General features: G+C 50.5%; 2 protein-coding genes and 2 long non-coding RNA genes across 17 annotated transcripts; 2 read left to right on the plus strand and 2 right to left on the minus strand.

The window, feature by feature from the left end:
- The first annotated feature begins 29,585 nt into the window (after positions 1 to 29,585).
- On the plus strand, positions 29,586 to 213,880 carry TSPAN9 (tetraspanin 9). Of its 12 annotated transcripts, XM_084766303.1 has the most exons (12): positions 29,586 to 29,675; positions 36,048 to 36,093; positions 50,252 to 50,308; positions 70,180 to 70,365; positions 89,421 to 89,522; positions 139,251 to 139,330; positions 207,648 to 207,839; positions 208,127 to 208,201; positions 208,437 to 208,538; positions 209,182 to 209,313; positions 209,815 to 209,898; positions 210,733 to 213,880. In XM_084766303.1, exons 6-12 carry the CDS (start codon positions 139,268 to 139,270, stop codon positions 210,802 to 210,804), a joined length of 720 nt encoding a protein of 239 aa, XP_084622429.1. In that variant the 5' UTR covers positions 29,586 to 29,675; positions 36,048 to 36,093; positions 50,252 to 50,308; positions 70,180 to 70,365; positions 89,421 to 89,522; positions 139,251 to 139,267; the 3' UTR covers positions 210,805 to 213,880. The 12 variants fall into 12 exon arrangements, with proteins under 12 accessions (XP_084622429.1, XP_084622425.1, XP_084622428.1 ...); XM_084766299.1 differs by lacking the exon at positions 89,421 to 89,522; XM_084766302.1 differs by lacking the exon at positions 70,180 to 70,365.
- LOC311588566 lies at positions 134,446 to 138,321 on the minus strand. Its single transcript, XR_014776261.1, has 2 exons — positions 138,159 to 138,321; positions 134,446 to 135,137 (listed from the first exon to the last, which is right to left on the minus strand). It is a non-coding gene; the product is annotated as an uncharacterized lncRNA (long non-coding RNA).
- An 11,993-nt stretch (positions 213,881 to 225,873) lies between the features above and the next one.
- TSPAN11 (tetraspanin 11) lies at positions 225,874 to 281,963 on the minus strand. 3 transcript variants are annotated; one of them, XM_084765961.1, is made up of 8 exons: positions 281,576 to 281,956; positions 263,070 to 263,164; positions 253,138 to 253,329; positions 236,100 to 236,174; positions 235,223 to 235,327; positions 232,897 to 233,073; positions 232,451 to 232,537; positions 225,874 to 226,265 (listed from the first exon to the last, which is right to left on the minus strand). In XM_084765961.1, exons 2-8 carry the CDS (start codon positions 263,151 to 263,153, stop codon positions 226,206 to 226,208), a joined length of 780 nt encoding a protein of 259 aa, XP_084622087.1. In that variant the 5' UTR covers positions 263,154 to 263,164; positions 281,576 to 281,956; the 3' UTR covers positions 225,874 to 226,205. The 3 variants fall into 3 exon arrangements, with proteins under 3 accessions (XP_084622087.1, XP_084622088.1, XP_084622089.1); XM_084765962.1 differs by having other exon boundaries at positions 232,897 to 233,055; positions 281,576 to 281,946; XM_084765963.1 differs by lacking the exon at positions 232,451 to 232,537 and having other exon boundaries at positions 281,576 to 281,963.
- Positions 248,301 to 261,720, plus strand: LOC311588388. Its single transcript, XR_014776187.1, has 3 exons — positions 248,301 to 248,440; positions 260,014 to 260,124; positions 261,301 to 261,720. It is a non-coding gene; the product is annotated as an uncharacterized lncRNA (long non-coding RNA).
- Positions 281,964 to 284,127: the final 2,164 nt, after the last annotated feature.

The raw sequence follows: 284,127 nt of genomic DNA on the forward strand, positions 1-284,127 counted from the left end.
CTCCAAACAGCTGCCATAGGAGAAAGAGGTGTTAGCTGCTTCCGCACTGGAGCAGTGTACTACCTGGGCCAGTGGGAGGGGGAGCTGTTTCTGCTGCTCCTCCCTGCGCCCCACACACCTGACTCTAGCCTTCCTGGCTCACTGGCTGTCTATATCCTCCTGCACGTGGCCTCGGCACTCATGGTCCCATGACTAGTAATGTCCTTCCTGTCTTCTAGGCCACCTGTGGCTACTTTTTCAAGAGAAGGCTAGTGGTTGCCTCCTCTTGTGCCAATTTGGCCACGCCTGCTTTTGTATTCACTCCATGAGAGCTCACGATACATAGCCCTGATGAGGGCATCTCCATGGTCTTGACAGAGTCACTGATGGGGGTCTTACTTTCTTGCCTGTGCTGGTCTCAAGCTTCTGGGCTTCTGTGACCCTGCCTCAGCTTTTTCAGAAGCTGGGGCTCCAGGCCAACCCTGGCAATCCATGTTAAAAGTGAAAGTGAGGCCCAAAGAGCTCAGCTAAGTTGCTTTGACAGTTACTGCAGTTGTAACACTTGCTTTGTACGTAGTTTTAGATGGACAAGAGTCTGTTGTAGCATTGAGCTTTTGCTATGTAATTCCACGTCATCTTACCAATTTCCAGTAAAGTCTGGTAAAAAAAAAAAAAAAAAGGCCTCCGTGCATACTTCTTTGTGCAGGAACAGTCGAATTCTGTACTTGTTAACAGATCACAGACACTAGCACCTGGCATGTACTGGGGCAGGCACACAAAGGACAGGTGCACACCAGGAAGGCACACACTGCACAGGTGCACGTGAGTAAAGCTCACTGAAGTGTGGGAACACCAACCGACCTTCACCAGAAGTCCTCTGCTGACGCAGTGTATATGTGTATGTGATCAACCTTCCTCAAACACTCCAGAGTACCTGACAGTTATAGCCGCCACTCTGACTGGAAAGCACTCAGAGGTGAAGTTCCAGCTGGCATCGCCCTGCTTTCCAAGAGCAAGTGCAGTACAAAGTACCCAGGCTCTGCAAATCTTTGATCACCTCTCCGTTGAGCCTCCAGCAGGGGGCTCTTTGTGCAGACTCTGAGTGCCCTGCTTTTGGAAGCACAGCCCCTGTGCACTTAATGGACAGAAATGGACTCAGGAATCATTGTATTTAAAGAGAGGTCTGAGGAAAAGGTAACGGGTTCAGGCAGGGCCTGCAGGCAGGGTATGAGCCCTTGCTGAGCTTCTCAAGAGCTTGGATTTAACACTTGGCCTACTGATCAGCAAGCTGCACAGACTAGCTTACAAACAGAAATCAGACCCGAATGACTGATAAGCTCATGTGACACCCCACTAGGTCACACCCAGCAGCAACACTCCCTGGACACTAGGCACTCTGTCTGCTCTCCAGCACATTCCATCCTGTGTAAGGGGCACTTCCTCCATGGGAAAGCACCAGTGCCTGTGGCTGGCAGGGGAGGGGGTTATTTTTTGAGACAGGGTTTCTCTGTGTAGCCTTGGCTATCTTGGACTCGCTTTGTAGACCAGGCTGGCCTCAAACTCACAGAGATCCCCCTGCCTCTGTCTCTGCCTCTGGAGTGCTGGGATTAAAGGCGTGCGCCACCACGCTCAGCTTGACATATATGCCAATAGGAGGAGTTGGATGACATTAGGAGTGTACTTCACGTCCTGTGCCCAGTATGGGGCTCCAGTTCTCCCACCCAAGGATCAAGAAATCCAGTTTCTGGATATTTATTAGCAGTAATCTCCCTTTAAAAATGTTTTATTCTCAGCTTGGCATGGTGGTGCATGCCTTTAATTCCAGTGCCCGGGAGGCAGAGGCAGGTGGATTGCTTTGAGTTCAAGGCCAGCCTGGTCTACAAAGGAAGTCCAGGACAGCCAAGGCTACACAGAGAAACACTGTCTTGAAAAAAAACAACAAAAAATGTTTTATTCTTTGACAATTTTATGCATGCATATATCTTGATCATAGCTACCCCAAGTTCCCATACCCAGGTTTCCCCAATAGTTATTTCTTTATTCCTTCCTTCCTCCCTTTCTTTTTTGCTGTGTGCTCCAGAAGTTCCATTGCATCCTGAAGAGTCAGAGCACTCAGTCATCGCACAATACTCCTGAGCACCTAATTCATACTGACTGCTGTCCTGTGCTAAACTGAACTAGTTTGGGGTACAGAGAGGGCTGATGCAGTGTACCTGCTGCACTCTCTCCCTTTGCTCCCCATCATGAGCAGGGAGGCAGGAGGCCTCGCTCAGATGACTGGGCCTGCCTTTCAGTGGGCACCTTCCACCCTGGACCAGACTGGGGAAGACACTGGATTCTTACTTGAGTTGGGAGTTGGGGACATGTCTGCGAGGAGAGAAGCTGTGGTCAGCTCTGTGCTGAGTGTGCTTAGGGACAAAGGAAAGAGGATCACAGGAGTGTGATTTGCTCTCAGTAGTAAAGGTTTTGTGGTCAGGGGAGGTCAGCTGCCACTCACAGGGACATGAGGATGAGGTTGGAGAATTGACCACCTACGACAGAGATTCCTGTGCCCTTTTCAAATAACAGGATGAGACCCCTCTGTTTTTATCCAGACATGTGGTCACTCAGAATAAAACCACATTTCCAGGGGCTGGAGAGATGGCTCCAAGGTTAAGAGCACTGGCTGCTCTTCCAGAGGTCCTGAGTTCAATTCCCAGCAACCACATGGTGGCTCACAACCGTCTATAATGTGATCTGATGCCCTCTTTTGGCCCGTGGGTGTACATGTAGGCAGAGCACTGTATACATAATAATAAATAAATAAATATTAAAAAATAAAACCAAAAGACCACATTTCCTAGCCTCCCTTGTAGTTGAAGGTGACAAAGTTTGGCCAGTGAAGGTAAGCAGAAGCTGAATTTCCAGGGTGACCTAAAAGGGGGGGCGTGGTCTTTATTCTAGGGCATTGACTGGAATGCTATATAATGACTGGTTTTAGCTTTTTGATATTTGTGCTTGCATACACACACACACACACACACACACACACACACACACACACACACACACACACACACACCACCCCTGTATGTGTGGAAGCCAGAGGACAGCTGTGGGAGTAGGTTTTCTGCATCTATGTGGGTTCTAGGGATCAAACTCAAGTCATCAGGCTTGGTGTCAATCATCCTCGCTCTCTGATCTCCCCAGTCCAGGGCTGGATTTTGTGTCGCTATTTTAGACCAAGATAATGTCAGGAATGGAAGCTCCCCGTGGCTCAGGCAAACAGATAAAAAAGATCTTGGATCTTTGATACCGTGCAGTCTTATCACCGCCCTGCATGGGTTTCATATGAAAGAGAAATGTGTTATTTCAATCATTAATAGTTGAGGTTATTTTTTACAAGTAGAAACCAAACAGGTCTAACCTGGTAACTCACGTGAAGGCATACAGTTGAGGCACGAGATGCTGTAATCATAATTACAGTAATGCTTTGCTCGCTGAAGCTGGGTCTTGGGTAGCGCAGGAGAGCCTAGCCCTCACCTCACCGTCCTCCTGAGCACTGTTATCAGGCACCTGATACCGCATCTGGTTCTTCCTAGCTTGGAGGCACATTCTAGTGACAAAGCACATCCTGATACACTTTCTAACTTGACGTCCCACAGCCCCATTAAAATACTGCAGACATTCCTTTCCTGGGAGCCTCAGAGGCACCTGAGTCTGGTTAGCCAGTTGGTGTGTTAGCCAGCTGAAACGTCTCTCCTCCCACTGACCTGCTTCCACAGCCAGAACTCATGAGTGCAGCCGGAGCAGGTCATAAAGGTTCAGGGTTTGCCCGATGCTGGGTGTGAAGGTGGAGAGCGAGCCCAGATTCCTGGAACTAGAAGGGACGCAGTTTTGGGGTGAGGGGTAGATCAACAGCAGACTGTCTAACATGTAAGACCCTCAACCCCAAGACTTGGAAAATTAAAGAGGAAAGCTTTTTTTTTTTTAAAGCAGCAATCACCTTGTGGGTAAAGCAATTCTGCTGCTGTAGGGGGCACAGGAGGCTGTGGAGAATAAAGAGAAGTGAACAGCAGACGACGATTGGAGGGAAATGTGTTTGCCAGCTGGCGGGCTTGCAAGCCCATTTTAGAAGTAATCAGGAGTCATCAGATGCTCAGCCCAAGTCGGCTGAGTGTCTTGTGACCCTGTAAATGCTTTCTTGGTATCAAAGGGATCTGCTACTCTTTGCAGTCCTCCCTGCTCAGAGGACAACCTGGGACCTTGGAAGTCTGGTGCAATCTTCTCTTCCCCCTTCAGTATTACTTTGTCGATTTCTTCCCAGCCCTGAATCCCGATCCGCGACACTGGGGCTTGGTGTGTGCCAGCACTCAGGGGAAGGTGTGCAGCAGAGACTGAGTCCTAGTTTCGAGCTGCTCACCCAGGTTCTAACAGCAAGCAATGGCAAGATTTCACTTGAGTCAGGACATGGAAGCCAGCCCTTGCAGCCAGCTGTGTGCCTCTTATGCCCACAAGTTGTCTCTCTGGGTTCTGCTCTGAGAAGCAAGGAGCCCTAGAAAATCCCAGTCTGTCCAGTGCCCCCCTCCCCCATGGCCCCTCTGACCCTGACTTGCCCACCCCAGCTTGGTACTGGAGACACATTAAAGCGAGCCTCAAATGCCTGCTCTCCGTTGGCCTGGGCCCCTCCCGGCTGTGATCTGCCCACTTGCTCTTGCTTTCCATCTCTCTGGTCTGGGATTCTTGGCTGTGCTCCCTGGCTTTGATACTTGCTTCTGCGCTCTCTGGTTTGGCAACTCACCACCTTCCCCTGTGGCTTTGGGGGCCTCTGGGGCTTGTTGGTCAGCCCTCTGCTGTGTCTCCTCCTCTGATTTTTGTGGCCTTCCTTGGCCTTGCATGAAGAACGGACTCTTTGGTTTGGGCTCTGCAGAATCCCACAGCTAGATCAGAGTTGGAAGTGGCATTGAGGTAATTTGTGGTAGGGAGCAAGAAGACCCCAAGCCTCCCAATCCTGTGTGTGGTCACAGTTGCTCCTCCTATGAGGGAGACACAGGCATAAGGCACCCATCACTGTTTGTAGCCGAGCTCCAGCATCAGCTTAATGCTCAAAGCACCAGGCCGTGCACATCCCACAAACCATTTCTGAGCAGCACACAGGAAATGTCTGGTTCTGTTCTAGTTCCCAGGGACAGGGCTGTGAAGAAAACCAAAGCCTCGCATGCAAGGAGCCCGAATTCTAGTGGTGGAGTCATACAGAAGAGAAACAAAATCAAGGCAGACATTTTGCCTATTTATTTCTCTTGCTGCGAGTTGCTGGCATAGAGTCTTGAGGCAACCACCCCTCCTGGGTTATAAATCTCTTGTGTGGCTCCTGACTGACATCGGCTACCTTTCCTTCCTGCCCGAGCTGTAACACACGTACCACTGTGTCTCAGTACTTAGAGCACCGGTAACTGTTTCAAAAAGTGTTTTTGTTCTTTTAGTTGGTGTTGGGAAGAAAGCCAGGGTCTTGCCCAAGGCAAAAGCTCTACCACTGAAATGCTCCCTCATCTCCAAGCCTGCATTTTTACTAGTTTACAAACTGCTAAATGTTTGTCAATTACTTGATTGTTTGAGGGGAGCTTTTATGTAATAGGGAATACTAGAAGATGGTTTTTGTATTGACTTATTTTTTCAATTTATTAAAGTTATAATTTTTTTCTTTTTCTTTCTTTCTTTCTTTTTTTCTTTTTTTTTTTTCAAGTCAGAGTTTCTCTTGTAGTCCTGGCTGTCTGGGACTCGTTTTGTAGACCAGGCTGGCCTTGAACTCACAGAGATCAGCCTGCCTCTGTCTCTGGTTGTGCTGGGACTACATTTTGATTTTCAAGACAGGGTGTGTAGACTTGGCTGTCCTTGAGCTCACAACTCACTCTGTAGACTAGGCTGGCCTCGAACTCAGAGATCCAAGCCTAGATCTGCTTGCCCTTGCCTCCCAAGTACTGTGCATATCTACATAGCCTTACAGTGTAAGCCCAGTCTGGCCTGGAAGTTGCTACGTACCCTGACCTGTGAGTTTGTGATTCTCCTGCCTCAGCTGCAGACCTGGCCTCAGCTAAGAGATGCACATTTTAAGCTCCAGTTCTGTGACTTGTCGGTATCCACATCATGCATCATCTTTCTGTGCTCACTAGTGTTTTAATGGCGCTCCTCCCTCATCTGTTCTTTGATTAATGCTCGGTTAGCTCATGAGTTCTCCAAGCCTTTAATATCACTTACAAACGTGAGTAATTAAATTGGCTTAGACAGCTTAAAATATAATTAAGCGTTTCAAACGTTTGACATCTAACATCTGCCTAAGGCAGACTTAAGAACGTTACGTAATCTTGGAAGTAAGTCTTTAACGATAAAAATGTCGAACGGTCTTCACAAAACACAGAGCTTCCGTTTCCAGCTCTCAGTGTACTCAGCCATGCACTCTGACCGCCACACCGGCTCTGTCTCAGCACTAAACACCATGGAACATGCTTCTGGACTTTTCCAATACCCTAAAAGGCAGATTTTAAAATCCTACCCTTCAAATTGGTTAATGCTGGGTGCAGGGGCTTGGGGAGTTTGGAAGGGAGACTATTGGAGGTGGAAGGTTGATAGGGTGGGAAGGTGGGAGGGAAAGGGGGAGGAAAACGACAAAAACACACTTTGTTTGCTTCTTTTGAGACAGGGGTTCTCTATGTATCCGTGGCTGTCCTGGAACTTGCTGTGTAGACCAGACCGGCCTTGAACTCCCAGAGGTCCGCTGCTTCTTCCTCTTGAGCCCTGGGGTTAAGAGCATGAGCCACTACACCTGGCCAAACTTTGTTTGAAAAATTCCTAAAATAAGTTAATTTTTAAAATCTTAGATTAAGACGAAAATTAGCTGCTTTAGAATTTACATGTTGTTTTGATTTTTCAGGTTAAGCAAAAGCCAAGAATTCTTTTAAACAATGGTGGTTGGGCTAGGGAGGTAGGTCAGTTGGTAAAGTGCTTGCATTGCAGACACAGGAACCTGAGCTCAGGGTCAGTAGCTGGGCACAGTAGCATCCAGCTAGAATCCTAACTCTGAGGGGGCAGAGACAAGCTGGTGCCTGGATCTCACTGGCCACTCAGTCAGACTAACTGAACCCACAAGGCCTAGGTTCAGTAAGAGACCTCATCTTAGAAAATAAAGTGAAAAGTGATTGAGGAAAACAGTTGGCATGAACTCTGGCTCTGTAAGCACATATACACACAAACACATCTCTCTTGTTCTCTGCCTCTGTCTCTTTCTCTGACACACACACACACACACACACACACACACACACACACACGTTAGGATTGAATCTTAAATGAATTTTACCACCTTTTTTTAAAGCCAAAAAACAACAAAACAAAACAAAAAAACCCTGTCTTTTTGGTTATAGGTTTTTACAACTACACTGTCCTAAAACCCCATGACAAGAGTGGTGATAAAATGTAATGTCTAATGATTTTTATATTTTATATAAAGAACCAGCCTCACAGGTGGGCTAATGTGACTAAATTGAAGATATTCGGACCAGGCGCTAGAGCACAAACAAAACCTGTGTGTGAACCTGGGTTGGACGTTCAGCTAGCCCCTCACAAAACAGTTACTTACACATTAGAGCTAGTTCACCCTGTCCCCTCCCTGCCCCCCGAAACAGTTACAAATTAGAGCTAGCTCACCCCTCACACACACAAAACAGTTTCAGATTAGAGCTATGAGCTCCAGGGCACTGCTGTGCTATGGGTAAGCACAGGACAGGACACTGAGTCTGCGGATTTGGGTGTCTGGCATGGATGTTGCTTTGACAGTCACTTTTTCCCCAGGCAGGCAGTTACCCACGAAGCTGGCTTTGCCCACTACCCGTTTTTGTTTTTGTTTAAATGTAACCAGGTGCATCTTTCATCATCCCTGGTCATCCCCTAAACCTCACTACGTGATGCCAGGACAGCAAATGCTCAGAGTAATTATTAACCAAAACTTGGCTATGGTGTTGCTATGATTTGGCCCTGGAATGTCCTCCAAAGCCAGAATGTTAAAGGCTTGGAGGCCTGAGTGAAGCTCCTGGGGGTGGGGGGAGGGGAACAAGGGGGGGCAGAGACTGAAGGAGGGGATGCTTAGAAGGAGGTTTTTTAGGAATTATTATTTTGTTGCTTTCTTTTGTTTCTTTGAGATTGTTCAGTCACTATGACTGATGTGGTAATGGCCCAGGCTAGCCTTGAACTCAAGACAATCCTCTTGCCCCAGCCTCCCAAATACTGGAATTACAGGAGCTCACTGCCATGACCAGCGTGTCAATGAGCACACAGGTTTTCCACTTCAGCCTTTTCTTCCTTCTGCCTTCATGGGGGATAGAACCCAGCCCACTCCAGGATTATTTGCACATGCCCAGATGCTGGCCTCTAATAGCTTGAGTACTTAAAGACATGCGGCTTCCTCAGAGAGCAGCTGATTGAATATAGGAGTAGAAGAAAAATCAAAGTAAACGTGGTAGCTGAGGCCAGAAGCAAGTTAGTCTCTAACGATGTTGACGGTAGCATTAAAAAGAAACCCACACCAAACCAAGCCAAACGAATAGCAAAAACGACAAAACCAAAAAACAAGCTAAGCTTTGATCATCACAGTTTCAAAAAGAAATCATGTATGAAAATAGAAAAAACGGAGTCCGTAGTAACAATGGATATGTGTTCTAGTAAAAAGGTGTGTGTGTGCGCGTGCACGCGCACATGCTTGCGTGTGCACATGTTCCTCAAATGCCCATTATCCAAACAACAACCCCATCAGTTGATTGGTGAGCTTTCCATTACTATAAAAATACTTGTTTGTTTGCATGCTAGGCAAACTGTCCTGTGGCCGAGCCTAAGGTCTGAAGTTGTTGGTGTGCCTTTGAAGGGGACTGTGGGCTCCTGGTTTCTTTCTGGTCTCATGTCTCAGCCATGAGGTGACCAGGCTCTGTTCTGTGGTGAAAGCCAGAATGTGCGGCGTCCACACAGGTCCAGAAGCAACAGGCAGGCACTCGTGAACTGAAACCTTAAACTATGAGTTCACATAAACCTTTTGTCTCCGTAAGCTGATTTATGTCTGGCTTTTTTTTTTTTTCCAGTAACAGCAAGCTTGCCAACATGGATTCATACATCAATTGAACAGTTGGCATTTGGGGGAACTCACACACCTGTGTCTCTTTTTTCCTACAGCACAAATCCATTGTCATGACAGACTCTGGTTTTTTGTAAGCAATTTCTTTTTGATATTCTGATGGTCAAAAGTTGCTTTTTCTTTCTTTCTTTCTTTCTTTCTTTCTTTCTGTGTCTGTTTTTCTTTTAATACTACTGACAACATCATTAGAGACGTGCTTTCGGCCTCGACTACCATATTTACTTTGATTTTTCTTGCAGTCTTGGATGGAATCAGCTGCTCTGTGAGGAGGCCCTGTGTCTTTAAGTGCAGCAGGCTGGTAGAGACCAGTAACTGTGGACTTGAGGAGAGCAGCACAGTATCTGCTGAGGACTGAAGGCAGAGCGGCTGCTGCTGGTCTCCTCTTGTGGGAACTGGAAAAAATGAGTTCACCTTGATGTGTCTGATTTAACTTCAGCTCCACTAAGTCCTTAAAAAAAAATACAGTAAGAGGTTTCCATTTAGTTCACCCCTTCCTTTTGGGGGGAGCTCTGGGAGTCATCCTTGGGGGCCTTATGCATGCAAGGCAAGCATCCTCCTGTTGAGGGGTAGGTACTTCCAGCCCCTCTCCACGTTCAACTCTCAATTTCTTCTGCTTTTATTCTCTTCTTTATTAAAACCACCTGACCTTCCTCTTCCTCTCCTTCCTCTTATGTTTCATCATGTGTCACTTCAGCTAGAAAGGGAACATGCATAACTGAGACTCTCTGGAAATTCACCTCCACAGCAATAAACTAGCAGGAACTGTTTTGGTCGCATTTCCTTTGAGACAGGGTCTCCTGTCATCCAGGTTGTCTTCAGACTTGATACGTAGCCAGGGATGACCTTAAACTCCTGCTCCTCCTGCCTCTACCTCCCAAGGCTGGCCCTGGGGTATTTGTGTGAGAACCTGTCTAGACAGACAGACAGACAGACAGGTGAGAGTAGGAAGGAAGGAAGGAATGAAGGAAGGAAGGAAGGAAGGAAGCAAGCAAGCAAGCAAGCAAGCAAGCAAGCAAGCAAGCAAGCAGGCTGAAGATACACATGCGTTCATCCTAGGGCACCAAGCTCTTATGGTTCCGCGTGGCTTATAGTATAGGGAGATGGTTGCTGTCACTCTTTTAACAGATGACCTGCTGCTGTTATGTGCTGATGAAGAGGAAGCAGAATCTCATATGAGGAAGTGATAGATCAAGAATCAAGGGATCTAGACATGAAATATTAAAACAGAATAAGGAGTAACGTACCGAATTTTAAAGATGCAAAGAATCTAGGGCTGGGGGGAGGGGTGGCCCGGTGGGTGAAGTGCCTGCTTAGATGCATAAGGACTTGAGTTCAGATCACCAGCACCCACGTTAAGGAAAAGAGAGCTGGCGAGGCACTGTGTGTCTGCAGTCCCATAGAGGGAAGGCTGAGACACAAGCATCCCTGCAGCATGTTGGGCAGGTAGGTAGTCTCACCAAGCTGGCAAGCTCCATGTTCGGTGTCTTAGAACATAAGCTGGAGGGACGAGTGAGGTGGCTCAGCAGGTAGTACTTGGTCCCAAGCCTGAGTTTGATCCCTGGGATCTACAAGATGGAAGGAGAGAACTGACTCCCACAGGGTCTCTGTGGGACCTCTGACCTGCACAGAAACACTGTAGTACTCGTGGGTTTCTGTCTCTGTCTCTGTCTCTGTCTCTGTCTCTGTCTCTGTCTCTGTCTCTGTCTCTCTCTCCTTCTCCCTCTCCCCCTCCCCCTCCCCCTCCCCCTCCCCCTCCCCCTCCCTCTCTCTCTCTCTCTCTCTCTCTGTCTCTCTGTCTCTGTCTCTCTCTCTCTCTCTCTCTCTCTCTCTCTCTCTCTCTCTCTCTCTCTCTCTCTCTCTCACACACACACACACAAATAAGCGGACTTTAAAAAAAAAAAAAGAAAATAAGATGGAGCTGGGCGTAGTGGCACACATCTTTAATCCCAGCACTCAGAAGGCAGAGGCAGGTGGATCTCTGTGAGTTCAAGGCCAGCCTGGTCTACAAAGTGAGGTTAGGCCAGCCATGGCTACACAGAGAAACCCTGTCTCCGGGGAAAACAAAAAGATGAAGAGTGATTGAGAAAGACACTTTCCACACACATCTGTACATGCATTCATGCACACTACACTCATGTGTGGGTACACAGGTAGACATGCAAAAGATGCAAAGAAGAAATTCATCCAGATTTAAGGGGAAATGTACTGAGTGGGAAGATTCCTCCTGACCCACTTGTTAGGAAGACAGGAGAGGAGCTAATGAGCTGAAAGAGGTATGGGGGAAGGCCTGAGGAAGCCATCTGTGGTGGTTAATCTGCATTGTCAATTTGACTGGATTCAAGACCACCTAGGAAAGGGTGAAGGATGTCTTTCAGTGTGTCTAGAGATTTCCAGAGAGGGTCAATTGAAAGGAAAAGACAGCTCAGATGGTGGGTGGCCCCATTCAATGTATCGAGGGCGCCAAGGAGACACGATAGAGGCAAGGAAGCCATCACTGTTCTGCAAGCTTCTCCTTGAGAGTATGTGTCGAGCGCCACTCCCATCACTGACAGGCATCAGACTCCAACCTGGACTTAACACCAGGAATCCTCCAGGAGCTTCTAGGCCTTCAGTGTCAGACTGGGCCACTGAGGTTTACAGGTTCTTCCCCCCCCCCCCAGACAGGGTTTCTTGGTGTAGCCTTGGTTGTCCTGAATTCGATTTGTAGCTCAGGCTGGCCTCCAATTCACAGAGATCCGCCTGCCTCTGCCTCCTGAGTGCTGGGATTAAAGGTGTGTGCCACCATGCCCAGTGGCTTCCAGATTCTTAAATGGAGTAGCTATCAGATTCAGGCTCTCCAGCATGCTCTATAGTGTAAGCCTGAGTCCCCTTTTATACTATATATTCGTGTGTGTGCGTGGAGAGAGAGAGAGAGAGAGAGAGAGAGAGAGAGAGAGAGAGAGAGAGAGAGAGAGAAAAAGAGAGAGAGACTGACTCTAGAGAGCCCATCTGATGGCCAAAATGGTTGGTCTTGTTCAAAGTAGGCCAGTGTAAAAAGGTACAAACTCGCAGTTTGTACGAGCCAATGACATTTATCGTCTGTAATGAATGTGGAAATAGATGGAAGTTTTATTGAGTTTGGAGAATTAGCAAAGGAGGAATTAGAATCCACTAAGGAGAGGGGTTTTGTAATTAGTTTTAAAATTAGACTAAGCGTTGAGTTTTCTTAGCAGTCAGATTTTGAAAGCAATTATATCCAATGGCGGCACTCTCTGGCTTTGCCCTAACGTGCTTTCTTTAAGTGCCAGCTGCAGTTTTAGATCAACAGAGGGACGGTATAATAATTCTATGATATCTGTTTCAAAACCTTTTCCTCCTTTTTTTTATGAGATAAACTTTATTGTTAAGCAAGGAGAAAGAGCAAGTAGAGACATGGAAATAGTGGAAATAGTAAAAGAAAAAGAAGCAGGTGGCCTGCCCTAGTTAAGGCCCCAAGTTCTGCTAAGTTAAGGCGGTGCAGCCGCTGGTTCTCGGCGCAGCAGTTGAAGGAGCTTCGTTTCCCATTGGCAGGGTCTCAGTCTGTAGCCCAGGCTGGCCTTTGCCTTCTGATCCTCCCGAGGCAGCCTGCCAAGTGCTGGGGTGGCAGGAACGTGCTACCGTACCGTGCTGTCGTCAGCCACTGCTTTTTTTGTTTGACTCTTTTTCTTCATTTAAAAGCATTTTTAATATTTGTCCATCTCATACCTGTCTATACTTACATTACTCTCTCTAGTCCGTCCTCCCTCTTCTTCCCAGCAAGTCCTCCTCTTACTTTCATACCCAAGTTTTTGTTTTTGTTTTTCTAGACAGGTTTTCTCTGTGTAGCCCTGGCTATCCTGGCACTCAAATCTTTAGACTAGGCTGGCCTTGAAGTCAGAGATCTTCGTGCCTCTGCCTCCTTGAGTGCTAAGATTAAAGGCATGGGCCACCATTTCCCAGTCCATTTTTTCTCTCTTTATTATGTACTAAATTTAATAATGTCCACTTGTGTGAGCATGGGTGAGAAGTTAGTCACTGGAGTGTGGCCAATTTACCAGGAGCTGCGTCATTGAAGGAAATGGCTTCCCAGCTCTCCAGCAGCCACTAAACGACCAAACGGTGCTTGGTCAGTGTGAGACCTCACAGATCTCTTCCCCTATCCTGATGGAATTCTGAGAGTCTCAGTGTTGTACAGCTGAGTTCATAAATGAAACAGTCATGCGCATGCAGGAAACAGCACCTCACAGTGTCCCTCCTCGACTCTCCAGCTCTTATATTCTTTCTGCTCTCTGTCTTCAGTTTTAGAATCTGATATTAAATTTTTGTCAAGTAGCCAGGCGTGGTGGCACTCACCTGTAATCCCAGCACCCATGAGGCAGAGGCAGGCAGATCTCTGTGAGTTTGAGGCCAGCCTGGCCTGCAAAGTGAGTCCAGGACAGCCAAGGGTACACAGAGAAACCCTATCTCAAAAAATAAATAAAAACTATTTTTTTGTCAGCTAAGATTTTGGCTATTTATTTATTTATTGAGGCAGGTATCAGAGAACCCAGACTGGCTTTGAACTAATAGCCAAGGCTACACAGAGAAACTCTGTCTCAAAGAACCAAAAAAAAAAAAAAAGTTAAGAAAAAAGGTAATATAATTCTAGGTTGTTTTCCAAATATGGAATATATAATACTTGCCCAATTTATTGCAACTGTATGTAATATCTGAATCAGTATATAAATTTTATTTTATTCAGAAGCTTGTAGAAATTATATATTGTTTTGCATTTGTGACTAACTGTGATGTCATTTTAAAATGTCCTACATACGCATATTACTTGTTCTTGGTAGAATTTCCTTTTGGAAACAGGACTGATGGAAAAAAACACTCACTGACATTTAGTTTGATCCGTGAATGGGGAGCACATTGTGCCATCAACGGTGGGGCAATGATCATTGAGCAGAGGTTCAGGTCTGACGACGTGCTAATTACCACAACTGCGCATGCAAATCAAAACCATGGCGAACTTTTCTGTTACAGGATCTTAATCATCTGAGCTGTAGCCATTGCTCACTACCAATTTACGCGCGGCATCTGCTAGGACTGACATTTGATGTTTTTTCCTCCAGAAAGAATGAGTGGCTAGATGCCATTTCAGAACAGACATTAATTTTCTTGTGGACAAAAAAAGAACACTGTTTCTAAGATTGGTATTGGTGGCCAGGAGTGGTGACACGGGCTTGTAATTCTAGCACACAAGAGGTAGTAGAGTCTGGAGGATCCCCAAGTCGAAGACTAACCTGGGCTACAAAATGTTTAAACCCCCCCCCAAAAAAAAACTGAAAGGAAAGTGTGTATGTGTGAGCCCAGGCATTCTATAGAAACAGCCTCAGTACCCCAGGCTAGCCTCCAATTGGCTGTGTAGATGCAGATGCTTTTGAATTCCTGATTTTCTCTGCCTTATCTCTCAGGTATGCATGCCTGGGCTACCATCCCGGCTCTTTCCTTCCTTCCTTCCTTTGTCTGTCTTCCTTCCTTCCATCCTTTCTCTCTCCCTTTCTTCCTCCCTCCCTCCATCCCTCCCTTCCACCTGTGAGTGTGTATGTGTGTGCATGTGTGTGGATGCTGTGTGTGTGTGTGTGTGTGTGTGTGTGTGTGTGTGTGCCTGATGTTGATACTGGATGCCTTTCTCAGTTGCTCTTCACCTTGTATGTGGAGTCAGAGCTGAGATTCCATTAGTCTACTTAGCTAGCTTGCTTGGGGGACCCCCTGTCTCTGACTCCTTAGTGCTGGGATTCCAGGCATCTGACATTCCTGCCTAGTTTTTATGTGGGTTCGGGGGAACCATAGTTCAGTCCCTATACTTGCATGACAATCTCCCCAGCGTCCTCCATTTGGTTTTCTTGAGGCAGGCCCCCCCCCTCATTCTATGGAACTATGTTGCTCATATTGGCCTTGAACTCTTAGCAATCCTTCAGCCTCAGCATCTGAAATACTGAATTTTCAAATGTAGGCTACTACATCTGGCTTATTTTATGTATTAATTTCTTTTGTGGCAAAGGGGATTGAAAGTTGGGCCTGGAGCATGGTAAGCACACATTCTACCACAAGATTGCACTCTCAGTCTCTCTATGTTTTAATTATTATATTAATGAACTTTTCTCTGTCATAAATAGATTTGTGTTTACTTAGAGCCCAGACTCCCTGGCAGGGGCTACACAGATATTGGCTGTCTATTTTTCATTCCGTGTGTCTTATGAACAGTCATTATCTGGTCATCTTACTGGCAGTCACACAATTTAATTTCACCCAGCTCTACTGAAAGCACTTGGCTTTGATTCCAATTTTGAAGCATTGGCTTTGACTCTCTAGGAGCCGAGAGCTGCCTCTGCCTTCTGACACTTCCCTGTATTTCATGCTAGAGATCATGGTGTGTCATTTTTCTTCTCTCTGTCATCTTCAGGACTCTTTTCAAGCTGTCCCTGTGTGTGCATGCTAACCATCTCCTCTTGAAAAAGGCCGGGCCAGCTGGACAGTGGTGGCACACTCCTTTAATCCCAGCACTTGGGAGGCAGAGGCAGGTGGATCACTGTGAGTTTGAGACCAGCCTGGTCTACAAAAGCAAGTCCAGGACAGTCAAGACTACACAGAGAAACCCTGCTTGAAAAACCAAAATAAATAAATAAATAAATAAATATTTAAAAAGAAAAAAGAAAAAAGAAAAAGGCTGAGCCATGCCAAGCATGGTGGTGCATGCCTTTAATCCCAGCACTAGAAGGCAGAGGCAGGCGGATTGCTGTGAGTTCAAGGCCAGCCTGGTCTACAAAGAGAGTCCCGAACAGCCAGGACTACACAGAGAAACCCTGTCTGGGGGCGGGGCCTTTGGAGGGGATATAATCAGCAGCACTCACCCATGTGGCACACATATCTTTAGTATACAAGTCAACAGATTTCTTCTTCTTCACCCAATATACATGGTGGGAAAGGCAAATAACCCAGTTCCTGCCAGTCTCTACCCCAGATAAAACACGTCTCTCTGTCCATCATCATCTGCCAAGCTCCATTCTGAATGCTGTGCCTGCCTCAGCTCCCACCATGCCTAGCTCCACCTGCCTCCCAGCTATGTACCAGCCTGCTTCACAACAGCCAGCAAATGGCTTTCTATCCCCTTTTCTTCGTAAGAGGACAAACCCCAAGAGACTCTCAAGATCTCCAGCTCCCAGAGCTCACAACCCATGTCCACTGCCTCTCCCGACAGGTGAGCCCAAGCCAGAGACTTGATTCTGTGTCTTTTTTTTTTCTTTCTCTCTTTTCTTTGTGAGATGGAGTCTGACTGCATTGCTGTAGCTGGCCTTAGCCTCATGGACTCATGTCTGTTGTCCCAGCCTCTCAGATGTTAGGACTATAGGGAGATGTCACCATGCACGGTGGTTTGTGTGTTTCGTCAGTTTGACACATCTCAAGTTATCTGAGCATAGAGAACTTCAATTGAGAAGATGCCCTTGTCAGATTGACATGTAGGCAAGTCTGTTGAGGGTGCAGCCCACTGTGGGTGGTACCACCTTGGGCTGTATATGAAAGCATGGTGAGCAAGCCACGGGAAGCAAGCCAGTAAATAGCACTCATCCTTGGTCTCTGCTTCCCTTCCTGCCTTGGGTTCCTGCTATGAATTCCCTTCATTAAGAACTGTGAACTGTTAGTTGAAATAAACTGTTTCCTCCCTGAGTTGCCTTCGGGCATGGTCTTTATCAGGGCAATGGAACCCCAGGGTCTTGCTGTTAATAAATGGCAAAGGTGGCTGGATGGATCTATGGTTTTGTTCTGGCTCTATCTAAAGACTCCTGGCTGGCTGGGCGTGGTGGCACACTCCTTTAATCCCAGCACTCAGGAGGCAGAGGCAGGTGGATCTCTGTGAGTTTGAGGCCAGCCTGGTCTACAAAGTGAGTCTAGGCCAGCCATGACTACACAGAGAAACTCTTGTCTCTGAAAACCAAAAATAAATAAATAAAATAAAATTAAAATAAAGACTCCTGGCTGGTGTGGTGGAATAAGAGGCACATTATGGGTACCCTTGTGGCTGGTAACTGAGAATAGCTAGAAGCCAGGACCCCCAAGTATCCAGCTATCAAGGAAAATCCAGACAACACCGTTTGGCCAGGATGTTGACAACACTTTCTAAGATCCCAAGCAACTTGGAAGTAACTTGAGAAACTATGAAATACTAAATTTGTGTAGATTTTGGTTTATTCCTTTCCCTTTTAATTTTTTAAAATTTATTTTTATTTTTTTTTATTTTTGGTTTTTCAAGACAGGGTTTCTCTGTGTATCCTTGGCTGTCCTGGACTCACTTTGTAGACCAGGCTGGCCTCGAATTCATAGTGATCCACCTGCTTCTGCCTCCCAAGTGCTGGGATTACAGGCATGTGCCACCACACCCGGGCCCCTTTTTATTTATTGTTTTTCTTTGCCTTTTGAGATAGTGTTTCACATAATCTAGGCTGGCTTCACATTCACTGTATAGCTGTGGCTGGCCATGAAACCTGGATCCCTTTCTCTACCTTGCCAGTGGGTCACAGGCAAGTGTCACCACACCTAGCTAAATGTGTGTAGTATTTATTTATTTATTTAATGTATGTACACCTATCTATCTGCATGTACACCTGCATGCCAGAAAAGAGCATCAGATCCCAGTATAGATGATTGTGAGCCACCATGTGGTTGCTGGGAATTGAACTCAGGACCTCTGGAAGAGCAGACAGTGTTCTTAACCTCTGAGCCATCTCTCCAGCCCCAACGTGCATAGTTTTAAGACCTCAAGTCAGTTCCTATCATTTTTACAGCACTAAATAAGCAATAACCTACAGTGTGCGGCATCTCAGCCCCATCATATGATAGCTGATTATTTTATAACAAGCCACAACTTAAGAACTGGAAAGCAGGGCCACTGTCGCCTTCTTGTCCCATCCACTTTGACATTTGTGCCTGAACCAAGCAGCCGTGTCTTCTTTTCAGGAGTCTCTTCTACTCTCTGACCTCCTGATCCTCATCTTCAAAGTATCTACCCCATTTTGTGTCCCTTGCACCCTTTTCTGCCCTTGTCTTAAGCAGATTCAGTGTTGGGATGAATGGAGTTTCCAACGGGCAGACTTGGTTTCTTGGTTTTCCCTTTGAAGATTGACTCTCCTCTGAAGGAGAGATAAACCTGTTTTTGTTATGATCCCAAGTGTGGGATTGGAATGGTCTTGTGAGAACAGATGAGGTTAATCTACCAGAAGACAAGCTCGGGCAGGAGCTTGATTGTTGACAGCTGAAAAGATCAGTGAACAGACTCTGGGAAGAGCTATATAAATGAGCCCCTAATTGGAGGCGGGGCCTTTGGAGACTTGGGATAGTTTTGGCTGTTCATCGCTCCACTTCGAGATGCTCCTAGAGAGACCTGCTTGAGGAAAGGCTTGGGGGCTCCTGGCTCCTGCTGGGGTTCCGGGTTCCGATTGCTCCAGGTTCCAGCAGAAGAAATCCTGCTGACTACACCAGGAGAATTGTTTCTCGGTACTGATATCCTTACGGTTTTGTTATTGTGTTCTTTAATCCTCTTTTCCTATTGTTTCAGTTAGACGTACTCTGGGTCAGTAAGTTCGTAATAAAATACATTGGTTAAGAAAACTGAACCTACACTCCTCCTAACCCACTCATTGGACATAGGTGGGCTCCTGTGTCCTTGAGGCAGAGCTCATTTTCCCTGGCGGCCTTCTCCATCCCCCTCCCCACACTTGCTGGCTTATGCAGCTCCTCACTAACTGGGTCCTTCCCACCGTGTGCTTCCAGGGACTGGGGCCCTACTGGGTACCCCACTGTTAAATCTTTCACTGCCTTCCTTCTCTTCCTAGAGGCTCAGGATCCATGTCAACGGCAATCTCAAGCCGCTAACAGCTTACCATGCCAGTTTGACAAAACCCAAACTTCAGATGAGCTCAGCCATGCAGCATCTCCACGCCTGTGGCAGTCAGCCCCAAGCCACACTGGCGTCCACGAATGCTTGCTGACTGTGTTCAGGTGGGGCCTCAGTTTACCTAAGGAACCCCATTAAGTGTGCACTCAGTTGTCATTCTCGGTGCTGACTTCCAACCTCTATCATATCACAATTTTGGCCTTTCCATGCCTTTACTTCCTCTGTCTGTCTGTCGTCTGTCTCTGTAAGATAGGGTCTCAAACTTGATATGTAGCTAAAGATGGCATGGCTTCTCTGGAATCTCTTACCTCACCTTTCTGGATGCTGACATTATAGGTGTGGAGTCACCATACCTGGGTCTTTTTCTTTTTGCCAAAAGGCAGATGGAAGCCATCACATGACAATTGTCATGTAGGACATAAAAATCCAGCTGCACTTGTTTCCGTCTCATCTTTCTTTTGCAATCTGTGTGCCATCAGATTTTTCTGCTTTAGCCTAATCTCTATGCCGATGCGGAGCTCCACCCCTTCCTGCCCTCTTCAGAAGCAGCTCCTCTATCTTGGCTGGTTCCTCCCCCTAAGTGGGATGTGGGGTGTGTGTGTGTGTTGTGTTGTGTTGTGTTGTGTTGTGTCTGTCTGTCTGTCTGTCTCTGTTGGGCATGGTGCTATATGCCTGTATTTCCTGGCATTCCAGAGGCTGAGGTGGTAAATTCCAATATAGCCTGGGTTACATAGCAAGAACCTTGCCAGTAAATAAGTAAGTAAGTAACCATCCTATTTCCTTTTGGAGCTCCAAATACTTACACTACACATTTTAATACTGTCCCATAGGCCTCTGAGATTCAGTTTTCTTTTTCTTTTCAATCTCTCTCTCCTTCTAAGATGGATAATGTATTGATTGCCTTCAAGCTTGTTTACTCTTTCCAGTCTTCAGTGGAGACTCAGTAGGCTCACCTAGTTAAATTTTTTTTAAGCCAAGGTCTCACTAGGTAGCCCTAGCTGGCCTTGAACTTGCATCAATCCTCCTGTCTCTACCCCTAGGTGTTAGGATTACAGGTATGTGTCACCACTCCCAGCTTGATTTTTTAAAAAATTTTATATAATTTATTTCTAAGTCCTCTGGGTTTTCCAGTTTCTAGTTTTAGGCTGTGGTTTCCTCTGTGTGTCCATTCCTTGGACGTTTATTTCTTAATACCTTGGACCCATCACAGATATTTTAAATTCCTTTTTTTCTGATAATTCCAACCTCTGGGCTAGCTTGAGTTTGCTTTCTGTACTTTGTCTTTCCCTTGTAGGTGGCCACAGCTTCCTGTACGCTAAGAACTTTTGGGTAATGTCCTGAGGATTTTGAAAACTATGTGTAGGCGACTTAGATTTTACTTTATTCCTCAGAAAACTGGGTAGTTTTTGGTTCAGTAGATTATCAATGATGTCTTGCTTGAGTCTCTGGTGGGCTAGCTCCATCTCACCTGCATTCTTCCTCTGTAGCTGGGCTGCCTGGGCTGCCCCCGGTCCTGTTTGAGTCAGTCATGGGGCCCCTCTTTTCTGCCCTCCTCCTTCTTGGAACTTGCCTCTTGCTCATCAGCAAAATTCTTGCTTGGAGCCGGGCGTAGTGGTGCACTCCTTTAATCCCAGCACTCGGGAGGCAGAGGCAGGTGGATCTCTGTGAGTTCGAGGCCAGCCTGGTCTACAAAGTGAGTTCAGGACAGCCAGGGCTACACAGAGAAACCCCATCTTGAAAAACAAACAAACAAAGCAAAGAATTCTTGCTTGGGGCTCTGTTGTCTGGCTGCTCAAGCCAGAAAGACAGTGATTTTTTTTCTCTTTTCCTCTTTCTCTCCCTCTATCCTTTTCTCCTTACTTCCTTCCCTCCCTCCCTCCCTCCCTGGCTTCTCCTTTTCCTCTGTTTTTCTCTTCCTTTTTATTTTTGAGACTGGATCTCTCCATGTCACCTTGGCTATACTGGCACTTGGAACTCACTATGTAGACCAGGCTGGCCATGAACTTGCAGGTGTCCACCAGCCTCTGCTACCTGAGTGTTAGGATTAAAGGTGTGGACCATCGTGCTGTTGTTTTTTTTTTTTTAATATATTTTGTGTGTGTGTGTGTGTCTTAGGATTACTATTGCGATAATGAAACACCATAATCAAAAGTAATTTGAGAAGGAAAGGGTTTATTTGGCTTACACTTCCACATTGTGGTCCATCATTGAAAGAAGTCAAGACAGGAACTCAAACAGGGCAGGAACCTGGAGGCAGGAGCTGATGTGGAGGCCATGGAGGGGTGTGGCTTATTGGCTTGTTCCTCATGGTTTGCTCAGCCTGCTTTGTTATAGAACCCAGGACCACTAGTCCAGGAATGGCAGCACCCACAACGGGCTGGGCTCTCTCACATCAATCACTTTCATACAGTCTGATGTTATTGAAGCATTTTCTTTTTTCATTTCTTTTCTTTTTTTGGTTTTGGTTTTCTAGACAGGATTTCTCTGCGTAGCCTTGTCTGTCCTGGACTCACTTTGTAGACCAGACTGGCCTTGAACTCACAGTGATCTGCCTGCCTCTGCCTCCCGAGTGCTGGGATTACAGGCATGTGCCACCATGCCAGCTCTGAGGCATTGTCTTAGTTGAGGCTCATTCCTCTCAGATGACTTTAGCTTGTGTCAAGTTGGCATAAGACTGTCCAGCACAGTGGGGGTGTGAGTACCTACTGCAGGTACATGAGGAGGCCAGAAGAGGGCGTTGGATCCCTTGGAGTCCCAGGCTCTGAGCTTCCTCACATGGGTACCAGGAACCCAACTGGGGTCCACTGCAAGAGCAGTGTGCACTCTTAACCACAGATATTTCTCCTGTCCATCTTTTTTCTCTTCCTCTTGAGACAGTACAAGGTCTTACTGTATTTCCCCACTGCCCTTGACAGTATAATTTTCTTGCCTTGGCCTTACTATTGTTTGGATTGAGGTCTGTGGTAACACACACAGCCAGGACAGTGGCTTTCTCCTGCACTTCCCATTGTTGTGTGCTGCCTCCACCAGAGAGAAGATACGTAGTGCAAATCCACTTCCTGCCAGTTGTTTTTTCCACAGTTTTGAATCCTCCTAAAAAAATCCTACCTACTCAGGTTAGCTCTCCAGAGCCCTCAGATGGGTTTCTTGTTTTGTGTTTTGTTCAGAATAGATGGATAATTGTGAGTATTGTCTGTGTGAGTACTGACTGGGCGGTTTGATAATTTTGTGTTTCTTTTGTTTTGTTTTGTTTTCGCTTTTGTTTTTTTCCGAGACAGGGTTTCTCTGTGTAGCCCTGGCTGTCCTGGACTTGCTTTGTAGACCAGGCTGGCCTTGAACTCACAGCGATGCAACTGCCTCTGGCTCCCAAATGCTGGTATTAAAGGAGTACTCCACCACGCCTGGAAAGTGGTTGGATAGGAAGATCCTGTAAAACACAAATAGGCCTCTTGTCATGAAGTTGGTGGGCTCTCCCGACCCCCACCCCCAGCCCCATGGTGCTGAGTATTGAATTCAGCAACTTTTTAAAAAAAGGCATTTACTTTTATTTTATGTATTGTGTATGTGTATATGTAAATGTGACATATGTGCCTAATCTTATCGTAACTTCTCATGCCACGTTGTCATGCCGTATTTCCGGGAGGCCTGAGCCTTTCTGAAGGGAAATGGAGGAGTGGATGGGGGAGAAGAGGGGTGTGGGGAAAGGACAGGTAGGAGAGGAGGGAGGGGAAACTGTGGTCAGGATGTAATATACGAGAAGAAAATATGAATAAGTTAATTAAAAGTATTTACTTTTATGTATGTGCCTATGTTTTCCCTATATGTATGTATGTATATTATATGTATGCCTGGTCACACATATAGTCATTCGTTAACCATCCAACTTGGGTGCTGGGATCTGAACGCAGCTCTTCTGCAAGAGTAGTCTCCTGCACGCCTCCCGCTCCCCTTTTTTTCAGACAGGATCTGACCTTGTTGTTCAGGTTGGTCTCAAATTCCGTCAAAAAATTGGGACTACAGGCATATGCCACCATGCCTGACTCAGACAATTTTCTTTTTCTTTCCTTCTGTCAGTTTTTGGTTTTGGCTTGGTTTGGTTTTGGTTTTTCGAGACAGGATTTCTCTGTGTTCTGTGTACCCCCTGGCTGTCCTGGAACTCACTCTGTAGACCAGGCTGGCTTTGAACTCAGGGATCCATCTGCCTCTGTCTCCACAGTGCTGGGTTGAAAGGGTGGACCACCCCCAGGCTCGGTCTTCACTGTTTAAAAAGATTTATTTATGTAGGTATATGTGTGCTTTATCTGCATATAAGCTGGGTGACAGAAGAGGGCATCAGGTCCCATTATAGATGGTCACGAGCCATCAGGTGGTGGCTGGGAATTGAACTCAGGACCTCTGAAAGAGCAACCAGTGTTCTTAACCACTGAGCCATCTCTCTAGCCTGAGCAATTCTTTTGAAGGAATTGTGTCACCATGCCTATTTTCTCAGCTCTTACTCCTCTCTCCAGCACTGGTTCTGCCTGATCATATGGAAGAAGCAATTTTTTTGTCAAAAGTACCGCTGATCTTCAGCTTGCGTCTTGTCTTCTTTCAACTCACTGTTGCCCTGTTAAAAATCTCACTTCTCACCTCAGAAAATGACTCGCCAACTACCTGCTTAGCTTACTCAGGAACCAAAAACCCCCTTCTTCTTGCCCCTCTTCCTGCCTTGCTGGCCTCCACCCACGTCTCCTGGAGCAGGGATCACAGACCCGCACCACCCCACCCAGCTCCTTGACCTTTCTTTTTCCTAATCTTCCACATCCTCGGTGGATCTGTAAAATTCACTTCTGAGCCCTCTCAGGTGAATCCTGATGGCTCCTTCTTCACCGCCATCCACTAAGGCAAAGCTCAGCGTTAGCTTTATTGCTGAAGCCTGCTGTAGCCACGTGTTCTACCCGCCCCACCCCCTAATCCCTTCTCTACTGTACCCACAGTCATGGTTTAAAATGCAAATCTGATCATCTCGCTCTCTTTTTAATGTCACCCATGATGGCCTGTGACTCGTGATCCGCTTACCTCAAAGCCTCGAGTGCTGCGATTCCAGGCCTGTGCCACACTCCACACGGCCCGTGTTGCTCTCTCTTGTTTGAAACACTTTAGTGATGACTTATTTAGTAAACAACATGCATTCACATCACAATCCTTAACCTGGGGGGGGGGCAGGGTCCTCTGCTTATGAGACTGTGTCCTTATCTTGTACAATATCAACCCCGCCCCCATCACTGGCTTCTTCAGTGCTATGGCAAGCCCATGCTTGGGTTTAGTGCTGTTTATTTACTCAGTTTAATTTTTTTTTGGGGGGGGGGCACAAGGGTCTACTATATAAGCCCTGGTGGCCTGGAACTCACTGTGTAGCCCAGGCTGGATTTGAACTCATAGAGATTCAAATGAGTTCTGTGTCTGACTCCCAAGTGCTGCAATTATAGCTGTGACCATCATTGCTGGCTGATGTTTCTACTTTATATATTTAAGGTATTATATTATCATTTTATGTGTATGAATGTTTTTCCTGCATGTACGTCTATGCACCTGTGCATGTTCGGCGCTCTCAGAGGCTGGAAGACGGATCTTGATCTCTGAGCTACCTCTTCAGCTCCTATTTACCTATTTAGACAGGATCTCACTATGTAGTCCTAGCAGGCAGGGGACTCACTGTGTCGACCAGATTTGCCTATAATTTAAAGATCCACCTGCTGCTGCCTCCCACGGACCATTATGTTTTATTTTTTATCTTATGTAGATGAGTGTTTTGCCTGCTTTTAGAACTGTGCACCATGTGGGTAGAGCACCCCCAGATGCCAGAAGAAGGCATCAAACGCCATGGAATTGGAGTTGCAGAGGACTGTGAGCTGCCACGTGGGTGCTGGCTATCAAACCCGGTCCTCTGGAAGAGCAGCCAGTGCTCTTAAGCACTGAGCCATCTCTCCAGCCCCACCACCATGACTTTCATTGGTCATTCTTTTTATATGTGGTCTACAGGGTAGAATCTGAAGTGTGATTTTTTTTTTTAAAGATTTGTTTATTTATTATATGCACAGTGTTCTGCCTGCATGTACACCTCCCTGCCAGCAGAGGGCACCAGATCTCATTGCAGGTGCTTGTGAGCCATCATGTGGTTACTGGGAATTGAGCTCAAGACCTCTGGAAGAGCAGACAATGCTCTTAAATTCTAAGCCATCTCTCCAGCATCCTGAAGTGTGATTTTTTAAACTATGTAATTGTCCCTATGATCACTCGTGAGCAAATTGATAGAAACATGGCTAATATGCTTGTATTTATAGATTTCAACCAACCATTTGGATTTCACAGTTTGCCCTCCCTGCCACATGCTCTGCAGGTGAGCGTCCATATGCATGCCCTCCCCCACACCCCTCCTACTCACAGACAGTTGCCACGTGCTTCTGTATGCTCTGCGTCATGTGGACGAGCGCCAACAGCACTTTTTTATTTGAAGGTCTTTCCTTGGCCTCTGTGATTCCTGTTGCCTTTCACAGCATGCTTTCCTGTCTTTACCCAGTCTAAGCCGACCCACAACAATCCCAGACACAGAATCTGCATTTCTTCAAGCAGGTCTGATCAAGACCTTATAAAACTCCCTCAAGCCTGCTTCTACTTTGAGAGGCATTCTTCCTGTTGCCTCAGGCCCATTTTGGGTCAGGCACATGTATATACATGCTGATAGGATTCCTGGTTTTCATCCTGCTCAACAAGCAACCTTTTCCTGTTTTTTTTTTTTTTTTTTTTTTTTTTACCTCTCCCCCGCCACAATGCATCTGAGGCTAGGCATTGCACACTCCAATATAAGAAAGATGCTAGTCGGAGGTGGAGTTGGTAGACTACAGTTCAGTGTCTGGTTTTGTAAATAAAGTTTTACTAGAACACAGTCATGTTTAGTCACAAAAGTACTACTAGGGCTGCTGTTGCTTGTGAATGCCGGAGTTGTGTAAGTGTTTACTCTATGGCTCTGTGCAAAGTTTGCCAAGCGTTGATTTAGTGAATGCCTTTATTGTTCATTTGCTTTTGTTTGTGAGATAGGGTGTTGCTATGCTGCCCTGCCTGCCTGCTAATGAATGTTTTGTAATTGTTTTATGTAAAAAAATCAATAAAAAAAGGGGCACAGTTGCCAGATTTAGCAATTAAAGATAAAGAGCAAAGGTGTTTGTTTGTTTGTTTGTTTGTATTGAGGATTGACCCAAAGGCCTTGGCACATGCTAACCATATGTTTTTCTACCTCTCCAGCTAAGACCAGTTCTCCTAAAACAAAGACGTGTTACTCCATCTTACCTCCTCACCATCCTCCCAATCCTGTCACACCCACTTCATTCTGAATCTTAGAAGTAAAATACATCAAAGGGAAGGATCCTTTGGTAGGATATGCATTCTGTAGAGGAGCTGCATGGAACAGAAGAGAATAGTCTCGGGTCCTCTTTGTCAGCCTCACCTTGACAACTAGTTTAAAGTCTTGCTGAGACCAGCAGGCAGCAGTGACCAGCAACTGCTCTCATACCAGCACAAGTCAGCAGCCTTAGGAAATGGCTGCTTCAGCCTTCACTCTAGGAGCTGCTTCTTTAAAATAACAGATCCAAGCCTGGGGGTGCGTGTGGCTCAGGGACAGAGCATTTGTTCAACGTGCTTATGGTTCTGGGTTCCATCCCAGAGTTACAAGGGAGGCAAGGAATGCCCCCACTAAACACAGATGAATTAGCTGTTAAGTGTGCAGGCCAAGCAGACAAGCTGGGATTATATCCCTCTGTGTGTGTGTGTGTGTGTGTGTGTGTGTGTACATGTGCACACTTGTATGTTGTGTGTGATTGTGTGCATGTGCCCATGAGCTGGACAGAGGTCAATGTTGGTGTCTATCCCTAGTCATCTTGATCTTATTTACTTAGGGTCTGGAGCTTGCCCCACTGTCTAGTGACTCCCCAGTGTCCTCCAGTCACAGCCTCCTCTGTACTGGGGGATTATCAGTGCACCTAGTTTTAAAGCAGGTACTGGGGATCCTAGCTTGGCTCCTCATGCTTGCAGTGTAAGCATTTTATCAATTACGTCATCACCCCAGCCTCCTGGTGTAGTCTTTGATGCAGCTTGAATGGCTTGGGAGGCATTCCCTGGCCTTGTGAGCCCCTAGATGCCTTTATATAGAATGATGGGATGGCAGGGGCTGCTGTGGAGCCTGTGATGGAAAGCGCTTGGTAGAGGTTAGCTGTCACAGTTCTACTGGAAACTCAGCATCCTTGCAGGTCCAATTCTTCCCATGAGGTGGCGCCAATCAGCAGCAACTGTCCCTTGACCTGGGGTGGCTGGCTGGAAATTTACTCTTCGCTTATTATCATTTTTGATTTGGTATGGTAATTTCAAGGGGATAAACTGACATACTAGATTGGGAAACCCTGGGAGACCTAGAAAGGCCAGAAATGTTGCTGGCGTTGGGGGCTGGAAGGAGCCGTTCTGGGTATTGCCTGTGGTCATAGTTAAAGTGGCATATAATTCATTGTGCCAATTAGGGTATCCTGAGATAAAAGCGGGATAATTAACAGCCATGCCAGGACAAGAGGAGTAGATGGGATGGTCCCCCCAAACTTTATCTATACCTAGTTCAATATATGGTTATCCTTCAGTGTTTCTGAGATACAGTGGAATTTTCTTCAGAAGCCTGGTACCCGTGCCTTTTGACATTCTTTTTCCAAAAGCTTCTGGCCTCATCACAAGGTTCATTTATGTTTTTCCCTCAGTGGACACGATCAGAGTGTGTTTATCACGCAGGTGCTCAGTGGCTCCCACCGACCCCCACCGTGTGTCGAAGTTGGGTGGGCAGCCTAGGCTAATGCTGAGGGGAGATATCTCAAGATTCTCCATAATTCTGGATTTTGGATCTGCCCGCCCACATTCTTTTCAAGTGAGAGGAGGTGGAAAAAACAAGCACCCACCCCAAAGCCATCTTAGACGGTCCTTTCATCTCCTAGGCCTGGAGGAGTGATATTGGTATGACCCTGTTCCTGGAGGAGCCTAGAGCTGTCTCCACTCAGAAGAGGCAGGATCACATACATCCTGGTTCCAGCAGGAGATCTCACTACCAGGCCTCCTCTTCTGGGTACCTCCCATTCTGCAAAGTAGACAGAATTGACCCCATGTGGTTGGAGTGCCGGTGTGGGTCAGCCTGGCAAGGTTGGGTGTGAGTGAAGTTTTGAAGGAAGAGAGGAAGCTGTTTCTCTCCATGGGACATGAGAGTCCCAGGGAGGGGCCCAGTTATGGGTTGAGTCTAACAGAAACAAGCAGGACAGTGGGAGATAGCCCAGGAGCTAAGCGGAAACTGACAGGTAGCTAGGGGAATGTCCAGGAGATCCTTGCAATTTAAACATTTTGTCTCAAGCTGGTCGTGGTGGCCTGCACCCACAGTCCTAGCTGCCCCTCCCCCCGCCCAGTAAGATTGAACAATCATTTGAGCGACATAGCTAGACACTATCAAAGCAAAGCAAAGTAAGAAAGAAACACTTGTCTTCTGCTGGGCATGCTGGGATGTCTTTAATCCTTGCACTCAGGAAGCAGAGGCAGGAGGACCGCTGTGAGTTGGAGGTCAGCATGGGTGGTCCACACAGTGAAGTCCTGGCCAGCCTGGTCTGCAGAGTGAGTCCCAGGTCAGCCAGAGTTACACACTAAGATCTGTCTCAAAAATAATTTTTTTTTTTTCCTTCTGAGATTTTAGTGCACTTGTCAGGGCAGAACATTTTCTATGACAGTAAGGACAAAAAGAGGGTGAAGGCTTTAGTGGTCACATGAAACAAGTTTAGACTAGCTGTTTACATGAATCCAAGCCTGCAGGAAGGTAGGCTAGAGATGTCAAACTGAGTATCTCCAGCTTCAGCTCGGCCCCTCCCGGCCCGAGTGCCCTTTACTAACACTTGGAGGCTCCACCTAGCTCAAAGGGAGGCAGTGGCTCCTCCAACAGGGTATCTCAGGGCAGTATCTAACTCACACCCCGCGTTGTCAACACCTCAAATAGTCCTCTCGAAATACCAGGCAAGAATTTCTTGGGTGCCCAAGTTGGAAAGCTGAGACCCTGGTCCCGTAGCTTTGGGGTAGTGTGAGTAGGCGCCCAGCCCTGGAGCACTACCTTTTAGGCCCTGCCCTCCCTCTGCCTAGTCCCGGGAAGGCAAGGCCGGGTCAGATAGTTGCCAGGGACAGGCTCAGTAGTGCCACCTTGGGGGGAACAGGCGAGCCGGGAATCGGGGTGCAGAGGGAGCTTCGGGAACCCCGAGAGGAAAGAAGCACCGTCCTTCTTCCAGTACTTATACTGGAGTGGAGGGGACTCCGGTGCGAGCCTGGGCCTGACACAGCCTCTGCCTGGCTTCTGGCAGCTGGGCCCTCCCCACACCTCCTATTGCTGGTCCCCCGTTCTCTCCGCCCCACCCGCCCCGCCCCTTAGTAGCCCCACCCCCGCGCATTCAGACCCCACCCAGCTACCCGGTGGAGGCCCCGCCCCCTCCGCCTGCCGGCCCCGCCCCCCGTTTCCGCTGGCCGTGGTGGTGCGGGAGGGAGCGGAGCCGGGGCGCCACACCGAGTCCAAGCGAGGTGAGTACGGCCGGGGCGGGCCCGCAGCTCAGGGCTTCTGACCGCACGAAGTTGCGGAGTTTCGGCCCGGTGTGCACCGCGCGGGACGGGCTGGGCTGGGCCTGGATCGGGTTCCCGGCTGGGTGGGCGTCTAGGGGCGCCCAGGGAGGCGGAACTCTGGGAGGGGGTGCGGGCTTGGGGAGGGGCGGGAGCGGAGGAGGGGCGGGAAGGAGCCTGGATCTGAGGGGCCTGTCTCCTTGCCCTCTCCCCAACCCCCGTGTTGCGGGCTCTGCTGCGGGTCAGCGAGATCTCTGGAATGTGGGGCTGCAGGACGGTGGACCGCAGCCACCTCACGCCCCAGCCCAGGGATGGAAGACCCATAGGACGCCGTTGGAAGAGAGACCCCTGGAGCGTCCTGGGATCCCGCATATAGGATGGGGACGGTTCATCCTTGGCCACAGAAAGGGTCGGGGCTTGCCGACAGACCCGCTGGAACCCGGGGCCACTCCTTGGGCTACTGCTGGCCCGAGCGACACTCAAGAGTGACAGGGCTTTGGCACAACCCTAGATTTGAGATGTAGCCCATATGTGCGCTCAAGTTGGGCCTTTAAAAAAAACTTTTTATGTGGTTGAAAAAAAAAAAAAAAAGTCCAAACAAGCAACAGCTTGTGACAGCGGCAATTGTAGTTGTGCTTGTGGGACTAGAGTTTTGGGTCGCTTCTGTCTGTGATGAAGGATGCTAGTCTCTTTAGCATTGTCCTCCAGATGACTGTCGAAGTTTGCCTTCCTCAGAGCAGAACTGACCATGCCTCTTTATGCAGCGGGCAGGAATGCAGCAATTTACCTTTCTTGGTTCAGAGAACTAAATTGCCGTTTTGACCTAGTCTGCCCCCTCTCCTGGGGTGACCCAGGCATTTCCTCCTCCAGGAAGCTTTCCTGGACTAGTGGAGGGCACAAAGAACACTTGCTTTGATCTCTACATACCTGTCTGCCCCCCATCTATTCAGAACAGCCTCCAGGAAGGGGGTGTGTGTGTGTGTGTGTGTGTGTGTGTGTGTGTGTGTGTGTGTGTGTGTGTGTGTGTCTGTCCTGTGAAGCTTGCTACCTGTAGAAATGGGAAGATAGGGGAGGGATTGTTGGAGCATCTCAAACAATGGACTGGGCGAAGCATTTATATTTAGCTGAGGAATGCAGCCGGGAGTCGGACAATCACACCACTTCCTATATACTATGTCAGCCTGATCCTGGCGCCTGATGTGGCCGAGTACAGGGAAGGCTTGGAGCGAGAGAGGGAAGGACACTGAAGACCTACTGTGCACAATGGTGGCAACAACTGGGCGCTTCGGAATGGAGTGGTTCCCCCATCCCCTTTTATGTGATCTGCTTGGGAGGATTCTTTAAATCTGGGGACAGAGATGTCATATTAATCCCTAGTAGCTAGTGTTCATATGAATTTGTGGTCAGCCACATGCATTTGCTGCCCGTAGGCTGGCTATACTTCTAATGATCTGTACGTGTCCCCTAGGGTGTTACTTTTACCTGCCTTTTTGGTTAGGGAGATGGCACTAGAATAAAATTATCTTTAATGTTTCAAAACTCATCGAGAAAGAAGCAGTGCTTGATCTGGAAGCTTTTTAGTGCACCCATCTGTCCTCATCTTTACTGAGCCCATCTGCGCCCTCCCTTCAACCATGGGTGACGCCTTGGGCAAATTACTGTCCTCTGCTCCCCATTTTGGAGGATGGGGTTGCAAGTCTCCAGGGCCTCTTTCAGCAGCACCTAAACTAACAATGTAACACCACCTCAGCACCCAGGTAATTTATACAGTAAGATTTTTTCATTTGTTTTAAATTAGCATACAAAGTAATAGGTTCCATTATGGCATTTTCGTATGTAAATAGAGAGAGAAAATAGTGAGAGACTTTCTCTCTCACTATATAGTCCTGGTTGGCCTGAATTTACTATGTAGACCAGGCTGGACTTGAACTCACAGAGACACGGCTGCTTCAACCTCCTGAGTGCTGGGTTAAGAGGGTGTGGCGCCATTCCTCTGCCATTCTGCTCTCCATGGTGGGGGTGGGGGGGTACTGTCTTAGTCTCTTGCTGTGTGCTTAGCTCAAGTTTACTCTGGGCTTCTCCATAGGCGTTGTGGAGGTGAGGTGAAGGCGGGATTGCAGTAAGGCCTGGAGCGAGCACCTTCACCTCTGTTGGCCTAGGCTTCCTGCTCACACGATGAGGATAACAATACTGCGCCTCCCAGGCTGTGGGAAGGAGCCCTGAAATAATGCGTGTAGCTCAGGGGCCTCATGCACAGCAGGTGTGCAGTGAGTGGAAGCTGTTATTTATAACCTAGCCGGGTGGCCGGACTAACATGCTGGGAACATGAGAGGGCAGGACTGCCCTTCTTCTTCCACTGAGGCCCAGGACTACAGGGGTGGTCATCTCTGCTGGCTAAGAGGGAGTGGGTATCATCCAGGCACTTTCATCTCATCATCTTCATCCTTTCTCTTCTGCCCCAGGCTGCCTGGTTAGCTTCGTCTCCTACTCTTGTCCTTCCAGGATCCCACAGGTGCAGCCACACTGCTCTCCCAAGCGTGCTTTGGTCATTTCTTCTTTGCCCATAGTTTGTACTGTTTCACCTTCCTGAGTGTGTCCTTTGCGGGTTTCCAGCCTTCTTGCCCTCCGAGGCCTATTCAGGTGTAGCCCTTCTCAGGGGTCCTTCTGAGTCACTAACCTCAGTGAACCTTTTGCTTTGGAACTCCTCTGGCATTTTGTGCCTTTACTTGTCTCTTGCTAGGTAGTTCCTTAATGAATTTTACTGCCATCACCGTCGCCGCTGCCACCCCCCACCCCCCCACCCCCCCACCCCCCCACCCCCCACCCTCCCACCCCCCACTATCCTCTTCCTCCTCCTTCTCCTCCTCCTTCTTCTTTTTTTATTTTCTTTGAGACAGGGTCTTGCTATATATAGTCCAGGCTGGCCTTGAACTTGTGATCTTTGTACTTCCAGATTTCTGGGAGGACAGCATTTACCACCATGTCCAGCTTCCTTATTGAATTTTTGTGCTAACCCGATGATAAGAGTTGCTAGGCATGACGGAGTATACCTATGATCCCAGCACTGTGAGGCCGAGGCGAGAGGGTCAGGCATTTCAGGTCATCCTTAGCTGCTTCCTGAGTTTGTGGCGGACTGAGTCAGAACAAAAACAAACCAGAAAAGAGCCTTCTCTTCTTTGGACATAGGATTCAGTCAAGAAGCTAGCAGTGAGGGTTCACAAAAATCACCGTTCAAAGTATGAAGTGAGATATGGTGGCGTACTTGAGAGGCTGAGGCAGGAGAATGGCTTGAGACCAACTCTGGACAGTGCAGTTAGTGAGTGCCTTCTAAGAGCAGGATGTTGTGAGAATTCAAAGTTAGAGGCTCACCCTGACTGGAGGTCAGGCAGCAGGAGGTGAGAGATACCCACTTTGAAGGGGCGTGGTTGCGGGAGCAGCCTGAGGACAGCCTTCTGACTAGCACAGCCGGATGGAGAGACTGGGCAGGTGGATGGGCCATACTGTAGGTGGCTTCACTTGTCCAGCTGGGAAATGAATTCCATCCATCCACCCATCTGTCCATGAGAGTTGGTGAGCCTTGGGAGGTCCCGGGATGTTTGTGGTTTTGGCACAAGGGGCACAGGAGCAGGTCTAGGCTCAAGGCAGTTAGTAATGGACGGAAGTCATGGTGAATGGCTGCGACTTGCCAGGAGTGGGAAGGAGGCTAAGACCCAGAGAGACGATAGAGATGGGATCAAGTGGAAGCTGGGGTGTGGCTTAGTGGGAGCGCACATGCCTTCCGTGTGTGAAGTCCAGGTTCCCTCCTTATCACTGCAAAAAACCCAACTTACATGGACTGTGAATTTGTCACCTGTGAGGAGACAGACAGTACCACGCTGTAGTCCTCAATAGCCGGATGACTTCCCCTGATCTTTAGGGACCTCGAATCAGGCCAGACCAGGGTTTGTGGCTTCAACACAAAAAAGAATGACAGAACTAAGTACAAACCCGAACTGGAGATTTTACTAAAGATATTATAATACAGACTATACAGGTGCGCTGGGGGTGGGGGTGGGGTCCAGGGATGGGATGGGATGGAAGGGGAGGTGCTTAGAAAGAAAGATATGCTGGGTATGGTGGCGCACGCCTTTAATCCCAGCATTCAGGAGGCAAAGGCAGGTGGATTGCTGTGAGTTCGAGGCCAGCCTGGTCTGCAAAGTGAGCCCAGGACAGCCAAGGGTACACTAAAAAAAAAAAAAAGAAAGAAAAGAAAAGAAAGAAAGGATGAGAAGAAAAGAAAGAAAGATACTATGTGAGTGTGTATTCTTCAGAGGAGATGGTGGGCAGCTTAGTGTTAGCCATATGCACAGTTGTGATATCTGTCAAATTATATCTAAAAGCTTGCCTAGGTATAACCCCCTTGTACCCACTTGGATTAGAAATAGTTAAGATAACACGTATTCTTATTTTGTTTATGTTTATGCGTGTGGGCACGCGTGTGTTGCTGCGAGTGTGAAGTCAGAGGACAGCTAGTGGAGTTGGTTCCCTCCTTGTGCCGTCTGGCTTCCTGGGTCTTGAACTCAGGTCATCATGATGTAGCCCTGAGCGATCTGCCCAGCCCTTCTCTCCGTTTTGACGAGAGGTTATAGGGTGGCTCCGGAGAGGCCTTGGGTGGAATTATGAGTAAATCAAGAGCCACCAAAGTCGCACAGGAGTTTATTTAGTACACGCCCTTCACTGCAAAGAAGCTTTCTGCTCAGGTTCCTAGGAAGTTCCAGGCTCCGTCTGGGAAGGGAGAAAGGCCTTGAGCACTTGTCACTGGCCTTGGAGCGCTAGTTTCTCAGCTGTGAGAGGTTTTAACCAGAATCTTGGGTGAGTGGCTACCCTCCCTTTTCCTTTCCTAGTGATTTTCTCTCGCTGTCTGTCTTGCCTAAATTGGATTGGATGGGAGCCCTAAGAGATGGCCCAGTGGTTGTTGCTGCTCTTCCGGAGGATCTCTCTCTGGTTTTTAGCATCAGTAGCCACATCAGGTGACTCACAGTTCCAGAGGATCCAGCAACATCTTCAGGCCTCTGCTCATACACCCACCTTCCCATAAATAAAAACAAACGGAATACACATGTATGGAAAAATATACCTAAACCCTAAAAAGAGTCGATTGGAACTGGGCAGTGGTGGTGCACGCCTTTAATCCCAGCACTTGGGAGGCAGAGGCAGGTGGGTCCCTGTGAGTTCGAAACTAGCCTGGTCTACAAAGAGTCCAGGACAACCAGGACTATTATACAGAGAAAACGTGTCTCAGCTCCCCCCCCCCCAAAAAAAAAACGAGTTGATTGGATGAGGTCATGAAGGAAGCATGCCTGGGGATTAGCACTGGAGCCAAGTGGGGTCTGAGTAGGTTTCATTTTTCCAATGAGTTTCTCAGTTATCTTTAGGATGTTGCTTCTAATATATAATATTACATAAATTATATATAAGTATAATTATATATGTATAAATTATATACACTGCATGTTATATATGAATGATACAATTATATGTAAATTATAAAAATATAACTCTATACATTAATTATATACATGTAATATTTAGCCTCTGATGTCTTCCTTGTACTTATTACCCAGGCATAGAGCTGTCTGGGTGTAGTTTCCTGACATTCACAAGTAACAAGCCTTGTATCTTCTGGAATCCCAACACTGCACCCACAGCAGTATCTGTACACAGGCCCAGTCTTCTCTGGAGTCATGTTTCCGTGGGGAGTCAGATGTTTCCTGTGTCTCTCCTCATGTCCCAAGTTGACTGTCCCTAGTGTTTGCTGCAGTTTCTCTTTCACTCATGGACGGTTTTCTACCAAGTTGTTACTGCTCCACTAGCATTACTGTGGGTGGGTGTGGAAGACACGGAAACAGCACACTCAGTTTCTTCCTATCTGCCTTATGGTATACAGACACCAAACTTACACCTCACGAAAGTTACAGATTCTTATATGTTGGTGAAAATTGTAAATACTAAATCTTTGGATTTAGTCTTTAGTCTAAGAGTCTGTTCCAGGGTTGGCAAATATATGGCACGGATATTGTTACCTACAAAATGCCTAGAGCAGACATTACTAATCAATTACATCTGCCTTTCCTGCTGAGCAAGGGCTTGGGTTGTGCTCACAACGCTTTAGGCACCCACCACCAGCTAAGTGGAGTTGGCACCACAGCTGGAACCTGTTTGCCATTTCTGGCTTTTGCCAGTTGTTGAATGAGTGCGTGAGAGACTGCTGCCCTGCAGAGTGGCCACCGCTGCACAGAAAATATCTGGTGCGGCTTCACAGCAAAGTGATGACTTAATGTTTCATTTTTTCTGCAGGAGCATCCTGGGGCCAAGGTGCTTGCAAGAAATACAAAGAAAGCAGGTCAGTGTCAGTCTGCTCTGAGTGCTAAGACCTCCCTCCCTTATCAGCCTGTCTGAGGTCAGCTTTGTATGTGTGACCTCAGAGGACACTTTTTTTTTGGAAGTCAGTTCTCTCCTTCCTCCTTGTTTTGAGGCAGGGTCTCTCTTGTTTTTGCTGCTGTATTGCATAGGTGACCTTCCAGCTGACCTTAGGAGCCCTGGGATAACAAATTCCTGCTTATACTTCTTACTTGCGTTCTGGGGACTGAACTCAGGTTGTCAAGGCTTGCTTGGCAAGCACTTTTTACCTATGAGTCATCTCCCTAGGCACTCCTCCTGTACCCCCTCCACCCTCTGACCCCCCCCCCCACCTCCCCTGTCAGAGCTTTACTGTGTAGCTGGGACTGGCCTAGAATTTTCTTTGCAAGTAAGGCCTCGAGTCTTCCTGCCTCAGCCTCCCACATCTGGGATTACAGGTGCAAAACTGGTCCTTTAACTGTAGACTGGGGGCTAGATTAGGATGCTGATATTTTCTAGCCAGCTCTTGTGCTCTGGCTCTTGACTTTGAATTAGATTTTGGGGTGAGGAGATGGTAGTTTGGAGGAGCCTGTAGCTCCCAGTTTCCTGTCTTCTGCAGTAGCTTGGGGAGCCTGATTGGAGGCACTTCCCACAGGCAGGCAGGCTAGAGAGAAGCTCTGGGAACCTCTGGCCAGCCCCTGCTGCTGCCATCCTAGCACCAGGAGTGCCTGCCTCTGCTTCTCCAGGCTCCTGGATCCTGCTTTTTTTTTTTTCCCCCAGCTGATACATCCAGGCGCCTGCTGAGCTAGTGGGATGGAAGCTGCTAGCGGGAGCAGAGTGGATGGTGCTGATTCAGGCTCCCTGTGGGAGCTGCTTACAGACCTGGGCCGAGTTATGTTTTAATTTATGTGCATTTTATCCCGTGGCTTCTCCCTGCTGGGTGACTTGTAAATCTCTTACCTTCTGTGAACCCTGAAGTGTGGTTGGTGGAGGAAGGAGAAAGGGCTTTGATGGTGCATGTCTGTGGCTTACGGTTGCCAAAAGATTCCCTGCCTATGAATCCTGGACAAGCCTGTTGAGTGGCCCAAGAGCCTCTTGTCCTGGCATGTTTTGCGTATTGAACTTAGATTGTCTGTGTTTCTAATTTGTCAGCATTTAGCCCCAGGTTTTGGCCCTTTACATGTGTCCACCGTGAATTTAACGTGGTTCTGTTTAACAGTGGTTAAAATCTCATTTAATGTTCATAACAGTCCCAAGAGGTAGCATTTTACAGGAGCCACTGAGGTTCCATTTCTTGTGGGAGATGGAGCAGGCATGGAGCACAGATACTCTTGCCTTCTGTGACCTAGGCTGTTTCTTATCAGCCCCTGGGAATCCCCTGCAGGACTCTCCCGAGGACTCATCCCCCAAACTTCCACGTTTTGGGGGTAGGGTTAGTTCTGGCTGACCCCAACATAGGTTGGTCTCACAGAGATCCACCAGCCTCTACTACCAGAGTGTTGTTATTAAAGGTGGGTGCTCCCAAGAAGGTGCTCCCAGTTCTACTTGATGTGCCAAGGCAGGTTGAGACCCATAAGAGGTCTCCCCTTCCCTGAGAAGAAGGGGAAGGGAGCATCTAGGGAGAGTAGGGGAAGGGAGAGGAAAGTTCTGACTGGGATGTAAAGTAAATAAATAAATTAATTAACAGGAAAAAAAAAGTGTTTGTGCTCCCATTTTTAAGTCTTTCCCCCTCTTCCATGGGCCTGGACCAGTGTGGGTGCCTGCTCTTAAGAATCTGGGGACAAAGGGATGGTGTTCTTGGCCACAGTGCCTTCTTCCCCATTCCAGACCCTATTGGGCCCCCACAGGCTGCATGAGGAGGAAGCAAGCTTCCCAAGAGGCCTGCGTCACCTTGGGCAGACAGACAGCTCCTGACATCACGCCTTTTTCAGCCAGGTGACTTTGTGTTTCCTCTTGCACATCTGTGCTGACGCCCTAAGTGAGAGAGACTCATTGAATGGCTTAGCAGACAGGAAGTTTGTCCTGACTGATGGGCTGTGGCCTCTGGGGCTTTGGTTTTGTCATTTCTTGACATGCTTGTGAGCGGCTGGAATGACGTCCAACTTTGGGGAGGGGTTAGATCCTGCCTCTCATTGCAAGTGACCTTTGCAAAGTAATTGCTTTCTTTGGGCTGGGGCGGGGTGGTGGTGGTGGTGTCGGGAACGAGCTGGGGGGGGCAGAGGGATGGTGGGGGAAGGCCAGGGTGTGTGGGGGGGACTGGTACAAAGGTCCTTTGTAGTTCCTGTCCAGGTGGTTTTCAAGGTGAGCTCTGTCTGGATTTAGCTTCCAGACCCAGGCCTTCCTAATTCCTCTCCTCTGAAGCTCTCTTTGCTGTGGGCCTAAAGGATGGTGACGGGGAGAAGAAAGAGAGTTAATGAGTAACCTGCTGCTCTCGTTCCTGATGAAGGACTGGGATTGTTTGGAGAGATGGCTGCTTGTCTGGGGCTGAGGGTGGCCTGTCTCGCTGCCTCTCTTCCCTTTTCCTTCCCTTCTCATGGACCTTATATTTGGGCTCCCCTTGCTCACACTGTACCGCTAATATCTTTGTTCTTCTTTTAAAATTCTGTTCCGGGGATGAAACCAAGGCCCTCACGAGTGCCAGGAAAGCCCCCTACCTCGTCACGCCTCAGCTTCCGGTCAGCAGCCTTCACTTGGAGTGTGGGACTGAGGCCCCGTGGCTGACGCCTGTGGCTTTCTAGCTTCGGCTTCCATTGTAGCCCCAGCCAGTGAGGCGAGAACACCAGCCTAAAATGTACTTCAGCTTCTAAACCAACACAAACCAAAAGCCAGGCAGAGCTGTGAGAACCCAAGGGCACGCAGGAGCTTCTTCTGGCCACCCGAGTCTCGTGTTCCAAGAGCTCAGTTTGTACTCTGGGGTCAAATGTAGCATGGTGGTGTTTTGATCTATTGTATATGCGTATGAGTTTACCACATCCCTTCCATCCTCTGTTCCTCTTGTAGTGGGTGTCTGGGAATGACTTTTACTCTGATGCTTTCTGAACCTTGTGTCTGTCTGTCTCTGTTCTCAGTGGCCAATATTTGCTAAACCATTTGGTCTTGTAGGTGAAGCAGGTGGAGAGTAGCCAGGAGACACTGGGGGGGGGGGTCAGGAAGCCCCTAGATGCTTCTGGGCTACCCTTACTTGTTCGGGAGACATGGCTGTCCCTGCAGGATTTTTTCAAGGACCGTGGTCTCTGGGCAGGATCCTAGTGAGGTGTTGGCTTTGGTTTGGTAACTCTTAGAGCAACTCTGTGCAGATAAAAAAAAAAAAAAAAGCAATTTCCAAGCTGAGTGTAGTAGCATATACCTTTAAATGCCTTAAATTAAGGCAGAGGTAGATGGATCTCTATGAGTTCAAGTCCAGTCTGGGCTATATAGCAAGTTCCGGGCCAGCCAAAGCTATGTGAGGAGACCTTGACTCAAAAAATAAAACAAAAAAACAAAAGCCAAAAAAAGAGAAATGGCAATTCCTTAGGTTAAAAAGGGAAATTGAAACACACACACACACACACACACACACACACACACACACACACACACACACACATGCACACACCCTTCTGGAGCTCTGGTGGGTAGTGGTCTGTGTTGTGAGTACAGCTTCCTAGCGTGGAGTACATATATACTTGCTGCTGGCAGCTCACAGAATGTGTTCCCTCAGGAATATTCCTGGTTCAAAGAAGGCCTCGAGAAGTGCGGTACAGGGGCTATGGTCTTGGTCAGGGGTAAGCTCAGAGTGAGCTTGTAACGGGGTCTGATCATGCACACGCATGCTGTTAGTATGTATATGCATGGCTCATTGTGCCCGTGTGGGTCTAAATAGATAAGAATATTGTATTGTTCTGGGACTCAGCAGAGGAGGCCCAGCTGTGGCCTCTCAGTAGGTCAGTATGTACCTGTACCCCTCTTTAGTAGGCAAAGTACTGGGAGCCATGCCGGCTCCCTCTGCTCTGGTGAGCTGCCACAGAGTGGTCTCTGGGTAAGGCCCAAGCTCTTCAATTAGCTTAAGGGTGGAGGTGCCAGGGACAGAGGAGCAGATCTTGTCTCAGCAAGCCCCCAGCCTCCACTGGGCCACAGTCTGTGGGAGGACTGCTCTGAGCAGCGGGGTGAATGGCTGGGTTTGAGTGGAGTGTGTGTTTCCGGGCGTGTGCGCGTGCAGAGTGACATGTTTTGTTTTAGAGAAAATGAGGTAGAGGTCTGGGCTTGCAATTTTCCACTTGTCTTAATCCTGGGAGAATCTAAACAGCTTTGTTTAAAAATTGGACATGGAGATTGCAGGGACCTGAGTGAAGAAGAGCGGTTGGGTCCCCTAGGAAGGCAATTAAGTTGACAGCCAGTGTGTGTGTGTGTGTGTGTGTGTGTGTGTGTGTGTGTGTGTGTGTGTGTGTGTATGCAGCGTGTGGACTTGGCGGGTGGTGAGGCACAGCGAGTACAACATAAACCATGAAATGAGTCACTAAATAGTATATGGCACTGGCTCTCACTGGTTTGCTGCTGGGGGAGGGGGAAGTGCCAGGCCATGAGGGGCAAAGGCAAGCAGGGTTGGCATTGCCCATCTCGGACCTGTTCTCCAGTGTTAAAGAAGCTGCGGGTGGTTTGGACCGGTCAGCCCGTGTCTGAGAAAACAGCTCGTAGTTCAGTGCAGGGAGAGCGTGGATGGGCGCTCTCTGAGAGGAAGGTCTGCTGTGGGACCTAAAGCCTGGCCTGGAGAGAAGGCTGGGCTTCGGGTGTATACAGGAAAGGGGCTCTGTGTGTTTGTGGTGGGGGTAACAGGCTTGGAGGTTGGCGGAGACAAGTGTGGCTAGCATAGAGGAGGAGGACCTGGCTGGCCAGGAGGGTGGGGTCCTTACTCTAAGGTGCCTCGGGGGCTCCCCAGAGCAGCTTGAGTTTGGGAAGACTGGTACTGGGGAGCAGAAAATGGAGGATGGGAAAAGGATGTTTCAAGAAGCACAGGCTTATAGTAGAAACTGCAGTGAAATTCTAAAGAAAGCAACAGCTGCTCCTTCCTTCTCCTCCTATTGTTGCAGAAATAAAAATGAATATTCAAATATTACATAAACTATAGAAATGGAAAAAAATCTCCTTCAGTTCTGCTTTTCAGGGATAATGGCCATTAATAACTTTGGTTTGCGCTCTTTCCAGATTAAAGTTTTTTTTTCCCCCTTCGTGTTTGTTTCATATGCGTGTGCCCCGGGGGTACTCCTACCGAGGTGCATGTGTGAGGGTCATCCACCATGTGAGTTCCACGATCAAACTTAGGTTTTCAGGCTTGGCAGTAAGTACCTTTGCCTACTGAGCCATCTCTACAACACTTTGCAGATATTTTTATGGGAAGCTGGCGCCTGGCCATTACCCTGCTCATCTTCTTTGTCCCCAGGTAGACTGGTTGGTTCTCTTATTCTTCAGCCATCTTTCCACGCTGGAATGACCTCATTCCTTTCAGTGGCTACACAGGCTTGCTGAATGGAGTTTGTGTCAGTTTCCCAAGCAGCAGAATAGACAGCTCCAAGAACCAGTGGGTTCACAGAACTCCCGTCTGTTCTCTGTGCTGTGGCCTAGCGCTTTGTTCTGAGCTCAGCTGCTCATGCTACGCTGCAACATGGTGGCAGTCCACTGCTGAGCCTTCAGATCCTGGCGGATCCAAGAGAGCCTGGCTAATGTGTGGAGAGGCTGACTCTGGCTTTCAGGCGGTCCCCTCTCCCCCCGACATGGTTTCTCGATATGATGCAAGCTAGTAGTCTTTCAGTTAAAATCTGTGAGGGCCAGTAAGATCTGGGCTCTGAATTCTCCCAGCACAAAATCCATCTACTGCCGGTGAAGGCAAGGCACCGTCATCTACTGTTGGTAAAGGCAGCACTCTGAGGTAGGAGAGAGGTTGTGCTTCTGGGTGATATAGGACTGGCCAGGCCACAGTCAGAGTGTGCGTGCCCAGGGATGGGACAGCATGGATGCACAATCCCTGTGTGCATGGGGAGGAGAATAGCCTAGGGACCAGACCCCACAGGCCTCTGGGCAACAGAGCAGCCCCCTTCTCTGCCCAGCTCACTGTTCATCCTAGGCAAGTCAACTCGGGTCGTTGGTAAGAGCAGGCGTCTGCTCCTGTGCTGCTTCCAAACCCCGCCTTGGGTAGTTTGGGTGTGCTGGGTGTGGGGTGGGGCGTGAGCAGCTTGTCTATGCGAGTCCTTGGCTTTGTAATAGATGGTGTCTGTTGCGCTTAGCATCCTAGGACTGCTCCCTTCCTCCTTTTGCCCTTTAAAAATTAGCAAGGGCTTGACTTCTGCTGCTGGTTTTTTTTTTAATTGTCTCTTTGAAAACTGTCAGTCTGGATGACAGGCCTTTAACGAAGCCAGATGGGCACTCCTGGTCCAGGTCTGCTGGGATTTCGTCATCCATCGTAGGCTGCAGGCTTTCTCCTCATCTCCTAGTAACCCAGCTGTGCAAGAAGAGGACCAGGTCCTTACGACTCAGAGATTTCACTTTCCCCAAATCCTCAGACAGCTTGAGGTGGACTTGACATTTTGACTTCCCACAAGGTGTTCGGTTTTTTATTTATTTTTTATTTTATTTTTTATAGTTTTCTCATTCCCTGCCTCTGTAGCTCTTCTCTCCCTGTGAAATGTCATCGATGGCTGGAAGGCTGGAGGAAGCAGGAGGAGTCAGCAGCAGGGCGCTAATGAATCCGGCTCCCAGTTCCCAGGCTGCTCTCTTGGAGCCATAGTGGAGCAGCTCCGCCTGGCTCTGGCCCTTTATCCATCTCACCTCTCCATGGGGCAGTGGCAGGGCACACTCCCAGAACACAGCAGTGCTCTCTTCTGGCTGATGTGCATTCTTCAAAGAAGAGCAAAGGCAGAGTGGGCCTTTGTATTGGGTTTTCTTTTCTCCCTGCTCCCTGGCAGCATCTTCTGGAAAAAAAAGTGGTTTGCAGCCAAGAGGTTCTCTGTGAAAGTGTTCTGCGCCCCCAGGCATAAACTCTCAGCAGCCTAATGTAGCTCAGCAAGGGGACTTGGTGAAGGCTGTCATTTGGGAGGGAATGTGGCCTAGTGCACCTGGGGTGAGTTAGGGACACGGTATCATGCTTCTGTGGTGGCATTGGTGGGTGACACCTGGCTGCCTTACTGGCTTAGTTCTTACCAGTGCTAAGTGCTGATGGACGTGCATAAAGCTGCCGTTGCAGTCCTTTGAGCTATCTGGAATTCTGGGAAGTGTAGTAAACCTCAGCCATACTTTGGCCAGGCGTTTGGAAAAGCTGGATAGAGGTCCCCAGCCTGCTGTGTTGGGGCGCTTGCTTAGTTTGAAGCAAATGGGAGGTCAGCTTCCCATATGAGAAGATCCATGGGTGGGGGGGCTCTCTCTGATACCAAACCCTTCTGGTCACATCCTCATCTCCCTATTACTGGTTCCTCATGGCTGTGAGGAAGGACTCAAACTTCAGTAAGCTTCAGGGTCATAGTATCAAGCAAGCAACAGATAATTACTGAATGCTCCAGTTCCTCAAAAAACCGAGAAACTCTTGGACTAGGTGCTCTGAGGAAAAAGAAAGCTGTCAGTAGGTGTAGCATTAGGGATAGGTGAGTGTCGACTTCTTCTGCTTGTGACTACCGACTTTCTGTTTTATCTAGACCTCTGGTTTCTTGTCAGGATGCTCCCATAGCGCTCTGTGGTACCCAGGAGTGGGCTGTGAGTAGGGTAGAAATGGCTGCAGATGCAGCCAGAGCCCTTTGTGTAGGACTCAAATGAAAAAGCCTTCCTCGTCAGAGCTGGAATTTTTATAGTTAGACCAAATTGGCCATAAAGAAGTGATACCCAATTTCACCCTCCACCCCATCTACAAAGTATCCACTTGAGTCACAGTTGTTTATAAAACCGCACATCCGTAGCAGGAAAGGCTTAGTATTCTTACCTGAGGATGCTTACGGGACTATGCCTTAAGCCTTGGGGACCATTCTTAAAGGAGATAATTGCAGGTGGCACCTCTGGAATATGGATGTGGTTGAGATGGAGTTAAGAAATGGGGAGGGGCCGGGCATGGTGGTGCACACCTTTAATCCCAGCACTGGGGAAGCAGAGGCAGGCGGATTGCTGTGAGTTCGAGGCCAGCCTGGTCTACAACATGAGTCTAGGACAGCCAAGGCTAACACAGAGAAACTCTGTCTTGAAAATCCAAAAGAAAAAGAAAAAAGAAAAAAAGAAATGGGGAGGCAGGCCTCCCTACCACCAGGCCTAAGGCTGGATGAACTTGGGGGCGCCCTGTACCTTCTCTTGCCTGGAACACTGCAATCTGGGGCAGGGGCAAGTGGAGTGGCCTCTCTGTCTGAGGAGCCCGCATGCTGACGTGCAGAAGAAGAACCCTGTGCATATGCTGGTGCTGGTGGAGTCTTCTACATCGTTTTCTCCCAGCGGATTCTTTTCGGTTTACTGGCTTTGGGAAGCTGATAATAATCGCAGGGCATACATGTCAATAGAGGCAGCCGCAGAATTGGCCTCAGCCCTGCGGGACTGGCCTGCGGTTGATTTCCTGGGCCTGCTCAGTCGCTGGCCCTGATGATGCTGTGCCCATCAGCAGAGGTGGGTGGACTCAACCTCTGTCTGCGTGTGGGGGAAGGGGCAGTGACTATTGTCAGGGAAGAAGGTGAATGGTGACTCTGGGCTGAAGAGCTTTTCTCGTTTTGGTCCAGATGCTCCCTGTACTAGTGTGCTGATTTTGACGCTGGCTTGTGGCTGGAAGAAGGCAGGAGACTGGGAAGGCAGGGTCTGCTTAGCTTAGCGTGAAAGCCTTGGTACACCTTCAGAGAAGTGGGGAAGGAGTCAGCTGCAGAAAATGAACATGCCTCCAGGCTGGCTGACACCACCCAGGTCCAGCTATCAGGGAGGGCGGAATGCTAGTCTAGCAGATCCCTGTTAGAAGAGCCACACCCATGAAAGATGTCATTAAATGTTTGTTGATGAAGATACGAAGATAATAGTGTCCACTACAGAAAGAAACACAACGGGGCCAGTCATGGTCTGAGGGGCTTGTAGAAGACCTGCTTGCCTCTAGCCTGAGACTCTGCTGCTCGCTATCTGTCCTTTGGAAGCTTCTGTCAGTGTTGGCAGTAGCTTGGCCAGGCATCTGGGGATGAGGTCTTCAGGGAGGGTCAAGCCAGCCACAGGTCTGGATCCTTCCCTGTCTTGCCTCCAAGGGAATAGTTCCCCAGTATGTTCCCTTTGTGAATGCCAAAGGCCAGCTAAGAAGCACTCTCTGGTCTTCCCCGGACCATGGTGCAGTTTTAAAGAACACTCAGAAGCTGCTGTTTTGTGGTAGTGCTGCTTTGAACCCAAGGGTCTTTACTATAGACTTAGTTCATGCCAGAAGCTTAAGCCTTGCTGCTGCCACATTCTAAACCCAGTGGCCTCTGGTCAATGTGTGTGTGTGAGCTCATGCATGCGCACACACACAGATAGACAGACACAGACACACAAACGCGTGTGCGTGCGCATACACACACACACAGGCATGGCAGTAATTGCTATTTTAGTATTGGGAATCAGAGATATGGCATTATGCATGCTAAGCATGTACTCTATCACTGAGCCACACTCCCAGCCCCCTATATTTTAATTTTAATAGATTATAGTCATTTATGTAGTGCTGTATGATATCCCAAATACACATACAGTGTGCAGTGATCAAATCAGGATAATATCTTTTTAAAAAAGATTTATTTATTTATTATTTATATCGTACTCTGCCTTCAAGAGGGCACAAGGTCTTATTAATAGATGGCTGTGAGCCACCATGTGGCTGCTGGGAAGTGAACTCAGGACCTTTGGAAGAATAGGCAGTGCTCTTAACCTCTGAGCCATCTTTCCAGCTCCCATGGATAATATCTTAGGCATTTATCGTTCCTTGTGTGGAGAACATTAACCATCTTCTCAGTTGAGAGGTGTGGTGGTACATGTTTTGAGTCTGAGCACTCATGAAGCAGAGGCAGGTGGATCTCTGAGTTCAAGGCCACCTTGGTCTTCAAAGTTCTAGGATGGCCAGGGCTGCATAGCGAGTGAGACTCTGCCTCAAACAGCAACAATAATAACAAGAGAACATCCTTTCAGTTATCTTGAGACGCTTGCTTATTTCTGTCAAGAACGCCCCCTCCCCGCCCCCTGACCCCCATGTGTGCTCTACAACATTCCAGCTGCACCCTGTGCCTCTAGCCCGTCAAACTCGCTCCCGCGCCATGCCTGGATTCTCCCGGGCTCTTGTGACTCTCCGGACTTTAACTTTTAGCCTCTACAGATAAATGAGCATGCAAGAGACATGCCTGCTGTGTCTCAGCTCTCTCTCATTGCACATGGCCTCTGTCCTTTCCGAGAAGCAGAGACTGGGATTCTCCTTGTCGGAGCTTTTCCTGTTTTTGTGTTGCTTGGCGCCTAATGGATACTCACATTTTTTTCCTTCTTCCGATAGTGGAGACAGAACCTGGCTCCATGCATATTTAGCACATACTCTACCACTGAGCTATATACCTCAGTCTCAGTTTAAAAAAATAAGTTATTATTATTATTGTTGTTGTTGTTGTTGTTGTTGTTGTTGTTATTATTATTATTATTATTATTATTTTAACTGAGTCACAATTTACTATAATGGAGGCTGGTTTGGAATCATGACTTTCCTGCCTTGGTTTCCTGAGTGCTGGGAATACAGGTGTATGCTACCTTAATCGCATCCCTCTTAAATTTTCTGAATGAATGAATGCTTCACATGTAATCTAAAAAGATATGTGCCCCGATGTCATCTGGTGGTCCAGGACTGAGTGCTTGCTGGCTGGGTTTAACCATCCATTCCCAGTCTTGTGGTTTAAGGTGTTTTTGGGAAGGATACAGGAGCCTGCCTCAGGTCAGGAGCCCCTCTGCAGGTATCCCCTGCTCGGGAAGTGGAGAGTCACACTGTCTTTCCCAAAGTCTCTGGAGAGGATGCTGAGGGAAAATGGAGGTGCTGCTTGGAGGTCTCACATTTGGGGAAACTGAGGCTGGCTCTCTTGGTGTGGGCAGTTGGGCAGAGGAGCCTAGAGAAAGACTTTCTTTTTCCTTTTTCTTTTCTTTCTTTCTTTTTTTTTTTTTTGTGCTCAGCATTTTAATTTATTTATTCATTCATTTACATCCTGGTGTTAGTGAGGCACACTTTCTTTTTGTTTTGTTTTTTGAGACAGCGTTTCTCTGTGTAGCCTTGACTACCCTGGACTTGCTTTGTAGACAAGGCTGGCCTTGAACTCACAGTGATCCACCTGCCTCTGCCTCCCAAGTGCTGAGATTAAAGGCGTGTGCCATCACCACCGGGCGAGACAGACTTTCTTGATCTTAACCTGTATTTGCTTTGCTCTCGTGTGTCCCTCCCATATCCCAGACTGTTCTCTTCCTTTTCTTCCTCAGCACTGCTCGCTCACCCCACCCCTACCACCCTGCTTCTGGTAAGGCTTGCAGTGAGGTGACCTCTTTGGCCTGTGGGCAACTTTGCAGGAGACCATGTTCCCAAAGGACCAAGTCCTTAAGGACTTGAAACCGGCCAGCATGTGTGGGGTTATTTTGGGGTTGGTGGGTCGGGCTGAGATCTCTCTGGCATGCCTGGCCTCTAGCCTCTCAGAATTGACCAGAATATAAAAATCAAGGCTCCAGGAATAGCCAAGAATTTGCTTAACTTCTGGGAAGAGGTGCCACTGCCCTACCCAGAGCTCACAATGGAAGTGGGGCCCCGAGGGAGGGTGGGATTGGGGAGAAGGGGCGGTCCAGAGGCTCCTGCTTCCTCTTCCTCCCTGAGCCTGCCTGGTCTAGGGGATGGTGAGTACACTGCAGGGCTCAAGGCCAATCTGATAAGGAGCAGGACTCAAGGACCAGAGGAATGTCGGTCCCCCCACTCCCATCCCTCCCCAGGGAGTTGCCTGGTAACAGCCGTTGGCTGTGTTGGTGGTTCAGGCTCTCTCACTGTTTCTCTGTCCTTTTCAAACTAAGGACTGACTGGCAATAATAGCTCTGGCTTCAGATCTTCAGGGAGCTCTTGCTTCTTCCCACTGCCTCCAGAACCTATGGGTGAGTATGGAGCACCCTTTCTGTGATGCAGAGTATCTTGGAGCCCCTCCTCCTCCTCTTCCTCATCCTCCTCCTCCTCTTCCTCCTCCTCCTCCGCCTTTTATATTTGAGACAAGATCTCACTGTGTAACCCAGGTTGGCCCCTGGTTCACAGTCCCTCTGCCTCAGCCCTTGAGGGCTGGGTGCTGGACATGAACCTTTACATGTGCTGACCTGTCTGTCTGCTGGGAGCTGAGTGGACAAGCATGTGTGGACACCTGAGGTCGACTAGAGCAGCCCAGGGTCTTCACTGACTTCTCTGAGCCTTAGGGTGTGTGTGTGTGTGTGTGTGTGTGTGTGTGTGTTAGTGGGGATCAAAGTCAGGGTTCTGTTCATGCTAAGCAAGCCTTCTACTATGAGGCCACATCCCACTCCTTGTTTATTTTTATTTTTATTTTTATTTTTATTTTTCGGTAGTTCTCACTATGTAGCCCATGCTGGCCTTTAACTTACAGTCTTCCAGCCTTAGTTTCTGAAATTCTAGGACTACATACCTGGCTAGCCTTAGATTTCTTTTATCTGTGAAGTAAAGAGCTGTGATGCTTGGGGAGCTTTCTGTCTTAAGAGTTACCCGGATCTGGGGGTTAGCAAAAGGAAGGACCTTATATGGGTAGGATGTTTACGTCCCTTCTGTGTTGCACCATGGGTTCATCTCAGCTAGCCTGACCCCATGGTGATTCCACAACCTGAGGGTTTAGAGGTCACACCAGTGTCTGAAAATTCTCTTCTGTTCTCTGGACTCTTCTGCTTATAAACGTTGTTCTAGCAAGTTCAACAGTTATTTTTAGCTACCGTCTGTCTCCATTTCTTTCTGTTTTCTTCTAGAACTGCCAGGCTGTCGCACTCTGCATGTGTGGGTTGCTGATGTTGTGTCTGCTTTCCTCCGTCTGTCTTTCTGTGCTGCTCTTTGGACAGTTTCTGTCCTTGGTCTTCAAGCACACACCTGTCTTCCATAGTGAGCGAATCCCCTCTGGTGTATTTCTCACCCCAGACACAGCGCACACCCCCTACGCGGTCACATGAGTCTTTCGTATCTTTTCCATCTCTTTTGTCATATTTCTCTCTTTGGCCGTAAACGTACCTGTAAAACCCGTTTTGTATCTCCTTGCCTCTGAGGCTCAGCATCTCACATTTGACTTGTACTCCTTAATCTTTCTACTTCTTTAGTGCTTGCTGGATTTTGATTGGAGGCCGGTTAGTGTGAGTTTAATATTGACAGATGCCGGGTTTTGTTGTCGTTCCTTAAGTGGTGTCACACTTTATTCTGGCGTGCATTTAAATGACTTGGGATCGGTTTCATACATTTAAGGTTTGCTTTTCAGCTTCTTAAAGGGTGCATCTTTAAAGCAGACGTATAGACCAGGCCTAAGTTAGCCTCACTGCTTAGGCAACACCCTTCTGAGGACTCTGCCGAGCGCTCTGTGGGTGAGGTCCCTTTCTGCATGTGTGCGCTCCACAGATGGCTCGGGTACTCCTTCCCAGTGGCTCTTTCGCAGCATTTAGAGTTTCCCCCTGTTAAGTGCAGAGTCAGCTGGACACTCCAGGGGGCTCCTCTGCTCCTCTGCCTGGTTCTGCCTGCTCTCCCTTCACTCCCCTTCTCTCTGGTATTTTGCCTTAAAAGTCCTAACTGCATGAGCGAGCGAGCTCTAGTTTCTGTCTCCTCAGCTTGGCGAGACCAGCAGACTCCACTTGGAATCCTCTTAGAGCATCCATCGTGGGGGTGCTGCCATGGCTGTCAGCTCCTGGGCACAGGACCCTGCCTCCTTTGTTTCAGGAATTTGAGTCCTGAGCTGCCCCTGGTCCAGTGTCTGAGGCAGTTTCATGCCTCTGTTTAGTTTCTTAGCTGTCCTTCATTGTGGTTGCACAGTTTTAAGACTCCTCATGGGCCTCAGCTGTCCCTAGAGCCACCCTTCCGTACTGGGGTGGGTATCTTCAGTAAGAAGTGTCCTAAGACCCCATTAACAGCATCCTCCCCCTGCCCCCGCCCCCACTATCTTATGTGGTTTCTCATTTATCTCTTCAAGGTGGCTGTCCCCTTTACTACAAAGACACCAAGGCAACTTCTGCTTATAGTGCATAAAGTGAGTACCTAATGTTTGTTGGATAAATAATTGAGAATAAATGGAAGAAAATTTAAGCTACCAATAGCATTTGGTAACTAAGGAGATTTTTGGTGTTGTTTGATTTTGTTTTGTTTTTGTTGGATTAGAGCCCAGGGCTCCTGTCTACTAGTGCTGTAGAAGTGGGCCGCACCCCTACCGTGGGCCTGGGTGCAGTGTGTGTGCCAGTGGGCCACACCCCCTACTGTGGGCCTGGGTGTAGTGCCTGGCTTATGAGAGTTCAGATAGATGTAAACTCGTATGGTATTGGGTTAAATTTTTTTCTTGCTACCTACAGCAAGAAGAATCACAAAACAACCAGGAATTATATATATGTTACATTCTTAGTGTTTTGGCTATTTGTATTTGACAGCCTTGAAGAAAACATCTTTCCTATTTTGGTGAGTCTAAAATTCTGAATGTAAATCAATATCTATCATATTTCGTCATTATCAACTTAAAACATCTATCTAGTCCTAAAAACAAAAATATAGAACGCTTCACGAATTTGCGTTGTCATCCTTGCACAGGGACCATGCTAATCTTCTCTGTATTGTTCCAATTTTAGTATATGTGCTGCCGAAGCAAGCACTTTTCTTGCCTATTTTGAAGCAATTTTATTCTGTAGCCCAGGTTGGCCTTGAACTCTTGACTGAGCCACCCAAGTGCTGGGATTATAGGTGTGTGCCACCATATTCAGCTCAGCATTGGGTTTCTTCATTCTGCGTGGGACATTGTTGAATATGAAGTCATGTAGAGAAGGGGACCAGGAGAGTGGAGATGACACGGCATGGGAAGTGGATGAGAGTCTCAGGAGTGTCCATTTTGTCTGGGAATGACTTTTCTGAAGTGTGGTAGAGGAGGGCGTATAAGTGATGACCATCTTAGCGGGAATGAGAGTCCAGCCTACAGATACAGGTCAGGAGTCCAGGGGACTGGAATTGAGGCCAGGACCCGGACAAGCTCTTCCACACTTCATGCCATCTAGCAGAGGGAGGGGCACCTTGGGAGGTGGTGGGCTGCTGGGGTTTAAGGAAGAGCTCGTGTCTGCCGCTGAGGGATGTTGTGTTTGTGATGTGGCATTGTATGAAGTGATCTCTTACATACTGTGTACTCAACTCTAAATCTTACAGCTTAATTAGGGCCCTGGGATTCCTGTCTGCCTTTCAGTCTTCCATCTCCAGTCTGTACACACACACACACACACACACACACACACACACAAATACAGACACACACACACAGAGAAACACACATAGACACATAGACACACACACAGAGAGACACAGACACACACACACAGAGACACAGACACATACACACACAGACACAGACACACAAATACAGACACACACACAGAGAAACACACATAGACACACAGACACATACACACAGACACACAGACACAGACACAGACACACACATACAGACACACACATAGACACAGACACATACATACATACATACAGACAGACAGACAGACAGACAGACAGACACACACACACACACACACACCTGGAGTTAGCTTGCCTAAGTAGGTTTCTTTTCAGGGGCCTGCAGACTGGCAGCTAACCCCTCTCCCAGCTGCCATCTGCTCTTGTCTTTAGCATTTTGACTGCCTTGCCCTCTTGTCAGCAGCGTGTCACGTTGTCTCCTTATTTGGACACACAGCATCTTTGAGATAGAGATGACTGGCTCATCACTTTCCTGCTGCCTTCCTTCCTTCCCCACCATGTGGCCTGGGAGCTCCATAAACCCTTCAGCCTGTCCACCAGGCTCTAGTGATTCTGGTTTAAGAAGTACCACTCAAGGTAGATGCTGCTGTCCTGGACCTGCTCCCTTTGGGTCTCCTGGATCTTCTCTGGGGCCCTCAAGGACTGGAAGCTGTCATGGAGTTGTCACTCGTAGGTCTAGGACATTGCACACTGTGGGCTCAGTGAGCGGTTGCCTCGAGTGTCTGAAAGGCCCTCAGTGCTCTTGCTCTTTCCCATTTGCAGAAAGGTCAAGCCATGTTCCACTCCATGGATGATGGTGGCCCTGTAGGTCCTGGTTGGCCAGGAATGGAAGAGAAGCCAGTTCTGCAGGAATCATAAGCCAAAGAACTTTCTGGGCAGGGCCAGTCTTAGCTATTTTCAGGCCCTTGTCCAGCCTTCCTGCTCGTGGGACCTTTGGGGTGACTTCTCAGCTTTACCTGTTGGCTAGGAAAAGAGACAGCACCCGCCTGGTCCTTGTCCTTCGCCGTCTCTCTAGTGGTTGATGGGGCCCTGGGTGAGTCAGCTTAGTGCGCTGGGGAGCAGGAGCCGGGGAAAGCAGGACTAAAGTGAGAAAGTTGGTCAGGTGGCTGAGTGCCTGGGAGTACCATGGGCCCTAGACTCTTGCCAGCCTTTCCTCCTGGCTTTCGGCTCCCCTTCTGTCAGCTTTTGCAGCCAGGCATGATGGATATGGAGGAACACTGTCTACTTGACTTAGCTGGGGCTACCAGACAAGTTTGCCATGAGTAAAGTCAGAGCTTCTTCCTCTGCTAAATGGGGAGAAGACGGTGAAGACTCCTTCGTAGGCCTTCCTGCAGTAACTCTGCTGGCTGCTGACTTCTCAGAGAAGGCCTTGCTATCCTGAGGACTATGGACTTGTGCCTTCCTCAGCCGACTGCCAGACCCTCTGCAGACCGCTCTCCTCTTCCTTATAAAGGAGAATGTGTGATATTTGAGGACAGGATGGTCTCAGAGGGCTGGGGCTAGAATGCCCGTGGGCGCTATACATCAGTACCCCGCCCCCTTAGGAGGGGGAGCATTGGGGAGGAGAGGTGTTCCCAGCTGTATGCCCAGTGTCTACAGGGGCCTCTGATGGAAGCGGTCGCTCAGCAGATGCTGTGTGAATGGAGTCCAGGGAAGATGGTCCCAACATCAGGTGGGAACCATGGTGCTCTACTCTGGCTGGCTGCTTTACACAAGATGAAGGCCAGTTCAGCAGTGAGGCTGTGTACCTGAGGCCACATGCTGCTAGTGGGCTGGGCCTGCCTTAGAAACTAAGCGGTCTGCTTCCTGTTTGCAACTTGTTCCATCAAAAGCTGTCAAGACAGTGATACAAATGGCAGCATCGTTGCAGTCAGTATGGAGAGTGCGTTCTGTCATAAATAATCCCCAGGACTTAGCATCAGTGGCTAATTCTTCCTCTTCTTCCTTCCCTTTCTTTCTTTCTTTCTTTCTTTCTTCCTTCCTTCCTTCCTTCCTTCCTTCCTTTCTCTTCTTCTCCTCCTCCTCCTCCTTCTTTTTTCTTTTTCTTTTTTTGTGGAACGGAACCCAGAGGCTCATGCCTGCAAAGCAAGCACTTTACCACCGAGCCACACGCCCAGCTTCTTATACCACCTTTTTTCCCCCCTTTTTCTTTTTTTGTTCTGATCCAGCATCTCCCTGTGTAACCCAGGCTGCCTTAGAACCTACAATGGGCTTTCTGCCTTAGCCCCGAGGCCGGGCTCTCACAGCCTTCTTCTTAAATTGCATTTTCTGAAAAGAAATTTCCTGAACTTGTTTTTCATTCCCCTTTGCCGACTTCACCAGTTCCGTGTGTCTGATCCAGAACATGCTCGTCCTTGATGGGACAGTAATGAAAATACAATTTCACTCTGGGCCTGTGGATGCTGGTTCCAAGGCTTCTTGGAGGACATTAAAGCCCAGTGATGCTCGGACTCCTGTGTAGCCTGGTGGTATCTACATACAATCAATCTACGCATATTTCCCCTCCCCCCCCCCATATTTTTGGATTCATCTCACGGTTACTTATGGCTTGACCTCTTCCCTAGAAAATGTGTGAACCGTTGGCAGACAAAAGTCCTTTTTCTGCAGGAGGGGAGTGCTGTGGTACTTGAGGCTGCAGTATGTGCTACGATGTTTCACACAATATAAGTACCCTTAGACTGTGCTGTGGAGGGAATAATGACAAGAAGGAGGCCCTAACATGTTGGATACAGAAACAGTTCCATCCCTTAAATACTTTTGGTCTGTAGTTGGTGAACCCTCCGCTATGCAACCTTAGGTAGAGAGGGAGACTGCTTGCTTATCATTTTTGTCATCTGTATCCATGATTGCTGTTGTCTGCACACTAATATTTCACTCAGGTTTTTATGTTGTTTAGCTGTCTGTCTTTTCTGTATGGGTTTCAGTGTGAGATATGGTCACCAAACTTTGCTTTTGACACTGAGAGCATGCAGGCAGGAAGTCTGAGGTCTTGGGATCTCAGGAGTGCATTGGCTGTAATAGCCTGGGTTTCTGGAGACGGGGACCATGTGGCTCTGGGTCTCTCAGTGTGTTCTCTTAGCACTCAGAGCTCCTGGCTGGGAGACTGAGAGCTGGGGTTGGTGACGATGAGGAGAAATCATTTCAGAGCTTTCTAGTTCTGTAGGGTTCATCACAGTGCCAAGCTCCAGATGCTGGTACCCTATCTTGTCATTGTTACCTCTTGATAGTGACCTTGAGGTGTGGTTAGATGTCTTAGGATGCTGTCTTAGGACACTGCGGGAGTCGTCCCCCCCCCCCCATGTGTGTGTGTGTGTGTGTGTGTGTGTGTGTGAACAGTGGTGGAGGATGTGTTTTCCGTCTTCACCTTTGCTTGGCTCACACTGGATGTCCCAGGTCTCATTCATCCCAGAGGACTGAGGATCTTTCTGTACCAGTCACTGTTCTTGGCTCTGGGGTATCCAGAGTGCGGCAGAGTCCTGCCCGAAAGAGCTTACATTTTGATGGTGGAGATGCATTGTAAGAGTAGAAATCCGCAGATTTGGGGATGGTGACAAATGGCGTGGAGAAAGGTAACGTGGGAAAGGGAGTAAGCGTGGGCACAGGCAGGGATGTGAAGGCCTCATTGAAGAGGGAACATTTAAGGAAAGATGGGAGAAGAGTTGGAATCCTGTGGGTAATGAAGGAGATGGGTACACTCTAGGGCAGAGGAGGCCGGGAGGGTTAATGGTGCTGAGGTACCAGCCTGTGAATGAGACTGACTGTTAAAGGCCCATCCATCTGGAGGAACATGAGCCCAGGGATGGTCACCAGGGGGATCTTAGAGCCTTGAATGCCATTCTAAAAGCTGTAGCTTTTTATTTGTTTGAGACAGGGTCTCACTGTGTAGCACTGGCCAGCTCTCTTGCTTGCTTTTGTCTCCCTGAGTGCTGGCATTAAAGGCATATCCCACCACACCCAGCCAAAAGGCTGTAGCTCTTGTGGTGGGAGAGGGGGAAGCCACTAGGGGAATCTGGACACTGAGTGACAGCTGCGTTAAGTTTGTGTTCTTTCTCAGGCGCTTAGGGTACCCAGCCAACTTAGCTCTCACAGCTTCAGCTCTATCTTTCTGAGGAGGACGCTGAGGTGTCCAAGGACCCAAAGGTGCAGGTCAGTCTTGAGGTAGTGTGTGCTCTGCGACAAGGGAGGGTCAGGCTGACTCTGCCCTTGCCCCTGGGCTACTCAGGCTCTCAGGAGGGCGATGGACTGCCCCTTCTCTCCCTCTGGTTTGGTGGAAGGAAAGGCAGATGGGATCCAGATGGGGCCTGCTGCTCTAGGGGAAGGGGGGACTTGTGCCCCAGCTGCAGACAGCAGCCCTCCCGCCGCAGGGCCTGAGTCTTTGTGTTTGGCGCAGCAGACTCACCCTGCTGTTTGGAGCTTTCTGCTACTGACTTGGGCTGGTCTTGAGTTTGTTGCCCCGGGCAGGGGAGCAGAGATCACTACCTTGTGTTCCTCAGGGAAGGAACCTCCTGTTGTTCCAGTGAAGTTGGCCCCTAAACACCCTGCATTTTATCCTCTTTTTTTTTTTTTTTTAACTTCAGATCACAGACTGTCACTCTGTAATCCTTGTATTTATCACTCCCTGAGGAAGAAAGGAAGGGTTTTCTCCATGTTTTAACGAAAGTGATCCAAGGTGGAAAAATGGAGGTCAGAGAGTGAGGCTAAAGGAGGAGCCAGAGAGAGAACTTATCCCAGTGCTGGGGGAGCTCTGCCTGAGTGGGGCATTAGGGAAGAGCAGGAAGGCTCACGGGCGTGACTTAAACACACTGGGTTTGTAGGTGTGGAGCTTATTGCTCTTATATTGCCTGTACACCTTGGTGTCTAAATTCAAGGAGGTTCTGTTTCTTTCTTGTGTGATTTCACACTAGCTGAGTGGGGACTAGACCTATTTTGTGTCTTATACTTGTATGCAGATTTTCCTGCACACTTACACATGCCCTGACTACTAGCCTCTACGTTGACTTCATATACACACTCATACATGGTACACACACTTGCTTGTACAATGTGGTTGGTGTGTACATGCATGTGTGTGTGTGTGTGTGTGTGTGTGTGTGTGTGTATGTGTGTGTGATACATGTACACACCATCCAGGCCCAAAGAAAGGTGTTTGGGTACAACATTTGCAGTCGGCACTAACAGCTGCCCATTGCCTGCCAAGACATGAAAGTTTCTGACAGTGGTACAGTCTCCACTATTCTGGATATCACTCTGTGACTCGGTTTACCCACTCTGTGTACAAAGAAGAGAGAACCTGCAGAGACTGAGTACACAGTAATCATGGCAGTGCTCTCAACTACTTAGACCATAGAGTCAAATGCCAGGTGTGTCCTGACCAGGAGCAAAGAAGGGAGCTGGTGGTGGGAGAGGGAGCATCCTGCTGTGTCTCCCTGCTGCGCCGTGCCAAGCCTGGCTTCTCCTGCTTGAGCAAGAGTGTCCTGACATGGAGTATGTACAATCAACAGAACCTAGCCCTTGGATTCTAAGCCTGGGAGCTTGCTGTTGCTTTGCAAGGTAGAAGTGACAGTTATCATTGAGGGAAAGTCTCCTCCCTGGCTGCCCTGATCTTTCATGTTCCCAGCCAGCCACAGAGCAAAGCAACCATGTCCTTGATTTTGCTGGGCTGATAAGATGGTTCTGCAGGTAAGCCCGAGGAACAGAGTTCAGTCCCTGGGACCTGCATGATGGAGGAAGGAAAACAACTCCCACAGCCTTTATCTTTTGTCTTATGCGCGCTCTCTCCCTCCCTCCCTCCCTCCCTCTCTCTTTCTCTCCCTCCCTCCCTCCCTCCCTCCCTCCCTCTCTCTCTCCCTCCCCCCCCCCCCCTCTCAACAACCTCGCTAGCACCACTGCCAAGAGCTTCAGAACACAGAATCATCACACAGCTGCAGAAATCCAATTAGACTTAGGACTCTGCGGAGGCTGTAGAGAGAGGAAGGCAGGTGCTGGCTACTATGCAGCCTCCATAAATTTAGGTGAGAGTGGTGGGGGACCAGGCTGTTACTCATCCTTGACTATGACTCCTGATTGAGAAATCCAGCAAGTAAAACCCAAGGGTAGCCAGGCAGGACTGCAAGGGGTAGAGGTGGCCTGACACTCATGTCATAGCTCAGCCTATTTGTCATCCTTCTTAGTTTCTACTCTGGAGTCTTTCCAAGTCTTTAAGCTGTAGCCTTTCCATGTAGGGTGGGAGAGAGGGACCACGTACAGACAGTCTGCTCTGGCCCATGCCAGGTGCCTGTCCCCCATGCCTCTGTGTCCTGTGGGGTCTGGCTTGCCCTTCTGTTTACAGCAGTGACTTCATGGTGGCCTATGTCCTGTGGTGCTGCTGTTGGGCTGCTCCCGGAAGTGCCCATCACAAAGATGCCCCAAGCATCTTACGTATAGGCTGTATCTTCTGCTTTTGGTTCTTTGAGATAGGGTTTCACACTGTAGCCAAGACTGGCTTTCAGGTCATTTTCCTGCCTTTAGCTTCCCAAGATCTGGGATGACAGGTGTGAGTCACAACGCCTAACCTGGTTGTATTTACTTTCTTTACCACATTGTTTCAGAAATGACAGTTAAAGTGTTCCCAAGTAGCGAGGTGAGGAGATGGCTCAGTTGCTAAAGTGCATATAAACTTGACGGTCTGAGTTTGATCTTTTACAGAACCCGTGTGAGAGACAGTTGTGACTATACGCATCTGTAAGCCCATTGGTGGGGAGGTGGCCAGCCTATCAGGCTGGTGAGCTTCAGGTTCAGAGAGAGACCCTATCTAAAAAAACCCCCCCCCAAAAAACCCAAAAAAACAAAAACAAGGTGGGAAGTGACTGAGGAAGACCCCAGGTGTATACACACACGCACGCACGCACGCACATGCACACACAGTAACACTCAAATAGCGTATTGGTGTAATAGTCCTACTTGAGCATGGCTTTGCTCATTCCTGCCTTCAGTTGCAGATGCCAACTAGAACTCTTGCCTATGGTCACCAGATTGATAGATGGTGCCCGGACCCTGAGCCTCTGTATCCATTGGTGCTGCCCATGGCACCACAGTGTCTGTCTCCCTAACTGATCCCTGAGCACTCAGCTTAGATGTTTCTTCTCTTCCCTGAATGCTCCTGCTTCCTCCTTCACGTGTAGCCCTCAGCTCCTGCGCTCACACACTTCTGCACTGTGGGCTGTGGACAGGGAGGAGGATAAGATCCTGTCTTTGCTGTGGAGTCTGCTGGGCCGAGAGTAAGTGATCTGTCATTTCCATTACTGGGACAAATGGCACAGGGTGATGTAATATGTCATGTGGTAGGTGCTCTTGTTAACAGTGTGGCATGTACAGATCTGAACTAGCTACCCACTGCATGCATAATATATTCATATTGGCTTAGTGTATGCTGGAAGCTGGAAGAGAGAGAGTGTGTGTGTGTACACACACATGCGCGTGCAAAGCATTGCTTGTTTTCCTTTGAATCCTAGGGTTTCTGTCAGAAAGTTCAGCAGCACTATGCCTTTCATCCTTTGCAGGTGACATGACTTTTCTCTCTGGACTCTGATGCTTTGGGAAGTACCACCAAGGCGTGCCTTACGAGTGCTCAGTGTGTTAGGCATTCTGGATTCTTTGAGTTGTGAAACAAACATTATTCAGTTCAGGGAAATTTTCTTGCATTACTTCATTGATGATTTCCTTTTCTCTCTCTTTTTTTTTTGAATTTGGACAGTGAATCTAATTGTTCAATTAAAAAAAAATTGTTTCTAGTTCCCTCGTCTTGTCTGTGTATGTGTGTGTGTGTGTGTGTGTGTGTGTGTGTGTGTGTGTGTGTGTGTGTGTCAGGGAGAGAGAGGGAGGGAGGGAAGGAGACACACAGACAAAGAGAGATACACATAGAAAGAGACACAGACATATAGAGACATAGACACACACACACACACATACACACACACACACACACACACACAGAGAGAGAGAGAGAGAGAGAGAGAGAGAGAGGGAGAGGGAGAGAGAGGGGGGGGGCAGGAGCATGCAGCTGCACATGCCAAGGCTGTGTGTGGAGTTCAGCTTTCTCTTGCTTCCGTGTTAGAGACAGGCTCTCTTGTTTGCTGCTGCTTGTTCCGGGTTAGCCCTTGTGGAGGTATTTTCCTCTCTGCTCCCCATCTTGCTGTAGGAGTGCTGGGACTACAATCCTCAGTTCTGTGGGTTTTGGGGATGAGCTCAGGCCCTCACACTTGCGTGGCAGGTGCCTTACCCACTGGGCCATCTCCCCAGGCTTCATGGAAATCTTTTCTCAGCTTTACTTTCCTACCCTTTTTGAGAGGGAGGGATGGGGATGGTCCTGGGAATTGAACCCGGGGCCTTTTGTAGGCTAGGAGGGTTCTCTATTGCTATGTCACATTCCCTGCTGCTACTCTCTTATTTTAAACAGCATATTTTTAAGTTCTAAGAGATTCTATGTTTTCTAGATCTTCTTTTTAATAGCACCCTGTTTTGGCATCATGGGTACACTATTGCCTCTTATTTATCTGAGGACATTAGTGATTGTTTAACTTTTGGGAGAGACTATCTATTTTTACTATTTCCTGTATGTGTGTGTGTGTGTGTGTGTGTGTATGTGTGTGTGTGTTTTCTATCTTTCCTCTCCTCAGAGGCCTAGTGATCCTTGAAGCATGCTGGCATTTCAGTGAAGCATTAACAAGGCAACTTGAATCTCAGTTCTCCCCTCCCCCAGCCACAGAGTCAGGAGACACCAAATGTGCGTCTCTGAGCCGGCTGGAGGAAAGAGAGCAGGGGAGGGCACTGGTCAGGCAGTGGTGTGGTGGTGGGCAGCACAGTGTGGTGGGGAGGATGGAACTCTCAGGGAAGGAGGAAGCAGGCCTGTGGCTATCTGGGACATTTGTCAGCTTTCCTTTGCTGTGTGAAGACACCCAAGGTGAATGAACTCATGAGGGGATTTTTTTTTTTTTTTTTTTTTGTGGCTAGTGGTTTCGGAGGTTTTGGTCTATAGTCAACCAGATCTGTTTCCTCTGGGTCTCTGGCAAGACAGCATGCCATGGCCGGGAGCATGTGACAGAGCAAAGCTGTTCATCTCATTATAGCCAGGGAGGAGAGAGAGAGAGAGAGAGAGAGAGAGAGAGAGAGAGAGAGCGCAAGCCTAGAACATGCCCTGCCAAGAAGCACCCCTCGGTAGCCTGCTGTCTTCCACTAGCTCTCCCCTGGCACATCTTATTTTGCCTCTAGTGCCATGGTCTAGAGTCCAGGCCTCCTCCTAACACATAGGCCTTTGGTGGGGACATTGCAGACCCAAACCAAAGCACTGGAGAGGCACAGTGCGGGCGTTTGTTGTAGGAGAAGGATGACGGGTGCTGGGAGCTTTTGAGCTTCTCCCTGAAGAGCAAAGAGCACCTTTTTCTTCTGTGGCCTGCATGTCACCAGAAAGCAAGCAACTGGTACTTCGTTGGGTGATCATTACTTAGTGTTCATTGCTCTGCCCTGCCCCTTACCCTGTGCTTGGGCCCTTCTAGCAGCCTTTCTGAGCCAGAGCTCTCCCTCCTCAAGACCTCTCTGCACAGGTGATTCCTGCCCGTTGCCCCATATTCACAGTCAAGCCCTTCCGTGGAGGAAGTCTTCCTCGGCCTGGTGCAGAATGGGTCCCCGTGTTCTGTGTGCTCATGGGCCACAGATAAGATGTCTTCTTGCATGGCAGTATGCTCCCCCACTGGTAGTTTTATACAGCACCAGTGTGGTTCTCAGACACTGCACCTCAAGAGTGTGGAAGAGAGGCCTGGGCTGTGCCCTCACCCGCCCTGACTCCCACTGGCCTGGCGCTCGCTGGTGGGCAGGTTTGCCTGTAGCGACCTGCTTGTAAAGACCTTAGGTTCTGCAGACCACGAGGTCCCTGTTACGGTTCTTCAGCTCTGCCCTTGTCACACACAAGTGTCCACACACAACACACCAGTGAATGAGCGTGCCTGTGTTCCCATTCTGTTTACTTATGGATACTGAAATGTAAATCTCATATAATTTCCACATGTCATGAAATACTATTTTGCTTTTGATTTAAAAAAAAAACCTTATAAAATATAAAAACCATTCCTAGCCTGCAGGCTGTACAGAAATTGGCAGTGGGCTAGATTGGGCCCACAGACCGCCGATCCCCAAGGTAGGGCAAGCAGGGCTTATGGTTTCAATACATATTTGTTGAATGACTGACTGACATCTTGGACTCTGGAAGGGGTAGTGCGTTGTTGCTTTCCCTTAATGAACTCCATAATCTCTGTCCTTTATCACGTTCCCCATAAAGCACTGAAATTAAGAAAGAGGGCCAGCTGGTTTGCTTTATTCATACGTAATTCACTTCCATAAAAACTCACCCATCATAAGTATATAATTCAGTGTTGGTTCCCCCCCCCCACCCCCCCAGCGTATCCTGTTTTGTGACCATCATCACTCTCACTTTTAGAACATTTTCACTGCCCGGAAAGAAATCCCATTAGCAGTCTCTCCCATCCTTCCCCATCCTGTCTCTGAGTCCCAGCCCCAGACAGCACGAGTGCACTTTCTGTCTCTCTCTCTGTCTGCCTGCTCTAGCTGGAGTCATAGTACGTGACATTTTGTAACTGGCTTCTTTAACTTTGTGTGTCGTGTTTTCAGATCTCCATGTCCTAGTAATGTGTCAGAATTTTATTTCCTTTCTTTTTGCGTTACTGGGGAGTGAACCGTGTCTCCACCCCAACCAGCTGAAGAAGATTCCAGCAATGGAAAGGGCACGTTTTGTGTCTGTTGTCTGCTCATCAGCTGACAGGCAGGGTTGAGTTGTCCTTTCACTCATAGATTGTGCTGTCATGATACTCACGTGCAGGATTTTGTTTTGTTGTTTTGAGACAGGGTCTTGAACTGTTACCCAGGCTGGTTTTAACTCCCAAGCTTAAGCAATCCTTCTGCCTCAGCTCCCTGAATAGCTACAACTACAGGTAACATGCTACCACTTCAAGTCAGTCTTTTTTGAGACCATCTTATATAGTCCAGGCTGGCCTTGAACTTCTTCTTTTTCTGTTTGTTTTTTTGTTTTTTGTTTTTTTTTTTTTGAGACAGGGTTTCTCTGTGTAGCCCTGGCTGTCCTGGACTCACTTTGTAGACCAGGCTGGCTTTGAACTCACAGCGATCCGCCTGCCTCTGCCTCCCGAGTGCTGGGATTAAAGGTGTGCGCCACTGCCCAGTGGCCTGGAACCTCTATTGTAGCTAAGAATGTCCTTGAAGTTAAAAAATTTTTTTAAAAAGATTTTTATTTTATGTGCATATTTTTTTTATGGCTGTGTGTATGTATGTGTACCACTGTGTCCTTGTTTCCTTTTAAATGTAGGAGAGGGCACTGGATCCACTGGAACTGGAGTTGGAGATGGTTGTGAGCTGTCATTTGTGTAGTGGGAACTGAATTTTAAAAAAAAGATATATTTATTACATACAAAGGGTTCTGCCTGCGTGTGTGCCTGCAGACCAGAAGAGGGCACCAGATCTCATTATAGATGGTTGTGAGCCACCATGTGGTTGCTGGAAATTAAACTCAGGACCTTTGGAAGAGCAGCCAGTGCTCTTAACCTCTGAGCCATCTCTCCAGCTCCTGGGAACTGAATTTTGTTCTCTGCAATAGTAATAGTGCTCTTAACTTTTGAGTCATCTCTCTAGCCCACTTTGAACTTCTTTTGAAGAAAATATTTTTTGTATCTGTGAATGTGTGTGTGTGTGTGTGTGTGTGTGTGTGTGTGTTGTATACACGTGTATAACACAGAGGCAGTAGGAAGACATTGAGTGTCTAAGAGAATCCAAGGGTCTTTCTAGCTCTTCTTGCTGTGTCCTCCAGACTGTCGTCCAGTCAGTGTCTGGCCTCTCTGGTTATTTCCTTTTTTAGCTGCTGGGCAGCTTCTCATTTTTGGAACATCACTACTTCAGCCGTGCTCTGCTGCCAGGACCCGGGAGAGCAAGCTGGCTCTGTGGTCCCTGTGTCAACTCTGGGAATACTTGACAACCACTCCCATGGCCTGCTGGCCAGTGCCTTCAGCTGCCTCTTGGCTAACTTCATCTCTTGTGCCTGTTCCCGTTGGACACACTCCAGTGTGTAATGGGGTTGTAGCCTTCTGGACTCCATGTCGAGGGGGACTGGAGGGGTGGGGCTGTATTAACACTACTGCTGTTTACACACCAGAAGGAGTTGTGAACTTTTGGGGTGAGGAATCTTCACCTTTATAAGAGGGTGGTTTTGTGGAAGATAGCACTGAAAGGCAAAGCTAACTTCCAACTTCACCCTGACTGATAGCAAGCATAAAGCAGCAGGTGAGGCCTACAGAGCCCCTCTCTCTGCCAGCTCAGGCCAGGAGCCCTGGGCCTCCTGATGGCTGTCACTTGGGCAGTGTGCCCTGCTGGAAGGGTTGTGAGTTTTCCTCTCTGCCACCCCGTCCTGAAAGGGCTGAGCCTTTGAGCTGGTGGAGGGAGGTTGTGACAAGCAGCAGCCTGTTGACAGAGACATCTCAGCGAAAGGACGAGGAGTTGGAGCTGATCCCTTACATCTGGCTCTCATTTCCGGGGGTGTCTCGCCATTTGGGGTGGCTGCAATCCATGTGGATCCCGCAGTCTCTCTGCTGTTGTCCATGGAGGAAAACATTTGGGGTCTGGGGAGATGGCTAAGTCGTTAAGAGCACAGGGTGCCCTTGCAGAGGACCCAGGTTAAGTTCTCAGTACCCACGTGATAGCTTGCAGCCACCTGTAAACTGAGTCCTGGGATTGCAGGCTTTGTGCCCTCTGTGGACACTAAGGCATGTAGGTGTACACAGACATAGATGTAGGCAAAACACTCATACATGTGAAGTCAATCTTTTTTTTTTCTTTTTTAAAGATTTATTTATTGTATATGAGTGTTCTATCTGCATATACACCTGCATGCCAGAAGAGGGCATCAGATCCCAGTATAGATGGTTGTGAGCCACCATGTGGTTGCTGGGAATTGAACTCAGGACCTCTGGAAGAGCAGACAGTGCTCTTAACCACTGAACCATCTCTTGGGCCCTGTGAAGTCAATCTTTAAAAAAGAAAAGAAAAGAAAAGAAAAGAAAAGAAAAGAAAAGAAACAAAAACCTTGTAGTTTTGTAACTGGGAGCTGAGAGGCCCACACTAGGCTGTGCTACCCAAAGCTGTCCATGGTGAGGAGCTGGGCTTGGGGCATCTGCCTCTCCCTCCGGCTGTTTTCTAAGTTCATTCTGATTTTCATTTCTCTAGCCTTCTGTGGTTGGTTAGTCATCCAGAGGTTCCACTGTCCATCTGTTCTAGGACTCTGAGGCAGTGGGAACATAATCTCCTCTGGGGTTTGGGCCTCTCTGCCTCCCTTTGTCTCATCCCTGCCTGGAGGCTGAAGGCAGATGAGTCCCAGAACATTCGTTGAGTGGGGCCTCCCTCAGCACATCTGAGTTGTGTTGTTAGGCCCCACAGGCTCAGAGTTTGCTTACGGTCTTGTGGTTTGGTAGATCAGGGTAGTCCGGAGGTGACAGGCTTGTGTGAGAGGCAGTGCAGGCCGGGTCAGCACTGTTGCTATGGCCTCCACTTGGTTCCCAGTCCTTAGGATCTCCTTGGGAAGAGTGCACATGAGACACATGGAGTAGAGTTTACTGCATTGCAGAGAAGAGGAGAGCGGAGGAGAGAAGAGGAGAAAAGATTCAAAGGCGGGAGAGGGCAGTGGCCAAAGGGACCATAGCAGAGCCAGCACATTCTCAGAGGTGACGTGGACTGTGGTTGTTATACTGTTCTACATTTGAAGCACGCCTTGTCCCTTTTTTTCTGTGCTTTGGAACAGCAGTTCTCAACCCGTGGGTCTCGACCCCTTTGCTGAGATAATTGACACTTCACAGGGGTGTCATGCACATCAGATATTAACATTACAGTTCATAATTGGCAGCAAAATTACAGTTATGAAGGAGCAGCAAAAACAGTTCTATGGTTTAGGTAGGGGGTCACCACGACATAAGGAACAGCCTTAGAGAGTCGCAGCATTAGGATGGCTGAGCCACTGCTCTAGAACAGGAAGCTTTTCCTGAAGGGCTTTGTGCTGGCTCAGGTGATTGACAGACCTGTGTGGACTGGCTGTTAGGGAAGGCCTGATGGTACATAATGCCTCCTGCTAGACAGTAATCCTGTAAGATTTAGTTAGGGCTTCTAGAGCCGGGGTTAGATAGTTACATGTTAATGACCTTCTGGGCAGTTCAGGATGTCACATCTCCACCCAGAGCACTAGACGTGACTCACATCCTATTCCTTAACCAAACCCCTGCAGTTCCAGGTTGATTGTGAGGAAGGGGTCCAGGCCTAGTGTCCTCTAAGCCTGCTAATATCTAATTAGCTAGAAGATTGAAGCTCCTGTTCATACCCTAGCTTTGCCGGTCCTCCTGTGACCTTGGGCAAATTAGATGAGGCCTTTTCCTTATCTGTAAAGTGGGGCTACCAAAGGACTTAGTTCACCCGGCCTTCAGGTACCGAGGTCATGGGCACAGCAGCTGGAGCCCTGCCTGGCATGTGGGAGGCAGCATACACCTGTCTGTGGTGACAGTGACAATGAGGGGAGCCAGGAAAGAGAGAAGGAGGAGGATGTGACCCTTACATTACTCATCCCCTCCACCAAACTGGAATTCCTATTCTATATTTGGTGTCAAATTTGGGAATGCTATGGTCCAGGCTTCCTTCTCCTCCTTCGCTGGCCCTCTTATCCATCCACTCTGCTCAGCAAATCACCACCTGGACACCATGACAACCAGCCTCAGTCAACCAGACAGTTTCTTCATCTGTGACTCATGGAAGTTACCCAGGTGACATCGACTGAGCTTGACAGGTGGATTGTGAAGCCAAACAGAACACTGATTATCAGCAGGGTAAAGCTGGGCAGTGACAGTCTTAGGATGAAGGGTCTGGCAGCCTAGACATTTCAGAGTGGCATAGACTCAGGGCTTAGCTTGGCCTGGGGTACCGTGAGCAGACACAGCCTCTTGGGTTAACTCACCCACATCTGAGGGGGATGCATTTGTGAAGTCCCACAAATGAAAATTCTCCAAGTGCATTCTCTGGCCCTGTGCTGGGTGAGCTGCTAGGCGTTTTGCCCTGGGGTGTTTAGAAAGTGACATGGTGTGGGTTAACTATCAGGACGGACTCAGTGACACTAATAACTCTGATGTACCTCACTCGCACCACACAAGTGTTTGGCGTGTGTTTTATAGGGGTAACGTGAGGCTTGGAGGGGTCTTTTAACTTCCCTGAGTCTACCTGGTCAGGGACATAAACTCAAACCCTGGGGATTCTCAAGTCTACTTTCCAGGTAAGAACTGGCTCTGAACCCCAGGAGGCCTGTGGGAGTTCAGCTGTTCTTCGAGTTTTTGAGGTTTGGTAATCACATGTGTGCTGTGTGTACCTGTGGAAGTCCAGCTCCCCCTCCTTCCCACCCACCATGCCTCGACCTGGAGGGTGGGGCTGTGTAATTAACCGGTGGTCCTCCCCGCAGAGCGAGCACCTGCCTCCTCCTCACCGTGGGAGCATCCATTCCCTCTCTCCTTCCTTCTTTCAGCCTGCCTCCTCTCTGCGGCCATTAAATCCGAATCAAAAGGCGTGGGTGACCTTGGGCTTTTGTTCAAAAGACTGATTTTTCTAAGAGCCCCCCCGAAGAGATGAGCTGTGTGAGACAGCGTGCTGTGCACGGGGAAGTATTCCTGTGTGAAAAGAAGCAGGCTGGAGTGCCCTGCCCAGAAAAGGCACAGGCCCGGTGGGCACTGGCCCCCATCTGGTGCCAGTCTACCTTGCCTGGCTGTGCGATCTCAGGCCCGTCACTTCTCTGTCTGGACCCAGGCTTTGCCTGGTCACTAAGGGCCTTTCAGCTTTAAAAGTTCTTCCACTCGAATGGCTTGCCTTCAGAGAGATGTGGCCCAGGCCCAGCTGCTCTGTCTCCAGCAGAGGTTTTCTTGTCACCCTGCTGTGAACTGGAATGCTTTTAAGCGGGAAGAATTCCTAATTTCTAGAGCAAGTTCAAACAGGGGTGGGCCTTCTCATTTATCCAGAAGGCCAGCTTTGGAACCCAGCTGGTTAAACCTGCAGAACCTGCCCCTTGCTAGCTCATCAGGCCCCTTGGGTGGCAGAAAGCAGTAGCCCAGCAGCCCTAGCTCTCTGTGACCACTGGCCTGCTCCAGCTCCATCTTTCCACCTGCCCAGCTCCTGTGTCCTCCGGTCACCTTCAGCTGTCTAGCCTGAACCGTGTCCCCATGTATACCTCATGTGCTTTAGGGCCCGCTTTTCTGTACTTTTCAGTTCCTTGTCCTGTCTCTGTCCCCATAGCTGTCACCGTATTTTCCTTCCCACCCACTTGAGGCTGGGTTACAACAGGAGACTGAGCTGGGCATAGGGTGCAGACCATAGGTCACACACAGCATAAGCTGTGACGCGGGAGCAAAGCAAGACTCCATACCTGCCTGGTGTGAGGTCATATGCTACTGGTGGGATAAAGATGTAATCACACTTCCCAGGAAAGGGACGTCATGACAGTTTGGAGGCCAGTACTCACGAGGCACAGCTGTCCAGCATTGGGTGATATTACAGGTCCCTGTCTAAGAGAGATTGGGTGGATTCAGGGGACATAGTGGGGCTGCAGAGCTGGGGCCAGCTCAGCACTTATCACTGGCTCTCTTCTAGGTTATGGCTCAGCTCCTAGGACCTTGTCAAGTGAGATTTCCTGTAGGAAGGGTGAAAGTTTGGGGTGGGTCTTCCTAAAGTCTCTTTTCTGCTCTGCTGAGTTAATTGTCGTCACTTACCAAGCACCAAGAGGCCTCATGAAACTCGGGGCAGCCCTGATCCCATTACTTCCTCCCAACACTGGGCTATCCCCCCACCTGGCTCCACCCCGCCCTGCAACCCTCATATAACCATGAAAACCAAGCTGGCTGTGAGTCCACTGTGTAGTCAAAGATGACCTTGAACTCCTGGTCTTCCTGCTTTCTGTCTCCCAGGTGCTGAGTTAGAGGTGTATGTGCCCCCATGCCCAGCCCTGGAGGCTAAGATTTTGAATTTCATGGATCTCACATAGCCATGCATATAGTCAGGGCCCAGTGGTGCTGTTCTGTATCAGAGCTCAAACCCCAACACAGGAGAGAGTTATACACACCTATGGTCACCCTGAGCCTGCTTTCTTGTGGGGAGCAACCTGTCAGACTTGAACCTTAGATCCTACTCAGACCCTCAGGCCCTGGTTTTCCTGATCATTTATTATTTGTTTGTTTTGGAAATAAGACCTCAATGTATAGCCCTGCCTGACATAGACCAGGCTGGCCTTGAACTCTTGGAGTTTCACTTGCCTCTGCCACTGGTGCTGGATCATTTGGTCTTTACAGTCTCAGGATGTGCCTACACTGGCCTCATTGGTTTCTGTTACCAAACTGTCTCCCGCAGACACTTGCTAAAGACCTTCTTCGAAGGATGTCAAATAAAGTGCGCTCTGGGGGGACACAGAAATTAGAGAGAGGATACAGTCGGGGCTCTCTGACTTGAGGCCATGGCCCACCTTCTTCTGTTCTTTGAGCTGGTTCTGAATCCCGGAGGGGAAGGGGCCTTTATCTATACAATCGATGTCAAGTCTGTAGATAAGGAAGTTGGGATGAACCCTCCTTTAGAGAACAGAACGGCTGAATGTGCTGTGGCATTGGGGTAGTGGCCACCTGCTCAGGTGCTAGTCCATGTAGGGATGCCTTTCCTGAATTAACGTAGTCTCACAGTTGTGTCTATTCCCTGTTTTCATGTTCCTTTGCCCTGACTTACCAGCTGGCATCATCTGGGAGACGCCACCTCTCTGCTCTTAGGAGAGTCCCCAAATGCCCGTTGTGTTTTGCCTCAGAAATATGGAGGCAGGAAATGGAGTTGTCTGTTCAGGATGGATGCCTGGGGCTGGTCCACGGTCTCTAGGAGACAGGCAGGCAGTGGGCTGGGCATCTAAACAGGGAAGGGCCCTGGTGGGGGGGGGGCGCGGGGAGGGGCGCCCTGAGGAGGTTGAGGTTTCCTGTGTTTGGTGTGTTGGTCAGTCCAGCTGTTTCCTGCTGATAGAGTGGGCGGACAAAGGCATAGTGACTCACCTCTGGTGTCCCTGTGAACAATGGCAGCTTTGCCCAGAGTCAAGCGGGAGAGTGCTGTCATTCTAGTCACCTGCTTGACCCTGCTGGGAGGAGCCAGTGGCATCTTGAACCACTTCCCTGCTGGCTCATGGTACTCCAGAGTGTGGCCTGGCGAGTGGCTTCTTTCTCGTTTGCTGTGGCCTGTCCTCAGCCTTCTGTGCACAGCTCCTGGACTCCACGCTGACCAGCTGCCCGCTTGCCAGACTGGCCATGTTTCTGTCCTCCCTTGCCCTGGGGCTGAAGTTCAGGGTTTGGCACAAGCGTCATGGTTTGAGTCCCTGCAGGCATTTGGGGCTGGATAAGCGTCAGGTGTGTGAGACAGCTGTATGAGCCCTTAATCCCCTCCAGTGGCAGAGGATTAGACAATTTTTTGGTGGTTTCATTGTCTATTACAATTTTTTGAAACAGCTATCATTTATTTTGTGACTTCTAGGTTCTTCTCACAGTGACTAAGCACCTCCACACACTAGCTCGCTCACTGATCTTTCCAGTAACTCCAGAGAGAGGCGTCATCACTGTCACCTCACAGACTAGGACTCTAAAGTATGAGAGGGTGTGGAACTGGGCCCAAGGTCCCAGATCTTTCTCACGTCAGAGTCCTGTGACAAGTGACTCTCCGGTAAGGACAGGGATATTAAAAGCTGCAAAGAAGGTGGTTGCACATCTGCCATGCAAGCTACTTGGGAGGCCGAGGCAGGAGGATTTCCACAAGGTCGAGGCTAGCCTAGTCTACGTAGTGAATTCTAGGACAGCTAAAGCTATATAATGAGGCTGTGTCTCAGCTCCTCCCCGGGGGTGGGGGGGCAGAGAGAGAGAGGGAGACATGGATGGAGGGAGGGAGGGAGAGAGAGAGAGAGAGAGAGAGACAGAGAGAGAGAGAGAGAGACAGAGAGAGAGAGAGACAGAGAGAGAGAGAGAAAGAGACAGAGAGAAAAAGAAAGAAAGTTTAAAAGCAGCTGCTGATGACATGCCTGCCGTCCCAGCTACTTGGGAGCCTGAGGTAGGATTGCTTGAGCCCAGGAATTTGCAGTCAGACTGGGCAGCAGAACACTGTGACCCTGTCTCTTAAAAAAGAAAACGGGGCTGGAGAGATGGCTCAGTGGTTAAGTACACTTGTTGCTTCTGCACAGGACCTGGGTTCAGTTCCCGGCACTCACAGGGTGGCCCAAAAATATCTGTAACCCCAGTTCTCAGGCATCTGAAACTGTGGTTTGACTCCCACGAGCATGCACATGACACACATAGCATATAGACAGGCAGGAAGCATTCATATACGTAAGTTTTTTTTAAAAAATTAATTAAACAGTGCTTTGGGAACTGTTGGTGGAAGATGAAAGGGTTGAATGGGAACTTACGGAGGTGAGCAGGGCTGGTCTCTGCCCAAGTTCGCAGCAAGGTGGACCAAGCAGCTAAGCGTTAACTGTTGGCAGAAGTGGTGGTGTGACCAGGGCTCACAAAGGAGCTCCCAGAGTGTGAGGTGCGTGTTTCCTGGCAGAAGTGGGAACTGCTTAGCAACAGGACTGATCCAGATGTGAGGCTGATCTTTGCTGGCCCATGCAGAGAACAATGCCATGTATGTGGAGGGCTGCACAGGTGTAGCACTGCTTGTTAATTTTATTGCAGTTATTTGGCAGCTTGTATCCGGAGTCTTAGAAATGTCCATTCACAATTCCATGGGTTGGAATTTATCCCAAAGAGTTTTATATATATTCAGTGAGGCATCATTTGCAACAGCAGAAAGCTCTAAGCCTACAAAGTATCCAACAATAGAAAACGTATGTTTTATAAGCTACACTTAGATAGAAGTAAGAAGTTAGGGGTGAGAAACACACACACACACATACACACACACACACACACACACACACACACACACACACACACACACACACACACAGAATAAGTGAATATAATTAAAAGAAAAAGACATGCTGGTAACTGTTCCACAGCCAGGTTCCTGTGGATAATAATAATGCACTCTGTATTTTAAAAAGCTACAAGGAAGAACCTTGAATGGCTTCATCATAAAGAGATGAAAAGTACTTGAGAAGCTGGAAACATTTAGTTGGTGTGAACATCACATGACACACACATCTATGCCATGTGATAGCTCATCAGTATGGACAGTCGTTGTTTTTAATCTGTCATTTAAGAAATACATTTAGATTTGGTTTAGTGTCTTAGGCCTATAAAGTCCCCACTCAGGAAAGTAGGCATGAGGATTTGGAATTTAAGGCCAGCCTAGGATAGATAGTTCCAGACTAGCATAGGCTAAACTACCGTAAGAACAAAGAGAAATTTTATATGTTTTAGGATACCTTCGTGTGAGGAGCTGCTGTATAGCCTTTCAGAGAGATCATGTCTTCCAAAACAACATAACTGAGTATGGTGATATTTATCTGTAATCCTAGCACTATGAAGACTGAGGCAGGAGGCTAGTGAATTCCAGGCTAGCCTGTGCTACGTAGCAAAACCCTGTTCCAAAGGAACATCCTCCCTTCCATGGTTCAAAACATGCTTCTAAAAAAACAAGTGAATACTGGAAGAGAAAGCTCTTTATGCTATAAAGGCTGTCTTTATTTTTAAGGTTTGTTTATATGAGTGTTTTGCCTGCATGTATGTTTGTGCATCATGTGCATGCAGTTCCTACAGAAGCCAGAAGAGGGCATCATACTGCCTTGGAACTGGAATTACAGACAGTTGTCAGCTACCATGTGGGGTACTAGGAATCAAACCTGTGTCCTCCACAGAGAAGTCAGTGAGTGCTCTTAACCTCTGAGCCTTTTTTCTAGCCCCACACTACTTTTTTTTAAAGCAAAGGACAGTGCTAGTGATGGCTAGTGGGTCTTAGTGGTTTCTCCTTTCTCTCCTCTGTCACATGCTTTCTGAAGCTTCTCTAGTGAGTCACAGCAGCAGAGAAAGGGGAGGTGGCTGGGCCCTGAGGGCGCTGCACCCCTGCTCTGTAGAGCTGCCCCCTGAAGCCAGGCCAAGCGCTCTGACAGGGTGGCGGGGTGAATTCAGGGAGACCACTCCTGCCTCTCAGCTCCATTCTTTCCCTCACACACACAGTCTTCCCTTTGCTTTTCTCCCTTAATTGGATATAAATGTATGACTGAGGGATGATTTTTTAAAAAATGTATTGTTGTCATTGGCTGCGTTTCCTGAGCACCGTGACAAGAGAGCCATTTTAGATTTCTCACTCTGAAGAAACCCTAATTTAAGCTCCATTCTACTCACGTGATTGTGATTGATTTTTCTCTCAGTAGTTCAGATGGTTTTCGTCAGGGAGAAGACTTTCCTACCGCTGCCTTAAATGGCCTCTGAAAGCCCAAGTTGAAGTGATGGCTTGCTTGTTGCCAGGTCCTATTGGGCAGGACCCCCAGCTGCCTGGCTCTCCCAGGAGATGGGAAGAGGGGGGAAGGGGAGTTTTGCAGTTTTGTGGCTATGAGTCAGGTTGAAGGTGATTCTCAAGTGAGTTTAGAGCATTTGGGATCCTTACCCCAAAAGAGCCTTGCTAGGGTTGAGGGTGTGTGTGTGGATCAGGACTGGCACTGTCAGAGGGACTTAATTAATGGCCCGGCACTTGGCCTCTGACAGCTCAGAGGTTAAGAGCACTTAGTGACAGCTCTTCCAGAGGATGCAGGCTCTCCTCTCAGCACCAACCTGGTAGCTGACTTTGGTGGCATTGTTCACTCCTAATGGTGCTGGGTGAAACTAACGCCTTGAGAATGCTAGGCAAGCCGGAGCTATACTCGGTGTGCAAAGAAAGTGGCCACTGCCCTGAGCGCCCCATCTCCATCTACAGGAAGGCGCAGTCAGTTCAGAGAATCGCTTGAGCCCAGGAGTCTGCAGCCAGGCCAGGCAGCCTAGGAAGACTCTGTCTCATAAAAACAATCAAGTCAGTTAACCACCTGCGGTAGTTCAGACAGTAGGTTTGGGATCAAAGGCCCAGAGTCGGGGCCTTGCCATTGTGCCGACAGGGACTTGTTCACGTAGCCTCTGGGAGCCTCGCTTCCCTCTCTGTAAAATGGGAATCCTGCTGAAACAAAACTGTATAGGGGTGATGGCGCGGGTTAAATGTACAAGTGTATACAAGTGCTCACAAAATGAGCGGTGCGCATCTTGCGGCTATTAAATGCAACTGCCGATTTTAGAGGAGAGGCCCTTTCCACTTGCTCTGAGCCAGGGATATGGCTGAATCCGAAGTCTCCGGGAATCTGCATCCCCAGCCACATTCTCTGCCCCAGATCAGCCTTTAGGCTCTCCGCCCTCATTTTGGATGCAGGCTGAGCTCACCTAGTTTCTGAGATATTTGAACTCAGTGGGGAATAGCCTTTCAGAACGCACACAGCCGGTTTCCCCATGGCTTTTAAGGAGGCCTCCAGCCCAACACCAACCCTACATTGTCTCACGAAGAATGTCCCAGCCTCCTAGTGACTCCCCCATCCCTGCTGGACGGACCACTTTGTTCCACAGAGCGTGAAGCAGATGTAGCATTTAAAGTCCATCAGGCCACCAGCACCATATGTATTTGCTTTTAACAGTTATTGTGGTACCTAAAATGTATCATTTAAATAAATTGCAAGTCTTCCGTTGAGTGGGCCCGACATATTCACACTGTTATATCACCACCATCCGGTCTCTGGGCTGTTTCCATCTTCCCAGGCGGAAACTCTGTGTCCATTGAACACAAACTTGCACCTGCCCTTCCTGGTTCCTTGTAATCATTTTTACTACGCCCTCTCTCTAAAGTTTCACTATTCTAGATATTTTATACAAGTGGAATCTTTTACTGACTGACCTTCTGTGGGTAGATTTTTTTCCCCGCCCACTCACCATAATGCCTTCAAAGCTTATCCAAGTTGTAGCTTGTATCAGAACATATCCTTTTGCTAATGAGTAATATTTCACGGTGTGCCTCTGCCACATCTTGTTTACCCGTCATCCATAAATGATCACTAGATTGTTTTTCACCTATTGTCCATTTTCCCCTTCCCCCACATATTTTAAAATTAAATAACCATCATCCTCAGTCCAAGTCACCCCAGGGGCCCTCCAGTGCATGTGTGTAATTGCTATGTAATTGAAACGATGGGCTCAGGTCCTAAGAACCATGGTTGTTCACAGGTGTGTTCCTGAGCGCTGCAGCCATGTATCCATTTCCCTTATGGGCTGGAAATGATCTTTATTAATTTGTCCCAAGTTCCCAGGGGTCTGTTTTAGGAAGCAGTAACGGGTCTTGGTTAAGGCTGTGGATTCTGAGGTCAGACCACATGGCCTTGTGCTGACCCTGCCACCTATTAGCTTGGCATCGCACTTGCTGCTTAACTCTGGGGCGCTGTCTGTTGGGATGGTGTTGGTGGGGATGGGGTAAGTACCTTGAAGTTTAAATGAGATAGATGCTCTGTGTATCAGAGGCAGCACAGCATCTGATGCATTATTAAACATTATTTTAAGATAAAATTAAAGTGTTTGTTTGCGACAGAATTTCACTGCGTAGGTCAGGCCCACATGAAATTTACTATGAGGCCTGGGTTGGCTTTGAGCTCACGATGTACCTGGTTCAGCCTTTCAAAGCTTAATATTTATTCATTAATATTCACACATATGTGTGTGTACACACATGCTTGTCATAGGGTACATGTGGAAGTGTCAGTGGACAACTTTGTGGAATTGATTTTGCCCTTTTACCACGTGGGTCTCATGGATGTAACTCAGGTTTCCAATTTTGGTGCCAGATACCTTTATTCCTGGAGCCATTTTGCCCAGCCCTGCATCAGCTTCCAGGTGTGTGTCTCCCTGCCAGGGCCAGACCTCCACATCTTACTTGAATTTGGCGAGTTTGCTTGGGAGGAGTGGCTGAAGAGTAAGGTGAAGCGGCCTCTTCCTCGACTGGCATTCCCCGGAGACAGGAAAGAGCAGCGGTGGGAGCGAGGTAGAAGAAGCCCTGCTCACTGTGGTCCCCCCAGTACTTTCTCCTTCCGTCTCTTCCCCTGCTGGGTCAGCCCTTCTCAGATGTCTTCTCTTGTCCCTTTTCTTGCACAGACCCCTGCCTAGTACGATGAACTTGGCATTGGGGGAGGCATCTGGAAGCTTCCTTCAGGGCAGCGCTGGTGAGATGGCAAGAGGGTTGCTTTTGTTTCCGGGGGTCACTCAGAGTTCCACGAACCATTCACCCAGTGATCAGTCCCGCTTCATTGTGGGACCCGGAGCCTCTGCCCAGCAAAGAAGCAGGCGGCGGTTTCTCCCTAAATCCCGTAGAGCTGGTGAGAACAGAAGCGTCTCTGTTTTAGTCTCTATTTGACTACAATTTTCCAAATATTTATCATCTCCTCTCATCCTCCTTGCTGACATCAGCTTCTAGCTCTAGCCTCCTGGTTGTGTTGGGACCAGGGGCTGTCTCTGTTGCTCAAGCCCAGGAGATTTTCTAGGTGTGGCTGAAGCTGAAGGAAGTTACGAGGAAGAGTAGGGTGAGAATACGCACGGTGAGACCTCTCAGCCTCCATGCTCAGGGCCAGCCCATGTACAGGGCAAAGCAGACACCCTTGCGTGTGACCTTGAGCAGGCTTCTTTTACCCTCTGTGTCCACACCCTGGTGGATGGGATGGGGTTAATAATGACTTGCCCAGTGGAGATGTGAGGAGGCACCGAGGGAATCTGTAAAGTGCTTAGCGTAGCGTCTGGCACACTGAGGATGCGCTAAAAATGCAAGCTCCTTCTATTTTTATTGGCGAGTTTTATTTCTGCTGTTTCCAGCCTTGCTTCTTACACCTTCTCCTGCCTGGTAACCCTGACGCTGTTAGCATCCCAGTGCCCTTGAACTCCGGCCCCTGTTCCCCCACTAAACCCACTCCTGGCACAGGTTCTCATAAGGTAGCCATGCCAGATTTCAAGGGTCAGACCTCCAAGGTCACTGGGATATTGACACTTGCTGTGTGGCATCCTCTCCTGCCTTTGCTTCCTTGCCTGCTCTCCCCACACGCCATACACCTGCTGAGGTTCTCAATTCGGGTCTTTGTAACTTCCTCTACCTTGAGGGAGGAGAGGAAGTGGAGGTTTATGGAGCCTCTTCTTGTGCCAGGAGCTTTTGGACATAATTCATTATTTCATGGGTTACCTCTGTGGACCCTCAAGGTCCACGGCATGAGTTACGTTTTTTTGCAGTGGAAGAAATGGAGGCGCTCCAATAGCAACTAAATAGCCTAGGGTCACATGCAGATTGCACTGCAGGACTTGGCTAAGCCTGTGCTGTTCCCAACTCCCAGTGCTGGCCATTGGCGATGACAAAGAGGGGAGAGGGGACTCCCTAGCATGCAGAACAGCTTCTCAGCTGTTCTGTGTCCTGGCTGTAGGGGACCGAGTAAGCGCTTTAGCTTTGTTACCGGCAGTTACACACACTAGCGGTACCTCCCTCCCGGGGCTGCTGTGCATTCCAGGAGGGAAACTCTGAGGCTGGTAAGCTTTGGCAAAGCACATGTGTGGGCATAGCAAATGTGCGTGAATGCCAGCCATGCTGGATGCTGTGCTCAACATCTTGGCTTCTCTGACTCTGGGGTGTCTCACCCTCTGATCAGCGCTGGCAAGGCCTGCCGCTGCCTGATAACAGGGCTCTCTGCCCAGAGTCTCCTAGGTTTTAGACGTTTATTAATTTTTTAACGTGGCAAAAGGCATAAAACGTAGACTGTACCAGTGTGACCATTTCAGTGTTGTTGTTGTTGTTAATTTAGTTTTTGAGATAGAGTTTCAGATAGCCCAGGCTGGCATCTAACTTGCTGTGTAGCCAAGGAGGATCTGCCTCCCAAACGCTGGGATTACATGCCTGTGCCACCACTTTGTGCTCCCACTATGACCCTTTAAAGGGGTGCAGTTCAGTCCTTAGCATACTCACTGGGTTGTGAAATGATCCTGCCGCCGTGCTCAACTTTTTCATCACCCCCCCAGCTCTTAACTATTGTCGGCCGGTCCTCCTTCCCCTCAACTACTGGCAGCTACCAATCTGCTCTGTCCCTTCTGGATACATGTCCGTAGCACAGTGCAGCATGCGGTCCCTTGCATCTAGCTTTCTTCAGTTAGGTAACTTCTGGGTCTGTCCAGATAGAAAGAGCGTAGGCATGCGCCTCTGTTCTTCTATGGCTGCGTAATATTCCCTCATATGTGCGCACAGCATTGTGTTGATAGATTCGTCTGGCTTGCTTCCCCCCTGTGACTTGTAAGGAGAGCTCCTGTGAACCTTCGTGTACAAGTGTTTGTGTGGGTGCCTGGTTTTGATTCTGTGGGGGGTATGTACAAGGAGGGGGAATGGCTGGATTATATGTAAAACTTCCTGGTCTGCTCAGCAAGAGGTAGCCAGACTGCTTCCACAGTGGCTGTGTCGTCCTGGCTCCCACCAGCAGTGTGAGAGGATTCCAGTTTCTCCACATCCTTGCCAGCACTGGTTACTGTGCTTCTTCCTTCCTTCCTTCCTTCCTTCCTTCCCTTCCTTCCTTCCTTCCTTCCTTCCTTCCTTCCTTCCTTCCTTCCTTCCTTCCTTCTTTCTTTCTTTCTTTCTTTCTTTCTTTCTTTCTTTCTTTCTTTCTTTCTTTCTCTTTTATTAAGGTGGCCCTAGGTGTGAGGCAGAGGTTCACTGCGGCGGCTTCTGCTTCCCCGATGACTAACGACTCAGAGCCATCTCCTGTGGTTTTAGTATTCTTGCCTTCTCCTGACCCAGTTCTGTGTCTGTTCCCCCAGTCCACTTACACCTCTCCAAACTGGCTCCCAGCTCCTGGGGGGGACTCCAGCGAGCCAAGCCGGGGCAGGCAGCCCGCCCGAGTTGGGCATCCCACTTCTGGCTGCTGGGAACGCTACTTTGTCTTGTTAGGGCTCTTCTGGCTGGGCAGGGCCCTCCACTGGCACCTCAGCTGCTCTTCAGATTCCTCTTCATTATCCCACTGGCTGCAGGGCATCCTTGTCCTGCCATCCGTTTGGTGGCTACTCCTTCTATGCAGGTTGTGGCGAGGACCGAGCACCTTCTCCTCCCCTTCAGGGCAGGGATAGCTCCACCAGGTTGTTGCTGGCTTCTGCCTGGAGGCCCCTGTCCCTCAGAAGGATTGTCCCGAGAGGCCCAGGAAGAGCCTCACTTCCCGGAGCCAGCAGCTTTGTTTCCTCTGAGTTTCCTAAAGTGCTTTCACTGTTCTCTCCCTCATCACTCGTCACTGTGTATGATGTTGGGTCCCCACACTTCATAGGTTTATGGTTTCAGGCCTATTTCTGACCACGGAGTCAAAGCTGCTGCTCCCCCACCCCCCCCACCCCACCAAAGGAATCCTAGGCAGGGTAAGCAGGTGGAAGAAGTATTTTGGGGGTCTGAAGGTTTATCCAGAAGCCCCTTCACCATCTGCTTATGATAGACTCTACCCACTATGGTCTCCTCCTCTGAGGCCTGTCCCCACTCTACCCTCTAGACTTAGCTGCCTCAACAGGCACCATCCACCAGGGTAGGTTTGAGACAGTGATACCAAGTACTCAGTTTACTTAATCAGTGACTTGGTTATTACATGAAAATTTCCCTGCTATAAAAGATACGAGGCTTGGTGTGGTGGCGCTTGCCTTTAATCCCAGCACTTGGGAGGCAGGGGCAGGTGGATTGCTGTGAATTCAAGGCTAGCCTGGTCTACAAAAGTGAGTGCAGGACAGCCAGGACGGTTACACAGAGAAACTCTGTCTCAAAACAACCTTAGAAAAAGGAAAGAAAGAAAATAAGAAGATATGATAGTGCTGAGGCAAAATGTGAGCGCCTCCATGGCCTGTGTAGCCCCCAACCACAGTGCCCTTCCGTGGGAAATCAGGCATAAAACTGGGTGGGGATTGAGGATCCATTTAGATCTTTGCCTCTCATCCCAACTCTAGAAAAACCCATTTGACAGTATTTGGTCGGGGGTGAGGTGGGGTTGGAGGGCAGTGTGAGAATAAGTTGTGGGAGACACGAGGAGGCTAAAGCGAGGGTCACCTGCTGAGCACCTACCGTGCTTGAGGCCAGCCACCACCCTGGTCAGTTCCTGGCAGGACATTCCCTGGCTCCACAGTATAGAACTGTCCTGGGTCTCAGTTCCTCAGCTACCAGTGGCATTAGGTCTGCCATTGTGAGCGGCGATCCCTGGAGCAGCTCCCAGAAGGTGTCACATGAGGGTGGCCGCCCTGACCTTGTTGGGGGTCAAGCTCCAGGCAAGTGCTTTCCTTCTTGCCCGAGCCAGCATTGACCTTGACTCTCCATCCCCCAGGCTGTGGCTAAAACAGAGCTAAACAAGTCACAGTGTTAAAAATAGCTTCACCCCTCACTTACATGTTCAGTGTGCTGCTTCAGCGGAGTGGATGGGTGATGGCTGGACACCACCTCCCGAGTTACCCAGTTATTGACATTGTACATAAGTTAAGCGTGTAGATACATTGGCCTCAAAGGGACCCATGTAATGACCCTTTGTTGTACAAATGGGGGCCTTCTAAGGTTTTACGGGAGGAAGGAACTTGCCAGGCATGTGACACAGACATTTAGGCGTCAACCAAAGCCTGAACTCAGGTCAGACTATGTCTGTCCTGCCACTTGGATGGGCAAGGCAGCCGAAGGTTCCTGAGGGCCTACCATCTCTCTCTCTCTCTCTCGGGATAGCTGCTTGAGAGTGCAAGGTTGCTCAGGTTTCAAGGCCCACAGGCAAGCTGGCAGACAGATAGAAGGAGGAGGCCTTGCAACACTGGCAGCTAGCTTTTTTGAGTCCTCGGGGCTTCCAAGGTGGGAAGTGGGAAGCGTAGGTGTCTCTGAGGTCCAGGCTGGACTGTGAGGCCAGCTGCCTAGCCGTAGGGTGACCACTAGTGCTGATGAAGAAGAGATGGGTGTGTGAGCCAGTGATTGGGGCCCAGGGTGGGGGAAGAATGGGGGGGGGCGTGATGTGCAGTGTGGAAGAGACAGCCATGCTGGCACAGGCGGGGGGAGGGGGCCGCAGCACGAAGATAAGTGTGACAGCCTGGGGGCCGCCAGGCTATGCTGAATGACAAGAAGGACAGCTGCAAGGCACCAGCGGAGGGGAGGAGGAAAGGCCACCCAGGACAGTAACCTTGATCGGGACAGACATCTTGCTCTACTGCTGTTTCAGGTCACATCTGTCCTTTCTCCTAGAAGCCCTCGGATGGAGAGCCAGAAGACACTGTGTTTTGTGCAGGTGTTGCACTTTCTTTGTCGCACACCTGTGACTCCTGCCTAGGTTCTACGTCACCTGGTGGTCGCCTAGTCCTAGTCCAGGCTCGTTGGGGAAGTGGATATGGTCACTGAACATCTTGGTGGCCTGTGTGGTAGCCTCTGTGTGGTGCCTGTTTTTCCATGTGCTGGCCACTAGATGGTAGCAGGAAACCTCTTGGTTTCCCCAGCAGGTTGTATTAGTCAATCTAGCTCTGCCAGCCTCTGCCTCTGTCTCACTGGCCTGTCACTCGAATGGCTTTGGGACTCAAATCCCACTTGCCACAGGTTCAGGGATGGTTCTGAGGCAGGGCTGGGTGGGATGAAGCCACAGCAGCCTCTTTTGAGAAGTGGCTGACTCAGTGCACTGCCCCAGGTTCAGGGGTGGCCTTTGAGCACCCTATACGTGGCCAAGCCCTTTGGAGGGAGCTGCTGCTGTCAAGCGCATATGCCAGCTGTGCTTTCAGGGCTGTATGGGAGCCAGAAGCAGGGAACAGGGTTTCTGAGGAAGTCTCCCCGCTCCCCGAAGACCTCAGCTTGGCACCCTGTGTGGATGGTGGAAGGTGCTCCTCGTGGAAGGAAGAGAAAGGTCGTGTATAAGGTGGGGCTAGCCTGGGAAGAGCAGCAGTCTAAGGCCAGGGACATGATCTCCAGCAACAGGGACACACAGCGATAGCAAACTCCCAGGAAGCTCAGCCTGAATCCAGAAGTGGACAGGCTCTGCTCCCAGCAGCTCCTGGGTGTGCAGCACTGTATCCCGCTGCCCACGGCTGGCCGTAGTCACACATAGCTTTAGATCCTAGCCTGGCCCTACAGGGTGGCAAGCCACGCGCCGCCATCTCAGCTTCATCCTTAAGTACTCTGAGCCTCGGTCCTGTGTCTGTAGGTTTTTTTGTTTCTTGTTTTCCTGGCTTCAGGGGCTCGTTGTGTCTTTTCCGTAGTTTGTGTTCAGGACTGGGATGTCCTCCTGAGACCCGTGAGGCTCAAAGAGGTCAAGGGCATGTTCAAAATTTCCAAGGTAAGCTGCTGAGCTGCGCATGACAGGGTTGGTGGGTGAAAGAGCAATCCTCACCCGGATGTCAGAGATGGGGACACATCTGTTGCTACCCCCCACCTACTACCTCCAAACATCCTACCAGTCTGTATCCCAACCTGGAGGCTGGCGTGGGACCCCAGGTGGAGCAACCAGGCGGTCCCAGCTACCAGAACTTTCCTCTGGTCAGTGGTGCTGTGAAGGCATTTGGCAGAGGAGGACAGTGTGTGCTGGAGTGCCCTTTTGCAGGTCTAACTGGCCTCTTAAGCTAGTGTTGCCACCCCAGGCCTATCTGTGGTAGTGTCTCTGCCTGGGACCCCTTTCCAGGTGGCCTCCCCAAGTGGCATTGTCCATGCCGGCTTCTCCATAGACACTCCCTGCTGTCGTCCACAGGCTTTGTACTGGTGCCTATGTCCACCCCAGGCTCGCCTGCAACATGGGGCTCAGGGGAGCACCCCCTCCCCCGTGCGTTGCCATTTCAAAGGCTGCTGCTTTCCTCCCAGCCAGCCAGCTTGGCTGCGTTAGGCCTACTTCCAAGGCTCCAACATCCTGCTTGGCTTGTGTCCCCCCAACTCCAGCTGCAGCTTCCCTGTTGTGCTTCTGGCAGAAGGCATGCTGGGGTGGGGGCGGGGCTCCTTCCCCTTGGCCTCTCTCCTCCCTATTACATCAGCTTACAGCCAAATACCCCTGGGGTCTGGTAAGGGAGGGTTTTTCATTAATTTTTTTTTTTCCAATGGAAATAATTTCCACCACTTGTCAGAGGGATTTCTGCATGCATCTCTTTAGGGGGGTTGACTTCCTCCCCCCTTTCCTTTCCAGCCTCGGGTAGCTTTGTTTCCTTAGCTGAGCTGTGTTGCTGAGGAGGGTGGTTTGGGTCACTGGCTGTGTGACTTCCAGGATGGCTCTTGCCTTCTCTTGGCCTCTTGGCCCTTTCATCTATCCTGTGGTGGTGGTGACGGGCAGTGCTTGGTGGGTCTTTGGCTTCTGGCTTTGGAACGGGATTAGCCCTTGTGCAGGGGTCCAGTGCAGCAAGAGGCCTTGGAGGTGGGCACACCTGTGATGCGACACAGCCTGATGCCCACTGTGCTCAGGAGGCTGTGAAGTCTAGGGCCTGGCGAGAACGAGCAGGGTCTGTCTGGCTGGTTCTCGCTGGCCATGTCAGGGATCCCTGCGTGGGAAGAACCCCTTTGCCTCAGCTGTAGCCAAGGTGCCTCCTCTTAACCTCTCCACTCAGTTTCTTTCTTTCTCTGCCTCTCTTTCCCCCACCCTGCTCCCCATGCCCCTGCCCTGGTTGATGGCTTTGAGCCACCAGCCCCAAAGACACGGAGGTCCTGGTCCCTGCCCTGCCTTTCTGCTCTGCTCTAAGCTCACTTTGCCTCAGATCCAGGCCTGGCTGTTGGTGACCCGAGACAGGGAGCCCTTCTCGGTACTTAGGCACAGAGTTTAGCCCACCCCCTCCCTCCTGCCCAGGGCCCACATCTGGCCAAGGGCTCAGTTTTCCCAGCTGTAAATTGCCTCCCGCTGCCCCCTGGCATCTTCTCAGGTTTCAGCTTCATGGTCCTTTTTCTTTTTGCAGGGCATGGGGGTGGGGGTGGAGGTAGGGGTGGGGGTGGGGGAGTGTCTAGGGGAAAGAAGGCTCAGAACATTGCTCTCCCCCCTACCCCCACCCCCGCCTCCATATGTCTGAGGTTGAGGAGAGTAGTCTTTGCCCAAGTGTTGGGTGAGCAGTGACCTGCTTAAGTTAGATTTCTCCTTTCTTAGCACTCCCCCAAGAGGTGTCCCTCTACTGTGTGTGTGTGTGTGGGGGGGGCTTGGGGTGACTTGGAGATGGTGGCTGTCTTCCCACCTCTGTTCTCCCTCCTGCTCATTCTTGGTGTAGGTCTTAACCGTTAACTGTAGGGATCATCCTGACTCCCTGAACCCCTCAGGTGGCTTCTCTCACCTCTCACAACTGATGAATCTCTGACTCCTGCAGGTGACCTGTGGACCATAGGTCATACCCTGTCTCTATAGGTGCCAGCTGGTTGGCTGGCCAGGTCCTTGCTGCAGAACTTGCCCCTGCATCACCATGGCTCTTGGTTGTTGTCTTTCTCCTCCTCCTCCTCTTCCTCCTTTTCTCCTCCTGTTTTTCAAGGCAGGGTTTCTCTTTAACAGCCCTGGCTATCCTGGACTCACTTTGTAAACCAGGCTGGCCTCGAACTCACAGAGATCCACCTGTCTCTGCCTCCCGAGTGCTAGGATCAAAGGCGTGCGCCACCAGGCTCTCTTAGTTCTTCTTACACGGGGAATACCTGTTTATTTGGGTCATAGAAGGGTAGGCATGTCAGGGCAGCCACCAGCACTGCCTGGAGGTGGATGTCATGAAGTGACCATGGCAGTGTCCTGGCATGGACGATGGCTGTGGCACTGCGGGTTGGTGTTTTCTGGGGCAGCTCTGGATTAGCCTTGGTTTTAGGTGTCTGGCACCTACTGAACTCTCTGGGGATGCTGTTGAAACCGAGGGTGTGTCTTGTGGAACAGGATACAGGACAGTGAAGCTGTTGAGAAAATCTTTAGGGTTATAAGTGGTAAAAAAATGTGTTGTCCTAGGCTTTGGGAGGGAAAAACCCAGGGGAAAAAAAGCCTACCTCTTGCCTAGATGGGCTGAGAAAGTGCCACCTCTGCCATTCATTCCAAGTCACAGGAACAGTCCCTGAAGGTAGGAAGGGCTTCTGAGGAGACAGTGTTGGCATTTTAGGATATTGAGGACTTTCACAATGAAGGGCCAGAGTCAGTTTTGGAACTACTTGTGTGTGTGTGTGGGGGGGCAGTGGAGCATCCTAAATGAAGAAGGCATGTAACTGGCCTGCAAATGAAAAGAATGTTCTGGAATTTATGGTGAGAGACCCCCCCCCTGCACCCATGGAGGTTTTGGGGTGGAGTGTAGCAGGACCTAGAGCAAGTCTTCATGTCAAGCTAGTAGATGTAGTTTTGGGGTTTCGTGTATAAGGGCTCAAGGACGTACTGGGTCCCAGGCAAAGGACAGGGAAGAATGGCCAAGTGTTGTGGACCAGTAGAGATGTGAAGTCTGTGATAGGAAGTTAAACAGAAGCTGGGTCATTTGGAAGGTTTGGCAAAGCGGCTTGTGTGGCATAAAGGCCTGGTGCTGTGAAGACTGGCATAGGCTGGTGGGAAGTGATGGGATGTGCTAGGTTAATAGAGGCCAGAGGAGTCTCTGCTAGAGGTCAGAGGGTACCGTGGGATTCAGTGGCATTTGGGGTTCTGACCAGAGGAATGGGCGGGATTTTGTGTTATCCAAGGTGCCCCCATGCTTCGGAATACTCTGCCAGCTCTCAAATATCCTGCCGTGAGGGAGTTTAAAAACAGACAACTTCCGGGCGTGGTGGCGCACGCCTTTAATCCCAGCACTCGGCAGGTGGATCACTGTGAGTTTGAGGCCAGCCTGGTCTACAATGTGAGTTCAGGACAACCAAGGCTACACAGAGAAACCCTGTCTTGAAAAATCAAAACAAATAAAACCAAAAGCAACCAACCAACCAAACAAACAAACAAAAAAACAGACAACCAAACCCAAAACCCCTCTCCTGTTCACTTTAAACTAGCTTCTTAGTGCTCAGACCTCTGTAGTCCTCTGAGCCTTGGGTGCCCACAGGGGCATCTGAATGATTGCCAGCCCCTCTGCTTAGCACATCTTCAATGGCTTTTCCAGGTGGTCCCCTCCACTTCCAGCGTGGTACTGATGGATGGGTGTTCTGCTCACTTCCGCGTTTTCAGGATGCCGTGTGTCTTGGTGCTGTTCCCCTCCCCCTGCCTTTTCTTCTGTGCTGTTTACTTCCACTCATCTCCCCAGGGCTACCAGGACCAGGACCCCCGTGTCCTTGTGGAAGCCTGGTGTGACCCCATCACCCATGGCCTCTCATTTACTTCTGGCTTTCATGATGGTGGTGGTGGCCAGCTGCTCTGTTTTGAGTAGAGGCAGGCCTGTGGGATTTGGTGTGGTGTCTGAGTGGTTGTGCAGCACAGGTTAGTGGTCTGGATGCACCTTCTGGATCGGGTCCCTCATCTGCAGCTCCAGCCTGGCCTCCACTATGCCCTGGGGTCTCGCTTCCTTTCTCTTTTGTGGGAGCAGTGCCTCACTGGAAGAAGCTACTGCCTTGAGAAGGCCCAACCTTGAGTGGGCAGCAGCTTAAGGCTGAGGCCGAGCTGTGCCACCCCGCTCAGAAGGAGACCTGTGACAGCGACTAGGAGACCTCATGGCTTCTCTCTTTGGAATTTGTAGGACTCTGGTTTCCCACTTTCCCTACCTGGCTGGTACATGAATAACAGGGTTTGGTGCTCATGGCTTTCCTGTGGGGAAGCTCCTAGGATAACCCCTGACATGCGTGTCTTTTGAATTGAGACAGCTGCACGTAGGTGAGACCCTTCCACTTTCAGTTAGCCAAGCTTGAGAGCCATCATCTGCCTGCTGTTGCTGGGTTGGTGCAGCCCTGGCTGCAGGGGTGAGGGGTGGGGGTGGGGATGGGCATGGGGAGGCTGGTTGGGCGTAGAGGGGGCCAGCCTTGGCTGTGTCTGTTCTCTCCCTTGCCCAGATCGTTCTTTCATACCGTACCACACACCACAGTCTCCCCTCTTGGTGGTGGTGGTGGTGGTGGTGGTGGTGTTCTCTCTCCTGGGCTCCAGTCCTGCTTTCAGGCAACCCGACAGGGTTCAGGCTGCTTCCCTCTGTGCAAGCCACTCCCGCCCTCTTCCCCCTCCCCTTCCTGAGAGGGCATGAAGCTGTTCCCAGGCTGGTCCTAGCCGTAGGACAAAAGGGCTGTGGGTTGAAAGGTGATATATAAATGTAAGGTGATGATTATTTATTTGACAGGGACAGCTGCCTGTGGTGAGGAGTGTAATCTAGTAATCCTTGTGTGAAAATCGGATCCGTGCCTCAGCAAGTTGCCTGAAAGAGCAAAAAAGACCATTTTCCCTCTCCCCACCCCATCCGCACCAACCATGCCCACTTCCAAAGTTCCCACGCTCTTGTTGTCTGGCAGAGCGTCTGCAGATGCATGTAGCATGCATATGTATGCTTATATTATGCATCCTGCTGCATGTGTATGGCATCCATGTGGCACATACTCTATGCACCTTTCTTCTTTTGGTTGTAGTTAACACTTTATCAAGAGAGGCAGGAGGATAGCTGTGAGTTTGAGGCCAGCCTGATCTACAAAGCAAGTACAGGATAATCAAGGCTACACAGAGAAATCCTGTCTCAAAAAACCAATCAATCAATCAATAAATCAATCAATAAAAAAAAAACACTTTATCAAGGCTTCTGAAGCTTTCCCACCATAACCTATTTCTGCCAGGGAAATTTTTACATGATCCTGGGCATATAGTATGTAAATCAAGCATTTACTGACAATGAATGTTAAATTTATTTAAAGATGATTTTTAATATACATATTTTATCATTTATTAAAGACAATAGCAAATTTGCATACTAATGAGTTGGATGAGCTTTTGTGTTTTTCCATAAAGAGTTACATCGTGGCGGAATATTTGATGCTGCGAGACACAGAGATCCTCATTGTTTTTCAGAGATGATCGATATTTGGATTTAATGATCGTCAGTGCTGAGAATGCTGCCTCACACAGATACGTAGCATGAAACCCGCAGAAGTCTGTTGAGACCTATTTGAGAAGTTGTTGGAAATGCTAAACCAAAAATCACAATTTTATACAACACTTAAAGCAGCAACTCCAAGAATAATTTTTAAAAGCCAAACATGCTTAGTGCAACACAATTCAGAGATATGCTAATTTGATACTTAGGCACTGAGGAGTGACAGTAGGAAAACATGCAAAGTCTTTGTTTTCTGTAATTAAACTATTATGTTTCTGTAGGAGCGCACGGTGTTGTACGTATGTGCGAACACTGCGGCTCACAGCATTCAGGGGTCTTGGCTCTTAGCAGAGATGCTGCAGGCTGTGTTCATTGGTGTCCTGTGGTGTGGCAGGTCACGTTGCGTGTCCAGTGTTCAGATCCAAGGCTGCAGGGAAGTCCCATGATGCACCTGGAGTGAGCTCCACCAGAATCACCTTTGTAATGGATCCATTACAAATTTCAGTTTGAATTAATTTTTGGACATTGTGAATTTATAATGTCTTTCCAGCCCCTGTAATGTTCATTTGTGTGTGGGGTTCAGTCACAGCCCGCTGTTTAAGAAGCCTGACTTTCTATGATTTTGAAAGCCAGCGTGTTAAGAGTGCAGTATTACTAACTAACCCTATGCCTGATTTGAACTTCTCTTCACACAGACATCCTTCTTTGCTCAAGATTGCACATTGTGTTCAGTTGTTGGGTCTTTCTCAGTCCCCGCCTGCCTCAGTTCCTCAGGTTTTCTTTGTCTCCGTGACTTTGGAAGACTGAAAGGCCTGGTCAGCACCCTAGATGCTGTCATTCTGTGTGTGTCTCGCTTTCTCATGAAGAGATTGAAATCATACATTTGGTGCACAACCCCTCGACAGTGACACTGCCCTCCTCAGAGTACAGTATCAGGGGGCCACGAGGCCCGTGTTTTTACTGATGATGTCACCCTTGATCACAAGGAGGAGGCGATGCCACCCGGTGCCTGCACTTGTAGAGCTATAATTTTTTTTTTCTCTGAAATTAATAAGTGTTTGCAGGAGCAGATACTTCTGACACTAGACAAACACCCAGCTGTGCCTTGGACTTTCACCCACTAATTTTAGCTAATCCGTCAACTGTGTTGCCTGCTACAGTGGTGTTTGTATAAATGTAATTTTCTGTTTACTTCATTGTTCTGCATTTATTAATTGTAATTCTGGAAGGAACTGTCCTCTACCACTTATTTATTTATTCACTTAGTTATTCTTATCATTACAGACTCATAAATATATAACACAATAAAAAGCATGGACAAGTGATACATAATAAATACAACATTTATTCTCCGGATTCTAGGTGAATAGTTGCCTATTTTGTTCCAGTTGCTCTTGCTATAGTCATTGAGACATCGTTCACTTGGCGCCTGTGACCTTTTGAACCAATGCTGCTCCTATTGTTTTATTTTTAAAGCATTGCTTACGTTCAGGCATTGCAGAGGAAAACTCTAGATTCATGCCCTATCCCTGGAACCTGTTATGCTGTAAGGATCCTGGTTTCTGTTGGAGACCAGTGTTTACAAACCTGGATTTGGTCATTGCTCTTAAAAAGCCCTGGCTCCTGTTGGAGAATGGCGTTTAGAAAGCAGGATGCAAACCCGACCTTGCTTAGTGACGCCAGGGTCTCACTGCTTCCAGAGCTCCCAGGAGAACAGAGCCTGGAGACACATGGCTGCCAGCAAGGCCATGCGTGCATCTCTGTTTATTTCTATTTATATTGTTAAAATTGTGAGTTTGTGCTGATTTTTAATTGCTTTTAATTTGGCAGCTTTGCAGCTGGCGAGAACTTGGGCTATCAGATCCAAGCTGTCCCCTCACTGAGGAGAGTGACTGAGGGGGAATCCAGTTCAGGTGATCCAGGCGGTCAGAGGTAGGTTTGGGGCTGGAGCTTGGGGTTCCGGATACCTCATGTACTAGTTACTTTTGTCTTGCTGTGACAAAACACCATGGCCAACGCAGCCCACAGAAGGAAGGGTTTATTTTGTGCTTATGGTTGCACAGGGATAAGAGTCCATCACGCTCAGAAGTGTGCTAACAGGCAGGCATGGTGGCTGGAGTGGCCGGGAGAGCTCACATCTCAAAACGCAAGCAGAGACAGAAAATGTGACATGGTGCAAGATTTTAAACTCTCAAAACCTGCTTCCAGTGACATAGTTCCTCTAGCAAGGCCACACCCACACCAGGGCCAGCAACTGGGGACCAAGTATTCCAATGCCTGAGAATCTGGGGCAACGTGTTACTCAAATCAACCACACCTGACGTCTTTTGATAGTGCCCTCTGTTTGCATCAATATCTACTTGGAGCCTGGGTGTGCGTTCTAATTTGGAATAACGGTCTTTAGAGACAAAATCAAGCTGAAAGGAGATCCTGTAGGGTTGGTTATATTGGATTAGCTGATGAGTAGTATTCATCTAAGAGAGAAAGTTAGACACTGACGTGCAGGGAGAATGCCATTTGATGACAGAGGCAAAGAGGATTTGTCTGCCAAGGACTGCCAGCTACATCCCCATCTGAAAGAACTAGGAAGGAGGCTCTCTGGGCAGTTTCACAGAGGCCTGGCTCTGCAGACATCTTGGCTGTTTAGCTTCTAAAACTGTGAGGCGTGAATTCTGTTGTTTAAGGTGTTAGGTGTTGAAGGGTCTGACGGAGCATCCGATGGTATATTGCTTGTCCATCCCTTGCAGATAGAAATTCACTCACTGTCAAAAGATGTCGGGTGCGGAGGTTTGAGTAACAAGTCCCCCATATTTTCTGGCGTTTGAATACTTGGATGGCAAGATCCCCAGGCCTCTCAGTCACTATGCTCTGTGAAGTTCCACACCCCTGCGTGACCTGGGCTATGCTCTGTGTGATTCTGCATTTGGGCCAAATGAGGATACTAAAGGCTTGGAATTTGAACAGTCCCTTCTGATGGTCCTCACCCTCTTCCCTTGTCCCCAAACCTCAGCACTGCACCCTGTGTCCTTTGCCTTGCACAGCTTGAGGGCACCTTCTAGCAGCGCTGGCTCCTTGTTTGACATAGCTAGTTCATTCCTAAGGTTCTCTTTGTGCCCTTCTCATGAGCACAGGCAGCCTGGGGTGTGCGTGGGTGTGTTGGTTCACTCTGCTCAGGATCTCTGGTCACACTGGCCGTGCTCCGGGCTCTCCTGCGGTGACTGCCCTGGCCTCTAGGCTGAGTGTGGCTCTGGGCTCTCCTGTGGTGACTGCCCTAGCTCCTCCTTCCTAGTTGCCTTTGCCCGCCATTGCCCCCCTGGCAGCTCTGTCATTTGGGAAGTGGCCGTTTTATGTCGTACAGATTTGATTGAGTACTTCTCTAAGAATAGGGGAGATGTTTCACTTGAATTGGTAAGTGTTGTCTTTATACTGGGGAGGAGGGGCCAGAGGAACACCCACATCAGCATATCTTGTGGCCTTTGGGTAGAAAATTCTAAGCTGTGTAAGAGGAAGTTGAGATCCTTTAAAAAAAAAGCTGCTGTCTTACTACCTTGTATCCCAATAGCACGTTCACAGCAAGGGCAGGCAGGGTAGGGACCAGGTGTCTGTGGCTTCCCAGCAGGCCTCTGCCAAGATCATCCTGCCTGGCTCTTTGCTCATTTCTCTGTCCAGATGGCTGGGGGAAGGCATGGCTGGCATCAGCTAAGGTGATGTATGACCAACTGGGGCCAGAGCAGAAAGGGCCCAGACCATTAGGGGGGTCAGGCTGCGAAATCGGAAATTAAAGGCTGGAGCCATGGCCAGCAGGCCCTCCCCCTGGTGTGGTATTCTGAGATCACCTGCAGTGGGCTGCGTTACCTAGGGTACATGGGAGGGAAGGCTTGTTGGCAGGCCTTGGAGACAGATGGCTGCCGGCTCCCCGCCCAGTCTAGCAGTGAACCTTTGGGCACTCAAGTCCTACAACCACCTCCACTCTGAAGCCACATTTCCTACCCTCCCACCCCCCCACTTGCTAGCCAGGTCCCCTCTTGGATCTCAATCTTGTCATCTTCAAAGTAAGAGCTTTGGATGAGAAGATGTCTCAGTGTCTCCTACCCTTGCCATTGCCTAGATTATGATCTGTAGTCATAATCAGATCAGAGCTGTGGCTAATAGTTAGGGGGCAGGCCAAGGGGCCAAGTGATAGGCTAGAGCCCGCTGGGGAAGGACAGGCTCTCTGCGGTGACTCCTCCCCTCAGGGAGCAAAGGTAAGGGAGGTCCCAAGGAAATGGGGGTCTTTGAAAAGGCAGAAGAAAGGACTTTTTCCTTGTCTCTTGTCCTTGGTTTTGTCTTTCCATCCATCACCTGTCTCTCTCCCCCTTCCCCCTTCCCCCCTCGCTGCCCCATTTACAGGTGCTAATTAAGTGCCTACTGTGTTGGGAGCACAGCTGTGAGGAAGACAGCCTTAGACAAACCGCTGCACACATAAATAATAACAACCAGAGTCAAGAGTTCAAGAGCCTCTGTACCGCCCCGTGCCTTGGTCTTTGCTTTCCTCTACTCTCTTCCGTCCTCCCTCCTTGTCCTCCATGGGGTGCGGTTCAGGGGCCTTTCCATACCTCCTCAAGGCTGGGATTCTGGACTGTTGTTGGCCAGAAAGGCAAACTGTGCCTGCCCCTGATGCTTCTCTGTTGTGGGACCACTGGAGGAGGAGTGGTGATGCCCGTGTGCTTTATCAGAGGCCACATGGCTTCTGAAGGTGTGACGCCCTGTTGGCTTGAAGCTAGACATTTCTTCATTTGCATCCTGGTACTATCTCCCACAAGTCACCCTCCCTCCTTTGAGCCTCAGTTTCTGGGTCTGGACAAAGGGCTTTACCGCACTTGTTCCATTTTGGGAGCATCATGTAATGGAAGGGATCTTGTGATGCCTTGAATATGGCAGGTGCTTTCTCTTCCTTCTCTTTCTTTCCCTTCTGCGTGGGTTGTGGATCTGGGCTGGAGGTAGGAGAAAGCCAGGAACTATGCAGTTCCCACTCCAGCCCAAAGCCACGCAGGGCGTGGATGGAGCATTGCCCGGCAGCAGAAGGTGGTACCCGGACAAGATGCAGACCTTGAGCTAGGAAAGGCCGGGAGTCTGCCAGGGGTTAGAGAGAATGTCAGGCATCCTGTGCATCCCAAAAATGAAGTGCGATGTGACAGCTGCCTGCTGTGTCCTGCTGGGTGTGGGAGCCAGAGAGACCCTTAGTGAAGAGGATGGTTGATGGGCCTGCAGGACTCTGAACGCTGGCGATCTCTCTCTCTCTCTCCTTCAGATCTGCCACTGGCTCCTTCTCACTGTGTCCTCTTCCAAGTTCAGTGCGGGCTGTGTTTGACTTTTCTGCCCCCATGGAGAGCATCTGTGCCACGCCTGTAGCAACCTTCCTCTGTTCTGCGTGCTCTCTGGCATGTTGTGAGCACTTACAGTGCATATAGTGTTCCTGAAGCGCCGGCTTTCTTCTTACATTTCATTTACTTTTGGTTAATAAAGTGTAAATGTAATTGGCCACCTGCTTCATCCTCCATGGCAGTGCTACCACGCACTGACCCACCTGTGGTGTGAGGCGCCTTCACACCACATTCAGGGACGTGGGACGTGTATTCATCACTAGAGTGTACACATGGTGTCCTATTCAGGATGATAAAGGGGGCCCTCGGTCTGATTAGACACACTTGGAGGCTGAGTGTAGGCTTGGCCCCGGAGCATTGTAACGAGTGTCTCTCTTGTGTGGGAGACACTGATGAGACAGGCAGGCCATTACAAGGGGGACTCCTTAGAAGAAAGGCCTTCCGGGCACTTGCCTCTGTGGTCATGACTGTATGAATTTATAGGATCAGAGGAAACAAACCCAAGTTCAGAGCAGTCATTCAACAAATGTGGAAACTGAGGCCCACCATATAGTGGGCACTAGCATACCATCCTTTTGATTTCTGGGGCTGCTCCACGGCCAGCCTTTCTTGATACCAGGGGACCTGGAAACTGAAGCCACAGAGGGGCACTGATACTTGGTTCTAAGTCTGTAAAGATTCCCAAGTTTGATTTGTGGCAGAACCATGTCTCCTGACCCTCAGGCCACCATCCACTCATACCGCAAGGCTGTTGCATTGCCATCTGCCTTCTTGTCTGCAGGCGAGGGTCCTGGTTTTTCTCCTCCATGGCCTAGGGTTCACTGGTGAGTAGAAGGGCTATGGGGGTGGAGGGTGGGGGTGTTGAGGGAGAAGGTGGGCGCTGCAGGATGTATGAGAGGGCAAGGTCTCTCATAGGGCTGCTGCTCCAGGCTCGTAGGCATATAGCTTACTCCCAAGTGGCCTTGTTCTTCTGTGGAATCCACAGACACCTGCCTGCCTGTGAAGGACCAGGAGGGATTGAGGAGCAGGGTCAAAATGAAGTCGAGTGCTCACATTCCACCCTTAAGAAGCTGTGTACAGAGGAGAAACCCTAGTTTCTCTTTCCTTCCCAGTGCTGGCTTGGCTGGGACTCTGCCCAGCCTGGCGAGGGGGGGGGCCCTCCCTCCCTCCCTCCCTCCCTCCATCCAGCTGTTGTGCACCCCAGCCCCTCCTCCTCTGCTGCAGCTGTCCTGGCTCCATCAATCTCAGCCAAGGCTTGGGCTGGGGTAGGGGGAGGGAGGAGGCCAGGAGAAGAGGGGCCTCTTGCATGTGTCTGGCTGAGGTAACTGGCTCCCGCTTCTAGGGGGATGTGTCTCCAGAAGGAGGAAGCATCAGGGGGTTTCTGCCCTAGGCTCTTGGGTAGATCATGGGGTGTGGGTTGCTCGGCTTTCAGCTTCATAGCATCTGTTTTTCTGGAAGGTCAGCTCTCTTCTTGAAAGAAAATGTGCTAGATAACTTCTTCCTTCATCTTCTGGCTCTTTAGGGCTTGGCACACATAGTGTTGCTGTATTATCATGAATGTATGAATGAACGGGTTGGTGAGGAAAGGCCTGAGGCCTTTCTTCTTCCTGGCCCACTGGCCTAAGTGTGTGTGCAGGTCAGACTTAGGCGAGTGGCCTGCAGGACAGGGACATTTTGTCCCAGCCTTGCATGGGGTCGGAAAGAGGCCTGATTGGGCATCACCATTGTCTGTGTGTCTGGTCCTGTTGTATTTCCTGAAACCTTGTCCTTAAAGACTCTAAGGATCTTGCATTCTCCCTGAACTCAAGGGTAAGACGAAAAGAGGAGAGAAAGAACTCTTTGCTGGCCAGACCTCACCGTGTCTACCCTCAGTGTTGGGGACAATGTGGCCATTGGTACCACTCCCACAGCTAGCAGCACCCTGTGGAAGAGGTTGACCTAAGGCCTCTGGAAGAAAGGCTCCGTGTAGGGGAGGCTTTGTTTGTTTGTTTGCTTGTTTGTTTGTTTCTCTTTCTTAGTTTTACCTAGTCCAAATGCAGGATTGAACGACTGTCAGCCAAGGAATAGACATCAGTAATTCCAGGTCTGGCTCTGAGTTGGAGACATCTGGGAAGCTTGTCAATAATTCAGATTCCTGGGCCCCTGTCCCAGATCCTCTGAGCCTGCACCCTGCATCTTGAAAACCTGCGCCGATGATTTCCATGCAGAGACATTTTTGGGCTGGGCCAGCCGTCCCACCTTCCAGGAGGAACCTCCAGGGAAGTAGATTTTCATGAGAGTGTGCACTGAAACGCGCCACCTTCTGAGGAGCCGTTGTTCGCTGAGCCATTGTGCACGCATTCTGTACTTCGACACTGTCATTGGTGTTCTAGATACAGCTCAGGCCAGAGGCTACAGGCAGCGTGAGTGACTACATGGTCTAGTTGTGAGACAAGTTAAAATATGGTGTGAGAGGTGGGCCGCTGGGGACCCACACTGGGCTAGTGTGTTTCGCTGGTTCTTACCGAGGGACAGGAGATTTCCAGGGCGACAGACTTGACCAATGGCACCAGGGAGTTTTGTTTGTTTGCTGTTTTGTTTTGTTCTTTAAGGGAAGCAAAGAAGTGTTTACTTTGGGATAAGTGGCCACAGAACTCCAGGTGGCAGGTGGAGGTGGCAGGCGGACCCGGCGTTGGTCTTGGTTTCTGCCGTGTGACTGCCAGTCATTTCTTGAGACCCCAGTTCTTGCCAGTTGTGTGAGGCATCCAGACTGCTGGCCCATGCTAGCTGCTCAGTGAACACTAGCTTCTCTTCCCCCCGTCTTACTGGGTCTTTTTGATGAGGATAGTATGTGTTTGGAGTTCTCAGGCTTGCTGAGCCCTTCTTAGCCGGGGGTGGTCAAGTTAGTTAATTCCCACATACAGGCAGACTCTGTGGGCCAAGTTCTAGGCACTGCAGGAGAGAGGGGGTGGGTACTACCCTTTCACTACCCCAGGCTCCTTCCGGCCTTTGGGGACCCTGCCCTCTGCTGTGTGTGCCCTTTAACTCAATATTCCCTGCACAGCCCCGGACACATTGCCGGAGTGCTCAGCATGCCCGCTTTCTCAGGAAGCTGCCTTCACCCAAGCCGTCGTCCTCCGCTTGACATTAAACTCTATCAACATTTTTTCCCCATGAAGTTCTTCCTCCTCCTGCACAGTCCCCAGTCTCCAGCCGGCTTCTCAAGCCAAGGGACATGATTGGATTGCAGTTGCTAGTACTTCCTGGAGATGGGTCCCCGGAGAGCCATAAAAATCCAGGAGTGTTTCTGGCCACCTTTCCATGTAGTTTGTAGTGCACTGTCACACACCCGCAGAACACGCGATTGTTTGCGCGTGTTGTTTTCATGTGTGCTCATGGGTACATCCCCACTGCGGGTGCCCCGCTCTGAGGGAGCTTTCATGCTGTGTTACCTACGCCATGCGTTTCTGGCTGCCACTGAATCCCTTGAGGAGATTTTTCTGACTCCAGGCTCTGGAGGCCAGCTCCCCCCCCTCCCCCCCCAGTACGTCATCGGAGTGGGCACCAAGCCCACGGCAGGGTGGATTTGGGTCTTGGCCACACTGCATTCCTGCCATTCTTTTCTCACAGGAAAAGTGCCTGGAAATAACCCCCGGTTGGGATTGCCTACATGCAGGAGGGGCTGTGGGCTGCCACCCCGCCTTCACATTTGGTCCCTCTTGGCCTGTTCAAGCCCTTCCCTCCTTCCTCCTCTTAGGGCGGATGCAGCCAGTTGGGTGGCCCACAGGGCTGTACATGTCCATCAATGGTTTAATGACCTGACCAGCTCCACTGCTGCCCCCTTCCTACCTTTGGTGGCTGCCACTCAGATGCCCATTCCTAGGAATTGGTTCTATACGCCCAGATACTGAACCAACTGGGATGGCAAAGAATGACATTGCCCTCTCTCCCTTCTGCCATAACCTCTCTCTTCTGTACTTCCAAAAACAAACAAACAAACAAACAAAACCCTTGAGCCAGCCTGTGGAATTGAAGAGGAACACTGGCAGTCTGGTGTAAGTGAATCTGCTTGCAAATAGAAAGCCTGCTGGATGGAGGTTTGACTGGGCCTCTTGGCTCCGACAGCGCTCAGCGCTCAGCTCTCAAGGAGCTTTCAGTCTCCTCCTACCCTTATCTCCAGGGACTTCCTAGTGGGAAATCTCTCCCTGGGGAGTCTGATCTCTTTGGAAACTGGAGGCAAGGAAGTTTCTTTCTGTTTTGCGAGGCACCAGCTTCCCCCCCCCCCCCCCGGAGTGCATACTAAGGTACTTGCCAGTGCACACCCCTCCGTGCTCAGCCACCCAGGAAGCCATTGCAGCATCAGTTTTTCTGGTTGTCCACGTGCCCCCAAAACCAACACCCAGCTCCTCTCTTGCCTACCCATCAAGCCTTTGCCAGAGGGCTGGCTTGATGCTTTGGTCATCCTCCTGACCCTTGGTCATCTCCCTGTCCTTCTGCCTCCATCTCTGTTTAGAGGCCCCAGCAGCAGAGACAAAATGTATCTTGAGAAGAGTGAATAAAGGGCATTTGTGGGGACCCATAGAGGTTGGGATGGACCATGGCATCACTGTGGGTCCATGGGTGTGAGATCGCTGCTACTCTGGGCTGTCTCTAGCCTGGAGGCTGTAGTCAGAGTCACTTTCTTTCCTTCCGTGGCATCAGAAGACACACTTGGAAACCACTGTGTAAATCACAGAGCCATAGAGGGTCCTGTGCGTGTGGTGGGTGGGGACCCCAGGGTGGCAAGAAGTCTGTGGTCACTGGAATGCTATGCCTCCTTTGATAGAACGTGGGTGGGGGTGGTGCAGAGCATGCCTTCTTTGAAGCTCCCAAGTCTGCAGACTGATTGATGACACGCTTACTTTGTTCCTGACCCTGTAGCACTCCCGCAGGCCCAAATGCAGCAAAGATTTCCCACCTAACTCTCACCACAGTCTGTTTTTGGATTGCGCTAGTTTATTTCAGGGTCAGGAGCAGCTGGGCATATTCTTAAGAAAAGTATTATTGCCTAAACCATGCTTTGTAATAAGAATGCAAACCAAAGAGACAGGAGAAAAGGCCTCGAAAACTACCGTCAGGACAAGCCGTTGGTCCATGGTGCCTTCAGGCCATGTTTGCTTGCAAGCGTGTTGCCAACGTTAGGATGTGGATAGGATTTTGTATTGTTTGCTTTTTTCCATATTCTACCACAGGCTCCATAATCCTTCCAATTAGACTTTTAAATGGCTGTCACCTAGTGTTTTTCCAGTAGGTTGCAGAAGATCCATTAGTGTGTATGTCGCTGTGATACTACATGTGCACATGTGCATGCGTGTGTGTGCATGCATGTGTGTGTGTGTGTTTGCGCACGCGTGCGTGCATGTGTGTACACATGCCTTTTTAGCTCTCTGTCTCCACTCTCCTTTGTGCTATTTCTCTAGGACGAATTGAGAGGCCCAGCGTTCTTTCATTCTTTCCTAGAGTAGCGGAAGAGCTTACTATGGGTTGTTAAATACCAGCCGGAAGTCAGGTGCCTGAGAGCAGCCCCAGATTTAGCTCAGATCACAGTCCGATCAGTGTCTGTCCTCGGAGCCTGCCCTTGGGAAGTCAGTCTGGTGGCAGAGACCTCATTTTAGAGGCCGGCAACTGCATTTTGGTTGTAGCTCTGGCTTTGAAGTCTCCTGGCCTGGGTGTCTATATTGAGGGTGTGCTGCGTGACTTATTCAGGAATTCTTTTTTTTTTTTTAAAGATTTATTTACTTATGATATATACACAGTGTTTTGCCTGCATGTACACCAGAAAAGGGCACAAGATCTTGTTATAGATGGTTGTGAGCCACCATGTGGTTGCTGGGAATTGAACTCATGACCTTTGGAAGAGCAGCCAGTGCTCTTAACCACCGAGCCAGCTCTCCAGCTCCTGGGAATTCTTTTTGATTTGTTTGCTTGACACAGGTCTCCTGTAGCCCAGTCTAGTCTCAAACTTACTATGTGGTTGAGGATGGACTTGAACTCCCCATCCTTCTGCCTTCATCTCCTGTGTACTAGGATCAGGTACACCATGGAGGCTATCCTCAGTCGTTCAGGGTTTTTTTCCCCACTCACTTTCCTGCCTGATGCCACTGACAACTACAGGAGAGAACTGAGCTACCTTCCACCCATAGGGAGCATGAAGTGACCACGTGCTCAGCCCATTCATCGATAGCCAGTGAACTTGAGGCAAAGCTGAGAGCTCAGAGCAGGGATACAGAGTGGCTCAGTGGGACCAAGCTGGGGGATGCTACATGTCTCACTCCTAACACAGTCCTACTCTTCAGGCCCCTCCGATTGTTTACATCAGAATGTGAGCCTGGCATTGCCAGAACTCGCATTTCTCTTTCTCCCTCTCTGTGTCTTGGTCTACAGCAGAATGCCCAAACCTGTAGTACACAATTGCAAATATTTGGCTATGCAAAAGAGGAGCTGGTGCTTCAAGTCCAAATGGGAAACATGATTCTTTTGTTTTAAATAAACACTTAAGCACAGCTCTGTGCCTGCAGGCATCTGGGCTCCAGGTCTGTGCAGCAGAAGTTGCCGCCACTGTGGACCTTCAGCGAAACTCTGATTTTCCATGTCCTTCCTGGAAATCAGTACCCTGGGTTGGGATGCCAGTGATCATACATGAGCACAGAGAAGTCTCCTTTCTAGAGCCTTCCCCAGCCTGGGCTTACATGACCTGGTGGACATAGTTGCAATTTCTCAACTATGTCAAGGGTCTGGAACTATTAAGGGACCTATATGTTTCTTTCTGATCCCAGGATCTTCTCTCTCTCTCTCTCTCTCTCTCTCTCTCTCTCTCCTTCCTTCCTTCCCTCTCTCCTCCTCCTCCTTCTTTTTTGTTTGTTTGTTTTTGAGGCAGGGTTTCTCTGTGTAGCCCTAAATATTCCGGACCTCGCTCTATAGTTCAGGCTGGCCTCAAACTCATAGAGACCCACCTGCTCCTGCCTCCTGCTGGGATTAAAGATGTCTACCACCAATGCATTGCTATCTTCTGTTTTTTCAAAGAGAGTTTCAATTTCCTAATTTTCAGGTAAAATCTCTTAGTCTGATTGTAAACAACTGGCATTTAAAAGACATGAAGCATACTGAACTAAAACTGTCTCCTAGATTTGGATTTGGGGTGCTGGTCTCTGACCCCGGCTTGGTCTTTTGGTAGGCTGAGCATAAAGCAATAAAATTAATATAAAGTCATAGAGATAGAGGGAGGCGATATCCTCATAGCATTGAGGTCCCTGTCAGTAGCACAAGTGAGAGGAAGCCAGGCTGTTGTGGATGAGCCACAGTAGGACAGTATGCATGCTCTGAGATGCTCTGTGGATCATCGCTCGCCCTGTGTAGCTGTTGGAGCTGATTGATAATGTTCTGCAGTAGTTTTCCCTCTGCTCCTGTTCAGTAGTGATAAGAAGATGAACGTGTTGGTGGTAGTCTGTCTGTCTGTCTGTCTGTCCGTCTGTCTGTCTATGTGATACCATGTCATTCTTTCTAGCCCCATTGAGTAAAGCTAGGCACTGTCTGAGCACCCATGTGAGGCCAGGAGTTGGCATCTGGGAAGACCAGATGGGGCAAGAGTCTGGTAGTTTCCCTCTGCTATGAGGGAATTGTCCCCATTGGGCAGTTAGTGAGTATTTGCCACAGGCACTCAGAGGCAATTGCCTGCTTCTCCTCCCAGCACCCCTCTGAGATCTGCACAAAAGATAAAGGGGTGTCTGGCTGAGGTGCTTTTCTGCCTTGAGCTCCTCAGGAAGCAGAAGGGACTTGAAGGCACCATGTATGACTCCACGGCTTCCCCAGATGACAGCCATGACATACGAGCCTAGAGACACTTAAGAATTATGGCTTATGAGGGAAGTAAACATTCTGTGTTATTTATTATTTATTAAAAAAAACAAAGCTTTTCCCAGCTGGGAGGTTTCAGATCACTGACAGTGTCAAGTCCAATTTCCCTCCATTAACAACAGGTCGCATTCCCCTGCTGTGTCTGTGCCTGAGACATGACTCTGGTGTGCCTTGGCCATGTGAAGGCTTCTGGAGCGGAAAGCATGGTGGCGTGAAGCTTGGAAAGCAGACTAACCCCAGGGCACGGATCCATCATTCTTAATCCTGGGCCCAGGGCAACATCCTTCCAGGCTAGGGAGCAAGGGTAGCAGTGGTGCAGAATCAAGGTGAGACTTGAACATGACCTCCAGGGGTCACTGGAGTCCAGGGATCCAGTGATAACACGGGGAGAGTGAGAAAGCGGGACCCTGGAGGAGAGGGGCCTGGGGCAGGGCCTGTTGAGCAGAGGTCTGGCCAACCCGAAGGCCAACTTTGCCTTGCGCGACTGCAGGATTGTATGTGATTCCTGAATGTGATTCTCTCCCAGGGAGCCATTGTTCCCCATACTTGTTGAGCTAAGTGTGGCATAGGTTAAGGATGTAGGTTTTGAAGCTAAACAGATCGGGTTTAGCCTCCACTTCCGGGCCTTGAATGATCTCTGTACTGAGCACCAGCGACTTCATCTGCAAAGTGGCGAGACTGATACTTCCTAGGGTACTTCTATGAGGTTTAAAAGCCAACGCGGTTCTCGGACACAGAGCAGCAGCCGCTGTTGTCAGGACCAACCGAGAACACGGCATCTGCAGGTGTCCTGTGTCTTGGGATCCCAAGGGGGCCAGCTTGAGCTCCTCCACTCTCAGGCCTTGTTTTCCCACCCCCCTGGATCAGATCTGTGCTGGCAGACATCGGCAGGAGGACCTGCTGTCCAGGACGCATTCATGCCTGAATTGTAAGGCGCTGGCTGCATCCCTGCCTATGATGTGATTATAGGGTACCGAGGGAGCTGCACCCCCTGATAAAAATGAGGCACCAAAAGAGAAGCAAAGCTTTTGTTCTCTCAGCCGTTCTATTGTGTCTCGCTCCCCTCCCCCACCCCTCCCCTCTATCTCAAAAAAAAAAAAAAAAATTAAAAAGTATGAAAAAGAAGAAAAGAAATGGAAGAGATGAAGGGCTGTCAGCACCAGATCACAACACGGGCTCCAGGAGTTGGCGGCTTTTCAGTGCCTGCACAGAATTCCCTCCACTTGCTTTCCTCAGCTCAGCCTAATTAAGATAAATTGGAGTGTACCCCTAGAAACACAGTCTCCTACGTCCCTACCACCCATCGGAGGCCTCCCTTCAGTGCTCTCTGTTAATACCCTACACGTCCCTCAAAGGAGAACCACTGAAGTGACCACCCCGCTGTCCACTGTTGTGGTTGGAGTCACCTTTCCCCAGAACCCCTTGGGTCATGTCACACTCCTGTCCTGGAACCTTCAGAGGGTCCCTGTTGCTTGTCTTCAGGCCGTGTTCCTCAGTATAGCATGAGGCTCTGCAAAATTTGACCTTGGCCTGCCTTTGCCTGGTTGTCCCCCACTGTGCCTTGCAGACAGCATATGCTTCCATGTAGCGGCCAACTCCCTGTTTCCTGCATGGGTCTGGAAATTACCTGCCTTTGTGCCTTTGGTCACATGGCCCGTTTGCTTGGAAAGCCTTCATCCTGGTGGGATTAGAGCCATTCTTCAGGGATTAGCTGAAGTGCCAACTCTTCCAAAAACTGCATCTTGCCCAGGAACGTGCTCCTGCCTTGCCTGGCACACAGCAGATTCAGAATTAATGTTGAATTTACCCGTGGACCCTCCACTGTCACTGTGAGGGTCTCCTCCAGGGCCTCCTCAGAGCCCTGCTGTCTGTGTCCCCCCAAGCAGTGGAACACATTTGCACTTTAATTACACATGATCTAAGTTCTTCGGTATTTCTCTCTTTAAGTTGCACGTTTTGTTACTTTCCCAGCGTTGTTTGTCCTGTCTCCGGGCCTCAGAGGTAAGGGCAGTGAGAGGGTTTGAGTAGAGCCTCTGCTCCGGGCTCTGCCCTGACCAGCTGTTACCCTGGGCAAGTAGCCATCCTCGTCAGGGTCTCGGTTTTCCACCTGTAAAACAAAGGGTGGGACTCAGCTGGCTGTAGGATTTGTGGGTAGGATATTAGGAAGAAACGATTGTGTATCGTGTGTTTCTTGTGCTTTGCGGACCGAGCTGTGCCCTCCAGATTCACTGGTTGAAGGCCTTCTGACTGTGGTTGCGTTTGCAGAAAGGGGTCTTCAAAGACATGCTCATTCATGGGAAGGGAGGTCATGAGGCTGGGCTCCACTGTGCCTGGCATCCTTGCAAGAAGAGTGTAAAGTCACGAGAAGGGCTGTGAAAAGACAAAGGAGGAAGGAGACTGCCTCCTGATGAGGAGAGAGGGGAAGTAGGCAATACAGGCCTCTCTCGGACTTTGAGCTCCAGAACCGCAGAGAGAGATGTTGTTGTTGAAGCCCGGCTGGTGCTTCGTTGCGGCAGCCCTGACAAGCTGCTGCGCCTGCCTAGAGTGGCTTGGTATGTTTAATTAAGTAGGTGTCACCTGATTTTTGTCACACACACACACACACACACACACACACACACACACACACACACACACCAAAGGAAACCTCGTGCCTCCTAGCAGTTTTTCTCCATTTGCCCCAGTCCTTACCTCACGTCCAGCCCGGACAACGTCAGATCTACATTCTGCGCCTGTGGAGTTAACTGTTTTGTTCTTCTATTGCTGCCTGCTTTCCCTTAGCATCCTGTCGTCAAGAATGACCTGTGACGTAGCCTGTACCAGACCTCCATTCCTTTTCACTGCAGAGTAATATTTCATGCTATGAGCATGCCCAGTGTTATCGAACTGTTTATCATTCCTGAACCCTTTGGATTATTCAGATTTTTTTTTTTAATGAATAAGGCCTCATTGAACATTTATTTACAAGTCTGTGTGTGGCGTGTATGTTATCACTTCTCTTGGGTCTATACCTAGAAGTAGAATTGTCTGCTAACTGCATTAGCTTTTAGAAGAACCCCAAACTGCTCTCTAAAATGGTTGGGGTGTCTCACATTTCGGCCAGTGGTCTATAGAACACTCTACCACAGTGTCTCTATACTGGTTACTGTCTGACTTTGGGGGCCACACTAAGAGAGATGAAACGACAGCTCCTTGTAAAGAATTGCTCAGCCCCTCAGTTTGTTTTCAGTTTGTGTCTCCTTTGTGAGTGATGTTGAACATTCTTTCATAGAGTCGAAGAGTCCATCCACCCCGTTCTCTTTGGAATCCTTTTACAGACTGGCTGCTTGTCCCCTTATGATTTGGTTGCAAGAGCTCTTTGTATATTTTAGATTATGGACTCCTAAACAAGTTCATAATTTGCATGTATGTTGATGACCCTATTTACCCCTAGAGCCCTTTCAACCTGCCGTCTGAGGAGAAAGGGGTTTGGCACACGGCAGCCCCCATTCCTCTATAAGCTCCCCAGCCCCTGCGTGGCACACTTCTGTGAGGAGATTTTTGTAATTCTATGTTTGTTTAACTTGTTCTTCACAACTCCCAGAGTGGTGCTGTGTGCAGCTGGATGCTGAATAATTGATTCCGGGGACACTGGAGGTCAGAGTGAGGAGCTTCTGTCGCAGCAGGGGGCTGCTCCTGTCTCCTGAGACCTGCAGGAAACAACAGCAGGGAGCTTGTCAGCCCTCCTCTTACCTTGGAGAGAGGTCTGAGGGTCCTAGAGGCCAGTGATTGGTCCCTGGTAGGTGCCCAGTGGGGCTGTGGGGGTGGCGGTGACAGCCCAGACCAGCGGTAATGAATGTTCGGGAGAAAAAGGAAAGGACTTTCCAGCTTTCTGGCTCCTTAAATCCAGGCCTGCTTTTGGGCCAGAGAAGGGCCATTTGCCTCCCCTCAGCACTTTCTTGGCGGAGCTGATAGGTCCCTTGGGTGGATTTAAGGGAAGTTAGCGAGTCAAGTTATGGTTACTCCAGGCTCTAGGCTACACGCTGCTCTTCTCTCCCAAGACCTCTTCCAGGGAGGCTGGAAGCTCCGCCTCCCCACCTAGGTGATGCTGGGGGGATTGGGTAGCCTATTGGCTAAAGTAGCAGTGTAGGGCAGTGGACAGCAAAGGGCTCCAGCCCACCCCCCTCTTCAGGTGCCTGTGGGCAGGGGAGGGTCTTTGTCTAGGTACCAGGGGATAGCTCCAGTCGGCCAGTGGCCCAGTGTTCTCCGCAAGCCTCTTCACAGTCTTTTCCACTGTGCGTGGCCCACCAAGGCAAAGCATTCCCGAGCTCCTGCCTGCTGCTCACTGCTGAGTCCTCATTGGAGGCAGCTGGTGATGCATGAATGAATGAATGCCCCCTGTCTCCTGAGCTCGAGCTGTTCCTCTCAGCCCTGAGTGTTATCTCCGAGCCCTCACTCGCACCTGGTGACTGTTTTTTCATCCGTGCGCGCTCTCTCTCTAGTTCAGGACTGTCTTCCCACTACTTCACCCTGGTAGAATGTTTGAGCACAGGTCTTAGAACCGAGGCGCCATGCATGGGACAGGATCTGTTGTTCTGTGTTTTCCTCCGTTTCTTCTTCCCCGTCCACTCTGTTGGCACCTGCCTGTCGTGGACACTTGCCACCTACGAAGCTTACACCTTGCGGCGCCGTGAGGACATCGGACTGCCCGCAGGTGGGCGCTGCCCCGAGGACTTTCCTAGGTATCACATCCTGGTGTAGAAAGCGTCCACGAGAGATGGATGTCAGTGAGCGCTGTTCCTCATCTGTCATGTAGGATTTGCATATCTCTGTGTAGCTAGCCTCAACGCGACCATGTTCAGAAGGTATTACATTTGACTCTTGGCAGGAAGAATTGGAGCTGAAAGCACATGGTGCTAATCCCTTGTTTTGCCCTGGAGGATGCAGAAAACCCTCTGCTGTGAGCTGCTGCCTTGGGGATGTTAGAGGCTCACCTGCTCTCCTTGATGTCCTGGCGTGTTCCTTGCTCCTGCTGGAGAGGCTTCTCTCTGCAGCCCTGGCCAGTCCTTTGTCACAGCGTGGTGCTGAGCTGGGATGCGGGCCGGTGGGAAAGGCACTGAAATGACCAGTGGTCAGTGGTCGTGTCCTTGGTTGGAAGGCCCTGAGAGCAGGGCTTATTCATGCAAAGCCCCTACTGGGGGACTAGGGAGGGAGGAAGGAAAAGGGGTAGCTGTACTTTGTACTGAGTGGAGCTTTCCCTGTCCTTGTGTCCTGCTGTGGTTCTCGCTGCTGTCCTGGGAGGCCAGCTTAAGATCGTGAAGCAGAAAGGAAGGTGGAATCTTGCTGAAGTCAGCAGTGGAGGCAGGAGGGAGCGCGCCTTTCCTCATGTGACATGGTGGGCATTGGCCTGTGCTTTTCCAGGAAGGGACAGATACTCTGAATAACGGCAGATTCGAAAGAGAAGCGGAGGTCTGGAGGCTGCTTCCAGATCTCCCTGGCCCTGTTTATTCTTGGACGCTTTCTTCTCCTCTTGCAAATATAGTTGTTTTCCCTGGCTCTACACTCGGTTAGGGTTGTAAGCGGAGAGTGGCGCAGGGTAGGAACGCCTTGTAGGAAGAGTGGTGTAGTAGCTCAGGGTAGCAAACACAACAGACTCCCTTTTTTTCCTAGAGGTAGAAGTTGCTGGTGGATGGCAGTGCTCGGCCTGCCCAGCCTACAGCCAAGGTGGCCTCTTCTCAGCTGTAGAGACCAGCGTTAGGCTGCCAGATCACAGGATGGAGCTGAATCGGCCTTTCCATGTCTGCTGTGCGACCTTGGGATAATCCCTGGACATTTCGGAGCCTGGAACTTCCTGGCATGTCAGACCCCTTAGGGCCCTGAAATTCTAGGATTCTGCGGTTCACTCACTGGGAGGGTGTCTTCAGCTTGTGGCCTGGCCATGGAGCGGCAGGATTAACCTCCAGGGTCAGCGAGCTTGCAGAGTGCAGGAAATGCCTCTGTGTGATCCGTTTTTGGTCCGAGACAGGTGGTGGAGCTGGAGGAGGGGGGGGGGGAGGGGAAGTCCACTCACAGCCCTGCCTGGGGGAAGGGAGGCTGAACCAGGCCTCCCAGCTCCCTTCTCCTGATGGGTTGGAGGTCGTCAGGCCCCCAGGACTGGGCCTAGAGTGAGGGTCTCAGCTGAGGGGTTGGGCTCAGGGGATGGCTTAGCCAAGCCAAGTGCTTGTTTGCTGTTCCTGTAGTCTGAGGGTAGGAAAGGGAGGGGCGTCTTTACTCCTGACTAAGGGGGGGTTTGTTGGGAACCAGGGCTCACTCACTCATTTTTCAGTAACCGTTGTCAAATGTCAGTCCCTTGGGCAGGTGCTGCTCTTTGCACTCTGTTGTGACCGCTAGAAAATTACTTCCTTTGAGCCATTATTCCCCCTTGTTCTTTTGTGTTAGGCAGGGGCGTCGAGGGGGACTTAAAGCGCCAGCAGGTCAGTGCCTTTGTTGCAGCTGGGGGAGAGTCTCCCCCTTACAAAGAGGAGACACTGGGGCTCAGCAGGAGTCCCTGGCAGAGCTGATCCTGCAGAGGGTCAGGGAGATAGGTGCCTCTGTCTGGGAGCTCCCCAGGGTTGCACGTGAGCCCTAGTCGATCTGTTGGAGCATTTGCAAGGCGCCTGTGAGATTAGCTACTGAGCAGAGGTTTTATTTATGATGATGCCTAGAATTCTCATTGTTGCCTGCTGGAGTCGGCTCCCCTCCTTGGTGGTGCTCCACTCTCAAGGGTGTCATACGTCTCCCAAATGGCATGTATGTGGGGTCATGTTTGAGGACGGTGGTCTGTGGAGGATGGTCCTCAAGGAGGTCAGCTTTGCCAGTCCATAGGCTGGGGAGGAAGTGACCAGAGTGTGGGAGTGACAGACAGCCCAGTCAGAGTGACCCACAAAATACTGTTATTTGGTCACTTGGTCATACGGCAGATATATTTGCCATTCAGGACCCCTGTGCTGAAAATAAGGACCTATTATGGGCAGGACAGGGCGCTAGTAACATTTAAGCAATGTCAGCTGAAACACGCTGTCCTTTTTTTTTTTTTCATTAACTTTAATTTAGTAGACATTCAGATTTTAATTTTAACGTGTTAAGCTATTGAAAGCAGCGATACTGCCTTTCTTTAAACAAATGTTCCATATTTTGTACTTCTCACTAATTCGGGAAGGATTTCTTATTACTGATTAATGAGGTTTTTACTAAGAATAGGATCAAAGCGTTACACTGTGGAGCTCGGGTTGGTTCTATAGAGATGAAAACCACCAGTTGTTAGACTCCGAGATTCCGTGATCAGCCGCGTGCGGACAGTTCGTTCTCTCATGTGAGAGGCTACAGGGGTGAGCAGATGGGTTGAAAATGGGGAGTAGTCTTGATTTTTCTGTCAAAGGATAACGTGCTCTCCAAAGTTCAGCATTCAGTGCTGAACTTTAATGAAGTGAATACATCCACGAGCCCTGACTAAGGGGCAGTTTCAGCACCTTCAGTCTCACCCCACATTGGTCTAGTCAAGGATAACCACCGCCTGGGCAGCTACTGGCACAGATTTGCTTTTGAACTTTACAACTAGATATGCTGTATGTTCTCTTTTGTATCTGGCTTTAAAAGAATAGTTTTAGACCATACAGACACTCCTGTGCGCAGTGAGTGTCTGGACACTGTTGCATTGCTGTATACCCTTGTGCTGTGTGTCCGGATCTCAGTGGATTGGGATTTATTTGTTTGTTTGTTTGTTTGTTTTTCCTCTCTCTCACTGAGCATCCTGGTTGTTTTTCCAGATTTGGGTTATTTTGAAGAAGTGCTTCTGTGAAGATTCTGACATGCCGTACTCACTGGACCCCTTTTCTGTTGGACTGCTGAGGGCAATTGCTGAGACATTGACTATGGCTTCTATACTATTCTACTTCTGTAGATGTTACTGGTTTTCCAAACTGGTTGTACCAATGCGGTGTTTAGTGGATATGGGAGCTCTTGGTGATGTCTCTTGCTCCTGGTTTAGCCATTCCGGGAGTTATGTTGTGCCATCTTGCCGCTGCGTCTGCTAATCCCACTGAAGACCAGCGAGGCTGAGAACCAGGACTCTTTTCCCTGGGTGTGTTTTTTTGGGGTGACATACAATTGTGTGGCAATGGATTACTGATGAGCTGGGAGTAGAGAACACTGCACACCTGGGAAGGTGGGCATGCTTATCATCTTCTCTTGTGCCTGCCTTCCTGCTTCGTGGTCAGGGTGGTGCTGGACACACAGCTGTCCGGGACAAGGTGGTTTAGCTTGAGAGTTATGGCAGAGTTGTGCCCGGGTGGATATGGGGCTTGGAGCCCACCATGGGCCATCATTGAGGCACGCACCACTCCCAAAGTGTGCTCCATGTCCTGGTGGCTGCTGTAGAAGTACAGTGAGCATGGCTTCTCCTGACCTTCTGGGTAAGCTTAGAGTCACAGGGACTAGGAGCCATTGGGATCCCTATGGTCATCAACTGGAATTTGGGGACCAGTGTGGATAGTTTCCTCCGGGGGCCTTGGCTGGCACCCTCTTGTGGAGAGAACCTGCCATTGCACCTATTTGTATTGCCTTCTTGCTGGTGCTTGTGATTCTCTCTGGGCCACAAGTCACAGGCATCTTTTCTGGGAGACTGAAGCCAGCAGGGCTTTGGAAATGAAGACAGGGCCTGGGGCCCAGGGAAGAGCAGTGCTCAGAGGAAGCCCTCCAGCATACAATCTGCGTGCAAAGATGTCTTAAAAACTTAGGCCTTGGGCTGGAGATATGGCTCAGTAGTTAAGAGCAGAGGAGCAAAGTTCAGTCCCCAACACCCACATCTGGTAGCTCACAACCATCTGTAGCTCTAGCTCCATTGGGGCCCAGCACCTCTAGCCTCTGCAGGCACATACCTACACCTGCCCCCCGTCCCCTCCCCCACATAACTAAAAGCCATACAAATAAGTCTTAAGGAAGGAAGCTCAGACCTGGGCCCTCCATGGTATCAGCTCAGCTCTTTGCAATGCTGGGAGGGTAAGTGTCAGCCTTGGCAGAGAACCCTTTCCTCTTTGCTTTATCATTGGGAAAAATCTTCACCCTCTTTGTGGCACTAACTCGTTCCAGATGCTTCAAGCCTTTAGCTGATAAGGTCTTCATCAGAGTCACTCCTCTGGCCCTCTTGTTTATGCCTCTTTCAGTTCAAGAGCAAGAGAGGAGCCAGCCTGGGCAGGTTCCCAAGTGTGCCTGATGTTCAGGGACACTGGAGGAGAGAGACCAGGATGTGGGAGCATGAGCTCCGTGTCCAACATGAGCAGAGATGGAAACGCAGGTGACCATCAGGACCCAGCCTGACACGAGGACAAGGGGGTGGAAGAGAGTGCCATGTATGGGGGAGCTGGCAAGACTGGGGTGCGCATTCCTCTCCTCTGCGTCTTCTTCCCTCTCTTCTTCTTCCCACGAACCCCCCCCCCCCCCCAATCCGTCTGCTAATCATTAGTACTTGCTTGTGAGTTGCCGCATCCAATCTCTTTACTGATGAGTGTCTCCAGACAGATTTGGGGTTGGGGAGACTTAGGCTCTGGCTGGGGAGGGTTTGAGCAGTCCCACTTATCTTCCTAGCCCAGATCCTGAGAAACCAAGATGTCGTGCCTTCTACGCATCTCCACCAGTAAACTGAGCAAATGAGTAAGATGCGGTGGGTCCGTCAGCAGCCCCACCCCCTCTCCTGGCCGGCGTGGGCGTGCAGATGGATGAGCTCAGGTTTGGACGTGGCTCACGAGGAAGATAAGGGAGAGCTATCAGGTGGTGATCTCATGTGGCATTAAGTGGAGCAGGAACGTGAGGTGTTCGCGCACTCATCCTGTCACTCCTCTCCGCAGCAGTCCAGACTGTCTGGCAGCCGACTTCCTGGATGGGCCTCTCTGTGGAGTGTAGTCAGAAGAGAGAGCTGGCTCTGCTTCCACTCACGTGGGCCATCTCGCTGCCCTCTGCTGTATCCACGTGAGGGCAGAAGCCCTAACACGCAGGCTGCCTCCCCGCTCTGGAAAGTGCTCTCTCTTCCCCTGTCTGTACAAAAGCTACCCACAGCGTTTCGGGTGGTTGGGGCAAGTTTGAGTGACTTTGGTCGGTGCCCTCGGAGAGGAAAGGTCCTTGTTCTGGGAAGTTGTGGGGAGAGAGGGAGGGAGGGAGAGATAATATGAATATGAATATGAATATGAATGAGAATGTGAATGAATGAATAATGGTTTAGCCAAAAGCTCTTGGCATAAAGCGAGTAGCTATGAATTCTGGTTCAGAATCTAATTAGTTTGGTGACCTTGTCAATCCCTTCATCCTCCTTTTCGATGCCATGACATAGTGGCTAAGCTAATCAACCTACTAAGTGAAGAGGGTTATTTCGGCTCACAGGTTCGAATGGTTCAGTCCATGGTTAGCTGGCCTGTTGCTTCAGGATCTTGGTAAAGAAGAATAACCACAGTGGTAACAGGCTGCATGTTTCCCTGAAGGAGACATGAACATGTATGTATTGACCTCACATAGGGAATCAATGGCAGGGCAAAAATACTTACTCCATCCAAGTCTGGCTTGGTGAGCCGCTGGGCTTATGAGTTTGCTTTGAGGAGTATGGGTGATCACCTTTCAGAAGATTTGTCCGTGGAGTTCCCCTGTGCCCAGGCAGCTTTCCAGCTCCTGTATACGCTAACACTGTGCGAGACCCTGTGCGACTGGGACTCCAGTGCTTGTATTCTCAGGGGGTTGGGGTGGGGCGTGGGGCGGAGTCTGATGGCCCTTGCCCTGCTCCTATGAAGAACTATTAATAGACATCTGAGAACCTCATGTGGGTTACTGTAGCATCTCTGCTTGGTTGTGGGCTCCCTCTGCCCCTCTTACTCGTTTTCTTGTTGCTTGGTCCAATACCTGGCAAGAAGCAACTGGGGGTTAATTTGTCTACAGTTTGAAGGTGTCATTGAGGTGACCGTGTGGTGAAAGGCGGCTTTGGGCAGGAGGAGTGCAGCTGGAATGTGGCTGCCTCTCATCTTGCCTGAATAGAAAGCAGAGCGCAGGCTGTAAGACCCCAGTGGTTTCCAGGGGTGTCCACTTCCTCCAAACAGCACTGCCAGCTGGGGATCAGGTGGTGAAACACCTGAGCTTGCAGAGGGCATAGCACACCCCAGCCATAACGCTATTTATGTCTTCAAACCAGTGTGCCACGGGCTGATGCCATTAGGAATCTGGTGTCTTGAGGTAGGGCGAGGTGGGGTGTTCCTGTTTGTAGCTGCTCGACCTTGAACAAGTCCATTTACTCCTCAGATTCCACATTTGTCATTGGGAATAGTAACGCCTGTCTCATAGAGTTGCCGTGAGAATTGAGTGAGGGAGAAGAACAGCTGGGAAGTAGAAGGTACTCAAAGAAAAATGTCACTTAGATCTGAATTCCTCTCCCATTCGTCTCATTTATGGTGTTTGCAAGGAATATTCTAGAGCATTTTTGACACATCCTCACTGGTCCATGCCAAATCTCAATATTTTCTGCCTTTTATTTATGGAGACGAATTTTTCAGTTTCTCCAGATATTTGTCTACTTCTAGCATCCTCGTATTGGGCCCTCCTCTCTGAACATGCATTCATAGGAACCCCCAAAGCAGTTTTTATGAGAAAACTTTAAGAAGCAGCCGTTTCTCTCCCCTCTTGTTATCAAAGACACGATGGCTGAGAACAAAATCTAAGGTTAAGGCCACTCAGCTCAGCTCTGGGGCGAGGTGGGCGTGGTCTTAGGCAAGTCATTGCAGTTTTTGGCACCGGGATAAGTCCTCTGTAGCACATAGGTGAGGATTTTAGGGGTACTGAGTGTGATGGCATGAACCTCTAAGTGGGGCAGAGGGCATGGCACCTGTTTGGAAGCATCCAGGCAAAGCTTTAAGCTTCTCTGTCACACCCTGATCTTCCAGGAAGGAGCCCGTCGCTCAGCAATCCTTACGGTCTCTTCATTAACAAAGTTCTTTAACTCATAAAATCACAGGCTCCATGTTCCTACCACTGGGACGACTGGTACATGTCTCAGTGTGCCCTCTAGGCCCAATCAGTCAGGGTCACCCTATTCTTACTGCTTCTGCAGCTCTGCCCCAGTCCCAGCCTCCACCTTCAGCTCCTGTGTGGACTAGTGTAGTGCACGGGACACTTTCCCAGACCTTTCTGCTTAAAATAGCTGCCTGTTCTGCCCCTCCCCCACCCTCTCTCCTCCCTCTTTGCACTTTCTGGATCAAACATCACAACTTTTCATAAGTCTTCATTGCTGTCCCTGTGTCCTCAGTTCAGCATAGAAGCTGCATGAGGGTGAGGGCTTGTCTGGTTTTATTCTGATTTTGTGTATTGCTATAAGCCCAGTTACTGGGTCACATACTCACTTGGTAGTCTTTAGAAACTGTTTGGCTTAAGTCTGGGGATGACTGTCCACCCCCTTGTCACCTTTATTTGATGTCAGCACCAGCCCCGGGAGGATCCTCAGACCCCGGGTGTTCTGATCACTCTGGGCTTGCCCACCTCCTCAGATCTTCCCCATCTTTCCTGTAATTGTTAGTTATCAGCCCCTGTGTGTACCCATAAGAGATCCAGTAGATAACCTAGTTGAAGACTTTGCTTTGCCTTGCTAACACCCCCCCCACCCCGAGCCCCGCCATTGTCCCTCACAGATCCAATATACAAAGCCTTCTTTAGTATCCGCAGGAGAGTTGGTTCTGGGACCACCTTTTTTCAGGTGCCCAAATCCATAGACTTTCAAGTCTCTTATGTAAAATGGTGTAGTTAGTATTTGCATATAACTGCGCATATCCTCCTGCATACCTCTCTGGCTTACTCAGGGAGGCAATGCAATGCAAATGCTATGCAAATAACCGTTATGCTATATTGTCCAGGGAATAATGACAAGAGCAAAAAGCCTGTGCTTGTCAGAACAGATGTCATTTCTTTTCTTTTCTTTCCTTCTTCCCCCCCCCCCCCTTGACTTTTCAAAAAGTTTTAATCTGAGATTGGTTGAATGCATGGATGCAGAAGCCACGGCTTCAGTAGTAGTGAAGATATTCGGTGAATTTGGTATTTGCTTATTTGCTACAAACATTTTAATGACTTTTCATTGACAAATTCAGCCTTAGACGTGCTCTGGGCTTTTGGAAGGTGTGTCTTTTGGGTCACGGGATGCTGTCTGCCGTGGTAGGCAAGGTGCCAGTGTGACTGTTCTGGGTCGAGACTCTAGAAGTGTCCACCTCCAGAGTGGTTTCTGTCCCCAGAGTGGTCTCTGTCCCCAGAGTGGTCTCTGTCCCCAGGGCATAAGGAGCACACACCTACTTCTTTAAATTTCCTCGGAGGGTCAGAGTGGCTCCTTGAGATTTTAAAATACGCCTCTCGGTCCTGATGGTGTCAGGTAGCTGCTTTATGGGTCCCGTCCTGGTTGTGATAACTCAGGCTAAGCTGGATAATAAACGAAAGTGGGACAGAGCTGCAGGATAAATATTGCTACAGGGCATCTCCAGTGGCACAAATCATGGGGAAAATATCTCCCAGGCTTTTCATTTCTCCTCTTCCTCCCTGGCCCTCTGGCACAGCAGCCTGCAGAGCAGGATCCATCCATCACAGAGGCCCCCCGCCCCCCAGCCCAGCCTCTGTTCTCAGCATATTGCTGCAGAAGGCAGGCGGGGATGCAGATAGCTCGCGATGATGCAGCCTCTGCTCAGCCTTTCCACTCAGCTCCAGAGCCAGCCTGCAGAGCCCAGGTGGTGTGGGGAGCCAGCCTCTCCTCTGTGGTCTTTCCTAGCTGTGGATGTCACCTGGCCTGGCAGAGTGCGTTCTTCTCCTCTAAAACCCCAGAGGGGGTAATAATTGGTGCTTCTTGACTTGCTGAGTGTTTTCTGGTCCCCTGGAAAACCGAAATGGTATGCGGAGCCCACCCTAGTGTGCAGAATCTGCGCCAAGAACAGTCACTTGTCTCGCCTGGGTCCTGCCCTTGAGGCCTCCTGATTGTCCTGCTGACAACGACTGTCTGCAGGGGCAGAAGACCGTGAGGTGGGCTGTGGGTTAGTTACGTGGGGAGACAGGTGGGTTCCTGTGTACCACTCTTGTAACTGATCCATCATCACTGTCACTTAGGAAGGCGTTGCTCAGCTTCGGGAGCATGCTGGCTTTGTAATCAGTGTCAGCTTGGGTATTGATGGAGCCCGTGGGGAAGACAAAGCTGTCTCAGGCTTTTTGGATGGACTGGTAACTAACCGCAAGAGGCAGGTGGGTCCATTAACCAAGAGGTTGAGAGGTGAGGTTCCCTTCCTGCTGTGCCTCCTGCCTCAGAAACCTCGGCATTCTCTGCCCCAAGCTGACCCTATGCCTGTGCTGGCTCTCTAGCCCACATCTCCAATTCAGGTGCCTCAGTCTCCTCCTGGAAAACTCCAGAAGCTTCCTACCTATTCCTTTGTCCTCCAATACCGAGACTGTGCCCACTGGCCCAGTTATCTGGCTTATAATCCCTTGCCATCCTTCAGAGAAGCCGTGCTTACTGGCCTGGTTATTCTGACTAGTTCTTTGCTGTCCTATGGAGTAGCCATACTCACCGACCTGATTATCTCAACTAGTCTTTTGCCATCTGATAGCAAACTCACTGACTTGGTTACCCAGGCCTGCTGTGTGGTGGGTGCTCAGTGCCCTTGGGGGGTAGGGAGATTAAGTCGGTTCCCTTCCCTGTGGCCCTCAGCAGCTGCCTTTGCCAGCCATGCTCCTCTTGTGCATTTGTGGGTCTGAGTCAACTTAGGATCTGCATCTCATGCTCTGGGAGGCATTGGGTTCTTCGTGAGAGACAGGTATGGGCTGGTACCCATGGATGGTGCCTGGTTTAGAGCAGTGGCATCCTGGGTGGAGGAAGTCTCATCCTCTGAGCCCCATGTTGATACTGAAGCATTCTTGTGCTGTTTACAATAGTCGTCTTTTAAGCCAGGTGCTTAGGAGGCAGAGGCAGCCAGAGCTCCGTGAGTTTGAGGCCAGCCTGGTCTACTTAGTGAGTTCTAGTACAGCTAGGACTATGTAGAAAGATAGGATCTCAAAACAACAAAAATAGTGGTTTTGTTAAAAAAATTTTTTTTTCTAATTTTTTTTCTCCAGATCCCCTTCGGGACTGGAGAGATGGCTCAGTGGTTGAGAGCATTTACTGCTCTTACAGAGGACCTGAGTTCAGTTCCCAGCACCCACATGACAGCTCACAACTGTCTGTTAACTCCAGCCCGACAGGATCTGATACTCTCTTTTGGTTCTTTGGATACCAAGCAGTCACGGGATGCATAGACATGCAGACAAAGCATCCATACGCTTGAAATAAAAATAAATAAATCTTAAAAATAAAGTTTCCCCTTAGATTTTAAGTTCTTTGAGAACAGGGACAAGTTATGCCTTAAATGGGAGCCTGTATGCCAAGTTCAAGGCTCGTCAGAACTTAATGTCTGTTGAATGAATGGGGCATAGTAGGATGCTCATGGACCAGGGAGGCCAGAAACTGTGTGTGTGTGTGTGTGTGTGTGTGTGTGTGTGTGTGTGTGTGTGTGTGTGCAGTTCTTCTCCCTCATTTGTTTAGAAGGGTTGGTGCCTGAGTGATTCCAGGTTGCCTTCAGTTTCCCACATCCCATACTTCTGTGCAGTGAGAGATGGCTGTGTCCATTGTCCTGAGATAAATGTGCTCCTTACAGGCCTAACACACCCTCCCAGTTGCTCTCCTGTGGTTCCCATACACGGATAGTGCCTCTTGTTTTAGTGGTATAGGAGCGTGGCCTCCTTCACTGCTACCTCCCTGTTTTCTAAGTAGGGTAGCCAGGAAGACTCTAAAGGCTTTTGCCACCAGCTTTGTCTCTTGTGATGTGGTGTGTTGGGACAAGCCTTTGACTTACCCTGTGTTCTGTGAAGATGGCCCTTGAGAGATAAAGCTGGTGTGCCACTTACAGTTCTCAGGGACCTGGAGGTGGGGATGGCAGCAGAATTGGAAGTGGTAAGGCATGGGACTGATCGCTCTTCTTTGGTCTTGATCATGGAGGCACTGGGGTATCTGGACTTGTGGTCATACATGGGTGAGTCAGAGAGACAGAAGGAAGCAGGACGTTGGCACCCAGGCCATGTGCAGCTGGAGAAGGTATGGGACCAGGTTCCACTGATGCCAGGAAGGAAGCCTGGGCATGGCAAGCCAGACTCCTTGTGCTTCCTGTCAGCCTGGCCTCCTTTTTCTTAGCTCTCAGTACATTGAAAGCCCTAGACTGTCTGGCCGTGCCCGTGGGAGCCACGAGAGAGCTAGAGACTCGAACTTTCCAGAAAGCAAGGAACCTTTAACAAGAGGGCCTGGCTTTGGGGGCAGCATCCCCAAATGCCCCCGAAAGGAGTTTCTCTCTAGTGCAGAAGTGCTCAGTGTTTCGAGTGCCTTGTTTTGCAGCCTCAGTTTCTCCTCCTGTCCCACTGCATCCTGCCCTGGGGTGGACTGTGTGAATGGCATCACAGCGCTGCAGTAAGAGTTGCTTTCTAAAAGGAAGAACACATAATAGCGACCCAGGACTGAGCAGGGATGGAGGCTCTTGCAGAAGTGTTGTGAAAATGAGCATTGATTTTTAAGTTTTGGAATTTGCATTAAGGTGAACCATGCTAGTGCCCCTGCTGCTTTTTTGGGGGGTGGGGGATGGGGAAACATGCACTGCCCATCTGATCCAGTGAGGTCTGAAGAGCCATGGGCGTGGGCTTCGCCCCAGCCTTGGCCTCCGTGGGCCTTCCCAGTCGAGCACCTTCCACATGCTGCATCATTTTTTTTATTCCTTCCTGTCATCTGTCATTCTAGGCACCATGTTAGGTTCTGGGATCCACAGAGGAATAAGGATACCCCCTGTCCCTGATTTCTCCAGTGTTAGGGTGAGGAGTACAGCATTGTGTGGAGCAAGAACCTTAGTTTTGGGGTGCTCAGAGAGCGGAGGAGAACATGTGTACCTGGGGTGAAGAGGACAGTGGCTCCGTAGCGAACCTGAGTGAACTGGGAAAGGTGTGTATTTCTTACAGGGAACAGTGTGTGCAAAGGCCTGAGGAAGCATGTCCTTCCTGCCATGAGGAAGCAGCTAGCATGTACCAGGCACATGCCTATGTCGGCTGGGTTTTAGTGAATGCCAGGACATTTTAATGTGCTATGCCTGCCCTTTCCTGTAGCACCTATGGTCTTAGAGGACATCTGTTAGTATCTGCCAATTAGTTTGAATGTTTTGTTTCTTGGTCCAAGCACAGTGCAAAGGCTGGCTAAAAGAAAGCTCAATAGTTGAACAACTTCCCTGCCACTGAGATGCCTGTCCCTGCCATTTGGTGTCTTGGGCTCCATTCTAGGACCACGACCAAAGGCAGAGCCAAGGATACATCAACCTAGGGTAGAGAAAACCCTGAGAGAAGTCTGAACAGGAACTCCAGTATTTACTGAATACCATCACTTCACTGAGAATTGGATACTGTCAGGCTTTCCTAGCCTACCCAGTCTTGTTTGACACAATGCACGCTGGAGCCCTTGAGATCCTCTAGAGGGTGGGGAGTTTTGGAAAAGTGGCCAACATTTGTGTAAAAAGAGGCCTGGATAAGAGAGGTCACACAGGAGATGTGAGAAGCCCTTTGAGAGCCACTAAGCAAGGAATGTAGGGGTGTGGTGGGATAAAAACGGTGAAACACCCACAGTCTTACCTGTGTCAGCACTTGTCTGGAGTGGATGAGGCCTTGGGTTCTAACCCTAGCACCACACCACCACAGCTCCCCCAAACAACCAAGGAAAGCACAAGAGAGAGGAAGTTGGGAAATTTCTCACTACAGAAGTATAGACACAGTTTGCATTCGAGGGTACAGCACTGGTTCTGCCATTAGAAGGCATCAAGTCTGCCAGGGTCTCTGGGCAGATTGTGAGCTCCCATTGGCTCCTCTGTCTGGGGTCTTGCATTTGACTCAGCTTCCCTTCCACAGGCCGCTCAGGGCTGGGCGTGCAGCATGTGTTATCACATTGTGGTGAGGGGCCGGCTGGGTACCTTCCATGCCCTGTATTCCTTGGTCTTGCTGATCTTTTGTTCCTTCCCTAACCCTTTCTTCTGCTCCCTACTTGCATGGTGTATTTTTTTTTTTTCCATCTGCATCTCTGTCTTTAGCATGATGGGCGAGCCATAAAGATGGAGGTCTTTGACTCCGGCGCTTGACACTTACAAGACTTGGTGTAGTCACTAGCTCGTTCCTGAAAGTTTAGGTGCGGTTCTTACATAGTTTGAGACAATTAGGAGAAGCTGTGTCCAGGCTGAGGGGACAGGTAGGACTCTGCCCTGCCCCTGTCTGCTTGTGACATTGTGTTTGAAGGGTGGGCTGGGCTTGTGGGGCGGGGCAAATGATCTTTCTGGGTACAGGGGATTGTGTAGACGTTCTGTGGCTCCCACCTGCCTATTTCCTTGGTCCCCATCACACAGAGAGATCTGGTTGCTCGCCCTCTGATGTGGTTTCTCCTGGGAGGATGGAGGAATGAGAGTTATTCCGTAGCTTTTTATGCAGAGGAATGTGTGATTTGAACAATGCTGAGCTTGGAATGCCCTGGATTCCTCTGATGACGCTGGCATTAGACGGGACCCCATTAGGATCTAGAAATAGGCTCTGGGAGCCTGGGGAGATCCAATTGTTTGTGGCAACCCCAAAGCCATCATCTTGCCTTATCCTGGAACCAGGGATGCCACAGACAGGAAGGCACCTCCCAAAGTCATCTAGGAAGGAAGGGACTGGGAACAGCCATGCAGGGTAAATTACACACCCTGACACTTGGCCGGGTGTACCCCAGGTGGGGCAGGCTCAGCTGGCCTAGGGTTGCAGCTAACACCTGCTCAGGTCACCTGTTCCTGTCCTTAACAGTGCCCCTCTGCAGGCTTCCTGTTGCATTTGAAGTCTGTTCCACTCTTCTGCCCTGACTAAAACAAGAGGTGAGGCCATCGTCCTCCTCCAGTGTGGAGCCTTGGGACCCAAGAGGGTATGATGTTTCCCTTCTGTTTTGGAGACCCAGTGGGAGGTTTTGTCTGCTACACACAGATGAGGCAGGCAGCTGAGTGGAATTTGTAACGGATAAAATATTGGCTCAATTTAGAATTGGTTTTCTGTAATCTAATAGATCACAAAGGTGTAGTTCTGTGCCGAGCTCACGTCATAGGTTTGTAAAAGCCAACTTTGATTTGTTTCAGCAATCAAGCGATGAATCCATGAATGAAGAGCCTGGGTTATATATTGTGCGTTGGAGACTGGGGCCCTGCAGAAAAGCACCCAGAGTTCAGATTCCTAGCCAGAGTCTGCAGCTGCCACTGGGTCAGATGGCCTAGGGACACCTTTCATTTTCTTCTCATGGTGTGCCTAACTTTTTGGCATCTGTAAAACTTATTGCCATCTTTGAGAGTGAATCCCCAGGTATTTCGTGCAGCTGGGTCAGCCTTCCTGTCCAGGTGTGGCCCTGCAGGAGGGAACCAGCTCAGAATTCAGTGTCTGGAAAGTACATGCTCTAGTGGGCCATCAACCCACGATCACTGAGACTCTTGTGGGTGATCCATGTCTCTACAGAGGTGCAGGGGCTCCTTCCCAAACTCTGTGATTTGTCACATACATGCATGCATGCATGCACTCACGCATGCACGCACACACACTCAGCTATGATAGAAAAATATTTCATGAAGTAATTATTTAATTTTAAAAACTATTATTGTTATTATTATTATTTAAGCGTGCATGCGTGTGCAAAATGTACAGATGCCAGAGCTTAAGTGTAGAGGTCAGAGGACAACATTGTGGAGCCAGTTCTTACTAATTACCTTTCATAGGTTCTGGGGATGCAATTCAGGTCACCAGGCATGTGTGGCAAGTGCCTTTACCCACTGAGCCATCTCACTGATTTTTTTTTTTTAATCTTACTGTGTGACTATGGCCTCTCGCCTCCCCTCCCCCTCTCCTCTTCAGTGCCAGGAGTGAGGCTCCAGTGGACACAGATGCCAGGATCCAGATCCGTGTATTTGTTCTGTTTGTCCAACAACCCTCTGCTGACCCACTCAACTGATTTCATAGCCCCTGAGTGGGTCACAACCTGTGGGTTGAAAAGCACCGATCTGGGGGTTGCTACAGATTAGAGCAAACGGAGACAATTAACATATGAATCCATTTGGGTCACAGCACGGGCCCAGTCAGTGTAACCCAGGTTATTTCATTCTTGAAATTGGCTTTCCCATCTTCTTTGTCATCGGTGCTTTCAGACTAGGTGCCTGTCAGCCACGTGCCTTCTGGCAAGGACCCTCACATCACGTCTTCACACTCTCTCTCCAAAAGCAACTGGGTCTTAAGTCAAACATGGCTCTTTCCCGGGGTTGATTGAGGCTTATCATTTATAAAATTCTAATCAGAGCCCTGATTGGTGGTTTCACTAATTCAGCAACATTTGTCGAGAGCTGTTAGGGTCTAGCACCTCAGCACACCAAATAAATCAGCAAATTCGTGCTTGGGAGTTAGGGGGCTCATAGAACCCACAGCGCCCTGCCCCGAAGGAGCTTGGGTAGCAAAGGGGCGCACAAGGCACACAGAGGCAACGCTGCATGAAAGGTGCCATCGCAGAGACACTGGCTAGCGCAGCTGGAAGGAACTCAGAAGGGGAGGAACCAAGCAAGGAGGCCAGTTTTGAGTTGGGTCTTGATACCAGAGTTTGAGTGGAGGGACTTGCCAGGCTGTGGGAATGAATGTATGTACTCCAGGCTCCCTGCGTTTGGAATAAAAGCAACGATTTTTAAGTTGAAGCAACCCGGGACCAGATTTATGTCAGAAAGACAATTGCAAGGGCTTGTATAATAGAAAGCAGTGTGGAAGACAGGAGGGACCTGGGGAGTGCAGCCTGGGCGTTTGATAATCTTTAGATAGGTTAAGGAGCACGACCGGGGATAGTCAGGGAGAAGGTGGGGGTGGATTCTGGGCTTAGGGGCTGATAGGGGGGCAGAGCCTGAGGTCTCTCTGGGCTTCCAGTTAAGTGACCGTGTTGATGTTGACACTCTTTTCAGCGAAGGGAAGAGAAGTGGACTCGGTATTGAGACCCATTGGAGGACATCTGTGGGGCGTAGGGCCGTTTAGTGGCTCTGGGGTACCTGGAGCAGATTGGCTTCCTAGTTGGTCCTGTGCTCCTGAGCTATATGGCTCAGGGTGAGCTACCTAAGCTTTCTCTTTCTGCCAAACGGGATGTTTATTGTGTGGGTGGCTTTGGAGGGCTGGAGATGACGGGCACTAACAGCCTGGTGTTCCATGCAGGTACTGTCAGTCGTCTGGACTGAGAGCTAGACCCAGGTCTCAAGTCTCAAGTCTGCCCCAGAATTGCATTGGACCTTGGATATGCTACTTCCGTGCTTGGGGCTTCAGTTTCCTTTCTTAATTATGGAAGGCATCCGATTGGGTGATACCTAACAGAGTTGAATGCAAAATTTCTGTAAGTTCTTCTAAAACTGAGAGACGAAAAAGTGTCTGCATGTTGTATGATGGAGCTTAACATGTTTACAGTTGTGCTGTTCATGGCATCCTCTACCTTAGGGGACATTAGTGAGAGGAGAGCTCTGGCAGATGGCGTCCTGGTGGTTTGGGCTGTGTGTCTTCAGTGTGTGTCAGCCTACAGGGATAGAACCCAGCACCCAGACCCAGAGACCTCATAGACTATAGCCTTCGGCAATAATAGATTCCAGAATTGAGCACCCTGTGTGCCTACTGTGTGCTAGATGCTTCAGTGGGTATTGGAGGCACTGCATGGACCAGATATGGGAGTTTAGGGGCAGGCATTAGCAGAGGAGAGGTAGGGAGAACTGTGAAAGGGTGGCCCAGGGTCTGTGGCTGTGTGGGAGTAACCTCGAGAGAGAGGACAGTGAATACTTGATAGAGAAGGGAAGGACTGTGACATCATCTCTCTCCAGTGAGAGCCTGGAGGTACCTGGAGGGGAATCAGGATCTGGAAGGAAGATGTTTCATTAGGCAAACTAGTGGTAATTAGAATTAAAAAAATAATTCTCCACTTCTCCACTACTTAGTAACTATAGCTCATGCCATGTACTGAATCAGGTGCCTTCTGCATGTAGTTCACCAACTGCACACTGTTAGGGATTTATTGTGAATTCAGATGAGGAAGCTGGGTAACTTTTAAAGAACACGGAAGTGGCTGATTGTTCATCACACACACCCTTCCTACATAGAAAGCCAAGGCAGGCAGCTGGGGCTCAGTAAGAAAGAGCTTGTCGTGGGACCTGAGGAGCGACGTAGATACTCCAGCAAAGTTTGAGCAGAGTGTAATCGCTGCCCCTGTTTGTTCTCTGCCATTTCTGGGGAGAGGAGGAGAGGGTAAACAAGAATATTGTGAGCCCATTACATCCTGGGATAGCTCAGCAGGCCGGCACCTTGCCTGCAGGAAAACTGAGGCCTACAGGGGTGAAGTGATTTGTCCACAGGCAGAACCTGGCCGTAGACCTGAGTCTTCTGGCCCCTCTTCCTGTGCCCTTCCCTCTGCTCTCCCCCGCCTCTCCAGAAATCCATCAATTCTATGATCTGACTTCCTTTACCCACCTGAATCTGTCAGGCTCCTCGTGATGTCTGTCAGTGGCTGAGCTTAAATCAAGCCACAGCCGGAAGGTAAGTTGACTGAATGGTTCAAGGCACAGTTGGTGCGGATGCTGAGTGTGCATGCATGTATGTCTTACAGGGCCACCGTAGGGCTTTGAAGTCTCTGTTGGGGAGGGGCTGTGTGTGACAAGGAGTGTACTGGGTTTTTGGCAACATGGCACTGGTGGCGAAGCTATGGGATGTAGAGCCATGGCCTCTGATCTGTCAGCCCCTCCTGCCCAAAGAAAGGGGTGCAGATGTGGGAAGTTAATTACTCAATTAATTCTAACAGCTCAGGCAGCTTCTGCTCAGGAGATGATCTGCTGATGGGATGCGGAAACTGCTCATTTGCTAATTCTAGTAACTGACAGAAGATGGAAATGTCGGGGGTTGGGAGGCAGGAGTGCAGTTAGTGCGCCCTCAGGGTCCTTAGACCGTGGCACTCTTTGAGTGTCAACCTTGTTGTTGGCCTTAAGTGAAGGGGTCTCTTACCAACCTCTGCCTTTCTTCCTGTGATTTCCTGTTCCTTAGCATTTGCATTAGCACTGTTGGTTGGATTACATCCATCCATCCCTCTATCCCTCCTTCCATCCATCATCCATCCATCCATCCGTCTGTCTGTCTGTCCAACCATCCATGCACCCATTGGCTTAGTGAGTAGCGGCACACGACGAGGCTGTGGTAGGAGCTAAAGGAGACTTGTGGTGTCCTGTCCTCCGCAGCTGACAGGCCACCTGCAGTTTGTGCCCTCTTGCGCTGTCTAGGCAATTCAGTTACCCAGGGGTAGCGCAGAAGGAGCTGTGTGTTGTGGCCACAAGGAGGATTTTTAATTGGGTCATCAGCTTGAGGAACCTCCAGGTCCAGGGACAGAGGGCTGATTGGAGCTGAGAATTGGGGCAGGTTGGTCGGGAACTTAGTGAAATGATGTGATCATCTCTGAGACCAGGATGGCCAGGATGGAGCTGAATTAGGGGCAGAAGGAGGAGAATCAGAGCAGCGTGGCAGGATTGTGGAGGGGCTGGTTACGTAATAGCCCCAGTCAGGAAGTAGAGAGGTGGGGCTGGAATCAGACATGGCCCCTGTGTCTTCCAGCTAGGCTCCATCTCCCAAAGGCTCCAGTTTCCCAAAAACAATACCACCAGCTGAGGATCCATTGTTCAAGCCCATGAGTCCTAGGAGAACTTTTCATGCCCAAACCCTGATTCGGTGTCACTTTAGAGGCATTTGAAATGTCTTGAGGGGGGCTGGAGAGATGGCTCAGAGGTTAAGAGCGCCATCTGTTCTTCCAAAGGTCCCGAGTTCAATTCCCAGCAACCACATGGTGGCTCATAACCACCTGTAGTGAGATCTGGTGCCTTCTTGTGGTGGACAGGCACATGTGCGGGCAGAATACTGTATAAATAATAAATAAATCTTAAAAAAAAAAAAAAAGAAATGTCTTGAGGCTGCTTTGGTCTTCTGTGCAAACCCCTACAGAAGAGAGGTTGAGGGATAACAGTGAGAAACTCCTGCCTCAGCATCTGTAGCAGGAGAATGTTTTCTTGAGTTGGTGGCACACCTCCCTGCCCGTGTAGGGAGAGGAAGAGCCAAGAAGAGCCAGTCACCTAAGACAGCCTTCTAAGCCACAACCCTTAAATGGTAGCGCATTTTAGAATCCCCTGGAAAGTTTATTAACAGAGCGGCTGTGTCAGGGTCCGGCCTCCAGATAGTCCAACTTAGCGGGAGCAGCACGGGCCAGGAATTTGCATGCTGCTTCTGACTCGCAGCTTCTAATAGAGGAGCCTTGGGAACCACAGTTAGAGAAACTGCTTAGAAAACACACTGCGTTGTGCAGAGTGTTGGGCCAGGACTCTGAGGAAGTGGGTGCTGAACAGTAGGTGTTTGGCCTCAGGTGAAAGCCTTTCAGACTGTGAGGAATGGTGTCTGCTGCTGTTACCTCCTGGTACCCTGTGAAGGTCATGCCAGTAAACCGCCTCTGACCACATACATTTTCCAATATGCATAGCTGTTGTCACTGCTTATAAAATGTTGTATGTTTAGAAGAGTCTGTCCACAGAGGTTGAAGCCAAGGAGGGGAAGGGAGAATGCTGTTCCCTCAGCCCAGAGAGTGAGTCTATTTCTTTAAGGTGTGGGTGGCTGCTTCTGGCTTGAGGTAGACGGTGACAGGGAGCCAGGTCCCAGAGCTCCCTAATTACAGCACCTGCTGGCTAGCTCTTCCCCTCTCAGTGGTGCTGATGGTGCTTAAACGGGGCAATTAGAGTTGTAGGATGCTGCTGGTGGCCCCGGGCCTGTGTGACCTGTCCCGCCCTCGGTGATTTTGCTGATGTCCTGAAGCGTGAGGCTGGATTAGTGCTAGCCCATGTCCAACGCGGCTGCTTTCTCCTTCTCTTCTCAAGGCAGCATCCAGTCACACGGATATTGTTTGGTGGTATACAGGTTGGAATATGGCCGCCATGTGCTACAGAGAGATGATGTCATTGGAGTTGTGTGGGGGCTCACTGGGTGGGGGGCGGGGGAGGGAGTGTTGTTGCTACACCCCATCCGTGTATGGTTCTGTGGTCTTTGTTCTTAGCTTTCATGACCAGTGAGGTCAGAGGACATGCTACTAAAAATGACAATGACAAAGCCTATCTCTAGACTTTTGGCTTTAGCTTTAGGATGTATGTAGATGTCACCAACACTTCTTTGCTGAGTGATGCAGTCTGACTAGCGCAGTAGTGGGAGGGGCTCCATGGTGGGGGACGGTGAGGAGTCCTCAGATAGCGTAGAATTCATCCCTTGGGGCTGTTTTACTATCAGACTCTTGTTATCAGGACAAGGGAAATGGGGGCTGTGCTAGCTTTGGGAGGGGCCAGGAGTCCTTTTGCTGTGTAGCCTGGGGTCACTCACGTTCAGAAATGGAATCTGGGTGTGCCTAAGACCGGCCCTGACTCATGTTCCTATGACCTGTAGGTGGGAAGGTGTGCCTGGGGGTTTCTGGTCTCTGTACCGCGGGCTGGTGAAAGAGGGTAGATGACCAGGCCCTGCTGCCTAACTCCCAAGTCAGCCGGCCCAGTGAGCTAGCTTATCTATCTCTCACCCGGGCAGGCCGCCTGCTGTGGCTACGTGCTACAGCTGGGCCTGCAGAACTTAAAATAGCAGTATGAGCTGTCCGCCTTGCATGTGGGGAGCCTGCCCGAGGCATGATGGGGCAGCCGCTTGGCCCTAACCACTGGGGTAGAGAGCATTTGGGGGGTTTCTTGGCTGAGAGTAGGGGATGGGGTAACGAAGTGGCTGGAGGCATATAACTTGAGTCCAGGGGTGCAGAGGGCTTGTCTTCCCCGGACCTTTTAAGGAACACCTCAATCGTGATCTCAGGTCTCCCACGGCAGCTCAGAGGCCTTCAGTTTTGGTATCTTGCTTGGCCTTCTCCCCGGTGCTATCTGCTGTTCAGGGTTAGCTATGTAGAGCCCCATTATAGCCTAAATGAAGAGAGCAAGTAAAGGTCAGAGTTGGGACAGGGGACACCTGTGCTAGGTTCCAGTGGCAGGGCCAAGGCATCTGGGGTCTCTGCTGGGCAGACAACAAACTGGGGGGGGGGGCTACCTCACCCTAGCTGTCTCCTCTAAACAAATCAAGATGGTACCTAAGAGAATCTACCTCCAGCCCTCCCTGCCTTCATTCACTCAGGCAGAAAAATGTTGAGGACACACCCACCACATGTGGAGCTCCGCTCTTGGCTGTGGACCTATGGCAATGCGTGAGACAGACGTCATAAATCCCTGCCCTTCTAAAGGGCATTTCTAGTGGGTGGCGGCATCATAAGCAATCTGTGTAGTTAAAAACATAAGTTCTGTTGTGTTTGGGCAGTAAGTGGAACGGAGAAAGCAGAACGCGGAGAGTGTTGGCGGGGAGGTCCTGGAGAAGGAGACATCCGAGTGAAGGTTAAGCGGGCAGGGCAGTTCTCCGTGGTGGAGTGAGCACCTAGGATGAAGGGGCCGGAGTAAGAGAAGAGAGTGGGTAGTGTGGCTAGAGTCGGGGTGGGGAGAGTGAGGGATCTTGTAAGACCTTCATCTTTTACTCTGGGAGCCATGGGAAGGCATAGGGCGTTACACAGAGCACTGATTGGGTGTGCCTCATGGGACAGGGTCACTGCACTTGTCTTTCTCGGGAGGCCTCAGCAGACCAAGGGAGCTCCCCTCCCTCCTTTTAGGCCCCAAATCCCAACCACGGAGACTGTCTGTGTGAGGAGGGCCCCGCTCAGCATGGGTTTCTTCACCCGGCCTTTGAGTTTCTTTCAGAGGCAAGAGAGTGGGTTTGTTACAGTTGGCCGGAGTCCGCATACTCTGCCAACTGAGAGTCGGAGTAGGTAATCAGAGAATTTGCCAGCTGGTGTTAAACGATGGGTTGTTTGCAATTGGCCATGGTGGCCATTGGTAAGCATTGTGGATCAGGGCTTCCCCCCATGGGCTGCTGGGTAAGCACTTAGTAGTCTATTGCTGTTTTATTATCTCCACTCTGTTGGACCGTGGTTTTGGAGGGCAGGGCCCGCCTTTGCTTTCATTTGGCAAAGCATCTGTGTTCACGGTCTGTGAAGTGTGAAAGGGCAGAGGGAGCAATGGATGGAGGTGCTGAAGGTGGTGGGCGGGGCAAGCAGCGGTACGCTTCCCAGGGTAGGCAGGCTGTGCGTGTCCCACGAGGTTGCAGTGGATGTGGAAATTTCATGATTGTCCTGGATGGGGAATCCTAACGGAGGCTTGCTTTTTCTAAATCCGGCTTCTTTTCCTTTCCTTTGTCCCCATGTGTGTGCAGGGTGTGAAGCGTGCCTCAGTCCACGCCAGCCTCGTACACAAAAGCAGAGCCTAGCCCTGGGCTCAGTTAAAGCTGCCAGGTCTGTTTTAGAAGTCAGGAGACGTAGGTTTCCCCCAAGTTTCTGAACTGATTTCTCATTTAGAATTGGAACACGTCCCCTGCTTTTATCTTGCAGGGGTCTGGTGTGAGCATCAGATAGGATCAGAAGTACGAAAGTCCCTCACAAAGAGCTGGTACCACGAAGCGTTGCTTTTGCTTATGCCAGCTCTGCTCTGCAAATCCTCCTCCTCTGTCTTCCTCCTGCTAGGATGTCCTGTCGGCCCCGACTCAAGCCACTTGTCTTTGTCAGCCTTCTTCTCCTCTGAGCAGGGCCCACCCCCCACCCCCCAGCACTTATAGTTGCACATTCCCAGTCCACTTACTCTGTTCTTCCCAAGTCACAGACGGTGCAGAGACATTCCCTGGTGACACTGTAGTGGTGAATCCAGGATGGGCACTGTATGGGTGCTGAGGAACTCTTTAGCGACCAATTAACTCATGTGGTCTCCTTTGTTTTTGGCCAACTCCTATGACATGTGCCAGTCAGCCAGAGTGTGAGTGTGAGTGGGTGTCCAGAGGATAGTGCTTTCTAGTAGATAAAGAGATTTCCCAGATCATCTGTCCCTCATAACCACACCTTCTCCATTTCATGGATGAGAAAATAGAAGTGTGCCCATTCATTCATTCATTCATTCATTCATTCATTCATTCATCAATCACATGCCCTGAGCTCAGAAAACTGCTAGTCTCCTGCCTGGGTAGCCTGGGCTAGAACTAGGGCCCTGAGACTTTTGTATGGTCCCCGGTCTCAGTGTGTTTGCTTCAAGCGCATCTCTTCAGGATGCAGGTGGGGTGGGGTCGGGATAGACCATACCCTTTCAGGCAGATGGATAGGGCAAGGCTTTACTCCTGTTCAGGCTTGGGTATTAGGAGGAGAGGGGTGGCTGCTTAATGCCTGTCCTTGCTCAGTCCAACCAAGCATGGGTGTGGCTGGCATTTGCTCTGGCAGCAGGCGGGGAGGGGAGGAGCAGATGTGCCCTGGCTCTCGGTCTGGCTTAGAATATTAGAAGCACCTCTTGAGGCTGAGCTGGAGGGCCGAGATCTGCACGGGCACCTGGACACACCGAGGCTCACAGGGCCAGGATGGACGTTTGACCTCTGTCATGGTTTCTGGAGATGGCTGAATCTGGAGGGTGACTCTAGATGGGTGGCCTTCAGCAGGGAGGACAGGTGGCGGGGATCCACTGAGGTAAAGACACACCAGCCAGGCAGTGGAAGTGTCAAACATGTGTGGTGACTTTACCTTGTAGCAATAATGGTTAACGCATGGCAGGGTGAATAAGGAGGAGACCTGGCAGCAGAGAGCCTAGGTAGGAGCTGGCAGGCGGAGGAGAGCAGTAACAGGGAGGGAGCTTGTGTCAGGGAATGCGTGTGTGCCACCGTCTTCAGGGTGGCGTGTGTGTACAGACTGTGCATTCTGGGCCTGGGCTGAGAAAGTGTGGCATAGTGGGTCGTACACATTCAGTTTGATTGGGTGACGATGGGGATGAACTTCTGTTGACTCAATCTACAACTTGGGAAAGACTTCCTAGAGCTGCTGGAGGTTTGGGAGGCCAGATGGCTGAGGAAAGGGGTGGCTTATGGCCATTTTCACCTCAAATATCTTCACATGAGGAAAGATGTTTGGAGGTTTTGGGGGGCCACTGGGTGCTTTCAGGATGACTTTCTAGCTGGAGGCACCTTCAGTGTCTTGAACCAGCCCAAAGAGGGAGGGGAGGAGCCAGGTGAGAGCGCCTGCTTATGCCTTGTTTCTTATAGTAACCCTGGAGGTTCTGAGACCCTAAGGTGCCTTGTACACTGTGAAATTTGTGAGTCGTCAGACATCCAGCAGGGAGACCTACTCTTAGGAACACCGTTCCTCTGTCAGTGGAGACGAAACACACATGACTACCTCTGATGGGCTCTGAGCTGGCCGGACATCTTGGGTACATTTTCATCTTAACCGTAGAGCATTGCTAAGTGCTGTTTCTGCTCCGTCTCGCCCAGGTGACTCCAAGGGAGTAGTCTCCAGGCACAGTGGAAGGAGACAGGGACGAGGGACAGCAGACAGTAGCTCTTAAAGTCAGCAGGAGGGTCCTGGCTTTAAGGCCAGCTTGCTGGGTCAGAGAGCACCGTCCCAGCCCGCAAGTCTGTGTCCTCTGTGGAGTGGTTTAGGAATATTATATTTGCTGGGTCAGTAAATTTCCACTGGAGCACAGCAATAAACCTCAGGCTTCATCACACTTGCCTGTGTCGTGCCGTCTGCCTTATCTCATCCTCCTGAAGCCACCTGCCCTCCTCGATAAGTACTAATAACAAATGCTTGCTTTCTTTTCCCTCTGCTTCCTGGGACTGAATGGCCCGGTATCGCCACGTGTGGGGCTGCAGGCCCATATGCCTGTCCAATATAAATGCCTCAGGCACCAGGCTTTTCTAGGGAGGTGATTGGCCTGAGGAAGAAAGAAGGGCCTGGCTGGGGACTCTCCTGAGAAAATGTCTCAAGGGGCTGAATGCTTGTGGGGACAGAGAGGATGCTGGCCCTCAGCAGGTCACAGACTGGGAGGGGTAGGCGAGCCCAGGTAACACTGTAGCTCGTTAACTCTAAAGTTAAACTCTCTGCTCATGGACACATGGCCGTGGCCATACTGTTTCCCATTGGACTATGGGTATGAGCAAGTCAGCGTCCCAAGGAAATGAGGTTACAAATAAGGGAGCAGCCGGGAGGAGAGGAAGGGGATGATTGGTTGGGACTGTAGTCCAGGAAAAGTGTGGGATGGAGTTGATGACGGGAGGAGAGGGGATCTGCAGAGTCTTGCTGCCCTCGTGGCCTCCTGTGCTCCAGTCTCACCTTCCTTTCAGGTCTATCCTTGTTCGTTTTAGTCTCAGCTAGCACGTGGCAGCCAGCACGTGGAGTGCACCGCACCTCTGCTCCATGCCCACTTTGCCCAGCTGTATCTCCTCGCAGGATGCTCTGCTGCCTGCCTATCCCTTAGCTTCTTCCAAATTGTAAGCGCTGGCATCAGAGCTCAAAGATCCATAGAGAATCTGCCAGTCCAACACTCATGGGTTGTAGTTGAGGAACTGGTAACCAGCACCCTGAGCCTCTCGTCGCTGACTGGGCAGTGGAAAGCTCCCACAGACTCTCCCCTATCCATGCCCTCCTTTGTGCTTTTGTGAATTTGTTTCATCAGTAAATTCTAGGCTGGCCTGTGGGTCAGCCGTAGTGCTGGGTACTGGGTATGCAACACTGAGAAAGATCAGGCCCTGCTGCTCAAGGCATTGTGATCTAGTGGGAGAGAACCAGCCAGGAAATTGTCACTTGGAGAAACACATACTTTCAAACTGTGATGAATACTGTGGGAAAAACAGGCAAATTGTACTCTGAGACTATAATGGTGGGGAGGGAGCTTAGCAGCCACAGGTAGGGAACCCAGAAAGCCAGAAAAGAGACCTTTGTGAAGGATCCCAGAGACTTACTGAGGAGGAGTGGAGCTGGGCAATGCATAATGAGGGGTGGCCAAGCAGAGGGAACAGCATGCCCAGCGAGGAGAAGAGAGCTTGGAGTGTTTGCTGAAGCCTGCGGGGTAGGAGAGAGTGGCTGGGAAGGGGCTGGAGAGGCAGGCAGGACCCTCTGGGCTGGACCTTTAAGGCTTTTTAAAAACTCAGGTCTCATACAACCCAGACTGCTTCAAACTCTCTCTGTAGTCAGGGCTGGCTTTGAACTCCTGATCCTTCTGTCTCCATCTCCCAAGCCCTGGGATTACAAATGTGTATCACCATGCCTGGCTCTTCAAGGTTCTTTTAAGAGTTTGGATCATGCGCCCGGGTGGTGGCGGCGCACACCTTTAATCCCAGCACTCGGGAGGCAGAGGCAGGTGGATCGCTGTGAGTTCGAGGCCAGCCTGGTCTACAAAGTGAGTCCAGAACAGCCAAGGCTACACAGAGAAACCCTGTCTCGAAAAACCAAAAAAAAAAAAAAAAAAAAAAAAGAAAAAAGAAAAAAAAGAATTTGGATCATGCTGCAGTAGCAAACATGTTCATACATATGTATCTGTACACGTGGGCACATGATTAGAATGTAAATGGGCAGGAGACATCACCACAGGTGTTAAAGCAGAGAGGCTTTGGTAAGATGATGTGCCTGGAGTTGGGCTGCAGAGGTTGCTGGGGCTTGTGCAGCTCCCCACCTCCAGGTGAACAATGAGGTAGCATGGGTTGGGCAGTGTTTGCAGCATCCTATATGGTAGGGTTTAGGATTGGTCCAGAGCAGGTGACATATGGAGTCTAGGATGAGGGTGAGGGTTCTGGATTAGATCATGTGCTAGACATCTTGGCCATTTATCAAGAAGGGAAGTGTTGGGTAAGTCAGTCTCCTTGGGGAATGTGAACTCCAAGATGCCCGTGACAGCCACATGGGGACTGTGGGCAGGAGGAGTCTTGTCTGTGTGCTTGGGACTCAGATGACAGGTGAGGACCAAGCAAGCACCCAGGTGCCATGAGCTGTCAGAGGAGAAACTGGCGTTCTCAGTCATAGGACATTGCATGTTGGTGGTGGGGTGTCTTTTTTTCTCTGTTCAACCCTGCCCTAACCAGACAGGGATGGGGGCTCTGCTTACTATAGTTTTATTCCTGTTGATCATGATCCTGGTACCCCAGTGTGCTGGACGTTTTTCTGTGGCCCAGACTCTGTGCTGTGTGTATTGCAATTATATTCCTCACCTCGGGTGTCTGATTTTACCTGCAGCTTGGAAAGTGTGCGTTGTTGTCTCATTGTACAGCTGGAGACATAGAGACACAGGGCAGCTGGGTGCTTATGCTAGAGTGTTCAGATTTACCAAAGCCTAAAGCCCAGAGGCTCCACATGGCTGTTTCATAGACCTGCTTCCTGTACTTGGCTATGAAAACAGCTAAGCCTTCTCCAGAACCCGTCCAGGTGTCTCAGTCCCTAAAGATGTCTAGTGTGAGTTGGCTTCAGGGGATGAGGTTGACTTTGTGACAGTCCCTGTAACTGTGTGGCTCTGCACAGTTGGAATCCATATTTCAGTACTCCCGGCTAGATTAGGAGTGAGCTGGTTGTGGTCCCACTTCTTAGAATCGTAGGTGACTGAGTGGGCTAGAGGTACCGCATGCTTCCCTGTCATGGGGTCCTTGTGTATATCCAGGGGTCTCTGACTCATTATACCTTGCCAGCAACCACGCTTCCGGCACATTTTGACTGCAGGCCAGAAGTGGCTTTGCTCTTGAGTTTTGAAATCTGGCATGTAACACTGTGGCATTCACATGAGCTCCTGGGACTGAGCTGCAGGCAGCAGTGTCCCTGTTGATGCTCCCCTGAGAGCCCCTCCACCAGGCTCCTTAGACCCAGCACAGACAGGGGGTCAGTGTTGGTCTTGTCTTGCTCCTGCCTCTTTTTAATTCCGCCGTCCCCCCCCCCCCCCCCGGACTCATCTTCCAGAATGGCTCTGTGGACCGGAGGTTAGCATGTTACCTGTTTATCCATCCATTCAGGGACATGCCATATATTGGGGTGATGGCTGTGTGCACATCAGTTAACATCATGGCATTTACCCCATCACTTGCTGGGTGTTTCCTGGACTGCCTCAATCAGAGTCTGATGTCCTCAGGTGGCCTCCCTTCCAGGAACAATTCCATAGATTTTGGCTTGGGTCCCATCCTTTGGTGAACGAACTTGGAGCTCAACTGTCTAGCTTGGACATGATAGCTTTCCTTTTTTTTTTTTTTTTTTTTTTCCTTCCAAGTAGCTTCTAGGTGCATGTGTGTAATGACCAGGATGTAGCCATGTAACTGCGGTTGTGTTTTAGAAGCCCACAGACCAGAGCAGAGGCAGGTACGTCATTACAGTGTGAACAAAGTGCTGAGAGGGAGAGAGGAGCAGCTCTCTAGAAGCGGCGGTTTGCCCCATTTGTAATGTCCTAAACAACTAATTTGTCCCTTCTTAGAACGATGAGCCCTCCCACGGGGACAAACCTTACTTTTTTTCCTCATTAGTTTTAGGAACTGTACACAAACTCACACAAAAAAAGATAAAGAAGTATCTTTAATATCCTTCCCTCCCTTTTCCTCCCTTTCCCTCAGCCCCTATTTCCGCTCCCTCCTCCGTCACCCAGTATAGCCCAGGGTGGCCTAGAACTCAGTCCTGCCCTAGCCTCCCAAGAGCTGAGCTAACTGGAGTAGTGTGTGCCTAGCTTCATTTAGCGCCCCACTTCCCACCCTTTCATGGTTCTTGTCATCCTCCATTCCAAATCCATGCTCCAGCTGCTTCCTTAGCAAATAGGAGCATGGCCCCTTCACTGTTTCCCGCCTAGTCAATCTTCACGTAGACCTCTGGGAGGTGGGCCCCTGCTAGGGACCACTCAGGCGTTCCTGAGGAGTTCACTCAGCAATGAAAGCATTCCTTCTATAGCCAAAGAAGATCCCAAATTGAGAGTTTAGAACCTGGGGCGAGTAACTTCTTTCTACAAGGGTTGCCCAGCTGGCCCGTTCCTATTCACTGCAAGCCCCCAGCACCTTGGTCTCCCCTAAACTGGTTTCATGTGAGATGCTGCAACACACTGCCGCATACAGGAGTGACAGCTTGGGCCAGAAGGTGTCTGGGCTGGTGAGGAAACCAGCAAGGTTGAGCCCGTTTCACCTGCAGCTTGATGCATTCTATAGAGGCACCAAGCACTTGGCATTTCCTAGGAAGCCCTATCTCCTGGCTTCCAGTCAGGAGAGATGTAGAATGCTGGTTTTTCACATTTACTTTTCTTGCTCTTCTTTGAGAAGTCTGTACTTGCTTTACTTCTTTCTGGAAGAAAGAAAGAAAGAAAGAAAGAAAGAAAGAAAGAAAGAAAGAAGGAAAAAGTAATACAGGAGGAGCCCCTTAAAAGGCAACCAGCACGTCCAGGCTCTTCCTGGACCTGAGGCTGGGGAGGATTGTGAGTGGCCTGGGAGAGGAGAGTCTCAGGCTTCAAATCTCAGGAGCTGAGGCAGCTTCCGCTGCTGGCCTTTCACCCTCTTTTCTCCCCCTGCTGCCAGGCTCAGCTTCCTAGGCCCCATGGTGGCCATGGGCCTGGTTGTCTGGGAAGCTGCAGAGTATAGCTTCAACTTTCACATGCCTCGCAAGTAGGTTGCAAAGTAGCTCTTGTTCACACCCACGCCTGTCCCCTCACTGCTTTCTGAGTGGACCACACTCAAGACAACACCCCCTTCTGCCCCCCATCCCCATCCCCAAAGAGCCCTGGTCCAGGCTGCACAATGATCAGTTCCCCAGTCAGCCTACCACTGTTGGACTTCCCTGGGCACTAGTGGGCAGGGTAGAAGGCTGGTTGCCACAGCCACACGGGGGGCTCCAGGGACCCTGGGCTTGTCCCATACATTCTGGTCGTTCATCTTGGTGTCTATGCTCTTGGTCACAGTGATCCTGCTCTCACTAACGGATGGTTTCCTCAAGGAGGCAGAGGGCAAGATGGGCACGTACTGACCATCTGCCTTTGTCTAAGATAGGGTACATGCCCTCCCCCTTCCTTGCTGCGTTCTTTTGCACTCTGCTCTCTCCATTCTTTGCTACAGCCCTCAGGCCTTTGCTGATGACCTGTCCAGTCCAGAGTACCACACCAAGACATTTTCCTACCTGCGGACCCCTGCCCCCCATTCAGTATCCCTTTAGCTAGTGACCTCTCCATCCCCCAAATTCAGGACCTGCCATCTCAGGCTCCTGGTTGAACTTTTTTTTTTTGTTAGACTGGAAGACTGCCAAGGGCAGCAAGTGTTTAAAAGCCAAGAGAGGATGGCACGTGGGCTTGGAAAGCACACCCAGGCCCATCGTTTTCTTTTCTGGAAAACGGAGTGGTTACCACACGTATGTGATAGATAGGTCAGCCTGGAGATTATAAGGGCTGATGAATCGCATTTGCTCTTCTCAGTCTGATAGTGACTCAGCTGGGTGTCATAGTAAGACTTCACTGTAGCTCTGACAAGTGTGACTGGGGAGGGAGCAGGGCTGTGACACTGGACAGTCTTCTCTCGCCTGCCTGTTGTCAACCTGGCTTTCTGGTCCTAAGTCCTGGAGGTATACATTTCCTTCTAATCAGACACAAGGATGGGGCAGCTCAGGGACCAGGGGAGGCTGGTATGGTGCAGGTGTGAGCTAGGGAGATGGGAAAGGCTAACAAGGTAGGTAGGGGCTAGCGTGAGGGTGGCCCTTGGTGATGCCTCATTCCACCAGAGATAACAACAGTACTTCTCTGTGTTCAGAGCCCACCCGCTCTGACTGGTCTCACGCCCTGTTGGCTCACTTCACACATAACACATCTGGGTGTTCCTGAACTCCACTCCACACGGACGGACGGGAGGGATGGTGGCCAGGCAGGCGTGAGCTACCTGGGAGAAAGCAGCTCCCCTGACTCCAGTCCAGCTGATGGACGTGAAGTAATGCTGTAAGAAAGATGTGGTAACCCTGCATCCTGGAGCAGTCCTGAAGAGGACAGGAGGCATTAGCTATTCTGGTCAGACTGCTTGGTAGTCCCACAGGAGCCAGCTAGACATCTGCCCCTTTTTCTGCAGACAACATCCCAGGATCATTGTGCCCAGCAGGAGAGATTCTGCTGGTGGTGGCTTCCACACTTTGCTGCTGGGCTGCCCCCTCCCCCCTTTTCAGAAGGGGCCCAGAAGAGTGAAAACAGTGCAGTGTCAGTACCCTGGATCTAAGAGTTATCACCTCTAGGGTGGGATGGGGGGGCTAGTGAAGGTGGAGTGAGTCCCTTTTGTTGGAATGTCTGTCCCCCTTGCTGCACCGCCTCGGCTAGCTGTGTCCATCTGTGTGCCTCCTTGGTAATGAATAACTTCCCGTCCTAATGAGGTTTTTGTGCTGTCTAGAGGGCAGACAGTAGCAATCCCATGTTTCCTCAGGGGCTTCCCCTTGGGGCTCAGGACAGAGGATTGAGGGTTCCAGGGTGGACACCTCTACCCTTCGGAAGGGCATGATTAATCCATGTGGTCATCCCTCTGGAGTGTCTTCCGGAGGCGCAGAGCTCCTTGTTAGGTGCTGGGAGCCTGGTAAAACTTAGCTTCCACACTAGGGATTCCACTGCACAAAGAGAGACTCGGTCTCTGTCTCCCCCACCCCCAGCCTTCTAGTTCTTATCATTTGCAATCCGTGGTGGCCCCGGGTCAGCAATGCAGACTTCTGCACAAGCCCAGGGGAGGCTGCCTTCATTGCAGTGCTTTACAAGAGGATCAAGGGCTGTTTTGGACGTTCCCCTGGCAAGCACATTCCTTCTGTCTTTTTTCTGACCTCGGCTTTAAAAGGACCCGGGCTGTGACCAAGAGCACTGCTACCTTGCTCTACTGCTGGCATAAGCAGCGCCTCACTTGAGCCCGTTGCCCCTTGTAGCCCACCGTCCCACTCGAGAACGCGGAGGCGGGGGCTCGCGCAGCTGCAGGAGTCTTTCGGAGCCGCGTGCGCGCGCGTGCGTGCGTATACGCAGGGAGGGAGCAGGGAGGGCGGCGCGCCCCCGTGGAGGCCTGGGGGCGCTTTCCTACACCTTGCGTCTCGCTGCGGTCCCTCTACCGGTGCGCAGTAGCCATTCTCACGTGTACAAAAGCGTGTGTGTGTGTGTGTGTGTGTGTGGGGGGGGGGGTGTGGGCGTGTGTAAAGGTACTGCTTGAGACCATGTACCCCAGGCTAGACAGGCCGGGTATTCGTAGGGGGTGGAGGCCAGCCTGGTCGTAGCTGCAATTCTTTATCTTCCAGCTTTTCTCCCCAGCCCTACACTACACTCTGGCTCCTTTGGGTCCTTGGTACCTCCAACTGTCCCCCTCTACTCACCGTCTTGCTGGGGCAAAAGAGACCAGTGCTTTCCCATGGAGGTGCTAGTTCATTCCCAGCCACTGAGCCCTTGACATTTAGAAGGGCTCTGGGCGCACTGGTTTAGGCACACAGCGGACCGCTAATCCTATTAAAGATATTGTGTCATTGGGGAGGGGGGTAGCTCCCCCACCGGAGCCAGGCAGGCCTTGAGCCCATTGGTCGAATGCAAAGCAGGGGGCGGGGCCCAGAGCCCGGGGAAGGGGCTTTAGGCGATTTCAGAGTCGAGAGTCAGGGCTGGGATTTCGCAGGACAAACCCAGCGGTTGCAGCTGCGGCGGATCTCGTAGCTCTGCCCGTGGTGCACTCGGGCAGCCCAGAGCCGCCAGCGGCTCCTCAAAGTCGCGGAGCAAGGGAGGCCGGGCTCCTGCAAAGTGGTGGGGCTCCAGGCTGAGTCTGGGCTGGAAGAGGCGTGCCTGCGGAGCCTGGATCCCGGCGCCCTTCGGCCTCGAGTGCAGCGTCCGGTCGGCGGTGCAGCCGCTAGGGAAAGAGCAGTCAAATTGCTGCCTCCCCTAAGAAGCCTAGTTACGTAGGCGAGCCGACTCCAGAAGCGTGCTTATAGCGGTGCCGCAGAGCCCTCCCGGGCCAGCGGGCTAGGGCTGGGAGCGGGGTGCCGTCCCAGAGGCAACGAACCCCAGGCAGCGGGTTGCTCCGCGAGTGCTCTTGGGTGCAGAGAGGGGGCGTGCGAAGCTCCAACAGTTCGCCCGCTCAGAACCTGTGCCCGACCGGGGTACCCCCACCGTCCCACTCTGGGAGCGATGCCCCCCGCCCCCCGTGTCCCCCGGGAACGACTCGAGCATGGAGAAGTCGAGTAGCGAGGATTCTTCGATCCACCGGAGTCCATCTTTGGACAGCAAGGACTCAGACTTTGCCAAGCCGTCCACCTCTGGCCGCCCATTCGGCCGCGGCTTCACGGCTGGCGCCTTCTACGGCACCGCGGGTTCGCGGGGTCAGAGCCGCACGGAGGCCGGCGTTAAGACTGACAAGTACAATGCACCCAAAGGCAGCAAGTACGTGGTGTTTTACCTGGACCTGTCCTTTGTGTTCCTCCTAGAATTTAAGAAGTGCAACATGGCCAGAGGCTGCCTCTGCTGCTTGAAGTACATGATGTTCCTCTTCAATTTGATATTCTGGGTAAGTCCTTAACGTTGAGTCTTCAGTTGCTCCCTCTCCTTGCTTTCCACACTATGAATATCCTCCTTCTCCTCCTTTCTCTTCTGCTCTAAGGTAAGTGCTTTAAAAAAAAAAATCGCAGCCCTCCTTTTGCATCTTCCTTTTCTCCTCTCATCCGTGGCTGAATGGAGGCTCCAACCAGTCGGTGGTCTTCCAGGAGAGACATGCTCTACCTCTACGACCCTGGCAAAGTTTGCCACAGCCTCCTACCCCACGGAAGGAAAGCCACACTGAAGTAGCTGTATGGGGGGAACCTGCATCAGTGGGCGTGGGTCAGACTCTGAGCAGCTGTGCCCTATGGTGGTGGGAGACACCGTGAGCATGGTTTCTGAGTTTCTTCCATTGCCCCTGAGTGCAGAGCAGTCTGGAGCATTGTGGGAGTGGGATGGGGGCGTGGAGGTCACAGTCTCCTGCTCATTGAGGTGGCTCCCAGGAAATGGAGGAGGCAATGATAAGGGATGGCTGCCGCTTTTGGCCACACTTTCCCAGGCTCTGGGATGAGAAGGGACAAAGGGAGACAGGCAGCGATGCCCCCTGTCCTTGATGAGAGATGAGAAACTGTCTATGGATAGGCCGGCTTGGAAATCCCCCCTGCCTCACATGTGACACTGGTGACTGTTCGTGCACAAGAAGTACTAGTTACACAAACTGGATGCAAACTTCTTAGAATTCTTACCGGGTCCTTTCACCCTTACTACTGCCTGTGCCTTTTTTTCACCAGAGCTCAGACTACTCAGCACAGATGTTTGGCTCAGCCCCAGGCTCTGTCCTGGCCACTGGTTGGAGGCTGCCATGCATGGTCCAGGAGGAGCTTGGGGGCAGGAGAAAGACATTCTCAGTGAGGCTGGGTGGAAGTGATGTGCATCTTCTGCGTAGTGACCTACTTTAGGAAAAACTTTGGTGCGTGTGTGTGTGTGTGTGTGTGTGTGTGTGTGTGTGTAGGGGGCAACATTTCTGGAGAAGTGGAAGCTCTGAGCTTGGAAGGAGGAAGAGCAAGTCTTATCTGCCTTCCATTCTTCTTTAGATTCTTGTGTGACCTTGAGTGGCTCACTGTGCCCCTTAAGATTGGGGCCTCATCTGCAGACCAGGCCGTTAGGGAGGCTTCATGATTCTTGCTGGCTTAGCTATGTGGTACCCTGAGGGTCAGGGAGGCACCTGAGTGCATCAGTTTCCTTTCCTGAGAGACTGGTCTGAAATGAGATGGGTTCCTCTAGATATTTCCATAGTTGGAGGTGGGGGCTGGGTCGGGGGAAGGGAGGCGTAGGGGAGGGGGCGCTATGGTGATTAGTGTCACCTGTCATGCGGTTGGAGTTTTAGGAAAGCTGGGGCAGATATTCTGATTCTCTTTCTGGTGACGAGAGCCATTGGAATGTTAAGAATGACTCTGTCACTGTCTTGTGGGCCAGTGCCTTCTGCTCTTACCATTCCTTTGCCAGGTTCTGTGGCAGCCAAGCACTTGTGTGTGTTTCTCTGGTGTCTTGGTCCACATGAATGCCATCATTTTTATTGTTGACTGCAACCTTCTTCCTCTCTCATTTTTTTCCCGTACCTTTTTGATTTGCCCCACTACACACATATTAACTATATGAAGACTCTGGGCAAAGTAGATGTTTAGTACCTTTTGACCAGTGACTCTCACTTAAGCAGCCTGGGCTCCTGGCCACCCTCACCCCGCCGCCTGCTGGCCTCAGTTGGTATAACAGCTTGTGATGCCTTCAGCATGTTGGAAGCTTGGTGTTGGGGCAGGAGACCTGTTAGCAGGCCAGGGTCTGTCAGTGTCATGAACATAGCAGAGACCTGTAATATGTTTGTAAGCAACCAAATGAATTTCAGGAGTGAACCGCAGCATGGAGTTACGTGGCTGGGAACCCCAAGTCCCAAGTTACGGGGAAGAGAAGCTGCCAATAATAAAGGCTGTTCTAGCCCCTTAAGCCATTGCGTGAGGAGTGATTCTGCCTTTTCTACAAGCGTGGCAGCAGTTCCAGTTGAAGCGGTTTGTTGATGTGTGTGCTTACCCTTTCTAGTGTGTAGTTAGAAGCTGGAGATCTTACTGCCTGGTCCTAATTAGAACTCCTCCCTGGCAAGCATTTGTACTATCCCACTCGCTGAATTCCTGTGACAAACTACAAGCTAGGGTGAGTTGAGTTTCGAAGATACATTTTCTTTTTTAATGCCACTACCAGATGAGATGCTGAAACAGGATGTAGATTTTTAGGAAAGATGGGGGATCTGGCAGGAATAGGTGGCTGCTCATGTGTTTGCCAGTGCTTTCTGGGACTTGGAGGGATCTGGGGATGGTGGGTCACCGTGCTGTACTCAGGTGAGGAATTCTTCCTGGCAGGTGCTTCTTAGCGTGATATAGGGGTGGAGCAAAAGAAGGAGCTAAGTGAGGGGAGACCGCGTGGTAGGGTGGCTGCGCATGGTGCTTGGGAGGCCTCTGCTGCTCTCATGCACACTGCGCGGGGGAACACAGGAGGAAACGAAGCCGGTGGCATAGGGAGGGTCGGTCAGACTCAGCCCACTGACGTCAGAAGTTAGAGTGATGTGGCCATCACTTGTTTCAGTGTCACGGCCCAGAGAGGCTTTTTCTGAGGACTAGGGTTGAATTTGACTCTATAGTCAATAGAGAGTTTCTCATGGATCCAGAGCCCATGAGGTAGGCACAGTGCCACACCCCCTATATGATGGAGCCTCTAGAGGAGGCCTGGGTCAGTGTGGTTCAGGTGGGTTCACACTGCAGCAGCTGCCCCCACGCCACCCTCCCACTCCCCCCCCCAACCCCCGCTGCATGGTCTGGTCCCTTCCCCCACTCCCGAGCTGATGGTTTCCTCACCACTGGGTGGAGCTTTGAGTGCAGTGGTATTGGTGACATCACCAGGGGTAGGACGGAGGTGGGGCTGTGCTGTTTGCCCTCCTCCTTCTTACTAAGAAAGGGGCAGGTGCCTCCCGGACTGCTGGGTGCTTGCCTGCTGGTGGGGGTCCAGGTCTGTTCCTGGCATGCTGGCTTCAGCAGACAGTTCTAGCCTGGTAGGCGGCCCAGTGCACCATGGGAGCCAGGGGCACCCAGGAGGGCTGCTTTTTTGGGGACCTGACATAGATGGAGAGAATTAAGGAGGGGGGTCTGTGGCATCCCCTCATCTTAGTTCCTTACACACACACACACACACACACACACACACACACACACACACACACACACACACCCTGATTCTCAGGACCACAGAGAATTCTGGTTTCTTGATGGACAGAAATAGAAGGTCTGCAGTCTACAAAAGTTTTAGCCTATCTACCTCTGGATCCTGTCCAGGGTGTCTGGGAGAATATTCCAGGTTGAGGTTAAGTGAATGTTCATTCCTGAAGGGCTTTTGCTGATAAGGAAAGGAGTTGGGCACAGAAGGGATCCGTGTGTGCTGAGGCCACGTGGCCTTTTCTCTGGCCAGCAAAGCCTGATCCCAGCCCAGTTCTTCCCAGCCTGAATCCAGTTGAGTCCCATTGCTTTCTGAGATGGAAGGGCCTGATAAATCTCCTTGAAGGGCAGGCCCCTCTTGTTTGCTGTCTTTGGGTGTGGTTGGCCAGGGCAGAACTCTCTACTACCTTAGCCGCACATGTTCCATACCGGCATGGCCATGCCTTCAGTGCCTCTGTGGGCTCTGGACTAAGGTCTGTATACAGTGAATCTGTGCCATAGAGAATTTGTCGGGTACCTTCTGGTTTGAGGGATCCTAGGAAGAAGTTCAGATTGGGACTTGGCCTTACCTGATCCTTCCATGCAGTAGATTCAGGTAAAGCAGGCAGAGCAGGGAAAGACAGGGATTTCCCATAGTGCTTGGGAGTGAGGGATGACTCCCCAAGAAGCTGCCATAGCAGATCTTTTGGAGGTGGGGTGGGGTCATGTCTGGCTGCTGGGGTCAAACAGCAAGATTGAAAAGGGCCTGGCAGATAGCCTGAGAGACCCCTGGAACGTGGCCGTGAAAGAATGCCAGCCCTCTGTTCATTTCCAACGCATTAAAAATTAAACTTCCTGGTCTTCTTAATATCTATTTTTAAATCGTGTCAGAGCCTGAAATTGCTGTCAATCAAGAGGGACTCGGGAGGAGGAGGGGAGAGAGAAAAAAAATTCCCAGACGAATTAGAAAGAACTGCTGGGACCTCCAGTCTTCTCCTGCCTGGCCAGGCCTGGCCCCAGGGAACACAGCAAACACCGCCAGCCTCTCCCCTCTAACGCTCCGGCTGCCCCCACCTCCTGCGCTTGGCTGCCCTTGGCTGAACTTGGCAGCAGGCTTTCTATGGCTTAGTAGGGTATTGGGTCCCAGTTCAGCCCATTCACTCACTCCACAAGTATTTGCTGAATGCCCGCTCCATGCGCAGGAGCCTCCAGCTGGTAAGCACAGGGCAGATCAGTTTTCTCAGGCCAGGAAGTCACGGAATCAAGAGGTCATCTGTCCTCTCCCGTGTGCAGCACTTGAACCCAGGGCTGCCAAGGGTGGGATCTGTGGAGGTGGGGGCCGCCTCCTTTCCCATCATTTTAGAGTGGGCAGCTCCAGGCCCCAGCATCCTGGCTTGACTTGGCCTTTGCTCTGCCTGCCCCCCTCGTGGCTATACTTGAGTTCCCCTTCACTGAGGTGCTTCTCATAGCAGAAAGAAAAAGAAGTTACAAAGAGCTCCGGGCTCCTCTTCATCCCCCTTAGTTTGTAAAACACACTCAGTGAAACATGTAGGTTTTCTGTTTTCTTCTACTAAAAGGACAAATAGATGCCTAGTGGCTTGTGTGTGCGTGTGAATTTATTGAGCACTTTCTGTAAGCCATTGTGTTAAGTGGCTCAGAGTTCCATGGAGTCAGACACACATATGAAGACAGTAGGCCCTCAATAAAGCTACTTAATAAAGCAGTATGGCTTAGTAGAGACCAACTACAAAGATCCTAAAGCTGACCAAGTTGCACTTGGGTTTTGAGGCATGGATAGGAGCTGGGTGGTCAGGTGAGACTGGGATCCAGGTGAAGAAGGAGTGATAGACTCTTCAGTGACCACCATAACAGGTCTTGCTGTGTCACTTGGCGGTGAGCTGTTGTAGTGAGTAATCTGGCTTTAGAGCCAGGCTCTTGTTTTCCTTCCCAGTGCTGTTCCCCCTCCCCTTCCTCTCCCCCCTTCCCCCTTCCCCTCTCCCTCCCTGTTTGGTTCCAGAAAGGAAGCTTTGAAGCTGGGCTAAACCCATCGGGCAGAGTTAAGTCTTCTGAGCCAGCTTTGTCCCTGCTCACATTCGAAAGCTAATCTGCCTGCAGAAGTGGTGGGGGCTTGGCAGGAGGCACTCCTGGCAGGAACATGAAAAATGGCCCACCGACCATCCAGGAAGAATACCAGGTCAAGATCTGGGCCTCGTTCTTTGACTGGAGAGCTCTAGGCTTCGGAGGAGATCTAGAATCTTGCTTCTGAGGAGTCTGTTTTCCCTTCAGCAGCCTGTCAGGAGAGCTGGAAAGGTCCTGGGGGGGTGCTACTGGGTGTGTATGCTGCTTCAAAGCCCTGCAGGGGGCGCTGTTTTGGTGGCTTGCAGTGATGGATGTCACAGCCAGGGTTTCTGTCTTCAGGGACCTTTCATCTTGCAAGACTGTAATTCACATTGACCAGGCAGCTTTCCACACAGACAGATTCTATCCCCTCTCTCCTATGTTGCCATTACCTCTTGAGACAGTCTCCACTGTGTGTGTGTGTGTGTGTGTGTGTGTGTGTGTGTGTGTGTGTGTGCTGTCTGTCAGCATGTTAGCTACCCATCCCATTGTGTACACATGTGGCCTGGCAGGACACCTAGCCCAGAAGATGCCGTGGTGGGTAGCTGTGCTCACTTTCCTGCATGCCCCACAGCGGAGGGCTGGGACATTCACCCTTGTGTGGCAGTGAAGGCCATAGCTCTGGAGTCCTGGAAAGAATTCCAGGCATCTCTCTAGTTAGGGATTATTTGGAGCGTCTTTGGCCTTAGGGGTATGTGGAGCAAAGAAAAGGGGAGCAGAAATTCCCAGAGAGGGTAGTGTTAGAAGATGATGTGGCGTCAGCAGTACCTCACCTCAGGGCTTGCAGCTGTAACTGACAACTCTTCATGAATCTGTGCTTGTCACAGGCACAGTTAGTTACATACTATCTCACCATAGTCTCCTGGTTCTTGGTGTACCGAGTGAGGTCTGGACCAGGCTAGCTGGTTAGTGGTCTTGTTGTTGTGGACCATGTGGTGCATGTCAGACTTTGCTTGGTCTATGATCTGGCCTGACTAAGGCACAGCAGGCACCAGTTGTTGCACCATCTAAAAGCAGTCAGTTGGGGCTGGAGAGATGGCTCAGAGGCTAAGAGCACTGACTGCTCTTCCAAAGGTCCTGAGTTCAATTCCCAGCACCCACATGGTGGCTCACAACCATCTGTAATGAGATCTGGTGCCCTCTTCTGGCATGCAGGAGTACACGCAGGCAAAAACACTGTATACATAATAAATAAATACATCTTTTTTTAAAAAGCAGTCACTTAAAGGTTTTTGTATTGCCAATTGCATGTGACACACATACACACACACTATATATATGTATATATATACACATATATATACATACACACATACATACATACATACATACATACATACATACACACATACATGCAGCCTATTTGTGTCTCTCACCAAGTGTCCCAACCCCACTCCTATAGCCCCAGAGAGAACTTTTTTTCTTTTAAAACGGTGTGCCATGTATTCCAGGTTATTTTAAAGCTTTATGCATGAGCCAGGCATGGTGGAGGCAGAGGCAGGTGAGTTCAAGGCCAGCCATGGCCACCTAGTGAAACTCTGTCTCGAAAACCAAAAACAAATGAAACTTGGAAAAACTCTTTACACATGTTATATGGTGTATGAATGTGTACGTGTACATTTGTTTATGAGTGTGTGTGTGTGTGTGTGTAAGAAGATACTTGGCTATCCTTGAATGTGGAGGCCAGAGATGGAGTTCAGGGATCTTCCTCTATTACATTGTTTTATTTTTGAGACATAGTCTTAATGCTCAACCTGAAGTGTGCTGTTTCGGTTGACCTGGTATAGTACAGTGAGCCCTTGGGACCTGACAGTCTCTGCCACCCTATCTTTGAGTTATAGGGGTGAGCCACAACATCTGGCTTGTTACATGGGGTTTTGGCATCTAAACTCGGGTCCTCGTGTTTCTGCAGCAAGCATTTTATACCCTGAGCCATCTCCTGATCCTTTAAACTTTAGATGGAATGGACAGATAGAACTATTCAGACTGTGTTTCTACCAGTAATAGAGCATTTGTTTAGCGTGCATGTAGGACCTTGAGATTAATCTTTAGCAACACACACACACACCCCAAAAACAAAACAAACCAACAAAACTCCCCAAATTAAAATCCGACATCTTTTGTGTTCCATTTGTGTCTGTAAGTATGCCTCTGTCTCTTCACTCAGTGGCAGTTCATAACATGACAGCCTCAGTGTGGTCTTTCCTCTTTTGTGAACATTCCTGCATAAGTTTCCTGGAGGATTTTCGCAAGGCCTCAACAGCACATGCACGCACTGCAGCATAGCGGCCATAGGAGATTGCTGTGAAAGCATTTCAACATCAGGCATTTCCGTAGACTACACTTGGAGACGTGGCCCCCGTAGATACCCAGCTGGCGGCTGTGTGCTTGTGGCACATAGGAAAAGGAGAGTTGTTTCCAGGGTGGGTGCATACATTGACGTTCTGGTGGCTCTCGACTGACAATGGGTGACGGATGCTCCAGCGCTGTCTGTAGGTGTGAGGTGCTGCATTGCAATGGCCTTACCCAGCATCCCTGATGACAGCATTCCACATCCTAGTTAGCCATTCTCACCTCTTGAGTGGGTGCCCCATTGTGCATTTGGTCCACTTTCCTGTAGATATGTGTGCCATTTTTTCTGTTACTTTTTAGTTTTATGTTTTGGGTATTAATTTGTTATCAGTTGAATGCATCACCAACACTGTTGATAGCTTCCAGTTTGAGGTTCTGTTTGCTTTTACTTTGTTCATGGAATCTTTGGATAAACAGAAATACAACTTTGCTGTTTCTTTTGTTAGATTGGACTTTCTCTGTTACTTCGGAAATGTGTTATTTCATGGTGTTCTTATATCCCGATAATTGCATGATGCTTGCCACTACATGGGCACTCAGGAACTGCAGACTGAAAAGTAAGGAGGAGCTTTTGTATTTCTCCAAGTTTTTATTTTTGTATTTAGGTCCTTAATACATCTGGAATTATTATGTGTGTCTGACATGGGACAGAATGCTGATATTTTTTTCTCCTGTGTATTCCAGCTTCATTGATTAATATCTTCCTTCACAGATGCATGATACCCTCTATGTTTTCATACATGCCTGGGTCTTTTTGTGTTACCACAATACTGTAAGTCTCTTTGGCAAGGCAGACTTCTTGTTTTTCAAGAGTGTCTGGCCGTTCTTGGCCCCTTGTTCTTCTGCATAAATTCTGCAATCAGTTTACATAGTTTTTAGCTAAAAATCAGTCATTTCCCCTCCTTGTCCCACACTGTTGGCATTTTCATTAGCTGGTCTTTAATTGAGTCTGTTTATCAGCTCAGGAGGAATTCCATCTTTGTGTTTATTTGTGAATGTAAATTGTATTCAAGCATTTCAATCCATGAATATTTTATATCTCTTTACACAGTAAGTCATCTTTAATGTCCCATGTTGTTTTGTAATATTTGGAGGTCTTACCCACCATTTATTAAGCAGAGGCTTCTGAACTTTTCCCCACTTTGCCTATTCCCCAGGGCTGTGCTGTGTGCATGTGGAAGACTGAGAGGAGCCACAGGCCCCCTTCGGCATACTGTGGTGATAGAGGGGGTTCCAGAACTTGGTTGGACATCATATAGGGTGTTCCCTGGTCCCCTCACCTGCTCAGGTACCTGATGGGATTGTGCAAGACTATCTCGTTTGCCTCTGAGGAGATGGAGGATTGAGGAGGAGGGATTTTTCCTTGGGGCACTAGGCTAAGTGGTAAAGCTGAGATGCGAAGTCGGTCAGTTGAGCCCTAAAGCCCACATTCTTTCTTTGACGTCATCCTGGAAGTCATCCTGATGGCTGCGCCCCTCCCAAGCCAGCTTCCACTTGTGTTTTTCTTGGATCTGTGCTGGACACTGGGCAGCCCTGCGGTGACAGCGGCAGTGTGCACACATGCGGTATGACTCAGTTGACAGTCTGTGCTCTCCTTCTCTGACACATAGCTCTAAGAAGCGGGTTAGAAATGAGCCAGCTGTGGCCTGGAGGGGCTTCTTCGGTTTAGCAGGCCATCAGTCGTATGCAGTAGATGCTTCATGAGATGCTTTGTGCTTCCTTATGAGAATATTCAAGACCAGAAAGCCCTGCTTCTCTGCCTCCCAACAGCACAACAGCATGTCACTGCTACGTCTTTACAGCAGGATTTACTATCAGAACCGTACAGCTTTTGCTTTTGTGTTTTTACCTCTTACACGCCCCCCCCCTCCAGCATCTACCTTCTTGCCTTTTTTCTTTCTTTGTTTTTCATTTTATTATTTTATTATTTTATTTTTTTTTTGGCTTTTTGAGACAGGTTTCTCTGTGTAGCCTTGATTATCCTGGACTTGCTTTGTAGACCAGGCTGGCCTCAAACTCACAGCGATCTGCCTGTGTCTGCCTCCCGAGTGCTGGGATTAAAGGCGTGCGCCACCACTACCCGGTACCTTCTTGCCTTTTCAAGAGCTTGATTGATTTGTCTTACAACTTTGTCTTGCTTGCTCAGTACATGCGTGTTGGTGCATAGCTGGACAGTGGGCTGCACCGTGGCGTTAGGGAAGGGACAGGGCTTGCTATGTGTTACACCCTTTAAACAGCTCTTTAAACTCATCTGACGAGAGATTCCTGCTGCGGATGGGACACCTCTGGCCTCAAAGTGGAATAGCCTTTAGCCAACAGCATTCCTGCAGACACCCCCTTTTGGGTCCCACCCTCCACAGCTTTGCCTGCATGCTCTTTCCAGCCATATGCAGCTTCCCTTTTGGGTTCTGGAATTCTGCCTCCACCCACTTCGTTTCCAGAGGTGTGGACTCTGGCCAGGAGGCTGCTGCACTGACTCTCTTTCTTGCCTTGAAGTCTGACTTTGGGGGTCTTTGGTGCAGGCCCTGAGCCTCTTTCTCATCCCGTGACAATTGCCGAGGACATGGAGAGCCTGCTTGCTCTTTCCTGCCTCAGTTTCCATGTTTGTGGGGCTTAGAATTAAGTACAACAGTCACATCCGTGACTCTGGTTAGGGAAAGAGTTAAGAAAGTTGAGAAACTTTCAGAAGGGGAAGTAAGATTAGATTTGCCTTTATAGACGGGGGTGGGGAGGGGCAGGCTAAGGCTAAATTCTGTGTCTCTCTGGGTCAGGGTCTCAGACTGTAGGTGAGGAGCAAAGACCTCAAACGCAGTTCTGCTTGGTCACATGCCAGCCTGCCTCCTTGTACCCAGCCAGCCTCCGTGTGCTTAAGTGGGCCAGGCTGGGTGCTGTGCTGTCTGGCCCACTGGAGCCCTGTAGTCTCACAGTAAAGGATGTATTTGTAGGCAAAGCCACTGAGAGTCTAAAGACAGAAGCCAGCATGATGGGGTGCTGAGAGTTCTCACCTAAAATCTCAGGCTGCTGTTTTCTCATACTGGTCCCTGTGGAAGTGGGAGTCCCGCCCTCCCGATATGGCCACTAATCCTATTCTGAGGGCTCTACTGTCACAGCCTAGTCATTCCTCCCCCCCCCCCCAGAGGACCTGTCTTCTTATACTGTCCCATTGGGGCTAGAATTTCAACCCATGAATTTTGAAGTTGGAACAAAAATTCAGCCCAAAGGCTTGCCTGTGTATAAATACATGTGAGCATATACGTTTATGCCATATGTATACTTGGGTATAAAACAGCCAACATTTTCTCAGTATATGTGTGCAGGTATGTGTCGCACTCTACATGAGTCATCTGTTTCTCACAGTTTGCTCCATGAGTGTGTGTGGCTCTTGGGCATGAGCTGCCATTTTCTAGGCATCTGCTTCTTTAGGGGGCTGTGGATGAGCAGGAGCTCTTAGACTGCAAGCACCACATCCTCTCCTTAGGAAAACACCCCTGTATGATCCCAGCGGTGCTGTTGAGCATCCAGGGTGGAGTGCAGAGCATTTGGCAGATCTCTTTGTTTTTTTTTTTTTTTCTGGCTCAACCTCTTCTCTGTTTGAGATCAGCCCCTCATTTTTCTCTCTAGGGAGCTTCCTTGGTCTGTGAAAGGATGTAGTGTAGTTCACAGTCCGGAAGACAAACTGAGCCGCACAGGCCATGGTGGGCGGGAGCCAGGGCTGCCTTGGAAGTCTGGGCATCGAGGGTACTGATGTGTTGACACTGTTGCATGGGTGTGCTGCTGCTGTTTTGTGTTTCATTGTCAAGAGTCAGCTTCCGAGGAGAGGGGTCTAGTATGGCCATGTGCTCGGCCTTGCCATACTTGAACAGTGTGCCTTGATTGGTTGGACGAGACCATCCATGCTGGGGAGGAGAGGTGAATTCCCCAGAGGAGATCGATGATGTGGACACGAAGAAAAGCGAGAGGGCAGCAGGCCAGCCAAGCAGCAGATGCCAGCTGCAGTGCTTCCCCCTGAATGCGTGTGACACCGGGCTGCCAGAGCCTGTTCACGCCTGAGGTCTGTCCTCTTCATCCTCTCTGAGTGGCCAGAAATGGACAGGGAGGCTGAGACCCAGGAGAGAGAGAGAGAGAGAGCACAGTGGCTACTGTCCCTTTCACAGTCTGAGCATCCCCAACCTGTCCCCAGTGGGAGATGGCTCTAGTATTCACTGTTGCTCTGCTTGTATGGCATGTTGTCTGAGTCCCACAGAGGAGGGTATTTCTAGGGCCCCTCAAGCTAGGACATCTTTTGGGTGGACAGTTCCTTATAAACCACAATTGCAGACCCTAGTATCTCAACCCCTTTTCCACAGCCATTCCCAGTGTCCTCTGTTAGGCCTGCTCACTGTCAGGACTAACTGGTGACCTGTTCAGGGCACTGCTTTCTTACCGTGCTATCCTGGGGGCCAGCTCCTCAACATGCCTTCCAGGCGAGCCCTGCAGTCCCAGGAGCCAGAACCTCTGTTCCTCTTTCTTACCTTTGTGAGGCAGCAGGACATGGATGACCCAAGCCTTGTCTAAGTTCCTGTGTGCTGCCTTGCACACATAGAAGGCTTGCGTATCACTGCACGAGCCGTGCGATCCCTTCATTGCTCTGGCTTCCAAGAGGCTCTGAGGTTGTTTTCTTTGGTTGGAATTATCTTGTCCACTTTCTTGTCTTGATATCCCTTTGTATCTGGGTCTCTATAAATCACTTTTGGAAGTGAGGGCAAACCTACTGAAGCAGCAGTTCTCAACCTGTGAGTTGAGATCCCTTTGGGGGTTGAATGACCCCTTCACAGGGGTCATGTGTCAGATAGCCTACATATCAGATATTTACATAATAACACCACCATTGCAGTCATGAAGTAGCAAAGAAAATCATTTATGGCTGGGGCTCACCACGATGTGTGAGGGTCTGTATTAAAGGGTCTCAGCATTCGGAACATTGAGAGCCACTGTACCAAAGGCTGGCGGCAGGACAGTGGGAAGACCTAAGTGTGATAGAAGTGATGCTGGGGAGCCGCAGTGGCTTCGGGTGGGGCCATATGGTCCGGGAGCTTGGCAGCTTTGTGGGATTCAGCCCTGTGGAGGCAAGGAGAGGGGAGGGAAGTCTGAAATCAGCAGGGTGAGGCCAGATGCCCTGTGTGTGACTTCCCACTTACTGCTGTCACAATGCAAAACCTGATGAATAAAGGACTGCTCAGAGGTGAGGGCGAGAGAGAAGGGCTCGCATGTATGATGAGCACCCAGCACTGTCGCTCTACTCTCGCTTACTGTGGAGGTCAGAGTGCGAGTCTGAGTACCAGCTGCTGCCCTTGCCCTTTGACAGGCACAGGCTTTGTGTAAGAGGTCTGCTGCTCAGCAGATGCTAAAGGGCAGGGAGGGAGAGCCCCAGGGTCTGGAGGGCCAAAGAGTGGAAAGTAGCAGAAGGGAAATAGGAGGATGCCCACAAGCGAGGGGGACGGTGGATGGGCAGAAACAGTGGGATTGTGGCAGTGGGGCAGGCAGAAATATCAGGCCCGGGAGGCAGCTGCAGAAGGGTGAAAGCAAAGGTCAGGACCTTCTGTGTATGCAAGGATGCTCAGGATGGGGCCTGTTTGGAGAAGACCTCTAAGTGAAGATGACACTTGGAAATCCTGTGGGGATGGCTCTGTTGTCTAGGGGGAGAGGTCAGGAGAGCATGGTGGCTGCCTAGGTGCTGGACAGGGAGGGGAGCTTGCTCTCAGGGAAGTACAGTGGTGTGTCGCAAGGCTCTTGCGCCTCTGGCTTGCCATAGGAGGCTAGGTGCATCCCGAAGCCTGGCTCTGTCCACTCCTTCCCAAGGGAAGAAGTTCATGCTTGTGGCAGAAGCCAGTCGGACCCAAATCAGAGCGACAGCTTGTCAGGTTGATGAGCCCAAGCTCCATAGCAGCTCTGTGATGTCCAAGCCATTTAGGACACCCTGCATGACTGGTCCCTGCTGCCTTGAGGGAGGCATGGGTGGGAAAACAGGGACCTTCAGGAGCTAGGAGGATGGGGGGAGGAAGGTAGATGGCTTCAGGAGAGGAGAATAGCGAAAAAGGTGCTCCATTTGTTACCATTTATGGCAGGCATCGAGAGATACCCGCCCCCCTTTCCCTTCCCTTCCTCCCTCCTCCCTCCTCAGCCTACCCCCTTGAGGGCCCCCTGCCTCAGCCTCCTGCTGGGAGGAGGGGGGCTCTATGTGAAAAGTGCATGTTTCCCGGTGGTGGAGGGTCTGATTCAGAGCCGTGGGTGGAATATTGACAGGAATCTCAGCCTCGCTGGTTCCTTTACTCCTCTCGTAAATGGCAGCAGCTCTCAACCTGTCGGGATGGGTGGGGCAGGGTGGGGCTGGGCAACCACCCAGCAGCCTGGGAGGTTCTGGTCCCCAGCCACTAATCAGCTGCTCCCTCCCTGCTGCCAGAAGACAAGGGACCCTGTCCAACAAGATGCCACCAGGTAACTTGTGAGGAGGAGCCAGGGGTTGGTCCAGACATCTTTTTTCTTGTCCTAAGTGTGTTGCCAGCTGGTTGTTTGACCCAAGGTGAGCCACTCTCCCAGCCTCAGTTTCCTTACGTGGAAAGGGTTAGATTTGTCCACTCAGGGGTAGGGCCCTTTCCTTAGGCTCTGATGTCCTGTCCTTTCTGCACACTTGGATCTCCTCATTTCACAGCGGTCTCAGTTGGCCGTGGACCAGAGTGGTAGATATCTCATCTCTCACGTGTGGTAAAGCTGGAGCCCCAGGCGAAGGGGCCTGGCTGCTAGATAGGCGCATGCTGTGACGTCAACAAAGGGTAACTCACTGCATGAGAGTCGGGAAGCTGACCCAGATTCTTGCTAGGCTGGCCTGGAGCTCACAGTGCTGGGGGAGCAGCTGTTCTGATGCTGGCCTGGGTCAGAGACAGGAGCTCCCAGGCTCCAGCTGGATGTGTCCCTGGGGGCTTAGCAGAGAGAGAATTGTCCCTCTACCCCAGTTCCCACTGCCGAGTAGGAAGGAACCTGAGTCTGTAAGAGATGGGGACTCCGCCTCACCATGGCGAGTGGGTTTTACCCTGCCCCCATGCCTGGGAGGGCTGTCACGCCAACGGAGCAGCTAATGAGGGGGCGGGCTGCTTTATTAAGTACCCTTTCTAGGAGACTCTCTTGTTTGACACAGGAACTGTGGCGGCTCCCTTCCTATTGTTAGAAGCTGTAATTGCAATTGCTTTAATTCCTCCCTCTAGCAGTCAGCATTAGGAAGGGTTTTCTCTTTCCTCCCTTGCACTGCCTGGCCTTCACTGGCCTTGCCTCTTCAAACTGTCCATGGCTATCTGGGGTAGCCTGGGATCCACAGCCGTTTCTTCTTTCCTCTCCCATAATGAAATGGCCTGGATTGTGCTCCCAGCTGCTACCCAGTTTTCCCTGAAGACAAACAAAGCCTCCACCAAACACATGGCTCACAGCCAAGGCTGATCCATATGTGTGCGGCAGGGCATGTATGTAGAGGTCAGAGGACACCTGACAGGAGTGGCTCTCTCTCCCTTCATGTGGATCCCAGGCGTTGAACTCAGGCCGTGAGCCTTGGCAACAAGTGACTTTACCTGCTGACCCATCTGGCAGATCTAGAAGGTCGCTTCTGAACTGCGAATTGGAGAGTCTGTCCTGATCTCTCAGTATCAGGGGAGGTGCCCTCACACAGCTTGTCACCACCGCCAGATCCTCCTCTGTTCCTCAAAGCTTCGCCTCTGCCCTCTTTTGGCTCCATCATATGGAATGTGAGTGTGCGGAGCCTTAGGCAGGGTCGGCAGTGCAGGCCTCCCCTCCAGCTCTGCCATGGTTCCCCTCGAGGATCTGTGATGCAGTCTCTAGTGTGTAAGATGAAGCTCACCTCTTACTCCCTGCCTGTCCTACCTGGGAGAACTGGGAGGGGGTTACAATGGGATGAGTTAATGAAAACATATATTACTTCTCTGAAAACTTGAGCCTCACAGCCATTTACATGTTTTGTGTTGGGTGGATAAACGGAACTGCAGACTAAGGGAGAGCATTACAAAGGCCACCAGATGTTCTGGGTTTAAAGAAAGATTGTTTAGCCTTTAGCAATGTAATCAGGTGAGACTTCACTTTAGAATTTCAAAAGCAAAGCAGATGACAGGCCAGTGAAAAGTGACTTTGTCCTGGTCACCCCCCTCAAAGGGTCAGCCACTGTTAAACTGCATTTGTGGGACCCATAGTGGTACCTCTGGGGGTTTCTCTTCCTTCCTCGTTGCTTCCAGCTGCCCTAAATACAGCCCTTCTAGCAGAGAGGAGAGTGTGAGCTATGGAGGTGCAGCTTCCGCTGGGACTCCTCAGTCTTGGTGTTGGTGTTGGCTCTATCCTCCTGGGGCTGGTCTCTGTTTCTCTCTAGACAGGAAAGTGACCAGTCAGTGGCCAGGGCTATCCTGCTCCAACTGCAGCCCCGGGCTGACCATCCAACCCCTTTGATTGACAGGCACTGGAGCAAATTTGCTAGCTTGGGTTTATCTGCCCTGAGGGGATACTAGAGCCTGGCAGATCATCCTGGGCTGGTTTCTGCTTTAACCATCTGATGTGGCAGTAGGTTCTGTAAGCTGGAATTCGCCCGGGAGTCTCACTTGTTCCTGTCGCTATGGATCTCCTTTCCTTCCCTCAGAGACCAACTACCCTGGGCACTCACTAGTCTTTATGGTTGGGAGTCTGTCTGGAAGGGTAGGAGAGCCTTTCCTGCTTTAGTCCTCCCCCACTTATGGTCTCAGGGCTACTGGTTCTCCTTGCGGAGTTTTCCTGGGATAAACAACCTTATTTGGCCTTTAGGGAAACTCAGTTACAGAGAGAGAAAGAGATGTGTTCATTGTTCAGGTCACAATCAACAGCATCTACTTGTCTAGGTGGATGTCGCAGGACCCAGGATGACTATGGTGGTCATAGAAGTTCATTGGGGTGGGGGGCGGGGTGGGGTTCTGGCTTCTAGTGCCAGCAATGTAGGTTCCTAAGGCTTTAGCTACCACCATTCCTTTTTTTCCAAAAAGGATTTAGATGTTGGTGAGTCAACGGTCCTATAGATGGGAATCTATTCCCCAGGCCTTGACCTTAGTTAGTCATCAGTTGCCTTTGTGGAGGGCCAGGCAGGGATACTGTCCTGCAGAAGCTGAGCTCTCGGAATGGCCTCTGCACTGTGAGGGAAGGGCTAGCCCGGGAGGAGCGTGCAGTGCATGATGGAGAGCCTCTCAGCCTTGTGTTTTGTTATTTGCCACATATCTTATCTCTTTCAATTGTTCCTTAAAATTTACCATTGCTATGTACGTTAGTTATTTTCCATTGTGATAAGACACCTTGACCAAGGCAACTTACAAAATAACTTTGAGTTTTAGTTCCAGCGGGTTAGAGTCCATGATGGTGGAACAGAGGCATCAGGAAGCTGGGGCCTGACATCTTGAACCCCATGAGGGGTGAGGGGAAAGAAGGGGGGGCGGGGAGGGAGAAGGAAGGGGAGAGAGGGCAGATATGGTAGTTTTTAAACTCTCAAATTTCACTCCCAATGACGTACTTCTTCCATCAAGGCCACACCTCCTAAACTTACTCAAGTATTCAACTACCCAAGACTGTGGGAGTCATCTATTGTTCAAACCACTGCTCAGTGTATATGTGATGAGAGTGTGTGAGTGAGTGTGTAGATGTGTGTGTACCATGGAGGTCAGGATCGGCCTTACTGTAGGGCTGCTTCCCTCTTTCTGCTTGTATTAAAAGCTTTGGCTCAGTGGCCCTTGGCAGATGTGTTGGGTCCTGGGTCTTACAGCTGATAACTGATGGACAGGTGACAAGACCAAGCTCCCTGGCAAGACAGCATTGGGAACACAAGTTCGGACTTAGGACATAGGTGCCTGCTTTCCGCTCTCAGCCTCCACTTCCTCCATCAGCCACCACTTCCTCTGCTGGACCCTCCTGTGGCTTCCTCTTGGGCAGGAAAGACTAAGGTACTGGGCTCCCTCATCTTCCGTCAGCCAGGGAGTGTAAGAGGAGATAGATGAGGGATGACCTGGGAGGTCACAGCCTGTGACAGAGACACTGTGGCAATGGGAAAAGGAAAATTGAAGGTGGGGTGTTGTGTGCTTTTAGGATCGGTGGATCTCAACTTTCCTGATGCTGGGGCCATTTAATACAGTTCCTTGTTTGTGGACCCGCCCCCCTCCAACCATAAAATTATTTTTGGTGCTACTTCACAACTGTAAGTGTACCTCTGTTATGAATTGTAATATAAAGATCTGATATGTAGGATATCTGATATGTGACCCCTGCGAAAAGGTCATTCAGCCCCGAAAGGGGCTGAAACCCACAGGTTGTTTAGGATACATCGTGGGCCTGTGTGTTTCAACAAGATTGGGAATTTCTTGCTAAGATCTCTAGAGGAGTGCCAACATGAGCCACACCCCCAGGGGCCTGGGAAGGGTGAGTGAGGCTATGAAGGGCCCCAACTTCTCTGCCTGGCCTTTTAAGGCCATCCTGTAGATTGCCCGGCTGCTCCCTCTGGCCTTGTCGGAGATGGAGTAGAAGACAAAGGCAAGATCTGGGAACAGAAAGGGAGGGGTGGAGGGGAGGAAGAGGGTAAAGACAGGAGTGGAAGGAACAAGGCCACAGGCTGAGATCATGGGGTGGCCGCTGTGGCGGCCTCATGTAGCTGGCAATGGTTCCTGCGTCCGCCAGGTTGGTGCCTCAGGCCCCTCTCCTTCCTGCCTATGGTGATTAAGACATCACCAGCTGCTGTGTTCACAGCTCTGTCTGCCGCCAATAACAGATGCATCTGGCTGGAATCTGGGTCATTAAAAAAAAAAAATCCTGATATTTCTCTTCCTTCTTCACCCTCTCCCCCCACCTGCCAAATCTGGACCCTGGCCTAGAGCTGGAACCCCCAGAAGAGGGGAGTCAAGAGGTGCAGGGAGCCTGGTGGGCCTGTTGGCTGTCAGGGCCACTCAGCTAGCCAGATGGCTGTTCTTGGTGGATGTCTGGTCGTTTCCGTGTCTGTGGCGTTGTGCAGTGAAGGCCTTAATGAAGAGTGATGTGCCAGGGCTCGTCCCTCCTGTCATGGCCTGGGGAGACTAGACAGGGTAGCATCTGAGACAGCATCCACAAAGATGGACAGGTGTGCAATGGATTTGGCTCACAGCACCAGTGCCTTCAGGGGTCCTGAATCTCTGCAGAGCAATGACAGTGGCGGGCGGCTTCCCTGTGGGCTGTGAGTGGCCATGCCTGGCACTTCACAATGGGTGGCTGTTTCATCTGTCACTGTGGTGTCCCTGCTGAATGTACCTTGTAAGGGAGCCGTTTCCAACTGGCCCCCGTGCCATCTCTACTCAGCCACCATATTCATTGTGTCGGTTGCTTATCTGAGACCAGACATGTGGATAGAGGATGCGACTGAGGGGAAACTGAATCAAGCCAGGCTGGCAGCTCTCTAATACCATGGTCCTTTGAAGACTCTCAGAGATCTAGTTGTACATTTTTCTCTGGGCCTTGGGGATGAGCAAGGAAGAGTGGAAGGATGATGGGTGTGGCTGATAAAGGGGCTCACAGCAACGCTGACCTGTGTTAGTGATGCTGTCAGCCTTCCATATCTTCACTACCTTATTTCCCTTTCTTACACCAGCCCGAGGACAGATGAGGGAGCAGAGAACTCTAGAGCAATTATCAGGACCCTGATCTCTTCCTCTTTATCATCACTGGGATGGAAGACTGGTGGTCTTGATGGTCCCCGATGGGACCCCAAGGCTGGGCCTCACCTCTTCAGTTTCCCCAGCAGGGACGGCATCACTGTTATAGGGGGAAGCTGAGCAGGGCTTGGCAGTAGGGCATCCATGGAGCATGGACAGGAGATGCTCTTGTGGGGCCAGCTAAACTTGGCTTCTTTGCTGGAAAGTGAGGTAGAGCTTAGAGGAGGTCTGCAGCAAGGCAAGTGATGTGTTTTTCCTGGGGCTGTCTGGAAAACTCAAGCCTAGAGATCTTGTTCTGCTGTCCCTGCCCACTGGTGGGGTGAGGTGGGAGTGTGTGTGTCTATCTCAATGTCATGTGAGAACTGCCAGCCCCTTGGGAACACCGTCCATCAGAGAGGCCCATGTGGAAAGTCAATGGGTTTTAGTTATTTTTTCTAGCTGTGATAAAACACCATGACCAATCCAACTTAGAGAAGGAGTTTCTTGGGGCTTATGGTTCCCAGGAGTTTAAATGGTGAGTGTGGAGATTGGAACAGGAAGCTGAGGGCTCACTTCCTGAACTGCAAACGTGAAAGTGAGAGTGAACCTGAAGTGGCATTGACTCTTTAAACTCTCAAAAACCAACATCCAGCAACATGCTTTCCCCAGCAAGGCCAAACCTCCTAAACCTCCTCAACAGCGCCATCAACTGGGGGACCACATGTTCAGATGCCCAAGACTGTGGGGGAAGCATTCACAATCCAAACCACCACAGAGGTCCAGAGTGGCTGCCATTTCTAGATTCTCCCCTACAAAAGCCAGGGACCTCCCATTACAGGCCTTGACTGTGGTATGTGTTTTTGCCTGAGAGATGAGTCTGGCTCTGGAGCCATCCTTCAGCCAGTGCTCTTTTTTGAAGACATGGAGACATCTTTCAGATCTCATCTTTGGCATGAGATCCCTGGAGACTCAGCGCCAGCCTGACCTTTTGTGAATCTGCTGGCTCTTGGGGATGGAGGAGAGGAGAGGAGAGGAATGTGTCCACCACCAGGAGATGATAGCTGAGAACTGTGGGTGACTGGTAGTGCTGTCCTCCTGCCTGCTCTCTAGGTGCCACACTCCACTGTTACTTGTTTCCCTTTTTCCCAACCACCCATCCAAACCCATGCATCCACCCACCCACCTATCCATTCACCCACCCACCCACTTATTTATGTATCCATCTATTTACTCTTTCATCTGTGCATCTACTTAACTGCCCACCTATCCACCTATCCATCGACCCACCCACTCATCCACCCACCCATCCACCCACCCACCCACCCACCCACCCACCCATCCACACACCCACCCATCTATCCAGTCACCCATTCATTTGTTCACTCCAGTAATTCCTTATACACCTAGTTATATTAGAAAAGATAAAGCAAGTCTACAGCAATCCTTGCCCCGCCATGGCTGTTCTGCCTTCACACAGTCAGACTGTTTTGTGTTGAAGATGCTATTATAGATATGTGAGCACCAAAGCTTTCCTCTTGATGTCATAAGACTTACTGTTTGAGGATAATTGAGCAAGTATATATTGGAGAGGTGGTGATGGCTTCCTGGGGTGCTCTGCTGTGGACACATTGCTCCTGAGCCAGGCGGACTCTATGCTGTCTTTTCCTGAACATTCTCTAAATAAACATTTGTTGGACTTTGAATGTGCTATGGGCAGTGCTAAGCCTTGCCAGGACACAGCAGGGAGGCACATAACATAGCAGCCTGGGAGGGATGCATGAGTGATGGTCTCCACTTCCTGTGCACAGGGCTCTGTCCCAACTTAGTGAGGCGTGATGAGTCCTGGTGAATCCTGGGGCACAACTTGGACGTCCAGAGTTGGAAGCAGCCACCAGTAGGTTGTTAGGTTGGATCCTGACAGTGGCCGAGGATTGTGGATGCTTTCAGGGCATTTACCAATACAAACCCAGGCCCTGGGCCTTCCTAGTGTCAGGCTGGTTGAGCATTCCGGCTTCAGGGAAATGTGTCTAGATGAATGCACAGGGATCTTGGCCCTTAACCTCAGTCTGTTCCTAAACCAGTAGCCTCTCTGGAGCTTGTGGCTACTGAGAGATGCTGATGGAATTGTGATGGGAGGGCAGTGGGCACGCCCTGCTATGTCCTGGCTCTAACCATGAGCATGCTCTATTCAAGGACCATTCTCCAGCGGGTCGTTAGTAAACATGAACCAGAGTCTGGGGCAGAAGCTGGGGTCCAGCTGACCTGGCCTCCCCAAGCTCTCCCCAGGATTTAGCTTTCTCCTTAAGTCATACCTGGTATAGGGACGCTGGACTAGCTGGATGTGGGATTTAGGCTTCAGGGGTGCTCAGGGCATCAGCCACAGCTCTGGCTATGTAGATGTCCGTGGTACCCAGACAGAGGAGTACCATGTGGGTAGGTTACAACCTGAAGGGGCCCAATGCCCTAGATGCCCTCCCCTGTCTATTAACTCTCCATTAACATGCAGCAGTGGCATTGCTGCTAACAGTTTGATTTATGTCACTGAAGGTTTTGCTTACAAATTAGAAGCTGCTATTGTGCTAAGTCGGCTTTCAAATCGATGCGGAGTAATTGCAGTACACGGGTAGCCGGGATGCATTAACATGAGCAGCCTGCTATCATCGTCATCCTTGGGACAAACATGACCATTACAGTGAGACTCCACCCCCGTCTCCACTGATCTGCAGCCCACTGCCCTGGATGGAGACTGTCGCAGATGGGCTTGTCAGGAACGGGGGGGAGGGGGGGGGCATCACATTGTAGTTGTGTGGAGACGCAGAGCAGGGACCTCATCTGCTTTGCGGTCTGTCCTGTCCCTGCGCAGCATGTTTCCCATGCAGCTTATGATCAGGCTTTGGTCCTGGAGCAAGAAGTGCAAGAGCCACCATGCAGTGCTGTGGGAGCCAGGCATACCTGTGTGCCTGCTTGCCCTCTGTGCCTTCCATCCAGTTACAGTACCTAGCAAGAGGCCAGGGCCATAAGAGGCTTGAACCAGCGGGACAGTGACAGCACTCATGGCTTGTTAGAACAAGTAGCCTAGGGGCTGCCGGTCACCAAATTTCCTGGTGACTCTCCGTCCTCTTCACACACTAGAGTCACTTGGTAGATTTCAGACAAAATGTGGATGTTGGGCTCGGTCTTTAGATCTTCTGGTTTAATTGGGGGTGCATGCGAGGTAGCCAGGAGCTTGGAAGCTCCCTAGGGATTTGCCCATAGCCAGGTTGTCGCTGCCTGGCCTGTTCAGGTGGACTTGTGCTAATGATCTCAGGGGAAAAAATTCCCCCAAATGATAGGCAGAAAGTTTTCTTCTGCCTAAGTACAATCTCTAATTATTTTTAGTCTCGTTAGCTGAGAATGGGTAGCTGGCCTCTGTATCACCGTCATCGTGTGTGGGCGTCAAGTAGCAAGGTCCTGGTCAGGACAGCTGGTTTCCCTTGGGACTCCCGCCGGCTTTCCCAGGGGCTGTGAAGCTTACTGTTGGGCACGGACTGAATACTGCGTTCTGGGTACTATGCTAAGCATCTTCACCAGCTGGTGACATTAGCCAGCGCTCTTCGGTCTGGGGGAATGTCTGAGGTGAACACACCTGAGGCCAGAGAGTGAATCCCTGCCAGTTTACATGGGAGGGAGCTGAGATCCAGAGGTTGAAAGAGACTTGATGAGGAAATTACAGCAGGAATGCTGCCAAGGGTGAATTAGAACCCAGGCCCACTCCCTGTTCAAGAATGAGGAGAAGCTAAGTCCGAGGAAACCTCCTGAAGCTGCCAGCACACTCACGCTTAGATGCATCACCACGCCACAATGGCTGTGTGATGGGCTTGGGGAATGACAGCTGTCCGGTCTGCTTTGACGTCAGCAAGCACCGGCCTCTGACAGATTTCCCAGTTCTGTCAGCTTCGCTTCAGTGGCATGTTTCCTGCTTGGGAAAATAGGTTTGCCTTCCACATACCAGCCCACCCTGGGGGCGGGATATTGGAGGTTTCTCTGCCCCTCTCAGCATCTTAACATCTTCTAGGCCTACCTGGAAGCTTGTCAGCTCAGAGGATGTCAGCTGAGAGGGTAGGAGGATTCCCTAACATACATGTGTACCTAGGACGGTCCTGGTCCAGCAGTAAGGCTGAAGCTTCCTTAGTAATGAGCTCACAGAGACCAGGGATCCAGTGACTGAGTGGGGCAGGGTGTGTGTATATGTGTGTGTTTGTGCATGTGGTGGTCTAGGTGGGGGTGGTTTTCGAGTGGCTGCCAAGTGAGGCTAGTCCTGTGGGATGCTGGCCCTGAGCTGCTGCATCCTCAAGGGAAGATGATCAACACATCCCATGTGTGTGCCTGACTCATTCATGCTTGTTCCGGAGCTCAGGAGACACGCCAAGCAGGCCCTCACTGTTTTCCGCTTTCTGTCTCTCCTCTTCTCTTCTCCTGCCCCCTGTCTCTGGGAGCTAAGAGCTCAACAGCAGGGACCAGAAGCTGTCTCAAGTCTAAGGGAGGCACAAGAGTTTGTGTGCTTGTTTGTTTTTCGTGTCTTAATAGATAAGACTATCTTGTAAGAGTCTGTGACTGGTCCTTAGCCCCGGGCCACCAGGCTGAGTTCTCAGGACGCGTACACAGATGTCTCTCAGCTGGAGGCAGGAGCACAGTTCTCTCCTTACCCTGCTCCAGGCTGTGGTACGCTGTACTGGGGCCTCTGTACTCGGGTAGTAAGTACCACAGTGGGCCAATCTGAGTGATCGTTTAGTACTGAAAAATTAAATGCAGGAGCTGACGCCAACAGCACTTTCCACTAACACAGGGAGACTCAGAGCCACAGAACAGCATTCCAAGTCATCTGCCACACACGTGTCCCTGGCTGAATGTGTCCCCCCAAGGCAGTGCACAGTCTGAATTGAGTCAAGCTAGAATTGGGGGCCTGCTTGGCCCGCCTGGGCTGCCTGAGGAGGGCTGGCTCTGAGAACTTGGGATAGCCTATCTGGAGCCTGGACCTGTGTGATTTGTCCACCCAGGCTTCAGCAACTCGAGCGTCATGTGTGTGAAGGGGCAGAGCAGGAAGCTTTCCCCTTACGATGACGATGACATTTGCATGAGGTGCCTGAGGAGCAGGGAGTTAATGCCCTCAGCAGTGCTAGGAAACACAGGGACCCATGTGCAGAACCGAACTGATGTTCACATGGCAGGCTGGTGTGTGTTGCACACCTTCTTCTGTCCACCTTTGCTCCTGTCATTTCACACCTCCTGTCCCTTCACTCTTTGGGCCATGGGTGACCTGGGTAGGGCAGGGAACCGGGCACTCTTGGAGGCCAGGGGGAAGCCCTCTGGCAGCTCCTGGGGAGGGGTAGTGAAAGGTCATCTTCAGAGCTCGTAATAAAGCAACCGACAGGGGTTCTTCCTGGTTTAGAGAACACCTTCATCTACATGCCCCATTTGATCCCTTAAGAACATAGCAAAGACAGCTCATATTTATTGAGGAATTACTCTGATCCGTCACATAGCCTACCCTGTAGGATGTCCTTAAGTGCTGCGGGCATAGGGATCAGTGAGTGATGAGGCTGGGGAATTGCCTCAAACTCCCTGAGTGCCTTGGCCCTTGAGCCTCGGCTCTGAACTGCCTCATTGGTAAGGCAGCTTTGAACTTTGGACCCTGGGGGCCAGAGAAAGCACCCTAGGGCACTTCTGCACATGTTTTGGCTTCTCAACTAGCTTTTCCACTCAGATCTCTCAGATACCCTTGGCTTTTTTTCCCCCTGATGGTCAGGCTCCTTCCTCTCCCTCTGGCCGCATGACCCGGGCTAGTGGCTTTCCCCAGGCCCTGCTTATACAGTATAGGGCCCAGGTCCAGGGGAGCTGGGGCTGCTTGGTGAAGCTCTCGGAGGTGGAGCTCTGTCTGACCTACATCCCTGTCAGGTGAAGCTGGACTCAAGGCTAGAGGAAGTTAGGCAGGAGGCCTGCAGGGGGCCCACATGCCTGTGGATGGAGGTGAAACCCCTTGTGGCCTCAGCCCACCCAGCAGGTACCTCTGGCCACAAGTGTTGCTGCATCCATTGCTGTGACAGTACCATCTCCAAGCCTACCGCTGTGAGGCCAGAGGCAATGGCAGCTACCCTGGGCTGGGTGAGTGTGCCTCTTGTGTCTGAGGATCAGCCAGGGCTTGGTTCCTGAGCTGGAGGCAAGGACCTAGCAGTGATCTTCTCCTTTCTTGGAACCCCTCCTTCTCTGACATCTGGTAGGTACTTAATCATCAAGGGCCTTCCCGCCTCCTCACCTTACAGAAGTGCCCTCGCTACCTGTTGCTCTGCTTGCCTGGTTGGGAGGGTGTGGCTTGGCTGCGTGGGGAGCAGGTCTTGAGCATCTCAGTTATCTACGAGGATGAGGTCAGGCTTTGCTGGCGAAAGCTGCTGAAAAGCTGTGTAGTCCCTAGGCTTGCTTCTGATGACCAGCTTTTCCCCGGCCCTGTGGTCCTTCTCCTTTGTTCTTCTCCAACCAGCTCTTTCCTCCTCCTCCTCTTCCCCTTCTCCTCACAGCTACCAGGTCCCAATCCTTCAGAGACTTCCTCTTATGCTCTAAAACCGATTCCCAAGAGAACACATAGTCAGCATTTTTGCAATTGAGGTTGTCTGTTGCATGCTTTTCAGCCCTTCAGCGCTGGTCTTCTGGCAGGTTCCTCAGTCCCTAGAGACTCTGCCTCCTCCCCAAGGGACTCCTAGGAATGAGCAAGGTAATTGCCCCCCTGCCTCCTTTTCTGTCCCACTACTCCAGAACTTCTGCTGGGGCTGCATTCAGCCTTTACATCTGATCCTCAGTTTCCCCAGGACAATTCCTGTTCCTTGGTGAGCTCACGTGTTCCTTGGCTACTGTAGAATCTCTCAAGGACCCATTAGGCTCCTGTGCTCTCCATCCGGAGGCCCCCTTTTCTCCATGTTTCTCCTGCCTGGAGGAGGAGCAGCGAGGAGCTGAGGAACTCGGATATGAAGGGCCCTGCATGACCTACATACGCCTCCTGCCAGGGAAGTGAAGGATGTTTCTAATTGGGAACATGGCTTAGTCAAGAGTGCGTGCCTGGATGTGTAAAGAGTGTTGAGTTTTTTAAAAATAATTTTAATTTCTCATCAGAGAATGTCGTGCATTCCTTCCTGCTTTCCCCAGTGGAGCCTCCCATCCCTCTAAGAGGCAGCGGAACAGCAGGTGGAAGAGCGCAGAGTGCAGGGAATGGAGCAGCTGGATTAGGGCGGGGTGACCTTGGGCCAAGGCACAGCCGCTCTCTGGGCCTTCCGATTTCCGTCTATGCATTTGACCCTGAGAATTCTTCCATTTCTAATCCCAAATATCCTCCAGAATTAGAGGAGGGCTATCGGTAAGGAATCTTTTCCAGGCTGGACCTGGTACTGATCTTGGCTCAGTCGTTGGCCTCAGTCCATGTTGCCAGAGAGGCATGCCACAGGCTCTTGCTACCGCAAAGTAGCTAGCAAGCCAGATACACACACCATAGCTGCCTGCTTGCATCTCTTGCCTACCCACCCGAAGGACCGAGGAGACTATCCTTTTGGTGTAGGGGCTTGAGCTTGTAAGGGTCGAGTCGTGGGAACTCCCGTAGTATTGGCCAGCTCTAGGGGCAGGGTGACGGATACTCTGGAGCTGGGATGGGGATGGCTGCAGGGCGTGGCAGGCGGCGCCTTTAGATGATCTCCCAGCTCAGGTTTCTTGTTGGCTTTGCTCTGGGGCTGTCTGGTTTCCAAGACTCCTCCTACCTCTGCCTTTTCATCCGCAGCGGGTGCTGTGGGTGTCCAGCCATGAAGCTGGCCACTCTCCCCGGCTCCACACTCCCTGTTGTCCCTACTGAAGCACATTTCTGGACTTTTCTATTTTTTTGTATGACTCTTTTGGGACGAGCCTGGCAAACTCCTCCCTTGGCTTCTCTCTTTGGTGGAATGGGTCCACGGCCAGGACTTGTCTGTTCAGGGCTACAGTTTCCAGCTACTCAGGGCTTTCACAACCAAGAGCCTGTTCTCTGTGCTGTCGCTCTCAAGAAACATGTGGTCTTCCCCTAATTGTCAGCTTCCAGGATGACATTTTTATTTTCACCGTGAGGTTTATTTATTTTATTTTTTTAAAAATTCTACTAACATCTCCAGGATATGAAGCTAGCTTATTTATTTTTTCACCAAGAGACAAGACAGAGGAAATGAAGTGATTATCTGTGTGTGTGTGTGTGTGTGTGTGTGTGTGTGTGTGTGTGTGTGTGTGCATGAATTCACATCCAGACAGGTCTGCGCGGGACCATCCCTGAGGACTGGAAGCAGCTCTGATGCTTGCCCCTCTTCCCTGCTTTCTGCCACTCCACTATGGGGTGAGGTCATGGGAACTCCTGAACTGTAAGAAAATCTTTAAAAAAACACATTTGGGATACACCCAGGATGGGAATGGGGGCCGCCAGCCCTAGGATCACGGGCCAGGCCCGTCATCTCTTCTCCAACTCCAGCACCTGTTGTTCTTTTGCGTGCCTTCAGGCAACCGTCAGCAGATCTTCGCCCGGCTGTCCGGCTGCCATGGCCACGTTAAACCAGCAGGCACAGCAAGATATCAAGGGCTGCCTAATAAATACAAAAGGATACAGTTAAGTTATAAAAGATGCTAGGAGAAATGCTGAGGAATTCACCAGCCTCACAAGAACTACTCACCACCCATCTGCCACCGGAGTCAGCTTCATCCCTGCCTCATCTTCTGGCCTCCCCCTGCAGAGGGATACCCACCCCCCGATTCTCAATGGCATTTTTTGCCTTTTGAACAATACATCCTACAGTGTGACTTGCTTCTGAGCTGAGTAAAGCGGTGTGATACCATATGCCACCTTTCCTAGCTTTATTTCTTTTTCTTGTAGCTGTGACAAAATACCTTAAGCAAGAGGTTCATCTTGGCTCATAGTCCATCGTGGTGGAGAAAGCATGGCGGGGGTGGGGTGGTGGCTCTGTGGTGGCAGGAGCATGAGGCAGCTTGCTGGCATCTCAGTGAGCCAGGAAGCAGAGAGGGGACCAGAAGTGGGGACGAGCTGTAATCCCCTATGGTCCACCCTACAGCTACCCATTTCTTCTAACTATGTCTCCAATTCGGAGGGTTCTGCCACCTCTTTGAAAGAGTACCATCAGTTGGGGTTCAGGTGTTTGGACATAGGAATCTGTGGGGACATCTGTGCTGGCTGTCCTTGGTTGTCAACTTGAGTAGAATTAACTAAAACCCAAGCAGCTGGGTTCATATGTGAGCGACTTCTTAACTCTGTATTTTTTGTCTTATGACTTCCAACTTTAACTTTAACTTTTCCAGTTAAAATATAGAGTTTGTAGCTCAAGTCTGCTGCTGCACAGGGTGTGCGCTGGAAGAGGGGTAGTCTTATGTGGTAAGTATATTCCATATAAAAATTAAAGTTAAAGTTGGGGGTTGTCTTATATGCTGGAAAATACAGTAAATCACTTGGAGTAGGAGGAGCCACTTTTAATCCAGGTCATTGAGGTGAGAAGATCCACACCTTCTGCTGGCAGTCTCCATAAAAATCATGGAAGAAGGAAGCTTGCTCTCTTTGCCTGCTTGTGCTCTCTCTCCCTGGCCAGCCCATTCCTTTACTGGCACTAGAGGCTACTTCTTCAGGATTCCTGAATATACTGAAGGCCAGCTGAGTTAGCCAGCCTTGTGGGTGGAACCACTGCTGGATTCTTGGATCATGCATTGGTAGACAGCCATTGTGCCCCACATGGTTCTGTTCCTCTAGACACCCCTGACTAATAATAATACAGCATCTTTTTTTGTTTGTTTGTTTGTTTGGTTTTGTTTTGTTTGAGTTTTTCAAGACAGGGTTTCTCTATATAGCCTTGACTGTCCCGGACTCACTTTGTAGACCAGGCTGGCCTCAAACTCACGTCGATCTGTCTGCCTCTGCCTCCCGAGTGCTGGGATTAAATGCGTTGCGCCACCACGCCTGGCCAATAATACAGCATCTTCCATCTAAACTGTGGCATAAGGATTGTGTTGCTGAGTCTCCTCTGTGTAGGGCTTGGGTTTATAGTTGACTCTTGGTCCCTTTTGTGTAGTACTTCACTCTGTGTTCATAGTTATCAGTGTCTGTTGTCATGAGCAAAGTTGTTGTAAGGATCTTGGCTGCCTCTTTTTTTTTTCTATACATGTGAACGAGAGCTTCTCTATGACATGAACCCAGGAGTATAACTGCCAGGTCTTGGGCTGGAGAGATGGCTCAGAGTAAAGAGCACTGACTGCTCTGCTAAAGGCCCTGAGTTCAACTCCTAACAACCACATGGTGGCTCACAAACATCTATAATGAGATCTGGTGCCCTCTTCTGGCCTGCAGCTGAACATGCAGGCAGAATACTGTATAAATAATAAACACACACACACACACACACACACACACACACACACACACACACACACACACACACAATCTGTCAGGTCTTGGGTACAAGAACACTTTCATCCTTTGAAAATATTTGAGAGATATCTAGGCCAGGTTGACTGAGGTATGTCTGGAGAGGTGGGCCGTTCTGGCCTTGGAGGTAGCCATGTCTCTGTAGGCGTAGCTCTAAGGCCGGGTAGTAAGAGCTGCATCTTCTCAGCGCCTGGCTTATAGCACTCTTAGCAGCAGGATGGACAGGGTGTTGCGAGCATGTGCTGGGCTGGGGCATTGGGGGAGGGGTGCTGCTTTCCAATCCTGGAGTCAACATTCAGCTGAGATTGGGGAAAAGAGGAGCTAGGCAGGCTTCACATCAGCTGTGATGCTGACAAAGGAGTTGGTGTAATTTCCTTTGTTGCCACCCCAGGTTTAAATCCTGGCCACCCTTCTGCGTCTAGCTGCAATCCTAGTTGGAATGAAATCCTTCCTGAGTGCCACCCACAGGCACCTTGTCATTCCGTGAGCTTCTCAGATGCGCTAATGTCCGGATTGATGAGTTGCCTGAGAACACGATATTCTCCCAGATGTGAGTCCCCTCCCCTCAGCCAGACCACCAGCCTCTTTAGTCCTTTGCTTCCCACTCCTTGGTGGACCACTCCTGCCTCCATCCCTTAGTGCCTGGCGTGGTGACAAGTATTCAACAGATGCTATCGCGAGTTGACTGAGCGCACCTGCTCTTGCACTGGGTGCTGGCTGCTTTATCATCTCTCCCATTCCTCGCCTCATGCTAACTCTGAAAAGAACACTCTTAAGACCCCTATTACCGGGAGGCTCAGCTATCGTTTATAGAAAAGCTTTTAGCTGCCTGTGCAGCGGAGGGGCGAATTGGAGGGCGGTCTGTGGGCTGAGAAAAGCATGGAGCAGTTGTTGTGGCTCCCCATGCTCACTCTGGGATGAGCCCGTCCCTACTTGCTGAATTATGTTAAGCAGTGTGGAAAACTGCATCCTAGCAGCTCGGTGGCAAGAGAAAAATACTACTTCAACCTCCCAGGCTTTCCCACATAGCAGAATGTGTTGGCGGATACACAGACTAGCGGGTCAGGAGCTGTCGCAGTGTAGGAGTGAGTGGGGTGAAACAGGGTAGTTAACAAGAGCACAGGCGTGCAGCATGCTGTGGCAGAAGGGCCTGGATGGAGGACCGAGGTGTGCGTGCCAGCCAGTGTTCTCTTGCTGCTGCCGCCCAGTGCCTTCTCAGTTCCTCATCTGTGCAGTTGGGCAAAGGACATTCTTACCAGGGCAGTCCTGGAAGCCACAGATCCTGCTTATACAGGTTCCTAGTTCCTGGAGGCTTGGCTCATGGAGCCCGGGTCTCAGAGGATCAGCACCAATGTGCCCCGGGTGGGTACAGGTGTGTTTTCTTTCTTTTCGTGGACTTAAGAAGTTCCCACAGTTGGGCCTTGACACTCATCATGGTGCTGGCTGCTCACACATAGGGAAGGGACATAGGGAAGGGACGGTCCAAGGAGGTAGAACATGCGGAGGTACCCTCCCACTTCTCCATCATAGGAAGCAGACGGTGAGCCCTGCTGGGGCTGGTGGCTTGCTCAGCTGCTCCTTTTGCAAGCCTGTTGTGTGAAGAACAGCACATTTCAAGTCTATAAGACTTGCCCTTGAGGCCCCCATCCCTGTTTGCTCCACGAACAGCCTCTCTGCAGCTTGGAACCAGCTGCCGCGCCTCACCCTGCTGGATGGGGCAAAGGAGACTGTATACACGTATCTCTAGGGATGACTGCCAGGACACAGTGCTAGTTACCATGTATGGAGTTTTTCTGAGAGAGCCACATACGGTGTCAGCAGTGAACCTGACAGAGGGGTGATAGGCTTGCCATTTAGCACCAGGGCAGCTGGTGCCCAGGGTGGTTGGTTACGTACTGTGCCCCAGGCTGCATGGCCGGTGGATGGCAGTGCCATCCATTCCTGTCTCTGCTTCTGAGGTTTGAGCTTTGTCCCTGCCACCACGTTTATTCCCCTGCAAATAGGATAATCTGCCTGGCCTGTAGTTGGCTGGGTCTGAAACTTTCACAGCCTGTGGTATTCACTGAGAGATTAGTTGAGGCTTGCAGGACCTGGGGACGGGGGGAAGTGGGTGTGGAGGTAGAAAAGTGATAGCCAGCTCCAATCTGTGTCCCCAGACTTCATAGGAGTTCTTCTGAAGGTCTAGGCTTTGACATGTGTTGGTGACAGGTTGATGGTCCTTTTCTCAGGCTCTACAATAGGCAGAGGGAGGGGACACACAGCGGCAGGTGCATGATACGTGTACCTGAGAGAGTCCAATGCTTGCCTCCTGCCCTGGAAGCCATCATTGGGTGTTCTCTAGGTACCTCGTGCTAGAGAGGGCTTTTGAGAAATGCATACGGATGGGACCCTGCGGCTAGGGGTTCTAGGTTGTCAGAGACACATAGACACATACATGCATGGAATGACAAGGAGACAGCAGTGCATGGGAGGGGCTTCCCGAAGTGGGGTACACCCCGGTCACAAAGAGGCTCCAGCAGGAAGGTATTGAGAGAGGACTCTCCTTAAAGGTGGGCCAAGGGCTTATTGGTCAACACTGTCCCTTTGTCATTCCCTTCATTGTTCCTGTGTGGCTGTTCTCATGGAGGGTTAATGATACAGGTGGCCTTGGGGACTTACCTTCTGACACCTTGCAGTCAAAGACAGATACATGGACAACCCTGGGCATGCAGATAGGGGGATGACCATTTATGTGACTTGTAACTTACACAGCACTAAGTACCTGAGGTCCAGAGAAGGTTCTAGAATGTGTATCTCTCCCCCTCCCCAACCCCTCATTATACCAGGGTGCCCCTGACTGGATGCGATCACAGATACGGTTCTGTTACATCTCGTCCCTCTTGCCTCCGCAAGGACTCTTAGCCTCTCTAAGTCACATGGTGGCTTCCCACAGAAGGAGCTCACACCCTTGTCTCTCTGTTTTTGCTGTGAGCACAGCCTGTGGCTTGTGATGGGGCTGGCGTGTAGAGCCTTTTTGAGCTCTCAGGAGCACAGGGCAGGCTGAGGGCATAGAGTTTCAGTTTTGGGGGTACCTCTTTTTATCCATGGAGAGGTCAGTGCTCACATGTCCCCCGCTCCAAAGCCAGAGGTGGGTGTGTGCATAAGCACAGTTCCTCCTGCTGTCTCTGGGGCCACAGCCAGCTGCCGCCTGAAGCAGAAGGGCCTCACAGCACCATCTGCAGCCCGTTCCACTGGTATGAATTTTGCAAACAACCTTTTTAATCATGTTTATGAACTCCGTGTACATTTGTCGCAGGTTGGGTTTTCTGCGATGATGAAGAGACTTGGCTGTGAAAGCCAGCAGGTTGAGGTTTTCCATCTCAGCCTCCTGGTGTGGCCTTCCTCTGCCTGCTCTCTTCCTTCCCACCTCCTCCTGTGTTCCAGAGGAGGACTAGCATGTTCTTTCATTTGTGCCTGCTGCTCAAGAGTTCACAGGGAGATTCTGTGTCCCCCACAGAGCAGAGGGGGCTGCGCTGTTCGACAGGTTAAACAAAACAGGTTGAGAAAACAGTGAGCTGCCAAGGGTGGTGGTTAGAAGCAGCTAAACTGAGCCTTGATCCCTGGTCCCCAGATTGTGTCCTTTTTGTTCTCAGTCCTCGGTGCTCCTACAGTCACTCTGCCTCTCACTGTTGCCTCCCACCCCTTCCTGGGGCCACATGCAGGCAGTCTGCAGCTGCTGGGGCCAGCGTGCTTGTGCGGAATTGTGGTTTGTGGCTTTAGTCTGTTCCCACAGTGCCCTCCCTGAATGTCACTGAAGCAGCAGGGCTGGCTCCTTTTCTACTGCCAGGTAGGAAAGATGAATCCCTAGGGTGCTCTCCCCCAGACAGCCTTGCCCACCTTGCCATGTCTCATGCAGAATCCTGATTGTGGGTCAGGATTCCTAAGGCCATCCCATGGCCTCAAAAAAAAAATATTTTTTTTTTTTTTAAATTGGAGTCAGAAGGTATCTAAGTATATGATTTTAAGTGGCAAAATAGGGGACAGAAATTGGTAAGTTTTTCATTTTTTATCTGTGTGTGGATTTTGAACATGAACATGGATTTTAAACATTAATGCAAGTAGGAATGTCTCAGTGAGCAGGGTTTTCGGCAGTTTAGCCTCATAACAATTATAAATAAACATTAACATTTGGGGAAGTAAATGGCTTGAAGCAGGGCCTGGAGGCACATACCTATCATCCTAGCTACTTGGGAACCTGAGTCAGGAGGATGACAAGTTCAAACCAGCCTGGGTAACTTATAGTGACCTTGTCTCAACATTAAAAGATAAAAGGGGGGCGGGGTCAAAGATTCACCTCAGTGATTGAGCACTCACCTAGCATACGTGAAGATCTGGCTTTGATTCTCAGTACTGCGTAAAGAGAGAAAGTGCTTGAAGAGGTGGTCATCAGATCCCAGGCATGGAGGGGCTGGAGGGAGAGCACTTTGGGGGATGCTAGCAGAGGCCATGGGACAGAGCAGAGTGCTCTCAGGCTTAGCTGTGCTAAACTTGGTGGGGTGTGCAAGCTTGTGGCATTGGACCTGTGTGTAACCCCCCCCCCCCCCACACACACACATGTGGAGACTTTTATGCCAAAGAATGTTGTTGAATTACTTGTTTCTGGTTCCCCAAGGCAGCTCAGAGGCCAGAGCTACCCCATAGTCTCCCGTCTTGCTGGCTAAGGTTGGACCAGAAAGCTGCCCATTTGTTCCCCAGTTCTGTTCCTGTCATTGAGGGGAGCAAGCAAACCTCTTTCCTTAGCAAAAGGGACAAGGCTTCGCCCATAGTGCAGAGATCTGGACAGGTGCACACTGGCCCTGGTCAGTCTGTGCCTGTGAGAAGACTGAATGGGAGTGGTTGCCTGCCCTCCCAGTGGCTTTAACTGTAATCCTCATTAGCAGGAGCCTTACCAAGTGGGCATCCCCATCTCCCCAGCTCTCTGGGGTGAGGACTGGGTGCCCGCAGCTGCCCTCCTTCTGCCTTGCACACCAATACTCAGGCTCAGAGAGGGGGGCACTCTCCTGTGGGGCCCCATTGCTGGCAGTTGCCGAGTTGGATGTCAGTTTGATCTGTGAGAGGCAGAGGTTAGCTGTGTAGGGGGGCACAGACAGCCTGGAGTGTGGCTGAAACCCAGAGATACCAAGTCCTTCCTGGCCTTCTTGGAGGTGCACGTGGGTGGTAAGAATCTGGAGTCACACCAGAGCTGGTCTGGAGGGTGGGAGGACCCCTAGGTCAAAGTTGCAGGCATAGCGTGGAGCAGGTGAGCCAGAAACACCAGCCTGCTCAGCACACCCATCCCTCTGCCGCTAGCTTTTCACTGAAGAGATTTAAAATGTGAACCAAAGCAGAAAGAAGGGTGTGTGGCTACCATGCGGTGTTACCATCTGGTTTCGTCCCTTATGCCCTCTCCTCCTGGCCCGTTTTTTCCCTATGAAGGACTGGTAAGAGACTCCATGCTGTCATTTCCCCTGTAGTGACTTTCAGGCCCTGCAGGGACACATTTGGAGGCAGGAGGCCCTAATGTAGACTCCTACGGTCCTCGGGGAGGCCAGACCCACAGGGAATCACAGCACAGAACTAGAAGGCCCCGTCAGCAACGGCGTGCAATTGTTTTGCATCAGGTGTGGTCCCAAGTATCTCACATGTGCATTTATGTTACTAGTCCCCAGGACAGTCCAGTGAGAACGATTTTTACCTCATTCCCATTTATGGCTATGTGGAATAAAGAGACACTAGGGAGCGGGCCTAAGCTCACACAACTGTGTAGGATGGAAACCAAACACCGAACCCAAGGCTCAGCCGTGTCCTTTACTCTATCACGTTTAGGGGTGTTCCGAGAGAGCGACCGTGCATTAGACCATGCATTTGCTCCCTGGCCCCATTGTAGCCTTTGGGTAAGGCTGGGGTGGGGGAGCACAGTTGGGAGCAGCTCTTCCTTTGATCATCCAAAGGCTTGCTTTCTTGCTTGAAGTATGTATTTACAGTCAGAGTGGCTTCTGATTTTCTTTCGTCCAACTTTCTTCTCTTGCCAAGGCCGTGGCCTCTTCTTCCTTTTGCCAAGGGGGTGGTGACATCTTTTCCTGCCTGCTCAAGTGGGCCGGGTGGGCTTACTTCATCCCTAAGGGCATTTAGGGTGGGACTTTTTTTTTTCCTGGTGGGAGGCAGAGTGGGGTTGGAGAGGGAGAGTAATCATCCTGCATTAAGGAAGAGAGAAGTATGAGGCCGCATAGGGCCTAGGATTTCCTGTGGCTGTCCTGTGCTTTGCCACCTGTTCTTCAGTCTCTCCCTGGTGGCTGCCTAAGCCCTCCTGCCTCTCTCTGCCCCTCACTAGTACTGGGCCTTCTGTTTGGCGTACACATCCCCAGCAGCGAGATGGCACATTGAGCCTCCCATTACCCTAAAGGCTCTGACTATAGGGAGCTTCCTTCTTGTGTCTCCCGAGGAAGATTGAGTCATTGGACCTAGTCCTCTACTCTCTGGTGGAGGACCCCCAAAGGAGAGCCCCCTCTTTGTGAAGAGGTCCTGGTGGACAGGTCTGAGCAGTGTCTTTGGGACACAGGGATGTCTTCGCACTCTCACAGTGTAGCTCTACATTTCTGCCATCTGGCTGCTACCTCATCTCTCAGGAAGGGAGCGTTGCCAAGCACCTGCAGGTGTATGGTCATGTGCCAAGGACCTCATGGGCATTGTCATCACCTGATTCCCACGGGGAGTCTAGGAAGTAGTTATCACTATCCACCCGTCTCACAGTCTCCGTAACAGATGATAGCAGAGTAAGAGATGGTAAGTGACTTTCCCCAAGTCACATAGCTGGTACGTGGAGGAACGGATGTTTGAACTCAGGGCTGCCTGACTTTGAATCCGTTGTTCCTTATGCTGGCTTGCCTCTTACAGTACCACGGTGTTAAGTACAAGCCGTACACTAATGCCCGTGATTGACTGGGTGTGTTGGATGTTATAGCTGTGGCACTAACATGACATGGCTGGCTGAGAGCTAGGGTTTGGTGGCTGCTATTGTCTTTGGATCTGTGTAAGATGTACTAGTGGCCAAGCATGGCAGAGAATGCTAAGTATCACGAGCCATAAAAGAAAACCACATTATAACAGTATGCTATTTTCTCGCCTTTCCAAACGAGGGAGGCTAAGAGGGTTTGTTGTCGTTGGTGGTACGGGGAATGGAGCTCAGGGTATTTACACAATGTAATGATAATCTTTAGCTTTGCGGTTGGCAGTGTAGGCACCGACACCTCTGTAGAAAATAACATCACGGAGGGCTCGAGGGGCCGTAAGAACAGGCCTCGCTGACCAGGCTCCACACATCAGTCTTCCTCCTAAGAAAATAATCAGAATTGCTGTCACACACGCTGTGCGTTGGGGGTCCTTACAGAGGAGTGATGCACATAACTCAGCGGCCCTGAATGATGGAAGAGAAAGTGAAACGCATGCGCGCATGCGTGGGTTTGGAACGTTACAGAATGCCCATGCGAAACAGCTCCACGTGGTTCCTCTCACACATCGTGAAGTTCTCTTTTGGGATACGTCTCTGAGTTTTGGGAAATACCTACATACCTGTAGCTCTGCTTTTTATGAGTTCAGTCATGCCTTACTTTTCCTGCTGCTGTGGTAAAATACCTCAGCAAAAAGCAATTTTGGGAGGATGACAATTCGAGGGTGGGAAAGTCATGGTGGCAGGAGATTGAGGCAGCTGGTCACATTGTGTGTGCAGTCTGGGGGCAGAAAATGATGAACGCTGGGGCTCAGCTCCTTTTTCTGCAGTTCTGGACCCTGTCTCTGGGTCTTAGCCTAATCACAATATCCACCCCCAGCCGTGCCTGGAGGCTAATCTAATCTAATACCCCACTGGTGTGCCTGGAGGCTTGTCTCCTAGGAGACGGCAGACTCCGCCCCCCACGTTCACAGTCAACACTAGCAGTCACAACCTACTCATAGTGAATTGGGTTTTTGTTTGTTTGTACTTTGAGAGGTAATGTAGCCTTGGCTGACTTGGTATGTATGCCAGGCTGGCTGTAAGTTCACAGAGATCCGCCTGCCTCTGCTTCTCAAGTTCTTTGATTTAAAGGTGTGTGCCACCACCCAAGGCAAACAGATACTTTGAGAGACAAAAATTGAGACCACATTCGCAGAGCTTTTATTGGTATATTGTTATAATTATGTTTTACTACTAATATTGTTAATCTCTTTCTCTGTGCTTAGTTTATATATCAAACTTTATCATGGGCGTGTCTGTGTATAGGAGGAGGCATGGTATATACAACACAGCCTGGTCCTTTCTACAGTCTCAGGTATCCACAGAGAGCCTTGGAATGTGTCCCCTGAAGACAAGGTCTGCCATGTGGGCTTGTCGTCACGACTGTGCAGTATGACTTTAAGTGAGGAAAGCAAGTACATTGTCCATTCTTTAAAAAAATAAAAACAAGGTGCTGGAGAGATGGCTCAGCAGTTGAGACCACTGGCTGCTTTTCTAGAGGACCCAGGTTCTGTTCCCAGCACTAGCTCACAGCCGTCTGTAACTCCAGCTCCAGGGGTTCTGACGCCCTCTTCTGGCTTCTGTGGGCACTGCTTGCACACACTGTACATGTATACATACAAGCAGACACTCATATAAATAAAATATTTAAGAAATACACAATAAAGAAACAAAAGCCCAAACTATACAAACTGACCAGTAGTAATTATATTCTCACTTACCTATCATAAACTTAATTGTGTTTTCTTTCTTTTTTTCCCCCCCGAGAGGGGGTTTCTCTGTGTAGCCTTAGCTGTCCTGGACTACTTTGTAGATCAGGTTGGCCTTGAACTCTCATCGATCTGCCTGCCTCTGCTTCCCTGAGTGCTGGGATTAAAGGAGTGAACCACTTCTGGGTAGGATTAACGCTCAACATAACGGTTGTGTTCTCTGTCCTCCCCCACTTCTGGTGCTGCCTCCTGCCCCCTCCAGTGTTCCTGACTCAGCTCCTAGGGCTCTCCAGAACAGTGCTATTCTTACTTTGTTCTCAGCAGGCAGAGCACAGGTAGGTTGAGCGCCTAGAAGCTAGTCATGTAAGCCTATGAATCAGGTGGCTACCTTAGGAGCATGGTAGGCCTCAGCCTGGTACAGCACCCACCACTGGTCCCTCTCTAGATGGGTTATAGATGTGCCTTCTGCTTGGTCTTGGGAACCCTTAAAACCCTGCCACATAGTCTTCTCTCGTCCCACCACTTGTAGGTTCTAGTCTGCAGCCAGGATAGCCACCAAGATGCTTCTGGCTAAGTCCAGGGGGGCATCAGGGTTCCTACAGCAAAGTGCTCTTCCTTCTCTTTGTCCGCGAGCCCTCGGAGGATAGGTACAGCCCCTGCCCATCTCTGTGTTCCCCAACAGACAGCATAGTGCAACGCCCCGTGCAGATGGTGTACTGGACAGGCAAGGAGCTCCAGCAGTGGCTAGGTGTGACCCACACAACTAGGCAGAGTGGCAGGTCACTGTGTTCAGAGCCCCAGCTCTCCCTTGGTTACATCTTTGACAAGTTATTTCCTCTCGGAGCCTCGCTGTGCGTGCCTGTGTGTGTGATCTCCAAGGGTATTTGTTTGCCATGGACTATTGTGGTGCTCTGACTGCTGGGTGTCGGGTGTCCCTTTGTGGCAGCTGAAGCCCACATCCCCTTATTCTACAGTGGTGCGTCTAGAGGTCTCCTGTAACCAAGGCCCTGGGGCTCCCAGTACAGCCTTTACATGAGCCTAATAAAATTGGGGTAGTCAGTAATAAGGGAGGAGGGAGAGGGTCATCGACCAGCCTTAAATTCTAACCCTTGCAGCGTGTAGGCACACCTGAAGTTCCTACCCCAGGCAGGCGTTGGGAGGAGGATCCACTGAGTCCAGGAATTTGAGATCAACTTAGACAGGGCATTAAAATTGCTTTTTCAGCCAGGTGGTGGTGGCACACGCCTTTAATCCCAGCACTTGGGAGGCAGAGGCAGGCAGATCTCTGTGAGTTCGAGGCCAGCCTGAACTACAGAGTGAGTTCCAGGACAGCCAAGGCTACATAGAGAACCCTGTCTCAAAAAACAAACAAACAAAAAAACCCCCAAAAACCGAAATAAAAAAACCCATCTTGCTTTTCAAAAGGAAAAAAATGGCGCACGGGGTGGGTGGGGGGAGGGACGCGGACTAATAGCTCAATACAGTGACATCCCATGAGCCCATGCGGTAATGCGTCATATTCCAGGAGCTTTTCCACCTTCTCGTGTTTAGAGACCACAGAGTGGTTGACTAACTCACCAAGTTATGGTGCCATTTTCAGAGTCCCTTCCGAGGGTTGGGCCCAGGCTGGGGACTGGGTGCACATTCTCACCACCTCAATGAGCCCCCGGAGCTCCCTGGAAGGCAAGCCTGCCGTTGTTCTTCAGTTTGCAGGGAAAGAGACCCGGAGCAGCTGAGAAATGCACTAAGTTTTCACAGGAGTTGGCTGTCATGCCCGTTGTGTGACTCAGGGCCATATTCATCCCCCAGAGCTACCCTGGCCCCTCATCCCCAGATGGCGGAGCCCTGCCTGAGCTGTGGAGATAGTGCTATTGGCTAAAGCATCTTAGTGCTGGACCAGATCACAGCCAGGGAAGTTGTCTAGGGGGACCAGCCAGCAGGAAACAGCCAGACACCAGCCCTCTGCTGCTGCCCGCTCCCAGCACCCTCTCTGTGGGCTGGCTTTGTTTAGGGAGGCTGAGGGGGGGACAGTGAAGGCTTCATTGATTTCCTGTCTCACAGGAATAGGCTGTGAGGCAGCTGGAGATCATGGCCTGATAGCCTGTGTTAGACAGGGGGTGATGGAGCTCTAGGCTCTGAGAAGCCTTATAGACTGTGCAGCCTTTACTTACCATCCCAGGGCTCCTGTCTATTGTGCCCTCTACTTCCTCCTAGAGAGCTAAAACTTCCAGACCGAGCTTGGCCCACAGTCAAATTTTTTGGGGGCAGACCCTGGGCTAAGTCTTGCTTGCTGGGGACTCCTGGGTGTCAGTTTCAGCAGTAGCTTTGTTGGGGATAGTTGACCCCAATTGTGCCCTCTGAGGTAACATCTGGCTACATGAGGCTGTTTAATGTCTTTGTGCTTCATCTTCTTGACCCAGACTCTTCCCCTTCCCCAAGAGGCTGTGAGCCACAAAGGCCCAGCTCTCCATAGATGAGAAAACTGGCTTTCTCTTTTTTCCCTGTCTCAATAACCCCTCACCTTTACCCCCAAAGGCTATGGATGCCTCAGGAGCTGGGGTACTGAATGCCTTACCTTATGCCTGTCTGTCTAGCTTGTAGGAGGTCAGGTCACAGCTTTGGTCTTGGGTTCTAGCCCTTCCCAGAAGGCATAAGGTAGATGGATCCCAGGAGAAGAGAGGCAGCCGGTGGCATGGCTGCCCCTTCCCAGAAGCTGCCAGGCAGTGTCTGCTTTGGAAGGATAGCTGCCAAGTCCCTCTCACCACCCCACCAGACCCTGTGCTGCAGGCAGACAGCGAGCATCCGTGGCAATGGAGGCCTCCAGATGGTGAGCCCCCCAGCAGCCCCCCGGAGGGAACCATGTGGCTGATAGTCTCTTTAGTCACGGTTTGAAAGCCAAATGATGAGAAGCAAGGGCTAGCAGGAGCCAGGTCCTATGTGCGCCAGCAGCACAGAAGGAAAGCATGTGGTCCACTAGGTTCGTACCATCAGGACCTTCTTCCCACCAGAGTCTGGGGCCTTGAGGGGCTTCCTTTGCAGGGCTCTGTGTTCCTCATTCCCCTGAGGGCTGTGAGCCCACTCTGGTCTCACAGCATGAAGCTCTGTGCTGTTGTAGCACCACACACCTGTTTCTACTCTGTACCTTCGTTTCTCCATTCTGGGTGTCCTCGTCTTTCCAAAGGCCTCACTGCTCCTTAGAAGAGGCGTTAGGAGCAATGGATTTGTGTGCTGTAGACTGGCTTTTGTACAGATGCTAAGAGCCCCTGGGATGAAGAGATGAAGGCACTGCCTGCATCCCCAGTACCATTCCACCCCTCCATCCCCAGCAGGTCCTGTGCCTTTGCTTCCTGCTGGCAGCGCCTGGTTCTGGAACTCAGCACCACTCTGGTTGGACCATCCTTGGGCAGCAAGCAGATGCCTGGACCAAAGCATGCTCCTTGCACCTGCCAGTTGGTAGAGCGATCTGGAAGATGCCAAGCTCATTTCCGGCTCTCAGGCCTTGGCCAAGGGAGCTTCAGGGGCCAGGGAGGACGTCCTCAGAGCAGTTCCTGGGCATCCACCCTCCAAGTGGAAAGGGACCGTTGACTTCTACCTCAAGAGATAGATAGTTTTCAAGTTTTCTTTTTCTCAAAGAACGTGTGTGTGTGCTACAGTGGAGGAAGGTGTGTTGGGTCGCAGCCTAGCTGAAGTGGAGGGATGAGGAGAGAGATGGGATATGACTTGTTCTTGACTTTGCCACACAAGCTGGAACACCTCCCTGGGCCCTGATGAGGGTGGGAAAGGGCATCTGCTGCTTCTCCCATTAAGGCTGAGTCCATGCTCCCTTGATCTCTTAGTCATGTTTTTCAGCCAGTGACACCAACATGGTGACAAGCCCCTTGGTCCTTGTGAGAAGCTGGCTTGCCTTTTATTTGTCTTTAGATGGTGCTGGCTAGCATAGTGACATGCTCGAGGCTATATTTTGAGGTCTCTTAGGCAGGGTTAGGTTATCCCTCTTGTTGTCCATGATTTTTGCATACTTTGATCCCATTGGTTTTGCTTTTCCACAGTAGAGTCTCCTTTATACATCACTTCTACACTTTTCTTTTGGGCGTCTGGAACGTTTCATGTGTGAGGCAATCTCCCATTATTGTCAGAGTACCTAGAACTGAGGACCTCTGTCCTTCTCCTCTGTAGCAGCTGATGAGCAGCCAGGAGCCCTGTCTCTGCTCCCACACCCTGGCCAGCTTGCCCATGCTGAGGTCAGCTTCTTGGCTGTCACATACACTGTCCTAGGATGGTGGCTCGGGGACCATATCTGTGACTCGGAGCCCTTTCCTGGTGCCATGACAGAGCCCCTGAGGTATGTGAAGCTCAGCGCTTAGCCTTCAGTGCCTGTTGTAACCTTCCAGGTCCAGGGAATGGCTAGGCTGATGGTGGTGCATGTTAAGCTGCCCAGGAAAAGGGGCGTGGACTTGGGAGAGCCTCTAGGGAGAAAGAGGGGTCGGTAGTTCATACTTGAACGTCTCTCTTCCTTCCTTTTCCCACCTACCTCTGGACTTCGGGGGTCATCTTAGATCTAGGTAGAGTTACAACATACCTGGGGTAACTTGCAAAGCCCCTGGGAGTAGAGATGAGAGAAATGCTATGTGTGAGGGTCCCTGGGTGTCTGAAAGAGGAGGGGTAGACCAGAGGGCTGAGTGACTGCTCACTCAGTCACTAGTGATGGCCAGGCTTGAAATAAAGAAAAAGATGTTGGCTCTTCCCTTTGTTTGCTTCATTTACTTTCTTTTTAAGGGTTTTTGAGACAGGGTTTCGCTGCATAGCCCAAGTTGGACTTGAATTCAAGACTCTTCAGCCTCAGTTTTGTAAGTGCTGGGATTATAGGTATGCACCACCACACCTGGCAAGAAGTTGGTGCTTAAAAAAAAAGTTCACTTCTGATTGTGAAACTGGTGTGTAAATCACTAGAGAATGCTGGGAAGAACTGAGAAGGACAAATCAGCATAAATAAAATTACCTACAGTGCAGCTCTCCAGAGAGAGCACTGCCTACTTGTTGGCATTACTAGGGCTGTGAGAGAGGTTCTTCAGTGGCAAAGGACATTAGTGTTAAAGATGGGGACACAGGACAATGTATTGGCATATACCCCTACAGTACTAGGTGTCTAGTCAGCACTATACCTAGTCTCAGAGTCCAGTGGAGGGTGAGCCTGGGAACCGAAGGCAGAACACAGAAATGCAGAGCGAGAGAGGCAACTGGGACCAGAGCAGCCACAGTGACAGCCCTTGCCAGCAGAGAGCCCTGAGAGAGCTTTCCTCTCAGGCTCCTAGTGGCAGGGTCTCCTGCTCAGGCAACGTGTTGGTTTGCTCTGGTCTCTGAACAAGAGAAGGTAGGTCATTTTTTGCTTTGTAGGTTTTATCTGTTGGCTTCATGGAATGAGCACAGTTTCTGTGAACTGCTGCCTCTCTCACACCCTTAAGACCCACCCTCAAGGCCAAGAGGGGTCAGTGAGCGTAGTGCTTGGCATACAAGCTTGAGAACCTGAGCCCTGAGGCCCAGCACCCATTTGCAAAAGCTGAGAGAGGCACTTTGTCCTAGTGCTGTGGAGGCTGGGACAGGACCAGCCAGCCTAAGCCACATCAGTGGCCTCCAGCTTCAGAGAGACCCTGCTTTAAAAAAAAAAAAAAAAGAAAGAAAGAAAGAAAAGAAAAAAAGTGGAGTGCAATCCAGGGAAATGGTCAAGGTAGATCTCTGGCCTCAACTATTCAAACATAGACACAAACCCCTACCTCTTGTTCTTTGCTTTCTTGCTGTCAAGCCTGCCACTCAGGTTCCCACGTGGCTCATGTGGGCACTGCCAGCCCTCTGCCCTCTAGGGCTGGTGTGACTGGATAAGGCAGGGCTGCTGGCCAGGCTTCCATAGCAGGTGAGGTGTAGTACCGTGTGAGAGGGTATGTGGTGGCAGCAAGTGGGGGAAGCCCATTCCAGGCCGAGGAATGGCACGCAGGCAGGAATGTTTATCCATGGCAGGTGCGCACTGCGAGCTCTTGCTGGAGCCAGGAGAAACCCCAGCCCCCTGGGCTCCCCCCAGTCCCATGCCCTAATAAGGCTGTCCTTATATAGCTGCCCTACACTCCCAGCGCCCAGGACAGGGACAGAGCCCCTCCTACTGTACACACTGAGGGCTCCGGCCAAACCCGGGATGGGCTTATTATCACAGCCGGAGTCAGCTGTTGGTCTGGGAAGCCTTCTCTAGTCCAGCATTTCGAGATGTGCAGCCAGAAATACAACCCTCCTGTTGGCAAGAGTGTAGGATTTTGGCAGGCTGCCTTGTGGCCTATTTTAGACTGAAAGGAGCAGAGAGAGAGAGAGAGAGGTACTTCTCAGGCTAAAGCCAGGACCCTCCCTGGGCTGAGTGGGCTGTTAGGGCCTTGACATTTTCCCATCTAAGAGCCATTCAAAGGAGAGGATCAGGGAAGAGAGATGGGCCTATTTTAGGGTGATCACAATGAGAGATTTCAGAATTGCATGATGAGAACTGGAGTTTGGAGATCTGGTCGACCCCGCGTTCTCACTGAATGGCTGTGTTGCTGTATATAATGGGGGCTCAGAGCGTGCACTTGGACTGTCTCTTCAATTCTTCCCATCCAGAAAACAGACTCACTGGCCTGTTCTGCCTTCCAGACGTGTGCTGTGACCTCAGGCGATGGCTCGTTTGCGACAAGCCTACGCTGAACAGCATACCAGTCTCCCAAGAAAACCAGTCAAAAGAGTCTAGGGACACGGGAATAGAAGCCATTCTGTTGCTGACAGGTGCCCGCTGGGTCAGTGAACAAAGTAATGACGATGACTCAAGAGGGACATGGAGTTGCCTGTAGCTTCGTTTTAGATTCTCGACCTGAGCTGATGAACCATGGGCCACAGTGAGGGAAGTCAAACCTGCTTAAAGCTGTGTGGTATGCAGATCGTCTTCACAGGCAGGTACCTGCACTGACGCCACAGCTCAGAGAGGCCACCTTCAAGCCCAAGAGGGACCAGGGTGGGAAACTGCACCCTCTTGCCATGACCTCCAGGACGGACCGGTTTTTGGAGACAGAATGCTAATGGTGCTGGCTGTGGGTGTTCGTTCAGGAATAGAACTGAATGTGTCAGTGCTCAGGGGCAGTGTGTTCTTGTGTTTCTAATGCTGTACATCAGTCCAGTGGTGGGTCCTCTGGCGGGTCATCCTGGTACCTATTGGGACCCTGAGATTCTCCAGCTGTGTGGGCACAGCCCTGAGGATTCTGATGCATCCAGGGAAGTAAAGGGCTCAGAACAAGAGTCCAAAGCTAAGAGGAAATCCCAGCCCTCTCCTGGTTCACAGGGCAACATTTGCCCTCCTGCTGAGACTGGTACGGTTACACAGTAATGTCAGTATAGGTGTCCTTTGTAAACAAGGCTGACCGTTGCACTCTGTTCTGTACATCTCGGCCCTGTCCTGTCCTGTCCTGTCCTGTCCTGTCCTGTCCCGTTTTCTGACCCCAGTTTCTCCCTGATGCCATTCCCATCCTTAGGCGCCCATTTGCTTGTTGTCCTTCCTCTCCTCCTCTCGCCCTGACATGGGAGCAGAGATGCAGCGAAGGAAGGGCATCTCTCTTGAGAGTGGGCAGAGAGCTGGGCACTGGTGTCCAGCATCATGCCTTCCCCCGCAGGAGCCTTCTAAACCATCCCAAGCCCACAGGCTGCACAGCTCCATACATTCCTCCACCAAAAGAACCCCGAGTTCTGGTTTGTTCTTGTCCCCTCTGAGGACGATGACAGTGGCAGTATCCAGCGCACATATAGAGCCGTGAGCCGGGCATCAGGCATGGTTTCAGATGCCTTCCTTGCATTTGTTTTCTTAGAGCTTTGTGATCACACTGAAAGGAATACCAGAGACCCTACAGAAAGGTACAGAAGAGGGGTCAGGGGCCAGCTGAGTGCCTGAGCTCTCTACTTCCAAGCACACCCTTTCCTTGTCATGTCCATTTGTGACCATGGGTGACAAACAGGCACCATGTACATCCACACAGCTCTTCGCTCTCGTCTAGACACTGTCTGCATACATGCACCAATTGTGCAAATTATTTTTTATTGGTTTCCAGGAGATGGAGGGGAGAGGCTGGCCAGAGGAGAGTTGCCCTGGTGCCAACGTGCCCAACCTTGGGGCTCTTCTTGGCAGCTCTCAACCCTGCTCTGTCCCCCAGGCCCAGAATAGCAAGCAGTGTGCATTCAGGGGAGACGATGAAAAGCAAGGCGTCTGGACTGGGCTGGAGGGCTGTTGGTTCAGGGACAGTCAACCTTGGGGCTTCCGGCCTGCCTGTGTCTTACCAGCATGAGAGACACAGCCTTTTTATAGAGGCTGTGTTAGGCGACCTCTAGTGAGCCCTGCATGGGCCTCATCTGACTGTGGCATATGGACCCTTTGCAGAGGTGGCCTTAGGAGACACGGCACCCAGGGTGACCTGGGTTTGAATCTCCCCAGCAGCTGACTTGCCCTGCCCGCGGCCACATCACATTACAGGAGCAGCCGATCAGGGCAACTGAAAAAGGAAACGGGCTGCGCCCAACCCAGTGCTATTATTAAACTTTTCTCTAGTGCCCGCTCCCCACTCAGGCTTTTGCCACCATATTCGTGAGATTGTGCCTGGGCCCCCTACAAAGAATATGACCATTGTGAGCTGATATAGGAAGTCCAGCATAGAGCCAGCATTGTTTCAGAGAACCATCCATAAGATTCCATGGCTTTAGTGGTAGAAGGGTGAAGAGTTTTCAGACCAAATGTCTCGTGGTCTCTAGTAACTCTGAAAACTTATTTTTAGGTCACCTGAGCATAAAGTGGGTATCTTTTACATGCACAATGTTGGAAGTCTGGCCTGGCCAATAAGTGCACATGAATGGTTTGGCAGTGCGAGGTCTTCTAATTCTCATTGGTTCCCAAGGGAGACCAGAGTCTATAGAGGGAACAGATGGACCAGGTGGGAGCTGAGATGGACTGCCCTGGGGGTATGTACCCCAGGAAGCTCCCAGGAGCACATTCTCTGCCTTCTGTGAGCTGCAGAGAAATCTACCTCAGCAGCTAGGATGTGACCTGGTCAGCCACCTCTGTTCACAAGGTGCCTCCTGCCCACAGGACTAGCCGTGTGTCCTTTGACCCCGTTGTCCTCACTCATTGTATTTTGTGTGATTCTGCATTTCTTCTGACTTGGTTGTCAGAAGCCAGGGAAGTAATGAGCACACGAGAAAGAGGGAAAGAAGAGTTGCTGAAGAGGATGGGGTACCCCAACTTAAGGCCTGGCGTAGAGTTGGTTAGAGACACTGCAGAGGTTGGACTGCATTCACAGGAGGTCTTGAGTTTTTGAGGAAAAGTCCGGCTGACTGTGGTTTTCTCACATCTACCCCGGGGAAGCCACATCCTGCAAGGCCTGAGCGGTAGAGTCCCTGAGGGCAAGGCCACTGTCCTAATGCTGAGCAGGGCCCTACACTGTGATGGGTGGTTTCTAGTTCCCCCCAAAAAGGCGGGGGTGGGGACGGGGCAAGGGAGTATATAAATAGCAGATGACAGACTGCGCAGTGAGAGCTGCCTCTAGCGTAATTGTCGATTTTGGGAGTGCCCTGGTTGGAGCTGAGGGAGGTTAAATTCGGCCTCTTGGCTGATTGGCATTTCATGAGCTGGGTGCTAATCCCTTCAGGAGGTCAGATAAGCTTCCAGCAGCGCCCCTCATCTTGACTTTAGAGGCTAGGTTAACTCTTGGGGGGGACAGAAAGGCTCCTAAGTCATGCGCTCGGCATGGCCTGAAATAGAGCAGAGGCCCTCAATGAGCCCACTTCAGGACTGGATCCTGAAAAACTGTGATGGGAATTAATTAATTAATTAATTAATTAGACAAGCAGATGGGTCAGAGACAACTGCTGTGGGCAGCTCTAGCATAGAAGAGAACTAAGGCTTTCCCCAGAGAGACCTGGCATTGGCAGAGTTCACGGAGGGCAGAGATGAGGGAGAATAGGGTGCCCGCCTTCCAAAGCTCTCCTGTCAGGCTACTCATGGCCCAAGGACTCAGGACCCCTCTTGACCAGGTTGCTGTGCCTCTGGGGTCCTTATCCAACCTGGCAGGCCAGGGTAGATGGTACCCATTCACCCCCTTGGGCGTCCCAGCCCACAGTGGCCATGCTACCCTCCACCAGCCTTCAGAGTTCTCAGGCAGTGCTCTCACAGTTCTCTGTTTTATTCCCTTCTGTGTTCTGGGGGGGGGGTTCTCCTGGAGTCTCCCCTATATCCTCCTCTCAGTGCAAGACCCTCCTCCACTTCTTGTGGGATTTATAGGCCACGCTTGTGGCTTTCTTGGAACTTGGTTCTTTTCAGGACTATAAAGCTTGATCCCTGTGGAGTGTCACAGCCCCGATGGGCAGTCCTCCACTTATGGCTCCATCTCCCTGCAGCACGTACTCCTCCATCACTTCACCGAGGCATCCAAGAACAACAGCGCCTGCTCATTCCATTATAAACTCAACTAGCTGAAACCCACGGGGACACTGCAGGGATAAATTATGCCCAACGAGCTCTCCTGTTCAAGCCAGGCCCCTCTGCTGCCCCTGTCGCCCTTTCTGCTGACATCTCAGCAGGGCTCTGTAAGCCTCCTGCCTGTCCTCTTCCTGCCGCCCAACATGGCTCCTCCTAACTGCCTCTCGTGACCATAGAAACTTCGGCGACTTGAGGCAAAGGGCGTCTGCTGCACACTCCCAAGATGGGGGGACCAAATTCATGCCTTTTGTTCATTTGTGCAAGATGCTCCTGAAGGCCAAGCAACTTGCTGACCTTGCAGGATGGATTGGCTGCAGGAGCCTCTTCCAGGCAAAGGCCTGGTATGAGCAGGGCAGAACTGCTGGGAAGTATGGAAATGCTTCTTCCTCATTTTTCTGGAGTAAGGTGTGAACCTCGTGGGCATGGCTGGGAGTTAAATCCATCAGCTCACAGAAGAGACTCCAGGACTAAGAGTTTATCCTCTGAGGTGGGGAGGGCAGCTCTAGACTATGGTGGGGGACAGCTATGAGAATTAGGGGGTCCTGCCTCCCCACTCTGGTTTCCTAGCTGCTGCTTGATCCTTGACCCCACGATGTCACTGGCGTCATTATTTTTCTTCTTCCATTTTCCATCCCACAAAAGCTGGGAAGAGCAGTGCTCAGTGGTTCCATGGCACGCCCTGCCTGGTCCCCAGGATCCTTTTCCCAACCGTGGCTGAGAACCAAGGACTCACCGGGGGCCGTATTTCCCTCCGTAGCTTCCCCACAGTTACCCAGGGTGCATGAGTCATGGGTCCACAGTCTCAGATGCCCCTGGTAGCATCACCATGCTCTATTCAGTGCCTCTTGTCCTTCATCCAAGGCCCGGTATGGTGTCACCAGCACATGGTGGAGACACTGAGGCAGCCCAACACCTGCCGAGCCATCAGTGTCCCCAGCAGCCTTTGGATACGTGTGTTTATGTGACTGTTCATGCTGCACCCTGTTATCTACCCTATTAGTCTGTGTCCCTTCTCTCCATATACATGAGAGATTAAGTCACAGAGAGGTTAAGCCACTTTTCTAAGGTTGCACAGCCAGACCAGGGGTTCCAGTTGCCCTGAGCCCATTGACTTCTAGCTTATATTTCTTCTCATTTTTACTTGCCTTTCATTTACTTGTTTCTCATTTTCACAGGGCTTTTCAGGCTCGGCAGCATCCCCCCCAACCCCCACCCCTACCCCACTGCCATCCCAAGGACCTGGAAGGAGCTTTAGATGTTTGACCCACTTGCATCAAATGTTGCTTTAGAGGAAAATTCTCAAGCACAGAGAAATTCAAGTCCTGGGCTCCTCCCTCTTGCTCCTTCCCTCTCCCTCCCTCCCTTCCAGATGTTCGTGGAGCCGTTACCATGTGCTTTTCCCAGTGCAACACCCCGTAGACGTGCAAGGAACCAGCCAAGGGTCTCAGCTCTCACGGGACTCGCGTTTAGTAGGGCAGCCAAGACAACAGTAAGCAAACAGATGGGCCAGATGCAAGGGAAGCGCAGGGAAGGAATGAGCCAGCCACGCGGCTGCCCGAGAAAGAAAACTCTGGAGTAGAGAATCACCAAATGCGAAACAGTGTGGTGTGCTAACAGACCATCAAGAAGAACAAAGATGGGGATGAGGGATCCAGGGCGCGCAGGCCGTGGGAAGAGGTTGGAGTTTTGTTCTGTGCGAAAGGAAGAACCACTGGAGGAAGTCAAGCCAGGACCACCTGGCTGATGGGTGGAGGATGGGCTTCAGAGCGACCAGGGTGGCAGCTGGGAAAACAGGAACTGCTCACAAGAGTTCAAAGGAGAGGTGGTGCCCGTGCTGGAGGTGGGGAGAAGGAATGGGCTGGTGGTATATGAGTCAGCTTTGTGTTGCTACAACAAAATACATGGGGTAATTACCTCATAAAGAGAAAAGGTTTAAGGGGCTTAAGGGGGTTCAAATCTAAGATCAAGACTTAGCCTGAGGCCTCTGGTGAGGGCGCCACATGGTAGTGACAGGCAAGATATGCTGGGACAAAGTGTTCACATCACAAGCCAGGAATGAGAAAGAGGAAGACCTCCTGGGTCCCACAGTCCCTTTCAAGGGCACACCCCTCATGAATGACCTCCCATTTGACCCCCACCTGTAAAAGGTCCTAAGTGCCTTTCCCGTAGTGCTACTCTGGGGAACAACACCTTTACACTTGCATTTTTGAGGGTGCTCTCATCAAAGGCATTGCAACTGGAGATGGGTATTGGGGTCAGAGCCCGCAGGTTTTGCTGCTGCTTCTGGGGGCTGCTGTGACTCCAGCACGGGACTTTCTGCTGTTGAGCCCAGCCAGTATTTGATGCCTGTGAGGCATCCAAACTGACTGAAAGAGGAAGCCAGTAGATGTGTTGCCCAGCTTCTTCTCAGAGGTCATCAGGCAGCCCCGAGGTTCTGTGAGGGCTCATGCTTAACCAGTGAATGGCTGGAAAGAAAGTAAGGCGGTCCACGAACGACTGACAGGACACCAGAGGCTGACCCAGTGTCACGTGCTTTGGGGATAAGAATTTGTTCCCATCAATCCACGAAGTTTCTTCTGGAGAAGAGAAATGTTTGGATGTCCTTGGGCTATGTAGAGGATGCTATTAGACTCTCAGGGTCCTTGACAATACGAAAGGCACCTTTTGCCCTGGGCGCCAGCTGGTGCAGTCCAGAACAAGTTGTACCACACAGAGCCCCAAGATCTGGGAGTTTTCATCTTGTGCAGATACAGCTCAAGCTGAAAAATAGCCTGTGGAGCTGATTCAATGCAAGGCTGTTGCGGGAGATTCCAGATAAGAAAGAACACTGGCTGCCCGCGTGGCTGGCTTGGGCAAGTACGTCAGCAAACACACAGGGATTGGTGCTGAGAGGAAGGGCCCGATGGGTGGAGAGTAAAGGTCACTGCCCTTTCATGGAAGTAGGAAGATGAGCAGGCTGATGTGGGGGAAATCATAAGGAAACTAGGTCAGGAGATGTGTGTGTTCACCAGGGATCAACCCTCTGGATTGTCAAGGCATGGGTGGTAGACTGAAACAGAAAAGCTAACCCCTGGTTGAGGTAGTGGACAAACTCCATGCTAAGGGGCTCAGGCCACACCACAGAAGCTGTAGGAGTCTCTAGGGCCGTGAGCATGGGGCGTGATTGGCTCAGCATGAAGCGTCAGCTGTGACGGAGGAAGCTGGACAGGGACGCCTAGCGTTCAGTGGGAAGGATGAGACAGGAAGTGAGGCAGGGGAGTGGAGAGGAGGAGGGTGAGCTCTGTGGGGATGTGACCTGAAGGTTGGGGAATGGATGAAGGTCAGAACAGTGACAGTCAGTGACACTTTACTCTGCTCCTCCTGGTTAAGAGCGCTAGGGGTTTGCTCGTGGGCTTCACAGCTGCCTTCTGCAGAGCTACTGTGTGCACCATGGAAGGAGAGCACTGGCGTCCCACCTTAGGGTTGAAGACCTGGGGACTTGCAGATCAGCTTACAGAGTTTCATCTGTTCAAGGTTCAGCTGGAGTTCAGAGTCCAGGTGTTAAGTACACAGTTGAGCATCCACTGCTGGCCCCAGGCCCAGGTTCTCCGAAGCACAGAAGATGGAAAGACACACCAAAGAGAGACAGTGGGAGAAAGTACATTTTTGTTTTTCTTTTGTTATTTGGGACTTTTATGAGAAAACACACACACACACACACACACACACACACACACACACACACACACACACACTTTATTCTTCATAGCCCAGGCTGCCCTCACACTCGTGGCTGTCCTCCTGCCTCAGATCCCCAAGGGCTGGAATTGTACGTATAACCCACCATGCCTCATGAAAAGCATGTTTTTAGGAGATGAGAGTAGACATGCCTGATTCAAAAAAGACCATTACATAGGGTGAGTGTGGTGCATGGAAACACTGAGGGCCATTTGCAAACCAGAGGTCTGTCTGAGCCTTCTGATTCCAAGGCAACATGGGAGCCTTCTTGGAAAATTGGCTCCCTTCCTCCTGAGCAGCCTAAAGGTGGCCTGGTGCAGGTGGTGAGGTCCCCGTTTCCATTGTCCACATGACAGGGTGCAGACTGGTGACGTGGAGCCTAACAGGACTCTTAGGACCCCAACCAGGGAAATGGCTCTGCCCTGCTCTGACCCGCCAAGGGACCATGGCTTTCTGGTTCTTGATGGCGTGCTTTGTGCAGCAAGGGCAGACTGTAGGATCACCTCAGCGTTTGGCTTTTTTCCTTGGAGTGAAGCCAGACTCTAGTTCCCCAGAGCAGCTGGTGCCAGGAACCTTGACGGTTCTATCTCCAAGAAAAAAGCTTGTTTTAAAAAAGCAATGTGTACCTCCAGAGGCGCAAAGCTGCCAAGTGGATGGGAGCGGCAAGTCTCCCCTGCTTGTTTGAGGGTATCTTCCTGTTAGTTTGTGGGTACCCTGCAGGCTGCGCACCAGTGTTAACTTCCTCTGACTCCTGTGTCTGCCTGGATCGCCACAAACACTCTTTGGAGAGCTTTCAGGGAAATTGTCAACTGCAAAGTGCGAGCGTCTGCATTCTGCCCTGTCCTCCCCTCTCCGGCTACTGCTCACTCACGCTCTCTTTTTGTTGAATAAGCAAAACCTAGAGCAAATTTATTCCTTGGATCTCATATGAAAATGCGAGGTAATTGTTTCTTTTTGCTATTGTCAATGCGTTTCAGTTCAGCTCTTTGAACTTTACTCTCAGCTCCCCCTGCCAGCTCAGTTTAACATGTAGGTTACCCTACCCTCACAGGACATCATGACCCACTCCAGGCCATGGTGGGAGTGGCCATCCTTACCTGGGGCAGGTGAAGAAGGAGGAGACGGGGCTTCTGGCACCTGCGTTTACAGCCAAGTCCGTGCCTCTGCCTATACTTGATCCAGGGTCCAGTGTCACTGGGCTTCGTCCAGGTATAGGAGAAACCCTGAACTCAGAAGTAATCGATGTGATTAATATCCAGGTCGGGGTATAATTAGCTGTCTTGATTTAATGTCACGGTGGCGTGGACCATTGCCAGCGTGTTTGTGCTCCAGTGGCTGCTGCCTGAGGCAGGTGGTAGATTGGCCTCAGATCTTGACCGTGGGGCCTGGAGCTGAGCATCTTTCTGGGCCTCTGTTTCCTTTGTCTTGATGTTGGCTCTCAAGGGCACTGACTAAGTGATATTGTAGGCTCAACCTGGCTCAATCTGTACCTCAGATTACATTCTTCTTTACTATTCCCTTCCCTGAGAAAAATGAGGCCATTTTTTTTTCTGCAAGAAGGGCAGGTTCTAATCTCCCAGCCCTGTAGCCAGGTCACTTAGCTTTAGTGTCTCAACTTGCTCACCCAAGATAATGGGCTGGTGGTGTTCTCTTTCTAGTCTCGTGCAGCTGATAGAAGTGAAGTCGTGGGCTCTTGGGCTGGCATTGGATTTGGGCATTGCTCATATGAGTCCATTGCTTCACCCTGGGTCACACGGCTGATGACTGGCATGCATCAGAGCTCAGCACTTTTCCTGGCATTACCTGCAGGCCCACCTGCCTTTTAAATCATAACCATATGAGAGACACGCACCTCTCCCTATGTGATGGTGGACAGGCAGATGGCCCTTCGCCTGCCATATGCTGCAACTCAGTTGGGGCATCGAGGGCTGAAAGAGCTTGTATAGCAGGCCATCGGATAAGGAGGTGCCCACTGCTGAGCAGCAAGCTTGTCTGGCTGTGCTGTCCCCTCCCTTTCTCACCTGCACTCCCACACTAAGTTTGTCTGTTGTCAGGGGGAGCATATCAGTGCCGGGGGTTGTGTTGTGTGCTAGGGAGGTAGAGCAGACGGGGTGGGGGGGAGCTCCCGCCCTGCATCCCCATCTGTAGGTAGAGCATACCAGGGACAAAGGGCAGCCCTTACCCAGGATGGAGAGGCCTGTGAGTGGTCCAGTAGTCAGGACCACTGTAGTGTTGGGGACAGGGAGCTGACAAGACTGGAGGAGGAAGGAGGCCCTGCTACAGAGAAGCAAGGGGCAAAGCTTGGAAGCAGAGATGTGTGAGGTGTGTTCGGGGCATCCTGGGTTCATAGTGTGGAAGCCAGACTATGGAGGAACCTTTTATCTTGTGAGCATTTATTGCACCAGTAACTTGACAAAAGTCTAGGTGGCTTAGGTTGTTTAACACAGAGAATGGGTCGTCACAGTGGCTCAGAGTCTTTCCAGCTCCTGCCTTTACCTGTCCTTGTGACACTCGGTTCACCTGCCTGAGGATGGACCAAGCCAGAGGTTACAGACTCCCCTTCTCTGAGAAGCCTGGTGAAACCGGGGTGCGTGGCACCTAACAAGAAGGGGGGCGGAAACCTCAAGTGGAAAGCCCTAGTCTGGCTAGGGATTCACTTTAGCCCCTTCCGGGTCACAGAATGACTTGAAGCCCGCCCGCCTGCCCGCCCTAGCCCGCCTCCTCTTGAGCTGGCTTTCCGCTTATCTTAATTTATTGATGAAAACTTGTTTTACGGTCCAGAGCACAGACGGCAGCAGCTCCTTGCCAAAAGAAAGCACACTGCAAATCGGGAAAGCATGCCGCCTCCCGGAGATGGGTGGCTGGGGACCCTGAGGCCGGCAGTAGGAAAGTACATCTCAGTGATGCGTGCTTCATGGTCTACCTGTGGTGACAGCGCAGCGCTGGGAGGCCAGTTAGGGCAGCCATCGGGCCACCTGGTATGAGAGCAGAGCAGCTCAGGGTCCTGCAGGCAGGCCTTCTCTTACCTCCCACCCACTGGTTCCTGGCTTCAGCTGTTCTGCCTGCCTCCGTCACCTGGGTGGATGCCGACTGCAGGCCGTAAATACTAGTAATGGCTCCCGTTTATAGCTGTATACAAGGCACCGTGCTAGGAAGTTTATTTTCATGAATCTAATTTAATTCTGACGACAGCCCTGGGTGGTACGTAACGTTAATTCCCATTTAAGATGTGTGTGATAGAGAAGCCCCCAGCTGGTAAATGAAGGGCCTGTAAATTTGAACACAGCCAGAATTGTGTGTTCTAGCTTTCCTTGACCTACACTATTCAGCTCTGGCCAATGGCTTGGAGGGCTCTCAGGGTTGGGCTTGGTTCTTATACCTGTGGGGTGGCACCTCCATGAGACCTGGCTAGCCAAGGGGGCTGATGGGTAGCTAACTAGCCAGGCTCTCCTTACTGCTCCTCTCTGGAAGTTGCTCGTGTGCCTCCCACTGAAACTCCACGTCCTTGTGGATAATCGCAGCATCCCTGTTCACCCCATCCATCAACCGTGGTCACCGTGTAGATAAAGGCTGGGTGCCAGTGAGCTCCAGTGTCCTCATCTATAAAAGGGGATAGCAACTCCGCACCTGCCAAGATAGGATGTGCGAAAGTGCTCTCCGCAAAAACAAATGGCCCAGGGCGCTTGCTGTTCTGAGGCAGAGGAGAGTGAAGAACAGTGCATTGGCCTATTTTGTTCCTTTCTTTCTTTTTCTTTTTATCTTTCTTTCTTTCTTTTCTTTTTTTTTATGGTTTTTTTTTTTTTTTTGAGACAGAGTTTCTCTGCGTAGCCTTGACTGTCCTGGACTTGCTTTGTAGACCAGGCTGGCCTCGAACTCACAGCAATCCTCCTGCCTCTGCCTCCTAAATGCTGGGATTAAAGATGTGTGCCACCACCACCACCCAGCTCTGTTTTGTTCCTTTCTGCTTGCCTCACAGAAGGCCAGTTAGGACTCTGACACAGAACCAGCACAGAGTAGGGTCATCTGGGATGTATTGTGTTCCACCTCCACCCCAGCATGGCTGCCTTGTCCATGCCCTTCCCAGACTGGGGGGGGGGGATCCCTGACACTTGTCCCCACCTCTCATCACGCCACCTTCCTGCATCCCTCTCCTGCTCCTAAAACTGCCTAGGTCACAGGTGTGGGTAGGGAGCACTGGCCTGGGTGCCTCACCACAGCTTTCCCCACCCTGCTCTGTGCCCTGCCTCCACACTGCTTAACACATCACCTCGCTTCTGTCAACTCAGACTGGGTGAGAAGTTGTTGAAAATGCAGAACAAAACAAGGTTTGAGGTTTTCTTCTCTGGGCCTGTAGGAGGCGGGCCAGTGTACAGTGAGGACACCAGGAGCGTGGCAAGTTGTATGGAAGCCCAGCTCTCTGCCAACACACGTGCACGTAGAGATGGGCTTTTCGGCTTCTCACTCTCATGAAGTACACAGAGTCAGGGAAATATAGAAGCTGCCTCTAGTGGCTTCTGTGGCCAGGGCTAGTGTCCAGCTCCTGGCTGGGCACAAAGGCTCAATAAACACTGGCTTTATGGTAGGTATTATTCCTCTATGACTGTCACCATCCCAGCACCATCATTGTCACCAGCTCCTCTTTCTTACCCTGAGCCCGGCTAGGAAACTTCTATGCCACACCTGTAGCAATGCATTATACTAGGCTAGGTTAGGATTCTCCGCTGACTTGCCCCACATGAGACTAGGAGAGTGTACCTTCAGGTCATGGGGCTTATTGACACAAGGAAGGCACTGTGGCTAGCCTTCCTTCCTAAAATAGTGCTGTGTGCAAGGGACACACCTCACTCCTTTGAGGAGCCCACATGTGTAAGATGTGGTACACAGTGGGCTGGCTACCTAGGTTCCTTTGCTATTTGGCCTCTCTGTGCTCTTGTTCCATCATCTGTGCTCCCTAGAGTTGGGACAAGTGGCTGGGGCAGCAGAGACAAGGTGCTCAGGTCGGGTTATGCTGGGTGGTATCCTGAGTGCTTGAGTGTCAACTCTACAAGGAGGTGGCAGAGATGGGGGTGGCACAGGAGTTCTGCGGGCAAGGCCAGGCTCCACATGCAAGCTTCATGACTGTGGATGAGTATGCTAGGTACCACTGGGGACCAGCAGCTTGCAGCAGGAGGAGTGGCTTTGTGAGTCTTGGAAGGCAGAGGGTGACCCACAATTCCATCTCATGCAAGAGCACAGCAGGCTGGGCTCTTGGCACAAGTTGAGAGGGATCTCAGGTTGTCACTTACGTTGGTGCTGAGACCATCTCTGGCCTAGACATGAGCTTAACTGGCCATGTCCCCCACAAAGCATGTCAGAAATGCTACCTCTTCTGGCGTGGGCGGGTACAGCTCTGGCTGGCAGTCCAGTCAGGCTGTGGGCCTCTGATCCTTTGAGAGGGCAGGTCACAGGCTGATTATGCCAAAGGGCTGGAGCCAATCGCATGTGGGCCTCTGGCTGGGGGCAGACCCGATTGTAAATGTTAGCTGTTGTTTTTGCTCTGTGTGGGGACAGTGATCTTAGGTTGCCAAAGATTCACCCTCATATCCTAATGAAATGCCCTCTCCTGTGGTGAGGGACAGAGGTAGTGGAATGAAGCCACTCAGTGGCAAAGTCATGTCACTGTGTGGCTTTTCTCCATGTCTGGAGGTGGGAGAAACCTTCCCAAAGCAGAAGAGCAGGCCCTGGCCACGTTCTGGGAGTGATCCCTGCCATAGGATGCAATGTCAGTTCCCAGTTCCCATATCCTGTCCTCAACCCCACGCTGTCACAAAGTTTGAACAATAGCTCAATACCTAGTGTAGTATTTATATTCCAAGGAGCACCATGCACACAGCAGGCACTGGCCTGCTTATCCTTGCAATGTCCCTAGTGCTGAGAGGTACTTCTTCTCTCGCTGTGTGAGCCAAAAAACATCAGAAGGGTCAAATGGCCTGCCAGGGCACCCACTACCTCAGCATCTTGGTCTCTGGTCCTGAGATTTGGCTGCTAGTGAGCCTGCCTCCTCCCAAGGTGAAACGAGTGGTCACCAGCTATGACGTAATCCTTACACCCACCCTGCCTCCCTGACAGACCCAGTTGTGGTCACATTCCTGGCATTAATGTTGTCACAAGTGCTGTATGCCTCCATTGCATACCATGAAACAAACATGGGAAAAGAGCAGAGATGTTGGTGCCTTTAGTGTCCTTTCCCTAGGCCTCAGAAGCTGTCACAAGCTCTGGGGTCCTTAGTACTTCCTGCTTTGTAGTGACTTTGGAATGGAGGTGGCACCTGAAATGTGGTTCCAGGCTGTCTCCTCAGCTCTTCCCTGCCTGCAAAGGCATAGATACTGTGGCCCTGGGGTGCAAATGAGTGCTGGTGAGAGCTACATGACTGTCCCCCGAGCCTGCCTCAGCACGAAGCACTAGCCTGTCCCCAGGTCCATGGCCAGGTGAGTTTCTGGACTCGGGGAAGGCCTGAGGCACCATGCTGTTTCCTGCTGAGCATGGGGAATTGGCATGCCCAGTGGTCCCAGAGCTCTCCTCCCCTTCTATAAAGGACCATTCTAGAGCACTGCACTGGTTCAGGAGGCAGAGACCTGGAGGCCATGACTGGATTATCAGCATAGCTCTTGGGACTCTTTCCTGGGCCTGTCCTCTCTGTTCTGGCCTGTAATCTTCTGTGTGTGTTCCAAAACACAGGGACGATCCGAGGAGCAAATGTGTGCCTGCAACTAAGGGTCAGAAGCTAAAAGCCTCTGACTCTGCTGCCAAGAACCAGCTGAAACTGGTTCAATTGGTGAAAGCCTGGGAACGCGGAGTCACAAGTGTGCCCCGATACCCTGATATACCTTCTCCCCGGGACCTGCCTGAGCCCCATCTCATTTGCACCCCATGGACCACCAGGCTAGGCAAAGCTCTTGGCCCAGAACATGCCAGATTAGGAAGAAAGCGCGCTTCTTCCAGTGTGTGCCAGGGTGGGGGGGGGCAGCAGTGGCAATCAATGTTTATGGACTGGTGAGTGATCGCTCTTCCTATACAGGGCTGGCAGGTGCTCTGTGTCATCCAGGCTCTTTGGCATCCCAGCCACACGTCATTTTGTGGTCCTTCTGGGGTCCATACCTTCCGGGCATAAGTACCCTTGGGTGATATGACACCCCAACCATTGTAGTGTCCAGCCACACAGGACATATAGGCCACGTTAACATGTGGGGAAACACTAGCTTCTAAGAAAGCTGATGGGTCTGGGAACAGCGTGCAGCAGGGCAGCCACCTGGACAGGTGCCCTTTCGTCCTGCAGGAGTGAGCCTAGCTTTAAGGGCTCTGTTGGGACAGCACAGGGTAGGCGGCAAATAGTCCTTGCCCCTTGTTGTGTAGGACCAGCATCTTTCTGCACCCTTCAATGGGCTTTGATGCACAGGACAGATCCAGATGCTCCTGTTCACACTGGGCCACCCATGCAAAGAGCGAGGCTCTGAGTGAAGCTGATCCCGTATGCCAAAGCCAGGCCCGAAGTCCCATCAGATGAATCATACTCCAACAAAGCCAACCATGACCCTCCCAGAGACAAGAGGACAGCAAGCCCTTAGTACCACCGGTGGGAACTGGTGACTGGGTTCTCCCCCAGCCCCTCCCCCCATCTAAGCCCTCAACCCACATAGGAGTGACAGGTGTTGACCTTGGGCCTTGTGGGCTTGCCCTTGACAGGGTTTTTCCCACCCCCACGTTTGTTTCAAGACACATAGATACTGAAACACGACTGGGCTCACTGTGTATTGATGGGGGGTGGGGGGTTGGAGGAGGGGCAGCAACAGTGTCTGAAGAGACACTCCCGAGGCATATTCAAGAGCAGCAACCTCAAGAGAGAAGTGAGGTGCCCCCGCCCCACCCCTACCTCCCAGCACATCCGCACTGTCTGTACAGAACCGGCCCGCGCTGGAATCATCAAAATGTAACTGGGTTGTGGGTTGCAGGTGTTTTACACAGCGTTTATTTGGAGGAAAATTAGGCTTAGAAATATGGGTGTGATCTTCCTGTCACCTACAAGCTTCGGCCTGTGAAGTGGAGCTGTGAAGAAATTGGAGGCCTGTGAGAAGAGCAGCATCCAGTCGGGAGTGACCGAGGAGCAGTTCTGTTCAGCTTGAAATTCTGCACACAGTCAACAGGAGGGAGGGCTGCCGCGGCTACCAGTCAAACCAATGAGGCTTAGGCTGGGCTGCGAGACCGTAGAGCTCCCACTGTGGGAGGGCAGAGGTATCTTTGTCTCTGGTGCTGGTTCCCTCCAGAGAGAGTGACTTTCCGTGTGAGACAGATGGGCAGCAGCAGAGGGTGACTCAGAGGTGAAAGATGTAAAAACCCTCTCCTAGGGCAGGAGGAGACTTGGGAGGGAGCGTCGCTAAGTACACGTGTTCAAATATTTAAAGGCCTGTCACCCTTGTTCCCGGTGAGCTGCTCGGAGATGAGGACTGATGTGTGTTAGCCACGGGGAAGCAGCATCTCAAGCTCACGGGCCCCTTCCTGCAGTTGTGCGGAGGGGACCGGAATGCGCAGTGCGGGCAGACGCTCAGCTTAGGCTCTTGCATGGCTGCCTCCCCTCTGGCTCAACCAAGCCACCACAGCCGCCGTCCTCCTGCCAGCTGGGTGACTTTGGCAGAAGTGTCTGACTTTGTCCTTTCTTTTCCCTGAGTATGGAATGGGAAGCGTGCTCCCCTCCTCACCAGCCACCAGCTCCGTGCACGCGCGTGTGTCTCTCTCTTTATGGCTGTGAGAATGAATGAGCTGCCGAGCCCTCGGAGGGAGGGAAGACGGCCGCTTGCAATACAAAGTAGCAGCCCCTCTCCCACGCTGGCGGAGCCTCTCTGCTCCCCGCTGCAAAGTTCTTAGGATGTTGGCACCTCTCAGGGCCAGGAAGGCTCCTAAAGGAGCCAATGTGTCAGGCTGTGCAATTAAAGTCATTTTGATTGTCTCTCTTATTTGCCATGCCTGCTAATTTATTAAATGCCATTATGCCATGGGCCTGGCCCCAGCTCATAGAAAGCACCAGGGAAGCTGTGAGCCCTTGTGTTCCGATGTCTCTTGCCGCCCAAGAGGAGTTGAGGAGGCCTGGGGATGGTATGGGGGTCACTGCTGGAATCTACCCCCAGAGCCCGTGTCTGGGGCGGCTCTCTGCAGGCAGATGTAGGAGGCAGTGGGATTTAAAAGGCCAGTGGTGTGCAGGCCTGTGCCAGGCTGGGGCAGGTGAGCTCATGCTACCCAGGTTAGGAGTGGTGGAGGGGATGCTGGGCTTCTAGGAGTAGAGAGTACAGGGCATATAGGGTTCTTCTTTTTGAGTGGGAATGTATGTATGTGTGCATATGCTCCTGTTTCTGAGCTGTGCCCTGCTCAGGCCTCTCACCCACCCACCCACCCACCCACCCACTCACTCACCCACTCACCCATTCAGTTGCTGAAGAAACATTTAGTATTTTAAGCATTTTTGGGGTCCTGTGGTGGAAGAACAATGGAAGACTATGACCCTGGTACCCCCAAAAGAGCTGTGATTTTTGGTGACAGAGCCTGGCGTGGGAGCTAGCATGCACTCATGACTGTTCCTTGAATCAGCCCACTCTGCGAGGGCCCACCTTCTGACTGTGTGGAGATAGACTGCCCAGAGTGAGGTGACCAAAGAGCAGTCATAGGGCTGGAGAAGTGGGGTACCTGTGTGAACACCCCACCTAACCCAGTCAATGAGTATGAGCCACCCTGAAGATGAGGTACGGCATGCGTATGTTAGGCCAGGTATTGCTGACGAACAGTGTGCGGGATTTAGTTGTAGGGCTATCTTGGGGTGTCCATATGCTTCCTGGGTCTCAGTTTACCCACCAGCCACGCGCTGGATGAGTTCTTGGGAGATGAGGAAGCCTGATGCAGGCTGATGGACTCATCTTCTCTATGGGGCCTGCCCATTTCCTTCTGCAGGACCAGGGCAAAGCCCAGATAAAATGGTCCTGGAGAGGTGGCCCCAATGCATGGACCAGGCTGGGGTGCTAGTCTAGGCCTTGGAGATACATCAGGAACAGAACAGACCCAAGTCCCAGCATTGATGGACCGTGTGCAGACACTAGGGTAGAGGTTTGCCTTATCAACTTCGTATGTGGGTGTCTTTGCAGCCCTGAAATGAAACTTTTGAAAAAATCCCTTGCTTGAGGGAGCTATAGAAGTTTGGAACTTAGAAGCGTCCTTGGCCTGACCTTTCTTGGAGACGGGTTCTAATCAGGCCTGGCCCACCCAAGGGGCTGCTGTCCTCCCCCACTTGGTGCTTATACTGGCTGGATCCTGATCCCCCTGAGTCACTCTGCCTCACCCCAGATTCTTCAGCCTTGGGCTCTGTGGTAGCTCAGTCATCTCAGTTGAGACAAGCCTCTGGTTTTAGAAGGGAATTTTCTCGAATGCCGCTTACTAAGCTCTCTGGCACCCAGCTTTGGCCCTGCCACCAAGACCTTATGCTTCCTGAATGGTTCCTACCATGGGGATGGGGGTAGTTCCCTGCCCTCCTCCTGCCTCACCCTGGCCATGGCCCTGCTCTGACCTCAGCACTGGTTTCCTGTCTTCATGGCCTATTACCTGCCCAGTGCAGGCCTGTTCTTCAACCCCACCGGAAACTTGTGTCTGCAGTCACCTCCTCTCTCTTGACCAGAGCCATCTATTAGATGTGAGCTCTGCCCAGCTTCTGCCCCGCTTGTGGTGTCCCAGAGAGTCTATGCCATCTTACCCTCCTTTTCAGTGTCACCAGGGAGCTAGGAGCGCTCTCTGTAGTGGCAGTGTTCTCAAGGAATTAGCTGGCATCTGGCCTCAGCATGGGGCTCAGGAAGGAGCTTTTTAGGCTCTTTGGTATCAGGGATGAAAGAGTTCTTTGTGGTGGCCTCTTCTGGGCACTACAGCAGTGCTCTATATGCCCAGAACATTCCCTCTGTCCTCTCCCACTTCAGTTGTGACACCAGAAGTGTCCTGTGCGAGGAGAGAGGCATTTTGGAAAAGGGTCCAGGCAGCTGACTGTAGGGTGGACTGAGAAGCAGAGTCAGGACAGAGGGGTCTGTGTGGGTAGGGGTGAGGTAGGATGTCTCAGTGCTTGTTGCCTCCTAGGGAGAAGCAGAGACAGAAGGAGTAGCACCTGAAGCCAAAGAGTAGCGGCTTATCCCACCTGGCCGTGTCTTTCTGTCTCCCTCAGTGCCGTTGGCTGTAAAATGAAGCGAACGGAGCTCCAATCTTTATGTTCTTCTTGCCTGGAGCCCGGGGGGGGGGGGGCTGGGTCAGCTGTAGCCCATGAGGCAATGTTGATGTCAACAGGAGACCCCCAGGACGTGGGTTGTTGCCCTATGCGTGCCCTGTGGCACCAAAGGTTTCCTGACAGCTAGGGGTGGGGACCTGTTTGTGGGGGTGGGGGGTGGGGGATGGATGTGGGTGCTTTGCAAGGAGGCTGCCCAGGGGTCAGGCTCAGGTTCTTAAATTTTATTTTATTTTTCTAACTGTATATATTCACTTTACATCCTGATCGTAGCCCCCTCCCTCCTCCTCCCAGTCCCACCCTCCCATCCTCTTACTCCTATCCCCTTTCTCCTTCTCCTCAGAAAAGAGGGAGGGACCCCACCAACCCCGCCCCAGCACATCACCTATTAAAAACAAGGAAATTAGGAAGTTTTCAGGCAGATGGATGAGGTAACCCAGACACACGTGGTATGTACTCCCTTGTAAGCAGATATTAGCCACATAGTACCAGATAACGATGCTGCAATCCACTGCCTTGAATCTCACTGCGATAGGGAAATAGTTTATGCAGCGGAAGTGGATGAAGGGAGGGAACAGGCTCAGGTCTACCTGATCTCAGCCCGGTGGGACATCAGACGTGAAGTAAGATGAGACAGGTGTGTGGGGTTCAGCTCTGACCCACCCCCTCCTGAGCTGACGCTGTCTGTGAAGCTTACAGACCACATCGAAGGGCATAGGGTGTGGAGTCAGGCAACCAGGTGTGAGGCTCTGAACTGCTTAGGTTTCCCAGGGACACATAGGAGTCCCCCAAGAATAGAAGGGACCCTAGCAGGCCTGATCCCAATGAGGAGGATGGAGGAGCTCTGCCTTGACATAGGGCCTAGAGGCCTACAGTAACAGAGTGGTGGGGGCATCTTGCAGCCCCAGGAGTCCCCAGGCCAGGTTCCTCCATCCAAAGCAAATGCCTGCCCTGGAGGGTTTTCTGTTACTCATTCCAGGGTCTTATTTATAGAGCCATAAATCTTTGGTTCAAAATCATGAATTTTCCAGAGTATGATTAATGAAAGAAAAATTGAGACGGCAGCACAGAAAACTGACCGGATTAAAGAAAGTCAGGGTGACGGGCTGGATGCAAGTTTAGGGTATCACAGGCCAACCCAACAAGCTTCTGAACCAGACTGGAGCTCCACCTAGTGGTCACAGAGGGCATTGGCACATACCCATTCTTGCTACAAGGCCTGGACGTGATGGTGGTTTTGGGCCTGTAAGGGCAAGGCTCTAGCCACCATTGCATGACCTAACTCTGGTTCCCTACAGCTCCTCAAATCATTTATGGCTCAGTAATAGTACTACTAGTAGTACTAGTAGTGTGTGTGGCAGCGGGCCGGGGGAGGTCTGGTCTGGGCCACCTTTCTTATTTTCCATTTATCAGAATTCTCTTCAGTCCCAAACCCAGCTTGCTTTCAACACTGCCTATCTCCTATGGGATGATGTCTCATTGCCCCTGTATAGTCGCCTGATGTGTGGCCACCAGCTATCCCCTAGTCATCACAGTAGTCTCTACATGTGCCCTCAGTGGCCTCTCCTGGGAATAGCAGCTGTGATGATTGTCAGGAACATGAGTTGAATAGTGTCACACTTAGCCCTGGGGCGGAACACCGCTGTTTTCTACCTTCAAGGTCCTGTCCTATCTGTCCCTTGGCTGCTTTCCCTCTTTTATCTTCTGCCACAGGTCCCTGCGGTCATTCTGTGGCAGCCACATAGCAGCTTGTCCCTCCTCGGGCTTGGGTGTCCTAATTTAAGGCCTCTTAGCTTGAGGCATCCTTCTTCTGAAGCATCCTGGCCTCCCTGCTTATGTGGCGCACTCCCATCTTTTTTGTTTACCTGTGCTTGTGTTGATCACGTTTGTGATCGTGTGGATTTCCGTTCCATCTGGGCAGGGTGTTTGCCGGGGCTGTTGTTCACTGCTGTCTCCGCGGCCTGGTGTTTGATGACCATGTGCCTGGTTAGAGTCCGTGGGCTGTATGAGCGAAGGAAACACAACCCCTAGAAGCCTTCGCCCCTTTCCCTCACCTTTGTCCCTGAGCATGGATGTCCTTGTCTGCGCATGCGTCTTCCTTGCAGTGAGAGCAGCTGGAGAGAGAGCGGGAGCTGTATACTCGCTTCAGAAAGCCAGGCAGCCCGCACATTCCCAGCACACGGTAGCTGCCCGGGAAAGGCCTTTCAGCAAACAATGCTGAACTCTATATTTCTTCATTTTATTAATCAGAGTTCTCTAGAGAAACACAACTGACAGGACACACACACACACACACACACACACACACACACACACACACACACGCAATTTGTTTGTTTTTCAAGACAGGGTCTCATTATCTAGTTCTGGCTGTCCTGGAACTAATTCTATAGAGCAAGCTGGCCTTGAGCTCAGAGAAATGTCCCTGCCTCTGCTCCTGAGGGCTGGGATTAAAGCTATGTGCCGCCGCCACTAAAATGGGCTTTATTAGAGTGATATACGGGCTGTGGCCCAACTATCTCAATAATGGTCGCCTCCTCCCTGGAGAGTCAGCCCATGAAGCCGGCTGCCGCGGCTGGTCTTCAATACATACAGTAATCCAGAAGAAACAGGCGTTGACGGACTGGCCAGCCACAGTGAGGGCAAGCCGGCAGAGAGTGCCCCGTCTTTCATATAGGTAGATAGGCTGCCACCAGAAGGTGTGGCCTCGGTTTCAGGTGGATCTTCCTACCTCAAAAGATCCAGATTTAGGGTGAGTCCTCCCACTTCAGATAATCTAACCAAGAAAAACCCTTCCTGTGTGAACCCAGCCTTTTAGTTAGCTCTTGATGTGGTAAAATTGACAACCAAGAGTAGCCATCACATTAGTCCATGGAAAGGCGCCTGCACCCCTGGATTTTGTAAGGTCACAAAGCCAGGGTAGGCAGAGCTGAGATGCCCACTCCTGTGACCCTCAAGTCCTTACTATTTACCCTTTCACTAGGCATGGAAAATTCACGTCTTCCACGCCTCCCTCATGGCCACCTAGCCTTTGGTGACTGCTCCCTCCAACTGGCATCTCTGACCAGGACAGCGATTGCTTCTTCTAAACTCTTGTAGCCATTATTTGGCACCACTGTATACTGGTAGATGCTGCATTTTTATCACTCCCATTCAGCCAGAATGGAGGCCCCTGAAAGGCAGGTCTCTAAACATGGCTGTAGCTTTTCTGGCACAGAGCACTGTGTGCTGTAGGTACTCAGTAAATATTGGCTGACTGATGGATTGGCTCCTCAGACTCAGCACATGTCCCTGGAGCCCCGAGGGAGCAGAGAATGTCAGCAGGCCATGGAGGTTTGCAGCTGTGAGGAGTGCTCTCCCAGGCAGACTGCTGGTTTAGTCATCACTTGGGGCAGCTCAGGTGAAGAGAGTCACTTTTCTTACAGGTCCTTCGTGTTCACGGTCCACTTAGTTCAGTGCATGGTGAGGCGTGTTTTCTCTTACTTTGATAAAATACCTGGCAAATGCCACCTGAGGAGTTTTTTGGTGGCTCGCAGTTTGAGGGGACGGCCCATCAGGGACAACGCTGCCCACACTCAGGATGGGTCTTCCCAACCCAGTTAAGGCTTTTGGGGTGGAGGTGGGGGAAATACCCGAATAGACACGCCCAGAGGTGTGCTTCCATGGTGGTGCCCACCGAGATGATAACGAAGACTCACCACCACAGGAAAACAGCATGGACTTCTGTGTCCTGCCTTTACCCAGCCCATGACTACCTTTCTCACGCCCCTTCACCCACGGACTTGCTTTTCAGACTTCAGAGAACAGTGGGTATGTGGCCTCTCTGTTGAGGCGAGTGGGAACCGAAGTCTTGGCTCTGGGACTCTCTCCCATGGACCAGCCCTTCCTTCTTGTCTGGTCATACCTTACCCCAAGCCTCCAGAGCTCGAGGGTCTTCTCTGCCCAGTAGAGTAACCTGAGTTGCTCATTTGTGTACTTTTCTTGTTTCCCTTTTGTCTTGTTTAACTTGATCTTCAGAGAGACCGTGGGAGATTTATGAAGCTGCCTCATCCCGTTTGTGGGACAGAAGACTGAGGCATGCAGTGGCAAGCGGTGTGCCATAGGCTTTGGGTCTGTGACAGCACCTTGGCTTTTGATAATCTTTTTGTATCGCGAAGTCAGGGCTGGGGGACATGTGGGTCTTTTGGGGGTTCTGGGAGCTGAATTCAAGAACAATGCTGTTGTAACTTTTTTTTCCCCCTCTCTCTCTCTCCAGCTCTGTGGCTGCGGGCTGCTTGGAGTGGGCATCTGGCTCTCTGTGTCCCAAGGCAACTTTGCCACCTTCTCCCCCAGCTTCCCCTCGCTGTCTGCAGCCAACCTTGTCATCGCCATAGGCACCATCGTCATGGTGACGGGCTTCCTGGGCTGCCTGGGGGCCATCAAGGAAAACAAGTGCTTGCTCCTCAGTGTAAGTTAGGCCCCATACCCCTTCATTGCTTTCGGGGCAGGGGTTGGGGGAGGGGGGACGACTTCCGAATCTAAGTCCGTAGAAATTGCTTCTGTAGTGTTCGGTCCCCATCTCTCTCTTTGACATGTGGTCTCTCAGGCTTTGCTTAGGACTAGGTGACACCTCCCAGACTTGGGAACCCTGCCCATCCCTTGCCTATCCTCTCCCTCCCCCTCCCCCCATTCTCACTTAGCACCCACCCCTGACCATTGCCGTATCCTGTACCCATGTTTGGACTTGTCTTTTAGTTCTTCATCGTGCTGTTGACCATCCTCCTGGCCGAGTTGATTCTGCTTATCCTCTTCTTTGTCTACATGGACAAGGTAAACCTTGCCGGCAGGAGCAGTGTGGACGGCCCCACAGTCCCCAGCGCTGGCCCCGGCTGGGGGGGAAACAGTGGCTGGCTGAGCCTACTACAGAGGGATCTGAGGGCATCCCCCTTCGTCAAGTAGCTGCTCCAGCCTTTCCAGCTGGCCTGGCATGGGCTAGGGAGGAGAGCGGGGGGCGGGGGGGGAGCCTGCGCTCAGCCAACCTGTGGTGTTGACCCTGATTCGCCAGGTGAACGAGAACGCCAAGCAGGACCTGAAGGAAGGGCTGCTGCTGTACAACACCGAGAACAACGTGGGGCTCAAGAACGCCTGGAATATCATCCAGGCTGAGGTGCGGCTTGGGTGGGGTGGGACAGGCCATGAGGTGTCTGTGCTGTTTTAGGGTAACCACTCCCATTGGGGCCTTTGCCTAAACCTGAAGGGCCAGCCAATAGCATGGGATACCACTGGGGAGGGGTGTAGAGGTGAGCACAGGAGACAACATGACCTGGACACAGGTGTGGATGGGCCAGAGGAGCTGTGGTGAGTGGTTTAAGCTTCCTGGTGAATGACAGGAGTCACCAGATCATGTTTGGCTCAGGTGATAGTCTCTGATGTTGACAAGAATACAAGTCTCTATGCCCCCGCTGTGTACCCCACATAGACCCAGGGAGGGAGTGGAGGGCGGGCCAGTGGCCAATCAGCTTGGGAAGGTTGTTACCACAAAAGCAGGAGCCCAAGGACCTGGTCAGCAAATATTGGGCTGGGCTCTCCCGCCCCACATCTGGTACCAGCCCCCTCTCCCAGCTGGCCTAGGAGAGAGAGGGGTCACTTAACTGCCTCCGAGGCCCTGCTACAGCTCAAAGAGAGGCCAAGAAGAAGCTCTTTTTCTCATCCCTTGCTCCTGGGTGGCTGCCTTGGCGGGGTTGGCCTGAAAGAGAAGAGAGCCTGGGAGGATGAGCCAGCAGTGACACTTCTGGCCTCACTGCCCACAGATGCGGTGTTGTGGAGTCACTGACTACACAGACTGGTACCCAGTGCTGGGAGAGAACACAGTTCCAGACCGCTGCTGCATGGAGAACTCCCAGGGTTGTGGGCGCAACACCACCACCCCCTTGTGGAGAACGGTGAGGCTGGATGCCTGTGCCTGCCTGCCTGCGCTCACTGATGGCAGGCTGCGTGCTGGCTTTGCCTGGCAGGAGGAGTGACAGGAATTAATTAGTTCACTGTGTCACTGTGGGGCGGGGAGAAGGATACACTGGAGGGAAGCCAGCAGCGCTCTCTCTCTCTCTCTCTCTCTCTCTCTCTCTCTCTCTCTCTCTCTCTCTCTCTCTCTCTCTCTCTCTCTCTCTCTCTCTCTCTCTCTCTCTCTCTCTGTGTGTGTGTGTGTGTGTGTGTGTCCACAAACATATATGTGCTGGACCCACACTTGGGAATCAGAAGGCAAAGGATTGGATTGGGTTGAGGCTGTACAGCTGGGCTTTGCAGGTGGAGCTGGGTGGTTGGATGCTGTTACCAGGGGCTAAGGGGAGGCGGTGGAAGGGGGCGGTGGCTGGGGAAAATGAAGGTAGGGCCAGGCCACTGGGACTCAGCATTGTGCTAACCTTAACCTGTGGTTCACTCCCCAGGGCTGCTATGAGAAGGTGAAGCTGTGGTTTGATGACAATAAGCACGTGCTAGGCACCGTGGGGATGTGCATCCTCATCATGCAGGTGAGGGGACCCCAGGAACCCCAACCTCTGGGTGGGATAAGAGCCCGAGCAGAGACATATGGTCATGGTCTAGTGTGTGTATGAGGAACACAATGTCTAGGCTCAGCAGCGAAGCCACTGCCGTGCTGTAGAGCCCTGAGTGGAGTCACACACTGCCGTGCTGCAGAGCCCTGAGTGAAATCACAGGCAGTGAGCAAGGTGGTGCTCAGTGACAAGTGGGGCCTCAGACCAGATGCTGAAGCCAGTGTCGACATGCTCTCCACGAAAGCCGAGGGTGTGCATTGTTCCTGGGTCACCAGCGTTACAAATGGGCCTTATGACACCTGGGTGAAGCTGCAGGCTGCTTTTTCCTGCACCTCCCTGTCTTCACCTGCTTTCAGAGTTTTGGTTGAGAAGCATAAGTGATATTCAATGTTGTTCGAGGCACTTATGTCCAAAGACATCACTTCGTGTATTTTGGAACCAAACAGAAAGTGTTGGTTGGCGTGGGTTTTAATGACTCCTGCCACCTACCCCCTGCTTTCTTCCTCGCTCTCCCACCTCAGCTGCTCTTACCTCCATGGAGGGTCAGGCCCTGCACGCAGTCCAGGGGAGCTGTGGTCTTCTGCATGCGTGGCTCAAAGGGAGCGAAGTCCACCCACCTGTGTGTGGTCCCAGGTCTCTGGGGTGACTTCCTCGACCATGCTCGCGCTGTCTCCTGGCTCATTTCCCAGCACACTTTGTTATGTCCACTTTTACATTAGGTTCTCTAGGGAAGTCCCAAGCTTGTGAAACCTGAGATGTGACCCCAAGGACACAAGAGCATCCCTTTAAAGTCCTCTCCTTGTCTTTCAGATCCTGGGAATGGCCTTTTCCATGACTCTATTCCAGCATATCCACCGGACGGGTAAAAAGTATGATGCCTGAGCGCGTTTGGCAGCGCCTGGCTCCACCCGGACACTGTGTGCCAGGGAAGAGGACCTGAGTCTTGTGTCTCCTGCCTGCCCTCCGATGGCCACCCTGCACCACTTGCCGGACTGCCCTTCCCTGCCCACATCCTTGGCCTTGGACCTCTTGGAGGAGGCTTCATGCAGAGACCTCGGGGCATGGGCACTTGGATTACTGCAACTGCATATTTTGCCAAAGACGCCAGGGTGGGCAAGGGTGTCAAGGAGGAAGCTTCTTCAGTGATGGGTTTCTGTCTCTACCCTTTTCCACATTGACACTTGTCCCTGTGTGGGGCGGAGAGTCTGCCCCAGCAAGGCCACTGCCGTCCATGGTTGCCCAGCCAGAGAGCCGGCCATGGTGCAGTGTGGCACCACCAGGCCAGGCCACCTGGAGCACCCTGCCCGGGTTTTTATACTATAGTGTAACTTTTTTATTTTACTCTGATTATGATTATTCAGGAATATTATCTCTCAGATAAGTTTAGGATTAGCTTTCTGATTTATAACTTTTTACTGTGTTGATTTCCATAATGGTTTGAGTTTCCTTTTCCTGTGGGTGGGGACGGGTAGGGAGAAAGGACCTCCATCTGCTTTCAGTGAGGACACACCACTGTGCAACACTCGTGAGGCTGGGGGAGGAGAAGTGCCGGGCCTTCCCCCAGAATTCACCTTGAGGGAGAGGGTGCAGCCATGATAGATACAGGACCCTGCCAGGCCTGGTGACCATGGATGGAGCCTGAAGAGGCAGGTGTCATACAGAACCTGGTGCACGCCCTACTCAGGAGTGATAGGCTGTGCCTGAGCTGGGGAGGCCACATCAGCGGGACGTGCTGAGGACAGGGAGGCAGTGAGCTGCTTTGCTGAGGGGAGGGGGACAGTGAGGACATTCTGTGCCATTTCCTTCCTCTCAGTCCTCCATGGGCTTTCCTCCTGACCTACGCGCACCCTGTACCCCAAATCGTCACTCTCACACATTCCTGCTGCGGGTTCCTCTGGTTCAGACCCTGCTGCTTGCCCTGTCCTGGCCAGTGGAAGCAGACATGTTCAGCTGCCCAGGCTGCAACAAGAGTTTCAAGATTACCAGGAGATGAGGCAGAGTTAGCCAGCTCCACCAGACTCACTCAGTTGTTGGCTGCCCTGCTGAGGGGAGGGGGAAAGGGCCGTACAAATCTCGGGGCCCTCCTTCCTTAGGATCCATTGCTGTCCACGCTGGGTGGCTGGTGTCATATCCCATGTAACCCCAAAGAGACAGCATTACACAGAATCTGAGAAGGCAGGCTCACATGGCCACAGCAGTACTAGGGAGAAGGGCCTCCGTCTGGGTGCGCAGTGCTGGGCGTGGGAAATGGATGGAGGCAGGCCGTAGTCCCAGATGTAGAAGCAGGTCCTGCCAGCACAGATACCCAGCGTGTCCTCCAGAGAACAGAGCAGAGACAGCGGGCCTGTGGGCCTGGCCCAGCAGCCATCTGGGATCCAGAGTGCCTCCTTCTCAGGGTTTCACGTGGTAGCTGCTTTTCTCGTGCCGTTTGACTTACACTCACCGCTAAGTCCCACCAGGCCAGGTCTTCTCCAACCTGGTCACACCACCCAGCCAACCCATAACCCCTCTGACCTCCTCAAGTAATAGATAGTGCAGGACCAGGGGTTGTGGAATTTAACGTATTTTCAGGATTCTGGTTTTGGGGGTGAGAAAGGATAGCAGGGAGCTCTCAGCACGTTGGACCCAGAAGTTGCCAGTCCCAGGAGATGGAGTTCAGGTAGACTGATTAGACAGTCAGAAAGCAGATGCGGCGCCTGCTGCCTAATGAGTTTGTGGGAGTGTGGGGATGGGTGGGTTTGTTTATGCCTATCTGTGGAATTTTTAACTTTCCGTTAATATCAACAGCAAAGTCCCAGTACACTGGGGGGGGGGGGGAAGTCAGCCTCCCTGGCACCTCACATCTCTAGAGTGCTTCAGAGTGATGCTGGTCCCTGGAATCTTGGCTGAAGGCCACCCCCCCCCCCGCCCCTGTCCCCAGCGTCACCTCAACTGTCTGTCCAGTAGAGCCAGATCTTAAGTCCTGAACTGCCTTCTTGCTTTAGCTGTGTGTGGGTCATTTGCAGAGGTCTTCATGCACAGAGGGCATGTCCTGAAACCCTGCTCATCTTGGGGAATGGCCCCCTATGTGCTAGAAGGCCACAGCAAGTGAGGTCATGGGAAGTGGCTCAGCTCTTGCCCAACCCTCCTGGCTGTGAGCTCCCTGAGGACACTCCTGCCATGAGACCTTCCTTACCTTGCCTATGGTAGAGCCATTTCCTTCAGGTCCCACACAAGCCATTTGCAGATCTGATTCGGAAAGTCCTCTCGGTTTGCTGGGGACCTCGCAGAAATGCCTGATGATGGAGCTGTGGCATTTCTCCACAGCCAGCTGACTGGCAGAGGAGCTCAAGAGGGCAGGGTCTGCAAATTGCTCTTGGATGACTGACAGGTGTCAGAGTGCAAGTCTCCTTGTGCCTCTACGCTCTCTGAGCTGGAACAGTATCATCCTGTCTCTCCGCCAGCCGGGGCCGACACCTCAGCTGTCCCCCTTGCACGTGTGTTGGCCCAACTTAGAGTTAAGTGGCCAAAGCCTCCAGGCACTTCAAGTTGATGGAATTGATTGTCCCCTCCTCTCTGGCCCCCTGCCCACCCTCTGGTGGAGGTGCTAACTAGCAGGGACATGGCACAGGACAAGGAGTTGGTGCCAGGTGCTTGGGGTCTGTTCTTTGCCCCACAGCCCCTAGGTCTGGCGTCCCCTCTCACGTTCCTGTTCGCTCATTTCCTGTCCCTCCTCCATGATGGGGGAGTCCTGGCCTCCCCTGAGTGAGCACTCTGAGGAGTGAGGCCTTCAGGCCTCTGCTTGCCTTGCTGTCCCTGGGTGGCCAGAGAGCCAGGAGTGCACGCTGATTGGTTTCGAATGCACTTTCTGCTTGCAATGCCTTGTCTGCATTTTCTTCATCCCAGGTCCTGCTTTAACGAACACCATGTTTTTAGCATGTTTTTAAAATAAAAACTGATAATGTGTCAAAAGCACAAACAGACTGTCATTCAGTGGTATGTTTTCTCCCTGGAGCCATTCCCAGGATAGAACGACCCAGAGGGAGACCACACCGTGCCCTTTTAAGAGGATCATCTCTTCCCTGTGGCCCAGGTTTCAGATTGGCCAGGGTGAACAACTCTCTGTCCCCTCTATGGAGGCTTGGGGCATCCTAACACATACACGTTTTGTCTGGTGGCTGACACAGGCTTAATCAGGTTTCTAGTGACCCAAGCCCTCTGTTTGAGAAGCTGTCACTCCTCCTCAGTGACTGGTCACCCACAGCTACCTGGTCCTGTGGTCAAATGAGGGAAGAGTGAGAAACAGGTCCTTACTTCCTGTAGGGGAGGGCTCTCAGGATAGCTGCAACCTTTGCCCTAATTCCCCTACTTCTGAAGATTCCTTTTTCAGGAGTACAGGCACCTCATGACATCATTTAGTCCAGACAGCCTCCAAGAAAACCTGGGGAAAGTGGACTGGGAAGATAGTCATGGGGAGGCTCCTGTGGGTCTCAGTGCCTCCCTGCCGGAAGAGTTGGGTTCTGGCGGCTTTGGGGCTTTCTTAGACGGTTCCAGTTGAGGGCGGCCCAGTGTCCTCTTTGCCCTGGATCCCTGAGGGCCACTATCTCCAGTGAGGAGGCAGAGATGGAATGAGCCAGGCCGGGGGAGGGGGGAATGTGGGGGGAATCTAGAGGCTGATGGACATGAGGAAGCTCTAAAGCCCTCCAATGTGCAGCAGTGTCTCCCTCCCTTAAGAAAATGGCCACGTTGACACCAGCTTGTCCCAAAACACCAGCCTGCAGTGGCATGCTTTCAACATCTCTAGGACGTCATCTCAAGTTTTGGATAGAGTCCGAAGGTCCAGCTAGAATGTCTCTCTGTGAGGCTCCCCAGAGGTTTCAGAGCAAGAAGTCAGGCAACCCCCCATCTGTTGACGGTCAACTGGGTCATAGGAATTGGCAAGGAAGGCACTTCTCATCTGTCCACTTGTTCCCACGCCTGGCCCCAGGGTGTGGCCACATTTGCTGGTATCTGCCAGGTCACTGTCCTCTCTATTTGCTGGTGGTTCACTATGGTGTCTTTGTTAGTACTTTGGGCAAATGAGCCAAGCCAGAATAGTCAGGTGGCCTCCTTTAGTCTTCTAATGACAGGTCTAAAGTTAAGAGCATCATGGAAAGGAGTGGCTTAGATCCTTCTGGTGATCCCTCAGTTGATCCCCCATTAACCTGGGATGTGGGAGAACAGCCTCCCATCTGTGCTTAGTGAAGGCAAGAAAGGTCAGCTCAGGAGCAATAGCTAAACAGACCTGGCACCCACTGACAGTGCTACCAGACCTCGGGAACCAGACCGGGGCAGCACAGACAAGATGCCACGTCACTCACAGACATGAATTCAAACTCGCACCTAATACCTACTGCTTTAAGGGGTGGGTGTCACAGGCCAGCCATCTAATGTGGCCGTATGGTTGCACTTCAATACTTGTAATTATATTCTCGGGGTTCGGGGATTGATCCCAGCTTGCCTAGCAAGAGGCCTTCTAGAGGAGACACTGTTGAGGCTAGTAAGGGAAGAGTTAACTTGGCCTGGGGTGCAAGGGAGTGTCTGAGTACAGTGGGTAGAAGGGGACACACCCCTCTCCTCTGTACAGGTCAAAAGCCCAAACTTCCACACAGGAGTGATAGAACATGGGGTTTTAAACCCAAATAGAGGTGTCTAGCCTTAGCCTTTAGTGAGCTATCTGGCTGCAGTGTATAAAGTGGCTAGAGGGGACAGTCTGGCTGAAGGGATTTAGCTGGGAGATGAGCTGTAGTGGCTAATTAGATTGTGTGTGTGTGTGTGTGTGTGTGTGTGTGTGTGTGTGTGTGTGTGTGTATGTGGGATGGGGTGGGATGAGATCATTGTCACCCCGCATTACACTCCACCTAGGCAGGTGAGTAACGCGTTCTTTGCACTGATAGATGTATGTTTTAGTTACCTGACAGAAGCACCTTAAGGGAGAGAGAATTCTTTAGGGCTTACAGCTTGAGGGTGCAGCCCATCATGGTAGGGAATGCATGGCGGTAGGATGTGCACTGGGTAGGATGTGCACTGGGTAGGATGTGCACTGGGTAGGATGTGCACGGGGTAGGATGTGCACTGGGTAGGATGTGCACGGGGTAGGATGTGCACTGGGTAGGATGTGCACGGGGTAGGATGTGCACTGGGTAGGATGTGCACGGGGTAGGATGTGCACTGGGTAGGATGTGCACTGGGTAGGATGTGCACTGGGTAGGATGTGCACTGGGTAGGATGTGCACTGGGTAGGATGTGCGCTGGGTAGGATGTGCACTGGATAGGATGTGCACTGGGTAGGATGTGCACTGGGTAGGATGTGCACTGGGTAGGATGTGCACGGGGTAGGATGTGCACTGGGTAGGATGTGCACTGGGTAGGATGTGCACTGGGTAGGATGTGCACTGGGTAGGATGTGCACTGGTCACATTGGGTTTGAAGTCAGGAAGCAGAGAGAATGACAATGCTCAGCTTTCTCTTTTTAATTTGGACCAGGACTCCAAACCCACGGAACGGAGCCATCCATATTCAGATGGGTCTTCGCAGTTACATCCTCACAGACACGTCCAGAGGTGCGCTTTCACGGTGGTTCTGAATCCAGTCAAGTTGACACTAAAGATGAACCAAACAATGACAGATTGCATTGCCTGGCCCTGAGTGCAAGAGTTGGCAGATGTTCTCATGTGACATAGCTGGATTGTGTGTGTGTGTGTGTGTGTGTGTGTGTGTGTGTGTGTGTGTGTGTGTTTACTGATATTTATACTTGCAAAACACTCCCACAAACTATTCAGGATCCTTCCGACCCCAAACATCTTCCTCGTCTGCATGCCCAAGTCTCACCATTAGAGCTATACCATGGAGAGGAGCGGAGCCATAATCTGGGAACTGAAAGAGCTGGATTCACTTCCCACTCTGTGCTTGCTGTCCATGGAACCTCAGCTAGTCTCTTGATCTTGCCATCTGCAAACTGAGAATAATGCCCATCATACAGATCTATGAAGATGACATAAAAGAATTCATGTTCCACCAAGCTTTACCCAACACAAAGAACGAAAGTATGGGAGTGGTGGTGGTGGCGGGGGACGGCTCAGTGGTTAAAAGCATTTTCTATTCTTGCAGAAGACTCAGGTTTGGTTCCCAGCACTCACATGGTGGGAACCATTCATAAAATTCTAGTTCCAGAGGATCCGCAACTCCCCTCTGTGGGCACCAGGCACACATGTGGTATACATATTTTCATACAGGAAAAGCACTCATACACATAGGAATAAATACATCTTTAAAAATGTTAAAAGAACAAAACCATGTCACTGGCAGAAAAATGGTTGGATCATCATAGTACGAAACAAGACGTGTTCATACAAATAGCACACATTTTCTCATATATGGAATCTAGTTTTTATTAAAAGACATAAAAGCATAGGAGAAGGGAGGAATCAGTGAAGGCAAGAGGGCACAAGAGAGGGCAATAGAGGTATGACCAAAATACGACCTAAACTTGAATGTACACTATTAAAACTGAAGGGGCTGGAGAGATGGTTCAGACAGGTCCCAGGTTCAATTCCCAGCACCCACACGGCAGCTCACAACCATCTGTAACTCCAGTTATAGAGCAACTGATTCCCTCTTCTGGCTTCTGTGGGCATCAGGCATGGACATGGTGAAAAGACATATGCTGGCAAAACACGCACACACGTAAAGGAAAAATAATAGAAAAATATAAAGGCATCCATCTTGTTCTTGGACAAGTGCAAATACCAAGTCCCCAAACTAAAGGCAGGATCCACAGAAAAGCATCACCCAGCCTGAAAGCCAGAGACATGGGAGGGTGGTGTGTGTGGGGGGAGTAGGTGTTTCTAGGGAGAGAGAGAGAGAGGGAGAGAGAGAGAGAGAGAGAGAGAGAGAAGAGAGAGAGAGAGAGAAGAAAGAAGAGAGAAGAGAGAAGAGAGAGAGAAGAGAGAGAGAGAAGAGAGAGAGAGAGAGAGGAGAGAGAGAGAGAGAAGAGAGGGAGGGAGAGGGAGAGAGAGAGAGAGAGAGAGAGAGAGAGAGAGAGAGAGAGAGAGAGAGAGAGAGAGAGGGAAGAGCTCAGTTGATAAGACACCCCGGGGCCTCAGCTCAGCTCCAGCTGGCTCAGCACCGCCACTCAATAATCCACAGAAGTCAGATTAAATAAATGTCATTCGGACACGAAAATATTGACATTGTGCTCGTCCCTTCAAGCTTTCAGCAAGATTGGGAGGCTCTACGGGTTCTGCTGAGTCTGACAGTCATGAGATGGCCTGTTGTCTCCTTAAGCCAGGAAAAAGAATAGCAATACCCTGCAGGCCACCTCTTCCCTTACATAAAAAAAAGCCCCTTTGTGCTCCCAGAGGCCAACAGAAAGCTGAGACCAATCTGGGGTGACTCCAGACATGGGCTGCTCCCTCTCTGTAACATAGAGAGGCCACTTAGTTGAGGATGCTGCAGAGTGCTCCTGTCTGGATCTTGTGGTTAGCACTTGTTGCCCAGATTTTTTTTTTTTGGTTTTGTTTTTTTCTGGGTACAGAGTTTTGGAACTTAGTCTGAGCTGATGCCCAGTGAAGCCCGGCACCATGTGCTTAAAGCAAGAAGTAGCCCATGTGTACCTTAATGACATCAGAGAGCCCCTTGTCTTTTGTCCGATTCCTGCTCTGACTGTCTACAGCGAATTTTCCTGGAATTTAGATATATCCTTAATATATAGAATTGTATTTCCCCCAACAAGGCCCACCCCGTTCAGCCATGTTAGCTCCTGACCACGCAGGGCAAGCATGTTGAGTATGGTATTTGGTCTTCATCTTAGGGTCTTCTAAAGCAGTTTGGGATTTTGAACGTCTGATGGAGAGCAGGGATGTGGCTCAGTGGTTGAGCATCTGCCCTGGGTTTCATCACCTAACACCACAGAGTCAACTCACAGACCAGTGCCGGTTGTTCATCACTCCTGGTCATGGGATTACTAAACCTCTTGGCTCTGGCTGGCTGTTATGGCTTGAATCATAAATGTCTTCCACATGGTCATGTCTTGAACGTTTGCTCTTCCAGTTGTGGCTCAGTTTCAAAAGCTGCGGAGCCTTCACGGGGTGGAGCCTGGATAAGGGAAGGAAATCAGTACGGGTGGGCGAGTCTTGGAAGATACTACCCCTGCTTCCCGGTTCAATCACCGTGTGAACAAGCTGCTGCCACGTGCTCCCACTGCCACAGCCTCATGTGTCTCCCCGGTGTGGTGGACTGAAATCCCTCAGAACCTGTGAGCTGAAACAAACCTCTCCTCTTATTTCTTAAAGATTTATTTATTTAAGTATACAGTGTTTCACCTTCATGTATGCCTGCCTACCAGAAGAGGGCGCCAGATCTCACCGTAGATGGTTGTGAGCCACCATGTGGTTGCTGGGAATTGAACTCAGTACCTTTGGAAGAGCAGGCAGTGCTCTTAACCACTGTGCCATCTCTCCAGCCCCCTTCTCTTATTTCTTATTGTTATTTCCATCAGGCATTTTGTCATAGCGATGAGAAAATTAATGCACTGGCTCTGTGAGAGTCTTACTGCGCCGATGGTGTTTTGTGAGCCTGATGCAAAGGTTCTGCCTGGGCGCACAGCTGTGGTCTCCTTCCTCCTGAAGTCATTAGGGTTCCAACCAGAGGGAGAAGCAGGAAAATGCAGTAAGTGCTCCTGTGTGTTTATAATTAGGCAGGAAAAGAGCATCGGCCCCTGTGTGTATCTTCTCTACTACGGCCTGTTAGCCACTGTGGAGAGGCAGTGTCCCCAGCCATGATACCCTAAGGCTGCCATGAAGTCCATAAAGTACTGGCATCTGCTGGGAAGCGATGACATGTGACAGGCCAGCCTGAAGTCCCCAGGGAGGTCTTGCCATTGCTTCAGCGGCAGCCTCATGCTGTCTGCCCACCTTGTCAGCTGCCAGGGCCGTTTAGACAGCAGTTGTGAGCCACTGTTAGTGCTGCTTGTATGCAGTGGGGAGGAGTGTGCAAAGTACATCCGTGCCCTTGTGTGCACACTCATAGTAATGCTGGAGGGTGAGTAGAGAGCTCACTCCAATGCGACAGAGAACAATAAAAATGTCTCAGACCAGGGCATTCCCCCTAACTCTCAAATCTCAGGGGGCTCTGCTGTGATTGGTCAGGGCCTGGGGTGCCCCTGCTTTCCTCAGGTGTCCCAGTACAATCAGCTTTCACGGCTAGTGGCCAGGCTTCCTTCGAATTCTCAGGGTGTCCACCTAGGGGCCTTTGGAGTCTCACCCCTCCAAGAGCCACTACATGTTAGGGTTCCATGGACTCAGCTTACCGCCACCAGACAGCAGAAACTTCTAGAAAGAATGGTGAATTTAGGAGGTTAGTATGGTTTTTGTCAGGAAAACCAAAACCGTATCTTCGGCCTGTGCACCCGGTGAGCTGCTGTCTGAGCAAGCATTTAAGTCTGGCTTCCTTTGGTGTGTTTAGTTTTTTTGCTTTTAAATCATAGCATTTGTGGGAGGGAACACGAATGCTGTGGCTTGCATGTGGAGGGCAGAGGACAACCTTTAGGAGCCATTTCTCCCCGACTGCCATTCATATGATATGTTCCAGGAACTGAACTCAGGCCACCAGGTGTGGGGGCACATGCCTTTCCCCGCTGAGACATCTCACCAGATCCTGTTTTTAATAAAAGTTTTATTTTTAATTTTTTTTATTCTTTGGTTTTTTTTCAAGACAAGGTTTCTCTGTGTAGCCTTAGCTGTCCTGGACCAGGCTGGTCTTGAACTCACAGAGATCCATCCACCTGCCTCTGCCTCCTGAGTACTGGGATTAAAGGCATGTGCCACTATGCCTGGCTAATTTTTTTAAAAACTTTTTTTTGAGACAGGGTCTTATTATATATTGTGGATCTTGGCTTGCCTGAAACACACTATGTAGGTTAGGCTGGACACAAACTCAGAGAGATCCATCTGTCTCTGTCCCCCGAGTGCTGGGATTAAAAGTGTGCACCATTACGCCTGGCCTGTTTCCTATCTCCCCTCCTGTCTGTCTCTCTCTGTGCATGTGTGTGAGTGTGAATTTTAGTGTGTGTGTGTGTGTGTGTGAGAGAGAGAGAGACACAGAGAGAGACAGAGAGAGAGAGAGAGAGAGACAGAGAGAGAGACAGAGAGAGAGACAGAGAGAGAGAGAGAGACAGAGAGACAGAGAGAGAGAGAGAGACAGAGAGAGAGAGAGAGAGACAGAGATAGACAGAGACAGAGACAGAGATAGACAGAGACAGAGACAGAGAGAGGTGTTAGTGGATACCCATAGTCTGTGGTGTGTGTGAAGAAATCAAAGGGCAGCCTTGGGGACTAGGAGAACCGTGGGCTCTCGGGATCTAACTCAGGCTGTTAGGTTTATGCAATGGGTGGGATCTGAGCATGTACCTGCAGAGTCATCTCACAATCCTGATTTACAGAGTGCTACACCAGCTCAGGGTACCTGGGACTCACTAAGTAACCCATCCTGGCCTCACACTTTCAGTAGTTCTGTCTCAGCCCCTAAAACACTGCCACAGGAGGAGGTGGACTCAGTGCCGGCTCCTGAAGGTGGCAGGTGCTCCTTGCAGGAAACGTGAGCACAGCCACTGACTGAAGACAGGAAGCTGGAAGCAGAACACGCTTGTTTCAGCCCAGGCCTTGTTAGAGGCCCCAAACATTGGATTAATGACATGAGCAGAAGAGATCATTTCAGACAAGTTAATGGTGAGCTGACAAATGGGGCCTCCGCCGGCTTTTGATAGTTGTGGTCCTCAGGCACTTTAGGGATGTCATGACCAACACAGAAACTTAAGTGGGGCACAATGTATTTGGTAAACAGGCCCGGGTTCTCCTTGCAACACCAGTTCAGCAGAAGGCACTCGTCCGAGGTACAAGTCTTTTATTATGGCGTCCAACAGCACAAAGCACCAAGTTTACAATGAGGTCAGTGAAGAGCTGCGTCTCACATCTCTGGAATGTCACTGTAAGCGGGAGGTTAAGGCAGCTTCTGTCTTTGTAGACTATTCACATCCATGGACCAGCTGGACCTAGAGCACATCTGGCCTCCTAACAATGAGCTCCCTGGGATTTCTATCAGTACAGGCATGGGGTAGGAACAGGTTTCACAGGTATTTAAACAAGAGGGGAAGGATGAGGCAGGCGTGGTGTCCAGCTGGACAGACTAGAGTGGCCAGGGGGCTGCAGAGCCACCCCAGGCACATAGAAAAATGTGGGATCTAGGAGTGTACCGGGTCTCCTTTCAGGAAGAAGACCCAGGCACCTGGCCCACTGATCAAAGCCAACAGGGCAGGTGTGTCAAGCACGCATCATCTAGAGACAAGTACATGCCTGATTGTAGACCACTCCATGGCTGGCTTCATCCCACTTTTTCTGGGATACCAGTGGGCACAGTCTCAGGCTGCTCCATGTGTGACCCAGGCTACATGGCCTCAGTGGTTTTTGACCCTTGGGTCTCTGCAGGAAGGTGGCAGTGGCCTTCTTTCAGGCTACACCCTATGGTTCAGTGTTGTTGCTAGTCAGTGGCACCGCCACCACCTGGGAACTTAGCAAGAATGCTAGCAGATGGCTCTGGCCTTCCTTGGGGCGACTCTGGGGAGGCAGCCTCCTGTTCTGAAGGCTCCCCTGGAGTTGCTAAGGGGAGAGCAAGTATGAGACACACTGCACTGGCCATGGAGGATGTAAGAGCTGCCTGGCAGCCACAAATTGTGATGCCTCTCACCTGAACAGCTTCCGCCATCCCCCCATCCCTACCCCTCCCCTGTACCCCTTCTCTTGCCTCTTTGCCCCTAGCCCAGTAAAGCCAACGGGCGGGCGGTGTTTTCAAAGCTGCCAGGGTTCTAACCGATCCATTCCCTTGACTTCAAAACCTTGGGAGCTGTCCAGAGTGGCAGATTCTGAGCTCAGATCCAAGTGGTTCTTCACACTGACCTGCTGTACAGCCCTCCCAACACCCCGTTAGCACCTTTAGGGCCTGAACCCCTACAGCCATGAGAAGGGTGAGCACACTCAAGACAGTGGAATGGGGATTCTAGCACATTCTATTGGTGTCCCCATGGATAACACATTGAAGGAGAAATGTAGATCCCCAATGAACATCCCTAAAGCCATACCAGAGGTGCTCTGGCAGGTGTGGGTACACTGATGGTGAGGGAAAGGGACAAATGCATGTAGATCCCTCAATGGAGGGGAGGAAGTGGGGGACAAGAAGGCAGGGAGAGGGTCTGGCCTCAGGGAGAGGCTCAGCATCAGCAGCCAGGGGACCTCTGCATCTGGGGTGGCTCTGAGAATGGGAGAGAAGGAGAGGCATTTCATGTTCCAGCCAGTGATCTCCACATACTGTGACTCCCATCTGCATGGAGGCTGGCCACCAAGGACAGTCCCTGCTTTCACTAAACTGGCTGCATCCCCCACCCCCACCCCACCTGACCCCACAGTGTGGCCTGGGCTGTTTCTAGGAACTCTAGCCTTCTTAGCTCTCCACATAGGGCCTGGTTGTCATTCTGAATAAGCTAGGTGTGTGCTTCAGCTGTGAATACAAAAGGCTGCTGGCACTGGCCGTGCTAGCTTGGCCCCATCCAACCTGAGAGGTGTTAAGGCTGCCACGACTTGGCCATACCTAGGCTTCTGAATGCCAACCTGCCAGCTGGTGCTGAGGCAGAGGGGCTTCCAGTCCAGCTTCCTCCAGGTCCACCTGGCTGGGGCCGTGGCAACAGTCATCACCACTGATGTTCAACTATGAATAAGCCGTAGTTTCCTCATCAGCAGAATGGGGACTCTAGCACATTCTATTGGTGTCCCTATGGATAGCACATTGAAGGAGAAATGTAGATCCCCAATGAACAACCCCAAAGCCATGCCAGAGGTGCTCTGGCAGGTGCGGGTACATTGATGGGGAAGGAAAGGAACAAATGCATGTAGATCCTTCATCTCCTTATCATAGGCTAAGGTTCACTCTTGTTCCTCTAACACTGGTCACATTTGGGGGCCATGATGTGTTCTTGAGGTGACCACTTTGAGCTTAGGAAACGGTGACTCATGTGCTCAGGGTGAGGGTGTGCTGGCTTCAGCTACACTGAGCTCAGGGCCTGGTGTGGGACCCCAGTATGTTTCCTGCTGACCTGGGAATGAGGGATGGATGGCATTCTCCAGGTGTGTGTTTCTTCTCTAAGAAACTCTCAGACTGATAACCCTGAAACAGGGACCTGTCCCTGAGGGTAAATAGGAAGAGACAGTCTGGCATCGATTTGATGGACATACCTCACTACAGACTCCATCCTTGGCTCCAGCCTTGGCAGCTGCCAGGCCGAACCTGGCCTATGTGGATTTCATGTCCTCTAACCCCAATCTTGTCACCAAGGCTGTCAAGGAAGTCACATTTGGGGCTCTCCACCAACCCTGCAGCTCTGACTGGGGCTAATGGGTCATATTCTCCTGGACTACCTCTGTGTCAAGGCTGTACAGATGGTGCCCACTTGGCACCTCTGTCCTCATCACCCTGAGCATTAAGGGAGATGTTTGAGGCCACACTATCCCTTTCACACTATCACCTCCCTCAGTGCCTTTTTGGGAAGAATAGGGTCTGGGCCCAACCCCGGTTTTTTTCCTCAATCCTCCTTCTATAAGCTTGGGGACCACAGACAGACAGACAGTCTTTGAGTATCGCTGTGAATCCTGGCAAGGTGGAGGGTAGCTAAGGTTTTTCTCTCAGCCATAGTGTGTCTGGGATTGTTGAGAGTGTCTTCTTTTTACTGAGTTTGTACAGACAACCCAGAGACATTCAGGCAGACAACATAAACCAGCCCAGGCTCCAAGTAGCCCCCAGAGAATGCCAGAGTGGAAGAGGCTGTCGGACCTGAGAGCTTAGTGCTCCCTCTGTCCACACAGCTACATCCTGCCCTGAGAATGGAATCCTATGTCCACACAGCTACTTCCTGGCCTGAAGAACGGAATTCTAGGCAACCAGTGGCCCTGAGTCCACAGATGAACCAGTGGGCGCTCGCCTCCCTCCAGCAATGGTTCCAGCCCAGCGCGATCTGGGCTCACTGCAGTGAGAACTGAGTCAGGTGGAACGTGGGCTGAGTGCTTTTGGTCAACAAGATGTCCCTTGTTCGTGTGGAAACCGAGATTCGCTTCTGTAGAGAGATGAGCAGGACCCACGTGGGGCTGAAGCTGGGAGTAGAGTCCTGGTGTGCAGAGCTGCCCAAAATAAAATAACCAGAGGTGGGAATCCCCTGAGGTTGTCTGAGAGTTGATACCTACCACCAACCTTGCGTTTTCTTAGGATTTTCTCTCTGTGGCCTTTAACACATGGGGAGTGCTCCCTGAATATGCTCTATTTCACTCAGTGACTAAAGAGAGGAGCAAAGGAGGGTTTGGGGTCTTCTCTGGGATAGTGGAGAGGGAAGTAGAGAACACAACAGTGGGGTCACGAAGACACTGGGAAGTGGGATGCAGGTAGCTTCGTCTCCCCAGCAGCTATGACTTACAAGCCTGTGGTGTTCTCCACTGGGATGGGGTTGTACATTCACTGACATTTTAAACCTGGCACTTTGGGATCCAGACTGGGGACAGGAGTGGGGGCTGGGCTAGTGAGCCTCATGTGACTCTCCCAGGTGCTGCAATCAACCTACCTTCTTAGTGCCCTGTCCTGGTGGCTCCAATAGCCTGGCCTTAAGATACCCCCCACCCCCCACCTTACACCACTCCTGTCCCAGGACTTCCAGGAAGGATGTGGCCAGCTACTGTGTGAGGAGATTAAAAACAAAAACAAAACAAACAAACAAACAAAAACAATTAGGTTTAGGGAAGGGATAACTTAACTCAGGCTGCCCAAAGTGGTGATTTTTCTCTGAGGAGAGCCAGCCAGGGGCCCCGTGCCAGTGGGAATCACACACCAAGCCCTATAGGAGTCTCAGAGGGACCAGCCTTCTATTCCAGACTCAGGCGCTGAGACGGAGCAGAGGGAGCTGAGCTCTGCCTTTCTGTGCCCCATGCCTGACAAAGGGCTCTGGCTGTCTCTTGCCAAGATCGTCCCTTGCCAAGGGTTCTGGCAGTGGATGAGTACTTAGAAATGGAGGAGTGGGTTGAGGACCCTGGCCAGCAGGGATGCACAGGAGCCACACGCACAGGCTCTGCAGAGGGCGGAGGGAGTTCATGGCCCCAGCGCTGACTCTGGAGGCCTGGTTCCGGATGTGGGGATGTAGGTCCTTGTGTGGGACAGTCGGCAGGCTATAGGGGCGTCCTTTAGTAAAAGTGTTGCTGGAGCCTTCGGTGCAGGCAGCAGGTGAGAACCATCCCGCAGATCTGCCAGGTGGAGAGAGCAGAGAGCAAAGAGACATGAAAACCCCACAGGCTTCGGGCTGAACGCGGGGAGGCAGTTGCCTGTGCTGGAGAGGGCTGGAGATCTTCACCTCTTTGGCTCTGCCTTTCTCACAGGATCCCAGGGGTAGGGTGGGGTGGGGCGGGGTTGGGGGGGAGCAAACTCTGAGAAGTGTTCCTCCAAAGGGAATGACTTCTGGGCTACAATGAGCTCGAATCATTGCTACGGTTATATAACACAAGCCAATCCTGTGGGTCTGGGTTGGGATCCAGTGGCTGTTTACCCCCTCAAGTACCCACCTAGTTTGTGCTACTGGCTTGCGGGCCTAGAGGTTCTCTATAGGCAGCTCCGTTTATCAGGCTCCTCCGTGATGACATCCCCACTCACACACCAGAGCTATCTGAAGTGTCTCTTAGACAACTTCCTGCTTCCTCAGGGGTTCATAGACTAAAGCCCATCCTGAGTTTCGGAAGAACACTGAAGGTCCCTATGAGCTCAGCGTGGGAACTCTGGCATCCTGCTTGCCGGTACCCCTACTGTATCTACTGGTTGAGCAAGAATACAGAGGCTCCCACCTGCCCAGTTTCCTATATGGTTCCCACCCCCAAACTACAGAGGATCTGTATTCTCCACTCTTTGCTCTCCCAGCCCTGAAGCTGTCTCTTCCTCCCTCCTCCTTCCTACCTAGGGGCACCTTAAGGACAAAGAGATGTGGGTGTGTCAGATCCTGGTGCCCCATGGCTGTCATCCTTATCTTGCCAGTGTAGTGCCAGTGTAGTGACAGTGTAGTTGCTCAGTCCTTCTGCTTTGTGTTTAGGACAGGAGTCCCGTGTCAAGCAGTCCCACACTGTCGCATGGCACAGAGATGGAGGTGAGCGCCTCTATGTAAGGGATGCGCCTCTTTCCCTGGCTTATTTTATAGGTCTGACCTTGGCTCTGCACGCCTGGGTGCCAGGCAAGCCTCAGCCAGAGTAGGAGCAGAGCCACGAAGATGAGCGTGGCCTGAGGCAGCTGCCTGTCCTTGTCAGGTTAGCTTCAGGTCATCAAGGACAGGTTTATCCCTTCACCTCCCTCCCACTTCCCTGTCCTCGGCCCAACATTGGTGGACAACTGAGGCCACAAATGCTGCTTTCAGCTTTAGCCTCAGTGCTAAGAGCCCTGCTAATCCACATTGGGGACCCCGGATCAGAAGCCCAAAGGCAGCTTAGGAGGTTATCTCGCCTTCACTGGCTTTAAGCAGCTGCTGTCAGAGCCATCCACAGACAAGCACCCAGGGACTGTGGCATGCTGCCCCTGTCTCCATCTCATGGTCGGATGCTTTTCCCATGGGTTATATGGGTCTTTCTGACGCACACAAAGAGAGCAGGTCCTGTGTGTTGTAGGCTGTATCTGCCTCACCTCAGCATGCAGTTCACTCGAGATGGTCCTGTACATGCATGCACGCGTACACACATGCACACACACACACTCACACACACACTCACACACACGTGTTTCTATATACTTCACCCTAAACTGCGTGGAAGGATACACTGATGCACACATGAATGCACGCGCGCGTGCACGTGCGCACATACACACACACACATATACTCAGAGAGAGAGAGAGAGAGACAGAGAGAGAGAGAGAGACAGACAGACAGACAGACAGACAGAGACAGAGAGAGACTAGAGAGAGAGGCACATGAGCATGCACATTTATCCTTAAGTGCACAGCATGGTTGAGCCATGCAGCAAGCACAGTGACATGAGACAACACAGGGAAGTTCTGGGAGGGAGTGTGACCCGGTGAAGGCAGCCTACCTCCTGGGTGTGGCTCCTGCCACCAACTCCACTTGCACAGGGCACAGGGCTCCCATGGGTGCTGCTTGGTACAGCATTTGGTCACACATGGGGCACTTTTTAAAACGGGGCTGTGGTTCTTGGTTTCTTATGGGGCTTCTCAGCAAGCAGCTGGTGGTCTTTGGGCAGCATGGAAGAAGAGCCTGGCTTGGCCCATATGCCCTTTCCGTTCTTGCTAATGACTTGCAGATCCCAGCCCCAGCTGTCTCTTTTAGCATCCTACCTGTGGGCCGTCAAGATTGGTTCTATTTCAGCTGAGCAACTTAGGCTGTGTCACCTCGGGGGTAATTACATCCTTCTCTAAGCCTGTCCTGGCAGGCAAGGTTCTTCTAAAGCCAGAAGCCAGCCCCTCTCACATCTGAGTGAGGCCAGCAGGGCCTCCAGGACCCCCATTCACTCTATAGCCATCTCCTGCCACTTCCTGTCACCCCCCCTTCAGAATTTAGTATCCATTGCCTCCTCCAGGAATTCTCCCTAGCCTCAGGAATGGCCAAGGCAGCTTTAATTCCCCCCCCCCCCCCCCCCGCACCTGTGAATCCAGTGCACAGCGCCTGATGGCAGGGTAAAGCCCTGTGTGCTCGCCTGCCCCTCCCCCCACGCCTATGGAAAACCCCACACCTGCCCTCTATGGGCAAAGCATGGCCCCGGCACAAAGCCAGTGCACAGTGTGCCCTAGAGCCTCCTCTGCATGTCTCCTGAGTGAAAGATGCCTCCTCCAACTTTGAGGAGGACAGCCAGGAAAGATCCTTAGGCTACTTACTATAAACTCTTTAAAGTTTCCCAGTTAGAATATCCTATAAATTACTAAGATTATGCTGGAGTGGAAACTATTCATAAAAGCAGAAGCTGGTGGAGGAGAAAGAACACCAGGCATGGGGTGGCGGAGGGAGGGGGGTGAAAGGGGGGAGGAGGGGCAGCAGGGGCAGCTGGTTTTGCCACAGTGGTGGTGTGATCTTCAGGGAGTGACTTTCCATCTCTGGGACTAGTTAGTCATAGTCAATGTGCATTAATAAGATGGACCCAGCAGCCCTCAACCCTGAGGGAGCACAGGTTTGATTGCTTGACAGGACCCTAAGTGTGTTGAGTTACACAGTGGGACCACAACAGCCTGGGAATGTGTGCCCAGAGGTTTCTGTGAGCGGAGGGGCTTCTCCCTTCAGCGTTCCTGCCATCTGACTTCTGCTCCAGCTTGCAGTCACAGAGACAACACTCTGCGAAGGCCACTGTCAGGCCATTCCATTTACGTTCAGTGGTGTCTTATGGGTCTCTTTGTGAGTCCCACCCGCAGTTCCCGCCTTGCTGCCAGACTCCCATGGGAAGTCTTCCTGTGGCTTTCTTCTCCCGCCTCCCAAGCCCTCCATACCTTATGTCTAGCTCCAGTTGCCTCCTCTGGAGTCCCTGGAATCTGAGGAAGCTTCCTTTGAAGGTACCCTGAGGTCTGGGGGCTGCCTTAGCCATTGTATGTAGCGCTGGGCTTGGCTGGGTTCAAAGTTTGCCTAGGGATCTTACTCGTGGCCTAGGTGAGGATTCCTCCTGAGCACACATGTAAGTGTAAGTGTCATCACTTCCACTGAGCACGCACATCTTGGTCGACATGTCAGCGAAGCACTGATGAACCTGCTCAGACACCTGGCTGAGGTCAGCGTGGGCAGCCCCGCACTTCTTGTGTAGTTTCCAGAGTTCAGAGAGCATGTGCCTAAGGTGACTGGTCAGTGAGATAGGAACCTTACCAAGATCTCAGGGCAGTGAATGTGTACGGTTGCTAAGGGGTTGGCCAGAGCAGCAGATTCCAAACTTAGCTGCAAACTGTGCTTGTGCCTGAGGGCTCGAGAGCAGCGAGTGATGGCCCGCTTGCTTGGCCTGCCTCCTGTTTCGATGCCAACAGCCGTGCCTAGCAGACCAGTCTCCTATGTACCAATTCCACTGGCTGCTGCTTTAAAATAATTTCTCCAGTCTCTCTATCCTATAGGTAAAGAAGAGAGAGACTGTGGCTTCCCTGAGGTCACACAGCAAGATGTGGGGATACAGTTACAGTCTAGGCCTTTTGGTACCCAAGCAAGATTCATCTAGTTCCCAGAAGACAGAATCAGGAGCACCATCTTAGGATGATGTTCTGAGCCTTGGTGCACGTGTGTGTATGCGTGTATAGAGGCCTGGTGTCTGCTCTAGCTAGGAGGAACAGGCCTGATTTGAGCCCTTGCTCAAGGTTCCAGGCTGCCTGGAAGGACTGGGCAGACTAATATCCATCTCTGGCCAGTAGAGGGCACTCTAACAGAGGCTTGACCATTAGCAGCCTCTTCAGAGAACCACAACGGAGAAAGCTGGGCAAGGGGTGAGATGCAGAGCCCACAGTATGCGGAGGTGTAAACTGTCTGCCCAATGGCCTGGCCACAGTGGCACTGACCTCCTCTGACTTTGGGCTCTAAACATTTTCATCCCTGTGCCTAGCCCTCAGGGTTATTACCTTTGGCTACAATTTGTGCAGACAAAGGCCAGGAGGAAGCAAACAGAGGTGGGCCAGGCCTAGTCAATGTTCTTCTAGGGCAAGCCCCTAAAAATCTGCATGATGGGTCCCTAGAAACCCCAATGAGACAGAAGCTGGAGGGATGGGCAGCCCCTGCCTGGTCTTCTGCCACTCTTCTGGGTTCACTACAAAGGGCAGAGGCCTATCCTGGGAAGTGCAGGAAGGGCTGTGCAGTGTCCCTGGGCTCCCTAGCTAGCAGAGAGGAGACCAAGGAACCACTGGGAAATTTTGGAGGGATGATGGATGTATGTAGAAGTCAGTGCAATGAGCATCTTTTATGGGGCACTCACATCTCTTGGCAACGAGGCCGTGACTTGTACACATGACCTTCCATCGCAGGAGGAGAGATGGCTTCATTTTATGAAGGACTGAGGCTTAGAGATGAAATAACTGGCCCCTAGGTCATGTGACCCAGCTCATCAGTGGCAGAATCAAGAAGGTTCTGCCCCCTGAGAGGCTGGGGGCTTTGTTCTCAGCATTTGAGGCTGCAGCTGGCCCTCCAGTCCCACTTGGGAGGGCAGTGGAACTTGGTCTGGAGATAGCACTACACTGCATGCATTTCCTTCCCATGGGACCTCTGTATGGGGCAATCCACTTGGGAAAGCCAAGGGCTGTAGTGGCTGCAGGCTTAGGCAGGAGGCTGTGTGTGGTCTCTCTGGGCCTCAGTTTTCTGATGAGGCAAGTACCGGAGAGTGCTCTGGCCACGTGGCTTGGGTGGGGGGGGGTGAGGATCCATTAGGAAAAAGAGCCTGAAAATGCTCTGGGACCACAGAGAACCAGATAAGGCCAGCTCGCACCTACCTCAGAGGTAGGCATGCATGTGAATACGTGTGTGTGTGTATGTGTGTGTGTGTATGTGTGTGTGTGTGTATGTGTGTGTATGTGTGTGTGTGTGTGTATGTGTGTGTATGTGTGTGTGTGTGTGTGTGTGTGTGTGTGTGTGTGTGTGTCAGGTGCCCTGTGTGGGCCATGTGCTGTCCTGCACATCCCTGGTTCTTATGTAGGCGATGTGAGAAAGAGGAAATGAGCCTCATTGTGCAGATGAAGTTGCAGGACAAGGAAGGTAGGCAGTGGCTCAAGGTCACATGAAGCCAGAGGCAGACTGGGATCAGTGTCTGACTGTTCAGCCCCTTCCCTCCTTAAGATGTCACTTACGGGACTGGGGTGGGGGACACAGAGCAGGACATTATGATGCCTAGGTCCTCCTAGAAGGGCAGTCGCCACACAGCTCCCACCACCGGAAGGAAGCAGGAGTGTGCATGAGGAAGGGAGCACGTTCTGTGCCTGATCAGCCACTGAAGAGTCCCTCCTCGCTCCTCCCCTAAGGTCCCTTGATTGGAGCAAATGTTGGGATTGAAGTTCACTGTTTGCACGGATGCAGAGGAGGGGCCTGAAGGGGGAGGCACTGAGAGCAGAGTGTAGCTTTTCCTATCCTTAGGGAGATGCATATGTGAATGCACACGGAGTGATGGCAGCTACACGCATGCATATGTGCACAGGCAACTTAAACACACACATGTGCACACACCCTGGCATAGATGTTCACAAACCCAAGCAGGCTGTGCTGGCACACTACATGCCTGACCCCACACTCAGGGGGTTGTCCCAGATCCTGACAAATCCAAGTTGTTCAAGGCTCTCTGGGGACTGACAATATGTGGTCCATCCTTGGTTGCAAAGGGAGGCGGGGAGGGCAGAAGTGGGCAGGGACAGGCATGCATGTGCAAAGCATCAGCTCCTCTTCCCAAGACCGGTGTGTGAAAGAAAGCTCAGCTGAGGGAGATCATGCCCTGCTTCACTCACCTGCAGACAGGCCACCCCGATGCCCACTGCCCCCATGAGCAGCAGGTGGTCAGCTAAGAACTGCTCCAGCTTGGCCATGCAGCCTCCCTGCAAGGTAAGGGTGGGTTACTCAGGCCGTGGCCCAGCATGACCCAAATAAGTGGGTTGGGAAATGAGTGACTAGCATCCTGTGTGCTGCTGAGGCTGAGGGATGCCAGTGGTTGAGAGGACCAGCCTTGGAATATCTCATGGCCATTTGGAGAGCCCTAGGGGACAGGCCATGGTGTCTGAGACTTTTAGGAGGACCTGATTATTCTTAGTACCCTTAGTACCCTGTCAGACCTTTGAGGATGACTCCAGGCTCTGTGATTGCAGGCCAAAGAGTGTGTTTCGCTTTACCACATTCTGCCTGCTGAGCTGGCCTTTCTGGGGATCCCCCCCAGGCCCCAAGTGACCTCAGCACTCACCTCCACCTTGTAGATGTTGGAGGGGTGGGCCCGCAGACCACAGCGGGCTACCACTGTCTTGCAGCAGCTGTCGGGCACCTGTCGGCCCAGGGCTTCCTGAGACAAGATGTATGCGCTGTGCTGCCAGTCGGCTGAGCTGTTACTGCCACAGCATTTGAACTGAGAAGAGAAGAGGGACTGGGGTGAGAACGGTCAGTGTGGCGCTCCTGCCCCTGTGACCCAGGGCCACAGGTTATGCTATTTGGGCTTTCACCTGGCACCTCGCTCCTCTGTTATTTCCCTTGGGAGAAGGACCGTCTCTCTGGGGCCTTTTCTCTGCAGAACACCTGTTGGCTACCCTGTGCCAGATATTCTAAGGGTAGGGATTATCTGAGAAATTGGGGGGAACAGACAGGTTTGGAGCTTGCCCTGAGACCAGAGGGGCATGGATTGTGTCCCAGAGGCTATGGAGGACACAGGCCAGTCAGCAGTGACTACAGAGGCTGTGTGAGTGCTGAGTACAATCCAGCAGGTCAGCACATTCAGAGTGACTCGAAGGACATATGTTTGTCACTCCTCCCCTCGGAGTCAGGACACTGAGACCCTAAGACCATGCATCTTAAGCTGCATGGCAAAGCTGCATTGAGTCTGTCTCTTGGGTGTGGGTGCAGGGACGTTTGATGCAAATGCGAGATACCGATTACATGCCAGGAATGAGGCTGAGGACCTGGCTCTTAGCTTACCATTCGCTGTCCTTGAGAGGGACACGGCAGAAGAAGGGCAAATGATTTGTTTGGGGTTAGGAAAAGCCTGTAAGTGTGAACAGAGATCTTGCACGCTAAACATGCCCACAGCACAGGAGAACACCCTGAGCGTGTGCACAGTGTAACAGCAGGATCGGGGCATACACGTGGCAGAGCAACTGGAGCAGAGAGAGCGTGCACGCTACATAATATCACACCCAGAGCACACACATGACATAACAGCATGATCAGAGCATGACCACAATTCATGAGACCACACAACACACAGAATGCAATAGCACACACAGAGCAATCACTGGGGTGAGCTGTGTTGAGAGTCACGCGGAAGTGGTACAGCATGTGTGTGTGTGTGTGTGTGTGTGTGTGTGTGTGTGTGTGTTTGTTGTTGTTCTTCTTGGTGGTGGTGGTGGTGATGATGATGATGATGATGATGATGATGATGATGGACCTGAGCTGCTACATCACTTATAAAATGGGGACAAAAGCCTCTGAGGTAGGGCTGTGTGAGGATGGACAGAGTGGGTGCCTGGAGAGCATTTAGCATTTGCACAGAGCCAATAGATATCATGGCACAACTGTTATTATCCTCATCGTGAGAGGAGTGGTCCATGTACATGTGTGTCATTTATGTACCTGTGGCCCGGCTGTGACTCTGGTTCTGATCCACCACTGTAAGCTCGGTCCTTCCTACCTGGATGCTGGCTGGGACACTAACTGCCCCAGCTGGGGAGAGGCCCATGTTAACATATACTGAGCCGTGGAGGCTGGTCAATGGCAGGCTTTACTTTAAGCTGAAACACTTTCCCCGTGATTGCCCACCTCTCACCAGGGCAGGGCCTGCTCCCCTCCATGCCACTTCCAGCCCCATATTGCTACTCTCTAACCTGAGGTGCCCAGGAAAAACTGCCTGGTGTCACCTGTTGTCCACAGCTCCCTGAGTGGGATTCCCTGCCTTACCCTTTGTCTCACAAGGCTCCTTACATGTGGGACCCAGCAGGTGCACGCTGCTTGCAATAGGTGGCCAACAGTGTGGGTTGCCCCATCCTATCAACTAGGCTAAGAACATGGTGCACGGCTACATATGTCATGTGTGTACCCGTGTGTACACACGTGCTCCTTAGTCATTTTCTCTGGGATCTGCTGTGTCTTCTTAGAAACAGGACCTTTTTTCCCCCTGTCCCTCATGTGCTGTCCAATTGCTCCCAACAAGAAAATTATTTCTTGTTCTGGGCCACAATAGCCTGATGTAGAACACTGGGGCCTTGGTGCCCATCTTTCTGAGGAAGGACAAAATTAGTGCGTAGACAGGAGGGGCTGAGAACATCTTTCTGCCCCAGGAAGACAGCACTGGAAGGCAGCAGGATGGGGTTTGAACAGAGTGGAAGAGGGGTACTGGGAAAGCCAGGGTTCAATGAGTACTTTCCACGCTGTCAGGGGACACATCTAGGGGTGCTCACCATCACTGCACCCCGCTACCGTATGGCTTAGGTTAGAGAAGTGTAAACAGAAGCTCAGAGAGGTAGAGCCAATTGTCCCCGGGGTCACGCAGACTGGGAGAGACAGAGGCAGGATGTAAACCTTACGTCCTGCTGCAGGCGGTCCACCGAGGCTGTGATCTCTGCTGCCCTGGGCTGCCCATAGCGCTCAGTCAGGGTGCTGTTCAGGTGCCGCTTCAGCTCGTCGCTCAGCTGAGGAGGGGAGCATGAAGGAGTGTCAGCAGAATCCCCACTTTCCTCTAGGACCCAGGTGTCTCCAAGTCCTCACCAGCTGGCGCCAGGGCACTGTAATGACTCAAGCAGCTCTGTGAGCTGACGTGAAGGGAAGGTGTGAAGGGCAGAGCTGACAGTGGGGCTGAGGATGATGCGGCTCACGGCTGCATCTCATGGGAGCTGCCTTCAGCTTGCCGTGGATGTGAACACGGATCACAAGATGAGGTTCAATAGGTGGAGCCTTGTGACCCTGGGAAACTGTGTGGACACTGACTTTCAATGACCTATGTGGTTGGGACATTCTGTCTATGCAGTCCAATGTCACCCTGCTCTTGTCCTCAAATCCTGAACCGTAAGCACAGGAAGAGAGAAAGATTCCGAGTCTCACCCATCCAGGTAGGCACGGCCACCTCCAGTCTTCATAGTCAGTCAGCCCACCATTTGACCCTTTCTGACTCCTAGTCAGTGGCTGTCTTAGCTGATGGGTTCCTTGTTTAGAGATCCCGGGAGGGGAGTATCCCACCTGAGAAACTCTCACTCAGGTTTCCACATGAAACCCAGCAGCGCCAACAGGGGCAGAAAGATCTACCCGATCTGGGACAGGCAACTGGGGTGCAGAGGATCACCAGCCCAGGAAACAGGACCACCTATGAGGGACAGCTGCCCCAGCTGCTCAGATAGCACGAGCCCTGGGAACCTCATGAGCCTCATGGAACCAACAGAAAACTCTGCAAGAGGACTGCATACTTACCCTCTGGTAGTATACATGTGCCAGGACCCCGGCCACCAGCTCCACGAGGAAGATGACCAACAACAAGCAGAAATACTAGGAGCAAGCGGAAGAATGACCACGCTGGGGATCAGAGCTCCCCTGTAACAAAACCCTCTGCAAAGAAGGGGGGAAAGGCAGGGATACCTGCCAGGACGCCTGTCATTGTCATTCTCTTCTTTCTTATCCACATCTGGACACAACAACCCCTGCTGGCTGCCACTGCCAATTTTCCCACTCACCCCTCTGCTTATTGGTCTGTGGGGAAACCCAAGGATCCACCCCCCCATCTAGGCTTGAGTGGACACTGACTAGATGAAGTATTAGTGGCTCGCGGTGGGTAAGCAATATGAATTTATCAGAGCGCTGTGTTGTCAGTGTTTGCGTAGGGTAACCTCAGAGGCTCCAGATGTGGTGGGGAGTCAGAGTGGGCCTTTGTGGAGGTGGTGACATCCATGACACCTCTCTAAAAAGGACATAGAGGCACTTGCCAGGCAGAGAAGGACAGCAGCCCAGGAAGTGCAGAGCACTTGAGTCTGGGCGATGGTAGGTACCCAGGTGGCTGGAAACAAGAGACAGGCTGGGCCAAGAGCTCAGGGCCCCAGAGGAGGCAAAGACAGAAGGCCACGGGTGTGCTTTGAGGGATCCCCTGCAGCTGTGATACTTGCGTATATCCTTCATAGCTTTCCCGGAGGCTCATGGCTGCCCTCGCCATGCCTGCCTCTCCCAGGCTTCTCGGTGCCAGCCCTGAGCTTCAGATAGCTCAGGAGTATGGGGAGGGGTAAAGGGTTCCCAGGACACAGCCCTTGGTGCCAGGACTCTTCAATCTGTTTGGGCAGATGGTACTGAATGGGATCCAAAGTAAGCTGAAGAAGCATTGAAGGGGTTTGTGATGCCTGAAGTCACAGAGAAAGCTGGTGGCAAGCCTGGCATCTGGGACAAGTCCAGGCTCTTGTGCTCACTGGGACTAAGTGGATGGGTACCACTGCAGATTAGAAAAACACTCTCCGACCAGGGTGGTGTGCTTCGACAAGAGCTGTGCAGGATGGATGCCGTGGCCCTTATACATAGAATACAAGCTTTGGGGCTGTCTGTGGTAACCCTGACCCACGGGGTTGGGTTTTCATTCCCTTGCCAGTGGCAATGGTGGCATCCCCTACCCTGCCCACTCTGACCGTTTGGAGAAGACTGGACCTCCTGGAACTCTGACATGCTTCCTCCCATAGCATAGCCAACGATAGGCGTGAGGTAAGCAGCACTTGTCAGACAGTATCAAGGACCAATGGCCTAGATCAGTGGAGGACATTCCTGGAACGGCCTGGCCTATCAGACATGGTGGCTGCACCATAACCCATTCACAGTCCACAGGGCCCCACTGATTCTAATATGTCTGCCATTTTGGTTGGCTTGAAGTTGTCCTGCACTCCCTTTACCCAGATGTACTACTAAAGGCAACTTTTATCCTGCCACACAGAGCCTGTAAGCAGGGACTACTGGTCGACCCAGACCTCATGAATGCATATTAGCATACCCTCTAAGACATCAAGGAAGATGTGATAGAGTGCCTGTCCCTGAACAGCAGGATTGGCTGCTTGCAGCTAGGAGATCACATCTTGCCACCTGCTACCTATCAGCTATGAGTTACTCATGGACACCAGTTGTCATTTCATGTTGCTCCCGTGAGGAAATCACTGCTATGGCACCTTCTGGAAGCAGGTAGGGAAGAGGAAGGAGAGAGACATGAAACCATGTCAGATCTCTGGACTCTATGACAGACGAAACTAGCACTGGCTACCACTGGGACTGTTCAGAGGATCCAACAGGTCATGTGACATGCTGACTTGTCATGTAGAGGAGGTACATGGGTATTGTGTGAAATGCTCAAGGGAGCAAGGACTGATGCTCCAGTCCGAGAAGGTGTCCCAGGAGGCAAAGGTCAAGTCTGGTGCTCTAAGAGGCCTGAGGTAGCTACGGGTGACACTTCAGGCAGCAGTTCTTACTGCAAGACGTTTGCAGGTGTGTGACTCACCTGGGCTGGGGAGGAGGACTTGAGTCATAGCTTCCCAGTGACAGCTCCCAGGAGGCAGGCGAAGGGCTCAGAAAATCCTGCAACTCTGAGCACAAGACTGCCTGATCCTAGAAGATTGCTATATTTGTGATGGGCGGTCATGAGCCCCCAATAAACGCATCATCCCTGCTGTCTCCTTGTTGTTTTACTCAGTCCTTGTAGCCTCCTAGCACTCAGCTCCTCTGTATGCTTGTGAGCCTCTGCTTGCACCTCTTTACAGTTCCCACCGGCAGTGCCTACCTGCCCTTCATTTCCCAGCTCAGTCCTGACTCTACTATGCCAACCCCTGAAGATGTCCATAGCACCAGCTGCGTGCCATCTACCTACTCATCCTTGTTTTTTTGGTCCTCTTCTCTTGCCTTGGTTGCTTCTGATTCCTTCCACTGTTGGTCCCCTGCTCCTTTGCTCTGGGGACTCATGACTGTCTCAATTGCTTTTGCTGCAGGTCTCAGTCCTGTCTCCCCTGAGTAACTGTGAGCCTCTGCCATTGGAAGCACATCTCAGAGTTCCCAGTCTTCCACAGTGCCCGGTAGGGTTGAGTTTATGCTTGGGCAACTCCGCTGGGTGACAGGAGGAGTTGTGAGACCATAGGAGCAGGCAGTGAGGTCAACCTCCTGCTGGTGAAAGCAGTTTAATCTTCTGTCTGGAAGCTACACAGCTGCTAACTGAGTTCAGCTTACTAAGAGGTTCACTCAATCTGGAAAGATTTTTGCCTTCAGGGGCCAGTTGGCAAATGCCAGAGACATTATGCTGTTGTCGCACCCAGGACAGAAGGTACTGTGGATCCCACCAGGCAGAACCAGGGTGTTGCTGACCTTCCTTGAGACATGAGACAGCTCCTACCACACAAAACTACCTAGCCAACGAGTGCCAGTGTGATTCAGAGGTTAGGGAAAGCCTGAGATGCATTCCCCTTCCGGGTTCTTGGGCTGGGGATTTGCATGTGTGTCCCCAGGCCCTCTGGAATGCACAAAAGAAGACCAGAGAGAGTTATTCCCTTTCTGAGAAGCCAGAGATGGAACTCAGAGATAACAAGCCTGAGAGGGCCTTGGTTGACTCTGCCTGCCTGGGAGGACACGTCTGCACGCGAAACGACTCAACTTGACCTAAGCAAGCAAGGGCCAGGAGCCTGGAGAGACGCTAATGTTGTGTCCTTACTTCCTTCATATGGAAGCATCTTCTCCTGCTACAAAGAAGCTACAAGATTCATAGACCTCCGCCCAAGGTTTCACAGCAGGAAACAATGGTTGGACAGGAGAACTTTTGGGTGGAGCTGGCTGCAAGATGTACAAGCAGTGCCGGAGATTCAGCCTCGACTGTGCTCGGGTGAGCTTTCCAGCAGATTTTGGTCACCGGTGCTCCTGCCAGGAGCACCAATAAACTCTGCTTCACGAATCTGGACGTGAGTGGGACTTTTTAGGGCGACAAGATGGTTGTTCACATCTCCCAGGAAAAGACATTTAGTCCCTGTGAAACTCTTCTATCTGAAGCACTGGGTTCCCCCTCCCCCCCCCACTTGCTCTTGGTGACCTGGGACAATTGTGTTGCCATGCAGACGGTGTAGGCGTGGCCTTTGTCCAGATTCTGGGGATCCCGCTTGCACATCAAGGCCTTTATTTCTTGGAGCCGTCTCCCCAGCCCCCTTGCTAATTTTTTAGTAGAACAGTTTTAACTAGAAGCAAAGTCAGATACTTTCTAAAATGATAGATCTGCGGGGAATCTGGGATTGCACAGTATTCTCTAAAACAAACCAGTATATTTTTTAATGAGAGGCTCTGCAGGAAATATGTCTCCCTGGGACTTTAGGGCAATTAATTAGAAACAGTCTTCAGATGAACTCACACGGCACTGGGGCAAGCTGAGTTCCAGGTAATTTCCCGCTCAGATATGCAGGGGCAAATGACACAGGGCAGCAGTTCAGAATCTGTTTTGCCATCTTTGCGGTCAGTTAAGAACTTTATAAAATTGCCCTTTCGGACTTCCTCTGTTCCATGGATGCTGCCACCAAGAAGATAGCTTTGCCAAAGCACCCCTTCTTGACCTACCTCCCTGCACCCCACCCCTGCCACCTCTCTGATGATGAGAGTTTTAAAAAAAAATGTTTTGCAAGTCTTGCAATCAGGCCACCACATAACCATCAAGGTGCTGGTCCAGGAGGGCTGTGAGATACCAGTTTATACTCAGAATAGTCTGGAAGAAAGAGCAGGATCAGGATGTGGCCAAAGTTAAACGACAGTGAGATGGGCCCCACTGAAAACCTCAGCCGCTGAGTGTGAAGGATTACAGCAGCAGGCAGAGGGAGGACCAGGGACTCCAGACAGAGCCCAAACCGGAAAAGACAGAGCCAGCTGTTTAAGCAGCAAGTGACCTTGGGGGCAAATTATTTTCTGACAATTACCCAACCAGCTGGAGGCACTTGGCTATTTGCAGAAGAGAGAGGATGTGGATTTGGAGCATCAAGTCATTCCTCTAACAAGATGTCACTATTGGAAGGTCGAAGGTGACTTCTAGCCCTCCTGGCTCACAGTCCAGTGCTCACAGACTGGGTCAACAGGCCACAGCCTTGCCCTGCTGGATGCTGGGCCTGAGCCATCCCACCTGGGAGCTGTGAAGTTGTGCCAGTCTGTGGCTGCTAGCTTTCACATTCGGTCTGTTGGGGGGCGCAGCAGAGGGGGGCAGTGAGGTGAGAACTGGCATGAAGATAGCTGGCTGAAAGCTGGAGGGGAGGCAGAGACACTGCAGGGAGGGGGGCTGACAGGTCCTGGGGAGGACGGAGGTGTTCCAGAAACACATGAAGGAAGTGTGATAGAGGTCATCCAGAGTGCAAGGCTAACTGCCAGGGGCCCAAGAGGATCACCTTGCAAGTGTTGGGCCTTTATGAATGCAAAACACAGTTTCCGTGAGGCTAAGCCAAAGACAGATGACTACCAGGTTTTATGCAGGGACTTCCCAGGGTTCCATCTAAATGGGGCTGAGTGACAACAGGATCCAGGATGGGCACAGGGCTTGCAGCTGGCAGCAGGGAGAGAAGCAGGCCCCTCATGGCAGGGAACCCGAGGATGCTACTGCTGATAGACTCATGGATGAGGACCTGACCAACCCTCTGCCATGAGCCTCTGGAAAGGCCTGAGCTTTCCCATTTTTTTTTTCTCTCACAGGCTAATAGGGAGATGGAGTAGCATGTGATGGAGGCAGGACAAAGATGGTGGCAGGGGCCCAGGATGCAGTCACAGTGTGGTCTCCGGTAGTGAGAGTTCTAGGACAAGACTATTGATGAGAAGAGAGGAAAAAGAAAAAGAGGGGAACTGATAAGGGTGAGACTTCTACCAAGAAAAAAGGGGAAGAGACCTTAGGCTCCAGGAAACAGATAGTCTGGGGGTTGGGAAAGGTCTTAGGTCTTGGAGGACAAAGTGTCTGAAGAGGGTTTAATCCCCCTTTCAGCATAAGGGTCTAGGTTCCTCAACAACCAATAGCAACACCACAACCCTTTTCTCTTCCTCCTTATTGTGTCCAGAAAAGCAGGAGAGCCAGGAAATATTGGGCTCAAAGACCTGCTGAGGTTGGTGGCTCAGCCTCAAGCCTTCCATGTCCTGTGAAAAATTAGCTGCAGAAGTTTGAAGGTCAGGGGTGATGGTGAAAGTGAACTGGCTGTAAACACAAACCAACTAAAACCATGCTTCTACAGAAGATGCTGCCGGAAGCAACAGTAACCAGGTACAGAGAAAGGTGGTCCTGGTTTGGGAGGCAATGGCACAGAAGCTGGCCTGGCTTGGGAGTGTAGGCCTAGCTTGTCTCTGTGATAAGATGCTGTGTAACTGGGACAAAGTTTCCACCCTTGGGGGGGGGTGGTTCTTCTGCATTAAATGCAAACGGGGCCAGGCACAAGGGCATGTGCAGGGGCATGCACTACTGCTTGTGCTTTTGAGGCTGAGGTGCATCAGTGGCATGCAGAAATATGGTTAGGTACAAGAGAAGGCTCCCTACAGGGTCCATTCAAAGACCCAGGAAAGGAGGCAAGAATCTGGACACATCCAAGGGCTTTCTTGCACCATCGGAAGTAATCAGACATAGCAACACTTGGCTCGGAAGGAAACCAAAAGACCAGTTGTCTAAAACCCATCCAGAGACTAAGACTTTCAGGATCTTGCCTGGGTGACGGAGTGGTTTAGTACTGGGGACAGAGTTGTTGGCATCTTAGGAGACCAATTTGTTATAAAAGTCCCTCCACTAGGCAGTCTCACAAGCCAGAGAGAAGCCATGGCTTGACATCTGACCCTCTTCTCGACACCACTGTCATCACCTCTTTTTCCTTCCTCCCTTCTTCCATGGTTCACATGACCATCTGTACAATCATCCACCCTCCTTTAAGATCAAGGTCTAGGAGATCTCCAAGATGGCGGCCTCCTGCATGCATGGTATCTGAGTAGCAGAAGATCAGAGATTTCAGACCAAGCAAGTGACCTGGCTGCAGACTCCAAAAATGCCAACACCTATGTTTAACAGATGACAGGAGGCATCTTGGGAGCCAGTGATGCACAGTTCAAGGCCCTCATGGATGGCTCCAGATCCAAGGGACACACATGGTCCTAGGCTCCCTCTACCCAGCACCTTCTTCTTAGCTGAGTACTACTCCCAAGTTCCAGGGACACACAGCTCTCCAGCATCTGGACATCATATTCCTCCCACATCTTAGATACCAGGTACACCAGGGACACCGTCTCCAGTTCTACCCATACCCCATGTGAAGAATTGACAGACAATAAGAGCACACAGGGTCCCGTTCCAAGACAGCGGTGCCCAGTGGAATCTGAATACCAGGAGTGCAGTGATTATGAGGCAAGCAAGTAGCTGTGCTGCTGATTCCAAAATGCCAGCATCTGTTTGTGTTTCCTCCAGGGAGAGGAGAGGATCCCAGGTGCCAAACATACATAGTGCCACCCTCAGAACTCCCGGCTACTCCTGCCATCCTGATTATGACTCTGGATTCCAGAGACTCACAGATCCAGCCTATGGTTCATGGCTCTACTTGCCACCTTTAGGAGACTTGCAGGACCTCAGGATCACACACAGGTTAGACACCCATACCCTAATTCCCTGGTTATAGGTCCAACTTGGACATGACCAGGAGAGAAGAGCTGTAGGCTATTCCAGGAGATCCATCCACCAGCCCACAACCAGGGCTCCCCCCTCATGCCCAAGAAGCCCAGCAGGCTCAAGTAACAACCATCCAAGCCCAGGGACAACCAGATGGCTAAAGGCCAGCATAAGAACACAATCACCCAAACTAGAACAATGTGGCAACCAGAACCCAACCGTTCTAATACAACAGCTCTGGATATCCTAACAGAGCTGAAACATGGGAAAATTACCTTAAATCTATCCTTATGAAGATGATAGAGGTCTTTAAGAAGGAAAGGAATAAATACCTCAGAGAACAACAAGAAAATACAATAAAACAAATAGAGGCCTTTAAAAAGGAAGCAAATAAATCCCTTAAAGAAATACATGAAAATACAATCAAACAGGTGAAGTAAATGAATAAAATGGTTCAGGAACTGTATATGGAGATAGAATCAATAAAGAAAACACAAACTGAGGAAATCCTGGAGATGGAAAGCTTAGGGAAGAGAACAGGAACTACAGAGGTAAGCATCACCAACAGATATAAGAGATGGAGGAGAGAATCTCAGGCATAGAAGATACAATTGAAAAAAAAAATCAATACATCTGTCAACAAAATGATTAAATCAGAAAAATTTCTGACACAAAACACTCAAGCAATCAAGGACACCATGAGAAGATGAAACCTAAGACTAATAGGGATAGAAGAAAGAGAAGATTCCTAGCTCCAAGGGCAGAAAATATTTTCAACAAAATCATAGAAGAAAAATTTCCAAGGATATGCCTTTAAACATACAAGAAGCTTACAGAACACCAAATACATTAGAGCAGAAAAAATTGCCCCACCACATAATAATCAAAACACTAAATGTATAGAACCAAGAAAAATATTAAAATCTGCAAGGGAAAAAGGTCAAGTAACATATAAAGGCAGACCTATCAGAGTCACAAGTGACTTCTCAACAGAGACTCTAAAAGCCAGAAGAGCTTGGGTAGATGTTTGCAGACCCCAAGAGACCACAAACATTAGCTCAGACTACTGCACTCAGCAAAGATTTCAATCATCATAGATGGAGAAAACACGATATTTCATAACAAAACCAAATTTAAACAATATGTATGGACAAACCCAGACCTACAGAAAATACTAGAAAGAAAACTCCAACCCAACGTGGTTAACTACACTCAAGGAAACACAGGATATAAATAACTTCACTACAACAAAACCAAAAGAAGACAACTCATAAACACACTACCACCACCATCATAATAAGAGAAGCTAACAATCGTTGATAATAAATGTCTCTCAACATCAATGGACTCAACTCTCCAAAAACAAAACAAAACAAAACAAAACAAACAAAACAAAAAACCCCAAAACGACACAGATAGGCTAACAGAATGGATATGTAAACAGAACCCAACATTCTACTGCATACAAGAAACACACCTCAGCAACAAAGATAGAAATTACCTCAGGGTAAAGGGCTGAAAAAAATGTTTTCCAAGCAAATGGACCTAAGAAACAAGCTTGGGTAGTTATCCTAATATCAAATAAAATACACTTTCAGCCAAAATTAATCAAAAGAGATAGGAAGGACACTTTATACTCATCAAAGGAAAAATAAACCAAGAGGACATCTCAATCCTGACCATATATGCCCCAAATACAAGGGCACCCACATTTATAAAAGAAGCATTAAAGTTTAAACCACACATCGATCCCTACACATTAATAGCGGGGGGCTTCAACACCCCACTCTCACCAGTGGACAGATCATTGAGACAGAAACTAAATAGAGAAAAAATGAAACTAACAGATATCATAAATCAAATGGACCTAACAGCTATCTACAGAACTTTTCACCCAAACACAAAAGAATATACCATATTCTCAGTACTGAACGTATAGTTAGTCACAGAGCAAACCTCAGCCAATGCAAGAAAAATGAATTAACCTATTGTACTTTATCAGATAACCATAGATTAAAGCTGGACTTCAACAACAACAGAAATAACAAAAAGCCTACATACTCCTGGAAACTGAACAACTCCCTACTAAATGACCATGGGTCAGGGAAGATATTAAAGACTTCCTAAAATGTAATGAAAATGAAGGCACAACATACCCAAACTTAGGGGACACAATGAAAGCATAGCTAAGAGTAAAGTTCATAGCACAATGGAATACTACTCAGCTATTAAAACCAAGGAAATCTTGAAGTTTGCAGATAAATGAATGGAAGTAAAAAAGATCATTCTGAGTGAGGTAACCCAGACCTAGAAAGAACACATGGTATGTACTCACTTAAAAGCAGATGTTAGCCATATAGTACAGGATAAACATACTACAATTCACAGACCCAAAGAAGATAAGTAACAAGGAGAACCCAAGGGAGGATGCTTATCTCTCACTCAGAAGGGAAAATAGAATAGACACAGAAGAGGTGAAAGAGAAAGAGAGAGAGAGAGAGAGAGAGAGAGAGAGAGAGAGAGAGAGAGAGAGAGAGAGAGAGAACAAGGTAGGAGAGGGAGCACAGAGAGAAATGAGGGTAGAAAATCAGACCTAGGGAGAGTGAGGATGGGAGGACAGAGGGCTTGCAGAGAGAAAAGAAACTATGAGTGGGGCCTTCTCTCTGACAAGCTGGAGACCTATGGCAGGGTAGGCTTCTGGGAGGCTATGGGGGTGACTCTAGCTGACACCCCTAGTTGCAGGAGTCATGGAGACTGAAGAGGGCACCCTCTAACTAGACAGAACTCTTAGTAGAGGGAGGGGAACAACAACCTACCCACAAAAACTTCAACCCAAAATTTCTCCTGCCTACAAGATGTGCATGGATAAAGATAGAGCAGAGATGGAGGGAATGTCCAACCAATGCCTGGGCCAATCTGAGACCCACCCCATGGGAGAGAGCCAACCCCTGACACTATTAATGATGCTCTGCTGTGCTTGCAGATGGGAGCCTATCATAGCTGTCCTCTGAGAGGCTCCACCCAGCAGTGGTTGGAAACAGATGCTGAGACTCACAGTCAAGCATTGGGTGATACATAGGGAGTCTTGTGGAAAAGGGGGGAGGAGGATAGAAGGACCCGGAGGGAACAGGAACTCCACAAGAAGACCAACAGAGCCAATTAACCAGGGCCTAGAGGGCATTGTGGAGATTGAAGCACCAGCCAAGGAGCATGCATGGACTGGATCTAGGCCCCCTATACAGATGTAGATTATTGGCAGCTCAGGCTTCATGTGGACGCTGTAGCAAGGGGAGCAGGGGTTGCCTCTGACACAGACTCCATCGCCTGCTTTTTGATCTCTTTCCCCTGGTGGGGCCTCGACAAGCCACAGGGGAAGAGGATGAGTTCAGTCCTGATGTGACTTGATGTGCTGGGGTTGGTTGGTAGGAGGGGGCTCCCCTTTTCTGAGGAGTAGGGGAGGGGGTAGGACGAAGAGAGAGTGAGGGTGGGACCAGGAGGAGAGGAGAGAGGAGGCTATGATGGGGATATAAAGTGAATAAATAATTTAACTAATTAATTAAAGTCAAGGTCTCCGGCCTCCTCGAGTATAATCTGTCACTTGGTCTCGATGGCCTTTCCAGAAGGGGACCAGAGTCCATAGATGGTTGTGTAGGAAAGACATGGAAACTGCAAAGCCCTATGCTTGGAGGTAGTCCTTTTTCTACTCTGAGCCTCAGCAAATAGAGCTTTGCCATCCTGGGACTGAGGCTGAGGCCCAGCAGCTGTTAGACAGGTTGGTTTGATTGTATGCTTTGTCACAGATCTATGCCATGCGTTCTGTAGACATCTGTCTGCTTCCATGAGCTCACCCCAACCCCATACTAGTGATTTCCCTGGCTCTGTGTCATTGTTCAGTGAGGACAGGAAAAGTGCATGGTGTGTGTATGTGTGTGTGTGTGTGTGTGTGTGTGTGTGTGTGTGTGTGTGTGTTATATACAAACGTGAGTGATAAGATTCACATCACCACCAACAGGCTCACAAGCAACACAGCCCAGAACCTTCTTTCTTTGTACTTCTGTCCTGCCTGTGAAAGAAGAGATGACTAAAGTGGCCCAAGGACAGATTGGGATAAGTAGGGTGCCCTTAGTACCACTTCCTGGCTCACTGTCCTTTCAGTCATTGTCTAACCAAGAAGTTACTGTTAGCGCTTTCTTGGGCTAACACAGGCCGTGTGAAATGCCAGCTTCCGCTTAGAGCTATGGATAAGTTGCTTTGGACCTATTCTGTTTTCTGGAGATGACTGCTTTGCCTTTATTCTTTATTCACCACCACCCCTTGCCCCCGTGTTAACTTCCTTTTGAAACCTTTAATCAGATGAAGGCGGCAGGAAACCTCAAAGGACAAACATAGCAAGTCCAGACCCACACAGAATGGGTCCCAAAGAGAAAAGGGAAAAGTTGAAAGACAGGCATTGGCGTGGTGGGCATCCATGGATGGCAGCATGGGTGGGAGGGACAGCAAGCATCCTCAAGAAGAGTCTAGAGCGCTGGCCTGCTTGCACCACGGCTTGCAATTCCTCCCTCCCGCACCCTTCATCCTGGCACATCTGCAGCCCCTAAGAGTCACTCTCCTAAGGAGACACTCCTTCGGGACAGGAATAGCCCATCCTTTCGGATGCTGAAGCAGTGACTGGCTTGGTATGAGAACTCTGCAGAAGAGAAAAGGGATGGACTTTAAATTATTCACACCAGGTCTTCTATTTTAGCTAAGACTGCAAGAGAGAGAGAGAGACAGATAATTCAGGCCATCTGAGCTGAAAGCCGATGACCAGGACCCATGCCACCCGGATCAAAGGAGGGGCCTATTTTTAGGATTTGGAATGTGGGCCCTGCAAACTTTTATATCTTCAGCCAAATGAAGATCGTGATGGATAGCTCAGACTAAACTGGGTCTTTGTAAGGTGCTCTTTTATTTTTAGGGAGGGGGATGGATGAAAAAGTAAGTTCTAGAACCCAGTTTCTTCTGAAAGCCAAGGGACCCTGAGTCACAATTCCATCTGGTCTTCTGAGGTTCTGTCAGCCAGGAGGACAAAGTCTAGAATCCAGGCCACATGTATCTGGGCTGAGGCTCAAAGGCAGTTTTTGTGCACCTCGCCCAGCTTGCTGTCCAACCTTCAACCCAGGTGAGTGACTCAGCTCTCTAGGCACTGTAGTAACCCCACTGACACGGGCGATAAGGGATGAGGCTAATGAGAAGGCATCATAAGGCCCAGGAAGCCATGTTATGTAAAGAGCATAAAAACATGGCTCTAATCAACACATCATAGCAAAACTCCTTTGAGAAGGGACCTAAATTAGCAGTTATTTTTAGGGCCGCTACTCCCAGCGTGCCCACAGCCCGGGGGAAGCCACATCCCCCATGAGAAGCTGCTACAGGAAGAAGTTTGTTGTGTACCAGGACCCAGTCTCCCCAGCCTGACGTCCCTGTGTTCTCCCTGTGACTCACTAATTCGTCTTACTTGGCGCCCCACTCAGCCTCAGAGCGGTCCTCTGTGCTACTGTCTTTGGTGGCACTTAAATCTTTAAGTCAGTGGCCTAGGAAGTCCCAGAGGGTCAGATCCTACAGCTAAGGCTCTAGGAGCCTTTAGCTCCCTCCCACCAGAACTGGAGAGCATTTCCCTGATCCGCACTAAGGTCCCAAAGAGCAGACCTTGCAGTGGCTGCACAGACACCCAGAGTCACACACAGCTGGCTCTGTTATGCTCACTGAGAGAGGCTCAGGTTTCAATGGAGGAAAATACTGGAACAAGCCCCCCCCCCCCCAGCTCCCCACCCCCGCTCCTCTCAAGCCCCAGGACACTTCCGTACCAGCCCCTTCCTATAAACAGCACTCTCCATGTGTTTCTTAGCCAGAGACACTTGCCTGGCCCCAGGAAGCCTGGTGAATTCACAAGCTCTGGGGTGGGGCCTTAGCTACTGCACAGACAGGCTGTTTTATACATCTGTGTTTCCCTCCTACCGGGGCACAGGCTCATGTCCTTTTCATGACTCAGGAACCTCTGTTCTCTAGCCAAATGAAATGCAAGGAATGCAGGTGATTTCTGGGGTTCTTTCCCTAGTAGCTTTGCTCCTCAATTTACTTCAAAGTGAAGTTACTGGCCGTGCAGCACGAGTCGGTGTTGCCAGGGCGCCAGAGAGAATATGAAGGTAGGAAGGCTGGCTCTGTAGTGTGTGTGGGTGATCGCTGGAGGGGGTCCTTAAACACCACCTCAGGTGGAGGACTGAGCAAGTTCCAGAATGTGTGTGTGTGTGTGTGTGTGTGTGTGTGTGTATGTGTGGTGTGTGTATGCATGCACTTGTGTAAGTGTGTGCATGCACACACACATGCAGTCATAGGTGAGTCCATAGCCTGACTCATCTTTTTTTTTTTTTTGAGACAGGGCTTTTCCGTGTTAGCCTTGGCTGTCCTGGACTCGCTTTGTAGACCAGGCTGGCCTTGAACTACTCACAGAGATCTGTCTGCTTCTGCCTCCCAAGTGCTGGGATTAAAGGCGTGCGCCGCCATGCCCGGCCTGCCCTATCTTGTGTGTCTAATCTGAGAGCATATCTGGAGACCGTGCAGTTGCCCTTCCTCCTTCTGTGTAGCTTTCCGAGCAGGTTCTAGACATGACTGTAGAACCGTCAAGCTCCTGCCTCCGGGGAAAGTGGGCAGTAGAGGGGAGTCCATTCTGGGTTCACAGTCACTCCCCATCTTTGGGCACTTTAGCTCTAAAGAGAGTGAATCTTGCCCCTCTGGGGATAGGAGATGTACTAGATCAGAGCACAGGAGATGGACCATTTACCCCTGTCTATCGATAGATGTGTGTTGTAGTTTCCACTGCCTCAACACCCCCACAATCAGGTTGTGAGCACCCCAGTCTCTAGTGACCAGGAGGACCCAGACAGATAGAACTCAGCCCTACCATAATTTCCCTTCCTAACATTCCCCAACTCTGACTTGCTGACATTCAAAGGGACCTGTGATGTCCCTCTGGTTTCTCTTTGTGTGTCACTCCACCCTAACCCTGTCAGGTTGATTACTTTCTGCCTCCCACCTGCTTGGCTGAGCCTGCTCCCTTGGTGTTCCTCTGAGTGACCCCTCGCCTCGCTTGGCAGGTCGCTTCACCTGTCCCTGCTCCCCAGCTCCTGTCAAGTGCACATCATGAGTCTGAGCAGCTCTGTGGGCGTGTGAGGCCCGAGTGAGTGAGCGTGCACCAGTGTTGGGAACAGTGCAGATGGCAACACCTTCACAGGGTTGGTGGAGTGTGAGGAGCACCCGGCGGTGCTCAGCGATCTGTGTCGTCAGCTAGCCGTGCCTAGTCAGCAGAGGCTGTTTCCCAAGGCTGCTGGGGACACCTCAACACCCTCCACCTCCCCCATCCCCAGATGGATGGCTGAGTCAGAAGCTAGGTCCTCAAGGGACAGTGTCTGCATTCCTTCTTAAGCTGTCAAGAGGGAGCCCTGGTCTCCCCAGCAGATGGCTCCTCTCTGTCTCTTCTCTGGTAGGAGGGAAGGAGGAACAGGGCTGAGCAGCTTGCCTTCCTGGGACAGTCCCCAGGAGCCAGGGACAACAGCTCTCCTAGAACTCCAGGCCTCTCAGAGTACAGCCAACCCAGAGACTAAGCCTGTCAAGGAACGAGGTCTTTCTCTGGGCCTGGTAGCCCTATTCCCATGAGACTCAGTTCCCATGAGGGATGGTCCCTGAAGCCCAGGACAGTTCTTGGCTTGAGTTCTTATGAGCCAGTATCTTCCTTCAGATGAATGGTCAGACCTGGGACATGCCAAAGACTCTCAGGACCTTAAGTGGCTGACAGCTGTTAGAGACAGAGTTGGCCTTCTACATCAGTAGGGTCAACCAGCCTTGGGTGGCATGTGTGGGAGCCAAGCTGGCTGTGGTGTGTCTGTGTTTAGTATGCACAGAATGTCACCATCAGCCCTTAACAATAAGGCACACTTATTTGTGTGGCATTCGCCTGGATTTGGTATTATAAGTAACTAAAGGTGATATGTCAATACTGCACCATTCTATATAAGGCAGGTGAGCATCTCCTGGCTCTAGTTGTGTGTGTGTGTGTGTGTGTGTGTGTGTGTGTGTGTGTGTGTGTAGTTGGGTGGGGATTGTTCCTAGAGACGGGCTGCAGGGGATGACCATGCTCTTGCCAGGCCTGCTTCCCACCCCACCCCCTGCCCCACTGCTAGAAGGGGGCTCAGAGTATACAGCCTAAAGGTTGGTCCTCTGTAGAACTTTAGCCTACACATCACTGTGTGCCCTGCCAGCACCCTGGCTCCAGGCCCTCCCTTAGAGCAAAATGAAGGAATTCTTCAAAATGGGAGCACCATCCAGCTGGGCCTGCAGAGAGCGGCTTTTATATCCAGGCCAAAAACTAGGTCGCTGCTTTGAGAGCTGCTGCAGGGGCCAGGCCTCCGGCTCCCCACTGCAACCCCTGCCTCTCACTCCCTAGGACAAGTGCAAGGCAGAGATGCACAGGTGGATGCTGAGGGTGGGGTGTAGGTTGAGTCTAGGGATCTCAAGAGCCCTGTGAGGCTTCTTCCCGTTGCCTGCTTTCTTTCAGGCTCAGCCTGATTTCTCTTTGAGATTTGGATCTAGTCTGCAGCTTAGGCTTCCTCTCAAAGCCCAGGAATTTTTTTTTCAGTTTTCTCTGTCTGCTTCTTTTCTTCTGACATTATGCTTGGTCTGGGGTGGGTACAGAGAGGCCACTAGATTATGAGGAGTCAGTCACAGCCAAAGGGTGCTGAAGAGCTGGGTGTGTGGAGCCTAAGGTGGTCTCAGCCTTAGGGCCTCTGTTGGTTCCTCCCTGGGCTCTTTCCTGACCCTGAGTAGCAGCTATGGGGTGCTAGCCACGAAGGACTCTTGAAGAATGAATGACTAAAGCAGTTAAACCTGATCCATGAGGTGCACATGATCATAGAATTTCCCAGAGAGCATGTTAAACAACACATGGGCCATGGCAAAAAAGGCAAAAGGAAAAAGCAAAACAAAACAAAAACAAGCAAACAAAGAACCTGGTCTTTTAACCAATAAACTGGGATAACCACTCACAGAGATAGAAAGAAACAAATCAACTAACTTTAACACATGGGCCTAGTGAAACAAACTTTTAAAAAGGATAACACTCCACGGGTCAGTTTGGGAAATGAGAAGCTACCTCATTATTTCCTGATATTAAGAACTGGATATTGATCGCTTTTAGCAGTGATAAAGGACCCTTAGGCTTAAGAAATATATGAAACCTAGATGGCATAGTGCCTGGGGCTGCTGCACAACACAGGGCAAGGCATGGGGAGGGTGTGTACCAGGTGAGGGTGACCGGGAAAAGACAAGGGCGAACTCTGGGTGATGGGGCACAGAAGGTCACTGTGGCACTGATTTCAGTCTTTGCTTATCTGTGAAAACTGCGTGCTAAACTCTAGAAGGGGAAGGAGGAAGAGACAGGGCAAGGGGAGAAAAAGAAGAAAGGAGGAAGGAGGGGGGGAGTAGAAGAAGGAATAGGAGAAAGGGAAGTTTAGAGGAGGAAGAGGAGTAAAAAGGAAGAAGAATAGGAAGAAGCAAGACCCTAGCAGTTGCCATGGTAACTGCAAAGCCTAGGACCTGGCTCAGGTCCTACATGCATGGAGAGCATAGCCACCATACACCCCGACAGAAGCCACCATGCTCTGACTCCCCAGTATCCTCTGTGTCCTACTTAGGCTGGTAAGCCCAACCTGGGCCACGTGTGTGATGTTTCCCTGCCCCCCAGCAGAGCACAGGCCTACACTCACTCTCCATGGAAAGCTACTCACTGTAGAGAGAGTTTCCACAGAGGGACAGAGGGACACTCACTGTGGAGAGACAGCTCTTCTGCTCCCGGATGATGGCCCCGAAGCCCAGGAAACCAGTTGTCATGACGAGAGCACCAGCGAAGATGAGGATGTAGGCAGAGGCAGCAAACGTGCTGGAGGCCAAGATGCTGAGGTAACCGCTCTTCTCCACCAGTGTCCAGATACCCACAGCCATGACAGCTGCCCCACCTATCTGCAGAGATACAAGACAGATCAGGTGGCATCTGAGGCGTTGCCAGCTGCCACCTGTCTAGTGCCCACTCAGGCACCAGACCCTTTTCAGGCACTTTGCCAATTAGTCTTCCAAAGGGCTCTTAGGAAGATTTTCTCTGTTTAGTTTAAAAACAAGTGAGGGAAGAGGCTTCAGCTGAGTGTGCTGGCCGGCACCCCTCCCCCCCTCCCTGAAGATGCAGAGAGATTTGAAATCTAAGCCTGAGCTCTTGCTAACTAGGCATGAAGACCCTTTGCCTCCCCCATGTCATTCTGGGATTTCTCATCCTTAGAGTGCTCCCAGGTAGCAATCAAAACTTCCCAGAAGGCCTTTTGTGCTGGTTCATGCTCACATTTGGTCAGTGGGGGAAGAAACAGGCCCGCTGAAGGAAGCCGCCCTGCCCGAGGTCTTGCTTCTAGGATGGACAGATCAAGGAGCAATGCAGAGCTAAGGTGTGTTTTCAGTGCCTGCTCCCTGGAAAGGCGTTTGTGCTCCTCGCACACCTGCACAGGACGGGGAGGGAGCTGCCTTTTCATCTTTGCAAACTGGCATGTTCCGGTTTGATCCTGAGTTGGGGCTGGGATAGGATGATGTTCACTTGCTGGTCTGACAGCTGCTCCTGAGGAGGAGTGGTCACGGAGCACTGCCAGGAATTCAGCTTTCTCGAGGGGCCAAAGGACCACTTTGGTAGATGTGACACTTAGCAGAATGCATGTATGCACTATGCATGTGCTCCAGGCGCCACACTTGGAATAGGAAGACGACTTACCTAGGACTCCGGGACTTTTGAGCAGCTGTGGCACCTGATCCTGGGAAGGTCAACTGCTCCCTGCCCCTAGTCTCCAGGTCCCCATTTAAGAGTGGGCCTTTTCCTCCAGCTCCACAGCAGAGGCTTCCTTAGAGGTCTTAGTATGGTCAAAGCCAGAGAAGTCTGTCCCTGCCTCACTCCATCTCAGCCCCCACACCTGGGATGCTCAGCCCTGTAATTTGTTCCCCACCTGTACCGCAATGACTCCATGTGGTCACCTCCCACTTTCACTTCTGTGCAATGACAGACCTCAGCAGAGTAATTCTTGGGGGGGGGTTCTTAGCAATTAACACACACCAGGCACCTACACCATGTGTTGGCATGGACTCTGCCAGTGTCTTGTCTAAATATTACAGACACACTGAGAGGATGGGGCAGGGAATATTATCTCTGTGTCGCAGATGAGGAAGGAAACTGGGGCTTGCAGAGAATAGCAGTGCGCCCGGGGATGACACCGTGAGCGTCAGAACTGAGATTCAGGGCCAGGTCTTTTGAGGACAGAGGCAGGACTGTCCTTGGATCTCACAGAGTGGGTGTGCTTGCTCCTCCGCTTCTGCTGCTCAAAAATGGATCGTCCTTCCAGGCACTCTTTTTTATCTCCACTGGTCCCTCTAAGTGAGAGAAGCCAGCGTAAGGGCACGCGCTGGACCACAGCTGTGCTGCTAAATGGAGCTGGAGAGGCTTTAACAGTCCCTCCACCGCAGGATGCGCAGTTTCCCCCTCCCGTGGTTATCTCTCTCAAGTTAGGGCATATCTTTTGATGAGCGGCACCGTACACTATACTTGCCAGCACAAAACCAATGACAGAGTCTACACTTCATGCTTCGAGTCAGGAATCCCAGGACACAGTAGACTTTTAGAGTCCACACAGTTCATATGAACAAAGGGGTTTCTGAATCTGGGTGGACGGAACTGAATAGCCAATATGAATGACTAACGGATACCCCTGTTGGTCGGCTTCCATGACCACTGGGAAATGTGAGAAGAATATTGTCCCTACCCTGAATTTCTCTTATATAGCTGTATTGCCTAGAAGGCTTGAGTGAAAGTCTCAACTCTGAACAATTCAGCTGTGAGATAGAGATGGTCCTTTGAACTCTTTGGTCCTTTAAACACCTTTTCATCTTTTAAGTTCAGGGAGCATCACTAGATTGGAGGTTGCAGCCTACATCTTCTAAAGGCCCCTCCTTCAACACAAATTAACTCTTCCCCTCCTTCAAAATAAATTAACTAAAGGCATAGGATACTGCCAAGAAGAGGTTGTAAACAGTGTGAGACAGTCAAACAGTGTGACCACGATGAGATATAACGCCATCAAACATCTTAGAGACAGGGTGTTTAATGGGTACAATCTCTGTATGGACAACATTTTCTATTAGCTGGGTTGATGCTGAGCCACTACCCTTTCCCAAACCAGAGAGTAACCTGAGCACCCATATCTGGGACCCTCAGAAGGATAGTTAATTGAAAGGACAGTTAATCTGCTGGGGTACGTGGAGCCACTCAGAATCTGGCAAAAGGAATAATTTAACACATAAAAGAATGCATTTGGGATCCAGGGCAGAAGTCTGCTGGTACACCATGGACAAAGAACACGTCCAGATAAGTCTCCGAGTTTCTCCCACGTCCTCAGAGTCGTGGCTGCATAATCACCTGGGGAGCCATGAAAAACCAGTTTTTGGATGGAACCCGGGCCAATCAGCACCCCTGGGAGTGAGACCCAGGCAGGGACATTAATAGAAAGTTTCCAGAGAATCACAGCGCGCAGGCCCAAGAGTTCCACCCTTCTCTCCCCAGTAGGTGGCGCTGTGTGAAGTCCTGCAGAACGCAGCAGGCCAGGAGCTTCTCGGGAGACAGGCTGCTTTCTTTCCTGGGAGCAGCTGCCCCAGGCCTGTTGACTTAGGTTCAGAGCTTGAGCAGAGCTCAAGGGGTTGGGAGGGATTTGTAGGGACAGCCTGCCTGACCAAGGTAGAAGATGAGCTCACACTGGGTCTGATAACCGGAAGAAAGCAAGAGAGTAGTGTGTGTGTGAATCAATGGGTCTGAGACGCCTGAGGTCACCACCTCTGACAGTTCCTGCTGATGGCGAAGGTAGCTACTGAGGGGCCAGTACCGTAACAAGCCACAAGGAACAAGAAAGTCTTACTCCTTCAGGGACTTTGATTTCTTGTATGGGACTTGGTCACCTTTGAACAAGAAATAAAGATGTGTTGAGATGGGTCACCAGGCGTCACACACAGGAGGGCAGAAGCCAGCAAGACTGGGCCAAGTTCTTTTGGGTGTATGATTAGCTGTGTGATGGGACAACTGGGCAGGGACTGTGGGGGTGGAGCGCTGACCCCAAATCCCATTTCCCCAGCTGTTCACCTCCGGTTAGTTCTGTAGCATCCAGCTCTCTGTAGAACAGAGATAATTTTGTGTCAAATAGTAACTGAATTTCTTCGCCATGGCCTGCAGGCAGAGGGCCAGAAAACACTGCAGGTTGGGGGCAGGGGGAGACGGACAAAGGCACAGCAAGACGGGAGGGGCAGAGGAGGTCACCCACACAGGTCGTTGTTGAAGGAACTGTTCATTTTTACAAGCGTAACACAGATGCTGTTTGTGTGATCCAGGGCACTTGGCCTAGCATGGGCAGCCATCCTTGTCCAAGGCCTGATAGAACCAAGGTGCAGACCTGTACAGAGGCAGACAGAGGAGGGTGTGAGTGCAACCACAGGATTTTTATTGGTCAGGACTTCACTGATAGAATTTCTCTCTTGGGGACACAGGAAGGACAATGGAGTCTCTAGGAAGGACACCTTGGTCAGGGTTCTTTGCTTTCTGTGCTGGGCAGCCCGAAGCCTGGGAAGGCAGAAGCCACACAGGGTGATGGGCTGTGTGTGTGTGTCTATGTGTGTGGGGTTGGATAGGGGGCAGAGCAGAGCTGCTTACTACCTCCTCTGCGGCATTCTGGAAAGGTCTGTGTGGCTTTATAGAAAGGCTGTGCCATTCAGGACCACACTTATCATTCACAAATGGTCCCTGGGTGGCCTCTTCAATGGCACCATTGCTCACGTACCCAGCAGCCTTTGCAGGGGCACTGATGTCTCTGTGTCACTTGCATGCTGATTCCACTTCCTGTTAGACCCTCCTCCCTATCCTCACTGAACTGTCCTCCTTGGCTCCTGATCCAGGTCATCCTTCAGCTCTTATTCTACCCAGAGCTGACCTGGGCCCCTGACTGATCGGCACATCTCCCACAAGACCAGAACCTCAGCCATAGACTCTCCTACATCTGCCTCGGGGGCCTTTAAATCTCTGCCCTCACTTAATTGGCTTCCCCTTCATAGCCTGGCTTTAACGGCCACTTAAGAAATGTTCACTCTTGTTTTTCTTCTATTATTTTTTTAAATCTTTTTATGTGTGGTATATGTATGTGGGCTGTGTGGGGATGTGCATGTTTGAGAGTGTGGCTCCACAGCATGTATGTAGAGGCAAGAGGCCATCTGTGGGTTTGGCATTGATCTTCTGCTTTGCTGGGACAGGGTCTCTTGTTCGCCACCGCATACACTGGGCTAGCCGGCCCTCCTACTTCAGGGGATTCTCCTGTCTCTGTCTCCCTTCTTGATGTAGGAGTGATGGGGTTACAGATCTCGTGCTCTGCTGTGATTGGCTTCACTTGGGTTCTGAGGATCCGAACTCATGTCCTCATGTTTGCGTGGCACGTGCTTTGCTGTCTCCTCATCCATCTCCTAAGCCCATGGTTGCTGCTCTTGAACCCACTGCCGGTGCTTCCAAAGTAAGGCTGCACCAGTGAACAAGAGTGTGGACCTGGGCAAAGTGAAAGGGTCTAGATGCCGGGTATATTAGTCATATGTATCTGGACATACTGCATTGTTGTCATAGAGGAGAGATAAGCCTGTTTTTGTTATGATCCCAAGTGTGGGATGGGAACCGTCTTGTGAGAGAACAGGTGATGTTAATCCACTAGAAGGCAAACCACCTCGTGCGGGGGCTTGATTGTTGCCAGCTGAAAAGATCTAGGAACAGACTCTGGGAGGAGAAATACAAGTGAGCCAGAAACAAGAGGTGGGGCTTTTGGAGACTTGGAATAGTTTTGGCTGTTCATCGCTCCGCTTCGAGATGCTCCTAGAGAGAACTACTCAAGGGAAGGCTTCGGGGCTCTGGGCTTCTGCTGAGGTTCTGGGTTCTCCAGGTTCCAGCAGAAGAAATCCTGATGGTTATGCCAGGAGAATTGTTCCTCGGAACAGATATCCTTATGGTTTTATTATTGTATTCTTTAATCCTCTTATCCTATTCTTTCGGTTAGTCGGGTTATAAGTGATGTGCTCTCGGTTAATAAGTTTGTAATAAAATATATTTGTTAAGAAAATTGAGCCTACATCGTCACTCACCTGGTTGCCTGTTTCTCATCTCTTTCCCTCCATCCTTCTTACGCTGACTATTCTCTTTATTCCATCAAACCTCTTCCAAGCCCAGTACACGTGTGCACCTACTTCGGGCTCTGCAGGAGAGCTCTGTGCTACGTCTGCTGGCAGCACTCTGCTCAGCCCTCCTGGCCTGGAGGAGCTCTGTGAAGCAGCTTAGGTGGAGGTCTATGCCTGCATCAGTTTCTACCCCCCAGACTCCGGGGGCCACAGTGACTGTTTATTGCCCCTGTTTCCTGGCCATTTCTTTTTCTTGTAGAGGGGCAACCTGTCTCTCAGAGCCAGGAGTACCCAATACCCAACAAATCCTTTTGTCCTTCCTCCCTCCCTCCCTCCCTCCCTCCCTCCCTCCCAGTACCAAGCCTTGTGCGTGTTTCTATAGTTACGCTCCTCACAGGTGGCTTGCTTTGCTCAGTACACTGAGTGTGTCTCCCCTTTAGCCTCTTGATTAATGCTAAAGTGCAGGGTAGATGCCCTTAGGGAAGGAAGAGGAGAAAGAATGGAGGAAGGAAAAGAATCAAGGAAGGGAGGAAAAGAGGAAGAGAGGAGAGGCAGGAATCCGGCTGTCCTATTGGATCGGATGCTGTCGCATTGTGAGGGGTGAACAAAGTCACCTCAAATAGGGCCCTGACACTAGACCCACTGGACAGTTCTACCCAAGAGCCTCAAACAGCTGCATCACTGGAAGGTCCTGCCCGAATATAGGAGATGGCTTTCTCACAGCTGGCTAGATGGGACCGTTCAGCTAGCCATCCACCCTCTGCGTACTCTAGCACCTGAGGGCCTGTGGGGCTGGGTGGGAGTCAGTGGCTCGAAGGAGAAGATAGTCTCCAATCTTCGCTGAGGGTGGTGCTCAAGTCTTCTTGTCTTTCTGATCCCAACCCTGGCTCAGTGTGTGTGTGTGTGTGTGTGTGTGTGTGTGTGTGTGTGTGTGTGTGTAGGTATGATTGCCCACACATACTCAGAGGCCTCAAGCAGACTCCAGGTGTTCTACTCCCCCGCCCCTTTATTCCCATGAGACAGGATCGCTCATTGAGCCTGGAGCTAGCCAGGCTTTGTACAGAAGTCCTGTGGATATAAGCTCAGGTCCTTGTGCTCGCACAGCAAGCATATCTCACTCGTACTCACTAGCACATCTCCTCAGTTGCCCATGTTTCTCTAGAGAGGTCCCCATTGGCGGCATCAAAGCCTGGCTGGCCCCTCAAGGCAGAACAGGCTGTGAGCCACAGCAGCATTCCCAGGCTCCTCCCAAAGCCTGGCAGAGTTTTTGGGAGGTTGGGCATGTTTTGATTATTGACACAGCCAAGCAGCTAATTAAAATAATAAATTAGAGAACAGCAGAGGGGTGACGGGAACCGTGTAAGGAGGGAGCAGGGAGAAAAGTGTCTCTTTGGCAGCCACGCAGGAAAGCTGGGCATGTTTGTTTTTCAGGGTCACCCAGGAGGTACGCTAATGGTGGCATCTGTGAGCCCTGATCGGAGCTAATCCAAGGAGGCCTCGGGGGCAGAGTGATGGGAGGGGCAGCTCTGAATCCTGCCCAGGGTAAGTACAGTGGGGCCTGCTCTGCTTTTCTCAGATGTGGGAATGTGTTCCACTCAGGACAGTGTAATTTGACAGTGCCATTGACAAAACAGAAAGGTCTCAGAGGGCATCATGACCCATGCAGGCAGATTTAGCTTCAGAGGCAATGTTTCATGTGAACGTTCCACATTTTCTCTGAGGGTCATGATGCTGTAAGCTCTAAGTGCAGTGCTAGGAATGGGGGCAGGGCCCCGCTGCTGAAGGCATGGTGATCACCAGTTCATCCTGTTGCATTAACAGCAGGGCACCAATACAGACCACCAATTCTGCCAAAGATTGCCACAGTAGCAAGTTCTAATTCTTAAAGTTCTAGCATCCCCATTCCACATACAAAAAGAAAAAGGAAAAAAAGAAAAAGAGAAAGAAAACAGGGCACACAAATCACCTAGCAGCTTGATCATTGTGATGGTCTGAGAGAGACTGTCTCCCCTAGGCTCATATGTTTGAATACTTGGGCCTCAGTTGGTGGATCTACTTGGGAAGGATCAGGAGGTGTGGCCTTGTTGGAGGAGGTCTATCACTGGGGGTGGGCTTGGAGGTTTCAAAAGCCCACCCCTTCCCAGTTAGCTCTCTCTGCCTCATGCTTGTGGATCAGGATAGAAGCACCTCTGCTCCAGCACTATGCCTGCGTGCCTGCCTGCCTGCCTGCCTGCTGCATCTCTGTCTGCCGTGATGGTCATAGACTCATCTTCTGAAACTGGAAATCCCAAATAAGTTCTCTCCTCTATAAGTTGCCTTGCTCATGTTGTCTCTACACAGTGATAGGAAAGTGACTAAGATAACTGTCAGTCACTGAACTCGGTGAGCCTGGTTCCCATCTATATAGTAAGGATACTAGTGACGCTGACAATTGGAACTGAATGGAAGGTCATCAGAGTGCCTATGCAGCCTTTCAGTGCTGAGCATCATGACCACCAGGATGGCATCCTGGGCTTTTTTGCTCCACGTTGGCTTTTGGCAGAGCCCTGCAATGTGGTCCTATACTCAAGAGGTATAAGAGAGACTTTGTGTCTTACTGCACTCCCAGCCTGCTCTGCGTCAGTTTCTACATTGGATGGTGACGGGGCGGTGGGCAGCAGGCTGGAAGATGTAGAAAGACACCTTCCGCCTCAATGCCTTTTACTGTACTTCTTTCAGGAAGGCAGAGCCCTGGTGACCCCATGGGAGGCATGCAGACATTGCTGTCATATGACCAGGTAAGCCACGACGATTGGACCTTGGGGTGTGTCTTCAGTAGGAAGGGCTCTTCTCTCTGTGGTGAATATTTCTCTCTGGTAGGTAAATTGTGCCCAGTTTGAGGGACCTGAGCATCACTAGATCATGGATTTCCAGGTCTAGAACTGTGAGTACAACCATTTCTGCTGGTTAACGTCACTACGATACTTTGTTCTGTCACCCTAGGAAACCAACATGTAAAATGTGGGTAACTAATTGTTTTATACTTGTCAGTCTCTTAGAGATCATCCAGAGTGGGCACAGGAGACTTTTATGGTCAGGGAAAACAGTCTTACAAAGGAAAGTTTGACCCAGGCCTGGTGATTCATGCCTGTTATCCCAGCTGAGGCAAAGAGAAAATGGCCACAAGTCTGAGGACAGCCTGGGTTACAGTATGAGACCCATCTCAAAAAAAAAAAAAAAATCCAAAAAAGGAAGAAACAGGGAAAGGGAGGGGGGAGGGAGTATGCTTGCTCAGCAAGAATTCTAAACACCTAAGTGATTTATCTGAGGGTCAGATCTATGCATGTGGCCTAGTTGTCAGTCCTCAGCCACAGAGCTTAATTATCCAGGATCTGCACCCCTGGGCCTCCCTGTTCCAGAAAACTCTTTCCTGGCAAGATCAAAGCAAGCTATTTTATTTTATTTTATTTCATTTTTTGTTCTCAGGAACTTTGCAAAAACATATTTAAGCAAATACTGTCTATCTCGTTTTAACAGATAGTATCTGGTGCTGGCAGTTGCCACTATACTTTGAAGCCCACCCTGAACTTCTGTCTTGGCCAGGAAGGAGCTTGGAGCCAGTGTGACCCAGTGGTCCTTCAGTGTTACTGAGGTGGAGGGTGTGGTTCTCCCTTACCTGGTACCTGGAGCCCAGCCCTGCCTCATCAGGATGTTGTTTAGGGGGGGGCATTTTCAGACCTAGTACCAAGGGATGCCCTCTAAACTATAGCTAGGGAAACAGACTTAGAGATCTAAGCTAAGCTGCCCTGGGCCACAGCACCCACAATTGCCAGGGTCCCTGCTGCCTGCAAAACTGCCCTCTTAGTCTTTTCCACATCCAGTGAGACCACAACAGGAAACACACAATCAATAAATACCGGATGTGGTGGCAAGCCCTATAAGCCCAGGACTTGGGAAACTGAGGTAAGAGGATCACCAATTGAAAGCAATCCCAGAACACAGTGAGATATTGTCTTAATACATGAATTAGAATAAAATGTAGCATCTCTACAGGCCACCTTGACATTGATGGTATTGTATTCCTAATAAGCCAGGTAATCAATCACCTCTGAGAAGCAGAGGCCACAGGGCTGTGGCAAACCTGTGTCAGGTGCCATAAAGACCATCCCTGTCACAGTGCAGCTCTGAGATGACGGCCAGGCAAGGCCGGAGGGTTTCAGCGTGGAGGGGGTATCATTTCAGCAGTCGGGATAACATGGGCAGGGTGTGATGGTGGCAGGGAAGATAGATGAGGCTGCACACAGATGGTTCAGCCTGGGTGCGATGTCTCCATGAGAGCTGCAGCCTAGATTCCTCCCACCTTCACAGCCAGGGCAGGGCTGGCTCTGAGCAATGGAGCATGCTGAGCCCCTGCATGGTCTTCGGCTTGGCAGAACTCAACCTTGGCAGTGACCCAAAAGCGAAGGAGGCCAGACTGTCGGGAGGGGTGTGCCATAGCCTCCACTTACCCAGAAGAAGAAGTTGAAGATGAAGAGCAGGTACTTCAGTTGGGCAAGCAGCCAGTCATCCTGCTCTGTCTTGCAGTGCGCCATGGCGGCTGGGCCTGTGGAGGATACAAGTATACCGGGTAATGCAATACAACGGTGATTCTTGGTGTTATTCCTGCCCCAGTACCTGCAAAGGCTTCACCAGTCAGTGTTTCACACTGGGTTTAAGGGTGGGGTTCTGGGGGTACAAGTGTAACTTGGACCCCAGAGATGCCCCATTTCTGACTCAGCACCATCTTGTTTTGTTTCAACCTCCCCCTGGAAGGATGACTGTGAAATCAGTGTGGCCCCAGAAAGCCTGTAGGCCACTGGCTCTCTTTGCTTCTCGGTAGGTACATACATCAGCAGATAGTCTCCACTCAGGGCTTGGCAAGTTACTTGACCTCTGTGTGCTGCAGCACTTCCTGGCTGGAACATCTGGGGAGGGGTACACACGCTGTACTCTGGGAAGAGACTCTTTCAATTTTAGGTGGGGACTTTGCCTCTCTTTCTGTGAGGTATGGCAGGCAAACCACAGGCAAGCAGAGGGGGCCGGTCAGTTTCTTGTCTGTCTGTCTGCCTGCTTGCCTGTCTGCCTGTCTGTCTATCTGTCTATCTGTCTGTCTATCTATCTATCTATCTATCTATCTATCTATCTATCTATCTATCATCTGCTATTTATTTTTGTTTTTTTAAGGACAGGGCTTCTCTGTGCAACAGCCCTGACTTTCCTGGAACTTGCTTTGTAGACCAGACTGGCCTTGAACTCACAGAGATCCCTCTGCCTGGGTGCTGGGATTAAAGCTAGGTGCTGAGCCACTCCCGGCTCAGATCAGTTGATCTTGTTGGGGAAGGGGTTCCCTTGTCCTTGGAAAGAGTGTGGACTGATTTTTAGAGGTCAGTGAGGTCAACTTGTTCCCGATTCTGTGCCAGCTTGTTATTCAAGGTTTTCGGCCGACTCCTGAGTGCGCTGATATGAAATGTGTGAAGCTCTCAGTTAACTCTACTACTTTTCAGGTCTCATATTCCCCAGCTATGCTATGGAGTACGTACAGATTTGGAGCTGTGACATCATTCTGATAGATCAGTCCCCCTGCCTTTAATGAGCACCATTCTTTATCTCTGACAAGGCCTGGCACATCCTTAAAGTGAGAAAGACTGTATCTTTCTTTACCCTGTCCTTTTGGTTGCTTGGCATGCTGGTGCTATGGCTGGGTACCAAGCAGCCACTTTGTTCCCCAGACTGGAAGCCATGGGTTGGAAAGGGCAGTGTAACATATCCAGTGAACACAGGACTCTGATAATTTTGGACCTGCTACTCTGTCCCTAGCCTGGTCATCTCCAGCACATTTGGAGTTTCTTTAAAGACATGTCTGAATGTGTGGTAGCTCACAGCTACTACTACTTCTGGTGAAGCAAACAGTGAGGACCAAGGCATGTGCCAGCATGTGCCAGGTGTGCCACAGCTGGGCTGTGATCAGAGCGAGATGTTGGCTATGGCCACTGAGCAACTCATACACACATTTGCCTATGTGTTCCGTTCATAGCCCTCATACATATGGATATTTGCTTATACATTTTATTTGTGCACCTCATACATATGGATATTTGCTTTTGCATTTCATTCATGTGTGATCATCAATCTGCATGGGAGATACTAATCATGGACTAATTTTGTCCCTGCTAAAGATCCTAATGATTAGGAGGAGGGATTCTAGTGAGATTCTCCCTACGTCCAGCAGAATGTCAGTGTTTCCTCCAGTGTATCGGGGAAGGATATGGGTGCAGGGCTCAAGACTAAAGGTCCACAGAGACCAGTGGTCCTGGCATGGTCATTGCATGTATGCTAAGGTGCTTGGGAGTGTATTCAGGGGGGTAGTCCCACATTTCCCAGAGTTCTCTAGCAAGGATGAAGATATACGTCTGGCACGGGAGTCCAATGTGGAGATGATGTCAGCATGGTGGACAAGAGACAGAGTCCTGCTGGGCATGGTGGGCAATTCCCTGTGCAGGCCAGAAGAAGCAGGGAGAAGGAAAGTGTGGCCTAGGAAGGAGTGAGCAGAGGAACAGGAAGTCAGGAGGAAGCTAGTGGACAGAGGAGAGGGACAAGAGGGTGAGGACACACAGCTGGGTTCTCAATGAGAGCTGACCTCAGCTGTGCTAAGCTAGGATGCATATAGGAAGGGGCAAGAGAGAAGGTTTTCAAATGGGTGAGAGGGCGGGGGCGGGGGGATGGAGTGTGAAACAGAGGGTACCAGTGCTGTAAAGGGAGAATTGGATGGCTCCCTGGAAGGCTCCAGAATCCATGCGCTGGCTCTGCAGCCCCCAGAGAATGGATGGGACCAGTCCCATTGGCAGCCCTTGCACCACCATCCTGTCCTGGTGCGTTTGCCTCTTTGCTTTCTCTAACCTAGTAGTGGGAGTAGGGTGAAGGGAGGGTAGCCATGGTGTCACAGCATCTCAGCATCCAGTAGGGCTTTGGGTAATCCTGGGAACCACTGGCATCCCACTGTCACCCAACTTCCAGGTCCCAGGAGACAGGCGGACTGCCTGTGCGTACATTTCATTTCTGCTCCTAAGGATTGGGAGCTGGATACCCCAAATAACTGGGAACAACCGTCCCCAGGGGCTGGGGTCAGACCATGCGGGGAATGAACAGATGAAAATCACCATTTTCCCCCCCAAAGACATGGTTTCTCAGTGTTGTCTTGGCTGTCCTGGAACTCACTCTGTAGACCAGGCTGGCCTCGAACTCACAGACATCTGCCTGCCTCTGCTTCCAGAGTGCTGGGATTAAAGGTGTGCGCCACCACCGCCTGGCCTGAGATCACCTTTTTTTGTGTATTTGTTTGTTTTAAACAGGGAGTTCTAGTTTCACTTCTTTTCCTGTGATAAAATATCCCAACAAAAAACAACTAAGGGGAGACTGGTTTATATTAGCTTACGGATTCAGGCTACAGTCTGTTACTGTGAGGAAGGTGGGGACAGGACGAGAAGGTGGCAGGCCCTTCAGACAGCCAGTCACATATGTCCACATGCTCACTTGCTGGTGTACTTGTGCTCAGCTTAACTGTTCCACTCTCACATAGTTCAGGACCCTGACTCCTGTAATTCGAATTATTTGTTTGTTTTTTGCAGTTTCCTTCAGCTTGATGAGCTCACGTGAGAGCTAAGATCAAGGTGTTTGTCCTGGGCACAGACTGCAGCTGGGCTTGTAGGAGACAGCAGGCTCTGAATCAAGACAGCTACCATGACTGTGCACTACAGAGGAACCAGCTGATGATCACAGAACCTTCTGGTAGGAACCACTTCCTTGCTCCTGGCTGCCTGAGCTGGAGGCTTGGAAGTCTCTGGTTGTGAGCACCACAGTAAGGCATGTGCTTGAGTCTCTGGGGTGGCGCCACTTTGTCAGCGTGTTGATGTTCGCTACTGCACACACGTGGAAGGATGTGGGCCACTGTTTGGATCAGACTAAAGGTTGATTGCTAACTATAGAGTTTCGTGGATGGTACTGTAGGTTGGACCCTGAATTAAGATCCTAGCAGTAAGAATTCCTAGTCCTTATGTCCTGAGCAATGGTTTCCTACTTACAGGATGGGGCTTTGGGTTCTCTCTCTCTCTCTCTCTCTCTCTCTCTCTCTCTCTCTCTCTCTTTCTCTCTCTCTGCCTCCCTCCCTCCTCCTCCTTCCTTCTCTTATATGAGGACTCTACCTCCTACTCTATCTTTAGCTGTGTGCCTCCAACAGGTTCATGAATATGCACATGCAAAACACACACAAACACATGCACATCCATATACACACTGACATACACACAGATATGCACATGTCCACACTTGTACACATACACACATTACATACACAGATATACACATACATGTACATATGCATACACTGTACACACATATGTATACACACACACACACACACACACACACACACACACACACAGAGACAAGTCTCCTCAGGTTCTGTTTGCTGACACCTTCTGCTAAGTGATTCTGCCTTTTTTTTTTAAATTGCACTCTGATCTTTGAAAAGGCCCCAGTACATGTGACAAGTCAGTGAATAAACAAACACAACAGCAGCATTAGTCACTGGATGTGAGCAGCACTACTTGTCACCTCCAGCACTGTGATCCTTCGAAAGCCGAATGGCCTCCAGGGCCTCAGCTTGTGCTTCGTAAATTGGAGATGGTGCTGTCTCCCTTCTGGGTAATTCTGAGAATTAAATGGGCTGGAGAATTCGCAAGAACTTCGTGCACTGAAATGCTCAAAGGGTGATTGGACCCAGATCCCAAAGGCCTTCCTCAATGAAGGGCAGTGGAAAGTGGGTGGCGTGTCAGCTTTTTGTTGCTGTGACAAAATGCCAGAGAAAATCCAACTTTGAGGAGGAAAGGCTCATTTTAGCTCATGGTTTCAGAGGTTTCCTTGCACAGCTACTAGGCACTATTACCCTGAGTCTCTGGTGGAGCAGAGTATTACATTACAGTGAAGGGGGACATAGGTCTGTTCACCTTATGGTGTCCAGGAAACAGAGCAGGGGGTGGGAGGTGGAGAGGTCTCAATACCCACTTCAAAGACACATCCCATGGAGCTAACTTTCTTAGACTCCACCTCTTAAAGGTTTCATCACTTGCCAAAAAACACCACGTTGGGGGTTGAGATTTCTACTCACAGGCCTTTGGGAGAACATTCTAGATCCAAGTTACAGCATCTGGGTAACCCTGTTACACACTATCTATGTCTATCAGCTGCAGTCCAGGTCCTCTCTTTTCCTGTGTCCACCTTGCTTACTAGTGCCTCTGACCAGACTGTCACTAGAGAGAGCCTGCTCCACCTTACCATGATCATTCAATTGCAAGAAGCCGAGAACTCTATTTAATGAAGTAGACTGGTGTGGGCAGGAAAGTCATTTTAAAAGAAATAAGAAGACAGGAGTGATGATGTCTTTCAACCTGGCAGCAGGAAACACTTCTCTGAGTGTGGGCGCTGAAAGGCAGGCTATAGCGCGCCAGCAGGTGGCACCCACGTGACCTTGGCCATCACAGTGGGAATGAGGTCATCAAGTCCAAATGGTGACATCTATCTTGGTGCCCTGTCACCTTCCCCAACCCCTGTGACTTAAGTAGAGCTGGGTTTAAGGACACCTGGGCTCTGGCCTCACTCCTGTGTCTACCTTTCTCTGTGCTGCCAAGCTGCAGTTTTTTTTTCTGTGTGTTGGGCTGCAAGGATGACCTCCCTTACAGAGTCAGGCCACAGTGTCCTTTTCAAGTCCTGCAATCATGGTCATCTCAGATCATTTCTGCATCCCAGATGGAGATGCCCAGCAACAGTCATGGCTGTCACACATGCCACATCGGCTGGGGCTCTGAATACTTAATAAGTAAATCTCTTTAAGGCTCACAGACACCCTGTGAGATGGGCGTTAGAACCATCTCCTGCCACAGATACAGAAAGGGCCACTGAGGCTATTACAGAGGTCACCCAGTTAATAAGTGTTGGGTGCTCAGGCAGTTTTAGCAGGTGGCATATTCCTGTGCATCCACACACAATGTCCTGTTTACACCTATTGTGTCTGGGACAATGCCAGTTGATACCTATTGTCCTGCTATTGTAATTATTAGTAATGTTCTGTTCGTTTAAAAGATGTCCTAGGTGGATGCTAACTGCAGGCCCATCACCACTGTGTCAGGCCATCTGTCTGCAGTCTCCCATACTTCCCCGAGATTCCATCCTTCCTACCTTGGTGGGTTCTCCAGCTGTGTGTTGCTCTGAAATCCATGGTCATCAAGCCCCTTTGGGAAGCCCAAATTGCAACCCGCAACTGTAAGTTGTAGTTGAAAATAGAACTCAGTTCTGGGTTCTGAGCACCCAACAGGGTACCAGATGTGTTGGGCATCAATCGGTGCTGAAGGAATGATGGGCTCACTGGGTGGATCTACTGAGGGAAGTCTCCTGAAAGATCTCATGGCTATCTCTCTGTCCCCTCATGCTCTTCCTCAGCCTCCCAGGAAATTGGAGCCAACGATCATGGTGAGGAGAGAAGTACACCTTGTACAACATGGCTTTTGTGGCCCCTGCCTGTGTTGTGCACAGTGGAGTTTCCGTATAGATTGGCTCTGTGCAGCCAGGGCTTCCTGGGACAGCCTTGCCCAAGCCAACTCTGAGGACCCTTGACTTCCCCTTGAGCCTTCTCTGCTCTTCCCATAGCATCCTCTTTCTGTGCTCTTTCAGTTTCATCCTCAAATGAGAATTCAGACCGATACCCACCACACATCAAAGTAGACAACCTCTTTCAAGTTGATCCTGACAAGACACCCTGGGATGAGGGCATCTCTTCAGATGGAAAACACTATAAGCACGGACAGTGCTTCCTGGTAAAGTCAGACCATAGAGGAAGACCATAGAGGAACAGGCAGCTCATAGGCCTTAAAAATGGATATGCAGTCATCCCTCTGCCTCAGTTTCTGAACTCTTTCTATATGGCCTTTGTTATAGTCTTTAAGCTGTATCCACAGCAACAGCTGGGGAAACCCTGGGCCCTGAAGGCTCACCACTAGGGCCACTCAGCACAAAGGACTCCCTTTCTGTCTCCCCCCTCCCTTCCCATCCTCCCTTTCCTTTCTGTATCCCAAGATTAGATACGTGCTCCTGGGATGTAAATGAGCACAGGATATGCACAATGCCAAATCCATGGACAGCAGGCCATCCTATCTTCAGCTCAGGGACGTGTGGTTTCTTTATTCTGTAGACTAGGGAATTAAAGGCGTCTCCTACCTACCTGTCCAATGCCATCCCGCATTCTTACATTCCCTGCGCCCCCTTTGTAGCCTCCGCAGGGAGCATCTTGAGAATTCCACTCCTTTCACCGCCCTGCCTCAGGCTTCTCCTCACTTAGCACTGGGTAGTTTTTTCTATATCATTTCCCCCTGAGATTAGATAATTAGTCTATTAATTCACAGAGTGTTCAAGGTCCCTATATGTGTACACACTTGCTAGGTGGTAGATATTGAGAAAGATGAAAAGAATTAATGAGGCCATCTCTGACCTCCAAACACTCAGTGCTGGGGCAACAGGCAGAGTATTTTCACTCTAGCAGAGTGCATGAAGTTCAGGGCTAAGATGTGCTTGCAGGGTGATGAAGAGGGAACTCAGGGGATGGTTTACAGGAGAAGGAGCCGAACAAGAGCGCAGGCCAGGCTCAAGGCTTTGGCCTGGAATTGATAGCAATGGGGATCTGTCTGTTCTGGTCCACTGATAGGAATCACAGTCACCATATATGAGGTTAAGTTAAATAAGCTCATGGCTATCAGAGCCTGAGGCTGGGAATAAACATTTACTTGAATGAATTCTGAGAATATGGTATCTGAAGGGACTATCAGGCATATATTAATTGATGTCCTGTGGCTCTGCTGGACATAGCAGGGCACCCACAAGGGACTGCCTAGCAACTGCATCAGTTCCTGGCAACTGTTCCAGGCTGGCAACTGCAGGTATAGATTGCGCCAGGCAGGAGGAGGAAGCAGTGAAATGTAGGCTCAATTTTCTTAGCAAATATATTTTATTACAAACTTATTAACCAAGAGTACCTCACTTATAACCCAACTAACCTAAACAATAGGAAAAGAAGATTAAAGAATACAATAATGAAAATGTAAGGACATCAGCTCCAAGGAATGATTCTCCTGGTATAATCAGCAGCATTTCTTCTGCTGGAACCTCAGCTGGAGGCCAGAGACCCAAAGCCTTCCCTCAAGCAGTTCTCTCCAGGAGCGTCTCAAAGCGGAGCGATGAACAGCCAAAACTATCCCAAGTCTCCAAAGGCTCCCTCTCCTGTTTTTGGCTCACATTTATATCTCCTCTCAGAATTTGTTCAAGGATGTTTTTCAGCTGCTTAACAACCAATCTCCCCCACACAGTGGTTCAACTTCTAAAGGGATAAACATCACCTGCTCTCTCACAAGTCCTTTTCTCATCCCCCACTTGTGATCTAAAAAAAACCATGTTTATCTCTCCTTCATCTCCTCCTTTATATTAAATAAAATAAGATATATACATCAAAATAATTATCCAGTAAGTCACATTTACAAGGACCAGTCGGTCCATTTGTAATTAACAATTTTTAAGAAATTATTCCACTATCTATCCTATGCTACTGATTCTTCTTCTTCTTCTTCTTCTTCTTCTTCTTCTTCTTCTTCTTCTTCTTCTTCTTCTTCTTCTTCTTCTTCTTTGAGACAGGGTTTCTCTGTGTAGTCTTGGTTGTCCTGGACTCGCTTTGTAGACCAGGCTGGCCTCGAACTCACAGCGATCTGCCTGCCTGTACTTCCCAAGTGCTGGGATTAAAGGTGTGCGCCACCAATTCTTATCCTAGTGTCTAAAGTGAGATGTCAAACCCTGACCCCCACCTAGAGAAACTGCTATACAGCCACCTGGATTTGCACATCCCCAGCTTCAGCTGCACTTCTCAGAAAGTTTGGGGCCTCACCTCATAGACTGAGCACTCTTGACAAACCCAGCCTAATTGTAGTGAGGACAGAGCCCAGGCTCTCCTCTATTTAGTGCTGTTTCCACAATTTCCTTGACTGCCTGCGCAGAAATGAGCTACATCTCCCGGGAGGAAAAGCCCCTCTTCTCTCTGTCCAGGCTGGGCAGGGTTCAAGTTCCTGTATCTACAAGAGCTGCTTGCTCCTTTCATAGGGTCAGGGAGCGAGTACTCCAGGACCCAGGAGAATGGAGGTGCTGCAGGAAGTCCTCACTTCACGAGATTACCAAAGAAAGGGAAGTCTTTCTTAAAAAAAAAAAAAAGAGTTATTTATTTTTTTATTGCATATGAGTGCTTTATCTGCAGAAGAGCACCTCAGGTCTCATTACAGATGGTTGTGAACCACCATGTGGTTGCTGGGAATTAAACCCAGGACCTCTGGAAGAGCAGGTGGTGCTTTTAACCACTGAGCCATTTCTCCAGCCCAGAAAGGGATGTCTTATGAGGCCACTTGGAAGTCCACTGACTTCATGGCAGGATAAGGGGTGGGCAAGCACAGGCCCAGCGGCCAGGAAGTACTTCTCTTCTATACTGGCTGAAAAGAGATCAAGGTGCCAACTAATCCTTTCTGTGTCTCCGTTTCTTTACCTGCATCTGACAGAGTTGGTGTTCTAGAAGTAAGGTCCTGCTTGCTATCCACCCACACCCCTGCAGTGAAGTGTTAAGACTTTGTAGAAACTTACCAGACCCAGATTTCCCCCACTTTCAGCACAGCAAGAAGGGATCCCAAGTTTCTACATTCTGTGCTCTGTGGGAAGGAGGAAGGACTGTCCCCACAGGCTTTATGTGATGGAACAAGGCAATGTAGCTTAGTGGTGAGCCTCAAGACCATTCCTTTGGGGAATTTGTGTGTGTGTGTGTGTGTGTGTGTGTGTGTGTGTGACTCTGCAGTCATGTGAAAAATGTTCCAAGGGATTCATAGAACCATGTGTTCGAAGGCTCCCTCACCTGATGTTAAGGGCCACTGACACTCTTTTCCTTTAGGGGCAACAGACAAGCCTGCCCATTCCAAAGATCAGGGCCATGTCTCAGGTACAAGGCCAGGCCTGGCAGCTTCAGGGATGTTGACAAAGGCAGGGCTTCCTCTGTAGCCAGGATCCCAGGTGCCCAGCCTCTTGGTTCAGTTCGCTGCATTCCCAGCAACACATATGTGTGTCTGTGTTCTGAATGTAAGAACGGTCTTGTGTCTAAATTCCAACTTGAGTGTTGGCTTTGGGACTCAGATGGAAATCTGCTGGGTCTCAAGTCCGGAAGGCAGTGTAACTCACTGAGCTGAGCATGGAAGCCAGGAGGGTTCCCAGTAAATAAAATGTGGCATTCTATCTCAAGTTATTGGAAATGTATTTTCTAAGGACATGATAACTCCTAAGAAAAGTCTTAGAAGCTTCCCCTTACAGATGAACAAAGAACACAGATACTTGTCTTTTAAAAAAGATATTTGACTTTTCTGGACAAGGAAATAACACAGTCTCCTGGACACTGGCCAAAATGACCACACCATTACCCTAACTCTGCCTCAAAGAGAAATACGTGGCTGTTGCTCAAATCAGTCCCCTGATCTTGTGTAACCCACCATTGCTGCAGCATCATTACCCATTGTTTCTGAGATTTAGGAAGTTACCTACAGGTCCCAGGTAAGGAAGATACCTCGGTTTATCTTTTAGCTTACTAACCTGTGGGAGGCACTTACTGGTCTGTTCAGGGGTTCAAATGCAAATTCTGAACTCCCCTGAAATAATTGACATGTGTATAGTCCACGCCTGGGAAGTAGGTGGCCTGTCCACTGGTGGAGAGATTCTATTCTCCTCTTCTCCTCCACCCCCATGGGAAGGATAGATTCCTGATTTCCTGTCCTCCAACAATGTGGCCTATGAGTCACTTCTATGAGGAAGTATGAAGCATCCTTAGTACTGAACGAGGAGACATACAAAGTGGGAGTAACACAGAAAGGCACTTTCTTTCTGTAAAAAAAAGAGTGCACCAGGACCCAAACGAGGCTACTGAGTGCACGTGGCCAACACATGCTCTGTCTTTTCTCCCTAAAGCAGGTGGTGACCATGACTCATCCTATCGGCGCGAGCCTGAAGGGGGAGAAAGGTGACAGAGCTTCTTACGTGTACATCACAGCCCACAAAGTCAGTCTTTGTTTAGTTGATGATGGGCTTTGTGTTTTTTTGTTTGCCTTTTGACTTTTGAGACATGGCCTTCCTACGTAGCTGAGGCTGGCTCTCAGCTCTCCTCCCTCATCCTGAGGTCTGGGATGATGGACTCTGCATTACTGTGTCTGACATTCAATTCAAAGGCACTGCTATTATTCCCTTTCACAGAGTGGGCCATAGCTTGCATGTGGAATGTTCCACAGGCCCATGTGTTTCAACACTTGGTGCCTGGATGATGGTGCTGTTTGAAAGATTGTAGAACCTTAGCACTGGGGGAAAGTTAGCAAATGAGGATCACTGGGGGTGGACCTTTGAGGGTTATAGCCTAGCCCATCTTCTTGACTGAGCTCTCTGCTTCCTGTCTGTCCTATGAAGCCTCCTCTGTCAGGGACAGGAGCCAATCTGCTGCCATCACTTACTTCATGGACATCATGGACTATATGGCATTTGCTTTGGAACCTGAGTCAACAAGGACCCCGCCTTCCCTTGAGCCTCATCTGTCAGATATTTCCTCACAGTGCTTAGAAAAGCACTTGAAACATGGGCATTGAAAGCAAGCCTTCTTCATGCTTAACTTGTACCATTTCTCTGGATCTCTGCCTTTTCTATTCTTGCTTTCCTTTCTCCATTAACAAGGGAGGGGGTGCTTTCCCTAAATTGCTACCTGCTCCCCCACCCAGTTCACTCCACTAGTACTTGCTTTCTAGAACTTGAGTAGAATTACAGGGTTGCCCCAAGCTGAAAGCCCTTAGGCACCTTCCCATGAGGTCATCACAGGAAAGGATCTTCTCTTCTAGAAAGCCTGCTGCTCCAAGGCTCTGGGTGCATACAAATCACCGCGAACTAAAGTTCCGTGGTACTTGTTCATGGCCCCTTCTTTGCTCATCTCTTTTCTTTAGCCCAAAGGATGTTCCCTTGATGATAAAGCCTTTATTCCTCTTATCAGCTCAGCTTTGGTGTACAAATGAGCATGCTCAGACAGTGAGCAAGTACCATGAAGACCAAGAGCAAGCAGAGTTTTGCTCTCAGTCTATTTCAGACCTCGGACAAAATGTACGATGCTCGTCCCCCCCTCTCGCCCTCTCCCTATCCCTAACCTTTATTGTTTTCTCCTGGAGTTTTGTTATGATGCCCAGGCTAGTCCTAAATTCTAGTAATCCTGCTCCTTCAGCCTCCTGAGTAGCTGGGGCTGTGGGCATGCACCACTACACTGGACTTCCTTCTGAGCCACTTATGTATTTTCTTGTGTGTGTACATATGTATGTAGTTAGTGACATTGAGGTTTAACCTAATGCTTTGCGGATGCTATCCAGGCACCCCCTGCACACACATATACACGCCACAGAGATAAATGATAATATCAGTAAGGCAAAGATCCGGACATAGAAGTGGAAACTTCCATCATGTTCTTGTTCTGCTGAAAGGTTTGTTGTGCCCTACCTGGGACACCATCTGCCTTAGACAGGGTCAGTACTGCTGGCCTGAAACACCACTAACAAAGCGGTAGTAAAGGTTTGTTTAGCCCAAACTTCCTCATCACTGTTCATCATTGAAGGAAGTCAGGACAGGAACTAAAAAATGCAGGAACCTGGAGGCAGGAGCTGATGCAGAGGCCATGCCAGGGCGCTGCTTACTGGTCTGGCCACATGGCTTGCTCAGCCTGCTTTTCTTATAGGACCCAGGACCATGAGCCCAGGTGTGGCACCACTCACAATGGGCTGGGCCGCCCTCCCTCATTAATAATTAATTAATACAATGCCCTAAGGCCAGGTCTTCTGGAGTCATTTTCTCAAATGAGGTTCCCTCCTTTCAGGCGACTCTAGCTTGGGTCAAGTTGACATACGACCAGCCAGCACACCATCTTAAAATGTGACCCCAAAGAAAGCCAAGGTATGAGGCCAGGCAGCTTCACTGCCTTGCAACTAGGGTAGCTCACAGGGCTGCGGGCTCAGAAGGGCCCTGTGCTGGGCTCACGGCTCTGCTGTGGTAGCTTGAGATGCTTGACAATGTTAGCTTCCTTTGAACTTGTGGCTTATGAGTGAAACCTCATGCCCCATGGGACATGAATGCGAGAACGGGACACATTTGCACATATTCCGCTCCTCCCTGCTGTCCCTGCTTTGAACCTAGGATCCCTCCCAAGAGTCTGTATAAGATAAGGTATCCCACAAGCAACAGAGCAAAGACTGCAATTGTCCTGAGATTCTGCACTGGAACTGGAAGCTGCTTCCAAGTCACACGGCAAGGCAGGTTGCCACGCCTGTCTTCCTCGTGTACCTCTTCCTGTGAGAGCCAACTACTCACACTGCAAATGAAGCCCACTCAGACGGGTGGGTGAGAAGACAGTGCCTGACAGAGCCACAGCTCTCCTCGGCTGGCCCTTCCTTCCTCATCAGGAGCACAAGCCTGAATGCTGTCACTGGCTGTGTCTGAACAAGGATGTGAGCTACAGTCGGACTAGTTCCATGAGCCATTGCCAACCTTTCGGTAAGAACAAAGCACACCAATGACCAATGACCAATGACCTGTGGGATTTGGGTGATTCCATACAACTTAAATGCTCTGACATTTGCTTTTTAAGTGGACATTGCATAGGAGAAAGATTAGTGGCAGAAGTCATGCTGGTCACTGAAAACCAATCTTTCTTTACTTAGAATGACCTTTGGTATAGGAAATAATAACATGATGAGCCGAGAGAGAACAAGGAAGAAAGGAAAGGAAAGGCTTTAGGCTTCTGTGCTCTTATTGGTGTCTCCTGCAAGATGATGTGGACTTCAGTGTTTTTGTGCTGAACTGCATCCCCCAAATTATACAGTGGTCCCAGTGGGAGCAAGAACTTTTCCTAAGACACATCCTTAGGGATGACTAGCACTCTTTCTGAAACATCCATGCCACGAGCATTCAGTGGGTACCTACTTTTTGTTAGCCAAACTTTGTGCTAGTTGATAGGGCTAAAAAGAGTCAGTCATCCCATCCCACCTTTAGCTGATGCTGAGGGACACAAGTTCAAGGTCATGGGAGGGATAGTGGTACTCAAGTGCCAGGAGGCCGGTGCTCATCCCTAAGAGGCAGCTCTATGAGAGAAGCCTCATTGGAATATTTCAAGAACACTCAGCTAAATGGTGACCCTTACCTGCCAAATAGGGCCTCACAGTCTGACGTAATTTTCTCCTTTTTTGCAGGCCTCAGACACAGTGGACAATTTCTGCCCCCTCACCTCCATTTGCCTTTCTTCTCTTTAAATATCTTTGAACCTGCTCAGTTAGTGAAGGGCCTAAGGCAATTGTTTAAAATGAAAAAATGATATGACATAGATAAGAAAACATACAGTAAAATTAAATCACTGGGTCCCAGGTCTTTTAAGCTTTTTAAAACTAGAGAAGCAAATATCTTGTGTATGTTAAACGCTGGCTACCAAAAATCTTTTAACGCATGAAGTCATGTGGACTAAAGGAAGAATGAACCTCAAGGTTGGGGTTAGGGCTGAGAAACTTGAGGGGGTCACTCCCACTGTCTTGCCAAAAAGGGAGCCTGTTCAGTGCTTCAGACCACAGGAGGGACCTGCCCAGAGATGTTTGCCTTACATTTCCAGAACCCTCTGTGATGTTTCCGGTTCCTGGAGACCATAAGCCTTCAAGAGCAGTTACGGGAGAAGCAGGATGAGGCTGTTGGAAGGCAGCTGCACCCCTCCGGTGTCCTTGAAGAGTCATCAGTGCTTTAGTTATTGTCCTATTGCCATGAAGAAGCACTATGACCAAGGCGACGCTTATAAAAGAAGGCATTTAACTGGGACTTGCTTACAATTTTAGAGGGTTGGTCCATAATCATCATGCAGGAAGCAGACATGCATGGTGCTGGAGCAGTAGCTGAGAGCTTTGCATCCTCATCTTCAGTCAGTAGGGAGAGAGAGAAAGAGAGAGAGAGAGAGAGAGAGAGAGAGAGAGAGAGAGAGACAGACAGACAGACAGACAGACAGACAGACAGACAGACAGACTAGCCCTGGTGTATCCCACTCTCAGTGAGATGCCTCCTCTAACAAAGCCACACTGCCACACCTCCTAATCCTTCCTAAGCAGTTTCACCAACTGAGGACCAAGCATTAAAACATATAAACCTATGGGGCCATTATCATTCAAACCACCATAGGCAGGGACCGGGGGAGATGTTCCAAGGAGATAAAAGCTGGTCTGTGCATAACTCACAGGACTCCATCATTTCCACATGAGCCACACTGTGAAGTGGTCATACATGCCATTCTGGCCACAAAGCTATCTTCCATCTTCTTCATTGAGGTCATCAGACATGTGGGACCCAGGGCCTCTGCCAAGCTTTCCCACTGTACACAGCCATTCATACACCTCACCAGAAGAGATCACTTTCTAGATCTACAGATAAGAATATCAAAGCACGGAGAGACAAGGGGACATGTAGAAGGTCACATAGGAGGAAGGGCAGAGCCAGGATGGGCCTGCTCTCTGTGCCCCAGTTGTGACTGGGTGTGTGCATCATGTGATTTCCACCCTGGTATTTTCTCACCTCTTCCTGGGAGTGAAGTTGACATCATTGACAAGAGTAGAGGGAAGCAGTTGTGTCTTCATGGATTCCTTGGGGGCTGCAAGTTCAATGCTCATGACAGATACTTGATGAATACATGGACTACACAGACGCTATACAAGGCACCTCCTCCCCAGTTTTATCTGCCCTGTATGTGGTGTTTTATCAGAACCCGGGAGCCCTAAAGGATCAACCAGAACAGATCCAGGAACAAGCAGCAAAGGTGGCAGCTCAAAGGAGTTCATCCCAGTTCTTTCTGTTCAACTCTTTCTCTCTCTCAAACCACCCTGGATGAAACAGTGCCACCTCCTTCTCCACTGCAGGCGTGGGGAGGAGTGCTTCTCCCAAGGGTTGGGGGACACGTTCCTTGAAGGTAAGCCTAGTCTGTTTGGTGGAGAAGGGGGGCAGGTTCGACATAGCAATGACATTATCATGTGCCATTTTGTTTTTAGGAAGAGTAGGTATGAGTGAATGCTTTATCTGGAGGTGAGACTCAAGGCTCCAGCAAGCATGCTGGTATCCCTGCAAGCCACATTCCATCCATCATGGCTGGTTTTGGTTCAGAGATGACCCCAAGAGAAGGATTTCTCGTCACTGCTCACTGCTCAAAGAGAACGACTGTGAGTGGCCATCTCCTGGGGATGGGGTGATCTGGGTCCAAGGAGCACACTCAGGGAGGACAATGGCAGACAGCCACCCTGAAGTGTAGCTCTCAAATATCCTCGAGTAGCTTAACCCCCTCATTGGTGTTCAATGGTTCCTCTCCATATTGTGTCCACTCCATAAGCCCCTCAATGCTGTACTGTGTGCAGAACTATTTTCATATTGATTTTGACTTAACACCCAAGGAACCAAAGCCAGGCGTGTAGAAATAAGCTTGGGAGGGATTCCACGAGGAAGCCTGGTTTGCGGAATAACCACTCTATGGGGGAGAGACTGTGTGCTGTGTAGGTCCACTTTGAAGGCTAAGTAGCTATTAATGGCTAGTTACAATACTACGTTTTAACATGGAGTTGGGAACATGCCTGTAGGCCCCTGGTATGCTGGTTTTCTAGTTTGTGTGGGAAGACTCCATCTTCAAAGAAAACCCTGCTTGGAAGCTGACATAAAACATAAAGTAAGCTCTGAACTGTTGGTGCTAATGTATAGGGCTTTCCCTCTTCCCCACAGGTACAGACAGAAAACCATAAAGGCACACCTGCTGCCCCTATTGGTTTACACAAACACACAGAACAGTTTTTGAACACTGCATCAGAGAGCAGGATAAAAGTGACCTCTGCTTTCTCCATGGTTAACGGAATTCACTGGGTACTGGGGTCTAGCTGGGAGCCAGCTATCTCATATGGGCAACCAAGAAAGGCCTCAAGGAACTGGCTGACACAGGAGCCAAGCTCAGAATAATACTTGAAGGTGCCCTGATGTTGACCAATGAATGGGAAGGAGACTCACAGATTGAAAGCAACTTTTCCTAGGAGCCCAGACAATACTTCATTCTGGGTTTCTAGGCCCCCACACCCCCTTTTTCCTTCCACAAACATTAACTAAGTAGCTACCACATGTGAAGAAGTCTTTGTGACAGGTGACATCTAAGGGCCACAAGCCACCCAACCATGTCCTGGTGTTGGATGCTTTCCGTGTGTCAACACTGAAACCCTCCCACCTCCTTACTGTGGTCCAGGACTGGACTTGGGTCTAAAGTCCCTGTGCCACAAAAGGCAGAATTCTGCCGGTAATATCCCAAACCTGTGACCTTGGGGAACAAACTTCTTCACTTCCTACTTGACGGGGAGTAAACTATAGGGGGTCCTATAGCTAAAAGCAAGATGGCAGATCACCCACACTCTCCTGGAAGCACGCTTTCTGCAGGGGTAAGGTGCTCAGGGTATTTGAAGACCATCAAAACCAGTTTTCCCTCTGTGATGTTTAAGGCATTTACACAGAAACTGTGGGAAGTCGGTCGTAGTTTCCACATTTTTAACCAAGTGCATAGTTTCCAACTAAGAGTCACAGCCAGACACAGGCTCCAGACAGACATCCCTCTGTAAGGGCTCTCTCCCTCTATCACCACTGACCAAGCAGATGCAGAGCACCAGGGCATTCCCAAGCCATCAGGGGGACCTGAAGCCCCAACCCAGGTATCCCCCACATTGTTTCTCCGACCACCTCAGAGAGAAGAAGGACCATGATTATTGGCCCCACTGTGCACAATAAACCACAGAGCTCTGATAATCTTTCTGGGATCAGTACTGTGACATAGTTACGGTAGCTAAATTCCCTACTAATTTTTGGTCTAAACCGGCGATGCCAAATGGCACCTGCTGTTTCATAATAATTCATAAATTAAACACAGACCATCTAGTCTGGCTCAATATTAAATACCTCATTCTCTCCCCACCCCCTCTGCAATCACTCTGGAGAGCACTTAGGAATCTTCTAGAAGTTGGCTTTTCTTCTGATGCCCCTTCCAACCTCCTGCCCCCAAATATGTGCCACTTATGGATGCCTCTAGTTGCTTCTTGCTGTGCACTCTGTGGTCTAGCCCAAATTAAGATGCCAAGCAGCCCTCCTCTCCGCTACTTTCCAGCTAGTTCACATGTGTGAGCCCTGCGTAATACAAACGAAACCTGTACTTTCCAGAACCGTCCTCACTCTCCTTAGCACAGGAGGCAAAGTGCATGTACACAGGTGACAAGGCCTGCGGAACTTCTTTTCCACTAATACCCAGCAGGGCCCAGGCATGGGTGTGGGTGGGGTGGATAGCCCAGCCTGGGAAGACAGACTGCCTGGGAACAATCCCCCAGTGTCTGAGACTCAGCAGCTGCCAGCACCTTGCCTCCCCTAACAAACAAGAGACAGCCCCTGGTATTTGGGGTTAACAAAGGGGGGCATTTGGGCGGTGGGAAGGGGCAGTCATACAGGACACTCTGCATAGCCTAGGCTCTCAGAGACCCAGCGCAAAGTTAGCAGCAATCCAGTGCAGAAAGCCCAGGCAGGCATTCAGAGTAGGACCGCCTCTGACCCAGCCGATCACAGTGCGAAGGGGCGCGCAAGTACCCACCGCGGGATAGCGCCCCATCCTTACTCAAGGGCAACTTTCCTGCACACCGAGCTCCTCTGGGATCTTGTTGGGGACGGGCAGCTGAGCTAGGGGTGCCATGCCATGATGTCCCCTTGGCGCTTGATGCCAGTCTCACTGACGCAGATGTCTCTCGCTGTCACCTGCACTTACCGGGCCACAACCGCCGGGCTGGACACAGCGAGGGATCAGAAGCCCGGAGCGGTGACCACAGTTGTCCTGGTCACAGCAGTCGGCACCACCCTGCGCTCCCTGCCTCCTGGCCGGTGGCGGCTGCCGAATGCCCCTCTCGAGCAGACTGGCCGGCGGGGAGGCGCCCACAGGCCGGGGCGGGCGGGCGGGAGCTGGGCTGCTCTTTGTTTGGGACTGGCTTTTTCCCTCCTTCTTCCCAATTCAGAGCCCTCGTAGCTCTTGGTCCTGGCAGTTGTGCAGAAGTGGCCCCAGGAAACTTGTGCGGAGGGGGTGGGGCGGAGGAGGAGAAGGAGAGGCAGCTGGCGCTTCATCTCGTCCCCACCCACTCACTCAGTAATCCCTGTCCCAGACTTAGATTGGTCCTCATGAAGTGGGGGAAATCTCAGGATCTGGGAAGATGGGAATCCTTGAGGGATTCCATGGGATGTAGGAATGGAGCCTCCCACTTCTCTCACTCCTGAGACACAAGAGCCATCTCTCTAAAAATCCTGTGGACCGTTATTTTTTAATCCTCCTTGGAACCAAAGAAAAACTAGATCTCTTCCTGGACTGGAAGACAATGGAAGGGCAGCTAGCCAAGGCCCAGGCTCTGTTAGTGGGTGAGGCTGAAGAGTTGCTGACCCCAGCTGCCCGGCCAGTGGGCGAGTGCCTTGTGTGTGATTTACCAAGAGGAACAGCCTGTGCTTTAGGGAGCCTTGACTGCAGTGAGCAAGGCTTGCTAGCTTATTATTTTTCTCTTCGCTGTGCCAAAATTCTTGACAAAAGAAACTTAAGGAAGGGATCGTTCTGGCTCACAGTGTGAGGGTGCAGTGGATCGCAGACTGAATGGCACAGTGACAAGGGCAGGGGTGGCTGATCACATCCTGTCTGCAGTCAGGAAGCAGCAGGGATGAATGCTGGTGCTCAGTGTGTTTGCTTTGAATGTATGTAGTATATATGTATGCATGTGTGTATGTATATATGTATGTAATCACTTTATATCCTGGTCGAGGCTCATCCCTCCTCGTCTCCTTGTCCCACACTCCCACTCTCTTCCACACCATCCACCCCTATTTCTCAGAAAAGGGGAGCCCCCTTCCCATCTACCACAGTTCATCAAGTATCCAGACTGAGTGTGTCCTCTTCCCCTGTGGTCTGGCAAGGCAGTCCCACCAGGGAGAAGTAACTGAAAAGTTTGGCAAGAGAGTCCATGTCAGAGAGAGCCTCTGCTCCCCTTACTAGGGGACCCACACGAGTCCTGAGCTGTCCATCAGCTACATATTTGTAGGGGGCCGAGGTACAGTCCATGCAAGGTCCTTAGTTGGTGCTTCAGTCTCAGAAGGCTGCTCTGGGCTCTGGTTACTTGGTTCATATAATAACCGCTCTTGGCATAGCGAAGAGAAAAATAATAAGCTAGCAAGCCTTGCTCACTGCAGTCAAGGCTCCCTAAAGCACAGGCTGTTCCTCTTGGTAAATCGCACACAAGGTGCTTGCCCACTGGCCGGGCAGCTGGGGTCAACTATGCTCATAATAGCCTTATTTGTAATAGCCAGAATCTGGAAACAACCTAAATGTCCCTCAGCTGAAGAATGGATAAAGAAACTGTGGTACATCTACACAATACTCAGCTACTCAGTACTACTGAGTACACAGTACTCAGTACTACTCAGCTATTAAAAACAAAGAAATCATGAAATCTTAGCAGGCACATGGATGGAACTAGAAAAGATCGTCCTGAGTGAGTTAACCCAGACTCAGAAAGACACACATGGTATGTACTCACTTATACGTGAATTTTAGCCATATAGTACAGGATAAACATACTACAATATACAGGCCCAAAAGAAGATAAGCAACAAGGAGGACTCAAGGGAGGATGCTTACATCTCACTTAGAAGGGGGAAATAGAATAGACAGAGGTAGTGACTGAAGAGAAGGAACGAAGTAGGAGGTGAAACCGAGATAGGAGGGTGGAGATCAGGCCTGGGGAGAGTGAAAGCCTGTAGAGAAAAGAGAAACTGTGGATGGGGGCATCTCTGTGACAAGATGAAGACTGGGGGAGTGGGGTTAGGGACAGGAAAGGGACTCTAGAAGAGACTCCCTAGTAGCAGGGACCATTGAATGGGACACCCTCTAACTAGACACGTCTCCTAGTAGAGTGAGGGGAACACCAATCCACGCACAAAAACTTCAGCTCAAAATTCACCCTGACTACAAGATGTGCAGGGATAAAGATAGAGTGGATATAGTAGAGATTGAGGGAGTGTCCAACCAGTTCCTGATCCAAACCAAGACCTACCCCATGAGAGAGAACCAACCCTTGACACTATTGACTATACTCTGCAATGTTTGCAGACAGGAGTCAAGCAGAGTTGTCCTCTGAGAGGCTCCACTCAGCAGTGCCTCAAAACAGATGCTGAGACTCACAGCCAAACATTGGGGGATGCATAGGGGGCCTTGTGGAAAAGTGGGGGGAAGGTGAAAAGAATCTAGAAGTAGGAGGAGCCTCGCAAGAAGATCAACAGTGCTTTGTT

The sequence above is a fragment of the Acomys minous genome (genome assembly GCF_964271855.1).
Source record: "Acomys minous genome assembly, chromosome: 17".
NCBI classification, from domain to species: Eukaryota; Metazoa; Chordata; class Mammalia; order Rodentia; family Muridae; genus Acomys; species Acomys minous.

Bases quoted from the DNA above. Each gene is read 5' to 3' on its own strand.
- TSPAN11 (XM_084765961.1), bottom strand. From the start codon at position 263,153: ATGGCGCACTGCAAGACAGAGCAGGATGACTGGCTGCTTGCCCAACTG. The intron at 236,175-253,137 runs GTGAGTGTCCCT...GCTTGCTCCTAG, and splicing joins AGAAGAGCTGTCTCTCCACA to TATTTCTGCTTGTTGTTGGT. The intron at 233,074-235,222 runs GTAAGGTTTACA...TTCTCACCCCAG, and splicing joins TGGACCGCCTGCAGCAGGAC to TCCCTCTTCTCTTCTCAGTT.
- TSPAN9 (XM_084766298.1), top strand. From the start codon at position 138,995: ATGGAGAAGTCGAGTAGCGAGGATTCTTCGATCCACCGGAGTCCATCT. The intron at 208,202-208,436 runs GTAAACCTTGCC...CTGATTCGCCAG, and splicing joins TCTTTGTCTACATGGACAAG to GTGAACGAGAACGCCAAGCA. The intron at 209,899-210,732 runs GTGAGGGGACCC...CTTGTCTTTCAG, and splicing joins TGTGCATCCTCATCATGCAG to ATCCTGGGAATGGCCTTTTC.